This window comes from Perognathus longimembris, chromosome 20 (assembly GCF_023159225.1).
Source record: "Perognathus longimembris pacificus isolate PPM17 chromosome 20, ASM2315922v1, whole genome shotgun sequence".
NCBI classification, from domain to species: domain Eukaryota; kingdom Metazoa; phylum Chordata; class Mammalia; order Rodentia; family Heteromyidae; genus Perognathus; species Perognathus longimembris.
In genome coordinates, this window is record NC_063180.1 from 33,982,567 (window position 1) to 34,269,492 (window position 286,926).

At 47.2% G+C, this 286,926-nt stretch overlaps 3 protein-coding genes across 11 annotated transcripts; 1 reads left to right on the forward strand and 2 right to left on the reverse strand.

Moving 5' to 3' along the window:
- Nucleotides 1-51,957: 51,957 nt before the first annotated feature.
- Fam174b (family with sequence similarity 174 member B) lies at nt 51,958-67,556 on the reverse strand. The gene is made up of 3 exons (XM_048369301.1): nt 67,234-67,556; nt 54,959-55,090; nt 51,958-52,716 (listed from the first exon to the last, which is right to left on the reverse strand). The coding sequence occupies exons 1-3, from the start codon at nt 67,554-67,556 to the stop codon at nt 52,713-52,715; spliced, it is 459 nt and encodes a 152-aa protein (XP_048225258.1). The 3' UTR covers nt 51,958-52,712.
- Nucleotides 67,557-108,403: 40,847 nt separating this feature from the next.
- On the forward strand, nt 108,404-211,872 carry Chd2 (chromodomain helicase DNA binding protein 2). Of its 9 annotated transcripts, XM_048369420.1 has the most exons (44): nt 108,404-108,621; nt 110,740-110,791; nt 110,951-111,010; nt 111,548-111,625; nt 117,262-117,324; nt 122,738-125,817; nt 126,161-126,288; nt 140,214-140,445; nt 143,769-143,855; nt 145,095-145,156; nt 149,236-149,343; nt 151,698-151,838; nt 153,452-153,585; nt 154,824-155,049; nt 156,372-156,472; nt 156,952-156,996; nt 157,163-157,341; nt 159,616-159,740; nt 161,407-161,623; nt 163,929-164,018; nt 165,189-165,379; nt 167,530-167,718; nt 170,680-170,842; nt 171,568-171,720; nt 173,752-173,823; nt 178,278-178,427; nt 179,702-179,850; nt 180,924-181,020; nt 181,750-181,842; nt 182,465-182,635; nt 183,475-183,650; nt 186,868-186,909; nt 188,085-188,224; nt 190,312-190,450; nt 191,170-191,320; nt 192,392-192,514; nt 193,825-193,950; nt 194,898-195,038; nt 196,383-196,514; nt 200,392-200,570; nt 202,926-203,025; nt 205,044-205,257; nt 208,169-208,406; nt 209,112-211,872. In XM_048369420.1, the coding sequence occupies exons 7-44, from the start codon at nt 126,227-126,229 to the stop codon at nt 209,443-209,445; spliced, it is 5,472 nt and encodes a 1,823-aa protein (XP_048225377.1). In that variant the 5' UTR covers nt 108,404-108,621; nt 110,740-110,791; nt 110,951-111,010; nt 111,548-111,625; nt 117,262-117,324; nt 122,738-125,817; nt 126,161-126,226; the 3' UTR covers nt 209,446-211,872. The 9 variants fall into 9 exon arrangements, with proteins under 9 accessions (XP_048225377.1, XP_048225376.1, XP_048225378.1 ...); XM_048369419.1 differs by lacking the exon at nt 110,740-110,791; XM_048369421.1 differs by lacking the exons at nt 108,404-108,621; nt 110,740-110,791 and adding an exon at nt 108,808-108,974.
- A 7,274-nt stretch (nt 211,873-219,146) lies between these two features.
- On the reverse strand, nt 219,147-243,841 carry Rgma (repulsive guidance molecule BMP co-receptor a). The gene is made up of 4 exons (XM_048369426.1): nt 243,584-243,841; nt 233,041-233,156; nt 225,646-226,163; nt 219,147-220,665 (listed from the first exon to the last, which is right to left on the reverse strand). Exons 1-4 carry the CDS (start codon nt 243,595-243,597, stop codon nt 219,946-219,948), a joined length of 1,368 nt encoding a protein of 455 aa, XP_048225383.1. The 5' UTR covers nt 243,598-243,841; the 3' UTR covers nt 219,147-219,945.
- Between the last annotated feature and the right edge of the window lie 43,085 nt (nt 243,842-286,926).

Sequence of the window (286,926 nt, forward strand, 5' to 3'; positions counted from 1 at the left end):
AGCCTTTGAGACCCTCCTCTGAGGGTTCATTTCACCTCCAGAATGAGGCAGAAGAGCGTTGAACATATAGTCATGGCGGCTGGATGTTCTTCAAAGCCAGGAAGAGATTCTGGGACTTCGCTGTCAGGGTGGTTCTCCCCCACCCTCATCTCAAGGGGCTCCCCGGTCCCCTCTGCCAGCAGGAAGACCCAGCAAAAGCTTGAAAGGGCACTGGCAAGGGAAATGTCACCCATTTGAAGACACACCCTGGTGTCTTTCTAGGTGCCTTGCAGATTCCCGGCGAGGGAGCGCTGACAGAGTGGGAAGCATCTGTCTCTCTCTAGCTCTGCAGCTGTTCTCTCTGATTGCTTTCTGCAAACCTGCGCTCTGGGGTCCCTGCAGCCACACTGCTGTGCCCATGTCACTTGCTTGTCACTTTCCCATCCGGATGGTCACACTCGCCCTGCACTGAGCTCCAAAGCTGAGATTTTTTTTTTTTTTTCCCTTCCCCAATTCTTTCAGGAGAGTCTCCAGAGTCGGCCCCACTCCCTCCCACCGTCACCTCCCATCTCCTGGAAGATTCATATCTAAGTCTTCTTTTCCTCTACAAACCCAAAGCCAAATTCAGTTCCAAACACTACACACCATCTCCAAGGGACATCTGGGCTCGAGGCCAACACTTAGGGGCTGGGGTCATGGGTCAGACAGACAGAAAAGCATTAGCCAGCTTGATTTGTTAGATGGACTCCCTCGCCCGATAAATAATAGTGTTTTAAAACATATTTGAAAGATAAGTAAAAACCCATTATCTGGAAGGTGAAGAGAGTTAGAATAAGTAATCAAGATCTGCTCTTGAGCAGATGAGGCAGGGCACTATGAATCAATGGCAATTCCGAACGGGGCATTTTTGCTTTAAATTAATGGCTGATGGGAAGTGAGCCGAGGCAATAGAAATCTACCCCGTAACACACACACACACACATACACACACACACACACACACACACACACTCATGCTCCTGCCTCAAAGCAGAAAGGCAACAATACATCCCTACATTTTCTTAAATCCCTTTGTTCTTGTTGTTGCTAGACATCTGAGATTTGGGATTTGTGTGGTAAAATGAATATTTTATAAAAAAGCAAGAGCCCTAACAGCCTCAGTGGGGACTGAGTGGGCCTGTGTTCTCGTGAGCTGGGGGGAAATAATTAGTATCATATTTTATGTGTCCCCAGAGCCTTTCATCTTAACGATCTCAAAGGCTTCCAAAGACATTTAATTTCTCCAGCTTGCAGTGCCCTGGGAGAGTGGGTAGATTTATCAGCTGGGCCTTTGGTGGATGACCCCAAGATGCTAGATTCTAGAACATTCCATAGTGAGGCCCAGAGGCCAGGTCCTGGAGTTCATCCTGAGTTCTGGGCCCACCACGAGCACCACTTTCTTCCTGCAGGGAGTTTCGAATCCAGAACTCTTTGGAGAGGATGATCTTAGAGGCAGGTTGCAATCTGCCTTTAGGCCCTTCCTTGCAGGGGAAAGGCAGGAAGTCCAGGACCATGCACCCACATGGCATTCTCTAACAGAGTGGGTTCCGCGCTGCCACCCTCTCTCCGGGTCCCTCGCCATCTGAGCACACACAGTCAAGAGCTAGCGGTCGTCCTTCCCTGCCGATTTCAGATTCAGATGGCTCTGGGCTCCTGCGCCAACTCTGGCATCGGCTGGCTGACCTTGGGTGGCCCTGACTAGGGTGACCTTGTTCCAGTCAGCGCCATCCCAGCGGAGCTCTGCAGACCTTCATGTGTCTCAAGACCTTAACTCACCCCCACCCTCGGCCTCCTTCACTGAAGAATGGAGCTGTCTTCTGACATCTTTGTTCTCTTCTCTCGTTTTCCCCTTCCATCTTTGAGGAAATGAGAGCCCTCCTCTGGTGTGCAATACATTCACACACATACACACACACACACACACACACACACACACAGCAGCAGCAGCTCTCTGTCCCTTTGCTGCCCCCAGATGCCGTGTTCTTGTGGTTTCTCCCCTCCTCTTCTGACATCCTCATGCCATTTATTTATATATTTATTTATGTATTTATCAGTTATTTATTGGCAGTTCCTACCTTGATCTTAAAGTCTGGGTGGATCTGCCCATTGTTTTCCTCTCTTCCCGCCTCTTCTTCAACTGAGGTTCTTCCCCCCTCCCCCCCCTGCCCACCACACACACACACACACACACACACACACACACACACACACACATATCCTACCCAGTGCCCTCCAAATTTACCATCACCCACCTCATGCCCACCTTGAGATCCGGCCACCCCTCCCCCAGGGCGCGCTCCACGACTCCTGAGCTCCAGGCTCAGATGGCACATGGTACATTGAACACACCCTACCTGCGGTGGCAGCTGCATGCATCCAAGGCTGAGCGCCGCCCCCCCCCCGCCCCCACAATCTTCCTTTTTCTGTTGCAAGACTCGAAACCATCTCAACCACACAGACTGAGATCTTAAAGTCACCTGTTATTTCTTTTTCTTTTTTTTTTAACATACCAGTATTAGGGCTTGAATTCAGGGCCTGGGCATTGATCCTTAGGCTTTTCACTCAAGGCTGGTCCTCTACCACTGAAACCACCTCTTCACTTCTGGCTTTTTGGTGGTTAATTGGAGGTCAGTGTGTCATGGATTTTCCTGCCTGGGCTGGCTTCAAACTACAATTCTTAGATCTCAGCCTCCTGAATAGCTGGGATTACAGGTGTGCGCTACAGCGTCTGGCTCCCTAAAATCATCTTTGACTCTTCTTCCACTTGGCTCCCGTATCACTCCTTCCCAGTACATCACCCTCCCCTTTTCCCCTGTCCTCTGGACCACTTATTAGCATAGCAGTCTTCTTTCCCAGAATGCCTTGTGCATGCACCCACACTCCCCAGTCCCTCCTAAGAGTGCAATGACTTGCATTTCCAACTCTTCACAAGCCGTTGATGAGTCCCCCTGGCCTATGAACAAATGTTCAAGTCTTCATCCTGGCATTACAAACCACCCAATTTGATCCCTATCCTTCCTACACATCCTGCACTGGCCGATCAGGAAGAGTTGCCCTTCCTGGAAGGGGCGCCCTGTTTCCTGTCTCTGTGCCTTCGGCCTTACAGTTTTCATTTCCTGGATTGCTTCTGAGTTGCCTCCACGTTCCATGCAGAGACCACATCTTTCATCAAGTCCTTCCTGATCCACCAACCGCTGGGGTCTCTCCCTCTGCTGAACCACCGTAGCACTTTATTTGTACCTTTCTCATGGCACTGACCATATTCTGACTTGTATTATAGTTATTTGTGCACTTGTCCAATGACTGTTCTTAGACTGTAAGCTTGCCAAGGGCAGGGACTGTTTTATTCATCTGTATTCATCACAGCACTAGGCGTGGTGCATAGCACACAGCAGTTGATCAATAAATGTTTGTTGGATTCAATCCCAGATGCCTGGAGAGGCCTTCCTAATTAATGAAATTATTTTGCATCCAAAAAAGAAAGTCACAAGAATACCCCAAAAGCCATATGGGTGGATTGAGCCAAAACAGAAATAATTATCCATGGTAGAGTTGACAAAGTGGAGCCTATAGCTCACTAGTAGAATTTTGATCCAAATCTTATCTCTACTCCAAAGCATTTCTGTTCATCCCTGTGGTTGGGTCATGGTACACTGAACTCTGATCTCCCCATAGGCCTAGCTGTCCCAAGTCTGGTCATCTCCTTTACAGGGTCAAAGCAAACCTCATCCCTGTGTAGAGAGCCATGCTCACAGGAAGGGAAAAAAAGGCATTTGGACTTTCTCCCTGGAGCTCAGGCGTGGAGCTGGAAGAACGCATCAGTCATTGTGGATGATGTTGTCCCAGATTAGGAAAGCATCGTCCAGATGGCAGCAGGACCAACCAAGGGGCCGTTGTTTGATAGATCTCTTCATGCCTAATTAAGGCTCCCCTTCCAAAATGAATGGAACAGGGGTGTTTATGGATGCTGGTCAGATGGGACTCCAGACGTGTGCACTGCCTCATGAACACCCTTAATAGCATCCCCAGTGACACAGACAGCCTGTCCCCACCTGCTGTCTCTCACCAGCCCTTCTGAACACTATCTCTTTCTGCCTTCCCAACCATTTACCATTTACCTCCCTTCTCCCCCTTGGCAGGGTGATCCCAGCCGGTCAAATTACAGCTCTTTTCTTGGATGTCTGGGCCTTGACGTGTGAGCAAGCCATGAAAGGGAAACTGGGCGCTCAGTGCTATCCCTCAGGGAAGGACGGAAAAACAAACAGATGTCTGTTCTGGTGGTGGGCCATCCACAACCATGGAAAGTTTCCATGGTGACAGCCTAGAAGTTATGTTTTCATGGCCTGGGGGGCTTTCTGATGGAGGTCATTTCATTTCCATTCTTAGCAGTCCAGGTGGTGGAGCAATTTCCACATATGGTACAGATGGAGCATAAATGCCCCAATCATTAAGCTTATCTGGAATCACCCTTAATGGCCCTCTAGCCCACACCCTTTAGAGTCATCCCACTATCCTCTCCAAGGACACGCCCTCCCAATGACCTCACTTCCTCCCACTGAGTCTCACCTCCTAAAGGCCATTGACCAAGCCTTTAACACGTAAGCCTTTCCAAATGCTCGTCTTTCCCTAGCCCTGGATGCTTCTTGCTCCCATTTCCCAGATTATCTAGCAAATCTCAGAAGTGCAAAGCTTAGCTATGATGCCAAAGCCAACATGGCTAATCCCTGAGCCCTCTGAAGGCCACTTAATTCTATCAACCCCTCCTTACTCATGACAGTTCCATGAGCCAGACCCCCCACAAGCTGTGCTCTGTGCCAACTGTCTCAGAAGGAAAGCTGATAAAGATTCTGAGCCCACCTGTGCAGTGAGCATAGCTTTCTGGCAGGTTGGTCAAAGGCTCCATCTCTGAGCCTCCGTAGAGTCCTGGTTCTAGCCCTCGGTCACTATCAACCTTAGTGGCCAGGGCCCCTCTGGGCTGTTAAGTTCTTTGCAACCCTCCCAGATGCTTTAGGCAAGAAACAAGGGAACAAGAAGCTGTCCTTGTATTTGCACCACTGAGCAGAACGCAGAGCAGAGCCCCCTTCACTCATGTCTCTGTGATAGCTGGGTAAGTGATCAGCTTTTCTCCCTCTCTTCTATGGCACATCCTTGACGGGAAGCAGATGTTGTGTGAACACAAACTGCAAACTCAATTACGAGAGCATCGAGAAGCACGAGAAGGAGCCACATCTTCTGATGGTGTGTCAGGACTGATAATGGGTAGACGATCGCCTCCAAGAGTGTCTGTGGCTCACAGGGAAGGGGTGGAGGGTGAGCAGAGACCAGCAGAGCAATAGAAGCAAACAGGTTGCCATTACTGTACACCGTATACATGGATAGACGCCTTACGAAGACCAAGTCTCTTGCTCCGCAGAGCCATCCTATAGATGAATACCAAGATTCATGGGTCCCATTCCCTAGACAAGCAATCCAGCACACAGAGGTCAGCTAACTAGCCCAAGGCCAAAACCCCACAAAGAGGGTGATGTGGGATTTAAACCCAAGCCCTTGGTGGCCCAGAGGGTTGCCAGAAGCCCCTAAACTTCATCTTGACCCTCATTCCACCAGGCCCCATGGCTGTCTCAGCCTTGGCCAACAAACGGTGCAGTCAGTTCCCATGGTTTTCATCCCACAGTAGCCTCGACTTGCAGCCGCTCCAGCTCCGGTTCCTCCAACCCCATGCCCACCACGTTGGTGAGCTTGATGTTAGTGAGACAGCCCCAGGCCTGGTGGCCATCGCTGCTGCCTTTTGAGCTTGGCAGGTAGCCAAATACCCTCCTTCGATGTATGCTGGCCACTTGGCTCGGTGTGTAGAAATAAGCCCACACTTATAATGCTAGCTACTCAGGAGGCTGAGAATTTGGGTTCAAAGCCAGCCTGGGCAGAAAAGTGTATGAGACTCTTCTCTCCAATTAACCACCAAAGAAGCCAGAAGTAGAGCTGTGGTAGAGTGGAAGAGTGCCAACCTTGAGCATAAAAGCTTAAGGACAATGCCTCAGGACTACCAAAAAAAAAAAAAAAAAGAGGAAGAGGAGGAGATGAAGGGAATGTGGAGGAACAAGATAAACTGCAGGCTGCTTGGAAAACATGGATTGCTTGCTGACAGAGACCAGCCTGGAAGTAAAACACAAAAGCAAGCAAGGGCAGAGGCAGTAAGGGAAGCCCTGCCCTAGACAGGATGCTTACTCTACCAGATAAGTGAAAGATTCCCTTCCATGGTCAAGAGAAGCCACAGCAAGTGGAAAATGGAAACCTGGAGTGAAAGCGGTAGTGTCAGAGTAAGAAGACTACCAGCAACAATCGCGGTGAATTCGGAAATGATGTTTCTCTCAAGGCTCAAGGATTTCACATAAGCAGGGTGCCAATGGCTGAGGCCTGGTCATCCTAGCTACTCAGGAGGCTGAAACCTGAGGATCCCAGGTCAAAGCCAGCCAGGGCAGCAAAGTCCATGAGACTCTTATCTCCAATGAGCCAGCAGAAGACCAGAAGTGGTAGAGCACTAGCCTTGTGCAAAAGAACTCAGGGACAGTGCCTAGATCCTGAGTTCAAGCCCCACAACCAACACACACACACACACACACACACACACACACACACACACACACACACACACATTGTTATCCAGGCACTGGTGGTTCATCCCTATAATCCTAGCTAGTCAGGAGGCTCGGATCTGAGAATCACAGTTTGAAGTCAGCCAGGCCAGAAAAGCCCATGAGACTCTTCTCTCCACCAAATTAACCTCCCAAAAAGCCAGAAGTGGAGGTGTGGCTCAATTGGTAGAGTACCACGCTTGAGCAATAAAGCCAAGAGAAAGAAGGCCCAGAACCAATAGGGATTAAAAATTCTAGTGTTATATTTTCAAGGGAAAAGCATTGCACATTTCTGGAAGAGTAATCATATAATATTTGCACCTGTCCTACTTTCGTTTCTGTCCTTGAGTCTAGAAAGAGCAGATGTTCCTCGTCTTCCTGGATCTTGTTCTTATGAACTTGTCTACCTCCGTGCACACTGGAAAGAGCTTGTGGGTTAGAGGTGACCGGGAGGGAACAGGGACATGAAGAAATGGTGCTTTCTATTCCTGGACTGTGTCTCATGGCTCCATGGTGGGGGTGAGCCAAAACATATGGCGTCCCATCTGCGGGACGGGCCTGGCCGGGTCTTATGAATGGCTTTTGATGCAAGAAGAGGCAGCCTGATTTGGTCTGCCTCCAAAGGAAAAGAAAAGCCAGTGATTCAAATATTGTGTAAAACCATTGAAATGAATGGCACAAAACAAGACTCATTTGTATTCGGACTAATTGAAAAAGACGGCTGCTTGGTGTAAAGTAATGAATTACGTACGGGGGTGTTTGGACTGAGGATTTAATCGTCTCTTTGAAGGAACAAAACAGTCCTTCTTTCAGCTCACTGCCTGTTAACTTGTTTGGAGTCGCTCGTGCAGGAAACCTACTGAGAACTCTGGCTTTTACAGTGGGCCAGCCTGGAAAGGGCTGACCCTAGAAGACACAGCTTGCCCTATGTCAGCCCCTCAACTCCAGGATGAGAAAGAGAGCCCCAGGAGATGATCTTTATAAAATATCGTGAGCAGCTGGGTGCTGGGGGCTCACGCCTGTAATCCTAGCTACTTAGGAAACTGAGATCTGAGGATGGTGGTTCAAATCCAGCCCAGGCAGAAAAGTCCATGAGACTCTTATCTCTAATTAACCGGCAAACATCAAGAAGTAGGGGCATGGCTTAAGTGGAAGCACACCAGCCTTGAGTGAAAAAGCTGAGGTACAGTATCCACGCCCCCAGTGTGGTATGCACACATACACACACACACACACACACACACACACACACACACACACAGGATTGGGGCCTTGGAGTTCATTCTTGAAGCATGGCACTTGGCCTCCATACAACCCAGCTCAAGGAGGAGCTACAAGGGGCTCACACGCAGCCCTGGCTACTGCTTAGCTCCAGGACTCCACTGTGATAACTCCATGCAGCAAACCCCTGCTCTGCGCCAGGCATTGCACACCATGGCTCCAAGTTCATTCGTCCAGTCTCCTAAGGTGGGAGGTACCATCCTTTCTTCTGCTAGGGTCTCATGTGTTTGCCTGGAGCCAACTCAGACTTCCATCTTCCTACCGATTCCTTCCACACAGCCATAATCACAGATGTGTACCAACACATCCAGCTTCATGATTGAGATGGAGGTCTCACTAGTTTTATTTCCCCTGGCTGGACTTGAACCTTTCCAGGAGTAACACTATCCTGCCATGCTGTCTTCCTTTTTGCTTTAATGACTGTCGTCAGGGCACTGAGGTCCTGAAAGAGCCATCGATGTCTCGTCCTCCAGGGGTAAATACAGAACAGCCTCCCTCTTCCAAGTAGCCAGTGGTGATTTTGCATTCCTGCCTCTCACTCTCTCTCTCTTTCAGAGCCAGGAGCACAGAACCGGCCTGGCTGTTTTTAAAGGAGATGATCCCCATGGATTTCACAAGAGCCCCTATGCATACAGACTCCTCAGGACAAAAAAAAAAAAAAAGAGGGGAAAAAATCACAATAAAGAAAAAGAGAAGAAAAGAATATTGTCAATTCGTGCCTCTAGTCCAGGTTTGTTATATACCCTACTCGTGATATTTGCCAGAGGTGTTAGATCTGAGCTGATCTCTTCTTTTTTACATGATTGTTGTTTCTTTATTATTATCCTTAAGTAGTGGCACAAAAGGGTTTCAAGTCAGTTTGTCCTAAGTACACTGTGTCTTTGATCCATGTCTGTGAAAAGGCCGATGGACATTTCGCCATGCTTTCCCCTCACCCCAGCGCCCCCCTAAAACTGAAGTACTTACCTGAGCCTGGAAAGACGAACAGCCAGCGAGCAGACCAGAGTGGCAACTCCGCTCCAGGCTGGCAATTTGGGAGGGAGATAGGGCCACACAGCACTTTTGCTCCATGTGAAGATCTCTCACCTGTCAAGCCACCATGGTGTAATCTTCCTCTCCCTATTTTTTTAGGGAACATTTAATAAGATACAGGAGCCAGATTCGGTGAAGCTGCAGAGAGAATCACCATAGCAACCTTCCTCTGGAGGTTATCGGAGTCAGGTAGCGACAGCAAAGGCAGTGAAAGGTCACCGAGCTGAGGAAGGCAGCCATTGATAAAGTCTTTTAACAAGGCCCAGAGGAGCTGGTATTTGAAAGATCACCTGGCACTAGGAAAAGGGAGGCAAATGGTAGTGGGGACAGAGGTGGTTCTGTGAGAACTCACACCCAAACCCCTGGGGCAGCCTGCCGCTGGAAACACCTATCTTCCACCAAAAGCTCAGTCTGGAAGCAAGGTTTGCCATCACTCACTGGGAGGGTCCTCAACCATTTTAACCAGGCTTCTAGGTGAGAAAGAAATAAGCGTGTGTGCTCTGGGCCCTGAGAAATTCTCAACAAGTTATGCCGTTGCAAACTCAATGACCTTGGCTTCCTTCATTACTTCGGAGAGGCTGTAAGTAATCTCTGCCCTGTGCACAAGTCATGGGGAAGCTGTATTTAATCCCTGCTCTATGACCAAGTCGCTTTAACACCTGAAAGCTAAGAAGGCCTTTCTGGACTTGCTGATAGCAAAGCTTTCAAGGGGGCAGGGGAAAGCATAAAAACAAATATCCTTACGGTTGTTCCTCCAAAAACTGTCAGGAACTTGACACACAAATTTAACAGGTGACCAGACCTTTCCTGTGAACAAAGACATGCCCATTTATTTAAATGACAAACGAACAAATGTATGTGAAAGTGATATTTTTGCCCATCTGATAAGGAAAGATCTAGAAACATGATGGAATCTAAAGTGGATGAGGTGTAGGGAATGAGGAGATGGGAACCCTCATAGGCACTTGGGAGGAGACTCACGTGGAGTCACTCCACTGGGGGTCAGAATTTCCGACGGCCCTCCCTTACGCTGGAATACCACTTATACTCTCTGCCCCCACTCACCGCTAAGCACAAGTTGATGGTCATTACATTGTCTGTAGGAACAAAGCTCCACCAGGCGGTAATTGTGAATAACAAGTCATAAGAAAGGCATCAAAGATCCAGGCACAGGTAGATCACACCTGTCATCCTAGCTACTCAGGAAGCTGAGATCTAAGGATCACAGTTCCAAGCCAGCCCGGGTAGGAAAGTCCTTTGAGACTTTTATCTCCAATGATCCACCAGAAAACCAGAAGAGGCACTGTGGCTCAAAGTGGTACAGTGCTAGTCTTGAGCAAAAATAGTCCAGGGACAGCGCCCAAGCCCTGCGTTCAAGCCCCCTCAACCAACAAAATAAATAAATACTATAATTAGAACCAGGGTTGGCTGGGTAAGTAAGAAAAGGAACTTTTATATTCTAGTGGTAAGAGAAGAACCGAAAGAAGGCTCCACAGTGAAGCCATGGTGGGTGTGAAGGACACATAGCCTGGCACGGTCTCATGGCCTAGCGTGGTCATTTCATTCTTCTGCGCCATCACTTCCGCTCACAGTCAAGCTCACGGAGTCCAGGCCCTCAGAGCCCATTAACCTCGGCTTCTCACAGGGTCTGTTCTAGCAAGACTGGATCAATGAGATGAAGGACACAGCTTCTCAGAAACCTCTCACAAAAAAGCAGGCTACTGGCGACCAGTGTGAGACACCCTGAGATTCATCTCCGGAAGTGGCAGGCAGAGGTGACAGGCCCTGGGATGGTGATGGATTTTTTTTTTTAATCTGCTAACGAAGCCACCGGTAGGTAAACTCTTCTCTTCCAGGAAAGCATACACACAGCTAGGAAAGTAATTTTTCATCTACTGCTAAATATTGTCGATTTGATTGTAAAGACTTTGAATGTAGGATCTTTTTGATGCTCCTGGACTCGCCTTTTCTCCCTCCCTCTCTTTTCCTCTCCACCTTTGATGGAGCTCGGCGCCTTCACACATGACGACCAACAGCGTTTCATCTCCCATTTCTATAGCTGGAAATGTAGGTCACTGGTCGTAGACGTGGCCTACTTTCATAGCTCTAAATAGAAATCTTTTCCCCGTTTGAGGCTTTTATTTCCTCCCTTAGTTTATGTCTAATAAAAGCGCACCCTGCCTCACCAAGCCACACAAGGCAAGCTCTGCCTTCCTCCTCGCTGGAAAACAGGAAGATCCCCGCCAGGTTTGCCGCCCTGGGGGTGGCCAAGAACTCAGTTTTCCCTGAGGAGCAACTTGAGGCTGAGCATGGACCCCTGAGGGCACAGGCCATGGGCCTCACAGGACACTTGGAATTGTCAGTTACTTTCTTCTGACCTCAGAAACAAGAAGAACCCATACTCCAATCAAAGCAAAAGCACCAGGGCAGTGCCTCAGGAAGGGAGGAGGGGAGGGATGGAGGAAGAGAAGGGAAAGGAAGAGAGAGAGAAGGGAAGGGGAGGGGAGGAGAAGGGAGGGGAGGGGAAGGAGAAGGAGAAGAGAGGAAAAGGGGAGGAGGAAAGGGAAAGAGGAAAGAAGAAATGGGGGTAGGAAAAGAAGGAGGGGAAGGGAAGGGAGAACAAAGGAAAAGAAGGAAGAAGGGAGGGAGGGAGAGAGGGAAGGAAGGAAGGAAGGAAGGAAGGAAGGAAGGAAGGAAGGAAGGAAGAAAGGAAGGAAGGGGAAAGGGAAGAAAGGAAAAGAGAGAGGGAGAAAGGGGGAGGGAGGAAAGGAAGGAAGGGAAGGAGGGGGAAAGGAAAAGGAAGGGGAAGGAGGGAGAGGAGGAAGGAAGGAAGACAGGCAATTCTGCCACCTGCAGGAAGATGGATAGAATTGGAGATTATCATGTGGAAGGAGATAAGCCAGACTCAGAAAGACAACTGCAGCATGTTGTCACTCATTTGCAGAATCTGGATCTGCCAACAACAGTGGCAGGACGTGATTCTAAAAAGGGAACTCCTCAGTGGGAGAATCAACAGGAGGGAGGAGGACGGTAGTCAGGGGATAAATAGCATCAAAGGACATGACCTGTACATATGAAGAGAATAGGCTAAGCCCCATCAAAAACCACAGGAACAGGAAGAGGTGGGAGGAGACCCATGAGAGGGGTGGGGGGGGAGTTGGTCAGTCTGCTATACATATGCATGTGTGCAGCTCTCATTGGGAAACCCCTTGGTACAAGGTCTTTACACTAAGGGTTTTGTTTTGTGGGGGGGGCGGTTATTTTGTTTTGTTTTGTTTTTGGTATTTTGTTCTTTGTCAATCATAGGGCTTGAACTCAGGGCCTGGGTGCTGCCCCTGAGCTTTTTTGCTCAAAGCTAGCGCTCTATCACTTTGAGTCACAGCGCCACCTCTGGTTTTCTGATGGTGAACTGGAGATAGAGTCTGCTGGACTTTTATGACCCTCAGATCTCAGCTTCCTGTAGCTAGGATTACAGGTGTGAGCCACCAGCACCTCGCCACTAAGGTATTTCTAATGATTGAAGGAAAGAGTTTTCCCTGCCATGCCAACACTGAGAGTCCCTGGCCCCCTGTGGCTGCTGAGCCAAGTGGCAAATGACTGATAGGACTGAGGAGCTGAGGTTTTACATTTTTTTCTAAGTTTAAGTAATTTATGATGGATACAACCATATTGGTCAGTGTGTCACTAAGGAAGCAGGCTGATAAATCGCACTGCCCAGCTCCCGGCCCAGACTGGGGTCGACTGAACGTATTCTTTGGGTGCATTCAAAAGCCAGGGCGCCTCTGAGAAATAGCTGTGAAGCGAATAAAGTACTAATTTTATCTCTGAGATGGCCCGTTAATAAATACAGCAGTGTTTATCAATATGCAAAACACACAATTAGTCGATGCTTGCAGAATCTCTGAGATGAGCGTCTTGAAGAATGTCTTAGAGAGGAGAGTGGAGGAATCCAAATAAATTCTGTCTCTCTTTAAGCCCCACAAGCAATGAATGCTGAATGATTTACTTCTGAGGGTTGCCACACAAAGGCAAGCCGTTTACGGGCTCCTCTGAACACGAGCAACGCATTCGAACTTAATTCCAAGATGCGGAGCCCATTATAAAAAGTAAATGAGTTACCGATGAGAGCAATGGCGGATGGCAGCTGTTTGCACGCAACTTTATGGATCCTGAATTACTCTAATCATCGTTTTATTTAAGCTCAGAAGGCCATAAGAAGTAAGTGGCTGGCTGCTGAAATACAGCTCCCTTCAGCAGATACACAAGAACTGGCTACAAGCCCATCATTCACACCTGTCTCAAGCCACAGGACAAAGACAGTGGAGATCACTCAGCTCTCCTAGGCTTTGATGAGAAACCCTAGGAATTCTAAGACATTCTAGAAAGATCCCTCGCTAGCAAATGAGATGGTCTCCAGCCCAGTGAGTGACTGCCTTTTGCTAGAATCCTGCCAACGCGTTGGCTTGAGTTCTCTTCACCAGCCCCACCACCACCACCTCCAGCAAGTGCAAGCACGGCTCTGCCACCCTGGTGATGCCAATCTGGTTCTCACTGGATTACAAGAGCCTCGTTCCTGGTCTCTGTGGCCCACCCCTCCCACACTGTCCCACACTGTCTAGCACACAGTAGGTTCTCAGTGGCCTTTGTTGTAGTAAGTAGGTGGTTTCCGGACAGTAGACAGAGCTGAGTGAGGTAAGCGAATACAAAGAGGGAAGGACCACGTCAGATTTCAAGCAAGAAGGTGTCTTAACATGAGTTGCGTCATGGTGACCTTCAGGCCAAGGTCACACTGTGGGATACCTCAGCAGGAAAATGTTAAAAACTAGGAGTGGGGTTTAAGTTAGGTGACTGCAAAGGAAGTTCAAAGAAGTGGAGTTGGGTTCAATGATCCCCAAAAATGGGAGTATCTGATTCTTTTGGGTTTTTTTGACATTACAGGGATTTGGACTCAGGGCTGAACTCCTATGCTAGGTAGGTCCTCCACCACTTAAGCCACTCTGCCAGCCCCATTTTGCACCGGGTATTTTTGAGATAAGATTTTTCACTGTATGCCTAGACCAGCCTGCACTGTGATCCTCCTGTTTGTGTCATTGGTTGAGAGCGAGTCTTGCAAGCTTTAATTCCTGGACTGACCTCAAATCACAACCCTGATCTCCACCTCCCAACCAGCTTGAGCCACCACAACCAAGTTGTCAACTGAGTTTTCATTTCATTCTGTCTTGTTTGAGCACTGCAAGGGTTTGAACTCAGGGCCTCACACCACCTTCACACTCAGATGGCACTCTACCACCTGAGTCATGACTCCAGTCCAATGTTTGGATTTTTTGCCAGTCCTGGGTCTTGAACTCAGGGCCCAGGCACTGTCTCTGAGTTTCTTTTGCTCAAGGTTAGCCCTCTACCACGCCACAGTGCCACTTCTGACTTTTTCTGCTTATGTGGTACTGAGCCCAGGACTTCATGCATGCTAGGCAAGCACTCTACCACTAAGCCACATTCCCAGCTCCCAATCCAATGTTTAACTGGTTATTTTGGAGACAGAGTCATACGGAATTTTCTGTACAGTCCGGTTGAAAACCATGATCCTCAGGCCTCAACCTTCTGAGAAGCTAGGACTCCAGGTGGACAGCCTGTGAGTTCAAATGAAAGCTAAATTTTTAGAATAGCATTACATGCTAAATTTCAACCTGATGCTTTCTAGAATTAAAAGTATGTAGGGGCTGGGGATATGACCTAATAGCAAGAGTGCTTGCCCCGTATACATGAGGCCCTGGGTTCAATCCCCAGCACCACATATATAGAAAATGGCCAGAAGTGGCACTGTGACTCAAGTGGCAGAGTGCTAGCCTTGAGCAAAAAGAAGCCAGGGACAGTGCTCAGGCCCTGAGTCCAAGTCCCAGGACTGGCCAAAAAAAAAAGAAAAAAGAATTAAAAGTATGTCTATAAATATAGGTATGGACATTTCTCCATTTGGTCATATTTCCCACAATACAGATTTTTTTTTTAATTTTTGTTAGTAGAGATAATAACTAACAGGGTAATTTGATCCAGATGCATTGTACATATAACCTGACTTATGGATGTGAAAGCCCTTTGTATAACCACTTAATAAAAAATAATAAAAGTGGGGCTGGGAATATAGCCTAGTGGCAAGAGTGCTTGCCTCATATACATGAAGCCCTGGGTTCGATTCCTCAGCACCACATATATAGAAAACGGCCAGAAGTGGCGCTGTGGCTCAAGTGGCAGAGTGCTAACCTTGAGCAAAAAGAAGCCAGGGACAGTGCTCAGGCCCTGAGTCCAAGCCCAGGACTGGCAAGAAAAAAAGAAAATAATAAAAGTGAAGGAAGTGGTGGCATTGTACAAATCAGAAATGTACTCATTATGTAACTTATGAAGTAGTAACCCCTCTGAACAACAGCTTAATAGTAACAATAAAATTATATTTTAAAAATAAATAATAAAAGATGCATTGTACTCATAAGCAGACACACTGACTTGAAACTCCTTTCTACAACTAAAGATCATTCACCAAAAAATAAATAAGTAAATAAAATGACTAGTGTAAAAGATCAAGAAAGTAAAATGTGATAAATAGAAAAAGTGTAAACCAAATCCTCTCCTCTCATCCAATAAGAGCCTTAATGTTATGTTTGAGCATATTTATTTTAATTTTTTTAAAGAATATGTGTACACTCAAACCAATATATGTGTAGATTCAAATGCCTGTAGCTTTGAGGCTTTATGTCCTGTTTTAATCACGAACGTATTTGCAAAGACATGAAAAACTCTTTTAACCACATTTCAAGGGCTTTGAAGCACTTTGCCACATGAGTGAATCCTAATTTCCTAATCATTCACCTCTCCTACCTACGGAACAGGTAAGATTCTCAAGGATTGTTCCCAACTACTTTGTTTCTTCCTCAGAGGACCCAGGTGACAGTGGGTGTCGCAGAGATAGCAGGTGGAATGGGAACAGCTCACAGGGGCCGTGGCGGCTCCCGGAGGACATCTGTCAGCTGGACAGTCATAGGGTGAGGATATTCTGTGGTCTGATGCACCCAGACATGGTTACTGTTGATTTGGAGTATAAATCCCAGCTGGACACTAACCACTAAAAAGCCATCTATGAGCTGGGTACCAGTGGCTACTCAGAAGGCTGAAATCTGAGGATCAAGGTTCAAAGCCAGCCCAGGAAAGTCTGTGAGGCTCTTATCTCCAATTAACCACTCAAAAACCAGGAGTAGAATTGTGTCTGAAAATGGTAGAGTGCTGGCCTTCAGCAAAAGCTGCCCAGGGACAGCGACCAGGCCCTGAGTTCAAGTTCCAGAACACACACAGAGAGAGAGAGAGAGAGAGAGAGAGAGAGAGAGAGAGAGAGAGAGAGAGAGAGAGAGAGAGAGAGAAAACAAAAACAAAAATGGACGGAACTTTACCAAACTTATCCCATGAAACTAGCATTACCCTAATACCCAAACCCCAGGTAAGGACACACAAAAAGGAAGAAAACTGAAAATCACTTGGTAAGCAAAGACACAAAACAAAGTACTTGCAACAGATTTCAACAACACATTAAAGAGATCATACACATTATAATATGATTGTACTGTTTTCTAAAGGCCTCTATTGAAAAAAATATTTTTTTTTTGCCAGTCCTTGGGCTTGAACTCAGGGCCTGGGCACCGTCTCCGATCCTCTCTGTCTCAAGGCTAGAGTTGTACTTGAGCCACAGCACCACCTCTGGCTTTTGCTGCGTATGTGGTCCTGAGGAATCAATCCCAGGGCTTCCTGCATGCTAGGCAAGCACTCTACCACTAAGCCACATTCCCAGCCCCTCAAACTTTTAGTTTTGACTTTATGTTTTTCTAATCTGTTGCAGCTATTTTCCTTTCTATCCAAGCTGCCTTGACGTGCAGACTCAGCTCTGCCTCTACTAATCCTTCAGCTGCTCCTCTTACAGGAGCTACCTTCTCAACCAGGGATTTTTCCTGGGAGAAAGAGTCACAGTTTACAATAGTGCCCTCAAACATGACTAACCTAACAGGCCCATCCAGGTATCCGATTTAAATTAAGGCCTAGAGTTAAGGTTTCCACAACGTGAAGAAGACAGACAAAAATATTCTGCCTTCTGATTTAAGGATTTTTTTTTTTTAAGTTCCTGACATCAGAAGCCCTTCCCAGTGAGGAAATGGTTAAGAGCCACAGGCTAAGAAAGGCCAAGGGAAGGACTAAAGTAATCCAGCTGTGCACAATTCAGAGAATGGGCAAGAAAGTAAGAAATGAACAACACATGGCCATCACTGAAATCTTTCCCTTCGGAGAGGAGGGAGCAAAACTTCAAACCCATACATACAAGAAAGATGACTTCACAGAGACCTGCAGACAGGCGAAAACCTGTGAACACTACCTGCACGAGACGCAGATGCTGGGCGAGGTAAAAGGAGGGCACTCGTTCTGTCAACAGATAAACATCTGGAATGAGGATCTTAGGAAAACACATTGGGATAAGCAGGGCCAGGTTGAATGGTTTCCAACATGTGGCTTCACATTTTCTACAAGCCCTGGAAAGTAAACAAGCTAGAAATGAAAACCACTGCGGGCTGTCTGATTCAACGGAGCCCCTAAACAAAAAAAACCAGAGGCAAGCAGTTCTCTCTAAAGAGAAACACCTGGACATCCTTCAGGCAGAAGGGCTAGGGAAAAAAACAGAGTTGCACGTTGGATAAGAACTAGAAAACACTAATGCAACTGTAACCCCTCTGTACCTCACCTTCATAATAGCAATTTTTTCACCAAAAAAAAAAAATTAAAGAAATAGAAAGCAGCCAGGCAGCAGTGGCTTCTCAGGAGGCTGAGATCTGAGAATCTCGAGGTTCAAAGCCAGCTCAAGCAGAAAAGTCCATGAGACTTTCCAATTACTAACCAAAAAGCCAGCAGCGTAGCTGTCGCTAAAGTGGTAGAGCACTAGCCTACAGTGGAAAAGCTCAGGCACAATGCTCAGACCCTGAGTTCAAGCCCCAGGACTGGCACAGATATAAAAATAAATGTATACTATGCTGACGAATTATCCATGGCCTCAAATCACTAAAGGCCAAAGACTGTGAATGAATACAAACAAACTAATTGGAGCAAAGCACTAAGAGTTTGGCTTGATTCCTTAACCTTTGTCTGAACTTCATTACACTGCTGAAACCCAGGAAAGGCTTATGCCAAAGACAACCAGCTTAATAGAAAAGGAATATGGATTCTCCTTTGTAGTCATTCCTGCAGACCTGTTTCACCTGTTTGAAAGCCTAGCCGTTAAGGACATTGGCTCCCCACCCTCCCAAGATCTATAAACAGTTTAAAGAAGTTTGTTTCCCATTCCTGCTCCACCATAATACCACATTACTCTGATTGGCCACCTGAAGCCAAATTCTTTATTGTAATAGATTTACGTTCAGCCTCTTCTAGCATTCCGGTTGGTAGAGATAGCCAATATTTATTTGCCTTCACCTTGAGAGTAAAAAAAAAAAAAAATCGACAATTCCCTAGGATAGTTTCTTCTACAGAGAAAATGAGACCAATGTATTGAGACATTTGAAAGGACCTGAATTAACGGGAAATATGTTGCTCATGAATAGAAAGGCTTATTATTATAAAGGTGATCAACAGCCTCAGAATAGATCAATATAGGATCATTTAATCCCAATCAAAGTCACAACAGGCTTTTGTTTTCATGGTAACTTTTTTGTTTATTGATCATTCAATTTTTGAAAGGCAAATTAAAAAAAAACAAAAACCTACCAAACCAGTTCTAAGGAAAGACAGAGTAGCAACTTTTTTTTTTTTTTAATCTATTGACATGACTCCTGTGGAACTTGCTCCAGGATAAATACAACTGCTGATTAAATAAACAGACGCTAGAACAACAATGTTCATCGCAGCACAATTTGTCATAGCGAGAATCTGGAATCAACCCAGATGCCCCTCAGTAGACGAATGGATCAGGAAAATGTGGTACATATACACAATGGAATTTTATGCCTCTATCAGAAAGAATGACATTGTCCCATTTGTAAGGAAATGGAAGGACTTGGAAAAAATTATACTAAGTGAAGTGAGCCAGACCCAAAGAAACATGGACTCTATGGTCTCCCTTATTGGGAATAATTAGTACAGGTTTAGGCAAGTCATAGCAGAGCATCACAAGGCCCAATAGCTATACCCTTATGAACACATAAGATGATGCTAAGTGAAATGAACTCCATGTTATGGAAACAATTGTTATATCACAGTTGTAACTACTGTCAATGTCCCATGTGTATCTGTAGCTTCTATTATTGATGATGTTCTTGTATCACCTTCCTGTGGTTGTACCTACACTATCTCTGTAATCTTATCTGAGTATATTGGAAATTGTGTATACTGGTATTGGAAGTAGGAAATTGAAAAGGAATACCAAATTTGAGAGACACAGGGTAAAAAAAGACAAACAACTACAGAAGCAATACTTGCAAAACTGTTTGGTGAAAGTGAACTGAACACCTCCGGGGGGGAAGGGAAAGGGGGAGGAGGGAGGGGGGTATGAGGGACAAGATAACAAACAGTACAAGAAATGTATCCAATGCCTAACGTATGAAAATGTAACCTCTGTACATCAGTTTGATAATGAAAATTTGAAACAAACAAACAAAAAAAAAAAAAACAGACGCTAGAATCCTACCATTCTTGCGAGTGACTTTGGTCTTTGGCAGTGGCTGCATCATGGTTCCTGGTCCCTCAGGGATCAACTTGTCACCAGGCTCCTGCTTCTCCAGACCTGCACACTTCTCTTATAACTAATGAGATTATAACTAATCTCAATGTTCTCACATTCCGGCTTCCTTTCTCCAAAATAGGGAAAGAACAAAAAAAAAAGCTGTTTTCCCAAGTAGGAAATTCCCAAATAGAGCTAGGAATGTAGCTTACTGGTAGAGTGCTTGCCTAGCATGCAGGAAGCCCTAGGTTCAACTCCTCAGGACCACATAAACAGAAAAGGCCGCAAGTGGTGCTGTGGCTCAAGTGGTAGAGTGCTAGTCTTGAACAAAAAGCAGTTCAGGGACAGTGACCAGGCCCTGAGTTCAAGGCCTGGGACTGGCAAAAAAAGAAAAAATAAATGTACTCATTACTGGAAAACACCTTAATAAATTAAAAAGAAAATTCCCAAACAGAAAGAAAACTGCAGCCCCATGGATACCAAACATCTTAACTAAGGCCTTCCTCCCCATTCTTTGTGAGCATGGCCTATCATTTTTACATCCCAAAAAATCCAGCTGCCTGATACCAAAGGTTGTAACAAGTTCTGCCAGGGTAGTCCATTATCTGAGGCACATATACTTTTCTTCCAATCATTTATACACAGATCTAACAAGATTCCAATAAAGATGTCTGACTACCTTCTCTCTTCCTGTGGAGGTTGGTTAAAAGACGTCTAGGCCTGGTTCTGTCACTCACTAGCTAAACAGTTAAGTAAACATACTTGTGCAAGTTATTTCCTGCTCTGTGGTTCTCCCTTTTCCAATTTAAAACAGAAGAAGGAAAAGAATGGTCCTGTGGAGCTCCTGCCTTCTTCTCAGTGGTATTGCATGGATTAAATATGATAATGTACATCAAAGTGCTTTGCAAACTGAAAATCTAAGGTGTTATGTTTCCCCCGGTGAAAGTAAATAGAGGCCTTCCATCTTCTCTGCGGGAACACAGAAGTTTGGAGTTTCCATTAAAGGCAAATTTACCCAGTATTTATTGAATCTCTTTTGTTTGCATACATTTGCAGAGTATTTGTACATAAATTACCTCATTTTATCCTCACAGTAAGCCTAGGCAAAGACTGGGATTCAAATCCACTACACACAGGGAACTGGTGACTCATGCCTATAATCCGAGCTACTCAGGAAGCTGAAATCTGAGGATCGTGGTTCAAAGCCACCCTGGGCTTTGAGAATCTTATCTCCAATTAACTAACACTCCCTCCAAAAAAAAAAAGTCAGAGGTGGAGCTGGGGCTTAAGTGGTAGCCTTGATTTTTTTTTAATGGAAAAAAAAATACTCAGGGACACCACCCAGGCCCTGAGTTCAAGGCCCAGGACTGGCACAATTTTAAAAAACAGAAAATAAAAACCTCTAAACATATGAATGGTTCCTGCAATATTGGTCCAGTAACAGATGCTAGCCAGGGTCTGTCCCAAGGAAGTGCAAGAGGACGCCCTGTTCACTGTAACCTTCAGAACCTATGACATCCCCTTCCTCACCAAGGCCACCTGATACTGTGTCCACTTTCAGAACATTCTTTTTTTTTTTTGGCCAGTCCCGGGCCTTGGACTCAGGGCCTGAGCACTGTCCCTGGCTTCTTCCCGCTCAAGGCTAGCACTCTGCCACTTGAGCCACAGCGCCGCTTCTGGCCGTTTTCTGTATATGTGGTGCTGGGGAATCGAACCTAGGGCCTCGTGTATCCAAGGCAGGCACTCTTGCCACTAGGCTATATCCCCAGCCCCCAGAACATTCTTATACCTTCTATGCCACTGATTGGCAGGAATGCCAGTGGGTCACACACTGCTTTTACCAAACAGGAAGGACCTTGGCTGAAAGCAGCATGGGGTTGGCTAAGAAGACCAGGCATGGAGGTTGAGAAGGCCCCCTTCCCTTCCTCTTCACCCCCTAGCCAGGGGTAAAAGAGGGGAAGGGAATCTTGACCAGGGAGGAAAGGGGGGGGTTGTGTGTGTGTGTGCGTGTGTGTGTGTGTGTGTGTGTGTGTGTGTGTGTCCTGGGGCTTGAACTCAGGGTCTAGGCACCATCCCTGAGCTTTTTGCACTCTACCACTTGACCCACAGCTCCACTTCTGGCTTTTCTGGTATTTAATTGGAGGTAAGAGCCTCATGAACTTTCCTGCCCAGGCTGGCTTCGAACCTCCATCCTCAGATCTCAGCCTCCTGAGTAGCCACGGTTATAGGAATGAGCCATCAATGCCCAGCTATGAAGAAAATTTTAAAGAAATATAAAAATCATTCATTCCAGCTTTATTGGTTTTTTTTTTTTTAATATAAGCTTCGCAGCTCACATGCCAACTACAATACTCCAGGGAAGAACACTGCTGCGACTCCATGCTGGTTCTTTGCCAATGACCTTTTCCTGGACTCTGAACCTAGAAGCAACCAAAACATAACATGGTGAAGGCACTATTTATCAAGCGTTTGCTGAGCCCATGCTGTCGTAAAGAGGAGAGAGCTAGACGTAGGGTATAGCCAAAGGATGTAGGAAGACTCCATTTCCTGCATCTTTCCATTCTCAGCTGTCATAAACATTAAAAAAAAGTGATACAAGTGGTTCATATCTGTAATCCTAACTACCCATGAGCTCTGAGGCTCCTGGTTCAAAGCCAGCTTGGGCAGGAAAGTCCCATGATACTATCTCCAATTAACCACCAGAAAATTGGAATTGGCGCTGTGGCTCAAAATGGCAGAGTGCTACCCTTGAGCAAAAGAGCTCAGGGACAGCACCCAGGCCCCAAGTTCAAGCCCCATGACGGATCAAAACAATGAGGAGAGGGACAGAAGGACCTAGGACCTTCCCCAAGGACCCACACCTAAAGCAAATGCAGACTCATTGCCAGCTGTGGTCCTCCATCTTCTATGAGCTTAACTCTCTCCCTTTGGACAGGTGCACTCAATCAAAAATCCAGGCACAGGGGCTGGGGATATAGCCTAGTGGCAAGAGTGCCTGCCTCGGATACACGAGGCCCTAGGTTCGATTCCCCAGCACCACATATACAGAAAACGGCCAGAAGTGGCGCTGTGGCTCAAGTGGCAGAGTGCTAGCCTTGAGCGGGAAGAAGCCAGGGACGGTGCTCAGGCCCTGAGTCCAAGGCCCAGGACTGGCCAAAAAAAAAAAAAAAAAAAAATCCAGGCACAGCACTAAACCTTACTTCTTACGCAAATGCAGTTAAATGAAAGAATCGAAGAAAAATGAAGCATAATTAAGTAGATACATTTGATGACGTTAAAAATAATATAATTCCAACACGTCACATTTTCAAAATACAGTTACGAGACAATCCTTATCCAACTCTTGGGCTAACTGGCCTGAAAACCAGAAAACTGATGTACAACCAAAATTCTAGAAATAGTGCTAAGGACAGAAGGTGTGCATGGCTCCCAAATTCATGTTGCAACTTCCTGTCCAGGCTGATGCTACGAGGTGGGGCTTTTTAAGAAGGAAATCCGTCATGGAGGTAGAATCCTCGTGAGTAGAATGAGTGAGCTCCTGAACGGAGGAGGGAAACAAATGTCTCCTCGTCAATAAGCTATCCAGCAGGACTTGTTTTACAGTTACTAATCATAGAGGACTTAAGCATTGTAGACTAGAGTGACAATGGACATTAAGGATAAGATATCTTTTTATTTTATTCTTTGGTTTTTGAAAAAATAATTAAGAAATCAAGGGGGTGAGGGGCAGGGAGGGTGGGAGGGAAGGAGGGAGGAAAATGAGGAAGGGGATAACAGGTATGACAAGAAATGTATATGTATTCACCTCCTTCAGCATGTAACTGTAACACACCCTCTGTACATCATCTTGACAATTTAAAAAAAAAAAAGCTATCCATCCTATAACCTCTATCACAGCCATCTGAGGTAGTTAAGATAAATGGATTCAATTGCTCCTAAGATCTTCGTTTCCAGAAAACCAGAAATAACTTGATAAGACGATGCTGAGTGCTGGGATTTTCCAGCCTGGCCGCTTCCGGCCCCAGAAAGGCCTGACTACGGCCATGCGCCTATATATGTCTCTATAGGTGCCTCTAACATGTATCTCTGCATGCACCTCCTCTAGATAAAGCACTCGGAGCCTGGAGGGCTTTCCATGCATACATTGTGCCTTATCCTCTAGCATTCACACAAAGAAGCTACCAGGGTTTGTCAGGAAAACATGAACTTGGCCAATATAAACAAATCCGTCGATCCTAAAGGGACCTTGACCCTCCTCACATCCCCCTGGGAGATCCCCCCTCCCCCAGGGCACCTCCATCCTGGACACAGGGCTTAGGTAGGGGCCACTCCCACCCTCAAGACCTTACCTCTTTGGCCTCTCCCTCCATTCCTGCTAGATTTCCTTCACCATCCGGTCCTGTGCACCTCCGAAGCTGTTGGAGGACAAGAAAAGAGCCATCAGGCGTCATTTTTACCTTTTCTCAGGTGAATGTTCAATTCTCTAAAGGGAAAAAAAAAATCTCCACTTTTGGCCTTCCAAATCTGGGCACAGGAAAGGCCCTGGCGGTGGCTGTATAGTCACCGACACAGAACGGGGTACTGGGGCCCAAGAGGCTGAAAGGTCACATCAAGGTTCCCCCCCACCCACCCCGTCCCTTCCCTTCCTTTCTGATGCCCCCTCTTTTAACTACATACTAGAAGATTCACCTCGCGTGGCCTCCGTGGCGCCCCCTGTGGGAGGGAGGACCAGGAGGCAGCCAGGGTGGGCTTGGCGGCTGCGGCGCTTTGGAACCAATTCTTCCTTGAGAGAGGCAGGGCTGCCTCCCGGGCCAGCATCTGCGGGTTCAGACAGGGCACATGAGAGCCAGCAAGCTGCAGGGGCAAGGCCACCATCTCTACCGTGCGGCCGTCACCTCACCACCGGTCTGGGAGTTATGCCTACGAGAGCCTCTCAGCCAGGCCACCACCGGTGGCTCACACCTGTCATCCTAGCTACTCAGGAGGCTGAGATCGGAGGATCGTGGTTCAAAGCCAGCCTGGGCAGGAAAGTCTGTGAGACTCTTACCTTCAATGAACCACCAGAAAACCGGAAGTGGCGCAGTGGCTCAAAGTGGTAGAGCGCTAGCCTTGAGCAAAAACCTTTTTAAAAGCTAAGGGACAGCACCCAAGCCCCAAGGTTCAAGCCCTAGGAGTGGCACCAAAAAGAATTTACCAAGCAAAATGTTTTCAGTGTTTCCTAGAAACACTGCCCCCCCCCCCCCGCAACAACACCCCCCCCCACCAGGGCAGCAAGCAGTGACTCTCACCTGAGGGATGGGCTCCTTGGTCAGCTTGTCATCCGTCTCCCCTGGGGCCGGTCAGATTTCTTTTTCACCATTGGTTGTGAGGGATGAAGGACAGTGGATGATGCTATGCTGAAATGCCAGCATGCATCGCGGTCCCTTCCTGAGGGCTGCCTTCCCTCGTGACCCACTCGGTGTCTCCTCAGCACTGGGCATCTGAGGAATATGCTTCCCTTGTGCCCTCGGCCAGCTTCCAGCTTCCCGTGAGGGCTGAATGGGACCTGGCCCTGTGCTCAGGCCCCCTCCCCCCAGTTCATGGTTTGCTCTTTCCAAGTGAAAAATCTCATGTGTGCAAGTCCTGCGGCGTGCGTGCGTGCGTGCATCTGCCCTGTGGCTGCGGCCGACCCTGACAGGACACCTCTGGTGGGTGCTCTTGGGGACCACCTGGTGTCTGTCGCTCAGGCTCCACCCGACAATCACCAGCTTCGTGTTTACAGAAACCGGGCAGCAGCCGGGAACCTTCTGGCAAGCTGACCCTGTTCCAACAGAGTGCGCGCACCAGGAAACGCTCTGCAGCCGGCAGGGGCAGCCCACGCGCCTGTGAACCAGCACATGAGGACCTCTCTTTAGCTTCTTTTCAGGACTTCCCTCAGGGAGAAATTCCATGATTTCAGACTCGCGGGGCCCTTGGTCACTGAGCTCAGTCTCCTCCGAAGGGGACATTTGCAGCTGCACTTCTCAGAGTTCATGCTGCTTCTGCTAAAACAAGTAGCTCCTTCGACCTGGGCGCTGTGGCTAGGCGGCCTTTCCGGCTAGCTATGAACACGGGAGGGAGGGGGAGGAGGCCCCTCACCTCCCGCTGAGTCTTGCTTAGGGCTCTGGGAACAGATGACCTGGTCTCGCAGGGGATTTTATTTTATTTTCCCCTCCTGTGGAACAAACAATTGGAATTCACTTAACCTGTCCAAGCTCAAGTGTCGTGAGGTGTAGATTGAGGGGGTGCTGGGAGCCAGGGGCTTCTCCCAGAGACTCGTGCCCCAGCACCTGTGCAGAGAGGGGTTCTGCTATTCCACGAGAAGCATGAAGAGGGCCGGGTGCAATCAAGGTTGCTCATCAGTTGACTTTGGGATGTGGAAATGATTTGTGGCTTTTCCAGGGAGAACCCCTCATCATCACTAGGGTCCGGAGAAATGCTAAAGTGGGGAGGGAGGGAATCACAGCAATCAAGAAATAGATTTGAAGGTGCTGGCTTTGAAGTGGAAGAAAAGGGCTAAAAGCCAAAGGATGTAGGTTGCATCTAGAAATGGAGACACACAAAGGTGGGGGCGGGGCGAGGTGGGTAGGACCAAATTCTCCTTAAGAGCTTCCTGAAAGAGCACAGCCTTGACCAGGCTTTGATGGCAGCACTGTGGAGAAGAGCTGCTTTGAATCTCTGACTTCTGGGAGATAACTTGGTGGCCCTCTTCACACCTTGTGGCATCCTCCATAGGAGGATTTCATTGGCGGAATTCTTCTCAACAGTGCCCCATCCCCTCTGTCTTTCATGTCGTGGAGACTCCAGGTACCATGAAATCAGAATTTTCAAAACTTGTTTGCTCTGTTAAAACAAAATAGAGGAGTCTTGACCTCCGTGTTTACAGGCAGCCCAGTTTAAAAAAAAAAAAAAAAACTGTCTCATTCCAAAATAAAACACTTTTCTAGAGCCTTCCTCCAGGCCAACGGCTCCCTCGGAGCCTGAAGAGCCAAATGGATATCACCTGTTCCCTCAAGGAATTCACTGTCTAGTTGGAAAAAGAAACACAGAAGCAAAGACCTAGGGTCCCTGACCTCTCAGAAGTTAGACTGAAGCCAAAGGCCCCGCCTCTTTAAGGAAAACAGCAAGTAGTAAGAAGACAGGTGCTGACAAGCCCATCTCTTCCCACCTTAAGATCATCAGTTCCACCATGGAGTGATGTGGGCCTATGATTTTTTTTTTAACCCTAATGAATAATTCCGAGTCACAACTATGACACTGAATCACGAATGACCTTTTTCACATCCTGCATTGGTTGCTGTGCCCTTTGCATGTTGGGAGGGGTGAATGGTTAGTTCTAAGAATAAGGCCAGTAGGAACAAATCTCTGTGTAAGAGCAAATCACAAGCAGACTTTGCCTCATTGTCTCCCCTGCTCTGGCCCTGAGTCTGAACACAACATTTCAAGTCCTCATCGAATTCTTTAGGTAGATGGATAGGACAAACTCAAACTCATCCCTTTTGTATTTTTTTTTTCCTATTGGAACAGAAGTGCCACGGGACATGAAGATGAATAGAGTACACAGAAGATTTATTAATGCGGGAAACACAGCTAATCTCTTCCTCTTGCATTGAATATTGACTTTGGAAATGGCCAAGCTGGCCATCTAGTGGGGAGGTGCTCTGGCAAAGCTTTCAAGTGAAATGTCTATGAAAATATGTTCTACAGTAGGATAGGTAGGGTTTGGAGTTTGTTGTTTTTTCTGAACCTATCCAGGTAAACCCAGGCACGTGGCGCTAGGAGGCAAAGTGACAAGATCAGAGCTATGGCTAGGATCAGAGCTACCATTGTGAACGGAGCGCGCCATGGATTTCCCCCCTGGGTGTTTGCTTTAGCTTGAGTTCCTAAACCTACTTCAGTACCGGCAAGACCCAGCCATCAGGGCGCCGGGGGCATCCAAGGTTGTTCAAGTCACCGCTACTAGCAAAGGACTTTTCACAGATATGGGAAGAAAAACGTCCTTGCGCTTTCCAAGTTTTCAGACCATCTATCAAAGCTAATTTGGGGGCTGACATCTTTCTCTTTTTTTTTTTTTTTTCTTGTATGTCTTCCCTTTTTATCTCCTCCCAGCCCTCTTTCCTGACCATCCTGCGACTGGTCCATTTAGAGGAGGATGAGGGTTGTGGCTGCCCCCCCCCCCCCGTGCTCTTCCTGGCACTTCTTGGACTTGGGACTTTTTTTCGTCCCCCCTCAGCTCTCTCTTCTCAACTTTGAAAGACCATCCACCGCCCCAGAATCTCAAAAAGAAAAAGAGCAGCAATTCTTTTATCCCATGTCATCTCAGGACAGCATTCTGCGATCTCTTTAGCTGTCAAGGAGTTAGAAGCACGGGGTGATTCCATCCACACGCTCCAACATGAATAGCCCTGAGCACAGCAAGTCTAAAGTGAGCCCCTGTCCTGCTCATGCCTGTGGTGGCCTCCTTGGCCATTTACCAAGAAACCATAGGATTCAAGATGTCATTGTCATCCAAAGCCCCACCCCCACCCCACCCCAGAAGTCTAGAGAGCGGACCACAGGGTCATCCTTTGACAAATAGCAATCCTAGATTGACGAATGGCCCAGAGCATGGCGTACAGTTGGTCTGCAACATGGGACCGGCTGCAGAGACTCTCCTAGGAAAGGAAAGCTGTCAAAGGTGACAGGGTTGGGGCTCAAGGGAAGTTTCTAAACAGCAGGCAGAGAATGAAGGCAGGAGACAAGATGAGCACTGACAACATGTTCAACAATGTAGGAGACCTTCCCTGGGTACCTGGGAGGGTAGAGATGCACTAGGCAGAACACATGAGGCCATGGTAACCCTCCAAAGCTGAGCTAGGGAGATAGGACTTTATTCTGTCAGCAGTCAGGTGTCATGGAAAGTTCTGGAACACCTCCCCTAAGGGAGGTTTGAGAAAAGCTACTCCAACAGGAACGGTGGGATGGAAAGAGGGTCAATTGGCAGAGGAAAGAGAGGGAGGGCATATCACCATCTTCCTAAAATGCATGTCCACCCAGAACCCCAGAATATGGCCTTATTTGGAAATTAAGACTTTGCAAATGGTCATTCTGGATTGGGGTTAAGCCCTATGTCCAAAGGCCCAGGTCGAGGACGCACAGAGACACATATGAAGAGAGGTAGGGCAAGCATTCTGTGGTGGCAGAGGCTGAGATTAAAGTGAGGCACCCACACGCCAAGGAAACACCCAAAGTTGCCTGTGGCCTCCTGAGCCAAGGAGAAGGGCACGGTGGGAAAATCTCCCCCAGAAGGACCCAGAAAGACCCAGCCTTGCTGGGACCTTGATTTGTGGACACCTGGTCTCTAGAACTGGAAGAGCACCATGTTTGGTTTGGATCACTTCTCTTGTAGTCACCTGTTTATAGCAACCCTAGGATGCTGATACAGAGACCAGTCAAGAGGCCAGCTGCGAATGGAGATGGTGGGTATGAAACCGGAGATTCACGCACAGTCTCTGCAAAGAATAGTACTGGCAAAAGGTGATCTGTGGGAATAAATGGAGAACAAGCCAGTGGTAGCAGCATGGGAGATTTGCAGCGGGCAGTGGCTGCCTTGAGTGTGAAATTCAAGGAAATCCATAGAGCTCAGGGGGCTTTCTCGGGGGTGGGAGGGTAACTCAGCCTCTAGAACAGAGTCCATTTGCAAACAACGCAAGGGCCTCAACGCCATTCTCACCCCACCACGGGAAACTGAGAATTAAAAAACAAGGTATGGGGTCTCCTTTTCTTGTTGCATTTGTGACGCTTTCGTTAGAGAAGAATGAATGTCTACACGAGTACAGAAAAGCCCATGAGAAAGACGCTCTCGCCAAGGCCAGCGTGGTAGAGGCCGGCACCTTTTGGGTCACCCAAAGGGGAGCAAAAGCTGAGGAAAAGTTTCTCTCCTGGCCCGTGTCCAGGCTCCACCCTCCGGGGCCAGCTTTTCTAGTCTGGGAATGCCAGAGGCGCATCGCGCCGCCGCAACCCCTCCCCCCCCACCTCACCCGCTCCCCCCAGCCTTTCCCCCTCCCCACCAGGGTTCATGAAATCAAGAATCAGAGGATGACACCATGGGAGAGGAAACTGGTGCTCCTGCTCCTAAACCTGAGCAGAAGCAAAAACTACACCCCCACCCCCACCCCCACCCCCACCCCCACATACACACAGTGCTGCTCCCCTCCCTCCTTCCATTGCACTCCTGGAAGCTGCCTCAAAGAGGCAGAAACCAACAAGCCAGTTGCCCTTAGCCTCCTGGTACCACCCCCCTTCCACCCCCTACCACCAGCCATGGGCCTTCATATTTCTTGCTCTCTTCCAATTCAGCCCCTTCCTGGGATGGGGTGGGGGTGGAGGGGAGGAGATGAATGATGGGAGGTTGTTCAGAGCCCCTCCTTTAGCCATTGCCTATCAATATACCAAATGCATCAAGTTTTCTTTTTCTTTTGTGTGGTTTTTTTTTTAATTTAGCCTACCCCTCTTACACCCCCCCTCCCCGGGAAAATCCATTTCTAGAAAATCACTCTGAGGAAAGTAAGATAGGTGTGCAAAAGATTTCGCTAGGACATCTATCACAGCCAGTATAGCAGAGGAGCACGAAACTCGGTGACATGGAAAAGCCATGTCAGTAATTAACAGTCACACAGTGGCTTATTTCTCTAACAACTACACATGGAGGCCAGGACCATCTTTCTCTTGACTTCAGGGGTGATCACTGTTTCCTTGCTCTGTTTTGTTTTCACCTCTGTTGCCTTTTGAGCCATTTACATCTTAGATGCGAGGCGGCTAACATTCCAAGGGATGTTTGGAAAGAAAAGATGGAGAAATGTTTGTTCTTTTACTATCAAGTGAAAATAATGATAATGTATTTCGTGATGTCATTCCTACAAGGTTTCACTGCGTGCAGTCTGCCGGGAGGACTTACTGGTGATTTCTACCTTCTTACGCGTATGTATTGTGGTAACTTCTCTCCAAAGAACTCATCCTGTCCTTCCTGTCTTGGATAAACTTCTACAAGGAATAGACTGTCTTCCCTCCCCTTCCTCACTCCCCACCCTACCCAACTCCACTCAGAATAAAACTCTTATCTTCTGTCACTCAAAGGCTCACTTCTGCTCCCGCCCCCCTCCCCTTCCTGACAGAGGCGCAGCCCCCCGCCCCCCCCCCACACCCCCAAAGTCACCCTGGGATTCCAGTCACCCTCCTTCCAGGCCACTGTGTCACATTTGTGGGTCAGGAAGTTTGGTAGACATTCATTTAGCACCTATTGTATGCATGACATATTGGGTAGATACCTTCTGGGGCAGGCCAGTGTGTCCAGAGAGTGGGTATCCCCTCCTCCCCCTCCTACCCCCTAGACCAGAACACACAGAGGACAGCTCTCTTGTCCTCTTGGGCAGGATCTTATCCCCTAGATTCTTCGTTAGAATCCCTCCTCCTCTGTGTCCCTTCTTTGCCTGCCCCCCACCCCTTTATCCGTCTGTCCACCCTGAGGAAATCTGTCCCAGCCCCCTTCCCAGGTCTGTCTTGGCAGTTGTTCTTAGGGAAGTTCACGGACATCATTGTCCAACACCCTCTCTCCTCTGAGGCCACAAGGGATGTGGGTCATTCTGAGCCCCCACCTCCCAATTCTTGTTTCTTTCTTAGGTGGTGGCAACTGCCTAGGCCCACCAGATGCCTGTGCTCCATTTCCTCCCTTGTCTCCTCCACACAGCTTCTCACGGAAGCATCTAATCTCTCTCCTAAGGGCTCTTGGTCTGGTCCCTAAATCCACACAACAAGGCCCTGCGACCCAGCAGCCCCTGACACCTGGTTCCTGCTGCAAACTCTGCCTGCTTTCCTCTCACTTGTCACTCGCCTAAGTCACACTTCTATGCCTGAACCCAAACCAGGCCTCTCCTTGGCCCCAGCCCCTGGTTCCTGAGCTTTCTCCAAGCCTCTCTGATGGACCCTCCATGGTTCAGTCATTGGAAGCACAGAGTGATCACTTGTTGAGACTGGTGCAATCAACTTCCTTGGTCTTTTCTTCCAAGTCAATGTGTGGCCATGTGGGACAGCCACACGAAGCTGTAAGTCATTGTACTCCGCTCCTAGCACCTCTGATGGGGGTGAACCAGTCACACACAGTTCACCCTCATGGAAGAATCAAAAAAAAAAAAAAAAAGTTGATTCGGTTCGTGTTGCTCTTCCTTAGATCCGAAGGCAAGGAAGGCCTGGGTGCTGGCCATTTCTAGCAGCTCCCTTCAGGACCTGACCCCCCACGCACTCCCCCCAGGGAATGAGCTCCCTGGCGGCTAGGAGGAAGCTGCTCTCTGCCCCTTCTCACAGCTACAGATCTCCATAGTGTAGGCAAATAGACCATACACACCAAAGCCTCCACCCCCTTGTTCTCAGGGCTCCCAGACTTTGATCCACCGGAAAGAGAAGAAAGATGAAGCCCTCAAGCAGGAGACCCCCCCCGCCCCCACACACACACAGACACCATACCCTCTCCAAAAGTGACTGGATAGACCTCATCCAGGATGGGGGGAAGTGGTTAAAAAAAGAGAGAACATAGGAGACCCCCCCCTTGTCCTGAGCATAATTCCCAAAGGGCCTTGATATCCCCCCCAAAATATGCAAGTCTTCCCCTTCGCTGTATTTTATTGTGTGGTTGCCCCCCCCCCCCCACATCCATCTCCAGAATGCTTCCTCTCAAATCTTGTCCCAAGGCTGATGGCCACATAAGGAGGATATGTAGTGTTTAAGGCCAGGAGACGTTTCCTCTCCAGCTCTTTCCCCCACCCCCATTCCTGGTCCCTTACACAGAGGGGGATCCCCCAGAAAAGCAGAGATCAGCAACCATAAAGACCCCTCCTATCCCAGGAGCCGGGGGATATGGGCTCCTCGGCCTCAGAGCCATTCACCATGTCTCCTCTGTTCCCAGGAAGAGGAAATGAGGTTTCTTACATCCAACACTGGAATGCCCACATAAAAGCCTGGCTCTTCCCGTGGGTGCCATGCGCTTCAATGCCTGCCAGGAAGGACATGAGCCATGGCAAAGAATGGAAAACAGCAGGAGCAAGAGAAGGGATATGTCAAGGCCAAGGTGGCTCAAGCCACAGACCTGCCCTGCTGGGTTCACTAACACTCTTTCATCCAGTTTTTCTTCAGCTAAGGCAGAGACCTTAGATAAGACAGTGACCAGAGGGAGGGGTCCCCACGGAACCATGGCTAACCTGGAAACTGCCCATGGGAATTCATTTATTCAATCACTTCATCACAATTTTTCTCTGGGCATTTCGTAAGAGTCCTAACCAACTGGGATGCCTAAAGAGATGTGGACTCTGGTCTTGAGGGCTGGGAGGTATTCTGACTGGCGGGACCAACCGCTGAGAATGTGAAGAAGAGAACATTCCAGTGGCAGTTGAAAGCAACTGTCAGAAGCCACGCCCCTTCCTAGCCAGGGAGAACAGAAGCCACAGTCCTGGGAGAGGCACTAGGTGGGCAGCTGAGGGCTGTGGGCAGAAGTCCAGCCTTAGAGGCCTTCAAAGGGGGAGCCAGGAAGCCAGGAAGGAAGAGGCCTAACTGCTCGTTGTCTAATGATCTCTGAGGCCAATTGTGCCAGCTTCAGCGTCTGTGTTAGGCTTTGTCCAATGAAGAAAGCTCACAGCCTTTAAACTCAACGGACTGGCTCTTTCTTACCCCAACAAGTCAAAGAAGTTCTGGATACCCAGGATGCTAAAACAGACGAACACTGAATGAAGAACAAGTTCACCAGAAGTTTATGAGAGAAACAGACAGGGAGAGAGAGATGTTAGCAACAACAGATTCAGAGAAGACAGAAGTCACAATGCTGAGAAAAGGACGTGTAGGCCATCGTTCTGGTCCATGTGTCCATCTGGTATTGTCACCTTTCCAGATGACAGACTAAACCCAAAAGATTTTGGTGGAGAGTCCCAGGAACTCTTACTGGCTATGAACAAAGTAACTGGTGCCCTTACTAGATCCTTAGAGCCACGTGAGACCCAAGAATGCTGGGGCGTCTGACCGAGGTCCCTGTCAGCTCTTTGAAATGTTAGAATATTTGGGGGGCACTCCTACAAATTTGTAACAGTGTCCTGGACTACAGACCACAAACCAGTGACTAGGTAGGAATACAGGACAACAGTACCTTCTAGCAGACTAAGAGATGTTAGGCCTGGGTATCTCAAGTCTTTGTATTCTTTCTTTTTTAAAAAGTGTCTATGTTACTGACAGGGTTTCTGAGCCAGTCTATTCCTCCACCCAATTCTCTCAGAAAGGTTTGCTCACAAAGATCAATGTCATTGCCACAAGTTCACACTGAAGGTGGACATTATCTAGCAGAATGCTGACTTGCATGTGGTCTCAGCCCAAGTCATTGTGGTCCTCCAATCTGTATCTCCATTTCTGTATTTTCCTAAACAACAGAGCATCCTCCAGACCGTAAGCTCCCATCTTCATCCCCATACCATCCCTTCTATGTACAGTGCTGACCACAAGCTGACCAGGCCACTGCTTAAACGGGCCAGGATGGGGAAGGCACCTCCTGCTGCTAGAGGTGGTGACAGTGATGAACACGAGCTCGTCCTATGAGCTTCTGAGTTGAGATCACTTCTTACCATTCCTCAATGCGAGTGGTGTGAAGTAGTTCAAGCCTGGAAAGTAAGCTTGACAGTCAACTTAGCCCCTGGGATGGCGCTTGAACCTCACACCCACGACTTCTCCTTGTCTGAATTACCAAGGTGTACTGAATGCCAGGGAGATGACTAGCACAGGAAGGGAGCAGGGAAAGGCATGAAGGGAACAAAGACAGAGAGGGACATGAAGAAGGCTCCAGGATGGGAAAGAGTATTGTTTTAAAAAAAAAAAAAAAACAATTGATCTCAGCTTCAAAGCCAGCAGCATGTTTAGCAAAGATTGCCCAGTTCTGCATGGTGTCTTCTACCCTCACAAAGTCTCACAGAGGGGCATGGACCCACCCCTCTCCCCCTGGTACCAGGTCTTCCTCTCATTCCTGATCCTCCCTACTCAATTGTTCTCTTTGGGGTCCTTTATATGACTGGGGGGGGGTGGTGAGTTAGGGGGGTGCTGAACCCAGAGTGGCCATAAAGAGCTCTGGTGAGAAAGAAGTGGGCAGGCAGGGAGGAGGAAAGAAAGGAAGGAAGGAAGGAAGGAAGGAAGGAAGGAAGGAAGGAAGGAAGGAAGGAAGGAAGGAAAGAAAAGAGGGAGGGGGGAAGAAGGAAAGGAAAGGAAGGAAAGAAGGAAGGGAATTTCTAGTGGTCCTTCTGGATTTTGGGAAGGGGAACTGCTCTCTCCGACATCAGGCCCAAGAGCTGGTTGGTACAGCCCAGGCGGAAGAGATCCCACTAGGGCTGCTCTCATGGATGCCAAAACGACTCCTCTGACAAAATAAAGCATGGAGTCTACAGCAAGAAGCATACTAGACCCTCTGTTATTCTTTTCCTTGGTAAAATATGACTCCCCACCTCTCCTCCCTTCCCCAAACAGGATGCCATTCCCACCAAAGGCCACGAGCCCTGGCTAGATGCTCCACCCCCAGGGACGAGCCTCTCCCCCCACCCATCCCAGCACTGGGAAGGGTTGAACATAGAGCTTTCCTGTAATGACAGAAGGCTCACCCTGTTTTCTCTTTCTCAAATGCAGCTTGTGACTGGCAGAGATAACTCTGGATGGAATAATCCAGCAGGTCCGGCCTCCCCTTTCCTCCCCCTTACAGGCCCCTCACTCCCCCCACCTCGGTCCCAGTGTTCTCTGTGCTGGGTTCTACTTTGCACTTGATCTGCCAGGAAGAGTCTCCTTCACATGGGTGCCTCCCCACTCTCGGTGGGGGGGGGGGGGGATTTGCAAAGGTTTTTCTTTTCTTACAGGGGGGGGGTCACTGCCTTGCCCTGTCCAGCCTCTTTGCTCAGTGGTAGTGGGTTCCAGAAGACCCGCTAACATCTCTTTTCTCATTCTATGTCCCCATCTGGCGCTCCCAACTTCCTCCTGGCCTTCACCTCCGCTCTGCGCATTTTCAGAAGCTAATGTGGTACACAGCACCCGTAGCACTGAGGAGCTGTAGGGTTTGTGTCTTTTTTTTTTTTTTTTTTTTTTGACAACTCCAAGTCCTCCAAGCTTTTTCCCCAGTCTTGTCTTCCTAGGGACCCAGCAAGAGGTGACCACGTGACCCCAGGAGTGGGGGACCCACCAGTGTGTTTGGGGTATTACAGGGGCTTGCACTTCAGTTTTGACTTAACACCCCCCCACCCCCACCCCCACCAGGGAAAGGCTCGCTCCCGAACCCTCCAGAGCCAACTGAGCCTAGCAATCATCAACCCCTTCTGACCAAAGTTTTGCCCATTTTATTTTAACCACAAAACTGCAGGAAGAAATAAATGGAATAAACTTTTCCTTAGTGTCCAGGTGTCGACGTTTCAGTACATATGTGTATACAGAAATACACATATAACCAGCAGCACTCAACTCTCTAAGGGATCAGCTAAGATTTTTTTGCCTTCAGTCTCTTATTTCACCACGTGGCTGGCTGTGAGTCACTAACTTGATTTCACATCCCACTAATGGTTTGTGCTAGAAAGAAAAAAAAAAAAAAACTAGGCTATAAATTAAATGGACCGTTTTGTTTGACCCTGTACTCAGATAGTTGGGTTGGGGGAGGGGGAGGGGATGGTTTAACGGGAAAACTGAGAGGAAACTGACGTGAGTTATATCACCAATCCCCATTTCTTCCTCTGGGGGAGGTTTCAGGGGGTCCACTGCTCTGGCTGGGAAGGTGATTAGTAGGGAGCCCCTGCCCAGCAACGTCTCAGAGAGGGCAGGCTTGGGCATGAAGCACACACCTCTCTCTGTGTTGGTCTTCATCTCATTCCCAGTCCTTCCCATTCAGCTATGTTCTCTTTGGGGTCCTTCACACAAAAGTGTAAGGGGGGGGGCCCAGCACAGGGGCTCTGGTGAGAAGGGCAGGCATGGGGGAAGTGAAGGGGGCGGGGCCCTGCTCCTGGGGGGGAGTGGCCATGGCCTGGTGGGCACCACAGCCCAGGCTGAGCCGGGTCACAATCTTTTTCCTTCCCCTACCAGACAGAGGATCCATCTTTCAGATCCCACAAGGCCTAGAAAAGTAATTGGATGTTCTTCCCCCCACCCCCATAATAGGCACCATCTCTGGCCCTGAAAATTCAGTGAGAGGGTGGGGCTGTCACCCACACCCCTAAAGAACTGGAGTTTGGGGATGCCTGGAATGACATTAAAGTTCTGGCTTTAAAAGGTTAAGAACCCGGGGAACCCTTGGAAAATGAAATCTCTTTGGTGTTGACAGAAGAAATCTGCAGTCCTGGGGCCCGCCCGCCCTCCTCCCCTCCCCATGCTGCCCCCTGGGAAAGCAGGATGGAGGGTGGGGGGGAAGCCAGGGGTGGGGGGACCAGGGAGCCCTACCACCCCACCAAAGGCTGCCCAGATGTTCACACACTGGCTCCCGCCTGTTCTTCCTCCATTTCTTTGGGCATTCACCTGTGATGCCCGCCCTTATTTGGCACAGGTGGTACCAACCGCGTGTGTTCCCACCCACTTCTTGGCTGAGCTTCCAGACCCAACCCAACCCCTGACCCTAGAAAGTGTTCTCAAAGCTAGGGTTGGCGCCATAAACCCTCTGGGCAGTGACAGTGACTTCTCCCCCGCCATCCCCCCCCCCCAGGGGCTTGGGGGTACTGCTGGAATCCCCTGTAGCTCTCCCAAATGCTCCCCTCCACCAGAATACAAGGGGCCATCCTTCTTTTCTTCCCTCTGGCGGCTTCTCTCTGCCCACTTCCTCTCTACCCAGGCTCCTTCCAGTCCAAATGTGATATTGGTACACAGCTGCGTGGCTTTTCTCTTGCCCATTATGGCTCCCCTAGGCCTGTTTTTTTTTTGGGGGGGTGGCGGTTCATAAGAAACTCAGACCCCCACAAGTTAGCAGAAAGCACAGACTTCAGGCCCTTTGTTCAAAGCTGAGGCATCAAAGGACCATAAAATAACAATCCATGCCCGCAAGGAATTTACAGTGTCTTCGGAGAGAAAGATGCACAGTTGTGGGCAAGGCGGCCCCCAAGGTGCAGAGGTTATTTGTAAGATGATAATGCCGGATAAAAGAGGGTCCCGGGGTGGGGGGGAGGTTGAAATCTAAGTGATATTCAGCTCTCTGGAAATGGCCAGGGCTTTCCAAAGTATCTGAGAGATGGCCAGAGGGAACTGGAAGTGCTCAGATACAACCGTGGAAAGCTGGCTGCAAAAGAGGAGAGTGAGAAAGCAAGTGAAGGGGGGGCGGGGTTGGGGGGCGGGGAGAAGCAGGTCTGGGAAAGTTTCTGGTCCTTCACACCACGTTAAAGAGTTTGGACTTTAATCTGTGGGCCACTAGGAGCGGATGGAAGCTCTGGGCCAGGAATGAAGAAGTGCTGGGAGCAGAGGAGAGAACGGTTTGTCAGTGTGCGTGGAAAGGCCAGGAAAAGGGTCAGGAGCCCACTCCAGAGATGATGGGCAAGCATACTGGCTTGTGACTTGTTGACTGGCTGTGTGGGGGTGAGGCACGGGGATCAAAGGTGAAGTCAAAGGTGACCCCAGGCTTCCAGGTTGGGAGAAGTGGGTACCAGTGCATGCTCAGAAGAGGCCATTTTGTGGGCCCCCAAGCTCTGGTGTCTTCTGGTTAGAGGAATATCGGCTAGAGAAAATATTGGCTTATTTACTTACCGCCCCCCTTCCTGCAACACACACACACACACACACACCCCACCATCACCAACAACAACCATTCCTTTTCTTCCCCCGCTTCCACTATACCCTCTGAGATATTGGTGACAGATTCGCAAGCAGCAATATGACTGGACAGACAGCCCGAGCGAGAGTGGGGCCCGTGCCTCGGCCTGGGAAGGCCTGCTGTTCCACAGAGGGCAGCTGGAAGCCCCCCCCCCCCAACTCTACTTGGTCCTGAACTGACGTCCTTGGTGAAGAACAGGACCCTAATCTCGTTCTTTCTCTCTTTGCTAAGAGGCAAATTCCCCAGTCAGCCCCCCCCCCCCCCCCCCCCCCGTGGATCAGACCTTCCTTTCCGACCAGTATCTTGTGCCAGGGATCTCTGAAGGCGTGTGCTTTATGTCAAAGAACCAGATCAATTCTTCCCTCCACGGGCCCATCATCTGTCTGCTCTTGTCTCTGCCAACACACACAGCTGATCTGCCCTTTTCCAGAACTAGGGGTGCTTCTCCTGTTGTCCATCCCACAACGATTGCTCCCGCGGTGCGCCATTGCTGTTCACGCTCAGGAGAAAGGGAAGTCTGTTTTGCCCCCACCCCCACCCCCACCCCTGGGGACCCCTGCGTCTTTCTTGCTCAGCCCCTGTTGAGCATGGAAGCAGACATGGACATTGGTCCTCAGGAGGCCTCTGCTCAAAGCTCATTCTTCAACTCAACACACACCTCCTTTGGTAGTCCTACCATTAGAAGGGAAACAGATGATGAACTTAGTCCTTATCCTAATGAATTGGCCATAGGCTAGAGAAGAGAGAAAGGTCTGCAGTGTATCCCAGGACGCTGCTCTTTCTTCCTGTTTCCCTCATCTGTGTCTCGGCTCCAGGCTCTCCCCCCGGGGAGTTGTTTCCCAGGAGCAGACTGAGCTCAGCCCTCACGGTCCAGGTGGCCCTGACAGTGTGAGGGGCAGAGAGCCAGGTGTGTGTTTCAAGTAACCCCCCTGGAAACAAAGGTCCTCTTCATTGGGTTCCACAAAAACAAGCTGAATGCAGCATCCAAACAAGTTCTCAGCCACCACGCCCTTGGGGAACACTGACATAATGCTATTTATTGTGGTGCATGAGGAAGGAGAAGATGGAGGGGATGGGAGGAACAAGGACACACTCCCTTTATTCTTAAAGAGTTTGCCCTACTAGAGGGGGGCCTGGGAAGAAATCTGCTGCTGCCAGCCCAGCGTTACCCCCCCCCCAAAAAAAATGGCAGAAATGCTGGGGGCAGGGATTGCTAACATGGCGGCGGGGGGGGGGTGCGGGGGGCGGGGGGCGGGGGGAGGGTTGTTGCTGCCATGCAGCCCACGTGGGGCCAAGGTGTCCTGGTGAATTGGTCAGGATGCCCCCGAGGCTCCATTTTAAAACACAGGTAAAGTGTGCGTTGGCCTGTGGCACACCACAGGACCTGACGCATCGCCCCGCCCCGACTCCCATCATCTCCAAAGACACCACCCACCCACCCCTGGGAAGTGTGACCTTGGCCATTGTAGCCACCATCACAAGTGGAGAGACAAGTCCCTCAAGGTGTGTGAGATATTCCACCTCGATGGAGGGCTGGGACCACCACCACCACCACTACTGTCGTCCCCCGCCCCGGCCCCTAACCCCTGGACACAGGTGCTTCACTGGCCGTGAGGCGAGGCGGCCACTCCCTGCCCCCCCCCCCAGAAAGTGTCTTCTGAGGGGCGAAGATCGGGTCAGGCTCCAGGCTGGAATGAGGACAGAAAGCACACCCCCCCCCCGACGCCCCCATCCCCGCCTTTGGGCCCACAGCCAGGCTTTCTCAGCTGACCAGGCACAGGGCTATCGAGGGCGACCTTGAAAAGGTTTTCTAGATGTAGGGGGTGAACAGGAAAGCACCTCAGTAGACTTATCACATCCACTCCCCCACATTTAATCAGAAGCTCTGATATGGGGGGGAGGGGCCGTAGGGGACAAACTCAGCGAATGAAAGTTGCTTCTTTACTGACATGACTATGGTAAGGGTTTTCGGTCTTAGAGAACACTCACTGGTGCAGGTCCACACTATACCTCACATAGGGGGTCCCCTCCTCGAAGAAGTGGGGGGCCCGGCAGGGAGAGGAAGTGGAGATGAGGGAAAGGAGCACTCATGACATTTGTAAGGACTGTCAGTAGTTCAGTGTGATAATGCGGTTGAGGTAGAAGGCGGCCAGCAAAAGAGCCTACATACCTTCAGGGCGCCAGAGGGGCAGGCGGGTGGGGGGGGCGGGGCGGGGCGGAGGGAAGGGCTGGGGGGGGTGTTGCTGTGCGTTTTGCTTCTCAAGGAGGAAAGCAAGAAATAGTTGAAAGGTCAGGAAGAAGCCCCTTTACAGAAGTGGGTAGAAATACAGGAGGCTGCGCTCTGGCCCTGTAAAGACATGTGGCCCGGAGCCCCAGTGACCAGCTTGGGGGTGGGGGGGGTGGCGAGGAGACCCCCTAGACCCGCCGGCGGCGGACCTCGGCCAGCCTCCCGGGGGACAGGTGCGTCCTCCTGGAGCTCCACGGCATTCACGCGGACCACGCTGTGTCTGCGTCCTACTTCTCAACACACACACACACACACACACACACACACACACACACACACACACACACACACACACACACCATGGGAAGAATAGGCAGAGGAAGGCATCTGGAAGTGATTGCGACTGGACCAAGTCCTTTTCACTCCCTGGGACACTTGTGAAGTCAAACTTCTAAGCCCCAACCCTTGTCACCAGCGAGGCTCAGAACTTAGAAGTCGAGATGGATGAACTTCTTAGCTGACACTTGGGCACCGCCCCCCTCCCGCCCCTGCCCAGCACCCGTCCCTGGGTTAAAGCCCCCTCATATACCACCTGATACTTGAGCCTAGGACTGCTTCTGAAGCTGGCCCCCTACCCTGCAGGTAAAAACTGGGTGAAGAAGCTGCCCACCCCACCCCACCCCCCAAGAGGCCTAAAGAAACATGCCCTGCCCCCTCCTGGTGTGTTTTCCCATAGAAATTTCAGAGGCAATTGTTCCTGTGTGAGAACAAGAATGATGGGGGGGGGGGGTGGCAAGCAGGAGGCTGGGGGGTGGGGGGTACAGGGCTGTACCTCAAGAATGCAATCCCTACCCCATGACTCAGGAGAGTGAAAGATTCCTAACTATATTCTCAGGCAGAGGACATGCTGCCGGGGGAATATGAAAATCTGCTTTGATGGCTTTATGCACTGTGTCTATTATGTAGGCTGCCGAGTCTCCAGTACCTACCCATAGGACTTGGCACCGTAGTAGATGCTCAGAAAAATAATCTGTGAACTGGTGGAATGAATGAATGTGTGAATGAATGAATGAAAGAGTGGACAGATGTTTTGTACAAATAGGGAGTTGACCCGTGAGATTTTGAAAATGAAGAGACTCCATCCTAACTGTGAAACCCAGAGCCATCCCCTCCCATCCCCTCCCACCCCCCACCCCCAAGAAAAGACCAAATGTCTTCTTTCCCAAAAGGAACATTTGCTTTTCTTCAGGGGACCACTGTAAGACTAGAGGAGGCCCAAGGCCCCTATCCAACCTTTGCAAGCTCAGAAGCCTGATTTTCCTTGGCAGCTAAAACTGATAAAAGCCCAAGGGGGGGTGGGAGAGAGAGAGAGAGAGAGAGAGAGAGAGAGAGAGAGAGAGAGAGAGAGAGAGAGAGACCTCCTCTGGCAGATCTACTAGGATCTGCACCCCCACACCCACCCCTGAACACGCAGAACCTCGGAGGCTGTCCCCCATCTGCAAGGGCCCTTCGGGGACGGGTGGACCGGGCAGCAGGTGGAGGAAGAAGCCAGCCCTGGGGGAAATGCCCTCTCGAGTGACCCTGGGGCATCAGCTTCTGCCCTTCTCCCCACCCCAGGGTCCAGCGAGTGTCCCCCCCTCTCCCCAGGACACGCAGGCTTTCCTGTCCCGCCCACCCTCCAGAACGGGGGGTGGGGCACGAGAATGGGCTCCCCGGGACAGACTGAAAACCACTTCCCACCTCATAACCTTTTTTCCCCTGTACCCCATGGCTGCTCGCATCCCTGCCGCGGGCTTCGGGGCACCAGGGCGCATGAGCCACACTGGACTGGGCGCATCGTCCACAAATGCCCTTCAGACAAAACCGGATCTGTCTTTGGCTTAGCAAAAACAAAAACAAACGAGCAAAAGCTTTCCATGTAAGAAATCAGGCGTTGGTTGTCTGACCTCTAGAACAGTGCCTGGCACAGGGCAGGGCCCAAAAGAGTGAATAAAATCGCAGCTCTTCCTCTGTAGCTCAATCAGCCTGGGTGAGGGGTGTAAGGTGCTTTCCTTTCTGCTTCTCCTGTACTGCTGAACCTCCTCCTTCCCTAATACTGGGGACCCCTCTCCTTATCTTGCTTCGTTTTCTTCTTTTGTCTCCTTTCATACTAGACCACCCGTGCCGCTAAAATGCTGGCGGATCCCTCCCCTACGCTCACTCCCCAAAGTCACTTGGTGTGGCAGTCAGACTATGGCTACTGTCACAGAGCCAGCGCTTGAGTGTGAGACCCAGGGTGTACACACACACGCGCACGCACACACACACACACACACACACACAGAGCCAGGCCACAGGGGAGGAAGGATGGGGTGATGCTTCTGATACGCACGAACATTCAGGAAACAAAATCCTATAGGGCTCGAAACAGATGCGATTACAGCGATGACAGAAGGGAAGGTCCCAGGACAGCGCCACGGCCCAGAGAAGAGAAGAAGGAACGGCTGGGAGTGCATTGAGCAGAGTGACTTGGGCTTTATTTTTTTCTCTCCTTGCTTGGGAGAGGAGGGGAGGGGGGGGGTGGGAGTAACTGCATGATGTAAGGGCAACAAAGGAGCCATGGAGAAGGCCAAAGAGCCAGGAAAAATATATAAAAGGGTATCTAAAGCACATGTGTGTAAGCGTGCACGTGTGTGCACGTGTGTGAGTGGTCTGCCATACTCCAGGCTGCTCTCCATCCCCGCTCCACCAAACCCTTCCCATGATTGGGCTGTGATTGTGTCTTACAGATGGGGTGACCAGAGGGCCCCCACGGACTCAGGCCCTTGGCTTTGCAAAGTAGAATTATCTCCAAGTCCTCTTAAATTCCAAGGGAACCCCTCTCCCTGCCCGCCCCCTCCAACCCCATGGACGAAGATGCTACTTAGAATTGGAACTCCTAGGACCAGAGAGGTCCGTGGAGGGCAGAAGGCACTGGGGAAAGCTCGGGAACAGCAGAAGACATTGCCAGAGAGCCAAGAGAGAAGGCAGGAAAGCAGTGGAGGGCGAGGTGGGCAGTGCCTCATTACAGAGCTTTGGCTTCTCAACTGTTGGTAATGGAGAGCCACTAAAGGTTTATTAGCCAACAGGAAGCCTGGGAGCGGAGGGTGCTGGAAATCCACCCACTCCACCACCAAAAAATGGTTTCTGAAAAGCCCCAGAGTAGGGTAGGCATTCCCTGTTAGAGGCCAAAAAGCCCATCAGGAAACTCTGCCCAGGAGTTAGGAGTTCAGACCTGAGGGTGGGCAGAGAACCTGGCCCAGGAACAAGGTTGTGTGTGTGACGGGAGGACAGACTCTCAACGGCCAGAGAAGTGGCTTGTGTGGGTAGTGGATTGGGTGGGTGGTTGGGGCAGAAAGGAAGAGAAAAGAATAGGATGAGCCCCAGACACTGGAGCCAGGATGAACGTGGGTGAGACGACGTTGGGGCCTGGGAAGCTGGGGGATGGATTCGGAGGGAGGGGCTCAAGCAGGCCCAGAAATCCCTCCATCGCAGTTCATGTGGGAAATTCCACACTGCTCTTCTGAAATGCAAACTTCTCTCTTCCTTGTCCTCTTGCTGCCCGGAGGACGGCTAGCTTTGGGCTGAAAGAGATGTTTGTACACCCCAGCACCAAGAATGAAGGAGCCCCCAAAGGCCCCCCTGCCAGCAGACATGCGCGCACCCCCACCCACCCCCACCAAGCCACCTGTCCTCAGTCTTCTCTTTCTGGAACCACCCTGAGGTCCTGCCCAACGGAGCTCCAAATCACCTGGCCATGTGGCCCCCTTGATGCTGATAGCATGTAGACCACCCCCGCTGGTCTACCAAAGCAACCCTCAGGCCTTTGAAGGCACAGTGTGCCCTAGACAGGAGTCTGAAATCCACCCCCCCCCCCATTTAAAATGTTCCCCTCCACACGTCTTCCCCTCTGGCCAGCCTCCCAATTCTTCACCTCTACTTGCAAACTTTGAAGTAATTTGTTGATTGTTTTTCAATCTACCGGAAGTCAAGGTCTCCGATTACTTTTCTCTTCTTTTTCCTCGGCACCTATTGCTTTTCCCCCGAGCCAGTGTGTGTCTTGGATTATCTGGTTTACAGAATGCTTTGCCACATTCATTTACCTCCACGACCATCATTCCTCTAAGGAGATCCATGATGATTATTATACTTGGCCCAATGCCCTACAATTACACCAGGTTCTGATTCTCTCTAAGCCACGTTGAAGTCCCACTAGAGTCTTGGACCACCATTTTTTTTTTTTCGATTTTAACTCATGTTCCTGAGGTTATTGTCTGGTTGGGAAAAGCAATAGCAACCCATTCCTTACCCACCAAAGAATAGACCTGCTTCTTCCTCAGAAGATTTAGGATCTGCCTACAATAGGTAGGAAATCCCTATAAGGCACAGAAAGCAAGCAGTAGCGGGAGAATTCAGCTCTGTCTTTCTGAATTAGGGTATACCTTTGGGGTTGCTGAGAAGGAAAAGGATACTCTGTCACATGGACCCTCCCCTCCCAGGCTACTTAAGCCTTCCCTCAGATACACAGTTCTAATTCCAGAAACCCTGCTCATCCAGACAGGGCACTGGGGGAGAGGCCTGTCATTCACCCATGTTCCCGCCTCCTCCCACTGCCTAGCTGGGGTCACATGTGTAACTCTCTGGCCAGGACTTCAGATTCAGAAAGGTTAGTGTCTTCCGAGTGATTCAGACAGGGGTGATGGCGGGGTGGCAGCTGGCCCACAGGGATATAGAGTTCAGAAGGCCAAGGAGCTCTGGCGTGCCACAGGACGTTGGGGCCGCGTGGGGGAAACACAGCCTGAAAATGTCCACTCCCTCCCCCAGCCACGGCAGCACCTGGGAGCTTGTTAGAAATACAGAATCTCAGGCCGCACACAGGCTCGGTTAATATGATCTGCTGGGCATGAGGACCCCCGGGGTCAGCACTCAAGTGACTTCCTGAAGCGCATGGCCTGGGCCTCCGGGCCTCTATGAGGACAGAGATGTCAGTGGCCCTGGACCTGGCTCCTCCCAGTAGGATGCTTGGGAACTCTCTCCCCTCCCCCTCTCCAGAGCCCTGCAAAGGACCCCCGCCCCCGCGGCCTCCTCCCCCTGCTCCTGTGGTTCCTGGCAGGGTCCTCCAAGAGCAAAAGAGGCCCTTGTGGTATCCCAGTCTCCCGCCCCTCCAAGCAGAAGCTACAGTTGGCCTGACTAGCTGATTGGGGGGGGGGGGGGGGGAGTCCACCACCAACCACAACTGCTTCCTGAACCCCCTTCTAGTGTGAAGTTAAAGGTGAAGTTCAGGGTGAAGTTCAAGGCTTTCAGACTCCTGAGGCTCTTGGTCACTGGGCTGACCATGTGTCCCTCCAAAAACACTGTGTTGTGAAACCAAAGGCCATTTTTTTTTTAACCTTGGCCAAGTTCATTCTCCGCTCTTCACACAGTGACCACACGCCTCTGGGCCTGGGTCTTATCCAGTGCCCACCCCCCACAGCTTTCCTGGAATCCACAAGGTCACATGTGTAGCCCGGGAGAAACAGAGTCACAAAGAGGAAAACTCCAAGGCTCCAGCAGGGTCTTGCTTAAGGCCCTAAGGACAAGCAGCTCAGTCAGGATGGGCCCAGCCCTTTTCTGCTCCTGGGGTGCAAACAGTTGGAATTCACATAAACCCCCCAAGTTCAAGTTTCCCCTTCATATAGCATGAGGACGCAGAAGCCCACAGTCTCTGGGGACACCGCTCCCTCCAGCACAAAATACCCATGCTACAATTAATTTCTCGGGTGTCTTCCCACCCAGCAGGGCCCAGGAGTCAGGGACAGACTGCAGGTGGTGGGGGTCCCTCCAAGCCCTAGAATCAGTTCCCCCAAGAGGAAGTCCACAGAAAGTTCTGGCAGAATGTGAGCAAAGCTCACCAGACAGCCAGAGAACCAACACAGCCGGCCCCCCCACCCCGCACCCCTGCACCCCATACAACAGGGTGCTGGGGCCCCTGGTGGGATGGGGGTGGCATAGTAGCCATCTTCTGTGGAGCCAATAGTTACTGTCCTCTGCTAGGGAAAAACACAGTCATGGCCCTGTCCTGCTGAGCCTGGAAGGTAACTGGTCTGCGTCTCTCTCTTCTGCCTCACCCATGGTTTCTTCTTCTAACCTTAAGTTAGGGACAGGCCTCTCATGAGTGGCCAACCTACAAAGGCACAGTTTTTTTTTTTTAAAGCCTTGTCTTTCAATACTGAAACGTGGGCATGAAGAAACGTGCACGGCACTAAGTGGAAAAGGCGAGGTCATATGCTGTAAAGGTGCAGAGGGAAAGGGTGGGGGGAATGGGACACACGCATGGAAGTCCACAGGCCACTGGTTGTCCTGGCAAAAAGCACACCTTCTCTGGCCCTGCCCTGTCATGGCTCTTTACTCTCTAATGTCCCAAGGGGCAAGGATGTGTTCATCCCCCACCCCCACCCCCACCCCCGCCCCAGGGGGCCCCCAGATTCAACTTCTCCAGCCCAGCCCATGATTAGCTCAGCACCTGGACCGGCAGGTGTTCTGCATTCCAGCATCTGCAAATGATATGTGAAACCAGTGGGGAGGGGGGGACAAAAGGAGGGGGGGTGGGGACTACCCCCAGTACCATTAAGGGTTAGTATTACCTGGATGGTTTATCTTATCTTCTTTATATAAATATGTCTTCCAAAATTTCCAGTCACAAACATTTTCTCATAACTTGGGATGCTGGGAAATAAGGAATGAAGAACTCACGGGCACCAGCTCTGGTCTCCTTGAAGGCCTCAGGTCCACTGGAACATATAATCTGATGAGTGCTTAATTGCTCACAAGAAAAAAAAATTGGGGGGGTTGGTTTGCAGGGGTACCCCACAAATCCTTTCCAGATTCCTGCATCTTAAGGACCAAGCATCCTGCTCACCCCAAATTTGCTCTTCAAATATTGAATTGTGCACCTAAGCAGTAGGTGGGAAGAGAGATATGAGGTCATGTGACCTCCGTCTGTGGCAGGGAGAGATAGTCGGGTAGGATGGACAGAGGAAGCTCTCTGAGGAAAGACACACTCCCTGGGTACCATACTCAATTCCAGTCTGACTCTACTGCCCTAAGACCTCATCCGTTCTGCTTGTTAAGACACAGGTAGTGTCTTCCAACAGGAGACACTGAGTTACTAAGGTAAGCAGAGAGCCCTCTGCTGCTGCCTCCCCACCTCTTCCTCCTTCTCCTTCTTCCATTTTCCTCTTTGTCCACATCCGGGGACCCTACAGAGGGGAGAGAGCCTCGGGGACCATGGTTAGCCACCATCCCCCCCCCCACAGCACACACACATTCTCTCTCTCTCTCTCTCTCTCTCTCTCTCTCTCTCTCTCTGGAAGAGAGCCCAGTGGGCCTGGTTGAGCCCCTCATCTACCCCTCTACACACCTGGACTTTGAATAGAGACCCAGCCCTGGGTGTAGCAAGGCAGCACCCAGGCACTGAGCACTGGGACAGCCCACTGCTATCCAGGGAACTGGGCAAGTGCATGACTAGGCCTTGGTTTTCCTCCCTGGAAGGCAGAAATAACCCAACAGCTACTGTGCAGCATCTGCTGTGCACCCAAGAGTGGTCAGTACCTCGGCTAGCTAGGCACTGGTAGACTCGGAGTGACAGATGAGGAAGGGGGATCATGAGTGACCCCCCCCCCCGTGGGTCCATGTCCCACAAGCAGCAAACATTAGACCTGGATTCTGGCAGCGAGAGCCCAAGCTCTGCTGGCTTATTACACAAACGAGTCCCTTCAGAATGCAGTGCTGGCAATGCTTCTTATTACCAAGCCTGAAACACAGTGAAAGCTCAATAAATAGCTGGCTGGTGGTCTGACGACGAGATTGCATAAGCATCAGTAAAGCACAAACTGGGGCTCTGGGACAGACCCCAACTTTCTCCACCCTCCACCCTCCACCCTGCCGTAAAAGCCCAGGTGCCTGGGGCCCAGTTGAACCCAGCAGGCCCATCATTGCACCTGCTGCTCTCCCTAACTGCAGAGGGTGACACACAAAAGAGAAAACAGGGCCAAGGGGAGGGGGGCACAAGGCAGCCCTTCTTCCCACCTAGGAGAAAGATGAGAATTCAGTATCGCACCTTTGTGGGGTGGACAGAGGACACACACACACCCCCATACCCAGCCCTGGCACAGCCCCGCCCCCCCCCCATGCAAAGGAGATTATTCATTTCATTAGCTACTTTGTGTGCTGCTAATACAAGGCTCCTGGTCTTTTACTTTGTATTCTAGAACATTCCCGGCAACTATTTCCCAAGGGTTAGTGGCCACTAGCTAAATAAAGTAAAGAGAGGAAAAGACACAGACGCAGATGCCTTGGGGAGCTGGGAGGGGGAAAAGGAGTGAGACAGTGGGGTGAATGTGGAGACAATGGAATCAGTAATAGTCTCAAAAGAAAAAAAGAAGACTCATAATAATATGGAGAAAAGAATCGTTAGAGCGGTGGAGTCTCCAAAAGCTCATTTCTACAGGGTTGGTAAGAAGAAAGAAGGGAGGGCTCGGACAGTCTATCCAGAGCAAACAGCCTGTGGTCACATGTCAGGATCACATTGGTGGGGGGGGGGGGGCGGTCACACAAATGACTCCTTGGTGTCCAGAGAACCGTTTCCCCCAAGGGCAGAGCCCAAATCAAATCTGAACTCACTCTTAGTTACTTGCTAGGCTCAGGAGCACTGTTTCAGGTGCCAGCCCCGGCCCTCCTGCCAACCCCAACCCGCCCCCTCCCCCCGATACACACACACAATGTTTTCGTCCTATCTGGCTCCGGAAATAAGGGGAAAGCCGTATCCTCTACACATCACCCACATGTAAATAAAACCACAAGGAGTTAATTCTGGTCACGCAGGGCCTTGGGCCAGGCTCACACCTATCATCCACAATTGTTCACATGAGAGCGGGATTCGCATGTGTCAATTCATGGCACTGTGCTGTTCCAGGGAGGGGCGGGAGCCAGCTGCAGGGGGGGGGGGGGGGTGGCGGCACCGGGAGAGGCCTGGGGGAGTCGCCATCCTCCTTGCTGATGCTGATGGCGCAGCCCCCCTCACCCCTCCCCTGCTGGAGGAGCTGGTGCCACCAAGGTGCCCTTCTCCCGGGCGGGATCCAGTAGGCAAAGTCTGGACAGCAAGTTTGAGTGCTGTGAAACAACCCCCCCCCCCCCACCACCACCACTTCTGTCCCTCCCTCCCTCCTCGCAGGCCCTGCTTTTAGGGGCTCTCCAAACCCAAGCATCTCCCTGAAGAGCACGGGCATTGGACTCGAAGCTTCTTTACAAAAGAGGACACCACGTCCACGTCCCTGCTCCCCGCCCCCCCCCCCCACACACACATACACCCAGGGTGAATTAACCACACAATGAGTGCAGGCAGATAGGGTGACACACTCTATTGGCATTGGCAGGTCTCCTGGGGCACACGGAGGACAAGGTTGTATGTAGAGAAGCATGGAAGGGATGGGGGCCCCAAGTGAATCCCTAAAACTAAAGGGCAGGCTGGAATACTGGCCAGCCCTCCTCCCGCCCCCGCCCCCAGCCTGCTGAGCCCTCAGGAAAGGCTGGGCGCAGTCAAGAAGACTCCAATGAATCTGAGCACCCTGGGAAGGAAAGTCTGTGAGATTCTTATCTCCAATTCACCAGCAAAAAATGGGAAGCGAAGCTGTGGCTCAAGTGGTAAACAGGCCAGTCTTGAGCAAAACAAGGGTAGGGACAGTACCCGGGCCCCTGAGTTTGGGTCTCAGATTGGCACAAAAAAAAAGAAAAAAAAAAAGAAAAAGAAAAAGAAAAAAAATAAAGAAAAAAAGTTCAACGGGAAGAGTCAAGTAGCTCACGCCCTTGTCTGAAGCCAGCTTTCCTTTCTGGCTTTTACCCACTTAGGGGTGGACCGAGCTTGGACAAACCCAACTCAGACTGATGGGTGGCAGAAGCCAGGCCAGGCACAGGGGGCGAAGAGGAGGCGGTAGTTTCTGACATGACTGGGTCTATATTCTCTGCACCCACCCAAAAACACAAGGGTCTCGAAACACAGGCTCAGTACTGCCCAACTGAAACGCTTGCCCTAAGCCTTGTTGTCAAATCACAGGGCCCCAGCGCCGCCCCCCCCTTTTCCCCCCCACGGGCTCTCCACCCACCCACCTCCATGCCTGGTCACACGCGTCCCCAACCGAGAAAGCACGGGGCACGTCGGCCTCCACCAGCAAACACAGCCAACCCAAGCAAGCACGCGAGGCTGGCTCTGAGCGCCTTTCTTTATTTGAGTCTGTGAATCTGGAAGGGAGCACTGCTGCCGGCCCCGGCGGGCGGATCCATGGTGTTTGTACGTAAGGCAGAGGAGTCCAGTTTCCCCCTCTGGTCAGCTGCAGCCTGCGACACCTGAGGGAGAGCCACGGCTCCGGGTCCCGAGGGCACACGGCTGCAACCTGGCCCAGCTTCTGCTTGCGGAGCCCACCACTTGGGTGGTGAGTACCCCAGCCCCACCCGGGGGGGGGGGGCAGGGGCACAGGGGGAGAGGCAGGGCTGCGGCAGGGAGGAGAAGAGGATGGAGGCGAGGCGCTCAGGCCTCAGTAGCCTAGTCAGACCCTCTCACGTCTACGTCTTTTGGCAGTCCTGGGATTTGAACCCAAAGCTTCACGTGCACACTTGCTAGGCAGCCGCTCTAAACATGAGCCACACCCCTAGCCTGTGGCTGTGCTTATATTTTTTAGATGAAATCCTGCCCTCCCACCACACCATGCTGGACCAAGATGCCCCTACCTCTGCTTCCCATGCCGCTGAGGTCACAGACATGCACCACAGCACCTGGCTTATTTGCTGAGCTAGAGGAGTCTCATCATCTTTTTGCCTGGGCTGGCCTCAAATCCCCATCCTCGCCTCAGCCTCGCCTCGCCAGGCAGCTAGGATTACAAACACTCCTCTCAGGAAAACAGAAGAGCCAGGGAAAGGCAGGAGCTTTCATCCTAAGGCAATAAACAGGCAAACACACAACCCTGCCAAGCAATGTCAGAATGAAAAGGATGGGAGGGAAAATAAACACCACCTCTCTAGGTCATGATACCCCCTCCCTCCTCCCCCCCAGGGCCCCAAAGGCACTAGTTGCTATGAGAAGTCATGGCCATCTGAGAGGCTCAACAGGAGGGCTCCATGAACTTCTCAGGCTGGGGGGGGGGGCGGGGGGGAATGGGGTGGCACACACACACACATTTTGGGGCACCTCCTGGATCTGGAGGTTTTCAGTCTGACCTACACTAACCTCAGACGGGACCCCTGACAATGGCCCCTTTATCAGCCAGCCAAGCCACTGCTCATTTAAATAACCATATATATAATTGTATTTCTAAGACAACACAGAACAGTGACAGGACTGAGAAATACCAAAACACCACCAGGAAAATATTAAGTCCAAAACTAACTGCCCAGTGCTTGCATTCCCTTGAGGAGGTGTTATTTCTATAACACACACACACACACACACACACACACACACACACACACACACACACACTCATTCCCTGATAATCTACACTTCTTTGTGACTAGCCACTGCTCTTTTCTGCTGAGCCCCTTGGAAAGAGGGAGTGGGTGGGGGGAAACGCCACGGCTCGCCACATCACAGAGAGCCAGGACCCAACCAAGCCGTCCACAGGGTGGGGTGGGACCCCCCCCAAAGGCAAGAGTCTGGGGAAGTGTGTGGGTGCAGCCGTCGGTCCCCCGTGCCGGGGCTGGTCCTCCACGTTGCAGCTTCACGGTCTGTACCTTTCACCCGGTAGGAAGGAGGAGGAGGCTTGGAGGAGGAGATTTCACCGTGGGGGGCATCGGAAGGGCAGCGGAGGTGACTGGCAGGGGGAGCCCTGTGAGATGCTCCCAGGGTCCTTCGCCACAACCCGCCAAGCCCCCACGGGAGGACGCCAGCATTCCAGAAGACAGGTTTTACCTGGAAAAAAAAATGTTTTTTAAATAGAAGGGAGTGGGGGGAGACAAGAGTCAGCACACCCTGAGCACTCCCCAGCAGGCCCCGTCCCCCCACCCCCCGCCCCAGGGGGCCACACTGCCGCCCTTGCCTCCCCGCATTCTAAATGCGCTGTCTGGAAGACACACTTCCTCCCTCAGCCCCCAGCTCAGGCCCCTTCCCTCACTCTGCACACAGACCCCCCCTGGCACGCGACCTCTGTTCTCCCCAGATCCCTCCTCCTCAGCTCCTCGACGGGTGTTTGGGACAGACAGCAAACCACTGTCAGTAAAAAAAAAAAAAAAAAAAAAAAAAGCCCAGCAGTAAGTGTTTTTAGACTTTGCAGGCCTTCGGGTCTCTGGACCCCACCACTGGGACAGAGGAGCAGCCACGGGTGACGTACAGAACGCTTGGGCAGGCTGTGTTCCAATAAAACTTTATTTATGGACACAAACTGGAATCGCAGCTAACGTGTGCGCTTCGCGTGCAGCCCTCCCTCCCCCTTCCTTTGATTCTCTTTTGACCCTCAAATGAAGAAACCACTCTTGGCTCCTGAGTTGTTGCTATAGTTGGATCTGGCGCTCCTGGGCAGTGATTGGGTCCTTTAAGGGGGGGGGGGGGAGGCCTTGATGGGAGATCTCTAGGTCCTGGGGGATGTTCCCCAAGGCGATTATGGGATGCCAGTAACTGCCTCTCTCTTGTGCCCCTGATGAAGGGGAGCATATGCTACCCATGCCACGTGTGCTCCCACCATGACATGGTGCCTTACCACAGGCCCAAAGCAGCAAGGCTACCAGGTTGTGGGCTGGAACTCCCGATGCTGTGAGCCAAAATAAACCTTTTCCCCTTTCAAGTGGATTAACTCAGGTATTTTGTTACTGTAACGAAACGCTGACTGACACCATGGTACAAAACCAGGCAGGGGGCCCGCTATGAACTCGTGCTTGCGGACCTCACACCCAGCAGCTGCCCATGACTGAGACAGAAAACACGAACCAAATGTAGCAATGCGTACAAAAACATCACACAAGCCAGGTGCTGGTGGCTTATGCCTGTCATCCTAGCTACTCAGGAAGCTGTGATCAGAGGATCATGATTCAAAGCCAGCTAGGGTAGGAATGGCCATGCGACTCTTATTTCCAATTAACCACCAGAAGACCAGAAGTGGCTCGATGGCTCAGAGCGCTAGCCTTGAGCAAAAGAGCTCAGGGACAGTGCCTAGGCCCAGAATTCAACCCCACAAGTGAAAAAGAAAATAACAGAACTAAGCCTTCTTTATTCCCAGAAGGCTAAAAATCAACTGCCTGTTTTAAAAACGACCATGAATTTGCCACCTTAAGTGGATAAAGGGAAAAGTGTAATCTTGATAGAGCTAGCAAAGGCATTTGATAAAATTCAACATTAGCACATACAGAATAGAAGAAAGCGTGTTGAAGGAAAAATCCACAAGAACTCTCCAGCAAAAACACAACTCTCAGTGGTCAATAGTGAAAGCTTTAGGCTGGGAATGTGGCCTAGTGGTAGAGTGCGTGCCTCATATACATAAAGCCATGGGTTCGATTACTCAGCACCACATGTATGGAAAAGGCCGGAAGTGGCACTGTGGCTCAAGTAGTAGAGTGCTAGCCTTGAGCAAAAAAGAATACAGGGACAGTGCTCAGGCCCTGAGTTCAAGCCCCAGAACTGGCAAAAACAAAACAATACTGAAAGCTTTAAGATCAAGCATAAGATAGACTGCCCGTCATTGCAGCGGAAGACCGGGCTTACATATCTACACAGAAGACCCAACACAGACAGTTTAGAGGTGCTGATGCACTCTAAACTAATCGAAGGTTTTGTCGAGTCTGACAACTTATATGAAGGACCAAGAATGGAAGGGCAGACATCTCAGGTACACGGACACTGTGGAACTAGGGACAACGTAAAGGAGAACCCAGCTGGAGTTCTGTTCTTCTCCTATACAGATGTCTTTGGAGCACTTCCAAAGCTTGACCATCTTCCTCTGTCCTTAAAGCAAACTTAGCATTACCACCAGGGAAGAGAAAGGAACGGACACCTCTCCAACAGCAGCCCTCTGGAGGATAAGAGCAGGTTCCTTCATCAGCAAAACACACCAAAGCCCAAGGCCTAGCCAGAGGCAAAGCACATAGATGCCAGGCCCAAAAGCCCACCACCCCCATCCCCAACCTCTGGAGCCCTGGAAGAAGCCTGGGTCCCTGCCCCGCACCTGTATTTGATGTCGAATACTGTGGAATCTTCATCCTCATCGTCCTCCTCGTTCAGCGGGGCCATTTCCACGCGCTCAGCCGGGGTGGTGATGATGTCGTACTTGCGGGTTTTCTTTAACCTCTTTCCAAATCTGGAAGAGAAAGGCGCTCTTGAGAACTCGCCCTGACGCTGGTTTGGAGCCATCCCTCCGGCATTGGCTGTCTCCTTCAAGGCATCTGGAGCCTCCATGCCAGCCCTCCATCTCCTGTGCCGGCCGAATGAAGTTTAAAGAATCCACTGTAATAACAAACTGGAGGCATTTCTGTAACAGGTTGTCGGTAAGCCTTCCACACACCAATGTGATTTTCCACTTTCTCTAACATTGTTACGTCCTTGCCTGGGATCTACAACTCCCTTGACAGTAGCCTGACACTATTGCCTAGGGTTACCTGTGGACAGGCTTTCCAGAAGATAAAACACCTGAGAAAAAGGCAAAGAGCACACACAGCCAGAGAGCATTTGAGTTCTTCCAGGGGTCTCTTCAGAAGTAACAGGGCAGCCCAGTGGGCAGAACCCTCCCCTTAGCTAGGGCTACCTGAAGCCTAAAGATGAGGCCCAGGTACGGCGTCAGACTTGGGTTCCCGGCCCAGTATGCTACTGACCCGGCCTGCTACTGCCCGCAGAGCGGGGCAGCCTGTGTACAGCACTTCCTGTTGAAACAATAGGAGAATCAACACACTCCTTTTTTTTTTTTTTTTTTTGGCCAGTCCTGGGGCTTGGACTCAGGGTCTGAGCACTGTCCCTGGCTTCTTGCTCAAGGCTAGCACTCTGCCACTTGAGCCACAGCGCCACTTCTGGCCATTTTCTGTATATGTGGTGCTGGGGAATCGAACCCAGGGCCTCATGTATACGAGGCAAGCACTCTTGCCACTAGGCCATATCCCCAGCCCCTCAACACACTCCTAACAAGAGAAAGATGTTCAAACTTCCTCCACTCCGCCAGGCACGGTGACAAAACCCTCTACTCCCTGTTACACAGAAGACGAAGATAGGAGGATCATGGATTTGAGGCTAGCACAGGTAAAAAGGCAGCCATAGCCCATGTCACACACATGGTGGTTCACACCTGTAACCCCAGCTTCTCGGGAGGTGGAGGTAGGAGGTGCATAGTCCACAAAAGGCGCAGACAGGGCTGGGAATGTGGCTTAGTGGTAGAGTGCTCGCCTTGTATGCATGAAGCCCTGGGTTCCATTCCAACCCAAAGTTTGTTTACCTAAAGAATCTTCTACCACTGGTCAGAAACAGGTCTCCAACCAGCAGGAGCACCAGGTGAATAAACACCAGGGCTGAGGGAGCCCCAGGGCTGGCTGACAGCTTGGAGAGAGACCCTCCTCTCTCTCACACCTCCCCACACAAAAACAGACAAAGCAAGACGTGTCCCATGCTAGGCGCCACCCTCAGACACAGGTGCTGGGAGACGGGGAGTCCAGAGATTGGGGTTCGGGTCTCAGCCCTGCCCTCTCCCTGGGGGCCCACACCTCTCAGCTCACCATTGGCTCACACCCGACTATCTATCTTCTCCAGTTCTTCCAGATGGGGCTGGGGCTCCAGGTGGGTCATCCAGCCCTCCTTCAGCCTCTCCAGAGGCCTTCCCAGGACACCCCGCCCTGGCTATCCTGACTGCTGAGGCCTCCACTCACAGGCCTCCCACACCCAGCCTCCAGCACCACCCACTCCTCTGGGGCGATGGCTAGCAGCAGCCACCACGATGGGGCAACCTGCACTGCCCAGGGGTGCCAGAGAGGCGGCAAGAGCCGCCATAGTCTAGTGAAGGGCACCTGGGCCGGTGGAGACGAAGGAACCTGCCCTGGGAAGCAGACCTCACATCCAGACCTGGCCCCCTCCAAAACCCAAGCTCCTGATGCCGGCAGAGGGCAGGGAGCTCACACCAGAACTGTTAACTCTCCCAGGCAGGGGGAAGGGCAGCCTCAAGTTACCCTGGCTGCCAGCCAGCTCCTGCTGAGGCCAAAGGCAAGCAAAGGAGGTTGTGTCCACAAAAGGAGGGCCAGAATGCCATCTGCGGCTCACAGAGGCAGAGCCAGCTAGATGAACCTACAAGTTGAAGACAGGTTTCTGTGAGGAATGGAGATGAGTTGGTTCCAAATGGCACAGGGGGCGGGGGGGGGCGGGGGGGGGGAGCCAGCAATAATAACCTAAGAGCCATTCTGAACAGAAATGGGGGAGAAAACCGGTCCCATCAGAGGGCAAAAGCACAAAGGCAGAGACCCACCACGCCCTGCAAGCATTAACAATCAGATGTCCCACGGGACAGAAAAATCTAGAAACACAGACCCAATTTACCCCATCAGGTACCATGGTAATTTAGCTGGGGCAGATAATGCACGGCATAAAATGAAATCGTAAAAGCAGAAGAAAATGTGGGAGAAATCCAAAAATCCATTTTTAAAGAAACACAAAGGAATGATAAGAAACGAAACACATAAAAAAACAATTTTAAAGTCAAGACAAATGATAAACTTGGGGGAAATATTTCCAAATTTTAGCTAACTTCCCTAATACATAGGGAAAGTTTCTGTATGTCAATAAGAGATCCATAATCAAAAAGCAAGGAATATAAAACAAGTAGGTCAGACACTGGGCGGGGGGTGGGGGGGGGGAGTGAATGGCCCTGCGTTATTCACTATTAAAAAAAGAAGCCACATGCCAGTTGCTCACACTTATAATCCTAGCTACTCAGGAGGCTGCGATCTGAGGACCGTGGTTCAAAGCTAGCCTTGGCAGGAAAGTCTGTGAGACTCTTATCTCCAATGAACTACCAGGAAACCAGAAGTGGTGCTATGGCTCAAAGTGATAGAACATTGACCTTGAGCAAAATTACTCAGGGACAGTGCCCAGGCCCTGGGTTCAATCCCCATGACTGACAAAAAAACAACAAAAAACAGTCTCACAAGGAATAAGAGAAATGAAATCTAGCCCTAGTGGAGATGCCATTCTGGATCTACCAATTTATCAAAAAAAAATTAAAACAGGTAGGCTGGGAATGTGGCTTAGTGGTAGAGTGCTTGCCTAGCATGCAGGAAGCCCTGGGTTCGATTCCTCAGTACCACATAAACAGAAAAGGCCAGAAGTGGCACTGTGGCTCAAGTGGTAGAATGCTAGCCTTGAGCAAAAGCTCAGGGGCAGTGCCTAGGCCCTGAGTTTGAGCCCCAGGACTGGCAAAAAAAAGAAAAAAAAATCAAACCATATGGAAATACTGTTGGTCATGTCATGGACATGAAAATTGTTACAACATAGCAATTCAGCAAATCTATCAGCTGCCTCAACCAGCAAATCCCCCCACCCCCCACCCCACAGCCGTAATCCTGGCTACTTGAGAAGACTGTGGTTCCAGACCAGCCCAGGCAGCAAAGCTTATGAGACTCCATCTCAGCCTATCTCCAGGCTCAGTGGCAAAGTGGTAGCTTTGTGGGAGTCACAGGTCAGGAGGATGGAGCTTAAGGGGTAACCAAAAAAAAAGTCTGACACTGTCTCAACAGAAAAAGCTGGGCATGGTAGCTTACACCTGTCATCCCAGCTACCTGGGTAAAACCTGAAACAGGCTCAGAGCCCAAGGGCACAGAGAGCTGCAGTGACATGCACAGGAAGCCTGTGCCTGCCTTCCTCATCTCTCTTCCTGGGCAGTACATCTCGGATCCACAGGCTGTGGCCGATAATTAAGAAAGTAGCCACTGCACCTCCCACCCTCTCTGGATCAACAACAACAACAACAAAAAGGTGCGGTGGTACCCAGGTGGGCAGACCCTGACGGCTTCCCACACAGAGTGGTCCTGGGTGCTCGGGCCTCACATCTGACAGCCACAGGCCAGAGATCTCCTACACATGGCCAAGGGTTTTTCTTGGTAACTCCGGGGCTCTGTGTCCCATCTGCTCCCATCCCACCCTCCACCCCCTGAGGGAAGGTAAACACTCCTTCCCCAAGTAGGCACAGCCTGGCTCCCAGCTGTCAGAGCGGCCTGGGCCCCCAAGTCCCTGCCTGCAGCTGCCAGGTGTGTTTGCCAAGGGCTGGACCCACTTTGTTTGTGCAGGAGGCGCCAGGGCCGAAAGGGCTGCCCCTCAGCCACGGGCAGGGAACCTTTCCCAGCAACTCACTGCCTGCCCGCTGCCGGCCTGCCTGTGTGCACGGTTCTGAACGGCCCGTCACACTGTGACTATCCAAACGATTCGATGACAAAGGCCCAATGACCAACAGGGGCCCCGGAGACACACATCAATCCGACCCTTGCGCTGGACATTGGTGGCTCTCATCTGTAATCCTAGCCACTCAGAGGCTGAGGATTGAGGTTCAAAGCCAGGATGCCCAGGCAAGAAAGTCTGTGAGATTCTTATCCAGCACTAATGACCAGACGTGGAGCTGTGGCTCACGTGGAGCTGAGGGCTAGCCTTGAGCAACAGAAACTCAGAGACAGGGTCTAGGCCCTGAGTGCAAGTCCTAGGACCACTGTGGGTGTGGGTGTGTTTCTCCTCAGAGCTAGGCTGAGTGTTGGAAACACAGCTCACAAAGCCAAGGCTCATCCCGCTAAATCCGAACACCCGAGCATACATCCTACCCTATCTGCAGGCCCACCCTCCTTCCCCACTCGAGGGCCTCAGTTTCCTCCTCCGTGCCATGGGGGAGAGAGGGACAGCCTCAGGAGCTTTAGTGTGAGAAAGGTCACAGGGCCCCGGGGCGCCCCAGGGCTGGAATAACCTGGGCTGAGCTGTGGGTCACTGCCTCTCCTCTAAGCCACCCCGTCAGCAAGAGTGGCTTCCTCCTTCCTGCACCCCAGAAAATAAACACCAGGTCCACATTCCTGGCAGATCGCCCTGAGATTGAGAACACATTTTGTTTAAAGTGTAATCATGCCGATGTGATTCTAAATGCACATTTCTAGAGCCTTCTTTTGCAGAGAGATTCAAAATACCAGCCATGTAAACTACCCAGCAGCTGGCACCAGTGGCTCACACCTGTAATGCTAGCTACTCAAGAGGCTGAAATCTGAGGATCATGGTTCAAAGCCAGCCCAGGCAGAAAAGTCTGTCAGACTCTTATCTCCAGTTAACCACCAGAATACCAGACGTGGAGCTGTGTCTCAAAGTGGTAGAGCGCTAGCTTTGAGCACAAAGCTCACAGACAGCTCCCAGGCCCTGAGTTCAAGCCCCACGACGAACAACAACCATGAGAAATTAAAAAAAAAAAAAAAAAGTACCCAGCACCACATCTCACATCTGCTCACATCCAGGGATTCTCCTGCCGAGCCCATCTCGCGGCAGGATGTCTGTGGACCTTAACAACTAGAGTCCTTCGGAGCCCCACCCCCAGTTTGCCGGAGAGGTGTCTGGGTTCTCCACAAGGCCCAGGGTTGGCAAAGATGCCCGAATGCAAATCATACACAAGAACTAGAGCCGTGTAAGGCAGAGGGCTGGAGGTTAAATGAAAGAGGGACTTTCTTTCCAGTTTGACAAAAAGCAAGCCATAGCAGGTACCTGGTTCTCAACTGGACCATTAATAAAAAGCAATCACAGGGGGCTGGGAATATGGCCTAGTGGCAAGAGTGCTTGCCTGGTATACATGAAGCCCTGGGTTCGATTCCCCAGCACCACATATAAAGAAAATGGCCAGAAGTGGCGCTGCGGCTCAAGTGGCAGAGTGCAAAAAGAAGCCAGGGACAGTGCTCAGGCCCTGAGTCCAAGCCCCAGGACTGGCAAAAAAAAAAAAAAAGAAAAAAAAAAAGCAATCACAGGCGCCTCCTTCATCCGGGAGCTGAGTTGCCAAGGAGACGCACTAGGGCCAAAGATTACGGATTTTGTCTGAAAGAGCCTTGGAGGTAAGTGGACGCACCGGTCTGGTCACGGTGGCTATGCAGCCGCGATGTCCCTCGCGGGAAAAGCAACACCAAGAGGCTGGGGATGAATTACATCTGCTGGCAAAATCCCATCCTTTATGTGCAGCAGGACACTCCTGGGGCTTGAACTTGGGGCCTGCAGCGTGCTGTCCCTGAGTTTGTTTGCTCAAGGCTAGCACACTCTACCACTTGAGCCACAGCTCTAATTCCAGAAGTTTCGGTGCTTTATTGAAGAGTCTCCCAGATATTTCTGCCCAGGGACGGCTTTGAACTGAGATCCTCCTGAGATCTCAGCCTCCTGAGCGAGCCACTGGCACCTGGTGAGACTAAGTTATTCTGTACAGAAAGGGTGGAGGGGTGCCTTCCCGCACCCTGCAGGATTGTGAGCCACATTCTGACCTCTTCACGGTACCTAACTCCACTCACATTCCCCCACTTAAACACTCAAGTCTTGACAATGGCCAAATATTGCCCAGGGACAAATCCTCCTCAAGTGGTTTTGAAACCACTTGACGGATCTTATTTTTTCTATGTGCTGTAATTTTTTTTTTGGTGGGTGGAGGGTGGGGGCGGGGAGGGGACTGAATCAAAGACTTGTTCTCCATTCTAGATTGCTTTTGTATCATATTCACTCACTTCTTCCATGTGTTCAAAAGTAAACAATAAACCAGGTGCAGGTGCCAGTGGCCCACACCTGCAGTCCTAGCTACCTAGAAGGCTGAGATCCACAGAATCCATAGTTTGAAGCCAGCTTGGGCAGAAAAGTCTTCCAGGTCCGGTTTCCAATTAACCGACAAGAATCCAGGATAGGGGGCTGGGAATATGGCCTAGTGGCAAGAGCGCTTGCCTCGCATAAATGAAGCCCTGGGTTCGATTCCCAAGCACCACATGTATAGAAAACAGCCAGAAGTGGCGCTGTGGCTCAAGCGGCAGAGTGCTAGCCTTGAGCAAGAAGAAGCCAGGGACAGTGCTCAGGGCCTGAGTCCAAGGCCCAGGACTGGCAACAACAACAACAACAAAAAAAAATCCAGGATAGAAGCATGGCTCAGGGGGTAGAGTACCAGCCGAGCAAGTGCAAGGCTTTGAGTTAAACCCCAGTACCAGCAAAAGGGGAGGGCCAGTACCATGAAAAGGGGAGGGAGGGAGGGAGGGAAGAAAGGAGGGGGGGAGGGAGGGAAGGAGGGAAGAAAGGAGGGGGGGGAGGGAGGGAAGGAGGGAGGCCACCGGTACCCCTAGGACAAGTTGGCTGTTCTTTTGCCACTGGATGCCTGACAATGTCCTCCAATCCTCCTTTCAGACTGTAGAGCTTTACAGAGATTCTGGAGTAAGGAGTTGGTATACACAGCCGGGTGTTCAGCCAAAGTCACTGTGAAGTGGACGGAGCCTGCACAGTAGAGCTGGGAGAATGGCCAAGGAAAGTCTTTTTTTTTTTTTTCCTCCTTTTTCCTCTTATTTTTTTTTATTAATTGAACATAAATTTTTTTACAAGGTGTTGTGCAAAGAGGGTGCAGTTACATAGTAGGGCAGTGTATACATTTCTTGTGATATCTTACAACCTGTTTTTCCATCCCTTGTCTAGGTCAGGTAGACACATATGCAATATACAATGTATCAAGCACATATACAGTGTTCACAGACTTGGTCTCTACTGTCTCTCCGTCTCCCTTTGTTAACAGTCATATATCAGGGAGATCATGCCCCTTTGTTTTTTGTGTTCTAGGCTTGTCTCACTCAACATTATTTGTTCGAGTTCTGACCATTTCCCTGCGAATAACAATATTTCACCATTCGCAAGGAAAGTCTTGGTGTTATGGTTTCCTGTTCATAGGACCCCAAAAGATAGAGCCAGACTTCCAGAACTCAAAGTGTAAGGTGTCCTAGGTACAGCACTGGGTCACAAGGTGCCGATAACAGCCATCCATGGCCTCCGCCAGTCACCTGAAGTCCTCGCACCCCAACATCACCAGCGTGGAGGAATCCATTTCCTACTTCACACATTCCTGGTGGGACTGGTTTAATTACAGAAACTAATATTCTCTGAATTTTTTTTTTAAAGGCAATGCAAAGAAGGGTGGAGCTGTGGCTCAGAGGCACAGCACCTGCCTAGCCAGTGCAGGGCCCTGAGTTCAAACCCCAGCATTACAGGAGGAAAGAGATTCTCAACCTTAGTAGAAAATAAATCCAGGAAAACAAAATCCCCAAGCGCGCTCATTGGCTGGCTGGACAGCACGAGAGAGGCGCATAATACTAAGTGTGGGAGATGTTGCCAAGTGTGGGGGTTCAAGACTGCAATCCTAGCTACCTGTGGAGATCACAAGGATTCGGGTTAGAAGCCAGCTCAGGCATGGACATTTTAAAGACCCCCCCCCCCCCCCATCTCAACCAAATGACTGGGTTCAGTGGTGAGAGCCTGTCATCCCGCACAGACATGGGGGATGCATGGGACAGAGAATGAAAGCCCATGCCAGCCCAGGCATAAAGATCAAAACCCCACCCTGAAAGTAACCAAGACAAACAGGGGCTGGAGGCGCGGCTCAAGTGGTAGAGGGCCTGCATTGACGTGTGAGGGACCTGAGCTCAGTCCCCAGTACTAAGAATAAAAGCAAATAAAATAAGTAAATGTGGGGCTGGGAATATGGCCTAGTGGCAAGAGTGCTTGCCTCGTATACATGAGGCCCTGGGTTCGATTCCTCAGCACCACATATACAGAAAATGGCCAGAAGTGGTGCTGTGGCTCAAGTGGCAGAGTGCTAGCCTTGAGCAAAAAAGAAGCCAGGGACAGTGCTCAGGCCCCGAGTTCACGGCCTAGGACTGGCCAAAAAAGTAAATAAGTGTATGTTTTTCACCACGATACATACTGTTTCTTACATTAATAGTTTCCCTGCATCTTTATTTTTCCTACTGTCTGGCAAGGTGACTCGTTGGGAGAAAAGAGGAAAGTAGGCTGGGACTTCCCTTTCATAGGCAGCCATGCCACACATCCCCCGCCCTGCGTTCTTCATAATGAAGGGCACGCAGGGCTCAAATCCCCACCTCTGATGTCCCCGGTGGGTCATGCATCACTCTGAGAGACGCCAGCTACGTGAAATGCTTGGGAGCTCAACATTCTTTAGCTAAAAATACCTTCCATAAATGCCATCCCAGAGCGGGAGCCATACTAGGTGTTAAGGAGAGAAACAGGAAGCAGAACGCCAGCCTGTCCTCCGGTACCTGACGATGTTAAGGGAGGGACATGGGATTCCACCCCCCACCCCCCCCCACCCCACCCCCCAGTGTGCTGTGGGGACTCCTGGAGGCCCTGGCCCGGAGGCTGCTCAGGCCAGGAAACCCAGGCAGATGAACCACAATGAGCAGGCCGTGTGTGGAGTCATCATGGGGGAGAACACAGTGGCGGGAGGGGAAGGGGGGCCATGGTGGCAGGAGGAGGGGCATGGTGGGACCAGAGGCCCAGGCCACAGCACCCCTCTGCAGGATCCCTACGAGGCCAGCATGGTGGAGGGGCATGCGCAGAGCCCCGAGAGGGGCAGGAGAAGGAGGCAGGAGCCCAGTCACACGTAGAGCCTTGCCTGACCGCAGAGGAGCTTGGACTGGAGAAGGGAGAGAAGGGACCAGCCTTCCAAAGCATGGATGAAAAGGGATAAGGAGGGCACGGGAGACTTCACTTGAAGACTGTCATGCAGCTCAGAAGAAGAAGGAAGGGACGCATGGCAGGCAGAGGTGGCGTCACTTCACTGGGCCATCTCAGGGAATGCTCAGGCCAGGGCACCTGTGCACAACGGAACTGGAGAGCAAGCAGGTATGGACACCTGGCCAGCAGAGCCCCAGGGAGACAGACAGTCAGCACATAGTACAGAGGACCAAGTGCTGGCTCTGCCTGGACGGACCACCCTGACTTGCAGAATGTTCCAGAATCCAGCAATGCCTCATTCCACTCTGGAGAATGCAACTCTCTGATGTGCAAAGCAGCACTTGGGAGCTGGGTACCAGCAAGGCCCTTCCCAGCTCAGGAATGTTATGAATTCTTGTCTGAATAAGAATCTCTCCAGTGGCCATTCACCCAGAGACTTCCCCCTCACTCCCCCAACCCCCCCTCCACCCTGAGAAGCACACCTTCCAGTAAGGCAGAGGGGGCCCAACCTGCCTGGCTTCTTCCCCAATGTGGTCACCTACATTCAGCTAAGAAGGGCCCTTCCAGGCCCCAAGGGGGCTCTCCCAAACACAACGCCCCCATCCCCTCACATGTGGCTACATGCTGCCTTCCCCCCCGGCTAATGAGGAGCAGACCTACAAAATAACTTCCAACCAAGTACACCCAGTCTTCCGGGCTCAGACTATTTTGAGCTCAATGGCTTCCAACCTCCAGGCTCCCAGCTGCTCTAGGCATCCATCGCCTCCAACTGAACCATGAGGCGAGTGGATAAATAACAGGGTGAGGCTGCAGAGAGCCAGGCTCCTGTAGGGCACAGGGGTGACCTGGTCCCACCCCGGCAAGGGCTCTCTGCTAAGTGCAAGAGCTGGGCCGTCCACGTTGTAATACAGCATGGTGGACAACAGGTGTGGGGGGGGGGAGTGTACAAGGTTGAGGCTGGGGAGGCCAGAAAAGAACCCAAGGAAGCCAGGCACTGGTTGCCCATGGCTAATCCTAGCCACTCAGGAGGCTGAGATCTGAGGATCAAGGCTCAAAGCCAGCCCAGGCAGGAAAGTCCATGAAGACTTATCTCCAGTGAGCCACCAGAAAATCAGAAGTGGCGCTGTGGCTCTAAGTGGCAGAGCACAAGCCATGAGCAAAAGAGCTCAGGGACAGCGCCCAGGCCCTGAGTTCAAGCCCCACGACCAACACAAAGAAAAGAACCCAAGGGCTCTCATTCACTGGGCCTCAGTGACCTCACGCTCATTTGGAAGATTCGAAGTAGGAACGGGGCCAGGGGCAGGCTGCAACGAGCTCAGAATGCAACACATAAGTAGTTAGGGCATGAAGCTCTTAAGCAGGGGAGTGAACGAAGGCATGGGGGGGGGCGCGGACATGCAGGGGCCCCAGCCAAGGCAGGGGTGCCAGGGGACTCGGGCCCCACTTCCCGCTCCTCTACCACTGGCATCCGATCACACAAATCCTGGATTCAGTGTCCCACACAACCAAGAAGAAAGCTCTTGAGGTCTGGCTTCTGCTCCTCTGCAGAAGACAATGGGGCAGAGCAAGCCCCAGGCCCAGCCCAGACCTTCCATAGCTATCAAACTCCAAAGCAAGGAGTGTGGCCATAGCAGAGGACAAGTGGCCCCACCCAGATGGCCGGGCCGGCCTGAGCAACAGGATGTATTTCGTTTCCTACAAAAACAGGCTTTCTGGGTGGTAGGAAAGTGTCCAGCTCTCCTCCCCTGTGACCTGCCCACCTCCCCACTACAGGAACTGTCGGAATTCCCCCACTTTCTCCTTGACCTTGAGTGACCTTCCAGCTTCTGCAAGACCTCTGGTGCCCCTGTAAGTTACCAAGGCCACAAAGGGTCACTAAGCATCACCCAGCCCAGTGCCAACCCCAGGAGTAAAAGAGGTCTGAGGGCCACTCCCATGCTAGAAACTAGAGAAAAAGGGAGAGACAGACAGACAGACAAACATAGAAAAGGAGAGAGATATGCAGATGGGATGTGGGTTGCTAGAGATGAAGCAAGAAGGGCCAGCAAGATTAAATTTAGACAAACCTGAGTTCAAATATGACCTCTACCACTGGGTTTTCCCCAGCTATGAAATGAATATTTTTTTTTAAATCTCAAGCCAGGCACCAGTGGCTCACACCTGCAGTCTTAGCTACTCAGGAGTCTGATATCTGAGGACTGAGGTTGGAAGTCAGCTGGAACAGGAAAGTCTGTGAGATGTGAGGGCCTTACCTCCCATCAACTACCAAAAGGATGGATGCAGCCTGGAGCAAAAGAGCTCAGGGGCAGTGCCCAGGACCTGAGTTCAAGCCCCAAGAGCAGCAATAATAATAATAATAACAACAGACACAGATACACAGACTGATGGCCACCTGGCTGATTGATGGAGCTGGTGGAAAGGCTGTCAGAATTCAGAACCCTGGTCCTGTTAAAGAGTTGGCCAGGGGTAAGACGCGGAATCCGGTTCGTACCTTGCACCCGTTGGACATCCTTAAAAGATGGAGGGAAAAGAATTCCCAAGAAAGTGTGCCAAGCGGAGACAGGTGAACACACCGGGCGGTCCCACCGCGCCTACCAGCCGGCGGCGGGACACGGGCGCGTGCGCAAAGGGCTGCGAGGGGGGGGGGGGGGAAGGGGCGCGTGGGAGCCCCGGGCGGTCCGGGGTGGGGGTGGCAGAGGTGGCCGGTGGGGGTGGGGGGCAGGGATCGACCCCCCCCCACCCCGGGCCGGCGGCGGCACCCACCTGCAGACTCGCAGCAGCAGGCAGGCGACGAGGAGGGCGCTGAGGACGCAGGCCACCACGGCCGCCGCCTTGAGGGCGGGCAGGCCGCGGAGCAGGGTGGAGATGCGGGTGACGAGGGCGTCCCCGCTGCTGTTGGAGCCGCCGGGGCCGGGCTCAGCGCGCGTGGCGTTGCGGGGCACGGGGCCGGGCGGCGGGCGCTCGGGCGCGGGCGGCGACTCGGCTCTGCGGGCGCGGGCCACGGGCGCCGCCAGGAGCGCGAGCAGCAGCAGCAGCAGCGGCGGCAGCAGCGGCAGCGGCGGCGAGGACGGCGGGGGCGCGCGCATGGCGCGATCGGCGGGGATCGGCCGAGGTGCTGCGGGGATCGGCCGCCCGGCGAGCGGTCGGTGGTGGACCGATGGGGCCGGTCGGCGGGCAGATGGGGGCGCGCGGCGCGGGGAAGCCCCGATTCCGCACCCTCGCGCGCGACGCCAGGCACAGGAAGCCGCGGAGCCCGGAAGAGTCCGCGCCGCCGCCGCTGCCGCCGCCACCGCCACCACCACCACCACCACCACCACCACCACCACGTCGCACGGAGTCATTCGACGGGCTGCGCCCCGCCCCGCCCCGCGCCCACCCCACCTCCCGAGGTTCGGACCCGGGAGGGGACTGTGCGCCCGGCCCCGCGCTCCGCGCTTGGGGGCTTGCTGCACTCCATCCCACCTCCGAGAGAGACAGGCAGCAGGCCGTCACCCTCACCCCCTCCCGCACCCCACCCCACCCCACCCCCAGCCGGCTGGGGGACTCTGCACAGGAAGCCTCCAGCACCACCTGCGCTGCCTGAGGCCCCGTGCCATGTATCACATCACTACCTCCCATTCCCCTCTCTGTCCAAAAGAGTTTGGGCTTAATTTGTCTTGTTTTGCTTTGGTGCCGGTCCTGAGGCTTGAACTCAGGACCGAGGCGCTGTCCCCTTAGCATTTCCACTCGAGGCTGATGCTCCTGTCACTTGAGCTGTAACTCCAGTTCCGGCTTTGGGTGATTGATTGGAGATCTGCCTCATGGCGTTTCCTGCCCTGACTGGCTTCCAACCTGCATCCTCAGGTTTCAGCCTCTTGAGTAGATAGGATTACAGACATGAGCCATTGGCACCCAGCTAGATTGGCTCCCCCCCCTCCGTCCCCCCCTCCCCCAGTCCTGAGGCTTGAACTCTGCACTGTCCCTGAGCCACTTTGTGCTCAAGGCTAGCTAGCACTCTACCACTTGAGCCACAGCGCCACTTCCAGCTTTTTTTTTTCTAAGTAGTTCATTGGAGATAGGAGTCTCACAGACTTTCCTGCCTGGGCTGGCTCTGAGCCGGGATTTTCAGATCTCAGCCTCCCGTGAGTAGCTAAGGATGTCAGGGGTCAGCCACCTGCCACCTGCTGTCAGCTTCATTTTTTAACATTGCCCTGTTTGAGTCAGTACTGGGGAGGGAGGGAAAAGATGAATAGGAAATTAGCATGTGTGAAGTGGGGGACTGAATGGCCCTCCCACAGAGAGGTCTCAGAGCCAGTCCATTGGAAGGGGTCAGAAGGAGGGAGCCCCAGCCTGCCCAGATGGCCTGTGCAGGTGACATGGGCAGGCTACAGACCCCTTCCTCCCCGATAGAAATAGCAGTGTCAGCATATGACATGCATGCCTATTTTCCTAAATAATTCATCTTCTTCTGCATGCCAGTAAAATCGCCTGAAGCTAGAATGTTTAAAAGAAATGCCAGTGCCTTACTCATAAAATAATAACAGACAGTTTGTGAAATGTCCTGGGGCTGAAAGACACCTCGGCCTGGGCCTATTTTGGGCCTGGAAAAGGCTCCATCGGATCTGACTTGTCAGTTGACACATGATAAGGACCCGGCCTTTCCCCAATCTTTCTGCGCAAGCAAGGAACTCACAAAGGTAACTCGGACAATAGGCACAGTTATGAGATCCAAACCCCAAGTGCATAAGTGCTTTTTGTTCCGCCATGAAAATAGATTAGAGCTAGGAAATAATGGCCTGTACAGCTCAACACAGCCACAGGAAATGAAGCCTCGGACATTCGGTCATAACATTCATGTCTCTGTAGTAGAAGTCCCACTTCCCTCCCAACACTATGGCTAGCTTTTATCCAAGAAACAGTTTTACTTCCTTCCCTGCGATGATTAAAAAAAAAAAAAAAACTTCAAAATTGCTTTGATCAAAATACCTTCTGAAGTCAGGAGCCAGTGGCTCACACCTGTAATCCTAGCTACTCAGGAGGCTGAGATCTGAGGACTGTGGTTTGATTGAAGTCAGCCCAAGCGGAGCAATGAAGTCCATGAGTCTCATCTCCAATTAAGCAGCAAAAAGCCAGAAGTAGAACTGGAGCTTGAGCCGCAGAGCACCAGCCTTGAGTGAAAAAGCTAAGGGACAGCACCCAGGCCCTTGCTGAACGCTGGCCGCGCCTCCCCTCCGAGGCTTTATGTAAATCATTCTGGGTTCTCCAACCATGCCTTCACCACCTTCATTTTTTTGGATATATATATATTTTTTTTTTTGCTAGTCCTGGGCCTTGAACTCAGGACCTTAGCACTGTCCCTGGCTTCCTTTTGCTCAAGGCTGGCACTCTGCCACTTGAGCCACAGTGCCACTTCTGGCCGTTTTCTATATATGTGGTGCTGCACTCTTGCCACTAGGCCATATTCCCAGCCCCCCACCTTCACTTTTTTTTTTTTTTTTTGGCCAGTCCTGGGCCTTGGACTCAGGGCCTGAGCACTGTCCCTGGCTGCTTTTTGCTCAAGGCTAGCACTTCGCCACTTGAGCCACAGCGCCGCTTCTGGCCGTTTTCTGTATATGTGGTGCTGGGGAATCGAACCTAGGGCCTCGTGTATCCGAGGCAGGCACTCTTGCCACTAGGCTATATCCCCAGCCCCCACCTTCACTTTTTTGCCCAACAAACTGCCAGTCTTTCTACAGACAGGCCAGCAGCTCCTTTCCCATTTCGTCTCCACTCCCTAAACTGCCAAGTGGGGCAGGTCTCCCAGGAGCCTGAGCCATTCCCTGCCAAACACGCAGGAGCCCAGGGGACATGGGCGGTGCTAACAGACCTGACCCTGGAATTCTGGAATTATCTATCTTTCTAGTAAGACTGAAGAAATTCTGCCTTGATGAGCCCCTAGCCACAGTCCCCTCCACCAGGGACATCTGTGGTCTGTGTCCAGGAAGCACTGGCCAGATGCATGGACTGAGGTAGACGCGTAGAGACAGCACTAGGTAGCCAAGGGCTAAAGGCATCCTTCAAATCTTGCCCCCTCACAGATGATCTCCAGGAAACTTGAATTTGTACCTCAGTTGATTTTCCACTGAAATGACTTAAGGCAGACTTCTGAATTTTCCTCATAGGTAAACAGGAAGTAAGACCCATCATGTCAAGATAAGGATGGAACCAGATATTGGAGGCTCACACCTGTGATGCTAGCTACTCAGGAGGCTAAGATCTGAGGATCACTGGTCCAAAACCAGCCATAGGCAGGAAAGCCCACAAGACTCTCATCTGCAATGAAACAACAGAAAACCAGGAGTGAGGCTGTGGCTCAAAGTGGTAGAGTGCCAGCCTTGAGCATAAAAGCTCAGGGGCAGGGCTGGGAATATGGCCTAGTGGCAAGAAAGCTTACCTCGTATACATGAAGCCCTGGGTTCAATTCCCCAGCACCGCATATGTAGAAAACGGCCAGAAGTGGCGCTGTGGCTCAAGTGGCAGAGTGCTAGCCTTGAGCAAAAAGAAGCCAGGGATAGTGCTCAGGCCCTGAGTTCAAGGCACAGAACTGGCAAAAAAAAAAAAAAAAAAAAGCTCAGGGGCAGCTCCCAGGGCCTAAGTTCAAGCCTCATGACCGACCAAAAAAAAAAGGTAAGAATAGAGTACAGATGGGTAGCACAAAGCCCAGCCTCCAGAAAGCTTTCAGTAAATGTTAGCTGATGGTTCTACTCCCTGGAGAGTTAGCACAGTACACTCAGTAAAGGTTGGTCCCCTTCTCTTTCCCCCTCCCTTGTAAGTAGATTAATTCAAATGGCCTTACATGTAATTATGCCATGCCAAAGGCTTCTCCTAGGGCCAGTGGTGGCCCCCTTGGTTACACATTAGAATCCCCTCGGGTGCTCTTATGAATCCTGATGCCCAACCACAGACCAATTAATTCAATTCTTCCTGGCTGGCTGAAAGCAGCAGTCCATGAATCACTCCCCCGGGGGGTTCTAGCCAGAAACCGGATGAGAACCTCTGCCTTCCTGCCCTGGGTGGGTTGCTCTGTATCTCTTAACTGTGGTCTTTCCTAGCAGTTACCCACCCCACCCCCATCTAGCTGGTATTAATGTCAGTGCCTGGATAGCCAGGGTTTCTTGTTTGAAGTCCTCAGAGACCCTCGGTCCTTTACAGGGGCTCCTTTGAATGTTTAATTTACTGGAAACATAAAATGTTACTATTATACATTATCTGGCTGCCCTTTTGTTTTGTTTTTGGCCAGTCCTGGGGCTTGAACTCAGGGCCTGAGCACTGTCCCTGGCTTCTTTTTGCTCAAGGCTAGCACTCTACCACATGAGCCACAGCGCCACTTCCAGCTTTTTTCTATATATGTGGTGCTGAGGAATCGAACCCAGGGCTTCATGTGTACAAGGCGAGCACTATACCACTAGGCCATATTCCCAGCCCCTGGCTGCCCTTTTGTAAGAGATCTTTTGCAAGGTTGATATCATAGCACAATGACAATAGTTAATATTGTATATACTTGGAACTTGCTTAAAGAATAAACACCAAGGGCTGGGGATATGGCCTAGTGGCAAGAGTGCTTGTCTTGTATACATGAAGCCCTGGGTTCAATTCCCCAGCACCACATATATGGAAAACGGCCAGAAGGGGCGCTGTGGCTCAGGTGGCAGAGTGCTAGCCTTGAGCGGGAAGAAGCCAGGGATGGTGCTCAGGCCCTGAATCCAGGCCCCAGGACTGGCAAAAAAAACAAACAAACAAAAAAAGAATAAACACCAAGCCAGGCACCAGTGGCTCACTCCTGTGATCACTAGCTACTCAGGAGACTGAGATCTGAGCACCCCAAGTTCAAAGCCAACCCAGGCAGGAAAAAATGTGTGACTCTTTTCTCCAACTGCCCACCAAAAAGCCAGAAGTGAAGCTGGCTCACATGGTAGAGTGCCAGCCTTGAGCAGAAAAGTGAAGGAACAGTGTCCAGGCCCCAGTACTGGTAGGAAGAAAGAAAGCTACAAGCCAGGAGGCAATTTTCTTTGTCAAATGAGACAAACGCAGGAGGTGGCTGCTCTCAGTGCTTCATGATGCTACACTGGCCTCAGCCGGGCCCCGCACACTGACATGCTAACGACACCTCCTCAACAATAATTTTGAGTTTTTTCGGGAATATTGATTGCTTCACAGCCACCACCCCCACCTCGTCAGGAAATAGCAGGTCTTAGCTCTATTTGGGTGAAAGCCTGCTTCTAGCAACAACTTGGTAACACAAGCTGTCTGTGGAAAATACTCTCATTACGCTGTGACGAAGGGGACACATTTTCTCACACAGACAGCTGGGCTTTTTTTTTTTTTTTTTTTTTTTTTTTTGCCAGTCCTGGGCCTTGGACTCAGGGTCTGAGCACTGCCCCACTGTCCCTGGTTCCTTTTTGCTCAAGGCTAGCACTCTGCCACTTGAGCCACAGCGCCACTTCTGGCCGTTTTCTATATATGTGGTGCTGGGGACTCGAACCCAGGGCTTCATGTATAGGAGGCGTGCACTCTTGCCACTAGGCCATATTGCCAGCCCCAGCTGGGCTTTTTAAGGACGATTTAGAAAGCTTGGGTAGACTGGTGATTTTGCAATGCCCGCTTAGTGACATCACTTCTCAGGCTGACGAGGAGGAGGAGCCACTCCAGCACTCCCACCTCCCTCTCCCTGTGTGGCCCCAGGCAGGAAGGGGCAGAGGCAAGAGGATCACAAGTTCAAGGCCAGCCTGGGCTACATAGTGAGTTCAAGATGAGCCTGGGCTGCAGAGTAAGACCTTCTCCTGAGAAAGAGAGACAGAGACAGAGACAGAGAAGGAGGGAGGAAAGAAGGGAAGAAAAGAGAAAGAGAGATTGAGAGAAACGGGTTGGGAATATGGCCTAGCGGCAAGAGTGCTTGCCTCCTACACATGAAGCTCTCGGTTCGATTCCCCAGCACCACATATATGGAAAACGGCCAGAAGGGGCACTGTGGCTCAGGTGGCAGAGTGCTAGCCTTGAGCGGGAAGAAGCCAGGGACAGTGCTCAGGCCCTGAGTCCAAGGCCCAGGACTGGCCAAAAAAAAAAAAAAAGAGAGATTGAGAGAAAGGCTTTAAAAATCATGATGAATAAGACCCGGGCACAGTTGGCTTACGCCTAATCCAGTTGACTCTGGAGACTGAGATCTGAGAATCAGAGTTCAAAGCAGGCCTGAATAGACAAATCTGAAAGCCTCTTGTCTCTAACCATCAAAAAGCTAGAATTGGAGATGTGGCTCAAGTGGTAGGATGCCAGCCTTGAGCAAAAAAGCTAAAGGACCGCCTTCTAGCCCTGAGTTCAAGCCCCAGTATGGGCACCAAAGGGGGAGGGGGGAAATAAACAGTAAAAAGAAATGGATGGGGCTGGGAATATGGCCTAGTGGCAAGAGTGCTTGCCTCGTATACATGAAGCCCTGGGTTCAATTCCCCAGTACCACATACATATACAGAAAATAGCCAGAAGTGGCGCTGTGTCTCAAGGGGCAGAGTGCTAGCCTTGAGCAAAAAGAAGCCAGGGACAGTGCTCAGACCCTGAGTCCAAGCCCCAGTACTGGCAAGAAGAAGAAAAAGAAAGAAAAAGAAATGGATGTCTAGTAAGTAAAAATTCCCTCCTTGTTTGCAAGGTCTAGAATGACCATTGCCAGAGGTCTCAGATCACACACACACACACACACACACACACACACACACACACACACGGATGACAGGCCTATTTCCTTCTCCTTCCAAATGAAACAGATCCGGCCTGAAGAATCTGAGCCTCTGTTAGGCCGTCCCAGAAACTCAAGCAGACCAGGTGCCACTGGAGCTGGGGTGGGCATGGGAGGGAAGCGGTGACACCCTGTGTCTCACTCCCCACCCCCACCCCCATCGAAACATCCCCCTTTTCTATGCCCTGCCCGTCAACATTCCCCTCCCGGGGCATCCCCTGCTCCATCTCTTCAGACATGCCCATGGCTCCTTCCAAGCCATCTCAGAGCTCTTGATTCTGAGATCACGTTCAGGGTGACAGGCTCTCAGGAAACCAGTCACTAGCTGTCAAAGACCCACCCAATTCATTCATTCATTTGAGACTCAGCCCCGTGTAGGAGGCGGTGGCGCCTGGCAGCTGCGCATGACTGAAGAGGAGCTGGATTACTGAGCCTCTTCAGCGGCTATAATCTCCCCCGAGAAACTCAGAAAGGGAACTGGAAGATCCCTGCCCAAGCCCAAAGCGGTCATTTCCCTGCCAGCCCAGCTCGTTAATGAGGCTGCGTAATTGAGGACAGGAGAAAGCTTCTGGGTTTATTATTAGGCCACAAATGAAGGCCTAATGTGTTTCACTGAACTGCCCTACTTTATTTTTTTTTAATCAACTTGGCTCCTGTAAATTAAAGAATTATTTTTAAGTGTGAGAAGCCTCTAAATAACCTTCAGTTAAGCCTCGAATGTGACTGTAGTCGTGGTTGGATAATCTGTAAATTTAGGTTGGAAGATGTTAATAAATGATTCCAAAAGGTGGGCGCTGGTGGCTCATGCTTATCATCCCGGCTACTCAGGAGGCTGAGATCTGAGGATCACGGTTTGAAACCAGACCAGGCAGGAAAGCCTGTGGGACTCTGATCTCCAATAAACTACAAATAAATAAAGCCGTGGCTCCAGTGATTGAGCACTAACCTTGAGCAAAATAAAAGCTCTGGGCACTGTTCCCTTGGCTTCTTAACTCAAGGCTAGCATTCTACCACTTGAGCCACAGCTCCAACTTTCAGCTTTAGAGTGGTGGACCAGAGGTAAGAGTCTCACAGACCTTTCCTGCCCATGCAGTTCTCAGCTTCCCGAATAGCTGGGATTCTAGGCCTGAGCAGTGGCGCCCAGCTTGACATGGCTCTTGTAGGGCTGGTACTTTAAATGTACGGGAGCCGTAAACCCTGGGGACAGTGGGGTCTTCAGACCCCTCTCTCCAACTTCCCCCCCTCCCCAACAGGAAGCGGTCCAGGCAGCAACTGCTGGGGTGTCCTCAAGGCCCTGGCTGTACACCACGTGTACACCACGTGCTGTTGACCGCATCACCTTTTAATTGGGTTTGCACGAGCCAGATGTCTGGCACCTCCCAGAGCCATGTGCAACCTGGCCGGCTCAGTCCCGGCCTCTGCCCTTGCTCCCCACCGGCCCTTCCTTCCCCCTCTGGTCCCCTGGTCTTCTCCACCTCCCACACCACCTAATTGTCAGATGAAGATAGCATCTCTTCCTGCACACTGCAGAGACCCATGGGCAAAGACCCAAAGCCGGTCATCCTGAACAGCAAGCGGCGGCCCTGGCCTCCTGCTCCTCCCCAGCTTCCTGCCTCCTCCCTGAACTTGACTCCACCTAGAAAACAGTGCCTGCATCCAGGGCCCCCGTGGCTCATGCCTGGCATCCTAGCTACTCAAGAGGCTGAGGGCTGAGGATGGAGGTTCAAAGCCAGCCCAGGTAGGGAAGGCCATGAGATTCTTACCTCTAATAAGTGACTCAGAAATAGCCAGAAGTGATGCGGTAGCTCAAGTGGCAGAGCGCTAGCCTTGAACACAAAAGAGGCTCAGGGACAGGGCCCAGGCCCTGAGTTCAAGCCCTAGGACCTGCAAAAAGAAAAGAACCCTTGGGGCCCAGAGAGGAGGAAAGGGAGCTGCTGATAGACACAGACTCTTGCTAAAGTCTAAGCAAACACCCCACACAGGGGCTTGAGCCCCTCCCTCAGAGCAACCTGCCTGCCTTTCCCTCCTCCCCTTCTCCGTTCTGCTCCAGGTCCAGGCCAGGTGAGCACACCTGGGAGTCCCAGGAGGCGGTTCCAGGCCCTCTGAAGGCGGGAGGCCAGGCACAGGAGCTGCTGGCTTGTCTTGCCCGGCTGACCCTCCCCTCCCCTCCCCTCCCCCCCATGCTCCCATGAGACCCACCCATGCCCCCCATGTGGCCCCTTCCCTGAATCTCCACTCCAACCTCAACCATCTCCACATCAGCTCTTGGGCGCCACCTTGTGTCATTTTCCTGAACAGCCACCAACACTAGGGACACTTCTGTCTGATCACATTTTTAAAGTTGAACCACACTTTGTTAGCCAGTTGCTCCTGACTCACACCTGTCATCCTAGCAAGCCCCGAGGCTGAGACCCAGCAGAGGCCAGCCTGGACCGAGAAGGATGCAAGACTCCATCTCCAAATTTTAAGCAACAGAAAAGCTGGGCTAGAAGTGTGGTTCAACTGGTAGAACACCTGCCTAGGAAGCTTAAGAATGAGTTCAAACCAGAAGGGTGACATTGTCCAAAAACAGAAATGTACTTACTACCTGACTTATGAAATGGTAGCCCCTCTGGAAAACACCTTAACAATAACAAGCCACATGCTGGTGGCTCACACCTGTAATCATAGCTACTCAAGAGGCTGAGATCTGAGGACTGGGGTACAAAGTCAGCTCAGGCAGGAAAGTCCTTGAGACTCTTACCTCCACTTAACCACCAGAAAACTAGAAATGGAACTGTGGCTCAATGTGGTACAGTGCTAGCCTTGACCAAAAGAGGAACAGTGCGCAGGTCCTGAATCCAAACCCCACGACTAACAAAAATAATTGTTTTGTTATAGATCACAGTTCAAAGCCAGCCCAGATAGGAAAGTCCATAAGACTCTTATCCCTAATGAATGACTCAGAAAAGCAAGAAGTGGAACTGTGGCTCAAGTGATAAGAGGAGTCTTGAGCAAAAAACTTAGGGACAGCAGCACCCACAGCCTGAGTTCAAGCCCCAGGGCTGCTGCTGATATTCATCTCACTTTTTACTTCACCACAGACAAAAGAAACCACCTGGGAGACTGGAAGATAGAAGAACAAATGGGTGTGTTTACACTTTCATCAGTGCCCCGCAGGGAGCAGAGGAGATTGACCCGATGGTGCTGGGACAGGGCCAGCCCTCACAGTGCCAAGTCACAGTCACTAACCATAGAGCCTCACGCTCCAGACACTCTGCTGCTAAGCCGCGCCTCCGCCAGCCCCTTTTGCCTTGGTTATTTTCATTATGTTTTGCTTTTTGCCAGTCCAGGGGCTTGAACTCAGGGCCTGGGCACTGTCCCTGGCCTCTTTTTGCTCAAGGCTAGCACTCTACCTCTTGAGCCACAGCACCACTTCCGGCTTTTTATATTTATGTGGTGCTGAGGAATGGAACCCAGGGCTTCATGTATGGGAGGCGAGCACTTCACCAGTAGGCCATATTCCCGGCTCCACCCTGTTTATTTTCCAGGTCAGGTCTCGTTCTATGCCTGGGCTGGTCCAGGCTGTGATCCTCCAAAGGTGTGGCGATGTGGGGCACACCCGCCTGGACGCCTTGCATCACAAAGAGGCAGTTCTAGCTGGCCCCGCCTCTTTTCCCAGCCTCAGACCACGTGTGAGCCAAGATGGCCGCTGGTGGTGAACCCAGAGGCGGTCCTGTGGGCCATGACATAGATGTAGGCCGCCCCTTAGGGAGGTCCCTCGGAGCTCCACCCTGACGGACAGCTCAGGCGTCCATTCACAGCCCCTAAGTTGGTGCACATACCCCTCCCCTTCCGCCGCCCTCGACCCATTTAAAAGAACAGCTCATTGCCGCCATTAAAGGAGTCTTAGCGATGACTGGCTCCTGGGCTGTGTGTCCTCCGACGAGAGGGGGGGCTGGAGTGGCAGTTGGTCGGCCCTTTCCTCTTCTTGGCCCATCTGGGTGGGGCGTGTTTTCCCGTCTCTCCTGCAGGACAGGAGAGCCTGGGAGGCTAAAAACCCCCAACATCCCTGGAGATGACAGGCATGGGCCACTGTGTCCAGCAAATGGTTAGAAGGGACTCTCAACAGCCCGGATGCTCTACAACAGATGAGGAGATCCGATGCGTGTACCTATACACAATGAACACAGCACTGTGGTTAAATGAGGTAAGCCAAGCTCAGAGAGACAAACGGCACATGTTTTCTCTCCCATGTGGAAGTCAGATCTAAAGTAGACTAGTGCATGATGAATGAATGATAGAGCGCTCTAGGCATTCACCCACAGTGAGACCAAAGGAGGGCACTCTTGGGAGAGAAACAGAAAGGTGCAACTCCTATGTGCCTCAATCATATATAATAATATTTATCAGGGGCTGGGGATATGGCCTAGTGGCAAGAGTGCTTGTCTTGTATACATGAAGCCCTCGGTTTGATTCCCCAGCACCACATATATAGAAAATGGCCAGCAGTGGCACTGTGAGCAAAAAGAAGCTAGGGACAGTGCTCAGGCCGTGAGTCCAAGCCCAGGACTGGCAATAATAATAATTATTATTATCAAAATGAACTCCAGGAAATGGAAATGAGGTTTTCTTTTCTGTCTTGCTTGTTGATTTATCGCTCTTTGGGGGAGGAGGTGGTAAGGGGAGGCACAGAAATGGAGGGATAAAGGGCAAATAAATGCAACAGTGGTACTCACTAGACACTATGTTGAAAATGAACTATACAACCTGTGGGTGGTAATGGAAAAAGATGGGGAAACTGTGAGAAAGAGAGGGAAGGGGTGACATTGTCCAAAAAGAAATGCACTCATGACCTGATATACACAATAGTCACCCTTCTGCTCACCTACCTTTCTTCCTTCCTTCTTTTCGTTCTTTCTTTCTTTTTGCCAGTCCTGGGACTTGGACTCAGGGCCTGAGCGCTGTCCCTGATCCTCTTTGTGCTCAAGGCCAGCGCTCTACCACTTGAGCCCCAGCGCCACTTCCGGCTTTTTTGAATAGTTTATTGAAGATAAGATTCTCATGGAGACTTTTCTGCCCGGGATGACTTCGAATCATGATCCACAGAACTCAGCCTCCTGAGTAGCTGGGATTACAGGTGTGAGCCACTGGCATCTGAACCAGGTATTTTGTATTCTAATGTTAATGCAAAGCTTCTGAGATCACAGGGCTGGAGTGGCCAGGGTCAGCTTCAGCCCGGCAGAGAACCCTCAGAAGCAGAAGCCTAGGGGCTGGGGATATGGCCTAGTGGCAAGAGTGCTTGCCCGTATACATGAGGCCCTGGGTTCAATTCCCCAGTACCACATATATAGAAAATGGCCAGAAGTGGCGCTGTGGCTCAAGTGGCAGAGTGCTAGCCTTGAGCAAAAAGAAGCCAGGGACAGTGCTCAGGCCCTGAGTCCAAGTCCCAGGACTGGCCAAAAAAAAAAAAAAAAAAGAAGAAGCAGAAGCCTAGAGCACATCCTCTACCTGTAACCTGACTGCAATGTCACAGCCCAGCCCTAGAGGGCGCTCGGCTGAGTCTCCCTGAGGCTCCACACTCATTATTCTCCACACTATTATTCTATTCTGTGTTAGTGTGATAAAAGATTCCCGTCACAAGCCATAATTGAAAAGAGCCCCATTCTAGATACAAAGTGAAGTTTAACTCTTTTGGAAATATAGGTCTCCATTAAAGCAAAACTCACTGTAGTGTATCCAGGGAAATGAACAGATTTAGTAAGACGGTACTTCAGTAGGATTAACCTCTTCCAACCTCAAACCAGAAAACACCAAAAAGGAAATTCGATAGTGGCAGGCGCTGGTGGCTCACGCCTGTAATCCTAGCTATCAGGAGACTGAGATCTGAGGTTCATAGTTCAAAGCCAGCCAAGGCAGAAAAGTTCATGAGACTCTTACCTCCAGTTAACCACTGGAAGTGGTGTGGCTCAAAGTGGTAGAGCGCTATCCTTGAGCAGAAGAGCTCAGGGACAGTGCCTAGGCCCTCAGTTCAAGCCCCATAACCAACAACAACAAAAAATTTCAACAGTAAGGTAATACATGAGCCTGGATGTGGACAAAGCATTAATAAGCTTAGAAAGAATCAAGAACACAAGAAAATAATTACATTAAATCTTTAAACAGGGCTGGGGATATGGCCTACTGGCAAGAGTGCTTGCCTCGTATACATGAGGCCCTGGGTTCAATTCCCCAGCACCACATATACAGAAAACGGCCAGAAGTGGCGCTGTGGCTCAAGTGGCAGAGTGCTAGCCTTGAGCAAAAAGAAGCCAGGGACAGTGCTCAGGCCCTGAGTCCAAGCCCCAGGACTGGCCAAAAAAAAAAAAAAATCTTTAAACATACTGCAATTCTTACTAAGCCTGGATTAATTTAAAGGTCAACAATGTAAATTTTACACAGGCTCATAAAGAACATTATGTAACTGATGATTAAATCAATATAATCTTCTAAAAATTATCTCTTCTCTATCCTGTTCATTCCAGACACATTAAAACTCTGTATAGCCGGGCGCCAGAGGCCCATGCCTGTAATCCTAGCTATGCAGGACACTGAGATCTAAGGATCGTGGTTCAAAGCCAGCCAGGGCAGGAAAGTCTGTGAGACTTTTATTTCTAATTAACTAGAAAACTGGAAGTGGCACTGTGGCTCAAAATGATAGAACATTAGCCTAGGGTGAAAAGGCTCCAGATCAGTTTCCAGGCCCTGAGCTCAAGACCCACGACCAACCAAAAAAAAAAAAAAAAAAAAAGAGGCCCTGAGTTCAAGCCTCAGTGTCAGAACTAAAAATAAAAACAACTCGGCACCTATAGCTCAAGCCTACAATTCCAGCTATTTAAGAGGCTGACATCCAGATGGTCACAGTTTGAGGCCCAGCTCAGGCAAAACAAAAGTCTGCTATACTCCATCTCCAAAATAATCCTCAGGCTGGATGTGAAACTCAAGTGGTAGAATGCCAACTTAACCAGTAAGGCAAGAAAGTGGGAGCCTGTGGTCAAACTCCAGTACCAGAAGGAAGGAAAAGAGAAGGGAAGGAAGGAGGGAAGGTGGGAACAGAGGAAGGAAATGAAGGAGGAAGAGAGGAAGGGAGGGAGAGAGGGAGGGTCATCTGAGGACTCTGGTTCCAAGGATCTAGTGATGAAATGGACTCTGTGTGAATCTATGAGACAAACAAGGATGTGGGGAGGGAGGAATTGGGGAGGCAGAAAGGTGGGAGAAAAATGAGGAAGGGGGTAACAAGTGTGACAATGAAATGTACCCACTGCCTTATGCATGAAACTGCAACCCCTCTGCACATCACCTTGACAAAAATTAAAATAAAAAGGAATGTGGCAGAGGGGTGCAGTAGAGATGACCCGCTCTCCCATTCACACCCACCTAGCCAGTTCCCACCGCATGTCTCCATTGTGCACCCCCTCCCCCCCACCCCGCCCCTGGTTCATTCACAACCAGCTCTGAAGCGCCAGTGACATCTGCAGACATCATCAGTAACCCTGGGCAACCGGCTGCTCTCCCGGTTGTCCTAGCAACGACAATGCTGCCACAGCTGGGTCTCCGTTGTGCAGAGGCTTCTCCACACGGCCCTCCTTCCCCCGACGAGGTCCCCAAAGAGTCTCCACTCCATGCAGTTTCAGCTGCCGGCGTGGAGCGAGGCCAGCCGAGGCCCGAGTCACGTCTCCTTGCCAAACCCGGTGCCGCGCCAGGGATGGGATCACCCGCACTGCCACACTGCACGCCAGCCCCCACAGGCAGTCAGTGCCTTCTCCTCCCTCCTCGAGAGGAGCTGGGGGCCAGCCCAGCAGGGCTTGCTCGCAACCCAGTACTGTGAGTGAAACAAACCTTTCTAGCCAGGCACAGGGCCCCGTAATCCTAACTACTTGGGAGGCTGAGGTTTGAGAGGATTGTGATGCAAGGCCAAGCCTGGACCAGACCCCACCTCAAAACATCAGCTGGTCATGCTAGCTCACCCCATCACACCGGTTAGAGAGGACACTGAGATCACCAGCAGAAAAACTGCAGACACTCTATCTCAGTGGAAAGAATCTGAGCACAGAAATGCAAAGCTACTATCCCAGCTACAACGGGAAGCCAAAAGTAGGCAGATTGTGGTCCAGGCATGTGCAAGGAGGCAAAACCCTATCTCAAAAAACAAGCAGTGTGGGGCTGGGGATATGTTAGTGGAAATTGGGCCTGAATGCCATCTTGGGCATCTCCCAAGCCATCATTGTTGAGCTATTTCTGTAGAACAGTTGATATGAATGGTCTCCTTTTTAACAGCTACTAAGTATCACATGTAATAAGGGTAAATCAAGTTCATTCTGGTAGCTCTTGGTATTTTTTTTTTTTTTTTTTTGGCCAGTCCTGGGCCTTGGACTCAGGGCCTGAGCACTGTCCCTGGCTTCTTCCCGCTCAAGGCTAGCACTCCGCCACTTGAGCCACAGCGCCACTTCTGGCCGTTTTCTGTATATGTGGTGCTGGGGAATCGAACCTAGGGCCTCGTGTATCCGAGGCAGGCACTCTTGCCACTAGGCTATATCCCCAGCCCCTTGGTATTTCTTTCTGTACTTAAGAGTTGGGATGGGAAATAGACAAGTAAAGAATCTTAGAGGCTGGGGATATGGCCTAGTGGCAAGAGCGCTTGCCTCGTATACATGAGGCCCTGGGTTCGATTCCCCAGTACCACATATACAGAAAACGGCCAGAAGTGGCGCTGTGGCTCAAGGAAAAAAAAAAAAACAAGCAGTGAAGCCTGGCGCCAGTGGCTCACTCCTGTAATCCTAGATACTTAGGAGGCTGAGATCTGAGAATTGTGGTTCAAAGCCAAGCAGGAAAGTCCCTGAGACTTTTTTTTTTTTTGCCAGTCCTGGGGCTTGAACTCAGGGCCTGAGCACTGTCCCTGGCTTCTTTTTGCTCAAGGCTAGCACTCTGCAAACTTGAGCCACAGTGCCACTTCTGGCCATTTCCTATTTACATGGTGCTGGGGAATCGAACCCAGGGCTTCATGTATACCAGGCAAGCACTCTTGCCACTAAGCCATATTCCCAGCCCCCTGAGACTCTTATCTCCAATTAATCACAGAAAAAGCTGGAAGTGGTGCTGTGGCTCAAGTGGTAGAGTGCTGCTAGCCTTGAGCAAAAGGAGCTTAAGGACAGTGCCCATGCTTAGAGTTCAAGGCCCAGGTGGGGGAAAGAAAAAAGGAAGGGAGGGAGGGAGGGAGGGAGGGAGGAAAGGATGAAGAAAAATTTGTGTCACTGTTCTACTGGTTGTCCAAGCCCTGGGTGGTGTCCCATTAGCTGAGAGCTTGCTAGAGACTCAAATCCTCAGGCCTTGCCTCAGATCTACAAAATCAGACATTTCAGGGATGGTTGCAACAATCTGCTCAAATAACCACTATTGAGTCTGACGCACAGAATTTAAAAACCACCTCACTAGAGAATCCAGTGTCGTCCCCCCCCCCCCCCCCAACACACACACTCCACCCAAGGAGTACAAGGCAGACCTTGGCTTGGTGCAACAATGGGAGTCACCACTAGAGGGAAGTGGTGGCACTGAGTACAGTAGGTAATGAAGAAGGCTCCTTAGGGCTCGTTCTGCATAAACCCCTACACCTATGTATTCATTCATCCATCAGTAAATATCTATTCCGTGCCCACCGACACACAGTACTTTGGGACTGCAAAGCATAGCGAAGCTGGCCTGGTCGAAAAGGAAGAAGGCGTCCCCTGAATAAGAGAGGAGAAAAGGCTGGAGGAGCCAAGATGGGAAGGAGAGCAGGGGGTGGTAGGAGAAGGAAAGAAGGGGGTGCCCAGGAAGAGCCTGCACAAGGCACAAGAGGGGAGCAGGGAGGCTTGCCCCCGCCCCCCCACAGAGGAACCCCTAGGACCTGGCTTTGCAGGGCCGGGTAGCCTAGCTAGTGTGGGAACATGGGTTCTTAACCCAAAGCCAGAAGGAGGCCCCTGGAGGATTTTAAGCCTGCTGAGAAGTGAGGGTTAGGGCTCAGACTACGTGTGCATTAGACAAGGTCTGATTTGCATTTGACTGCAAGATTTAGAGTTGGGGGGAGGGGCGGGGTGTGACACTCACCAGTTAAAGAACTGTAATCTCTAGAGATCAGTGAGGAAAAGAGGCGTGGCAGAGTAGGCTGGGTTCCAGGAAAAGTGTGAGAATATTCAAGAGAAACAGGAGGAACGGAGGGCAACAAAAGGTCATTTCAAAAAGAGGAAAACAGGTTTAAGCTGTGCCGCACACCTGTGAATCTAGCTACTAAGAAAGATGGAGGCCAGGCCAGAAAAGAAGTTAGTAGGTCCACCCCACTAACTGAACAGGCTGAGGCTGAATAGTCCAGACTGCCCTGGGAAAAAACTAGAAACCTGTTAGGGCTGACCTGAAAACTGGAGTAACTAAATATAAGTTTTAGTGTTAAAATTATAACAGCTTCTAAACTCTGGTGATGACTCCATGATATAGGGCTGCACCCCCACCCGTGATACTAGTTTCTTATAGTTTGACATTTAAAAATGTAGGGAGCACTTGTTCACCGCTATACCTGGGTAGCAACCATGGTAACGGACAGTAAAAAATGATCATAGTCATAGACTATAGAAATAACCATAATAGTAGTAGAAATGCCATGGTAACTGTCAGGTTGGTTTACTTATGATTGAGTACTGGATTGTTTTAGCCCGCTCAAGCTTGCTTAGTGGTAATGGGAAAACATGGTCGCAATTGTTAAAATAAAGTTGGTACTAGGTCAGCCTGACCGCAATATTCTGCTTCGGTAAACGGCTTGCTTAACCCATTTGTGACTTGCTCTACCCCCTGCACTAACCCCCTGCATCAGTGCTACGTGACCACCTGCTGTCAATTCCTGATATCGAGGCCAGTTCCCGATAGCAAAGCCAAAATAGATAACTGAAAGGGTAGATAGCCAATAGAAATAGACACAAGACTTCGTTGCTAAATGCCATCCAATCAAGTATCTGCCAAGTTGGAAATACCCTGCCCCTGTTGTAATCACAATAAAAACCCTGCCTATCTGATGGTGGGGACTCGCAATCCAGATCCGCTGTGTCATGACGGTTGGGAATCCAGGCTCGAGCTTGCAATAAAGACTCTGGTGCGTTTGCATCAGTATCGGCTCCTTGGTGGTCTTTGGGGACCGGAAATGTAGGCATAACAATACTTGCCCTTAAAAGCCCAGCCCTAGTCACCATCCCCGTGGTGCTCTGCACAGCTAAAGGCTCCTAGCCCAACTGACTGAGTGCCATTGACTACTGTTATGGTTCCGGGCCCACCAGGGTATGCAGTACATAACACACTGACATGCGTACTGGGGATTCGAACTCAGGGCCTCAGAATTCTTGCTTGACTTTTCCTATTGAAGGCTGGCACTCTATCACCTAGGCCACACCTCCACTTCCAGCTCTCTGCTGGTGAACTGAACCTAAGACTCTGGGAATTGAACTTCCAGCCTTCAGTGCTTGCCTTTTTTGGGGGGGAGGGGGGATGGGGGTTGGTGCCTGTCCTGGGGCTTGAATTCAGGGCCACAGCTCCACTGCTGGCCTGTGTGTGTGTGTAATGGGAGATAAGCGTTTCACAGACTTCCTGCCCGGGGCTGGCTTGGAGCCATGATCCTCAGATCACCCAAGGTCAAGTGCACACCGCCCTGCCCATCCAGTGCATCCCAGTATGGGTGACTCAGTTTACTTACAATAAGGCCTAGAGGATGGGGGGTGGGGAAGGATCCCGCCCCGGCCAGCACATGCGCACAAGCCAGCTACCCCCCACCCCCCCACGCAAGTGTGGACGTGCAGCCCGCCCGGGAGGAAATGGCGGAGCCGGGCGGGTGAGGCCGGGCGTGGCCAGGGACTCCACGTCGGGCCACCAGGGGGCAGCCGCGCGTCTGCCTATCGAGACCGGCTGAAGCCGGTCTAGCCGGAAGTCAGGGCGAGGCTTTCTCTTCCGGAACTGCGGGCCACGTGGCCAGCCGGCAGGGCAGGAGGGGGGGGGGGAAACAGCACGGGGGGCGGAGCCACCACGCGGGGCGTGGTCTCGGCGGGAGGTGTGGCGCGGGTCTGGGGCAATGCCCGCGGCCCCCTTTCTCGTTAGGGGGCCAATTGGACGGAGGCCACGGGGTTTCCATGGGCTTCGGAGTCTTGGTTGGCGCTCACTGGAACGCACTCGTCGGGCTGAGGACATGATCTCTGGCATCCAGGCTCCTCCGGGCCCCTGCTGGTGGGGCCCTGCGTCCGGGAGGACCCGGGCTTGTCCCCCGGCAGTGCCGGGGAGTCTGCGCCCCAATGTGGGCGCCTCGGGGCATCCAAGGTCCCCCAGGTCTCTGGCGCCCCCAACCCCCCAACGCGGTCCCACCCTGCGGCCCCGCCTCCGGGCATCCCGGGTTCACGTGACAAAGGGGGGGGTGGAAGCCGGAGAGTGGGGGAGGGGAGTGTATTTGGAATGAGGGAGACCCGTGGATTCGGACACGCAAACGCAGAGCTGGGGCGCCGTCCCCGAGCTCTTCCACGCCAGCCTTAGTGGCAGCCACAGCCCCACTCGTGAGTTTGCTGGTGGCTCATCGGAGGTCAAGCGCTTGTTGATAAACTAGGGATGAGATCATGCAGCCAGGAGGAAGAAAATAAGAAAAAGAAAACAATAACAAAAACTCAAAAGCTTTGGGTTTTTTAAGGCTTCAATGAGAAATCCCCCTATCTGCTTGAACCAGTTCTTTTTGGGTTGTATTGTTTTGAGGTAACAAAATCAGAGAGGCCCTTGTGAGTGGGGAAGCCCTGGGAATTATGGAACACCCCCCCCTCCACACACACACACACACACACACACACACACACGCTTCAGGCCAGGCATCCTTTAGAAAGGATATCCCTGGATATAGTTGCTAAGCGATGCTTCGAAAAGAGATGGGTCTCCTTTTGTAGATGGCCCAGGTAGGATCCAGCCACTAGTAGGAAGCCACAGTAGGGCCAGGTGCCAGTGGCTCACACTGGTAATCCTAGCTACTCAGGAAACGGACCTAAGAGGATTGCATTTGAAAGCCAGCCTCAGCAAGGAAGTCCATGAGACTGGACTCTTGAGTGAACCGGCAAAAAGCAAGAGGTGAAGCTGTGGCTCAAGGGGTAGACTACTAGCCTTGACCGGAAAAGGTGTTGAGTTCAGGCCCTAGTATCTCAGACCCAATCTAGCTGGGCAGAAAGGTAAAACTGATGGCCAGAGTAGCATCCTTTGAGTCACTTCCTGTTTCTGCTCCCAATTTTTTCGGGGAAGCTCAGTTTGATGTTCCCACTGGCCTCCGGAAGAATGGTGCGATCACCTGCCATTTGGGGTATCTTATTATTTCACACAGGATCACCTGCCATTTATGGCAACGATTATTTTACATGCTAGAACTGACAGAAGTCAGTGCTGTTCAAAGGCAAGGGTTTTTTTGTTCAAAGGCAAGGGTTTTTTCTCTTCCTGGAATAGGAAGGGGCTGGGTCCTAGTAGAGGCTGGGGAAAGCCTGACAGGGGGCATGTACATACCCCTGGGTTGCCAATCATGTTAAAACCTCAGCTGCCACTGAATTAAATGCTTTTTGGCTACTTCAGGAGAGACCTAATTACGAGCCTTCCCTAAACGATCAAAGAAGGATTGCTAGGGTTTGTTAGTTTTTGCCACTCTTGGGGCTTGAAGTCAGGGCTAGGATGGTGACCCTTAGTTTTTTGGTTGTTTTTCATTCAAGGCTAGTGGTCTACTACTTGAGCCACAGCTCCACTTCCAGCTTTTGGGGTGGTTAATTGGAGATAAGAGTCTTTCAGAGTTTTCTGCCCGTGCTTCAAATTGTGATTTTCACATCTCTGCCTCCTGAGAAGTTGCAGGCCTGAGCCACCAATTCCTGGCAGATTGCTAGATTTAACAAATTAACATGCAATTTGCCCGGGTAAATGTAAGTTTCATATGAACCACATATTCTAAACACTACCTATAATAAAAAATGATTTTAAAAGATACACAATTTCCTAGAAATTCAAATTTGATATTAACTTATTTTTAATCTGTGGTACTAACATCCGTGGATATTAACATATTTTTAATCCGTTTTTAATCGCAAATTTTGTCTAGCCAGTAATTCATAAGCAATGCAATTTATTACCTGTACATAATAACCAGGCAACTAAAATCCTCCAGCTCTGCTTATTAAGGTTTTTTTGTTTTGTTTCCCAGTCCTGGAATTTGCTTCCTAAAAATGTTAAACACCATGTTTAAGTCTTTGCTTTCTTCAAAGACCGTTTTTATATTTTTAAAATCAGAATGAAATTCGAATTTATATTAATTTGGTTTCTTTGCCATCTAGCTGTGTTGGATTAAGAAGGAAGATTCTGATGACCCAATCTGAATTCTCTGCCTTTTTTTTATTTCTCATCTACAAGGGAGGAAAGACTTTTCTAGATTTGTGGAAACCCCCGCAGAGCTGTTCAGTCTATAAGACACTCTTTCTTTATCTGATTTTCTCCTACCTGATTACTGATTTCAGGCTTTATAGCACCAATAAATAAAGAGGTAGACCCAGGTTGGGGGAAGTTCACGAAGTGAACTTCACCACACATATTATTCCTTTAAAGGCACAGTTCCCCTTTCAACAAACCACATTGTCCCAAAGAAGGGTGAAAAACTGATAGCTTGTCTTTTCTTCTATGTAACCATTCATTCTTCTTCTGTGGTTCTAGAAAGCAAGATAACCTGACCCTCTGCTTTTCACATTTCCATCCTGAAAACTCATAAGCTGAACACAGCAAAAATATTTTCTGAAGATTCAAATATGACCAAGCATCCTTCAGAGATTACAACATGGCACTGAAATCCCAGAGATTTTACAATAGGGGAGAAAGGGAGAGGTAGGTGAAAGAAAATCAGTTTAGGGGAGAGATGTAATGTGACTTAATATAGCACAGATCAGAGACATAAGGAGGCAGGGCTCAGACCCAGAATGGTAAGTAGATTTGCTAAGGCCGCAGTAGGATGGGAACATAACCTCCCTACTTCTGGAAAATTCACGGTGATTGTTCTAGGATGCTGGGGGGGGGGGGGGGTAAAGCATAGATAATGGTAGTTGACAAGAGACATCTACCATAGAGCAAGCCATCAACTGAGAGAACCAAGGAAGGGTGAGGTTTTCTCTTTAGAAATGCAAGGAAGAGATATTTGATCTGTCAACACCTGGCCTTCCCAGAGACCAATATTTCTTTTTCATTCTGAGAGGTTTCCAGTAAATATCACCGGGGAAGTTTAATTTCAGAGCCAGGAAGAACAGAATATATCCTGCCCAGATCATCGTTACTTGCTATTTCAGAAAAATAAGACAGCAGTAAGTTATTCTTTCGTTTGTGTATGTCCCCAAAGCTTCCAACTCGACAATTTTTTTTTTACCCCCAACCCCAAAAATATCAGGAAGCAAAAATGATAAATCTCTGGGATTTATGCTGCTACAAATGTGATTTATAAAGGAAAGGATGTCTCCTGATCCTGTCCTAACTCTTGATCCTGGTTCTAGTTCTTAACCTGTTTTTATGTTTGTTTGTTTTTATTTTTGCTTCTCTCTTTCTTTGTGTGGTATTTTTTTAGCTTTCTGTAACTTGTCACTGTCAGAATAAATTTTCCTTATTTCAGAACCCATTTTAAAATTGGTTGCATATTCAGTGTGACTTGTACTCATGAAGTTGCTCCCCACGTCTGTGATCAGTAGCTCGATTTCAGTATTTTAGGATTCAGAGTTCCCCCCCAGCCCCCACCCATGGTTTTAGCATTTTTGTTTTCACTTGATTTTTCACAAAACCTGTCCATTCCCAACTGTACCCAGTTCTAGGCAGGTTGACTCGGAACTGAATCTTATTTCCTCAGAGAAGATACATAAAGCTACCATTCCCCGAGGAAAATAAAATGCACACTGCAACTCCCATGCCATCATTTCAGCCAGCACCACCAGCACCGAGGCTTTGGGCAGGAAAGGTGTCGGCCCCTTTAAGAGGAAACTGCGGTAATTTTCCACAGCTCTTGCCAGCCCCGCCCACGCGGCAGGCGCTGCAGTGCGCCTGCGCAGAGAGGAGCGCGCCTCCGTTGCCCAGATACAAACTCCCCCCTCCCTCGGGCTCCCAGTCTGTCTGTTTCTATAATGGTTTGCGTCGCTGTTTTTCTGCACCAAGAACAAAGCCCGTTGCACGCCATGGTGCTGAGCCTCAAGCAAGAGTTGTATGCCCACTTCAAGTGTGTTCAGGGTCAATATTTGCTTATTATTCTAACTTTGAGTATTTGCCTAAGAAGGCGTAAAGCTCCAAGTTCAAATGCCAGTACAACCCACCCCCCCCAAAAAAAAATTGCCCAAACAACCAATACACACACACACACACACTCAAGTGGAGAAAAGAAAAATCAGGGGAGATCCACCAAGTGTGACAGCCATGGTGATTTGCCTTTTGGTGGCAAGGGGCTTTTGCCTGGAGAATTGGCTGTGTCTTCAAATGAGGTTATCTGGTTATTCTTGTTAAACTAGCTCAGCAAGAATGCTTGAAACTGCGCTATGGTGATGAACTACAGAAACTCTATAATTAGGAGAATGATGCCCCTGGCTGTGTCCCCCCTTTTAAAATACCTGTTGTTGTTTTCTTCTCTTCAAAAGTCAGTTTGTACCCAGATTCAGCATGACACACTTACTATGATTATTAGACTGTGAAGTCCTTGGAGGTAAGAACTTGGTGTGCCAGCCTGGCACTGGTGGTTCACGCCTGTAATCCTAACTACTCAGGAAGCTGAGGTTTGAGGATTACAGTTCGAAAGAAGCCAGCCCAGGTAGGAAAATCCCTGAGACTCTTATCTCCAATTAACTACCAGAAAAGCCAGAAGTGGAGCTGTGACTTCAGTGGTAGCACTAGCCTTGAGCACACAAGCTCAGGGACAGCATTCAGGCACCAGGACTGTCACAAAGATTAAAAAAAAAGACCAAAAAAAAAGCAAAACAAAAAACCACCTCATAGACTTGCCTGGGCTTACTTCAAACAGTGATCTTCTTCAGATCTCTTGGATAGTAGCTTGGATAATCATTGTGAGCCATCAGCACTGGCTCTTTCAGAATATTTTCCCCCTTGGATTTGTTTTAGTAGGGGTGTGTGTGTGTGTGCTTGTAGAGGGGTATGAATTTAAGGCCTGGGTGCTGTTAAGCTTTTTCTGCTCAAGGCTGGTGCTCTGCCAATTGAATCCCACCTGTACTTCTGGCTTTTTGCTAACTAGAGATAAGGGTCTCTCAGCTTTGTCTACCCCAGCGTGCTTTGAGCTATAATTCTCAGTCTCCTGAGTGGTCAGGATTATAGGAGTGAGCCTCAGATGCCTGGATGGAATTGTTTATTTTTCTGGGTCATGGACTTGAACTCAAGGCCTGAGTGCTGTCCCTGAGCTTTTTCAGCCCAAGGCTGCTACTTGGAGCTTCTGGTTTTCTGGTGGCTAATTGGAGATAAGAATCTCACTAGGAGTTTTCTGCATGGGCTGGCATCAAACTGGGATCCTCAGATAGCAGCCCCCTGAGTAGCTAGGATCAGAGGCATGAGCCACAGGTGCCCAGCTTGGAATATTTGGTTTTTGCCAGTCCTGGAGTTTGAACTCAGGGCCTGAGCACTGTTCCTGGCTTCTTTTTGCTCAAGGCTAGCACTCCACCTCTTGAGCCACAGTGAGCGCCACTTCCAGCTTTTTCTGTATTTGTGGTGCTGAGAATCTCGAACCCAGGGCTTCAAGCATGCTAGGCAAGCACTCTACCACCAGGCCCCATTCCCAGCCCCTGGATTTTTTTTTTTTTTTTGCCAGTCCTGGGGCTTGGACTCAGGGCCTGAGCACTGTCCCTGGCTTCTTTTTGCTCAAGGCTAGCACTCTGCCACTTGAGCCACAGCGCCACTTCTGGCCTTTTTCTGTATATGTGGTGCTGGGGAATCGAACCCATGGCCTCATGTATATGAGGCAGGCACTCTTGCCACTAGGCCATATCCCCAGCCCCCTGGAATATTTTTAGACGCACAAAAAGAGAGGTATATAGAAGAAAGGGGGCAAAGAAAGAGAATTGTTTATAATCCACTGCAGAAAGAGAAAGTTCTGGCTTTCTTCACCTTTTGTTGAGCTGACATGGCTCTCGCATGAAACAAATGGTCCACAATCCACATGAAGATCAAGAGATCCAGGACCTCAAGGAGCATAGAGCTAGGTGAGAGTAAGGCAGGATGCAGTTCAGGCAGCTGTGCGGTGGGACCTAATCCCTTTAGAGATGGGGAGGGGCGGAGCAGAGTTTGTTATATGCACACCTTATATTTAGCCAAGGGAAAATTAACCAGCAGACTTTTCATTTATATAGATCTTAGGTAACGTCACTAAACTCCAATACTGCAGTCAGATCCCAGCTTTCACAAGCCAGAGCTTTCAACTAAGTCTGCTCCCTTTTCTAGAACCATGACAACCACAACCAAAGAGCCCTGGCTTTGGGGCCCTTTTTCTGTTAGCAGTGCGTTGAAATCCTTTGTCTCCCCACAGACCAACTCCAAGGCAGTAGTAAAAACTTGGCTCCTGTTTTGGCAGAAGAAATCATCTTGTCTCCCCGTTCCTATTTTCCATTTTAGATAATTGCTTATGTTGAGGGAGGGGAAAAAATGTCTTTGCATTGGTTATTTACACCAAGAAACTCTTCTTGGCTCAGCCAGAGCCAAGAGGGAAACAATGAGTCATTCAAGCCCAGGTAGTACAGGAATTCCAGGTGCAGGAGACTGCATTAACTCCCCAAAGGCCTCCTCCCCTCCCCATCTGCAGTGCAGAGCTGAGCTGCAGAGAGTGCTCAATGTCATCTCCTAGCACGCCCCCCCCAAGAGCAGGAGGCCCAGGCTAGCAGTGCTCAAAGCTGTACCTCAGCAGTGCCAGTTTATGTCGCTGGGGCCTCTGAGCTGTTTGTCCCCCATGGGATTGGCTATGGAGAGGGGTGGAGAAATGCTAACACTGCCCAGGATATATTTAGTTCAAGTGCAGCTGTCCACGGCTTACACAGGGAGCTTTTGTCTTTGAGCTCAAGTGCTCTTTTTTTCCCCCTTGCACTGAAAGGGTAAAAAAAAACCAAACCTTAAGCCCTATTTTCTTTCCACATTCTCTCTTTCTCTCTCTCTTTCTCTCTCCCCCCCCCCACCCCCCGTAGGTTTTTCCCTTATTCCAATTTTGACTTTTCGGGTCTGTTGTGTACCAGGCAACTGAGCAAATCGAATGCAGAACTAAGATAGGCATTCAGAGAACAAACCTATGAATCAAGACATTTGACCTCGACACTGGAGAGGATGAGTCTGAATATGGCAAAGCCAGCCCAGGCAGGACAAGGGTGATTCTTATCTCCAATTAACCATCATAAAAGCCAGAAGTGGAGGGAGACAGAGGTCAAGGGGTAGAGTGCTAGCCTTGAATGAGACACGCTAAGAGCAGAAGGTTGTGAGTTCAAGTCCTAGTGCATAGATGTAACACACACACACACATGCACAGAAATTAGCTTCATTTCCTAACACACTGGAACTTGGCCTTCTGGCAATTCACGTTTTTGAATTTTATTTTTTTTTTTCAGTTCATGCTGGAAACTGGGTATTTTCCAGTGTCTTTACTTGAAACTCGTTTATGGCGTTAAAAACATAATTAAGTTTTACAAGCTGACAGTCTGTTTGCCTTGAGCTGACTCATATTTTCCAGTAATTTACTTGTGAGGTAACAACATAGTTCCTTTGTGACAAATTTCTGAATGAGGTGTGTTATGAGTCCTGTTCAAGCCTCCAGGATCTGAGGCCTTGTCAGAGGGTTTGGAGACGGCCTCTGTCAGCACACACGGCCGGCTATTAGAAGGCCAGGGGCTGGGAATGTGGCCAAGTGGTAGAGTCCTTGCCTAGTAAGAAGGAATGCTGGGGTTTGGCACCTTGGCTCACACCTGCCATCCTAGCTATTCAGGGAGCTGAGGTCTGGTGATCAAGGTTTGAAGCTAACCCAGGCAAGGAAGTCTGTGAGACTGTTATCTTCAATTAACCAACAAAACACCAAAAGTAGAACTGTGGCTTGGGTTGGTAGAGTGCCATCCTTAAGAGAAAAAACTCAGGCTGTGAGTTGAAGTCCCAGTGTAGCACACATACACATACCTTCACACGCGCACACACACACACATACACATACACACACAAACAATGTGAAAGAATGTCAAAGCTACGTTGCATGAAATTCACACTGGCAATTTTGGGCCATAAGCAGTATCTTCTAGAAGCCTTTTGTTTGGTGGTGTTGGTAGTACTGGGAAATCAGGCTAAGTTAGGGGTTTTTTTTTGTTGTTGTTTGAAGTAGAGTGGGGGTTGGCTACAATGAAATGGGGTCCCCCCCAAGGGAGGAGATTCCTGGTTCCCCCAGTAGTCCACCACACAGTCTCCAGCTACAAGATGACAAAAAGACAGGTTTATTGGGGAAGTAAAAAGTGAACAAAAAGTGAACTGACCGGCCTTGGTCGCAGCCCAGACTTGGGAGCCGAAACTGCCGACCATGTGTGCAGGATCAGGGCCCAGACTCGGGAGCTGGAACCGCGCATCCGTGTGGCCTTCCAGCCTGGTTATAAGGCAAACATCACAGTCAAACTTACCATACGCAGGCAGCCAATGAGGATACAACACTTACAGAGCATGCTAGGCCGCATGCAGGTGGCCAATAGAGTTACAGTCTGCCTCATAGTATCTGTTGAACCAACCTATCATTCTAGTTAGAATTGGTGCATGGATTTGGCGGGGCTCACATGATGCAGGTGGATACGCCTACTTATAGGAGGGCACGGGTTTAACCTTGAACGTTCCTTGAACTTTCCATGCTTCAAGTGGTCAAGCAGTTTACACAATCTTATCACAGTAAAGGGGAACTTCCCTGGATAGGGTGGGGGAGATCTTAGTGAAGATGGAGTTGGCTTCTGCTCTAATCTGAGCTGGAGTCAACCTGAAGTTCCTCCACAGCTAATGATGGCACTGGCCAGATCTGACCTCCCTATTACAGTTGTTATTGTTTTTTAATAGAACAGAACCAATAGGATATATGCCTAGTAGATTTATTTTCAGGAATCAACTTGTGATTAACAAGTCCAAAATCGGCAGATTTGGCTAGCAGGCTGGAGACTTAAGATAGAACTTATTGTGGTTCAATTCCAAGTTCAATTCCGCTGGCAGAATTCCCAGGTTTCCCTGGGAAGGGGATGGAGTCAGGAGTTGTGACAGAGAAGTTTTTATTCTATTCAGGCCTTCAACTGCTTGGACGAGGCCCACCCACAGAGCGCTAGCCTTGAGCAAAAATAACTCAAGTATGGTGCCCAGGCCCCAAGTTCAAGCCCTAGGACAGGCATACACACACATACACATGCACACACAGCATAAATCGGTCTTTTCCCTCCCTTGGTGACCTCTCCACATGCTGGAACGTGAAACATCTGTGAATTGAAAAACACTTGAACACAGATCTCTTTGAAAAATAGATCAAATAAGTGTGGGCTTTTAAAATTTGGACACAGCCAGATGTGTTAGGCCAGGCCTGCACAATCCCAGCTCTCCGCCAGGCTGAGGTGGAAGCCATTACCATTTGAGAGCAGGCCAGGCCAAAAGTCAGCATGCCCCTATCTCAGTCAGTTAACTGGCTGTGGTGGAGCACACCCGTCATCCCAGCTATGTTGGAGGCATGGGCAGGATTGTGGCCTGAGGTCAACCCTGAGCAAAAACTTAAGACCCGACCGGAAGGATGACTAAAAGAATAAAAGGTCCAAGGTCTGACTCAAGTGGGAGAGCACTTGAGACACGCCCTGAGTTCAAACTCCAGTACTAGGAAGGTGTTGTGACTCATGTCTGTAATCCCAGCTATTTGGTAGGCTGAGATCAGGAGGCCGGCCAAAGCATTCGCAAGACCCCTCTTCTCAACCAATAGCACCATAGGGCATTTCTGTCATTCCAGCTGGGTGGCAAGTTGAGATTGGAGACAAAGTTGTATTTTTGTGTGTGCCCATACTGGGGCTTGAACTCAGGCCTGGGCACTCACTGTTCCTTTGTTTTTTCACTCAATGCTGGAACTCTACCACCTGAGTCACACCTCCATTTCTGACTTTTTGGTGGTTATTTGAAGAGTCTTACCCACTATCCAGGCTGGCTTCAAATGGCAATCTTCAGATCTCAGCCTCCTGAGTAGGTAGGACTACAGGCTTGAACACTAGCACCCAGCAATTTCCCTCTATCTTAAATACATTTAAATTATCTATACATAGTTATTTCATATAGCAAGGTGAACTATCAACTGGTCTTTAGATAGGTACTTCCTCAGAGCAGGAAGTACTAGGCCAAAGGGCTCTCAGTGATTGCTACATTGTTTTCAAATAAGACCTAACATCCACAAGTTGTTTCATTTTTCTGCCTTTGCTAATTTGACAGGTGGCTAGTGGAATTTCATGGTTATTACAGTATATTTCTTTGAATTGGTGAGTTTGGCTTTTCCTGAAGTGTTTGCAGCCATTTATGCAATCTGTTCTTGAGAATAGTCTATTAGAAACCTTTGAGTACTTACTTTTCTATGTTGTTTTATTTTATTTATTTATTTTTTTTTTTGCCAGTCCTGGGCCTTGGACTCAGGGCTTGAGCACTGTAAATCTTTTCAAGAGCTACAATGGGATGGAAGAGAAGTTCAGGTTACACTAATAGTCTGTCAGTAAATGGAATTGTTTTCATGCTTCTTTGTAAAGGTAGGTTGAGAATTAATTCCATCTTCAAATCTGAGCTAGACAATATTGATTGATGGATTGATTGGCAGTTCTGAGACTTTATCGTGGTTACTTAAAAATCCAATTTAAGGGGGCTGGGAATGTGGTTTAGTGGTAGTGTGTTTGCCTAGCATGCATGAAGCCCTCACTATTACATAAACAGAAAAAGCTGGAAGTGGTGCTGTGGCTCACATAGTTGAGTGCTAGCCTTGAGCAAAAGCAGCTCAGGGACAGGGCCCAACCCCTGAGCTCAAGCCCCAGGACCAGCAAAAATTAAAAAATAAAAAAATCCAATTCAACCTGGGCACAGTAGCTCTAGCTAAGTGGAAAGCAGATTAGGGACCAGTGTTTCGGGCCAGCCATGGCAAAAAATTCACAGGATTCCATGTCAACCAATTGCTGAATAAGTTGGCACATGCCTATTATCCTAGCAACAGAGGAACCACAATGGCTGGGGGTAAGGAGGTGCTGGGGTTCAAGCCCCAATACGAGCAATGGTGATGATGATGATAATAAAAATAATAACAATAATAGAGAGAATTAGGTCCTGCAAGTAATATTCTTTCTCATGCCGTGTTGAAATAAAGTTCACGGTGACAAAGCCATTGCATTCTTACCTGATGTAAATCAGTAGACTGCACTGGAGAATTGGACGAGGAAAGAGTTAAGACTGCAGTCCTGCGGTAAAGCAATAAAACCGCACCTAAGGGGAGTTATAATTCTTACCTAGCCTTCTCTTCCAGCTGCAAGATCTCCTCAGTGTCTCCCCTACTCAGTAACTTCCTGGCATCCTGCCCACCGAACTGCAGTGTATTACTTCCAGAATTTTCCATAGGTTTCTTTTTGGTACGGGGGCTTTGTCTCAGAAGCTCTCCCTCTCCCTTGGCTTTCTCATTCTAGGCTGGCACTCTACCTCTGAACCCCACTTCCTCTGCTTTTTGTTGGTTAATCAGAGAGAAGAGTCTCATGGGCTTTTCTGCCCCTGTTAGCTTCAAACCTCAAGCCTCAGATTTCAGCCTCCTGAGTAGCTAGGGTAACAGATGCGAGTCACCAGTGCCCAGCTTGCTTGTTGGATGTTTGACGGTTGACAATGGTGGGGCAATGTGAGGGTTTGTGTCAAGTTGCCCTTTATGACTCCAGAGGAGGCTGGGAGCCTTACTGGGTTCTACCAGACCCCACCCCCCACCCCCCACCCACCCCATGGCTGAATGGGGGTTGTGTCCCACAGCTGAAGATAACAAGCCCTAAGCTCTTCAGCCATTTATTTATTTATTTTTGCAGTCTAAAATTTTTTTTTACCGTTATTATTATTAGTTACAGAAACTTCCATCTCCACTCACATTCCCCCCCACACACACACACACAAAAAATCTTTACTGTTAAATTCTGCCATGAGGGGAACTATTTACTTGTAACTTTTTAAAAAACTGTATCTGTTTTTTGCAGCATTGGGGTTTGAACTTGGGGCACTTTTACCACTTGAGCCACATTATCCTTAATTGCAACATTTTTGAAATTGAGTTTCTTACTACACATTTTAACCTCCACAATGATGAAAATCATCATTCTACTCTACAAAGCTTACGAAGTCTATGAACTTTAACAATAAAACCATTTCTTCTGGGCTGGGGATATGGCCTAGTGGCAAGAGTGCTTGCCTCGTATACATGAGGCCCTGGGTTTGATTCCTCAGCACCATATATACAGAAAATGGCCAGAAGTGGCACTGTGGCTCAAGTGGCAGAGTGCTAGCCTTGAGCAAAAAGAAGCCAGGGACAGTGCTCAGGCCCTGAGTTCACGGCCTACGACTGGCCAAAAAAAACAAAAACAAAAAACACACATTTCTTCCAATTTGAGTGATATATACATTTCTTTCCTCTTGTTTAGTAACATCTGTTTCCTCTTTCCCTCTCATTCCCGCCTTCCTATCACCTCCCATGAGTTGCTTATTTCTCTCTCTCTCTCTCTCTCTTGCTAGTCTGGGGCTTGAACTCAGGGCCTGAGCACTGTGCCTGGCTTCTTTTTGCTCAAGGCTAGCAATCTGCCACTTGAGCCACAGCGCCACTTCTGGCCTTTTCTATATATGTGGTGCTGAGGAATGGAACCCAGGGCTTCATGTATACGAGGCAAGCACTCTTGCCGCTAGGCCATATTCCCAGCCACAGTTTACTTTTATCAATGTCTGATGTAGCTGATGGGCCTCTCTACTATATTATTTTTTTTTTCACCCACGAAATTTCCACTCATTCAGTGCCCTCCTCCCAGCTTCCCTTGGGTGTGTTCGTGTGTACCCCATATATGAGGCAGGGAATATAGAGTCATCTAAATATAATAGGAAAATTTCAGAAGAGGTCCTTTGTCTGCCTTTTATTATTTTTATTTTCAATACTGGGCTTGAACTCTGAGCCTCATGTTCCTCAGTCAGGCACTCTTCCACTTGAGTCATACACTCAGCCCACATTGTTTTCGTTATATTTTAGATAAGGTCTCACATTTACTTTGCTTGGGCCAGCCTGATCACCCTCCTATGCAGGTATCCTGTGTATCTGGGATGACAGGCACACCCCACTGGATCCAGCTTTTTAGTGATTGACATGGGATCTCATGAGCTTTTTGCCTGGACTGGCCTTGAAGCATGATCCTCTACCTCCTCTGTGAATGTGAGAAGAAAAAGGAAAGAGCCCAAGCAGAACTTTCAGACATTCTCAGGAGTGAGCTCCTTCATGTTGGCTGGTCTGGGCCTATTGCATAAAAGGCCCAAGTTCCAGAGACTCTTTGGAGTGCCAGGAGCATGATCTATTTTTAACCAAGAGCATACAGGGTGCGTCCTACTTTACAAAACTCTAATAAAGGGAAACCTGTATTTACGAGAGACCTAAACTAAGCTGCAAGGATCTACTAAATCATTGAAACTCACTCAACACCAAATTTTCCTAACTTATTCAATGGAGCTTTATTTACAATGACTGGTTGGATTTTGTATTTGTTCTTTTTTTTTTTTTGTGTACTCATCCCAGAGCTTGAACTCAGGATCGGTGCACAGTCCCTGAACTCAAAACTAACACACTTGAGCCACCGCTCCACTTCCAGCTTTTTTGGTAGTTAACTGGAGATAAGAAAGTCTATGAGGATCATTTCCGTAAGTGATTCTCAACTTTCAGCCTCCTGAGTAGCTAGGATTACTGGAGTGAGCCACCAGCACCCAGCTTGTATTGGGTGTTTGTATTTGAAATAGAGTCTCACTTTATATCCAGGCTAGCCTGGACTGTAATCCTCCTATCTGTGCTTCCGGACTTGCTTGGAAAGATAAATGTGTGCTACCATACTCAGCCACTGGTTGAGTCTTGCAAACTGTGCCCAGGTTGGCCTCAAATACTCATTCACAGATTTTTCCCTCCCAAGTATCTAGGAATACCTACTGCACTGGGATACTTTTTGTGTTCTGTTTCTGAGACAGTGTCTTGATCTGGTGCAATGACTCATGTTTGTAATCCCAGCTACTTGGAATGCAGAGATCAAGATTATTGACGTTCCAGACCATGCCAGGTGGAAAGTTGGTGGAGAACCCATTGCAGCAAATAAGCTGGGTAATAGAGCATGTACCTGCCACCCTATCTATGATGGAAGTATGAATGGGAGCTCTTTACTCCAGACTAACTAACCTTGGTTTAGGCTTGAGACACTGAGTCAAACATACCTAAAGCAAAAAGGGCTGGAGGCATGACTCATGCAGTAGAGCTTTTGCTTAGAAAGTACAAGGTACTGAGTCTCTCTCTCTCTCTCTCTCTCTCTCTCTCTCTCTGTGTGTGTGTGTGTGTGTGTGTGTGTGTGTGTGTGTGTGTATGAGTTTGCTGGTCCTGGGGTGTGAACTCAGGACCCGGGTACTGTTCCTAAACATCTTTTTGCTCAAAGCTAGCACTCTATGACTTGAGCCATAGCTCCACTTTTGTCTTTTTTCTTTTTCTTTTTGGTAGTTTGTTGAAGATAAGAGTCTCACAGGCACTGGGAGCTGGTGGCACATGCCTGTCATTCTGCAATCTGAGGATTGTGGTTCAAGGCTAGCCTGGGCAGGAAAGTCTATGAGACCCTTTGCTCCAATTAACCACCAGAAAACTGGAAGTAGTGCTGTGGCTCAAAGTGGCAGAGCGCTAGCCTTGAGCAAAGAGCACAAGGACAGTTCAAACTGAGTTCAAACCCCATAGCAACAACATAGAGTCTCACAGGTTTTCCTGCCTAATCTGGCTTAGAACTGAGATCCTCAGATCTCATGAGCCACGGGCACATGGCAAGACCCTGATCTGCAACCCGAGTTATCACTTCAAAACCAAAAAGTTAACTGCAGATTTGAGATGAAGCAAAATGAGTTGCTTGTATACTACTTGTTGCTTGAATCCCATCCGTCAGTAAACATAGCTGCCTCTTTTAATCTCAGCTGCTTCAGTTCAATCCCTGCCTACCTAGAGAGCTCTTCTCACACAACTCAGCTGAAATAAGGTCCCTCTTGACACAGTACTAGAGTGCCCTTTCGTATGTATAGATGTCTCCTCTTTCCAAGAGGAACAGCTTCTTGGGCCCATGCTATATCCCAGACTCCTAAAACACCACCTGTTTTATCTTAGCAAAGGCATTTTGAGCCTGTGTGCAGCGTACCCTGAGAAATAAATAAATAAATAAACATTTCCACAGGGGGGAGGAACAGAGGCCGGCTGTAGAATAGACCTTCTGCAGGCAAGGCTTGGGAGCCAGAGGAATTGCTGCAGACAGCAAGCATCTGGAAAAGCCTGCACTTGAGTCAAGGGCAGCAATAGAGAGAGATCTCCTTTCTGCAGAGCAAAGCAGGGGATGGGGGGGATGGGAGCGGAAGCCAGGAGGACCTATCAGAGCCCATGGGCATCTCGGTCTCCCCTCTAATTGATACCAGAGGAAAGGAGGCCAGAGTGAGGAGTAAACCTGGGAGGCCTCAAGAATGCTGGGACAGCCATGAGAAATCAGTAGCAAGGTCGGTAAGGGCAGCCATGTTTCCTGCGGAGAAAGCTGTGCCTCCCATTTCATGTAGCAGGAATCCTTATCCACATGGGCCAACAGCCATTTCTGGGTGATGTTCACTTCCCTGCAGTGTCTGACATTTTTTTCTGAGTGTGTGTGTGTGTGTGAAAGAGAGAGAGAGAGAGAGAACTGGGGCTTGAAGACAAGGCCTGAGCACTGTTCTTTAGTTTTTTTTTTTTTTTTTTTTTTTTTTTTTTTTTTTTTTGCTTAAAGCTGGTGCTCTACCACTTGAGCCACACCTCCAGGCCTGGCTTTTTGGTGATTCACTGGAGGTGAGAGTCTTACAAGCTTTCTTGCTGGGAATAGCTTTGATCCTCAGATCTCAGCCACCTAGGAGCAGCTAGGGTGACAAGCATGAGCCATTTGTGTCAGGCTGGAACACCTCTGTGAGAGAAAGTAGGTAGCAACTGGCAAAACAAAGACCCACACAGCAGGAGATGCAAGAGAACATCTTCAGCAAAGCAACAACCTCATATAGGCTGGAGGACCCCCATTTTTCTGGTTCAGAACTATTTGAAGATGAATGTGGAGAGAAGACTGGGTGGATTTCAGGTCATGGTAGGATTAAAAAACAACAACAAACCCAGAAGAAAAAGCAAGTGAGTAACTACATGGCAAGAACACACCACAAAGAGTGAAGTGGGAAAGAAAGGGTTCAGTCTTGTGCTGATGGCTCATACCTATAATCCTACAGACTAGGGAGGCTGAGATCTTGAGGAGCATAGTTCAAAGCCAGCCTGGGCAGATAAAATTGAGGAACTCTTATCTCCAATTCATTACCAAAAAGTTGGAATTGGAGTTGTGGCTCAAATGGTAGAAGGCTGGGCTTGAGCAAAAAATAGTTCAAAGACAAGCCAAGGCCCTCATTCAAGTCCCAGGATTTCCCTGCTGCCCTACCACCAAGAAAAAAGGCTCAGGGTTAGGTTGTTTAGACATAAAAGCCTTGCTACAGGTTTGTGTGTTCAAAGTTAGACTGCAGTGGAATGTGTCTTGGAAATTAAATGGGAATAATTTAACTTCTGTTGAAAAAGTATGCACACATGCCTCTGTGTGTGTGTGTATGCTATGGGATTCTGATTCATTTACAGCTGAAAGAATATTATTAAGGAAAGAACATAGCTAGGTTGCATAGAAGGAACTCAATATCTATAAAAAACCAGAATACTTACATTAGTCCTATGTGGCTGATGCCATTTAATTGAGTCAAATCGCCTGCTGTCCTTCCTTCCTTCCTTCCTTCCTTCCTTCCTTCCTTCCTTCCTTCCTATTTTCTTTCTCTCCCTCCTCCCCTCCTTCCCTTCTTCTTTCCTTCCTTTCTCCCCCACCCCCTTTCCTTCCTTTCTTTAAGGGATGGCTGGTAGAATTTGAACCCAGGACTTCATGCTTGACTGCTCTACCCTGGAGCAGGTCTGCAGCACTGTTTTCTGCTGGTTATTTTTAGGATAGGGCCTCACTTCCTCTCTACTCTAGGTTTCCTGTTTTTGTGGCTCTGATGACAGATACAAACCAGCCACAGTGCCAAGCTTCTCTATATTGAGACAGAGGCTTACAAACTTTCCTTCCGAGGATGTCCTGAGACTATGATGCACCCAATCTCGGCCTCCCACAAAGATGAAGGGCGCTTTTTTGTTTGTTTTTGTTGTGCCTGTGAGCATGCACAGATATGTACATGCCAGCCCTTTCTTAGGCTTTAACTCAAGGCCTGGGCTCTGACCCTGAGCCTTTTTACTCAAGGCTGGCATTCTACCATGGAACTGCAGCTCTACTTCTTGGTTGTTGGTGTTTAATTGGAGAAGCTTCTCAGATTTGTCTGCACAAGTTGGTTTTGAGCCTTGATTGTCAAGATCTCAGCCATTAGAGTTGTGAGGACTACAGGCATGATTTTTTTTTTTTTTTTTTGCCAGTCCTAGGCCGTGAACTCAGGGCCTGAGCACTGTCCCTGGCTTCTTTTTTGCTCAAGGCTAGCACTCTGCCACTTGAGCCACAGCGCCACTTCTGGCCATTTTCTGTATATGTGGTGCTGAGGAATCGAACCCAGGGCCTCATGTATAGGAGGCAAGCACTCTTGCCACTAGGCCATATTCCCAGCCCTACAGGCATGATTTTTAAACAACTAAAACAATAACAAAAACCCAAGGTCTTGCAGCTGGAGCTGGTCAAGAAATCCTAAGCTGAAGCAGAAAGAGGTGGCCCACACTATCACTTCTTAATTTATCATCTTTAAAAATACGGGACTAGGGCTGGGGATATAGCCTAGTGGCAAGAGTGCCTGCCTCGGATACAAGAGGCCCTAGGTTCGATTCCCCAGCACCACATATACAGAAAACGGCCAGAAGCGGCGCTGTGGCTCAAGTGGCAGAGTGCTAGCCTTGAGCGGGAAGAAGCCAGGGACAGTGCTCAGGCCCTGAGTCCAAGGCCCAGGACTGGCCAAAAAAAAAAATAAAAAAAAATAAAAAAAAAAAATAAAAATACGGGACTATAGCCAGGTGCTGGTGGCTCATGCCTGTAGTCCTAGCTACCCAGGAGGCTGAGATCTGGGGATCATGGTTCAAAGCCAGCCCACGCAGGAAAGTGTGTGAGACCGTTATCTCCAATTAACCACTAGAAAATTGGAAGTGGAGCTGTTACTCAAAGTGGTAGCACGCTAGCCTTGGACAGAAGAGTTCAGGGACAGCACCTGGGTCCTGAGTTCAAGTCCCACCACTGACAAAACAACAACAATAAAAAGACAATAAATGTGACTAGACCTGTAAGAGGCACTTAATATCTGCTTTTGCTGGAAATAACTCATTCTTTAATTGGGCTCAGGAATTAATAGAGAGCAGGTTAAAAACAGCCATCTCAGGCTACATTGTTATCGGTGTCTTGCTCTGGACAGTCTCTTCTGTGGGTCACTTTGAGCCTCCTAAGAATCCAGGAAGGAGGGGATAGATGGGGAAGACTATCAGCAAAGAAGCAATGCTTCTCATTTTCACCAGGCTGCACCTGACCAGTCCCTGACACTCAGAATTGCCAGACCACCAGTGGGGGCCAACAGGGACCATAGGAACACCACGGTGACATGTTCAATTCAATAATCAATGCATACTTCTACTCCCAATTCTTCTTCCCACCTAAACCTAAAGGAAAGGTCTGGATGGGCACTTAGGGTTGAATTGAATACCTTTCCTCTTCTTTGTCATTTGTCTCTTTTTTGGGTGTACTCCGGCACGTGGCTGACCTATCCAGGAGTCTGAATCTAGGCTCTAAAATCTCCTGTAACAGAACTAGTTCTCTTTGATTCTAACCCCTGTGGCAGGGCTCTGGAGTACTTGCTTTGGTCTCCTCACACCCCCTTCCTCAAAAACAACAGCAGCAGCAACTATGAACATTGGAACTAAGAACATTTATCTGGTCTTATTTTCTTTCTCTCCACATCTCTTGCCCAAAGATGCAAATTTTCTAAAAACTGGCATTGGGTGAGAGCAACCTCTTTTTTTCTTTTCTCCTCTATTTAACTTTTCAATTCTTTTTTTTTTTTGGCCAGTCCTGGGCCTTGGACTCAGGGCCTAAGCACTGTCCCTGGCTTCTTCCCGCTCAAGGCTAGCACTCTGCCACTTGAGCCACAGCGCCGCTTCTGGCCGTTTTCTGTATATGTGGTGCTGGGGAATCGAACCTAGGGCCTCGTGTATCTGAGGCAGGCACTCTTGCCATTAGGCTATATCCCCAGCCCCTCAATTCTTTTATTTGCATTTTCACTTGTATGTGACAGTCCTGGGCTTGAACTTGGCATGGGCGCTGTCTCTGAGCTTATTTTTTGCTCAAAGCTAGGGCTCTACCACTTAGGGACAGCTCTACTTCTGGATGATGATAATAATGATGATGATGATTTGGTGGACAATTGAAGATAAGAGTCTCACAGACTTTTTTTTGCCCCAGCTGGCTTGGTGTAAGAAAACTGAGTCACAAGGGTATCAGAATAAAGAAAGGGGAGATATCTCAGTGAACTCAACAGACTAATAGGTTTTATTCCAGAACAAAGCCTTGGGAAGAGCAACAAAGTCTCCTTCAGCATGGCTGAAGGGGAAATGGCACACTCCCCCTGGCCCCTTACAACTATGGCTCTTTAGATATTAGGCAGAATGAGTGAAGTCAGTGTGTGTGTGTGTGGAGGGTGCAGATGGAAATAGGGTGAGATGGAGATGGGGTGGATGAGCAATGTTATTTTGGCTGAGGAGTTTCAAGGCCTCAGTAGCATCTGTGTTGGTCAGGGGCTTCAGCATCAGTGGTAGCCTTGGTCTCAGGCTCTCTCTCTAAAACTGCAGGTTATGTTTGTTCAAGGATTTGGGGTGGGGAGATGATGCAGAAGGGTGGGCAGCAAGAACAATTCTAAGACATGGCTGTGGGGGGGGGGAGAGGTGGGTGCTTTAGGTTGTCATTCTCCATCATCTGGAACTGCTGCCCACAGATCTCCACCCCCTGAAGAGCTAGGATTACAAGTTTGAGCCACTGGCACCAGACGGGCTTTTCACATTTTTTTTTAAATTTTAATTTTTTTTGTGGTTTGGGAAGCTTGACCTCAGGGCCTGGGCACTGTCCCTGAGCTTTTTTGTTCAAGGCTACAGCTCTACCCCGTTTGAGCCACAGTGTCACTTCCGGTTGTCTCACCAGAGTTGAGATTCTCCTCAGCAGAGAGCCTCAAGGCCTTTCCTGCCCTGGCTGGCTTCGAAATGAAATCCTCAGACCTCAGCCTCTTAAGTAGCTAGGATTACAGGTGTGAGCCACTGGCACCCAGCAACTTTTCACTTCTTATAGTATGCCTAAAGATTGCTTCAATTTGGATAGTAGGTTAGAGGCGCTGGTCATGAAATCAATGTTTTTGACTCTGTGACCCTGAGAAAGGTCTTGAAAGCATATGTCTTGGCCATCCCAGAGAACCATGCAGAGATAAGCACAGACAGGAGAAGAAGGTTCATAAGGAGGTTTATTAGTGGGGCCAAAGTTCCCATGGGAGAGGGCGCTACATGGCGTCTGCACCTACCTTATCCAGATAGCAGCTTCTCTCTTTGGGGATAAAGGGGAAGTAGTTAGGTAGTGAGTAGGAGTGGCTCATTAGGTATGGGTGGATCTGGGGGCTAGTGGGAGGAGCTGAGGACCTGAGGCTAGGGAAATGCTAACAGGTCTGGTTACTTGGGGGGGGGGGGGGTGGGGGTGGGATCGTAATTGGGCACCGGTGGCTCACGCCACTAATTCTAGCTACTCAGGAGGCTGAGATCTGAGGATCGCGGTTCCAAGCCAGCCTGGGCAGGAAACTCTGTGAAACTCTTATCTCCAATAAGCTTCTCAAAAAAGCCCGAAGTGGCACTGTGGCTCGAGTGGTAGAGCCTTGCCTTGAGCAAACGAACAAAAGAAGCTCAGGCCCAGAGTTAAAGCCCCAAGACAGGCAAAAGTAAAAAAAAAAAAAATTCATAAAGCTATGTCTTTGCCCAAGGGCAAACCATCATCCTGTCAATCATCTTTTTTTTTTTTCTCTTCTTTTCAAGACGACAAAAGTCTGAGCTCAGAAGCAAGAGAGTCTGAGTTCTTTTTCAAAGGCAGAGCCATTAGCTGGTAGGTCTTCTACTAGGGGTTCTGTCCTAGTCTCAGTTTTCCCAAGAAGCCTCGATCTACCCAAGGAGGGGCCCGCACTGCGGGACGCAAACCATCTCCCCTGCAAACCCAAAGCCTTCAACATCTGCCAATCCCGGGCCCGGGACTTCTCGGGACAACCAGAAACAACTCCAGGGGTTGAATGGCACCAACATAAGCCTATCCACGCGGAGGTAGTGTGTCGGAGGGTGGGGTCAGAAGGAACCAATAGGAGGGATGTAACCACTAGTGGGAGGCGGGAATGGGGACGTCGGCGAGCGTGCGTCGCGGCCGCGGGCGGGGAACGAAGACAGGAAGCTCTCTCAGCCAATGGCCGTGGCGGGCGGCGCGCGGCGCGCGTGCGCAGCAGGGCCCGGGGCTGCGGGCAGGAGGCGGGAGGGGGAGGGGCGCGCGCCGGAGCCCCGCGGAGCGCCCAGGGCCGCCGCAGCCGCCGCCGCAGCGGAGAGGCCATGTTGTGTGGTGTGTGGGGCGGGCGGAGGGGGGCGGGGAGGAGGGAAGCCGAGAGCCGAGACGGAGAGACACCACACACGCTCGCGCTCACCCGCACATACACACACGGCTCAAGATGGCCGGAGAGGCGGCAGCGCCTGGAGCTGTCAGCCGTTCCGCCGCGGGGCCGGGGGCCGCGGGGTCGCCGGGGAACCGCGCCGGGGGCTGCCGGGAGCGGGGCGGCCGCGGCCGCGGCCCGGCGGGGCGGCGCGGTGGCGGCTGGAGCCCGCGGCCGAAGCTCCGCGGGGCGGCCGGGCCCGCGACGTCTCCTCAGGAGGAAGCTCCGCGGCGGCGACGACGATGGCGGCCATAGCGGCTCCGCGAGACCCGCGTCGGGCTCCGGGGCTCGGGGCGGGCGGCCGGACCCGACCCCGGGGATTCGAGGACGAGCCTAGCGGAGGGCGGCGCAGGCCGCGGCCGGGCCCGGTAAGCGGCTCGGCGGCTTCTTTTATTGTCCTTTGTCCTTGGGAGGAAAAGCCGAATGTCCTTGAGCGCGGCCGCCGGAGGGGGCGGCGGGCCGGGGCCGCTGAGGCCGGGGCGCCCAGCACGGCCCTCGGGGGGCGCGGGGCGGGACGCGCCGCGGGGGCGAGGGCCGGGGTTCCGAGCCCCGGGATGGGCGCACGGGGGTCCTCCTCCCCCCTCCCCTCCCCGTCGCAGGCCAACGACCGGGACCCCCGGGCCCGCCGAGAGCAGGGCGGCTGCGGCGGGGACCGCAGGCGAGGGCCCCGGGAGGCCCCGGAGGGGGACGGCGCGCGGCCCCGGAGCCCCTGCCCGTCTCGGTGAGTTATTTTGTTATTTAGGTTGGGTGTGTGTGTGTGTGGTGTGTGTGTGTGTGGGGAAAACGCCCTCCAGGTTCGTCCCGATCTCGGAGCTTTCTAATCTCTTCGGAGGGTCTGGGGAACTCATCTACGATGGTGGAATTTAAAAGAACAATGGAACCCCTGACTACGATTGCACAAAAATAAAACTTGCTTTTTATTTTTCTTCTCTCTTTAGCCTCCCCCCCCTTCCCCAAATTGGGTGTTGGCTTTTAACTCTTTGAAAGCTGATTGCAAAAACTGGCTGTAAATGCGAAGGTTCTTGAAGCTCTCATTTAAAAAAAAATTTTATTTTGATGGTGATCAGGTTGTTGGGGGGGAAAAAAGGCAAGTTGGAACCCTTTTTTTTTCCCCTTCTGGTTATTTCCAAAACGACGGAGACAAGTTCACTGTGTTACCAAAGCTGTTTAATGGAAATAGATTTGATAATTACGATATTAGGCGATGACGTTTGATTCAGATTTTCCTACTCAGTAATTATGCCAGGATCTTTTGATACCTTGATAACTTGAGCATAAATTGTTTACTACTTGTTAAAGGTCGTGGTGAGGAGCTGGTGTCTTAACTTCTCACACCTGAATGCTAAAAGACGTACTTGAGTCAGTTTCGAGTCTAAAAGTTGAATTTAATCATCTTAGTTTTTTATTGTTTAAAAAAGCTATGTTATCACAAGCCATCATCAGAAAAACTTTTAGCACGGAATATTCTGGTAACCAAATCGCCTCCTGGTGAAGTTACTTTTTGGTAGTGTAAATATTAAAGTCGGGCTGCTCAGTAATGGACGACGAAGAGAAGCCATATTTGTTGCATGTATAAAATTTTAGATATGCTTCAAAACGAAACAGTATCTTAAAGATAACAGGTTTCAAAAAATGGCAGAGTTCAGTGAGTAGTCTGTAATTTAAAAATGGTTTGACGAGAGAATTAATGTTTAATGGTTTGGAGAACAAACCTAAAATGCACAAACCTTTTGTGTATTTTAGAATGTCTTCGTTCTGCAGTGCTCTTGTGTTATAAAGGTGCAGAACTGCGTAAAAATAAGTGTTCGGAATATTTACGTAGCACATCTGATGTCAAAGAAAGCTGGTTTCCTTGACCATATATACAACGGTCTTGATATTCCAGTAAAATTGTTTTTTTTTTAAAAATAGCTTTGATAGAGGTGTGTGTTACATCAGTTGCGCATATCTTAATTTTACTGAATATTTTAAATCCTGGTTTTGTTTATTCATGTCAATGTTTTAGAAATCTTTGAATTGTAAAAGTGGTTTTCCAGAGGTCATTTTAGAATCTTTTCTGAATAGTAAAATGCAAAGATAATTGCTAGTCATTTTACATCACAAGATCTTTTTACATGGTAATGGAGGAGGTAGGCTGAAAACATTCCAGACCTGGGTTTGAAATAAAATAAAGGTCACAGATGTTATGAGTTTTAGATCTGCTTGGAAGACAAAGGTAGTACCCCACTTTGTGAGATCAAGTAACTTGGAGTTTAAAATTTAAAGTAAGCAGTGGCCATTTTAACTTTACTAATTTCTCCAGGAGGATTTAATTTTTAATGCTGGAGAAGGCTTTTTGCAATTGTAATGGAAATTCTTAAGAGATTGCAGTTATTAAAAATGGTAAACTTTTTCTGTTTAGTGAGTGGCTTCTAAAGAGGAAAAAATAAGATTGTAGCAATCAGTCTTGAATTTTCTCTATTTTTAATTGCCATCTTAATCCCTAGTATTTGAGTGCAACCAAAAGATGGGGAAAACAAAGACTGACAGACATTAAGGGTGAGAAATGACTGCTACCATGAATGTACAGGTTACGGCCAACACCTCTTTAGGACGCCCTTACATCTTGTCTTTTTCATATTTTCATGTTGTTATGTCAGTTTCTTTGGCTAAGACATGTTTAAAATTAAAACAATTGGTATCTTTTTTTTTTTAAAGGTAACTTACAAGATTAAATTGATTGCTGATAGTTCTGAACAAATACAGCTTTTATCCCAGGTAAGAGCTGGTTAATTTTTATTGGCTTGACATAAAATTTCATTGATTTGGCATAAAATTTTGGTTTTGCTTTTTGGTAACATTTCAAGCAACCAAAGAATACTGGCAGGATGGTTATTAAAAGTAGTATGAGTAAATATCTGAATTTTAGGGAGCCTTTAAATCTTCACGGAAAGAAAAGTATATGTGCTTAATTATTGCAATGTGTTTTTGGGTAGAATAATATATTGACACTCTTATAAGTCTTTTAAAATTTTGGTGACAATACTTTGGGGAAATCCAAGGATAAAGGGTACCTTTTTCCCTTTTTTTATGAAATGATTTCAGTCTTATAGGCACAGAAGTGAATTTATTGGAAAATTTGAAGTCGATTTCTTTTGAACTAATAAATTTTGGTAGAGAACCTTTTTCATTGCTAGTGTTAGGATAGAATTTAGTTTGTTTCTTGTATAAGTGGAAAATCTCAAGGTATTTATTTCTTTTTCCTATGGATTGCTTCATCATTAAGCTTAGAATGTTGTTTGTTTCCCCTAAAAGGTGTGTGCCATTTGAAGACCCTTTCTTTATCCTTGATGATAAAAGGAAACACTTTGGAAAATCTGTTTCACATATCAAGTAAGTAAAAAAAAATTTAAACCTATTATCTGAAATGCAATAATTAACGACGTTCGGTAAGGAAAATAAGCTTTTCAATGAGACATAAACTGAATTGTTTATCCATGAAAAAGGGAAAAGGACCTTTCTGATGCATTTACCTTACATAAAACACTTTTAGACTACTATTAAATAGTCTCTGAGTGTAATTTATATCCATGCATGTAGTTATATTCAACTAAGAAGTAAGACATTTAGTATCTCAAATAAAATGGTGATTCAAGTAAGACATTTAGTACTTAAAATGGTGATTTAGGGTTATTGTTAGATATGCCATAATTTTCTGGATCTTATGTCTTTATAATCCAAAAGGACATTTTTCAGTCAGTACCTCCTTTTGATAAGACATCATATTTTAAGAATTTTTTTATTGTTGCTAGGATTCTTGAAAGAACTATGTATCAAAACCTTTTGTGTCTTAGTAAATATGACCAGTTTATTTTTAAGCAGGTACAAATGGATTGTTTTTCAGCAAAATATTGTATCTAAAGAGACATTTATAGCTGAACAGTTGTTCTTGAGATATAAAAGGTAGAAATTATCTTCAAACCTCAATAGCTCCTTGGTTAGCTTAGCTATATATTGGCATCTTGACTGGGGAAAATATGTCCACTGATGTTGTTAGGCAGAGTACTCATACTAAGTCAAAAGTAAATCTGGAAATTAATGTTACTCTAAAAGGTAAGTGATAACTTGGGAAATATACAAGTGGCCAATTTAGAATAAGGATCTATTTACCTTTGTGCAATTTATGTGCAAAATAAAGTGCAATCTTCATGCTTGGTGTTTGCTTAATCTATTGCTCAAATAGGTGGTAAAGAGACTACTTTTATTGCCTTTGCTTTAACTTATCTGTCTCTATTCTGCTCTGTGCTTTGGTAAGATTATTGTGTGCAAATGGAAGCAAAATGTGAGATTAAACTATATTAGAGCATGTCAGAACATTAAAAGACAACAAATCTTCATCTCAACTTCTTAACTCAGTGTGAAGATGAGTGTTTCTTCCAGGCAGCTGATAAGGTTTAGTAAATTGACATTTGAGAATGAAGTATTCTGAGTGAAGTGATCAGAAGTATAAGTAAACAGTATGTTTATAATGGCCTAACAAAGGTATTATTTGAGCCATTAGAGAGAAAAAATTCCTGAAGAAGTTTAGAAATTGTAAATGGAGAGTTTTAATCCTCCTTGACTGTTTTGTCACTAATTGAAAAGACTTTCAAGTGATTTGGTAACCTAAAATAATAATGGAATACAGCTTTTATCACCAATAAGATAAAGAATTTGAAGAAATCTATCTTGCAGAAGTATACCTATTATTATAACACTGTATTCCCTGTTTATTATGTGAGCCAATCTTAATTTAGCGGCCAAAACTGACAGCAGATGTAAATAGAGAAACTGTATATGCAAATGAAGTTATCATAAGGTACACAACCTATGCACTTGGCTTCTGTCTGTCTCTCTCTGGTTGTGGGACTTGAACTGTGCCTGGGTGCTGTCTCTGAACCCTTTTTATCAAGGCACTACTCTACCACTTTGAGCCACTTCCTGTTTTCTGGTTAATTGGCGATAAGTCACTGGGACTTTCCTGCTCTGGCTGGCCTTGAACCGCAATCCTCAGATCTTAGCCTCCAGAGGAGGATTACAGGCATGAGCCATTGGCATCTGGCAATGTGTTTTTTTTTTTTAAATAAAGTTAGCATTTTGGACTACTTAAAAATCATAAGTATTTTAGCAGGTCATGATTAGACTGGAGTGTGTTTAGTTTTCTGATAATTAAAAAAAAAATTAGGTGACCAAAGAAATGAAGTTGGCTGGGTGCCGGTAACTCAGGCCTCTAATACTTCCTTAGGAGGCTGAGATTTGAGGATCATGGTTTGAAGTTAGCCCAAGGACACACACAAAAATGCAAGGAGTTATATCATATTTTTATTTGTTTTGTTTTTGTTGCCAGTCCTGGGGCATGGACTCAGGGCCTGAGCACTGTCCCTGGCTTCTTTTTGCTCAAGGCTAGCACTCTGCCTCTTGAGCCACAGCACCACTTCTGGCTTTTTTCTACATATGTGGTGCTGAGGAATCAAACCCAGGGCTTCATGTATACGAGGCGAGCACTTTACCACTAACTAACCAGGCCATATTCCCAGCCCCTATATCATAATTTTGTGAACAATGATATTTAGGCTAAATTATATGGGAATTTTAAGTGAATTTTCTTTATAATGTTTTGTTTTAAATTTAGGGTTTTCTTTTTGGCTCTAAAGTTTTTAGACTACTTATGGCCAATTAATTTACTTTTTTCTGCTGAGATTTTACTGTTTCATTAGGGATGGGATGGGATGGAAAATATAACTAATCAACAATCAGGAGACTCTACTTCTAAATAACATTCTGGCCAAGCACTGATGGCTCCCGCCTGTAATCCTAGCTACTCAGGAGGCTGACATCAGAGGATCATGCTTCAAAATCAACCCTGGCTGGAAAGTCTATGAGACTCTTACCTCCAGTTAAGCACCAAAAACCCAGAAGTAGAGCTATGGGTCAGGCAGTAGTAGAATGCCAGTTTTGGGCAGGAGAACTAAAGGAAAGAGACAGGACCCTGAATTCAAGCTCTAGGATTGGCACAAACAGACACACAATACCAACAAATGCTGTGTAGTCTTGACATTGTTCTGTAGACCCACGTCTTCTAATTTGTGCCTTAGAATATCCAATTTTCTTAAGGATTTCATAGGTTTTGTACCACAAATCTTGGAAACTGTTGGAGTAATAACAGTCTGTTGATTTTTAGTTACTTCAAATTGTATGAACCACAGGCATTGGAAAAGTATAACATCTTTGTTTTGTATCTAGAATTCTGCAACAAAATCATTTTTCTGATTCTTTAAATGCTAGTAAACATTAGTATTTAGTAGTTTGATTAAATACAATTATAGTATTTGTGTGTTAAATAGAAATGTGTGATTACCTTTATGAAATTTCTATTTTTTTTGTGGGGGGGGGGGGCGCAGTTGTGGGGTTTGAACTCGGCTTGGGTGCTGTACCTGAGCTCTTTTGCTCTAAGCTAGTGATCTACCACTTTGAGCCACAACTCCGCTTCTAGTTTTTGAGTGGCTTATTGAAGATAGGAATCTCACAGGGACTTTTCTGCCAGGGCTGGCTTGGGCTGGCTTTGAACTGGGATTCTCAGATCTTATGAGTAGCTGTTTTTTCAGGCATGAGCCATTGTCGCTTGGAATTTCTATTCTGAAACAAATATCTTCATGAGCTACCTTCCGTACCTTGTAGATTGGTAGGCAGACACATGTGCCACACCTCTAGTCCCCTCCTCCCAGATAGGGTGCAAGCTTTCATTTCCCAATGGGCTATTATTTCTGAATGTAATTGTCCTTTGTAATTTAAGTTGAACACTAATGTGAATCTCATGTTACAAGTAAGATGAGATCTGGTTATCATTGAAGTATATATTAGAATTACAATCCAGGTTTTGATTAATGCATTATCTAATATGCTTGCATTTCAGAAATTATTCTCTTGAAACTTAAGCAGTTTCTTTGAAGTTGAGTAGTATACAACTAGTTGAGTCTTCTCTAGTAGTAATTATAAGCATTTACATTTCAATGATGGGGCTAGATTTGAACTCCTCACTCATACCTCCATAAGGCCAATTGAGCCATACCCCAGCCCTTCAGGCTAGATTTTTTTTTTAAAGCTTAATGATTTTTGAGTTATCTTCAAGCAGAGTTTTTTGGTAGGCATATTAGAAACCACTGTTACCCTACTTTTTGTGGTTTTCTTTCACAATGCATTTAGATTTTAGTCTTAAAATATTTTTAAAGGCACTTATTAAAGGACTAAAGCTGTGTTTATTGTAAAACAGCCAGCACTGTCCTTACTGATTATTTACATTTTACTTGCAATTTTTTTTTTTTTTTTTTTTTTTTTTTGCTGGTCCTGGGGCTTGAACTCAGGGAGGTCCTGGGCTCTGTCTCTGAGCCTCTCTGTGCTCAAGCCTAGCATTCTACCACCTGAGCCATAGGGCCAGTTTGGCCTTTTTCTGTTTATGTGGTACTGCGGACAGAATCAAATCTACAGTTTCATGCATGCTAGGCAAGCACTCTTCCACTAAGCCACATTCCCAGCCCTTGCAGTTTATTTTCAAGTGATAAAGCGTAATACAAAATGTACAGATTAGGTTAGAATCTGAGGAGAAGCACTCATTTTCAGTCTGTTTAAATTGAAGTCCTTTACCACATTTTTTTTTCTTGTGGCCAGTCTTGGGGATTGAACTCAGGGCCTTGGTGGTGTCCTTGAGCTTTTGTGCTGAAGGCTAGTGTACTACCATTGGGCCACAGCTCTACTTCCAGTTTTTTGGAGATAAGATTCTTGGTCTTTAGATCCCAGCCTCCTGAATGGCAGTCATTACAGGCTCTGCCTGGTGTTAACTGAACTCTCAGACTTGGTCAATCTAGGACAGATGCTGCTGGGATCAGTTGCATTATGGTCAGTAATTCTTCTCATCATGGTGCAGCATAGGCTGGGCTAAGAGAGCCCAGAAGCACAAACTGCTTTTAACTACATACCCCTTACTAAGATTCCTTGGTTCTAGCTTTCTGTTAGGATTAAGTCTAGTTTTTATTTGGTTTAAGATTTTTGTAATAAGTATAAACAGTGGTTTTATTACCAGGTAACTTATTATATAGAAAATAGTATTTATTGCTTTAGTTTTGAAATAGCAATTTGAAATGCCTTAGGTTTCCTTTCTGATACTTAATAGTTTAGAATTGTCGGTCATGTACATGATTATACCGCATTATGTTGATTATAGTACATGGTAATATTAGGAAACATGCTATTATAGAGAGAAAACGATCTTAAAGGTTTGAAATAAAAGCTTTACAAGGCTTGGAAGATCAAAGACTGGATAAAGTGGTGATATTGGCTTTTTTTTTTTTTTAAGTCTGAATACCCACTCTTCCACTTTGGTAACTCCAGTATATCTTTACCTCTTGGGAGTTTGTGGTGGACTGAGATATAGACATGTAATTTTAATTTACAAAAATCAGCTTTGTACAAAGCTAAATTTATTATCCTTTTAGAGTCTTTCTGCTCTTTTTTTTTTTTTTTTGTGGCCAGTCCTGGGCCTTGGACTCAGGGCCTTGAGCAACTGTCCCTGGCTTCTTTTTGCTCAAGGGTAACACTCTGCCACTTGAGCCACAGCGCCACTTCTGGCCGTTTTCTGTATATGTGGTGCTGGGGAATCGAACCCAGGGCCTCATGTATACAAGGCAAGCTCTCTTGCCACTAGGCCATATCCCCAGCCCTCTTTCTGCTATTTGCTTGGACTAAATTACTTCAGTGAGTTTCTTTTGGTCTGTTGGTGAGTTATTCTTAGAAAATATGTTGGAAATTCTAGGCTAGAGTCATGGCTCAGTGATAGAGTACCAACAGAAAAAGCAAGCCAGGTGATCACGAGGTCCTGAGTTCAAACCCCAGCGATTCTAGCGAAGAGAAATTGTTGACATAGTGGTCTAAATCATGGTATTTGATAGTAATTTTACCATTTCCTGTGTAAAACAACTGTATTCTTTCTCCTGCAGAAACTTGTTTCCCTGTATGGAGTAATAAAGGCTTAAGCAACATGACATTGGTGGGAACATTTAGTAAGTATTATTTAATTTACATGATTAATCTGTTTTTCTGTTTCAAATATGACTGGTAATTTTGAGTAATTTTGAATCAGAATTGTAACAATATTTAGCAAAGCTCAAAATTGTGAGAACATAAACCTCGTTAAGTATTTGTGAAGTTTATTAGTCCAGTTTTGCTAATTAATTTACTTTGCTTTCCTTTGAGGCAACTTAAAACATAAACCTACATGTTCAGACATTCTTACTTAGATCTAGGTATTTGAATCTCCTTTTGTAAAGGAACTTGTTTTTGCAACACACTTGGTTCTCTTTTATCAGTAACTTTGTAGTTGCTTTTCTGTGACAGTTTCAGAATTGACAGTAGTTGTAGTAAATAACCACATAAAGTGTTCACTGTGGTTCTCTTCAGAATAGTATGCTGACTTTGGTCCAAGATATATCCTGGTAGGTTAACTGCCATGGACTCAAAAGTTTTTGGTTTCTCTTGATAATTGAGCATACTGTTCATTAATTTTAATACTTCGAATAAATGAAGTAATTCTAAAGTTCTTTAAACTTGAAAGTCAGTAAACCTGGCTGACTGTGAGGTTTTGATACAGGATGTTTTATTAATAACAAGTACTATGTTATGGCTTTTCTAACTCCAGACAGACTTGAGATTCAGTAGGATAGATGTATATAAGTGAATTTGGGTAAGTTGTTCAAAGGACTTATCATTGAACATTTGAGAAAATTGCTAAGTAACTTTCATAAAAATAGCTCTTTTTGAAACATTTGGGAATCTAGATGGTAGATTATTCTCTTAGTAATTCTGCTTCAGTTGTAAAAATGGCTTTTGGGGCTGGAGAGTTAGAGCAGATCTACAAAGTTAGTGTGGCATGCATGTCTGGATATAATTTAAAGAAATGAGTTGCTTGGCACATTCGGTTAACACTTGTTGACTTGTTGATACACAGAATTGGCCTCTATTACAAATAAATATTATTTATCAACCAGTGTTTTGACCTAATAAGCAAAATGAAATTCATTAAGTCAGAAGGTTTTACTGAATCAAATATTTTTAGGTATGCTTCAAAGAATTTTTTTTCCTTCAGTACTGGGGATTGAGTCTCCAGCTTGTGAGAGCCAAAATTTTGACTCAGAAAAAGTTAAAAGTGATAAAATCCCTTTTTCTCACACTTCTCCAGCTAGAGTCATTGTAGTCTAGGTTATATTGTCTGGTTTTAAACCAGAGGGGACAATTGCGAAGATTGACTTGATTGGAAAATCTTAGTAAAGATGGCTAATTTTCTTATTTATCAAAATTGATCTTGTCTTCTAGTGACATACCTGATTGGTGCTTTTCAAATCATTTTTCAGTTTTGAATGCCTATCATATTTAATACTCAGATATATTGGCATGGGCACTGCCTGAGTGTTCTTGTGCTCAAGGCTAGCTCTCTACTACTTAAGCCATAGAGGCACTTCTAGTTTTTCAGTGGTTAATTGAAGATAAGAGTCTCATGGGGACTTTTCCACTGGGGCTGGCTTTGAACCTTTTGAGTAGCTAAGATTGTATGCAGGAGCCACTGGTGCCCAGTCCCCCCCCCCCCCCTTTTCTTAAATGAAAGAAAAATGATAGGTGAGTTTATATGACATTCTTTTTTTTTTTAAAATAGGACATCTTAAATTTTTTCCAAATTTAATTTAAATTTAATTAAAATTGTTTCCAAATTTAAAGACAAACAAAGAGAATACAGAAGTCAGACCACAAGCAGGAAATGTCTGAATTATGTGATGGAAAGGTTGAGTTTTTGTATTAGGGCATAATTTTGTATCTGTTGCTTTGTTCTTGATAGGTGTTTTAAGTTTTGAAATAAGCTATTAACAGCTTTTATTAGAGCCATCCAATAAAGAAATTTCAAAGCATTACTGATTTTTCTCATAGTCTTCTCTTTTACATTTTTCTTTGCTATTAGAAATGGTAAAGTTTGCCCAGAAGTTGACTTTTAGCCCTAATCTAGATTTTCATTGTTGTGTAATGCATCATTCTATGCGCAAATGTATTAAGGTAGAATTTGAAGGGAACACTTTGTTTTTGTTTTTTTGGCCAGTCCTGGGCCTTGGACTCAGGGCCTGAGCACTGTCCCTGGCTTCCTTTTGCTCAAGGCTAGCACTCTGCCACTTGAGCCACAGCGCCACTTCTGGCCATTTTCTGTATATGTGGTGCTGGGGAATCGAACCCAGGGCTTCATGTATACGAGGCAAGCACTCTTGCCACTAGGCCATATCCCCAGCCCCTGAAGGGAACACTTTTGTGCTCAAATGTCCTTAACTTAGAGATATAGGTATGACATTTGGTGACTTGAAGAGGTAGTAGTGAATCATTACTGTGTTGGCTTTAAAAATTACCTTTGTTCTTGGAATTGTTCTTAGAATAATTGTTCTTAGATTCCTTACAGAAGAAGTATAAAGTAGAAGATACCTAAATGGAGAAATTCAAACAATGATATTATGTGTTTGAACCTTGTATGGGAAACCCAGAAGAGCCAAGTGTGATGATCATGATTTTCTAGGTGAAAATGTATTCTATCTGTTCAACAGATAGAAGATATCTGCAGGAATTCACTAGCCAATGGAAGAGGAAAGTCAGTAGGATATGTCATTTAAGCTCAGTCCATTTTTTTCTTTCATAGGATACTAAATTACTGCAATACTGAGTTCCTCCTTATATTGGAAGTTTAAAAAAATAAATAATTGACCTAATGCTCCTATATGTTTTGTTCTTCAGAGGTAGATTTACTATGGTTATGTAAATCATTTTGACTAGTATTAGTTTGAGTTCCCAAGTATTGGAGTTACTGTGGTGCATTGGAATGATAGCCAGTATTTATTGAGCATATATATATATATATGTATACACACACACATATATAAATGTAATGTTTTAAGAATGTACTAACTCATTTAATCCTCAGTAGTGCTGCTAGAGGTAGGTATTTGGCAATTTGTTGTTAACACATAAAGAACTAGAAAAACCTCCAGGCTTACAGTACATTTATGCCTGGTTCCCTGTTCTTTTGGCAAAAGTATGAATTTGCAAAATTGGTTTTTTGGAGTTTGAAACAATGTGAATGGTTATTCCTATCTTGTCTGCAACCTTTTAATAGTTTTGATCCTTGAGTGAGCACTTTGCTCTTAGCAAAGTTCTGCCTTTTGGTTGTGCTGCTCTGCAGGAGTCCACATAGACATGGGGGCTTTTCATTATCCATCATAGAGTTGGCCACTTTGTCTTGTAGCATTTGTTTGCTTTTTGAAAATCACTTTTTTTTTTCTTGCAAGTCCTGCACCTGAACTCTGGCTCTGGATGTTGTCCCTGTGCTTCTTTTGCTCAAGACTAGCAGTGCTCTACTATAGCCACAGCCCCACTTCTGGCTTGCTTTTTCTTGATTAATTGGAGATGGAGGGTCTCATGGACTTTACTGCCTGGGCTGGCTGTGAACTGTGATCCTCAGATCTCAGTTTCCTGAATAGGATTACACAGGCATGTCTGGTAGCATAATAAATACACTACTGTTTTCTAATTTTTACTGTTTTAATATAAATCAAAGCATTTTTTGAATACTTGGATACTTGAATACCTGGACTCAAACTCAGTACCTGATGCTTTTTGTTCCTTGGCTAGGGCTCTACCAACTGAGCCACACCTCCAAATTCTTCAATGCTTTTAATAATGGCATTAGGTTTCCTTTTGAGTAAAAAATATGATATTAGGAAATTACACATAGTATTCTAAATTTTGCTCCCTGTACCATGGTGCAGGATACCATGTTGAGTATCATTTAATGTTCCAAATGGGATAAGTTGCACTTGTGGTTCCTGAAGTGACTGCCTTTGATGTCAGTGCATTTCTGGTGTCATTGCTCATAGAAATTATTTACATCAAATATCTTTTTGAGTTTGACCCTGTACTGTAATAGTAGATACTGTGGAAAATATGGCTTCAGAAGTATAAAACTCCTTAAATGATCACATTTTCTATCCATCCATCCATCCTGGGGCTTGAACTTAGGACCCAGGGTGCTGCCCCTTAGCTTTTCTTCTCAAGGCTAGTGCTCTTGAGCTATATAGCTTCACTTCTGGCCATTTGGATTTGGTAGTTAGCTGGAGTTGAGTATTACGGACTTTTCCTCCCTGGGCTGGCTTCAAACCTCGATCTTCGGATCTCAGCCTCCTGAGTAGCTAGGATTACAGGCTTTTGTTATTTTTTGAGGAGAGTCTTGGCTTTTTGTTCTAGGATCCCAGACTGCAGCCTTGTGATGCTTCTATTTGCACTTTACCCATCTAGGATGACAGATGTGTAACTATTCCACTCAGCTTTATTGATTGAGATGGGAGTGTAATATAAACTCTTTAACCTAACTTGGCTTGAAGAACCATCTTCTTAGTTTAAGCCTTCCTGATAGGGTGAGCCACCTTACCACAGTGCCAGAAAAATCAGTTTTCTACTATTGTGTCAGTATTCTTGTTATCTAAATTGCTTATTAAGAAGTTTTGTATGTAGTAGACAACATGTCCTAATTATAATTGAGAGAAGGAAATTAATCCAATGAACAAAAATGTTCTTTATCTCCAACTGAGTCACTATCTCCACAAATTGAGTTGGAGACTTGGAGAATTTGGGAAAGTCTGTGGTTTAAACTTTTAAAAAATTATGTTTCAATATGAATCCAATTATTAATGATAAAGTCCACAGCTTCTCATTCTTTTAGTGCATATTCTTTGAATACTAGATATACTTTTTCTGGAAGAGCATTTGAGTTTTTGGTAATGAATATTTTACTTGTATATAGTTTGAGAAATGATATCATTTCATGTCAAACATAATAAAATCAGCCAAGTAGCTGTTTTTCATCTTCTTTCTCCTTTCTAGAAGTTTCAACTTCTATATTCTCAGATACATAAAGATGGTTCTATCTATATGGGCCATTTGTATTTAAACTAAATTAACATGTTACACTGGAAAAGTATTCCATGATCCTCCTCCTTTTCAAATCCCTTACGATACTTTTCTATAATTAGTTTTCTTTGAAAGGGCTTGGAAAATTTTCTGCATTGAGATTTAGAATCCAGTGTTTATTATTCAGCTTTCTAGAAAATTTGAATTTTAGTTTTTGTTTTTACCTGTCATATATGTAGAGTATAAATGTTGGAGTTCAATACTGAAAGTTTGTCTCTTCATTTCCACTGTTGGAATGGATACAAATGTATCTATCATAGGAAAACTTGTAATTTGTGTATATATGATCTTTTGCAGTTGAAAATGGTTACAAAATTAAGAGTTTGTATCTGGTATGATACCTTCAAGGTGTGTGGATGTTGTTTGAAGCACTAAGATGATTGGTATTCCAACAGCGTTTTTTTCTTTTAATTTTTTTAAATTAAGCACCCAGTCAGCTTGAAGAATCAAATGAACCCTACCACTGAGAAATCAAGATGGCAGTCCACTATGGGAAACTGAGGAAAATGGATTTAATGCAAGAGTGCTGTGATATGTACAACCAAGCAGGGCTCTTTAACATGGATTCCATGAAACCGAAGATACAGGTTTCTAACCTAACTCATACGGCCAGTGGATGCGACTTTCTAGAGACTAGTACATTTTTACATTTGGAGAAGAGAGATGACATCTTAACCCAGATGCTAGTTTGTATTCCTGAAACTTTTTTGCAATTTGATTTAAATATGCCCTCATGGAATGTTAATATCAATAAAATTTCTAACACTTGAAATCGATCAGTTTGGGCCTTTTTTTTTTAGTAGAAATTTCATTAAATTATTCAGTTATAACCTTAATGCGTTGACTTTTATGTTGCCCAGGAGTAAAGAATACTGAATAAAGATGGTGAATTGGAAGTGTGCTGGGAAATTTTTATTTGGTTGAGTTGGATGTTTATTCACAGACTGTAAATTGATGTGCTTTGGGGTGGTCACTTGGTTAAAACATGATTTTGCTTGTGCTTTTATATCTTCCAAGTTCTGAACAAATATCCTTAAATTTTTGTTTGGGCTTTCTTGAAGCATCTTCCAAAATGACTTAGTTATTGGTAATAATAGAATCCTTAATCTGTATGAGATTTTAATAATCCTTTAATAACAGTATGGTTATTGGCTACAAACTGAGAATGAGAGATACACTATTTCTCTTTGAATTACTTTGTGTTGATGAAAATGGCCCCTTTATGCCTTTAAATAGTACAAATCATCTTTCAATAGCATTTTCACCTAAATATTCAAACTGATGTTTGCTGTGTCTTAATATTAAGGGAAATGTATTAATTGTCCTTAGGGTATACAGAAAAGGCCTTGAATTGTTGATAATTGTGTGTTCAATCTTATATGTAGGTATCTTGTATTTTCCTTATTGTATGCAATTGTGGATTTGCAACAAATGAATCCTACCAGGCCATACATTACCTATGGCTAAATTTTAGATGCCAACTTTTCATTGGGAATTGTCTAGTAGCCAGTTTGAGTATCTATGATCTTATAAAAGGCAATAGGTTTTATTTTGGTAAGGCCACATGAATCATCAATTGTATTTTCTCATACAAAGAATAAGAATAATTTTTGTGTTGCAAATAATCTTACTGTGTGACCAGTGTCAGTACCATAGCCACCATGATCCATGATCAATACTTGGTACAGTGTTCTTGACTGACATGAGATGGTTGGCTGATCTTTCTTTAAACTTTTAATATTTGGGTTTTGATTTTGATGTAGAAATGGAAGTCTGGGTTAAGTGTTTTAATTTTACCTAGAGTGAACATTGTTGTTTTTGTTGGTTGTTTAAATGGATATAGTTGATGAGGGACGGACACGGTTGTGATTGATCTGATTCTGTGTTGAATGTGGAATGTTGATTGGACATTTTAGGCCTTTTCAACATGGTTACTTGTTTACAGGAGTATTTAATGAGAACAATGAGTAATTGTTTTTGGCATAGTAATAATTTTGTTTCTGTGGTGGATCTTATGGTTGTTACCCTAAGATTTTGCCTTGTGACATTACTTTGATAGTTTATATTAGATTTGTATTAGCAAGAGTATCATTGGCTAAATGAGTGTATGCTTAGAATTTGATTTGAAATATGAGGTTACTGTTTGGATATGTGTTTTTCGTTTTAGAGATAATTTCTTGGGTTTGTCATTTAGTGACCATGGTTGGTCCGCAGTCCTGAATTCTAGGTGCTTTGTTTTGCCAAAACCATTATGTGAAGAAGATATTTTGTGATTATTAAAATTCTTTGGGGGGTGAAATTACTAAGGTTATTTTAATGGGTTAAACAATTTTGTCAAAGTACAAAGCAGTATTGAGGTTCTTGAACAAAACAAAAAAATCCTGGTTAAGTTTTGCTCTACTGAAACTGAACACTAGGGAGGCGCTCTTGAGTTATTAAAAATTACCCTTTTCTCCCAGTTGGGATGGAAAATTCCATTTTAAACTTTGACTTTGCATAATTTTTAGACACCATAAAGATGGCAAGACTTGAATTTAATTTGCAAAACTTAAGTTTTGCTTTTATTTGGAAACCATTCCATTCATGGGGGGGGGCTTAATTTTTTTTAAAAAACAAATTAGTACTTAAGCTGGCCTTTTAAGATTCATTTAAGAATTATCCCCATTTCAAAATGGCTTGATAAAACACTACTTCCTGTCCAGGGAGGAAGTTATTTTAGCTGAAGGACTGAAATATTTAGCAGATCTTTAGACAAAAGGAACAAATTACATTTCTTTCTGGCTAAAAAAGGGTGCTTGAGCCAGAGGGGGTTAAGGAGCCCTTCCCCCTCCCCCTGATGGGGTGGTCTGGAGGGGCAGCGAGGTAGGGGGGTTGGGGTCTTCAGGCTCCCTGGGATGGAAGATCTCTCTCTTTTTTTTTTTTTTGGTGGAGAGAAGGGGTGGGTCTATGGTACATCACCTGAGTTGTGGGGTAAATGTAGAGAGTGTCAATCAAAGGCAGAGCTCTCAGAGCTGGGAAGGAGGCTCTAGATGGCGGCTGTGCCTTAGAGAGAGCGCGCTCTCTCCCTGCCTTTGCCTCACTTTCCGCAACTTTCCCTAACTTTCGGGCAGCCTCAGGGGGCCCCCGCAGCCCCCTGCCTCCTAGTGACTTTCTGGGGTCGAGTGGAGCCTTTTTTTAGAGAGAAAAGCAGCTTTGGGGAGCTTTCTTTTCGTGCCTTGTTGGAAAGAAGCCGCCGTACTGAGATCCCAGGTCGTTGTTTTTGCAGCTCAGAAGCCATGGCGCACCTCCATTTTTGTGCGCTCTCCTAATGAGGTTTTTTTCCCCTTCCGGACCCGTTTTAGTGTTGATTATTGCTTTGTTTTTTTGATCAGTGAACATTTGAGGATTGTTTTATTTATTTTTTGATTTTTTACCGGAGGCTTTTTGCTTTATTTTGAATTATTTTGGATCCGATATTTTTCTACCACTAGATAGGACTCTTGCTTTGGACAGACTACATGGATCAGGTAAGTTCATGATAATTAGTGATAATTTAAGGATTTATATGTTAAATTTTGTTTTATTTTGTGTAAATAGAAGAAATTCCTGAGTGACGCAATAAGATTCAGAGATTGTTATTTGTATCCAGTGTGTTACTTTGAGAAACTTTCCTCTTGATAGTGATGCTTTCACTGTTGGGCATGTCTGCTTTTGTGTTTTTTTTAAAAAGTAAAAATAGAAATATTTATTTTTTTGGTGCTTACAGTTACTGCATTATATCAATGTCACTAACATCGTCAGGACTCTGATCCTGATAATAAATACCATCCATAGAAGCTGGGACCTTACCTTTCTTTCAACTTTTGACAGTAAATACCTGGGCACGGGACTTCAAACACAGATTCCCCCTCCCCCTTAATATTTAAGAATTAAAAGATGATGAGAAATAAGGACAAAAGCCAAGAGGAGGACAGTTCGCTACCCAGCAATGCTTCGAGGTATGAGCTATCAACTTTCTTCCTTTTTGCCTTTTTTGGGGGGGACCCTTGACTTACAGTTGTTTACCTTGACAGACACAGATTACTGTCGGTATGATTATAAGTATTTTTCCAATTTCAGTTTGTTTTTTAAAGTGTGACCTTGAGATTGGTAGTATGCCACACCCTAATTTTTTGGTAGCAATTTATGAAAGTTGAGTTGTGACTTAAGGCCTCTTACGGTAGACAAGAGGTAAGGTATCTCCATTCAAAGGGGCCTTTCCTGTAAACTACAGTTTTTTCATCAGTAAATTTCAGTTTTCAGGTTTTTGTGGTGCAGAAAAATGACCTTGTGGGTTTAGCCATTGCTGCATTGCACCATTTTACATACAAGGCACATTTTTTTCTTTGAAGAATCTCGGATATCCCAACTTGTAACTGAGGGCCATAGAGGAGCCCTGTAGTAGTAAATTATAGTAAATAGACATTTGAGAAAGTTCTATGAATGAAAAAATGTACATTTAAACGTGAAATTGTAAAAGGTACCTTTTGACTGATGCCTTTCAGTTTATATTTTTACCTGACTCTATATTTCTTTTGGTACACCTGACATTTTTAGACAATTTTGGTGATTTATCAAAACATTTACCTGGTTACAATTCCTGGATTTAGGAAATCAAACCTGTAATCACAGAAACCTCTGAATGCTGTCATATGGTGTTTGTTACTTTGACTGTATTTATAATTGTATCGTTTATATTGAAAATATTTCAAGATTTGGATCTGTATACTTATTAAGATCGTGCTTTCTGGTTGGTAGTTGTATCTTTACATTTTGGTTGTCACTTTACATTTACTGATTTATTTCAACAGTCTGGAATGCTTTTATCTGCTGAAGCTTAACAAATGTACTGTTTGTTCAAATTATGATATGTTTCACATTCCTTGGAGTAGCTTATTAGTGACTTAAGTAATAAAGCTTCTAAGATGTTTTTGTTGCATGATCTCTGTATCTTATTTTTTTCTTAAAGTAACTGCAAATTTTGGTATGTTCTTATGAATTGTCCTATTGAGGTTTTCATCATGAAGTTGACTAAAGTTGTGATTTTTTTTCTTTACAATTTGATCGTTTGTAAAAGCAGCTAAAAATATTAGGCTAGTAAATTACTTAGTTTTGATTATGGGTCCTTATAAATGATGAATTCTTAGGCTAAAAATATTTTGAACCCTACTTTTGAAAATAGAACCCCAAATTCCTGTGCAGGTTGAGTTATACAAGTTTGGATTTTTATGAATTGCCCATTTCATTACTAAGCTATATACAGGACACAAAACTTCTATTAATTCTAAAATTGAGTTTTCTGGAAAGTAGCAGTTTGAAGAAATAGCAAATCATAGGTATAGTTGACGAATCATTAAAGACTGAATACTAAAATTGTTACTCCCTTGAGTATGTGATTTGCATAGGGGCTTTTGCAAGGTTTGTGGTCTTATTCACCAGGCTGTGCTGTCTAACTGAAAAAATTGGGCAGCGCTGCACTCACTACATTATCTGTATATCCATATCTATATATTACTGATTGGAAAAAACCTTGCAAGTTTTCACATATTTGACTACTTAGTGGAGCTACTGCTGAACAAGAAGCATATCCTTAATGACTTTTTGCCAAGTATACTTTGAATCATATACCTGATGAATATCCAGAAATACTGGAGGTTTCTTGACAGATAGGGAGTTACTTTTAAATTACTGCATACATTATTGATACATGTACATAATTATGACATCACTTCCTTTTTATACTGCTTAAAAATTGTTAGTGATATTTTAAAGTAGCAACATACTTTCAGTGATCTGAAATAAAGGGAGTTTCCCCTGCTTGGTTGCTGTGTCATCAGAATTTCTCTGTAAAAGAACCTAAGTTTTTATGGCTCATAGTGTTAAGGGAATAATACATATAGATCCACAGCCACAGGAGGAGAAGGAATTGGTAGGGCAAGTAAACTGGTGTGACTTAATTGAGAAACTTGGGAGTAATGCACATTTAAATCTATTTTCCTCTGCTTGGAACTAGTGCAGTACCTTACAGTGATTATGTAAGTTTGTATGTAAGGTTTATGCTTTAAGTTTATACTTTATCACAGTCTTTTTTAAGATTAGAAGTTTATTTTAAAATTGATTTTAAGGACACATGATAATGGTAAAGTTTGTAAGGACGGTTTTAGGCACGCACATAGGAAGCCTGCCACTTTGTTTAAACGTGCATCCTGTGGATAAACAGCAATGTCAAAGAATGGAAAGCAAGGCGGCAGTGTGGGTGGACGGTGCCGCTGTGTGTATGCCAGCATGCTGCATGTGCAGTTTATTTTAGCTGAAGCTCTTAGTAAGTTTATATCCCATTTCTGTCTGCCTTTGAGGTAGCTTTGTTTCCATAGCCCGTAGTCCGAGATATCGGGTGTATCTTAGGATTTCCTAGCCGTTCTTCAAGCCTGGGCATGCCTACAAATGGCATAATGCGGTGCTTGTGGACTGGAGCAGGCAGTGAAGGTGGCAGCCATTTTATGATGCCGATAATACTTTCAAAATCGCGAATTTTGTTCAGGCTCAAACACCAAACCACCCTCAGGCCGCAGCGGCCGAGCCTCCCCCTGCGCCTCTGTGCCTGCGCCCCGGTGCCGGAATGAAGGGCAGGCCGGCATCTCGTGCGAGAGCAGCGTTGGGAAGCCCCTGGCACCGGGGTGCGGGCCCAGCTTAGTCACAAAATGGCTGTTCCTTTGTGCCGCAGCGCCGACAGACATACTGCATTGCACTGTGTACTCGCCAGACAGCAGGAAGTTGCCGTGCCGAGTTCAAAGGCCGGCCGGCGACGGCGCCCGCTGCTGATTGGCTGCTGGCGCGCCTGGTAACAGCCGGGTCAACGGCGGTGCCGCCTGGCAGGTCCCGCCTCCGTGACGTCACCCCGCCCAGCGTAGGGGCGGGAGAGCGCGGTGACGGTGGCGTGATTGCGTGTGCGTGTGCGTGCGTGCGTGCCTGCGCGCGTGCCTGCCCGGCCAGCTGCCCGCGGGGCAGGTGCGCGCTGGTGGGAACTTTCCGGTGGGCGGTGGCGCCGGCTCCTGGGCAGGTTTTGGTCGTGGGACCGCAGCGGTGCGGCCGCGTGTGCCGAGCTCCCTCCCTCCTTCCTCCGGGGCCGTCTGTGGGGAGGCCCCTAGAAAACCAGCCCTGGTGCTGACGTTTCCGCCGCCCTCCCAGCTCCCTTAGCCGCGCCCGCCCCTTGTCCTCCGCCCAGCGCGGAGCCGCTTCCGAGCCCTTGTGACTTCCGTTCTGTCACCATTGACCGAAACCGTTTCCCGCTGGAGGGGGGTCAGCGGGCCGCCCTCCGGGTGTGAGGCCGGCGGCCCATGGCTCGCCAGGCCGGGGAGGAGTTCGTGAACCTACCCCGGTGCGCGTTCACCTGGTGCCACTCCTTCCTCCCGGGAGGAAGACTCAGGTCAGTACCTGCGGTGACAACCATCCACCAAGCACAGCAGGCTGGGGACCAAGTGTGTGTGGTGACAACTGACCACCCAGTGCCGCTGGCTGGGACCCAAGAACCCTCCAAAGTCCCCCAGTCCACCCGAGCCACGCCAGCAGCCCTGCTGCCCGCACCATCCGATGCTGGTATCCGCTGTTGGCATCCGATGGCAGTGGTTCTCTATCCAGACAGGATGCAGACGTGAGCCACGCGCGCCCCGGGCGGGGTGTTCCCTAGTCAATCACCGGTACTGCATTTCCACGTCCGAAGGGGAGGCTGCGTGCGCTACGGGACTCGGCTGCTCTCCACTCACAAGTTAGTGCATGCTTGAGCAGGCACAAGCCGGGGCTGGCGCAAGTTCACTTTCTTTAAAAGAGTGTTACTTCAAAACAGGCTCACTCCTGTTATCTCAGCTAGAGAACTAGTTCAAAACCCAGCCCAGGCCAGAAAGTCCACGAGACTTCTCCAGTTAATCAGCAGAAAGCCAAAAGTGGAGCCACGAGGCTCAAGTGGTGTAGCAACAGCCTTGAGAGGAAAAGCAAGGGCGCAACATCCAATTCCTGAGTTCAACTGCAGTATATTCACCAAAAGCCCCACAAAACCCCCACAAAAACTCCCCCAAACCCCTTACCCCCAAACAACCCCTCCAAAGGCAGAAAAGCAAACCTAAACCAAACAAAAAAGAGAAAACAGTCATGGGCCACTTGAGTGTACATAGAGTTGCTTTCTTGGGCATATTTCACTCATAAATTCATCATAATAGTGTTTGTAAGCTCTTGCATCGTAGGTTTATTGGGAGGAATTCTTGGGAACACTTGTGGAAATTGGCTGAACAACTGGCTCTTAAATTTTTATGTACAAGTGCACATGAAAGCTGTGCATGTGATTTTTAAAAATCGTGTACCGAAATGTGTATTCTGTAGAAAATAACGTCCTTAGAGATTTAAATATTTGCGAGGATTTCAATGACTTGGAGGTAAGGGGATTTGAACTCTGCCCTAATGCATGCTAGGCGGGTCACTTGAGCCACGCCCCCAGCCCTGGTTTCCAACAATTAACCTTTTTACTTTATGTTTTGATTTCCAACATTTTAAAAACTGTATCGATCACTAGCAGAAGAAAGTAACCTGAGCTCCCTTTCAATGTGGGAAAGTTGAATTATTAAAATTACTGATTTGCTAGCATGTCCTAAGTTTCTAAGTGTGTGAATAGAATTAATTAGACACATTGTGTTTATGCTTGGGAGGATAAACACATTTATTTCATGCAACATGCAATCCGATTCCTTCTTCATGAGTTAAAATGTGTTTTTACAGATATAGTAGTTTACTTTAGGCCCCTCCACTAAGTTCTTTCCTTTCTCCCTGTCTTTTCCCCTCCCCCTTGCCTTTCCCCTGTGAGGAAGAATCCATGAACTGTCAGGGAAAGAATGTTGATTCACATGTGTGTATGTGTGTGTGTGTGTGTGTATGTGTGTGTATGTGTATTCGTGTATTCTCTTTTGTATGTGCAGTTTCTAATTTGATTCCTTAGTAACTAGCACCTTTTGTAAAGAATAAATCAGTGGATATGGAGTTTAAGAAGTTCTAGCATGCCTTGTTGCTTGAGTGAATAGGGAGTGCTAATTTTTAATTGGAAACTCAGAATTTACACACTTTACGGCAACTTCTGAAACTGAAAGACACCTCCACCTCTGGATTTCACTTGTAATTTCCACTCATTTCTCCTCACACTCATTTCACACTTATTTCCACAATAATTTCTCCCCAAAAGTTAGTACAGCAAACTTGTGCCTAAGTTAAAAATAGTGTGCTAGTAATTTTGTTCTTTTTTTTATGGCTGTGAGCTGTTCTTAAAATTTTAAACCTTTCCCTAACAGCCTTTGATTTCAATTGGCTTCCTGAAAGTGGTGTAACTTTAACAAAGGGTAGTTAAAAAAGAATCACCTGAGGTATTTTGTTAGCTTGCCTATCTTGAGTGAAGTCATAGCTTAGTAACTTTCCTCCTGCATTCCAGCCTGATGACTTAGCTCTCATTTGTGGTCTTTTAGTACTTGTGTTTGAAGTTTGGAGTTGTTAGTGTAAAGCCAGAAGAAGTACAATTTGACCCAATCATTTGATGTGCTGGTCCCATTTTAAATTGTAATCAAGAATGTAGCATAGTGCTAGTTACACAGTTTACATGTCTGTTATGACTTTTGCTTCTAATAAAAAATTTGAACAACTGGGACAAAGACATATTTAAGATGCATACAGAGTATGAGGTGGGCACAAGGCCCCCTTGAAACAAATGGTGATCATAGGAGTGGGTGAGCCAATGATGGATGTTTTTGGAAATAGTTTCAGTTTAGCATTCGCTTGTCAAAATTGCTGGTTATGGGTCATGTATTTGGTAATTCAAACATATTTCATACTGAAAGGTATTTCAGTTCCCTTTAATGGAATACGTGTAGTTTGGGGACAGTCTGTTGACTCTGATTTAAGGGCTCTTCCTTAGATGAAGAAGCTGCCTGGCTCAGGATATTCTAGTTTTACACTTCCAAGTTTAATCCTCAGTCCTCTTTGTAATTGGGCACAGCCTGTGTGTGTAATAGCTGCCAGCTCAGACTTTACTGTGTAGCACAATTTCCAATTGAGGAGATGGTTGCATTTGACTTTTTTGGGTGATGGGAGTGGGGGCAATTTTGGAGTTTGAAGTCAATCTTGCGAGGCAGGTCCTCTACCACTGGGGCTAGGCCCTGACCTTATTTTGTTTTAGTTTTCAGATAAGATGGCTGTCAGGAGTTTTCTTTTCGCCTTGGGCTGAGGACCTTTGCCTCCAGCATAGCTGGGATTACAGACATACCTTCCATACCAATCCCCTGAGAAATTTCTCATTTCAGAATATAAATGTTAATTATCATTGGGTCTCCACACTAAAATACAATACCTGAAAGCTACTTATAGTGTAGAGCTTATCAAAGTGTAAGTCACTATTAACATTTTATTGTTGCTGCTTCATTTTAACTATTTTCTCCTCTTGCCTTTCTGTATTTACAGTGCCTTTATCCTTGATTACCAAAGCAGTCTTTTTTTTTTTTTTTCTTTTAAGGCTAATAGTTGAGATTGGTGAGTTTGATTTTAGGAGATTGGTCTCCCTTTAGTTAAATCCTTAGGTCTGTTTTATACTTAAGCTCCAAGATTCTTTTTATTTTTTAAAGAAGAACCAGCCTTTGAGTGAACATATGATTGATTCCTCTGGAGTGTGACAGCTTCTTATGTGAATCACCTAGGGTCACCCATAGATAACCACAAAGCCAGTTTTACCCTCTCTCTGCCTTAGTTCTCCTTTCAGGCTGTTGAAATAGAAAGGTGAAAAGTCCATCCTGAATCCTGTCATGCAGTGCTGCTTGTATATAAACTGAACAGAACAATGTTTATAACTGATGTAATCAGCCTCAATCTGTGTATTAGCTTTAGTGTGCATTTATTTTCCCCCTCTGCTTCCTCCTTTTCTTTTCCTGCTTGGTTTATGAGTTAGTTGGGAGGGCTCCATGCAGATGCCCCATGGTCTTCTCCTTCCTGGATCAGCTGCCTATTTTAATAAACCTTCCAGTTGCAATCTATCTTTTTTTTTAAACTCTTCAATTTCAGACCTTAGTTTTACAAAATGTCAATGTGGACAGACAGGGTAGTTCATGCCTGTAATCCTAGCTCCTCAGGAGGCTGAGATCTGAGGATGGAAGTTTCATCCCAGCCTGGGTGGCAAAAAGTCCAGAGATTTATTTCCAGGTAACAACCAAAAAGCCAGGAATGGATCTGTGGCTCATATTGGTAGAGCACAAAAATGCTTAGGGACAGTGGCCCAAGTACAAACAACAAAATGTCAGCATCCAGCCCCTTTTTCCAGATTTAAGTTTTAAGAGCTTTCCTGTGGGCTGGGAATATGGCCTAGTGGTAGAGTGCTTGCCTCTATTACATGAATCCCTGGGTTCGATTCCTCAGCACCACATATATAGAAGACAGAAGCGGCGCTATGGCTCATGTGGTAGAGGAAAAAGAAGCCAGGAACAGTGCTCAGGCCCTGAGTTGAAGCTCCAGGACAGGCAAAAAAAAAGCTTTCCCAGTTTATGCTTTCCTCCACTTACTAAGGCTCAGTGTTCCAACTCTTCCTTTGGTACACTTTCTGGTCTTACATTCTTTTTCTGGTCTTATATTCTTTTATAGTTTTATTGCTTTCTCTGTCCAATTTTGCTTTATTTTCATTTATTTGTTTGGTCTTTGGTGGAACTAGGCTTGAACTCTGCCTTGGGCTTGCTAGACAAGAACTCAACCACTCAAGCCACCCTTTTTCAGATAGGGTGTTGGGACTTTCGCTTGTTGCTGGCCTGAGATTACCATCTTCCTGTGCTTCCCATGGATCTTGGAGTTCTGGAAATGAAGATAGGGTACAGTTTTGGGACCCATGTAAGGAAGTAAAAGAGCTTTTCTGTTAAGTGTCATCCTACAGTAGATTTAGACATTTTTAGAATGTGTATGTGAAAATTGTGTATTTTTGCTCAAGGTTTCTATTTTTCTTTCAATGATTTTCTTTCTCTCTCCCTCTCTCTTTCTCTCTTCCCCCCCCCCTTCCCCGTTGTGGGCTTGAACTCTGGGCCTGGGCTCTATTGCTCAGGGCTGGTGCTCTACCCCTTTGAACCACAACCCCACTTCCGATTTTCTGGTGGTTAATTGGAGATAAGAGTCTCATGGACTTTGAACCGCAATTCTCAGACCTCAGCCCTTCTGACTAGCTAAGGTTATATAGGCTTAAGCCTCTTGTGCCTGGCTCTTTTTTTTTTTTTTTAACTGTATATTAACCAAGTGACTTAAAAGTGATGTTTGTTATTCCACAGTGGATTGTAAAATTTCCCTAGTGTTAAAATGAAGAATGATTTTTTAGAAAACCCCTCAGGCTATCTCATTCCTATGGAGTATTGCTAAATCTCATAGTGCTTGACAGCAGTCTGTGTTTTCAATTTTAATGAAGGAAAATTTTATGTTGTGCATATTTTATATGAAAGACACGCTAAGGTAGATTTACATTTATTGCTTATTTTGTGACACATTGTAATTTGAAGGATATATGTATATATATATTTTTTCCTGAGTATCATTTTATATCAGAGTAAGTATTGTAGAAATATTACTTAGTCTCTGTTTTGTTTTTTTGCCAGTCCTGGGGCTTGGGACTCAGGGCCTGAGCACTGTCCCTGGCTTCTTTTTGCTCAAGGCTAGCACTCTGCCACTTGAGCCACAGCGCCATTTTTGGCTTTTTCTATATATGTGGCACCAAGGAATTGAACCCAGGGCTTCGTGTATATGAGGCGAGCGCTTTATCACTAGGCCATATTCCCAGCCCTGTTACTTATTCTCTTAAGGTTGGTTAATAACATTCCACAGTTTACCAAGAGTTGACTTCCTTTCAAATCCTGTGGGTGTTCCTGGGTCCTAATGAGCTTTTCCTTTAATAGGCAAGGCATTCCGTGGAGTATTTACCAAAGGTTAGATGTTCATCAAGTTTGCTGATGCTGATTCTACTTGTTTTTGAACTTTGGTTGAGTGTCAGGTCAGTGGATGGGACTACTGGGAGATGGTCTCAATGAAAACTCAGACATGATGTTTTGGGGAAAAGCCAGGTCCCTGGACCTATTGCTATGAAAGCCTGTGCTGGCTATAAAGCTTCTTTTCAGTCCTTTCTGCTCTTCATTTATGAAGCCTTACCAAGTTTATGAAGAGGTCTAATTATTACCCTCATGTTGTAGATAGAAACTTGAAGCACCAGGGGTGGAAAGAGTAGTCGACTGTGGTTGTTCCGTCTGTCCGTTTGGTTCTAGGCTGGCCGGAGTATTTTGTGAGCAATTTGCTATTACTTTGTTGGGGAAGGGCAATTAGATAGGTGGGGGAAAATAGTGGAAATGGGAGACATTCTATACTTCTGCTTCTCCTAAACTTACATATTTTAAAGAAGCAAACAAATGTACAATGCATTGTGTCCATACTATCAGAGGCCAGGATTTTTATTTTGCATTAAAGTTTCCTCTAAAAATATAGCCCCTGAAGTGGTTCCCATGTGAGGGGTAGTGTTTTTATTTATTTTTTCATTTACTTTTTTAATTGGCTTTTATTAGTTACACAGGGGAGTTTATGCTACTGGCACCCAGTGGGCAGAGGTGTGGGATACTGCTAACGCCTCTGCAAACAGGCTAGTCCTCTCTTTGACTTGAATCACTCCAAAATGTCAGAACTGTCACAGTGTAGACAGAGTGTTCATCACAGTGAATGTTTGTGGTTGTAAAGGGGTCTCAGCCCCTTATCCTTGATGATTCTTTCCTTTGTCCTGGTTATGGAACCCCTTTTTGTAGGACTGTGTGCACAGGTTTTACATTTTTTTGTTGGAGCTTCTGGTTAGGCCATTACATCGCCCTTAAACTTTGAAGTAGCTATAAACACCACCTGCCTTACAAAAATCTAAAAATTACAGCCTCCAAGGTAGCTAATAAGGACACCAGACTCACAGGGCTTAAAAGGCTTGTTTGGTCTTACTTAGTGCTCAATGTAAATACGTGGCTTGAGATGGTTAGTTACACCTAGTTGTTAATGAATTCTAGGGGGAACTTTTTCCACTTCAACTGCTTTTCACAGCGTGGCTCTCTGAGTCTTTAGTATATAATGTACTGTCTGGTCCTGATTAGGTATACAATTGCAAAATGGTTTGAGATTTATATCTGATGTATTTGTTGTAAAATCTCCCTAGTTTGCTGTGAGTCTTACTTAAGTGTATTTGGTCATTTTAATTTGTCTCATTTCAAAAATACCTATTTATTTGAATGTATATCTAAACATATACATTCAAATAAATAGTAACCTACCTTCAGATAAATAGTATAGAGTGAATATATTCTCAGTATATCCAAATATATTAAATATGTATACACAAGCATACAATATAGACTACATGTTTATTTGAATATATTAGAATGGTTATATATTCAGTATATATTCTAATAAATATATTAAATATATTCAAAGAAATAATACATACTCAAGTAAATATATATTCAAGTTACGCACAACACACATACACACACATATATATACACACTTATACACACATGTATAATGTGTTTTGATTTTGTTTTGAGACAGGGTCTCTGTATAGCCCAGGCTATCCTCCAATTCAAATCCTGCAGCCTTATATTCTATAGTGTTGTGATTATAGGTCTGCACTACCACTGTGCATGGCTCTATCTAATATTCTGTGTTAGTAACCCTTACCTTTCCTTTTTCTCTTTTTTAAAAGTAGTTTTGGAGTTTGAACTTTGTAGGTCCTATGCTCTACCACATGAACGTCACACCTTCAGCCCTCTTTGTTTAGGATGTCCTTACCTCCCCCCCCCCCCCCGCCCCCCAATCAAGCATGGATAGAGATTCTCCTATTTATGCTTTCCCTGGAAGGAAAGGTGACAAGCTAGCCTCCATTCCCTGTCTACCAGACCCCCTTTTGCTCTTTGTTGAGATGGGGGTATTGATAAATTTTTTTACCCACATTGGCTTCAATTCTCAGTTCTCTCAATCTCCAGTTCTGGAATAGTTGGGATTATGAGTATGAACTACCACACCTGGTTTCATTTCCATTAACTTAAACCTAGGAGTGGCTGAGAAGGAATAAGTTGCACATTAGCTTTTGGATCAGATTCTGAAATTGAGCCTGGAATGACATCTTTTTGTTTTGTTTTGTTTGCCAGTCCTGGGGCTTGGACTCAGGGCCTGAGAACTGTCTCTGGCTTCTTTTGCTCAAGGCTAGCAACTCTACCTCTTGAGCCACAGCACCACTTCTGGCTTTTTCTGTTTATGTTGTACTTAGGAATTGAGCCCAGGATTTCATGTATGCCAGGCAACCGCTCTACCGCTAAGCCACATTCCCAGCCCTGGAATGACACCTTTTAACATCCCTGGGCTTTGTCTTTACAGGATTTATTGTAAGGATTAGACATTTTACATATTGTTGACATAAATTCATGATAAACATTAGCTATTCTATTGTTGATACAAGCTTAGTCTGGAAGTATGTTCTATGGATCTAGTGTAGATGTGCTTTTAATTTCCCAGATTTTGCTTTCACCAGCAAAATACTCAGATTCTGCCAAGTAGTTCAGCCATTTTGTAAGTTGTTAGGAAAATAAACACCATGGTGCTGAAATGGCTGGCTGTTCTTTGTACAGAGAGAACCCACAGGCTTGCTGTTTTAAGTGGAATACTGCCATGCTGCCCCCTTGTGGCCTTTTGGAAAAGTCAAAAAAATGAAAGCGGAAGCTGTTTGCTTTCAATATCAGGTTACTAGAAATGTTAAATTGCTCTATTGTTACCAATTTCAAAAAGCGTTTTAAAGGCATACCAGTTCTTTTTTTTTTTACTTCCACGTGAAGTGCTAAAACTTTTCTTTACTCAGGTCACACATTATACTTAACAAAATATGGAGGTTAAAGAGGCTTCAGAACTTGGCTGTGACAGGTGTGATTGAGAGAGTCCTGTGTCTAGCCTCTATATAGACTTGGTACATTTGATGATGTGTTTATTGGCACAAATAAATGAACAGTCCGTGCCTGCCTAATTGCGTGCTGGCAAGCAGTTAATTGTTTGCATTTATAAACAAGGAAACAAGGTGTGGAGTCATTTTGTTTTGGCACTTACACTGAAGAGTATCTTAGGTCAAATGTATTGTATTATGAAATGGAATGGGTCAGAGTCCTGCACAGCACAGCCTTCAAGCTGTCATTGTGCACCTCCTAAGGGAACCTGAGTAGCCCTGTTTGTTGTGTTCATGGGTGCCCGCCTGACACCTGCGGGATGATAAGTTCTTTTCTTAAGACAGAGACCCTTTCTGTGTCCTCCCCCAATAGAGTTGTAAGTGAAATGGCCCTGAATGGCAGTTTGTTATTTGGGTCAGTCCTGGTTTCCAGTGTTTCTTGCCTGTTTTTCTGGTTTGTGGACAGATTTCAACTTTGTCAATTGATGTGACTTCTAGCTCCGAAGAAGTTACAGTGAGGCAAATATGCAATTCCTTGTTTTCCTGCTCCTTTTAGGTGAATACCACATATCCCTTTTCCTTTTGAAACCCCCACCTCTTCTGGAGCTGGAACTCAGGGGACTGAGTGCTGTCCCTGAGCTTTTTATTTTTAGCTTAAGGCTAGCACGCTACCAGTTGAGCCACAGCTCTACTTCCACCTTCTTTGGTGGTTAATTGGAGGTAAGAGTCTTACAGATTTCCTTGCCTGGGCTAGCTTTGAACCATGATCCTCAGACCTCAGCCTCCTGAGTAACTGGAACAACAGGGGTGAGCTACCTGTGCCTGGCAAGGAGGAAGGAAAGGGGGACCTGTGGAAATAGTGGTCGTCTATGACATTTTTTAACTTGGAGTCTGGACTCTTGTTTGAGGCAGGACCTCTGTATTGGGGCTAATGTGCATATATGTTTATAATGCTCCCAGAACAAGTCCCAATTGCAGCTATTACAGAAGACCATTGGTTGGATAATTACAGCCAGACTGCATTCTTCCTTTCCGGGTTACATGCTTTGGTTTCGTTTCTTGTGATTCTGTTTGTGCCCTAGGGGAAATGATACTTCACTGGTGGCATAGGATTTATATCAGTCTGGTTGCAGATTAAGATTAAGCAAGGCCTAGTGAAGTGGTCCTTAACTTTTTAAAAAAAAATTATTTTACCATTTTGATAGAGAGACTATTTAGATTAAGTAAGTAGCAGTTAAAATCATTTTAGTTTAACAGTATAGATTGATAACAAGAATAAGCACCTTAAGACTTAACTTTTTTTTTGCCTGTCCTGGGCCTTGGACTCAGGGCCTGAGCACTTTTTTGCTCAAAGCTAGCACTCTGCCACTTGAGCCACAGCACCACTTCTGGCCGTTTTCTATATATTTGGTGCTGGGGAATCGAACCCGCTTCATGTATACGAGGTAAGCACTCTTGCCACTAGGTCATATTCCCAGCCCTCCTCAACTATTTTTTAAAAAAGAATTATTATTCGTTTATTTTTTGAACCCAGGACTTTGTGCATGTTAGGCAAGTACTCTACCACTGAGCCACACTCCCAGCCCCTTCAACTACTCTTGTGTTTTATTTTTTCTTTTTTGAAGAGAACTGTATTAGATCCATGTTCTGTAGAAGAGTTATTTGTAAAAGAACTAATGTACATTAGTCATCTGGTATATGAAATCTTAAGCATTATTTGCAATATGAGAATATAAATGTGAATGTGAAATTCTTGGCCCCATGTTACTAAAATTACCACTGGCTGACATTTTACCATGAAGATTTAAATAGACTCGTGGCAATTCTTAAATGTTTTTATCTGTGTGTCTGTGTGTGTCTGCCTGTGCCTCTCTGTTCTAAATTAAGTCATTCAGCCTCTGAAGAAGCTTCGGGTTCAGACTCCGGCAGCCAGTCAGAGAGTGAACAGGGCAGCGATCCAGGAAGTGGGCATGGCAGCGAATCGAACAGCAGCTCTGAGTCCTCTGAGAGCCAGTCAGAGTCTGAGAGTGAATCAGCAGGTTCCAAATCCCAGCCAGTCCTTCCAGAAGCCAAAGAGAAGCCAGCATCCAAGAAGGAACGGATAGCTGATGTGAAGAAGGTATCTCTATTTCGTCCAGTATAAATGTGCTCTCTAATTAGGGCCAGCTAGCAGACCTTTATTTCCTGCGAACACTCTAGTATGTCTTGATATAAACACTCTGCTCACCTTCCTTCACTGTGCACCTTCCAGTGCACTGATTTCTGCCCTACTGGACTGATAAAGTTAATAATACAGATTTTTTTTTTTTTTTTTTTTTTGCCAGTCCTGGGCCCTAAACTCAGGGCCTGAGCACTGTACCTGGCTTCCTTTTGCTCAAGGCCAGCACTCTGCCACTTGAGCCACAGTGCCACTTCTGGTTGTTTTCTATATATGTGGTGCTGGGGAATTGAACCCAGGGCTTCATGTATATAACGTAGGCCATATTCACAGCCCAATAATATAGATCTTTAAGGAAAATACTCAAGCCATCCAACCATAGGGGAAAAGGTACACTTACAATTTTAGGCCTTAACTTTTAAAAGATAGTTAAAAAACTCGTACTAATTTCAGAGAGAAATAATTGGTTTTGTTATCTGAGTAGCAAATATTTCTCAGATAAAAGCTTTATCTGTATGTAGGTATTATAAGTATTCTTTGCTTAATAGAAAAGAATCTAGAAGAGACAAAAATTGAGTTATGTAATATTTTCTTAATGATATACAGACTTTGGAATATGTTCCTCTTGGTGAAAAATAGGTACTGGTATAATCATCAGAGTGTAGATGATCTTTTAAAGTTTCACTTTGAGAGAACATGAAAACTATAAATACACAAGAATATTGCTTTAAGAATGTTTTAAAATAAAACTCCTTAGTGAAATAAAAAGTATGCTGTCATTCTGTGTTTAAAATACATGCTAAGATATAAATGTACATTCTTTATAATACCTTCAGCAAACCTAACATTCAAAAAGAGTTCCTTTCATTTGAGCTCTTTGGCCAGCATATTCACTGCTTCGTGGTGTGTGTTGTAGGAGCTGGAGTGAGGTTGCTGAATGCTGGTGGCAGTGTGATTGTTAGGAAATGAAAGTTGTCATTACTAATAAACACAGAATTGGAGAAATAACTTCACTTATTCAAGTGTTCTTCCTTGGTGCATGCTCAGCATACGGTCAACTTTAAGAAAGATTATTCAAGGGGCGACTCCTCTGGCTTGAGAAAAGTCATACAGAAGTACCACTTAGGGATTTTGTCCTTAGTCTTATTAAGCTCAGAAATTTGTCCTCCAGGCATGTGGCAGGAGGCCTTGCTCAGCAATCCTCAGTACCTAATGTTTGAGCCTGGTTTCCCTTGTACACACAGGCCAGTGTTCCTTCAGAAGACTAACACGTTTTTGAGTGAAAAATTATAAACACAAGCAACGCCCCTAAGTTAGATTATCTTCTAGTAGGGAATTATCGACACATACAGTTAAAAGGAAACACAGAAACCACGATTTATACTTATAAAATGATCTAAAATCTTAGCTGACACTTTAGGATTCCTAACTCATGTCTAGAAACTGTTTAACTTTATTTAAGAAAAGAATGGACAGTTAAGAAATGATGTAAAGCGTCATTGGATTTGCATGCTCAGCATGTGAGGTGCTAGATCATTCAGTGATCAGCCCCAAAACTAAATAGGATTTCAAGGTAAAATCACATCTGCAGACAGAAATATTCAAATAAAATTTGAGGTTAAAGCCATTAGTTCTAGGACATTGATGTGTAGGTACACGTGGATGTACAGAGTGGCTCAGAGTGGTTGGACTGTACCTTTGGCAGTTACTTTAAAATGAAATATTGAGCCAGGCACTGGTGTCTTATGCCTGTAATTCTAGTTACTCAGAAGGCTGAGATCTGAGGATTGACTTTTGAAGATAACCCAAAGAGGAAAGACTGAAACTCTTTATCACCAACAAATTACCTGAAAAAGGCTGGAAGTGGAGCTTTGGCTCAAGTGGTAGAGCACTGGCCTGAGCAAAAAGCTGAGTTCAAGCACTAGGACCCCCCCCCCAAAAAAAAAAAACAACAACAACAACAAAAACAATCCAAGAAACCCCCAAACCCCAAGAACTTGGAAAGAAGATGCTTTTCGCATCTGCACCCTGGACCCTTTTACACGATGCCTTTGCCCACCTTCCCCTAACTGGAGAAGAGTTTTTTTTTTTTTTTGCCAGTCCTGGGGCTAGGACTCAGGGCCTGAGCACTGTCCCTGGCTTCTTTTTGCTCAAGGCTAGCACTCTGCCACTTGGGCCACAGCGCCCCTTCTGGCCATTTTCTGTATATGTGGTGCTGGGGAATTGAACCCATGGCCTCATGTATAGGAGGCAAGCACTCTTGCCACTAGGCCATATCCCCAGCCCTGGAGAAGAGTTTTTTGCTCACATGGGAATAGCCAACGGTGAGTAACTCCTCATGGTGGCCTTTTCATGCAGAGTTAGGTATCCTTGCTCCCTAGTAGGACAGCTATGAACACAGATGATTTTAGTGTATACTGTTGATAACTTGGTAGCAGCTGAGCCAGGGTGCATTGCTATTGTTCTAAAGTGGTAAAATGGACCAGTGTAGTTACAATTAAGTGATTTAGCAATTCTGTGTAGTAAAAGCTCCAGAAGAGCCTGTATTTAGTTAGATAATCTCCTGGCTCTAGCAAAGGTCCAAAAAGGGGTGTGAATGGGCACCCTGGGCAGCTCCTTTCTCCTTTTTTCTGCTAAATTTTTCTAGTATGTTCTGTGTTTATCTGCCTCTCACTTGTATTTCTGCTTGTTTGACCTTTGAGTCTTTAGCTGTTAAGAAATTCTAAGGCCTTTAGGGAATCTGAGAATCTGAGGTGCATGATTGATATGTTCTAAAATGCCTGATCCCTGGTACATCTGTTCTCTCTCTTTCTATCCCTCCCATTGGGCTTGAACTCAAGGCTTGGACACTGTTGCTGAGCTTCTTTTGCCCAAGGCTAGTGCTTTACTGCTTTGTGCCACAGTGCCACTTCTGGTTTTCGGGTAGTTAATTGGAGATAAGAATTTGTTTTCTTGTGCTGGCTTTGAACCATGATCCTCAGATCTTAGCCTCCTGAGTAGCTAGGGTTACAGGTGTGAGCCACCGGAACTCAGCTATAAAACTGTATTTTAATGACAAGTCAGCAGTGCGCCTTTATAGTTTAATAGCCATTAAGTAATGAAAGACGTCGTTGAACTTTGTGTTCTAGGATAATAATGACTATTCTTAAAATATGGTACTTTGATTAAAAAACAGCAAAAGAATAGCCCTTGAATTTTCTGGAACTGAGGTAGATGTTCCATTAGTGAAAATAGTAAATGTGGGTCAAGAGTAGGCATTCATGTGTGGTTTATTAATTTTGTAGATGTGGGAAGAATATCCCGATGTCTATGGGGTCAGGAGGTCAAATCGAAGCAGACAAGAGCCCTCACGATTTAATATCAAGGAAGAGGTAAGATGCAAAGTTTTGAGGGTGTGAATTTTAATTTCCTGTCTAGCCTTATCCTCTGGGATTCTGGGATGTTTTTACCTTTAACACGAGTGGACATCAACCATGGGAGGTTTTTGACTCTTAATGGGACCTTCCTGGGAACAAAGTCAGGCAAGATGTTACTTGGTTATAAAAAGAACTTATCAAAATAATCATATAGTAGTAACATTTCCATATTGCACTAGCTTAATATGCAGAACTGGCCTTAGCCTTTTTTGTTCTTTTACTTAAGATTCTCAGTAAAATTGTAGCAAGGACTTAACTTCTAAGTCTAGATTTTTGTTAAATGCGTAGCTTTTTTGTTGAACAAGTGGAATAACCAAAATAAATTTAGACTTATTCCTGAGAAAGGAAAGGGAGGGGAATGCTAAGTTTTATCTTGTTTAGTTTCTGCAAATTTGGTTTCCTAGATCATTTCCAGGGAATGAGTTTCTCACATTTTCACTCTCATCTAATAGGTAGAGAGCGAATAGATAGATGGTATTGTGTTGCCTGTAGAATCAGACTTCTCTTACTTTCCTCAGATGGTGCGATATTTTTATAAATTCTTACCTTCATAGTAGGATCAAAGGCTTGATTCTGAGGAGATGCTCTAAGTGTCAGTGAAATGTCCCCTTTCTGCCTTCTTAGGAGGACTTTGCTATTCTCAACTCTGCAGCATGATGAAAGTTAAATATTGATAACTCAAAGGATGGATGTGGAATCTTAGTAAATGTGCTTTAAAAATTGAATTCATCCTATCACCTGCATTGCATTTGTGATGCTTTGAGTTTGGTGACTTCTGAGCTTTTGCTTTCCTGTCCCATGGCATTTGGCACTTGGTGACTAAGTCCTCGTTGTTATCACATAGTTGTTTAAACCTTTTCCTCTTCCATATGTTAACACATTCGTGGTAGGACATGACCCGAACAGCAATAGAAGTGGCTTGCCATTTTGCTAATTTTGGGGCAAAAAGCTATTTTGTGACTCAAACTATTATTTGGCATAGTGCTATCTACAAAGGACTTTTCAATAATCATTTAGCATACATTGTGAGTCTAAAGTGAAGGGATCAGCAGAGTGCCTTAAAGATACATTGGTTAAATGCACTAGCATTTTCACTTGATACTTGCATCATCCAAAAGGATGAGACTTTTAAAGTTTATAAGACTTACTAAAATTAAAGTATGTAATTGTTTCCCCCCCCCCCCTACACTAAAGGCAAGTAGCGGGTCTGAGAGTGGGAGCCCAAAAAGAAGAGGCCAGAGGCAACTGAAAAAACAGTAAGTCTTTTCATGGAGGAAAATAACTTAGCCTGAACATATTGCCCTTCTGGGACAACCTATATTATATCTCCAGTCTGTTGTGGGTCTCACTCAGTGTCTGCTTCTGTCTCCTAGATGCGGTTTCTGTTTGTCCTTTCTTGTTATAGTTACAGCATTACTGAACCTTAGGGCTCGTGGCTTCACACATAGAAGGGGTCCACATGCATTTGGCAGGTGGTTATTCCTTTATTTTTTTTTTAACCAGTTCCTTGTACTCAGGGCCTGAGCACTGTCCCTGGCTTCTTTTTGCTCAAGGCTAGTACTCTGCCACCTGAGCCACAGCACCACTTCTGGCCGTTTTCTATATATGTGGTGTTGAGGAATTGAACCCAGGGCTTCATGTATACAAGGCAAGCACTTTGCCACTAGGCCACATTCCCAGCCCTGGTTATTCCTTTTGGCAGACTCTACCTTGTCTATTTCTTTAGTCAGATTAGCTCAGTTAATTTTTTCCTTAAAAATACATAAAATACCTAATAAATATTTGGTATTCCTGGTAAGTAAAGAATAATTTTATTTATTTATGTATGTATATATATTTATTTTTGCCAGCACTGGGGCTTGAACTCAGGGCCTGAGCACTGTCCTTGACTTCTTTTTGCTCAAGGCTAGCACTCTGCCACTTGAGCCATAGCGCCACCTGACCTTTTCTATATATGTGGTGCTGAGTAATCGAACCCAGGGCTTCATGTATACAAGGCAAGCACTCTAACACTAGGCCATATTCCCAGTCCCAAAGAATAATTTTAAATTTGCCATTTTTGGTTGTCATGTTTAATTTGAGCCTCCATTTTGGTATGAAATATATTCTGTATTTATACTTTCCCTCCCTCCCTCCCTCCCTCCCTCCCTCCCTCCCTCCCTCCCTCCTTTCCTCTGTCCCTTCCTTCCTCCCTTCTCCTTTCCTTTTCATTTTAGACAGAAATTTGCTATGGCCTTGAACCTCATAACCAAATGTTGGGATTACAGATGTTACTACCACGGCTGGCCACGGCTGGCTCTGTTTCCATACAATTTTAATTGTACACAGGCCAGAAAAATTTAGTTCTTAAGCTTAATGTAAAAATACTATACGAAATAGATCACATGTTCATTAGTTTAATTTTTCAAACTCTATAGTGAAAATATTTGTTTTGTAAATAATTTGTACAGTTCTTTGAGGGTGCAGTCCCTTTCACTATATGAATTTTATCTATTCTATAGATTTTCGTAGAAAAATGTTGATTTTCTAAACTTTGAATAGACACAGATCCTAAGGTTAAACAGTTGTCTATGGCTTCTATTAAGAGCTGAAAATCAGGGGCTGGGAATATGGCCTAGTGGCACGAGTGTTTACCTGGTATACATGAAGCTCTAGGTTCAATTCCTCAGCACCACATATATAGAAAAGGCCAGAAGTGGCGCTGTGGCTCGAGTTGGCAGAGTGCTAGCCTTGAGCAAAAAGAAGCCAGGGGACAGTGCTCAGGCCCTGAGTCTAAGCCCTAGGACAGGCCAAACAACAACAACAACACAACAACAACAACAACAAAACTGAAAAAGCTGAAGATCTCTGATTCTAGAATACTGGTAATCTTAAATATGCAGCCTAAGGGAAATAGTTTGAGTTTTAAAAATTTACAATGTACCCTAGGCGTGACTCACACCTGTGGTCCTCCTGACTTAGCCTTCTGAACACTGGAATTATAGGTGTGTACCACCACACCCAGATTTGAGTTTTTTTTTTTTTAAACTAATTTCCTCATCTCCAAAATAGAGTAATATTTACTCTGACTACCCAGTTGTTAATTGAAGTTGTCCTCTGATTTTGATGCATTAAGGGTAGATTATTCAAGAACTTTACAGAAAAGTTAAATGCTTAAACTGCCCAGTATATCACTTAAATTCCATTTGTGTTTGTGATGTTTACTTACAGTTGGACAAACACTAAGCTGACTTGGGCTCTTCAGCATCTTAGAAGGCTGTGTTCTGCCTGTGTCCCATCATTGGCTTTGGAGACCTTTGTCTGCTTTTTAGAGATGTTTTGTGACATGTCTGACTCAACCATATTTATAGAAGGCAGACGGCCTTAGTCTTGTCAGGGGCTTCTGATCTAAGCAAGTGTAATGGAACCTATTTATTGTGTTTGTAAAACTGTCCTTCTAAAACTGATGTGAAGGAGCTGTCTTCATGTATACTTTATATGCTGTGCATGTTTTCTGAGCCATCTGAGTCTAAGGCTCATACTTTATGATCTTTTAGCCCCAACTACTGAATTGTTTTTCTTTAACACGTGCACACACACACACACACACAGTTTGGTTTCGGCTTAAAAGAACTCGAATTTAAATAGACTTGGGAAGAAAAGTAAGACAGGTGTCCAGAGCATGTATTAAGAGGACTTTAATGTAAAGACAGATTGATAGATATTAGTAAACAACAAAACTTACCCCTTTCCAAAGTACTTTCTGTATCAGACTGATATGGCAGTTCATTTCTTAACTGACTTAAAGGGCCATGTCTATTTACATTTTAAAGGTGAACGAAAAAGTTGAAACTGTACCAGTGGCTCATGCCTATAATCATAGCTACTTTGGGACTGAGGCCTAGAGGATTATAGTTCAAAACTAGACTAGGCAGACAATTCTGAGAGACCCCGCAGTTAATCAGATGTTAAACTGGAGATGTGGTGTGAGTGGCAGACTACCAGTCATGAGTGAAATAGCAGAGGCCCTGAGTTCAAGCCTAAGTGCTGGCCCAAAAGAGGCATAACATGCAAGAAATCAGCTACTGTCAACAGAAAATGGGCATGAGAACAGACAGTGCCAGCAGGATTTGAGCAGTGTACTTATTTCCACTGTCCTTTCATGGAAACCTTGAGTATTTTCCCCTATCTTGTTTCAGGCATCAGACAATTTGTAGTTTTTAGGACCTCACACATCTGCAAATCATGTCATCTCGGAGTATGATTTGATGACATTTTAACTTGTTCTCCTATGAGGAATTACAGATTTTACCCTTTCAGTTTCAGAAGTACCTTCTGCACAACTCTGTTCCCTGCAGAGAGGCACAGTGGTGAGGGTTTTGTTTATAGAGAAAACCTGTTTTTTTTCTGGGTAGTTCATGTCCAGTAGCTTTTGTTTTTTTCCTCCAACAGGTGAGAAAATAGGTTAAGTCTTGTGATTACTTGTTTGATCTTTAAATAACCTAGAGCTGGGATAGAAGGATACCTTCTATATAGCTCTCAAACCATCTCTCTAGATTGTTGCTCTGTGATATCCTTATGAACCATCAAAGATTAAAAGAACTACCTACCTTATGCAGTAACTTTTTCAAAATATATCGAGCAGAACTGGCATTTAGTATGGTAGTAGATTTATTACTGAAAAATAAATACAAATGCTGTGTCCTTAAATATATTCTAAAGATAAAATTATTAAGGCCTGGGTATGTAGTACAGTACTTAACCTAGCATGATGTGAGGTATGGGATCAATACCTAGCACTACGTAACACACACATAATTCAATAAAATGATTATACCCAATATCAACATTGTGTGTGTGTGTGTGTGTGTGTGTGTGTGTGTGTGTGGCATTTTTTAAACATTAAAAGTATTAGGTTTCACTTTGGACCTTTTGAATCAGAAATTCTGACTATGATCCAGCCTTTCTTTGTAAATAGCCCGTTAGATGGTTCTGATGCATGCAATACTTTGGGAGCCATTTATCAAGTAGGTGTTATGGCTGCAGTCTTTTCACTTACACTGGTAGATAAAAGAGAATTTGAGAACTGTCACAGTATTTTCCCTTAGAACAGATGGTTTGAAAAGTCCACCCCAATTTCCTTATTTATTTATTTAGTCATTGAGTCATTTACTCACTTGAGCTAATAGGAATAGTTGTAGCCAAAAAGGATCACTAACAAAACCATCTCTTTGAAAAGAAGTAAAATGTAAATATGCATGTTCTGCTTTTTCAATAAATTTGTTGATATTTGTCTTACAAGACTGATTAGCTTGAAGAAGTCTTTTAGGAAATATTGTTTTACTTTTGATCACAGAGAAAAATGGAAACGGGAGCCTTCAGAAGATGAACAGGAGCAAGGCACCAGTGCAGAGAGTGAACCAGAGCAAAAAAGAGTGAAAGCCAGAAGACCTGTCCCCAGAAGGTGCATGGTTTGCATGTGAAGTCTCTGCTTGGGATGAGCTTACTTTGCTTTCTATGGGGAAAGAAGAACGATGTCCTGCTGGAGAGTGTGATTCAGAGTTCACTTCCTGAGAAATCATTAATGGCTATTCACATCGATTATGGCTTACTTGCATGGATATATTTCTTTAAAATTTTTATTGATTCTTTTTTGTTTTTTTTTTCTTTGATCAGTTATGAGGCTTAAACTTGGGGCCTGAGCACCATCTCTGAGCTCTTTTCCTCAAGGTTAGCGCTCTACCACTTTGAGCCACAGATCCACTTCTGGTTTTCTGGTTGTTAGTTGGAGATAAGAGTCTCACAGACTTTGCTGCCCAAGCCGGCTTTGTACTGTGATCTTTAGATCTCAGTCCTACTGAGTAGCAAGGATTATGAGTGTGAGCTGTCAGTGTCCAGCCTTCATGGAATTTTTATTAGTTTCTTACCTGTGTTTATTAATTGTATGAAACAACGGGCTTTATTATGGCATTTTTCTTAGGTACATTTGATGTACTTTTTTTTTTGCCAGTCCTGGGCCTTGGACTCAGGGCCTGAGCACTGTCCCTGGCTTCTTTTTGCTCAAGGCTAGCACTCTGCCACTTGAGTCACAGCGCCACTTCTGGCCATTTTCTGTATATGTGGTGCTGGGGAATCGAACCCAGGGCTTCATGTATACGCGGCAAGCGCTCTTGCCACTAGGCTATATCCCCAGCCCATTTGATGTACTTTGATCATACTTCTTCATAGCAGTCTAGTTGGGAGGGAGGTATAAACACATCTGCAGTGTTGGGCCAGGAGACAGGTTCATTGGGGGAGAATTAATTTTTAACTGTCAAGCACTATTTGGCTGATTAAAGGCAACAATTATCCATATAAAGTGTATAGCATGAAGCAGAGAATGTAGTTTTTTAGATAAAGAGGTAGATTGAAATGGCAGTAAATATTAGTTATATTTGATCAGATGACAACCTAAGGTACTGAGGACAGATGAAGGAAAGCAGATGGTAGGCCCCATGAAAATTTAGCTCCTTGCCCATATTGCTTAGGATATAGTCATCAAAATATAATCTCTGGGTCAATTCCCACCAGCTACTACCTGTTTTTATGTGGCATGAGAGCTAATAGTAGATTTGATAATACTAGATAATAACTAGATAATAGAGAGTACTAAATATGAATATTAAGTGAAATGTCACCTGAAGAATTCTATTTTTTGTAGATAAACACCTATCATTTTCTTGTTCTGTTCTTAACAGGTATACATACATATATAACCAATGGTTATTTTAGCTTGAGTTTTATCAGTAAAATTTTATAAAAATTTACTTATGTAAGTACCCACACAATGGTCTTAGTTTGCCTCTTGGCTGGAAAAGCCTAAAATCCCTTGCCACCCCCTGTCCAAGGTAGGGCATTTTATTTGTCCCCATACCCATCAGGGAAAGGCATCCACTGACTTTTTGCATCTGAGTTAAAGCTTTGAAGACTGAAGTGTCACTTCTAGATTTTCACCCATTTATTGAATCCTTGATCATTTGTCTAGGATTGGTTACACTAGAGAAACAGTAACATGACTGAATTTCTGTATCTTTTCTACTTCTTTCATTATTTTGTCATTAATATTTGAAGATTTTCTCTTGACAGCTTCTCAGCTATGATGTTCAGTCTTGATGGCATGGGGATAACAAAAGGGGCCATTTCCTCAGTGTATTCTAGGAGTTTAGGGTGGCTTGTTTCTTAGTCTTTCAGGTGCACATCATCCAAAGTCTATGTGTAGTTCTTTCTTGTCTTTTATTCCCATTTGTACAGATAGCAGTCAGTTGTGCAACCTGTGCATGTTTCCTCATTTTAGAACTCTTTTCATATCAGGATGCCGAAAATTCCCTGTTCTCTTTTAGTGACTATGTACTCTGTTTAATTACCAGATGAGGGACATTTGGAGTAAGTAGTTCACCTCTTTTGTCATTACACGTGATGCTTCAATGGGTCCCTAATTCTGTGTGTAAGATTAGTTTCTGCAGTTGACACTAGGACTGTTAAGTTTGGTGGGCATTTCCAAATTGTCCACAAAAAGATACATCAACAACCCACCCCACATTTTTTAATGTCAGGTGATTCTGATGAGCAGTGAGAAGTATTCACTCTTCTTTCCCAGAAAGTTGAAAATACAAATTCTTTAGTGAGGTAGAAGAATGTCTGGAATTGAGACCCCGAGTTTTTACATTTCTCCAGTGAATTCTGTATATGTCTCACTGCTCAGGGAAAGAGCATTCTGTAGATTGGAAGTAGATACTCAATGATTGAGTAATGTTTCTGTTTTTCTTTGTTTCATTTCAGAACAGTGCCTAAACCTTCTCTTAAAAAGCAAACGAAGACTCAGCGTGGGAAAAGGAAAAAGCAAGAGTCTTCTGATGATGATGACGATGACGATGAAGCTCCCAAGAGGCAGACTCGTCGAAGAGCAGCTAAAAACGTTAGGTAAGTGGTGCCCCAGAGATATCTGGGTAATAGTGTACTTGCTTAGAACGTGGTTAAGTAAGTCCTAAGATAATGCATTTGTGTAGGCAAAATTAACAACCATGTGCTAAAGTTGCCATCAGAAATCGGTTTCTCCTTCTTGGGAAATGAATGGTGTTGAGCCAAGTAGAGTAGGACATATCATTGGTTCATTTTAAATTCTTTCAAGTTTATGTCTTACCTAAGTGTTACTGTTTGTATCTTCATTTTATAACATTCTCTCAAGAAATGTGTTTCTATTATATTTATATTTCTCAATTGCTTCTTTTTGTGGTACTAAGGCTTGAACTCAGGACTTTACAGTTGTTAGGTGCTCTACCATTTGAACCACATTTCTATTATTTTGAATCATAAATTTTTCTGAGGTCCAGTGTACTTGTTAGGATTTGTCCATAATTTTTATCAAAATTTAGTAATCATCTGTGAAGCAATAGTGAAGCAGATAGATATTTGTAAACATTGGTGTTTAACCCTAGGGAAATTGAAGGGCATTTGAATTTTTTAAAGAACATATTCAGGTTTCTTTGTCCCACATAGAAGTGGTAAAACTATATCCTAGTGATACTACTGGTCTGATTTAGCAATTAATAATTATAAACCAGGGTTGGGCTTTGAATATGCTAATGTATAGTTTGGCACTCTGTCTTACTATTAACTGCACTGCATGTAGAATTACGTTTTAATTTTCGGTGACTGTCAAACTATAAAAGCTTACATTTTCTATGTCTATTTTGCTATAGTTTTTTCATTTTTGGGTTTTTGAAACAGGGTCTTGCTATGTATCCAAGGCTGGCCTTGAACTTATAATCTTCCCATTGGCCTTCAGAGTGCTGGGTACATTTCACCTTTTTTTTTTTTTTTTTGCCAGTCCTGGGGCTTGAACTCAGGGCCTAGGCACTGTCCCTGAGCTTCTTTTGCTCAAAGCTAGCATTCTGCCACTTGAGCCCCAGCACCATTTCTGGCCTTTTCTGTTTATGTGGTACTGAGGAAATGAACCCAGGATTTCATGCATACCAGGCAAGCACTCTACCATATTCTCAGGCTATTTTATATTTTTTTGATGGTTATTTAGAGGTACCAGTCTCATGTACTTTCCTACTGGGGCTGGCTTTGAACTGCATACCTCAGATCTCAACATACTGACTTGTTAGGACTATAGGCATGAACCACTGGTGCCTGTCTTCATTTCATATACTTTCTATTGGGACATAAAATGGGGAATTACATAGTAGCAATTTTTTTCCATTATGTATGTTTGCACTTATTTTTTTGTGTGTGATAGCTTCCTTGTTTGCATGGTAATGATCTAATCCTAACAAGTAAAAAAACAACTAGAGTGTCCTTGTTGTTGTCTGTGTCTTGCTTCACAAATTAGCATGAGCACACTGTATTTGTTCTGCAGTGTGAGTTAGCTTTCTTGTGCTATCTGTGAGCAGGTCAGTACTTGAAGTAGGAAAAAAGTGAGTGATGGGACCAGTGAGTGACAACTGTCACATGGTATGGTGAGACCTTATTCTAGTGCTGTTGTATGTGGGTGTTTAGTTTTCACTTACTCATTGTTGTTTACTATGCAGTTATAAAGAAGATGATGACTTTGAGACTGACTCCGATGATCTCATTGAAATGACAGGAGAAGGGGTTGATGAACAGCAAGATAACAGCGAAACTATTGAAAAGGTCTTAGATTCACGACAGGGAAAGAAAGGAGGTTTGTATCTTTGAGAAGTCAATTAGCTTGTAGTGTCCACTCAGTGAGTCTCAGATTTGATGGAGTCAAATTTGACGGAGTCCTAGCTTTCACTCAGATGTGATGAATTTTAGCTCACACTTGGATTTATTGTAAAGTCTTTGTGACTTAATCATTGCATTTAGAGCTGAGGGCAGAGAGACACAGTTTGTCCTCGAGGTTTTAAATAAATTAAACTGGTAAAGATGAGTACTAATGTTTTATAAAGCTGTGATATGGCAGACACAGTTGCTCATTAGTTTCTGAATCTTCTTGTAAAAATCAATCAGCTCTTTAAATACATGTATGGGTAATAATGAAAGGTTTGAAAAATGACCCTTTGAGATGTCTCATAACTTTTTCATCTCAGAAATATATATATATATGTATATGAAATATACATATATATATATATATATATATTTTTTTTTTTTTGGCCAGTCCTGGGGCTTAGACTCAGGGCCTGAGCACTGTCCCTGGCTTCTTTTTGCTCAAGGCTAGCACTCTGCCACTTGAGCCACAGCGCCACTTCTGGCCATTTTCTGTATATGTGGTGCTGGGGAATTGAACCCAGGGGCTCATGTATACGAAGCAAGCACTCTTGCCACTAGGCCATATCCCCAGCCCCTCATCTCAGAAATATTAAGATAATGTATATTATTGTCTCTCCCCTGTCCCTTTACCCTCCAACTTCTTTTAGCCTTTTTTGAGACAGAATGTGGCTGTGTAGCCCAGACTGGTCTGAAACTTGTGACTTAACAGCTTCTGCATCTCAAGTGCTAGAATTATAGGTCTCTATATCTGTCTCCTACCCCCTCTTTATTCCTCATTCTGGCTTCACTTGAGCACCAGAGAGTTAACAGAAAGCTTTGGGAGGGTGGGTTAGTGAGGGGAGAGTGTTTTCAATTCCTGTTCACACTTCTAGTGACAGGGATTTGTTGAATGGGAAAGATGATAAAAGGTCAATTCTACTCTAATTTTATTGTTTGGACAAAGGATTTGCTTTGATTCCCCTGCAAACTTTGGAAAGCAAATATTAAAATAGAGTTAGCATCTTGAAAGTATTGGACATTACTGACCAAGTCCATCCTGTATTGTGAGCTTCTACTTATTTTAAGTCAGACTCATTTGATGGCTCACTGAATGAAGGACTCTTGTTGACAGTTGTTTACTTGGGCAGGTTTTTATTGTCTTATTTTTGTATCTGAATTCTTTCTCAGCCACTGGAGCTTCTACTACTGTGTATGCTGTTGAAGCTAATGGAGACCCTAGTGGTGACTTTGACATTGAGAAGGATGAAGGAGAAATCCAGTATCTCATCAAGTGGAAGGGTTGGTCTTACATTCACAGCACCTGGGAAAGTGAAGAATCCTTACAACAACAGAAAGTGAAGGGTCTAAAAAAGCTAGAGAACTTCAAGAAGAAGGAAGATGAAATCAAACAATGGTATATTTCCATCTTGGGTTGAGAAGATAGTTACAGCATGAGGGAAGGGAAGCCTTTAAAATAATGTATGCAAAACAACAGAGCTAAAGATCTCAGATTTTGCTTTGGCCATGTGAACATGTAGCCATATTTTGTGAAATTGTGACCTGAAGACACTACTTAATTTTACATTAAGTTTTTAGAATTAATGATTGCTCAGGACATATTATTTAGGCATTATCTCTTCAGTTTTATCAGTAAAGATGTGAGGTTTGTAATTGGTTGGGAAGATCGAGGTAGAGAACAGCTGTGCACATGACCTGAGGATTTGAATTTTGGCCCATCTCCAAGAACGTTGTTTTTCTGTGCATAGGCTGGAGTGGCTTTGATGCAAAGCATCAACATTTTGGGTTATGATACAATTGGATATTATGAAACTTGCAGATATAGTTGTGGTTTTTTTTTGGCCAGTCCTGGGCCTTGGACTCAGGGCCTGAGCACTGTCCCTGGCTTCTGTTTTGCTCAAGGCTAGCACTCCGCCACTTGAGCCACAGCGCCACTTCTGGCCGTTTTCTGTATATGTGGTGCTGGGGAATTGAACCCAGGGCCTCATGTACATGAGGCAAGCACTCTTGCCACTAGGCCATATCCCCCCAGCCCCATCGTTTTGTTTTTTTTTTTAAATCACAAATTTGAACATAGTAAAGCTTATTAAAGGAACAGATGGAAGCTAATAATACTTTTTCCTTTTTGTCCGAGTGTGTATGTGTTTGTGCTGGGGTTTGACCTCAGGGCCTTATGCTACACAGAGCCTGTCTCCAGCCTGGATTTTTGCTAACTAGCAAAAAATTTTTGAGATAATATCTTGCTTTCCTTTTGCTTCCAAGCTCTTGCTACTATTATATCTAGTTTTCTGTTGATAAGATGTTTCCTGAACTTTACTGATCATGCTGAATTCAAACCTTGATCCTCCAGGTCTCAGCCTCCCAATTAGCTAGGATTTTTTTTTTTTTTTGCCAGTCCTGGGGCTTGGACTCAGGGCCTGAGCACTGTCCCTGGCTTCTTTTTGCTCAAGGCTAGCACTCTGCCACTTGAGCCACAGCGTCACTTCTGGCCGTTTTCTGTATACGTGGTGCTGGGGAATCGAACCCAGGGCCTCATGTATATGAGGCAGGCACTCTTGCCACTAGGCCATATCCCCAGCCCTCAAGTAGCTAGGATTACTGGCAGGAATCACTGACATCAGGCCTAAGTGTCCTTTTCTGCCTTAGATTCTTGCTCTGAGGTATGTGTATAGAGCCCTCAAATCTGATTGACATATTCCCTTTCAATCTTCTGTCCAGGTTAGGAAAAGTGTCTCCTGAAGATGTGGAATATTTCAATTGCCAACAAGAGTTAGCCTCAGAGTTGAATAAACAGTATCAGATAGTAGAAAGAGTAATTGGTAAGTACATTGAAACTTAGGTTAGCCATGTTTAAACTAAAAAAAAAAAGTCTATGTATTTAAGGTAGTATAAATAAAATTTGCATTTTGTAGATTTACTTTTTTTAGACTAGATCAACACATTTATTTATTTAGTACTGGTACTGGGACTTGAACTCAAGGTTTTTCACTCTTGCTTAACTTTTTCAGTCAGGGCTAGTGCTCTTATCATTCTAGTTGTGGATTTCTTTTTGTTAACTGGAGATAAGAGTCTCAGATCTGTCTTCTGGGCTGGCTTTAGATCTTGCTCCTCAGATCTCAGCCTCCTGATTAGCTGTGAGCCTTCTGATCTAATCCAGGATTACAGATGGGAGCCACCAGTTCCTGGCCCTAAATTTATTCTGAAGTAAAAGCTAGCAAGGTTTGCTCATAAATTTGAATGTGGGCATGAGAGAAGTGTCAGGTGATGGTTGTAACTTTTTTTTTTCCATTTTTCAAAGCTGTGAAGACAAGTAAATCTACATTGGGCCAAACAGATTTTCCAGGTAAGAGGTCTTTTTTTTTTAAAATTATAAATGTTGTTTAGCATTTAAGATTTTTATAATTTTTCAGATTTCTTAAAGATTGGTCACGTAGTTCTCATTGGTTATACATGGAAAACAATGTCACTCTCATGTTGAGTTGATATACACATTTTTATATATGAAATAGCTCATAGTCGGAAGCCAGCGCCTTCCAATGAACCTGAGTATCTATGCAAATGGATGGGGCTGCCCTATTCAGAGTGCAGCTGGGAGGATGAAGCCCTCATTGGGAAGAAGTTCCAGAACTGCATCGACAGTTTCCACAGTCGGAACAACTCAAAAACTATCCCGACGAGAGAATGCAAGGTTAGCCATGGTCGGATTTTGTTTTTTTGAGGGGCACTAGAAAGATTTAGTTACATAGATTTTGAGAGGCAAAAATATTACAAGAGAAAGTGATAGTTCCCATTTTGAAATGAACAGAGATGATGTACAAGTGAGAGGACCAATTGTACAATGGCTTTTCTAACTTCTTTAGTCTTATCACTTAGAGAGGCACATCGTGGGGAATACTTGAAGAAAATATTTAGGCACTTCAAAAAGAGACAGGAATTCTAAGTTATAAGCTCGAATCTATGAGCTTTTCTTTCTGTGCTTATTTTGCATATGTTGAGGTTTGAACTTAGGGCCTTGGGCTTGTTAGGCAGATTTTCTACCACTTGAGCCATGCCTCCAGTTCATTTTGTTCTGGTTACTTGTGAGATAGGATCTTTTGTCCAGGCCAGTCTGGACTGCAGTCCTCCTATTATGCTTTCCTCACAGTTGGGATGACAGGTACATACCATAACACTCAGCTTTTTCTGTTGAAATGTGCCTTGTAATCTTTTTGCCCAGGCTAGTCTTGCACCATAATCCTCTCATTCTCAGACTCTCAACTCATCAGCATTATAAGCCATCACATCTGGCTAATGTATATTAGCTTTATAATTTGCTGTATTGGCTGCAGAAATCCTTTTCCTTCATTGGAATTTATTCATTTGGAAAGTTGTCTGCCTGGGTCCTTAAAAGTAATAAACATATGTATCAAGCATGGTGAAAGTTAGTGTGTGATTGTGGGTCACATGAATGTAATGGAGAATCTATGATCCAGAAGAGTACAGAGGTGTAGAAATCTCTGGTCATTGAAGGCGTCTTAGAGGAAATCGGTGCTTCAACTGTCACTGGCCCTTGAGGAGTAGATTTCTGTTTGATAGACAAGAAGGGTCCCAGGGATTTTCCTCACATGAAGTTTTTATAGTAGAGAACTAGAGAAAGAAGAGTGAGGAGTAGTGAGGGGAGAGAAGGAGATCTCACACAGATATGGTGTTGGTGAGTCGAATGCATTTTTGTTAAAGCTTGTGTGTCTTGACTACTTTAAGGAAGGGCATCTTGACTTTATCCTACAGCCAGCAGTGCACTACTGAGTAGAGGAGCAGGGTGGAAGCATATTGTATTTAGAAAGCTTCATCTAATGGCAGAGTGTAGGAGACTGGTGCCAGAAGACCCAGCCAGTAAGATGTCATAGAACAACATGAATGAAGAATTAGCATGAAGGATGTAGCTGTGGCATGGAAGGATTGGATGCAAGAACCATTATGGAGCAGTTTGGCCGGAGTGGATGGATGGCTGGTGTGTGGAGGGTGAGAATGAAGAGTCAGATTTCATTCATTATTAGGCCTTTTACATTAGTAGAGCTGAAGTTATTGATACCCTCATCAAAGGTAGGATGATGTCTCTTGTAATAGGCTCCATAGATCACTGATGCTCCTGGAAAAAAGGATTTTTGTACTGAATAAATTTTTTTGTGTAGCTATACAAGGTTTGATTTTGGACAAACTGAATTGGCCACAGAACCCATATTTGTGTACACACTAGAGACTGCCTTTCTTGAACTCTGTTCTTCAAACCATTGTTGGTGAAAACAGTACTTTTTCCTTTAGCAAACTAAAGTAGGTGGACTGCATTTCAGAATTTTAAAATCATACTATTTTAATTATAGGATTACATGCTTAATAAGCATTTAGTGTATATATATATTTGTATGGTATAGACTAAGATAACATAAAGATAACTGTGGGAAGATAGCAGACTCTCATGCCGGACAGCAAAGATGATATAAAAAGAAAGGGCTATTTGGGGCTGGGAGTATGGCCTAGTGGTAGAGTGCTTGCCTTGCATACATGAAGCCCAACACCACATATATAGAAAAAGCCAGAAGTGGCGCTGTGGCTCAAGCGGCAGAGTGCTAGCCATGAGCAAAAAGAAGCCAGGTACAGTGCTCAGTCCCTGAGTTCAAGCCCCAGGACTGGGAAAAACAAACGAAAAACAGCAACAAAAATCTGAGTTTAAAAGAAAGGGCTATTTAATATTCTTCACAAACTTATTTATGAAAAGGAGCAAGAGAAATACAGTTTTTTTTTTTTGTTGTTGTTGTTTCAGGGTGAAATCTTGAATGTGGAGGCTGGAAAAGGGGAGGTGGGAGTCAGGTGTGATTCAGATGGGAGAGTTTGATGTTACAGTACATCACTTGTGGCTAATACTGGAAGTGCAGCAGGGAGAACATTTTCTCACACCTGGCCTTTCTTAATCTCTGTTTTTCAGGCTCTGAAGCAAAGACCACGATTTGTGGCTTTAAAGAAACAGCCATCATACTTAGGAGGAGAAAATCTGGAGCTCCGAGACTATCAGCTAGAAGGCCTCAACTGGCTGGCTCATTCCTGGTGCAAGTAGGTAGAAAATAGGTTTGAAGTTTTCCTCACTGTTTTTAGGCATTTTTATTGCTATCTTAACCCTTGTAGGCCTTGAAAAATTAATCATGAACCAAGACAGACATGATGTCTCTGTATTTGGGGAATAAATAATTTAAAAAGTACCTGAAATACCTATGAACAAATTTCTCCTCTTACATGTAAGCTCTAAAAAAACAGTAAAGCAAAAATCTTTACTTTGCAATTCAACTACAGCCTGAAATAAGATTTTTATTTTCATTTATTTTTTTGAAGTCCTGCAGTTTGAATTCAAGGCTTGTTGCTTGCTAGGCCTGTATAAACCACCTAAATAAAACAAGCAGTTTTCTTCAACACTGGAAAGATGGTTTGTAGTTACAGAGATTCATTTATAATGACTATTTCCAAAGTAAACCACTTGTTAATTTGTCCTGTAAAGTCTGATCCAGTATTTCATATTTAGTTATGAAAATTGTGGAGCTTCAGTTTGTGTGACTGAGAAATTGGGTCTCAATATAACCAATTCTGAATGCTTGGAAATAAATAATTTTGCTTTCAGAGTGCCGCCTGATCTTTCTAAAGGATAGGTAAAAATATGGATGTCACAGGGACTGATAGTGTCAGTACCCTTCTTTCTCTTCTCTCGGAAGCCCTGAAAGCAGGCAGGAGAGCTGGTTACAGTGTACAGCCAGGCCGAGTGTGAGGAGCCCTGGCTGAAGGCACCAAGTGGGAACCCAGAAGTGCACAACCCCTGAGCTGACAGCCTTGGGGGGCAGCCACATAAGCAACTAGGGGAACTAAGAAGCACAAAGCTGTAAATAATGGAAACAGAACCTATTTAATTTCTCGTCATTCTTTTTTTTTTTTATATACTTGTTGTATTAAGGGTCTAGACTACAGTTTAAAGAATTAAAAAAAAATGTTTGTAACCTTGTCATTCATAGATTCCTAATTTCCTGCCAAAGAGCTACTTGTATTTCCCACAAATATGCCAATTCTGGCTATTTTTATTTTTAGTTGTTAGCACATTTGAGGAATTAAAAAAAATACTTTATTGGAATCCACTAGAGCAATGTTTCTCAAACTGTGGTCCACAGAACCCCTGCACCAGACTCTTCAAAGGTGCTTTTTGTTAATCCCAAGAATCTGGAGCCTTTCTCTAGTTATCTTCACCCTAGCCCCTGGATGAGGTCTAGGGATCTGATTCTAGACATCTTTTATAGTGGGTGCATTTGGATAGAATGTTAGACAACTTGGGCCTGCAGTGGAATGGAGAGGACTAGCAGCCTGCTCATGAGTTTTGTGTGGTTGGCACTGAGGTTTACAGGCTTGTATATATCTATAACAAAACCTGCCTTCTCTGTTGGAAGGGTTAGCCCCTGGATGGTTATATAATCCAGACCTCACATGAAGATCAAGAACATAGTCTGACTAGACTTTGATAGTCCGATTTCGAATGTGCTCACAGATCACTTGTTGTTCTGCCATTGATGGCTCCTTCTTTTATGTAGGATCCTTAAGTAATTGCAGATGAGGGGAAATGTGTCTAAGGCCCCATGTGATGCCTTTCTCTGCTGTCAGTGTAAAACACTGGCCTCATTGGTATTTATGAACACACTGTCGGTGAACTAATGATTGTTTTGTTTTTACTTTTTTCTTACTGCAGAAGTAACAGTGTAATCCTTGCTGATGAAATGGGCCTAGGGAAGACCATCCAGACCATATCATTCCTCTCCTACCTGTTCCACCAACACCAGCTGTATGGACCCTTTCTTATAGTCGTCCCTTTATCCACCCTCACCTCATGGCAGAGGGAATTTGAAATCTGGGCACCAGAGATTAACGTAGTGGTTTACATAGGTGACCTGATGAGCAGAAATACGGTGTGTAAACAAAAAGACTTGGGGTAGAACTCTGTGTTATAAATGTATTTGGGAAACTGACCTAAGCCTTCTGTAGAGTTATTTATAGAAGTCTTTAGTAAAATTATTCTTAGAACACTATGCTATATCCCCAATATTAGGACTTATGTGTATAACAAAGATGCAGTGCATACTAGATCATAAAAAAAAACAACAGCAGTATATGCATAGGAATCTCTCTTAGTTGGATTGCTGTTATTTTTCTTGTTTGTTCTTTTTCCCACCCTCCTTCCTTTTTTTTTTTTTTGTGGCACTTGAGTTTGAAGATTGTATTTCTAAGACTGAATTGTATAAGATTGTAAACTGAGATTAATACATTGTGTAAAGTTACTGTAATTGCTGTTTTAGCAGAGAAATGTAATAGTAGTTCTTAAGAATTGTTTCCCAATCTCTTAAAAATGGTAAGGTAATATAATTTACAAGAAAAATGAAAGAAAACACCTTTCATATTTGCAAATAATAATTCTTTGCCTGGTAACCAACTTCCATTTTGGCCTCCTGAATTTAGAACATGGTGACCTAAATTTATCTTCATTTAGCAAACCTTTTCTTGGTAGTTGCTAACTTTTTATAAAGTACTTTGCCTTGGGTAGTTTGATCTATATTACTTGTAATCTTCTTGATAGCCTTCAGAGCTGATGGTAGTCTTTCCAGATGACTAATGAAGACATTGACTCAGAGAATCTAATTCTTGTCCCTAGGCAGCTAGAGTATGCTAGCCATGGAGTTGGGACATAGTTGTCTTTGGTCCCAGAGTTCAGCTCTTTGGTCTTTTTTTTTTTTTTTGGCCAGTCCTGGGCCTTGGACTCAGGGCCTGAGCACTGTCCCTGGCTTCCTTTTGCTCAAGGCCAGCACTCTGCCACTTGAGCCACAGTGCCACTTCTGGCCGTTTTCTGTATATGTGGTGCTGGGGAATCGAACCCAGGGCCTCATGTATACGAGGCAAGCTCTCTTGCCACTAGGCCATATCCCCAGCCCCTCTTTGGTCTTTTTATGTAAATCTTTTTCTGGGAGATTGCTTGTAGTAAAAGTAAACCATCAGCATTTTTTTCTTTTTCTTTTTTTTTTTTTTTGCTAGTCCTGGGGCTTGAACTCTGGGCCTGAGCACTGTCCCTGGCTTCTTTTTGCTCAAGGCTAGCACTTTGCCACTTGAGCCACAGTGCCACTTCTGGCCATTTTCTGTATATGTGGTGCTGGGGAATTGAACCCAGGGCTTCCTGTATATGAGGCAAGCACTCTTGCCATTAGGCCATATCCCCCGCCCCCATCAGCAATTTGTATGTATGTGGTAAACATTTTCTTACTTTCCAGTTTTTTTTTTAATTAAACTATCATTAAAATGAACAATCTTGAGGTGGGGAAGTAATTCATTGTATACTCCTGTACCTGGGGAGGGGTGGGGAATCATTGTTCTTCAAAAATCATAGCAGATCTCATTCCTTTAATAATCTAGTTTCTAAGAATATTTACATTGTTTCATTAACTCATTAAAAGAGCATTTAACAAAAAGAACTTAAAGATGATGAAAAACAGCTATAAGCATTCCTTCCAAAGATGAAAGCAAATCAAGAAAGTAAATTAAGAAATTGTCCCATCAGAGATTTTTTCTTTGAGATCTCCACTATTCTTTTAGTCTGATCATTGTTCTGATTTCTAACTTGACAAACTGAGAACTTTATTAGCCATTGTGTTTGCTGCTGAGTACTGGCCATATGTCAGTGTGGATGCATTAGTTTTGTGTTTCTTACACTGATATTTTCGTTTATATCAAATTGCATATTTATCCTCTAAGCCTCCCTTTACTTTTTCTTGGGAGACCTGTCTATTCTGATTAACAAATTTCTGATGGAACCAGAGGTTAGAATTTGTTTTACTTCTTAGTAAAAATATTGCCCTACCCTGAGTAACTAATAGGTACTCTAGGTAGCAAGGAAATTTTAGGGATCTGAGAAATTACTATTTTAGTTCTGTTCACCAAGGTTTAATTGCTGATGAATGCATATTCTTGGTCAAATATTTGAAGGGGGTCTGTTTATTTGAATTGGACAATGAAATATTTACTGTTTAGTGATCTATATTTTAATTCTCTTACTGCTGTACAATTGTGTACTTCAGTCTATCAGCTCAAATTGTACAGGCTATTAATTAAATTTTGATTTTTTTTTTTTTTTGGTTTGGCATGTTTCTGTTAACATCTACCACAAGACTTGTGTGACAAAGAAGATTGAAATAGAAATTGCGTCTTAAATACTGTTTTCTCTTACAGATACGGGAATATGAATGGATTCATTCCCAAACCAAAAGACTGAAATTCAATGCACTTATAACAACATATGAGATCCTCTTAAAAGATAAGGTATGTAGTTAGCAACTGAAAAGCTAAATCTGAAGCATTGGGGCTTGTGCCTTCCACTTTTTGTATTTTTTTTTTTTTTTACTTTGTTTAAAAAAAAAAAAAAGCACCTCGAATACATGAAGCCCCGGGTTCAATTCCCCAGCACCACATATGTAGAAAATGGCTAGAAGTGGTGCTATGGCTCAAGTGGCAGAGTGCTAGCCTTGAGCAAAAAGAAGCTAGAGACAGTGCTCAGGCCCTGAGTTCAAGGCCCAGGACTGGCCAAAAAAAAAAAAAAAAGCAAGCAAATGAGCAAATAAGTTCCTCCAAGCAATAAGATTACAAATAAAAATCAGGACCTTAGAGTTGAAGAGGAACTCATGTTGCCTAGTCCACTTGAGTTATTCCAGAGAACAGTGTATTTTGGCCAGTACACTACCTGAAAATTATGTTAGTGGAAATTGGGCCTGAATGCCATCTTGGGCATCTCCCAAGCCATCATTGTTGAGCTTTTTCTGTAGAACAGTTGATATGAATGGTCTCCTTTTTAACAGCTACTAAGTATCACATGTAATAAGGGTAAATCAAGTTCATTCTGGTAGCTCTTGGTATTTCTTTCTGTACTTAAGAGTTGGGATGGGAAATAGACAAGTAAAGAATCTTAGAGGCTGGGGATATGGCCTAGTGGCAAGAGTGCTTGCCTCGTATACATGAGGCCCTGGGTTCAATTCCCCAGCACCAACATCTACAGAAAACGGCCAGAAGTGGTGCTGTGGCTCAAGTGGCAGAGTGCTAGCCTTGAGCAAAGAGAAGCCAGGGACAGTGCTCAGGCCCTGAGTCGAAGCCCCAGGACTGGCCAAAAAAAAAAATAAAAAGAATCTTAGAATTCAAAAATTATGTGTGTATTTAATTTTTTTTTTTTTTTTGCTCACCATATCAGTTTCTGTGTTCTTTCTTGGGGCATGCAGTGATTTCTGATTTAAGAGACTGCCCATACCTTTTAGATGATGAGGTGCTCTTTAGACATTAATCTGACAATAAACATAAGAGTCCTAACATATTAAGTCAGCAAAGAATAAATGGGTCTTTGTACCTTTGTGATAGTATTTGTACAGAGCTAATTGAATGCTTGAAAGCACTTTTGGGTTCCTTTCTGACCTGGTGGCTCACTCTGTTTTGTTTTCACTTCAGACTGTGCTGGGCAGTATTAACTGGGCCTTCCTGGGAGTGGATGAAGCCCATCGGTTGAAGAATGATGACTCTTTATTATATAAAACTCTGATTGATTTCAAGTCCAACCATAGGCTCCTGATTACAGGCACCCCTCTTCAGAATTCCCTCAAGGAACTCTGGTCCTTGCTGCACTTTATTATGCCGGAGAAGTAAGCTCCTTCCTGTGTATTTCAAAAGATGCTAAATTTGTCTGAAATGCCATTGCTTTTTAATGTTTTTTAGTAGACCATCGGGAGAACAGATGGCATAGTTTGGGGAACCAAGGTAGAAACTTTAGTAAGAGCTTCTATGGGAGCAGAGGGAACAGATATTAGCCATTTAAGGAGGAAAGCAAAAGCATTTGGGAAGTAATTGTTAAGTAGGAAGCAGGAGGCCTCTTCATTGTTGTATAAGGTAATCAATGTATTGAAAAGTCAACAAGGTAAAGTTGGACTAGTGTTAGAATGTTAATACAAATCTTTGAGAACAGAACATCAGCTATAGATCTTATTGGTTGACTTATTAAAAGAACTGTAATGTCTGTTCAATTTTTTATTACTTATTTTTACTATTTTGTTTATGATTTTTTAAACTATCTCTTTTTTTGTTTGTTTGTTTTTGGTAATGGGGATCAAACCTAGGACATTGCTCTTGCTAGGCAAGTGCTTTGCCATTGAGGTACATCCCAGCCCTTTATTTTTACTTTTTGTTTTATGTTTACTACATTTTTATAGGTGAGATGATAAATACATTTTATAGAACTTTAAAATTAACCTGTGGAGTTCAGTGATAACAGAACAAAACCTAAATCCTTTCTCTAGTTTAGAAGTTGTACCCAATCTGACCTGTAGGTAGCACTGTGCCTCCTATCACGTGTTGTATTAATTACTGTGCTTTACCATTCTGGTCACTTTCTGCCTGTTAAACATGCCAGATCAGGGCTGGGGATATGGCCTAGTGGCAAGAGTGCCTGCCTCATATACATGAGGCCCTGGGTTCGATTCCCCAGCACCACATATACAGAAAATGGCCAGAAGTGGCGCTGTGGCTCAAGTGGCAGAGTGCTAGCCTTGAGTAAAAAGAAGCCAGGGACAGTGCTCAGGCCCTGAGTCCAAGCCCGAGGACTGGCAAAAAAAAAAAAAAGAAAGAAAGAAAGATGCCAGATCATTCCTTCTTTTTCTGTCTCCTGGACTGCTCTTTCTCATGATAGCCACTTACATTCTGGCCTAGGCATATGTGACCCACCTTTTTTCAGAGGTCTTCCCTGACCACCTAACCTGATTCACTTGTTGGTACCCCATCTAGCACATCTCAATGTGTGTGTGAAAATACTAGGGATGTTGTTGCTATAGTTGCTATATTCGGCACTGGTTCACATAGCCTAGAATTGCACCTAGCTTGCAGTAAACAATTCAGTTAGAAGTTGTGTACTTTTAAATGTACATAATTTATATTTGACTTTTTAGAAACTACATGCTGTTTTCCAAAGTGGCTGTACATTGCACATTCCCAGCAGACATGCTTGAAAGTTCTAGTTCCCTAAGTCATCACCAGAACTTGGGTTGAGTCGTTCTTGTGGTTAATGTCTCATTGGCTTCAGTTGTTTCCGTGATGATTAATGATGTGCAACAATTTATTCACTGACTCTTCGGTTATCTTTAGTGAAATATCTATTCAGATCTTTGGTTATTAAAATCTTGTTGGTTTTTTTTCTGTTTGTTTGTTTTTGCTGATGCTGGAGGCTCATGTTTATAATCCTAGCTATTCAGGAGGCTGAGGTTTGAGGGTCTAGACTTAAAGCCAGTCCAGGTAGAAGAGTTCCTGAAACTCTCATCTCCATTAACCAGCAAAAGGCCAGAGGTGGAGGTGTGGCTCAAATGGTAGAGTGGTAGCTTTGAGTAAGAAAGCCAAGCCATAGCTTGAGGCTCTGAGTGCAAGCCCTAAATCCAGTACTGGTGTATGTGCATGCATGCACATTATACCCACAAAATGTTTCTTCTATTGTGCACTGAAGACTTTTCCTTTTAGAAAGCATTATAGATATCAATGTATTGTTGGCAAATATTTTGTTCCAGTGTTTGGCTTGTTTATTCATTTTTTTGGATTTTTTTTTAATTTAGAAAATTGTTAGTTTCTGAAATTAAACCTACAGTTTTCTTATTCAAGAGCTAGTTCTAGACAAATTTTGTCTTTCCCTCCTAGTACCATTAGTTGTTGTTTTATAGGCCCTCCATACATTCATGTCCTTGTAGAAGCAAATTGTAAAAATGACTTCCTTCTTGGTAACTAAGTAATAACACTTTTACTCTTTCATCCCTAGGTTTGAGTTCTGGGAAGACTTTGAAGAAGACCATGGGAAGGGGAGGGAGAATGGCTACCAGAGTCTTCATAAGGTGCTAGAGCCGTTCCTTCTCCGGAGAGTCAAGAAAGATGTGGAGAAATCTCTGCCTGCCAAAGTGGAGCAGATTCTCAGAGTAGAGATGTCGGCTCTTCAGAAGCAGTATTACAAGTAAGTGAGTTCATGTGGGTTGAGCCTAAAGGGAGTGATCAGTGCCATGGATCATTTGGTAGGTAAGGCACAGATAATTTGTTCTTTGTTTTTTTTTTTTTTTTTGGCCAGTCCTAGGCTGTGAACTCAGGGCCTGAGCACTGTCCCTGGCTTCTTTTTGCTCAAGGCTAGCACTCTGCCACTTGAGCCACAGCGCCACTTCTGGCCATTTTCTGCATATGTGGTGCTGAGGAATCGAACCCAGGGCCTCATGTATACGAGGCAAGCACTCTTGCCACTAGGCCATATTCCCAGCCCGATAATTTGTTCCTTGTATAGTGACATCTCAATATAAATTTAGTCAAACACATACAGAAACATGTGCAGAAAGGTTTTTTTCCCTTTGGGTAACCAAGATGTTTCACAGTGCTTTTCATTATTGAGTGAAGTTCATGTTAATGCTTAGTACTAATGTACTATCCATAGTCACCCAATCACTAAGCTTCTGCCATGTTCCAGGCATTCTGCTAGATATTGGGAATGGAAAGATGAATGGGACACACCCCTACTGGAAGCCTTGCGTGGCACAGGGAACAGACCAGGGCTAAGTCATTGTGGCACGTTGTTGTGTAGCAGTACAGCATGCGCAGAGCCTGCGTGGCTTCAGGATGTTTGCTTACCTCTGTATGTGTTCCTTTTTGGTATTACGAGTGGCCTGGATAACATGTTTGGTTTAGATTACACTACACTATCTAAAAACCAAATTACTGGTTTATAATGTACTTTAATGGACTCAGATTTTAATTTTTAAAAATTATCTGGCTATGTTTTATTTACTTACTGTGTGTGTGGTGCTTGAGATCAAGTTCAGGGCCACACGTGTGTTAGGAAAACATTCTACCACTGAGCTTCACCTGGAGCCTCTCAAGTTTTGTTTTGTTTGTTTGTTTTGGACAGTACTGGGGTTGCTAGGTATATCCCCTTTTTTATTATTTATTTGTGTTTTTTGTCAGTCTTGGGGCTTGAACTCTGGGCCTGGGCACTGTTTGTGAGCTCTTCAACTCAAGGCTAGTGCTCTATCACTTTGAGCCACAGTGCCACTTATGGTTTTTTGGTGGCTAATGGGAGATAAAAACCTCATGGCCTTTCTGCCTGGGCAGGCTTTGAACCTCGATTCTCAGATCTCAGCCTACTGAATAGCTAGGATTACAGGCATGAGCCACTGGCATCCAGCTTAGGCATGTACTCTTATTACTTGGGCTACACTTCCATTCCAAGAAATACTCTTAGAATTAAAAAAAAAATTATTGTCAAAGTGATATACAGAAGGGTTTCAGTTTCATATGTAAGGCAGTGAGTACATTTCTCATCAAACTTGTTATCTCCTCCCTCATTTTTCTCCCATCTTTCCCCTTCCTCAGTTCCCTCCCCTCCTCCAGTTGTATAGTTGATTTATAGCATATTGTCTTTTAAGTATTGGTGTTGCATTGGTTCCCCTTTAACCCTTTGTCTCTCCATTTTGATGTTCCCCTTCCCTAGTTCCAATAAGGTATATACAATACCCAGGGTACAAAAATCAGTTACAGTGACATCGGGTAAAACCATGGGGAAGAAAGGCAAAAGAAAAAGGCATAATTTCACATGCTGTGTTGAAAATAACAATGATAAACCACTTATTTCCATAACTTGGAGTTCATTTTGCTTAGCCTCATCTTATGTATTCATGTACTAGCTACTGTGATCTTCTGCTTGGACTATGCTGAACATGTACCAATTATTACCAATGAGGGAAACCATAGAGTGTATGTTTCTTTGGGTCAGGCTCACTTCACTTAGTATAATTTTTTTCCAAGTCTTTCTCCATTTCCTTACGAATGGGGTTATGCCATTCTTTCTGATGGAAGAATAGAATTCCATTGTGTATATGTACCACATTTTCTTGATCCATTATCTACTGAGGGGGATCTGGGTTGATTCCATATTTTAGCAATGGTAAATTGTGCTCAGATGAACATAGTTGTGCTGGTAGCTTTAGTGTGGTCTTGCTTGTAATCCTTTGGGTAAATGCCCAAAAGTGTGGTTGCTGGGCCCTAGGGGAGCTCTATGTTTAGCCTTTTGAAGAACCTCCACACTGCTTTTCAGAGTGATTGAACAAGTTTACATTCCCACCAACAGTGTAGTAGGGTTCCTTTTTGGCCACTTCTCCACCAGCATTTGTTATTAGTTTTCTTGATAATGGCCATTCTTACTGGAGTGAGGTGAAATGCTCTTGAATCATGTAGACTTTAGCCATAATCTTTATTTTCCATTCATGTTTGTATACATACATTTTTATGTTAATATGCATATCTCTATGTATGGAGACACAAGTAAATATGTAAATAATATGCATTGTTTATATGTATCCTTCCATCTCTTGAGAGTTATTTAGTATTCTGTGTTCAATGTGGTTGAACTATCCACTAGAGCCATTGACATTTCAGTTTTTACTGGAGATGTGAAGTATCACTGGTAACATGGGATAGAAGATAAAAGTGTCTACTTTTTGTTGTTGTTGTTGTTGTTGTTGTTTTGTGTTTTTGCCAGTCCTGGGCCTTGGACTCAGGGCCTGAGCACTGTCACTGGCTTCTTTTTGCTCAAGGCTAGCACTCTACCTTTTGAGCCACAGCCCCACTTCTGGCTTTTTCTGTTTATGTGGTGCTGGGGAATTGAACCCAGGGCCTCATGTATACGAGGCAAGCACTCTTGCCACTAGGCCATATACCCAGCCCTTCTCTTTTTTTTAATTGGAGATGAGTTTCTTGCATTTGTGTTCCCTTGATCATCACTTTTCAGCCTAATGAGTAGATAGGATTATAGGCATGAGTCGCTGGCTCCCAGCTTTCTCTGCCTTCTAAGCTCTTTTTTCCTCCAGTAATATTGTATTTTTAATACAATTTACTAATATTAATTTAATAGTGTCATCGTAACTTTTATTTGCAGATGGATTCTAACTAGGAATTACAAAGCTCTTGCCAAAGGAACGAGAGGTAGCACCTCTGGTTTCCTCAACATTGTGATGGAATTGAAGAAGTGCTGCAACCACTGCTACCTGATTAAGGCCCCAGAAGAGAATGAAAGGGAGAATGGGCAGGAAGTTCTTCTGGTGTGTACTGCCTCTTGCTCATGACCATTTCTTCAAAAACAAGTGTATTTCCATGGATGCTTTTATCAAAGGGCTGTTCTTTCAGTGATGACCCTTGAAAAAGCATCAAGAGAAGCCCAAAAAAGAGAAAAACTGTATGTGGTTGGTGTACACCTGTAATTTTAGCCTTTGAGAGGCAGGGAAGGAGGATCATTAGTTCAAAGCCAGCCTGGGCTACACTGCATAACACTTTCTCTCTTGGTCTCTTTCTCCCCTCCCCTTCCATGCCCATGAGAGATATGAGGATCACAAGTTAAGGCCAGGTAGGCATAAAATTTCAAGGTACTCCAGATGTGGCCAGATGTGGTAGCACCTGTCTGTCACCCCAAGCAATAGGACAAGGACAGGTGGCTTGGTACAGTGAGACAAGCACAAATAGGAGGACTGCAGTCCAGCCCAGCCCAAATGTAATGCAAGACCTTTCTTAAGAACAAAAGATTAAAGAAAGGGGAGGGCTGATGGAGTACTTGGAGTGTTTCATTGTCTGCTTAACAAATGTGCGTGGCTTACAAAATACAGCTCTGAGTTCAAAATGCCTCATAAAAAAGAAAACAAAACAGATGAGAAAAGTTAAATAACTTAGGAAAGTGATTTGCAAAGTGTAGCACCAGTAGGTTTTAGGCTTAGGAAAGAACATTGAGCTGCTGCTATGTATTTGAATGATTGGAGTCTCTTTTAAACCCCAGTCTCTGGTCCGGAGCAGCGGGAAGCTGATTCTGTTAGACAAACTGCTAACAAGACTTCGAGAAAGGGGGAACCGTGTCCTTATCTTCTCCCAGATGGTGAGGATGCTGGACATCCTGGCAGAGTACCTGACTATCAAGCATTACCCATTCCAGGTGAGGTGCATAGAGCTTCCACTCCCATGCACTCCCTGTCGGTCTGTTTGTCGAGTGCTTTGTGTGCTAGAGTGGAGTACAAAAGTTTCGTTGTTTGAAGAAAAAAAATTGAGACTTAGGTTTCCAAGAAGGTCCCAATTTTTATTTCCCTTCCTTGAGGTTCCTCTATATTGAAAATATTTAAGTTATGTGAGTGTGAAAGTAACTTTTTTTTTTTAGAACATGGTGAAGAAGATGAAGGGAAAGAAAATTGGGTGTAAGGAAAGCTATTAGATGGTGTTGTTTTTGTTGTTGTTGATTTGGGCTCTTTAACTTGGGCTACAGGATGTATAGTGTGTATCCCTATGGTATCCCTAGGGACACCATGTCCTTAGCCATGTCCCTAGACCAAAGTACAATTTGCTTTTAATTTTTTGATGGAGCTAGGGTTGAAGTGAGGGCCTTGATTGTGCTGGTCAGGTACTCTAGCACTGGGCCACACCCCCATCCCTGGGTGGTATCTTATCTACCAAAAATTATAGTCAAAGCAGAGACAAGAAAGTGTGGACCTGATTCTAGAGCCTGGGCTCCATAAGGAAAGGGAAGGAGAGGCGCCAGTGTTACAGATGTTATAGACTGACAGCACTCTGAAAAGACACCACTGTATCATAAGGTCAGTCTTTGGATGTAAGCTTAAAGGTTTGGTGTCTTGCAAACAGTTGTCTTTCAGTGCTTCTGATTGCTCTGAGCTTTCACTTCCATGTAGTACAATGTCTTGTAAATCAAGAATGCACCTCTCCTCACTCCAGGGTGAGCTGCATGCTCCAGGTCTGTCATGCCTCATCACTGGCTTTCAGGGAATTGTGTTAAATGAAGGCATGTAGATTTTCAGTTTTGAAGTATAGGCTATGACCTGCCTTTGATTTCTTTTCTTTTCTTTTTTTTTTTGTGCCAGTCCTGGGGCTTGGACGTGGGGTCTGAGCACTGTCCCTGGCTTCTTTTTGCTCTAGGCTAGCACTCTACCTCTTGAGCCACAGTGCCACTTCTGGCTTTTTTCTACATATGTGGTGCTGAGGAATCGAACCCAGGGCTTCAGGTATACGAGGCGAGCACTTTACCACTGGGCCATATTCCCAGCCCCTATGACCTGCCTTTGAAAAGTGTTTTTGGTTCAAATCCTGAGAGAGCAATTAAGAAGGAACTTCCTGTGTGAGAGTCAGTGTGGATGCAGGTGGCTGGGTTTGATGGCAGACCTGGGGGAGATGCTAAGTGCATTGCTACGCTGCTTGCAGCCAGCCAGTCACCTCTGGGTCAGTTTTGCCTTATGTAAGTTTTGTTCATTTCAAGTGGAGACTAGAAGGGGACAAAATGTGACAATGGTTTTACATGTTATCGTTCAGCATCATCACTCTTCATTATTTGTTTTATGTGTGTTAAAATGATTTTTACTGTGGTAATGTTTTGTACTGGAACTGACCTATGCTCTAAGAAAAGAATTCTGTACACCAGTGAATGTTAAGGCTCTTTTAAGTGGATGATGTAGCTTGAATAGTTGTCTCTGATTTCTGATTTTCAGGAGAGTTGTTATATCTGATCAATTAACTTACCATTTTCAGTGTTTCAGCCAAATACTTTCCAAAAAATGTTAATAGTTTTTTGGTTTTGTATAGCACTTACTGGTGATACTTATAATCATATTACTTTATGAAGTACCATTTTTTTCTGCTGGAGCTACTTAGTAGGCAGTCAGTGATACTATTTCCCAGTCATACAGGCTGAGTTTTCTTCTTTCTCCATGTAGATTCTGGTAGCCTTTCTGATTCTTGGATTAACCTTTGAATTAGAAACTTTTGACCTTGAGTTTGTAACTGGAGAGCTCAGGTCACAAAGCATATGCTGTTTCTGCTTAGCCCCTTCATAGCCCTCTGCCAGTGCATTCCAGTTATTTTTACCCCGTGGGTGTTGGGATGATTAAGGTTGTGAGCATGGTATTGTATGCTGAGTGTAGTTGATCTTCCTACCTTATGATTTTCTTATGGTTTACTTTTACAGCGTCTGGATGGTTCCATCAAGGGAGAAATCCGAAAGCAGGCATTGGATCACTTTAATGCAGATGGCTCTGAGGTATGCTATACATGGCCTTATTGTTTTTGCAGTTTAGGTTCTGTATCAAGGAACAAGTCTTTCCAGCTTAGTGGGTTTTTTTTTTTGGGCGGTGGGGCGGTCGTGGGGCTTGAATCTGGGCCTGGGTAATCTGGGCCTGAACTCTTCAGCTAAAGGCTAGCGCTGTACCACTTGAGCCACAGTACCACTTCCGGTTTTCGTACGGTTAATTGGAGATAAGAGTCTCATGAACTTTCTGCCTGGGCAGGCTTTGAACCTACCAGCTTAGTGTATTTTTTTTCAGAAACCTCACTGTGGTAGTTTGGGATACTGTGATTTTTTTTTTTTTTTGCCAGTCCTGGGCCTTGGACTCAGGGCCTGAGCACTGTCCCTGGCTTCCTTTTTGCTCAAGGCTAGCACTCTGCCACTTGAGCCACAGCGCCACTTCTGGCCGTTTTCTGTATATGTGGTGCTGGCTTCATGTAAACAAGGCAAGGTCTCTCGCCACTAGGCCATATCCCCAGCCCCGGATACTGTGATTTTAACTTAAGGGCCTTAGGCTTGCTAGGAGCTCTCACTTGAATTATAGCCCACACATTCTCTCTATCCCCCCTTTGTTTTTTTTTGGTTACTTTTTCAGACATGACTCTCTTTACCTCCCACATAGCTGGGATCACAGGCATGGCTTATTGATTGAAAAGCTGGCCTGGAACATTAATACTCCCAATCTCTGCCTCTTAAGTCCCTGGATTGTAGACATGAACCAAAGGGCCCAGCCCCTTTTCTTGAGAAGGGAATGAGTAATCCCTGATAGAAAACTTGATTGTATCTTTATAAGAGCATATTCATGCTTACTTAGTTTCTTGGATCTAGATTAATTAAGAATAGTTTTCTAGGGGCTTCTAGATACCATGTATATTCACTTGGGAGAATAGCAAGTCAAGATTGGGAAGGCTGGCCAGTAGAATTAGTTTTGATGTTCATGTTTGATTAGAAGGTTCTGATTGGTTATTTTTGGTAATTAAAGTTTGAACAATGTGTTTGTCAAGTCCCATGCTGGAGATCATGGTCTGGTGGAGCTTCATGTTCTTTAAATTTTCACTTGCCAAGTGTCCCACCTGGATTTATTTTAGCATTGTAAAGTATCTTTTATTTTTATTTTTTGCCAGTCCTGGGGCTTGGACTCAGGGCCTGAGCACTGTCCCTGGCTTCTTTTTGCTCAAGGCTAGCACTCTGCCACTTGATCCACAGCGCCACCTCTGGCCATTTTCTGTTTATGTGGTGCTGGGGAATTGAACCCACGGCCTCATATATATGAGGCAAGCACTCTTGCTACTAGGCCATATATCCCCAGCCCCAAGTATCTTGTTTTGGGCACCCCTATATTAGAGCTGCTTAAAACAGATGGGAGATGGATTCCATCGTAGTGTGTGCATAGCAGATTTTCATAGGTCAGGGAACTTGGAAAGTTGTAGGGGAGAAGAACCTTAATAATGTGCAGTAATGGAAGCTGTGGTAATGGAAGCATCCGAGGGAGACCAGAAGCAGAACAGGAAGTATTTTTTGGAAAGAATGTCAATTTCTGGGGCCTTGGCTACTGTATTTTTTAAATCTATAGAGCAGATTAGTGTTGTGCTTCCAGAGAGCTTTAAGAATTGTAATGCCTTGTCCAGTATTATCATCATGATCTGCCTTCTGCCGCTGAATTTATACATAGTGATGCTAGGATGCTAGGCTAGTACTTGGTACTTCTGTAGCCCAGCACATCACTTTCCTTTTAGGGGTTTTGGGCATCAATCTCTTCAGGATGAGGAATTCTAAAAACACTGGGTATCACACAGTCCTCATTTCCTTTTTGTCCTCTGTTTCTTCAGCTGTAAAACCACAGTGATTTCAAAACTAGTTCATGTTGTTCCTCTAGGGATTAAATTTGGGAACAAACATGAAGTGTTGGTAGCATTGCTTGACACTCATTTTGTGTTATGTATTTGTGGTTTGGAAGATAGCATGGATTGAATGTTGCCTGTTGTTCTTAGAAAAAACCCTAAAGTTGCATCTTGAGAAGTTCTCAGGGTTTCCGCACTGTCCCTGAGCTTTTTTGCTCAAGGCTAGTGCTCTATCATTTGAGTCACAGCTCCACTTCTTGATTTTTGGTGGTTAACTGGAGGTTAAGAGTCTCACAGACTGGGGCTGGGGATATGGCCTAGTGGCAAGAGCCCTTGCCTCGTATACATGAAGCCCTTGGTTCGATTCCCCAGCACCACATATACAGAAAATGTCCAGAAGTGGCGCTGTGGCTCAAGTGGCAGAGCAAAAAGAAGCCAGGGACAGTGCTCAGGCCCTGAGTCCAAGGCCCAGGACTGGCAAAAAAAAAAACCCAAAACAACAAAACAAAAAAAAGAGTCTCACAGACTTTTTTGCCTGGGCTGGCTTTGAATCACGATTCTCAGATTGCATTCTCCTGAATAGTTAGGATTACAGGTTTGAGCCATCAGCAAGCACCCTGTTGGAGACTTTTTCATTGTGTCTCTATGTGTACCTTAAGCATACCAACTTATTGAGCTGGAACCCACAGCTACTCATTTTTGAGCGATACCTCTGCCTACATTGTACCAGCTTTTGAGAGAAAAGATTAGCCTTTCAGAGTATACAAATCTTTTATCCTTTTTGACTCTGGTTACATGGAGTTCATTCTTTTTCCTATGCACACACTGTTCTGAGCACTCACATGCCAGCAGGTGTTCCTGGCAGCCTTGTTTCTATGGTTACTACTGTAGAGCTGGGTGTATCAGTGTCTGGACTTTGTACACACTGCTCTTCAGCCCAACCTGTTCTGTATTCTTTGTTATATTTTGTGATGATTGAGTGTATTGTGCTTCTTGCAGTCCCAGTTTGTGATTGGTTTAGTCTAGTGTTTTTATATCCATAGCAATCTAAATTCATACATTGGTTTATGAACATTTACATAATTACTATTCACACTAACTGCCTTACCTAGGATACGCTACATTTCTCCAGAACATAACATATCTGGGTAATTTTCAGGAACAATTTTTTTTTAAAGTTGCATAGTTTCCCTCATTTATTGTAATTAGAATGTGCCTATAAATCTACAAGTAAACAGAATGGATGGTAAAAGACAAAATTACACTTAAACATGATAAATTATACAGGATTCTATACACTCACACAGTGAGACCAAAGGAGGATATTCTTAGGAGAGGATCACAAGGGTTTAACAGCTATGAGCATATGATCATATAAAATGGTGTTTATTGAAATGAACTCCAAGAAATGGAGACAAGAGGCTTTTTTGTTATTTTGCTTTTTTGTTTTGGGTGTTTTTCTCCTTTGTCGTTTTTTATTTCTGTACTTTTTGTCTTGTATGTAAGTATATCTGTTTTGGGGAGGATAAGAGAGGAACAGACAAAGAGTGAACAAATGCAGCAGTGCTACTCACTAGACAGTATGTTGAAAATGAACTGTACAGCTTATGGATGAAAACAGGCGGGAAAAACTGGGAGAGAGCAAGGAAAGGGGTAACATTGTTTAAAAAGAAATGTGCTCATTACCTGACTTATGTAGCTGTAACCTCTCTCTATATCACCTTTACAATAACAATAAACAAATTTGAAAAAAGTTTAAGTAGTTACTCAAAGGAATTTCAATTCACCATGTCAGTTTGTGAGTATAATGCATCACAGTTGATGTCACCCCTTCCATCATTCTCCTCCATCTCTCCCAACCCCACCCATCCTCTCAAGTTACCTGGTTGCATTTTTGCATGTGTACATTGAGTATTATGATTGTATTCTCTCACCCCTTCCCTCCTCCTTCATCTGACCTTCCTTCTCTTGACCTGAACCTTCCACACATTCCAGCTTTCTGGTCTTTATTTATTTATTTTTACTTTTTAAACTTTTTATTTATTAATTAAATTTTTTGACAAGGTGTTGTGCAAAAGGGGTACAGTTACATAATAGGGCAGTGTGTACATTTCTTGTGATATCTTACACCCTCATTTTTCTTTCCCTTCCCTAGATCAGGTAGGCATATATACAATACCCAGTGTACCAAAAACATACACAGTAACCACATGGCATACACCAAAGGAAATTCACCTAGACCTTTAAATATTACGTCAGGAACAATTCTTATGCTCATGAATTTTGTCTGGTCTTTGGGCTTAACCTCTGGTATAGGCTAAGTTTAGTGGGTGGTAACACTAACCTGTGTTTCTGTGGCCTCATTGGATTCCACCATTACTCCTAGTTCATTGCACTGACTCCTTTTAAATGGATGCAAGTTCCCTTTGCCACCAAGTCCTTGACATTTCTTTTAGCTCCATAACATGTATGTATCATATCTCACTTTTCTTCACACCTGCAGGGGTTTCCAGGTATAAGGGCTTATTGGACTGTGAAACTTTTTATAAGAAGGTCACTGCATAAAGTAGTGTATTGCATTGTATACAGGACTTCTGTTTCCTGCTCTCCACAAGGGCTGGTGGCCTGGGAATCAATTTGGCTTCTGCAGACACAGTCGTCATCTTTGACTCTGATTGGAACCCCCAGAACGACTTGCAGGCACAAGCCCGAGCCCATCGAATTGGCCAGAAGAAGCAGGTCAGTGGCAGAGGTGTCTGGTTGGGCTGTGGATTGTAGGAGTAGTGTAAGGCGGCACACTGGTCTAGGGGTATGATTCTCGCTTTGTATGCATGAGCAGTTTATTTAGCCTTTGCAGGATGCTTGCCACATGCTGATTTTCTCTATTGTTTGCTTTCATTGCCCCCAAATGTCAGTTTCTCTTTTACTAACAATTACAAAGAAGAGACAATCCCAATAAGGAGTCCTAACTGCCCTGTATTTGAAAGGCACCTTTTTGGCTTTCTGTTTACCAAGGAAATTAGTATATGAAGAACAGATCTTGAGGTTGATTTTTATCCCTGTTTTAATATAATAGAGTAGCTGCTAATGGTCTACTATTGTTCAAGATGTTCTGTTGTTATTATACCTGACAGTATTACCTCTGAAATACATAGAAATCCTCATGCTGGTTCCCTTAGTGTATGACTCTCAAATTCTGCCCTAGTACTGTTAACTTACAGGTTTCATACATTCAGTTTTGTGAAGCTTACCATCAGTGAAACGTGTGTGTGTGTGTGTGTGTGTGTGTGTGTGTGTGTGTGTGTATTGTCCTTGGGTTTGAACTCTGGGCTTGGGCACTGTCCCTGAGCTCTTCAGCTCAAGGCTAGCACTGTACCACTTTGAGTCACAGCGCCATTTCCAGTTCTACTTCTGGTAGTTAATTAGAGATAAGAGTCTCAGGGTAATTCCTGTCTGGACTGGCTTTGAGCCATGTTCCTCAAATCGTAGCCTCCTAAGTAGCTAGGATTATACGCCTGAGGCACTGGCACCCAGCTACTTAATTTTTTAAAATGGTACAAGGGTTTGAACTCAGGGCCTTGTACTTGCTCTTGGGCCATGTTTCTGCTGGGCCTTTTTTGTTGATTATTTTGGAGATGGGCTTTTCTGCCTGGGCTGGCTTTAAGCTGTGATCTTCCAGATCTCACTCAGCCTCCTGAATAGCTAGCATTAGCATTACAGGCACGAACTACTCACTGCACATGACTGAAAACTTACTATCCTTTAACAAAATTTTTACCATAAGAACATGGCTATAATAAAAGATCTTTAGAAGCAGATGTATTGAAGAGTGTCATCTGCTGTAGATAATAAAAATTTTCCATGTACTCATGCTGCCTTTTTGGATAGATGGCTTGTGATCATTTATGGTAGTAGAGAACAAATTCTAGTTCCTTCTTTCCTCTCTTGGTTTTTTGACAGAGATGGCCTTTGGTTTTGATCAGTCATAAACATCATGTTTCCTTTTCCTGTAGGTAAATATTTATCGCTTAGTCACAAAAGGGACTGTGGAAGAGGAGATCATAGAACGGGCCAAGAAGAAGATGGTTTTGGACCATCTGGTGATTCAGCGCATGGATACCACTGGCCGCACAGTCCTGGAAAACAATTCAGGAAGATCTAAGTAAGTGCTAGGAAGATTGGGGAGATGGACAGAATGAAACTGATTCTCCATCAGCATCTGATATAGGTCATATGGGATTCTTTGCCACACACGTGTTCAGTTACTCTATTTTTTATTTTATTTTATTTTTTGTCAGTCTTGCGGCTTGAACTCCAGGCCTGGGCACTGTCCCTGGCTTCTTTTGCTCAAAGCTAGCACTCTACCTCTTGAGCCATAGCGCCACTTCTAGCTTTTTCTGTTTATGTGGTACTGAGGAATCGAACCTAGGGCTTCATGCTTGCTAGGCAAGCACTCTACCACTAAGCCACCTTCCCAGCCCTACTCTATTTCTTAGCCAGCAAAACTAGTCATGTTGCAAGAAAGTGACATTTTCATTTTCTTCCATTTTCCCACTTTCTTTTTTGCCCCTCGACCCCAAGCTTAAGTGCTCCCCCTCTTTTTTTCTACCTCTCCCTTGGCTCTGCTTTGGCTCCTTGGGTGACATGACACAGCAGCAGGAGTGCTGTGCTGTGATCTGCCTCTCAGCTTTTCAGAGTGACTCCATCAGACTACTTGGGCCGCTGCTTCTGCTGTTAGTGAATGTGTTCCTGTGGAGACTGTTAAGGCTGTTCCTATTCTGTAGCAGAATGGTGTGGAAGGGAAGAGGTTTGTTCACATTTAGACCAGATTGAGTGCTGTGCTGTGTTTAAGGTGTAGTCAGATTTGTTCCTCCTCAATAGATTTTCTGATAATTTTCCGTTCAAGAGCTACCTGTGTGATAAACGCCTGGCAGAGATGACACAGTTGAGAAATTTATCTTAGTATTCAGTAGTGAATTGTCTTCTTTGATGTTAACCATTTTTCTTGCTTAAGATAAGCCAGTAGGATGAAATCATTTTCTAGGCTTTTGCTAAGGTCCACCAGCCTATCCTGAAGATAAGAAATAAGATATTTCAGGGATTATTTTTCTTGGGGCAACAGTTACCTTTTCTTAGTAACTTGACTCCTTTCTGAAGGACAGGTATTCTGAAATACAGCTCCTCAGAGCTTGACATTTCTAAGATATTACTACATTTTACATTTTATTTCTACAGCTCAAATCCTTTTAATAAAGAAGAACTGACTGCTATTTTGAAATTTGGAGCAGAGGATCTCTTCAAAGAACTTGAAGGGGAGGAGTCAGAACCTCAGGTAATCCACAGGGAGGTGAATTTTTTTTTTTTTCTTCTGGTACTGAGGAATGAGTTGAGAGCCATGTGCTTGCTAGAACTTTACCACTTGAGCTATTCTCTAGCCTTATAGGGAATTTTGGTTTTTCCTTTTTTGGGGGGAGGGGGGGAGATTTCATCTGGAAGTGTCTGAATTTTTCAGGAAGCAGATCCTGAGTTTGTTATAAGTATTATAAAGAATAATTATTTGAAGGGACACATTTTTTCTAAACAGATCTCAAAGCCCTTAGTATATTGAATATGAAAAAAATGTATTTAAAGATTTTATCTGATTATTTCCCCCCTAGTTTTCCTTTTTTGTCATTGCTTTAGTTTCATCTTTTTGTTCATATAATTCTCCCCCCAGCATTGGGCCTTTCACACGGAAGTCTTCCACTACTTGAACTCTTAGCCCTCTTTTTATTTATTTATGCTCTTAGCCCTCTTTTTATTATTTTCTTTCTGAATTAGAGTCTGTGTGACTTTGTCCAGGCTGGCCTCTGACTTGCGATCCTGTGGCCTCTGCCTCCCAAGGAGCTGGGAGCCTACTTCTAGCTCATAATCTGCAATGTTAGATGTAAGGGATATAGGCCCGAGAACGTAAGAGGGGATAGAATGCCAGAAAGGACAGCCAGCTTCTCCAATGCCTTTAGTCGACACAGAAGACGGTTGTTGCCCTGTGACCATATCTGCGTTACTTTTCTTTTTCTAGGAGATGGATATAGATGAAATTTTACGTTTGGCTGAAACCAGAGAGAATGAAGTATCCACAAGTGCGACAGATGAGCTTCTGTCACAGTTTAAGGTATGGAGATATTTGTGGGAGACTTCTCACCGATGATTTACTATCCAGTCATTTCTTGTCTATGACTTTTATGCTTTTCATTTTGATGGTATTAGGCTTTGAACTCAGGGCCTCATGCTCTTGTTTGTTTGTTTGTTTTTTTGGCACCAGTATTGGGGCTTGAACTCAGGGCCTGCGAGAAGTCCCTCAGCTTTTTCACTCAAGGCTGGAGAAGGCCCTGGGTTCAATTTCAGGCATTATAAGAAAAAAAAAAAAGGTGATTTTTTTTTTTTTTTTACTACTTAGCAAATGAAATCAAATATCTTCTAGATTTGCTTGAATTTTTTTCTCCTTTTCATTCCTGAGATCAAAGTGTACTTTTAAGCATATGCAGTCATCATATACTTTGAATGTTTACATTACAGCTTGGACAGAAATGATGATAATAAGTGACAGACATTGTTTCAGTGAGCTCTGTAGTTTCATGTTGCAATTCACAGACATATAAATTTGTTGTGGATTTTTAGTTATTCAGCATTTTATAATCTAAAAAAATGTTCTTGTTCCTGTTATATATTCATTAAAAGAGTATTTTACTCTGGGAAGTGGAGAAATGTTAAGACAGTTGCTTGTCTGTTTTCAGGTTGCGAATTTTGCAACGATGGAAGAGGAGGAGGAGCTGGAAGAGCGTCCTCATAAGGACTGGGATGAGATCATTCCAGAAGAGCAAAGGAAGAAAGTAGAGGAGGAGGAGCGGCAGAAAGAACTGGAAGAAATTTATATGCTGCCTCGGATTCGTAGCTCCACCAAAAAGGTAACTGAGTAAGATGAAAGCATTTGTGTGGAACGAGTTTTCCAGGAGGAGGCTTTGCATTGTTGGCATGGTACAGAAGCCCGCAGAGCAGAGGAAAAGGGATAAATGCAGAGCCGTTGGACTTGGTTTGCAAATTCACTTTTTATGAAATGGTTGAAGGGGATCTGAGTGCAACAGAAGTTTTCATTTTGCCTTTGATAGGATGGGTAATCCTAACAATTTAGCTCTTGTTGCCATGCCACTACCCACGACTTTCAGGAGGCCTAAGCCTGTATATGTGTCTGTATATGTGTTCATAACATGTGGAAAAAGACTTACTTTGTAAAAGATTACATAAATCACCCAAAACCAAGTAGCACTTACAGGCTTGACAGTTGTAGCACCTTCTCAGGTACCATTTCATTCAGTTTTTGCAAGGGCATTGATGTGACTAAGTATGTGTTTTATCCATTTTGTTGGAGAGGGTAGACAACCTGGTAAATCAGTGTTAGGTAAAAGTATCTAGTATTTACTGAGCTGTGGCCTCCATCCAAATGTGTTTTCACTTGCTGATTGATCCAATGCTTATGACAGTCGCCTTATGCCCTAGGGACTAGTTCACTTTTATCCCCAAGGACATTGGATATTATGAAAACACTCAAGTGTCTTTTAGCCTGTTTCACTGGCCACATTATAAAGTCTCTTAGGGTGTGACTGTGTGAAGCGAGTTTTCCTCATCTGCCTCTTGATTTGTGAGAGGGAGTCTGAGTGTGAAAGAATTAAGAAGGGCTGATCTTAGGCCTTTCATTGCTTAGACAGGACATTTGCTGAAGTGTGACTTTTCCTTTCTTATTTTTCAGGCTCAGACAAATGATAGTGATTCTGACACTGAGTCTAAGAGGCAGGCCCAGAGATCTTCTGCTTCTGAGAGTGAGACAGATGACTCTGATGATGATAAGAAGCCAAAGCGCCGAGGGCGCCCACGGAGCGTGAGGAAAGACCTCGTGGAGGGATTTACTGACACGGAGATCCGCAGGTTGGTGCAGCCCAGGCTCTAAACTTGAGCTTGTTTGCAAGGGCTTGCCGCAGGCACATTGGATTCCTGGCATTTAAGACAGTATAGGCACAAGTTAATCCTTATTCCAAAGATGAAGATGCTGTACCCAAATCTTTAGGACCATGCTGCTTTGTGCTAAGATTTCCTTAGTCAAGGCCTGGGGGGATGAGGGGTGAGTTGGGGTGGGGGAGGGCTTTAGTGGTAAGGATGCTTTTGTTTGTTTATCTCTGTTTCTTGTTTGCTTACTATTCTGAACATTTTTCTTTTTGTGGTGCTGTAGTGGGACTCAGCCTCATGCTTGCTAGAAAGGCAACTCAACCACTTGAGTCATGCCTCCACCCCATTTTTGCTTTAGCTATTTTTCAGGTAGTCTCCCATTTTTGCCCAGGGCTACAGTTCTATCCAAGCCTTCCTAGTACCTGAGATGATAAGCATGTGCCACTCTACCCAGCTTATTGGTTGAGAGGGGATCTTGCCACCTTTTGCCCCAAATCTTGAACTGGCTTTGAACACAGCTTCTCCTGATCTGCACCTCTGACATACTGTTCTAAACATTTTCACAAAGCATGTCCACCAGGGAGAAAGAGAGAATTTACGTGTTTACATAGACATGTGTGTCTGCTATTTAATAGCAAAATTAATGTAAATGTGAAAAATCAAAGTAGTAAGAATAAAACTACCTTTATTATCTTTCCCTCCCTGGCTTCCCCACATTCCTATGCTTACATTGTTGGTGAAAGTATTGTTACCACTTGGTTGCTTTGGTTCATTTATTTGTATACATGATCTATTTGCCAGCTTGTCCCCCTCCCCCCCCACTTAAAATCAATTCTAGACACCTTTCTATGTCAGCTCAACATTGATGAGGTCTGATTTATACATAATGCTTCACTTTCCAAAAATGTTATCTAAAGGGCTGGGGATATGGCCTAGTGGCAAGAGTGCTTGCCTCATATACATGAAGCCCTGGGTTAATTCCTCAGCACCACATATTTGGAAAAGGCCAGAAGTGGTGCTGTGGTTCAAGTGGCAGAGTGCTAGTCTTGAGCAAAAATGAAGCCAGGGACAGTGCTCAGGCCCTGAGTCCAAGCCCCAGGACTGGCCAAAAAAAAGCTTAAAAAAATGTGATCTAGAATGGTCATTTCTAAATAAATTTTCCTAAGTTCCAAGTTGTTTCTTTAAAAGTATAAAGAAAATAGAAAATATGAAGACAAGTTAGCTTTATGTATGTCCCAATACATATATATCACCTCTAAGGTGAATGTATTCAAAACTGTAAGGTTTTATACCTATTTCTAAACTTATTGAAGGAAAGTGTAAATATATGCCAACATTGACAAACTAGAATACCACTTCCCATACTTATCTTCTAGAAAGTTTGAATCTGACGTCAGGGTACGCTAAGCCCTTGTATTCCCACTGATGGGAAATACTACAGTGTGTATTGTGGAGATATGGAGCCCCCTGAAGAGTGGCCTCCGGTCCACTCTCATTGCTCGCACTCACAGTTCTCCTTCAGTGTTGTTTCTTTGCTCTGATTGCATCCAGTCCTCTCTTCCCTTTCGACTGTCACACAACCACATTGTCATAGTCAACTGGCATGTCACAGTGATGGCCAGGATACATTGGGACTTCTTGCTTTCTAGTGGCTAACCTGTGAGGATGGGGAGAAGGTGTCTTGCATGGCCAAAAGTGGAGACTGGAAGGGTACATTGGATTTTTAGCAGGAGGCATAAGACTGGGCAAGAATCACTAGTTTCTAACCGTTTTGCCTAAGCAGCTTTAAACCATGTATTTATTTTACTTGGCCTAATTTCAAAAGGCATTTGAGATAGTCCAAGGAATCTTGATAGCTGTATCATTGGCTAGAAAATAATGAAAAAATAATGGAGTTTATAATTGGAAGTAAAATGGACTGAATAGGCCAACAAATGATGTTGGAAGTTTATCATGATGGAGCTTTGATGATTAAATAATTATGTGTTGAACTTTACAAACCTACAAAAATATATTAAAACTTAAAATTCTCTCATATATATGTTTGTTTGTTTGTAATATTTATTTGCCAGTCCTGGGGCTTGAACTCAGGGCCTGGGCACTGTCCCTGAGCTTCTTTTGCTCAAGGGTAGTACTTTACCACTTGGGCCACAGTGTCACTTCCAGCTTTTTCTGTTTATGTGGTACTGAGGAATCAAACCCAGGGCTTCATGCATTCCAGGCAAGCATTCTACCACTAAACCACATTCCCAGCCTTATACACACACAAAACACACACACACACACACACACACACACACACACACACACTATACATATGTATGTATACATACACATTCATACATTTTTTTCCCCCTGATTTTTTTTTTTTCATGCTGGTACTGGGGCTTGAACCTTAGAGCCTCGAGCTCTCAGTTGGCTTTTTTGCTTAAGGCTGGTACTCTACCACTTGAGCCATAGGTCCATTTCTGGCTCTTTGGTGGAATTAATTGTAAGTAAGTGTCTCATGGACTTTTCTGCTCTGGCTGGCTTGGAACCACAGTCCTGAGATTTCAGCCTTCTTTATAGCTAATTATTACAGGTATGAGCCGCCAGCGGCGCCCCCCCCCCCCCCCATTTTTTTTTTTTTTTTTTTTTTTTTTTTTTGTGGCCAGTCCTGGGCCTTGGACTCAGGGCCTGAGCACTGTCCCTGGCTTCTTCCCGCTCAAGGCTAGCACTCTGCCACTTGAGCCACAGCGCCACTTCTGGCTGTTTTCTGTATATGTGGTGCTGGGGAATCGAACCTAGGGCCTCGTGTATCCGAGGCAGGCACTCTTGCCACTAGGCTATATCCCCAGCCCCCCATTTTTTTTTTTAAACAAAGTTTTCCTAAGTAGCCCAGGCTGGCTTTTGAACTGGCAATCCTTTGCGCTCTGTCAATGCTGAAGTTCCAAGTGTGAGCCACTAGGCCTTGCTCTCTCTTATAGTTGCAAACAATAGAACAATGTTGGTCATTAATTTCAAAAGTCTGCAGTACTCATTTTAAGTTGGCCAGTTTTAAGCACAGTCAGCATATGTTCATTTAGTTGTACCTGAAAGGATTTGGCCCCAGTCTAAAGTTTTGAGAATTCTTGTGATTTATATTCTCTCTCCAGGGTGTGTTGATATTTGGATCCCTAATGTTTCAGGTTTTTAATGTATTTTATTTATCATTTCCTAGGTTTATCAAAGCTTATAAGAAGTTTGGGCTCCCTCTAGAACGGTAAGCTTGGTAATAGCCCCTTCCTGTTTTCAGTTTTACATTGCAGACTCTTTTTGGTAACATTTTATATTTAATACTAATGTTGGAGATGTAAAAAAACACGAAACACCACATTATTGTACAAACATTGATATATTGGGTGTATATCCCATATTGGAAAGGTGACAGATGGTAGAGATAGATAATTAATTTAGGGATTTTGGCTTCTTGAGGAAGATAAGCAAGCACATTAACTGTGTAGTATGAAGTAGCTTTTAGAAGAGATGTTGACATAACTCCAGTTGAATATACATGTAGTTTATATTCTTAGATTTAGTGGTTAAAAGAAAGGGCTGTTTATGATTTCATAATCATCTACTAAGTGGCAGGATGTCATGAGAATAAATATATAAAGAGTCTGTATCATCTTGCCCAGAGTAACTTCCAGAAAAAATGAGTTCAGAAGTAACAAAACTCTATTTCAAATAGTTCAGCATTTTGCTTTATGCAAAATAAATGAAGTGATTTGAAGGACATTCAGATTTCTTTCTCTTAATGCCTGATAAGCTTCTGGGCTGATGAAAGTGCTAAGCTTGTTTTTTGTCTGTGTGTTTTGTTGTTTGCTTTGTCCTTTCTATTTGGAGAGGGTGTAGCGAAGCATAGCAGTCACAGTAGAATTGCCAAAGTTGGGTGCACCTTTCTGGGGTGTGTTTGGCTCCCTTAGAGGTGGAATACTTATCTTTGAGCTAGTTACTGTAAAAACACAACAGGATGTATAAAATTGGTTTGGCATCTTTCGACAGCCTGGCTAAAAGCCAGTGTGTTTATATGTTTTTTATGATGTGGCAATGAACTTTGAGTCGTAAACTGTGCTCTGGGAACAGGAAAACAGAGTGACAGCAGAACAGAGAGAAGGAAAATGAACACGGAGAGGCAATCACTCTTCTACTCACTTTACCTGTGAGTGGACATCCCATTTGATGAATGAAGCCGGACCTTCTCCTTTCCTATGTTTGAGATTACTTAATTTTCTGGACTGTTCCAGGGCATCATTTTTTGTGATGGAAGGCAGGTGTATTAGCCCTTACTGTACAGTGTGTCTTGGCTGGCACAAGCTCATGTGAGACCTGTGGGCTCAGATTTGTGTGACGTTTAGAAAAGAGAACAACAGCTTGTCCCCATTTGTGTTTCCTCAGGCTGGAGTGCATAGCACGTGATGCTGAGTTGGTGGATAAGTCTGTAGCAGACCTGAAGCGCCTGGGCGAGTTGATCCACAATAGCTGTGTGTCAGCAATGCAGGAATATGAGGAACAGTTGAAGGAGAACGCCAGCGAGGGTAAGTCACAGTCAGTGGCAGGAACTTCCCCCGGTCTGGGCCTGGGAACTGGGCTTTCCGTTACCAGCTTCTTTCCAGCATACTTGTAATACACACGTGCTTAAGGTATGCCACATGCATTCTGTACTCAGACAAATCTGTTCACAAAGTTGGTTTACGGGATGTGTATAGTGATGAACAAGATGAATGAGTTCTTTTACAATAGTATGGACAGTCCAAATTCGTTTGAATGACACGAAGACCTGAGGGGCAAGCCTACGTGGATGCCTGTATATTTTCACTCCAGAGAATAGTGTTATAAATCTACATTGTATACATGTGATCAATAATAATAAGACCTTCAGATCTTTGCATATTTTTTTGTCATTAGAATATATTCTACCAATGATATGAATTATTTGAGGTTGTTCTTTTCTCGAACTGTGTTCGAGAAAACTGAACACTGAATGTTTTCATTCAGTTTTAGTTTAGTACTCCCTCTTCTATTGACTTATCTTTGCTTTTTTAATCTAACAAAGTATCTACATAGAAATGGTCCAAAGGGAAAGCCATGAAGTAAGGTGCACTTAGGGAATCTTGCTTTTATTCTGTGTTCCAGCCATGTGCTCTTCCTCCTTTTATTAGATGTTCTTATGAGTTATGAGTTTACTATTTCACTGCTTGCTTTAAAGAATATAAGGTTGTGCTTGCACTTGTGCATTTCCAGTTGTTTACATACCATGTTTGTTGTCTGCCATTCCTGAAGGCACTGGATCATTCTGTAGAGCTGGCCTTCCTTCCTTCTGCAGTTGCCCATGTCCTATGAGATGGCCAGCAATCACATTTTCCTGTCATGTGAATAATTTGCTTGTTTTAAGTCTGTTCTCATTATGAATAAAGCCCCATAGAATAAATGTGGTCTCATGAATATACTGCCCTCTATCTCTGTTAGCATGTCTTTGGGATGTTCTTGAAGTGGGATTAGAAAGTCCAGAGGAGGGGCTGGGGATATAGCCTAGTGGCAAGAGTGCCTGCCTCGGATACACAAGGCCCTAGGTTTGATTCCCCAGCACCACATATACAGAAAACGGCCAGAAGCGGCGCTGTGGCTCAAGTGGCAGAGTGCTAGCCTCGAGCGGGAAGAAGCCAGGGACAGTGCTCAGGCCCTGAGTCCAAGGCCCAGGACTGGCCAAAAAAAAAAAAAAAGAAAGTCCAGAGGAAAGTGACTGTGCTTTACTCTGTCGTTGCCATTTACGTATCACCATTGGTGTTTGTTAGTACCCATTACAAACCTCATGAGCGCATAGATTTTTGTTAACCTGTCAGGTGGAAGCAGTGTTGTGGTCCCTTTTAAGAGGTATTTGTATTTGTTTTCTTTCAACTGTCTTCATACTTTTTGCCCACTTTCCATTGAGAAATCCTTGCTCTCACCAAGTGGTATTCTTGTAGATTTCCACTTGGATTCTGGTTGGAGTGATTGCATTTTACTTTCACTTCTAGATCATCATGATTTCAGGTGTTCATGCAGCTTTATTATATTAAATGTGCTAGATACTTACACGATCCCATGTCTTCTTTAAAACATTTGGTTATTTATGAATTTTTTGTTAGAATTAGGACTCTATCTATTTATCTATTTATTTATTTATTTATTGCCAGTCCTGGGGCTTGGACGTGGGGCCTGAGCACTGTCTCTGGCTTCTTTTTGCTCAAGGCTAGCACTCTGCCACTTGAGCCACAGCGCCACTTCTGGCCGTTTTCTATATATGTGGTGCTGGGGAATCGAACCCAGGGCTTCATGTATACAAGGCAAGCATTCTTGCCACTAGGCCATTTTCCCAGCCCTTCAGAATCTTCTTGTGTTCATTTATGAATTTTAGAACTTGGGAAATTAAACACCACATGTATTTTAAAAGCCTTCAATATTAAAAACATGGTTAAAACTTACTTTATAAATATTGAGATCATTTTTGCTTTACAGATTTTGTCTTTAAACTAAGAGTAAAAGCTAGAGATTATAAAGAGACTTAAGAATTCAGAGTTTGACGATAAATGTTTTCTATACAACCTCAACATACTTTAAGTAATAAAAATTTTGTATTCCTTAGGGAAAGGACCAGGGAAAAGGAGAGGCCCCACCATCAAGATATCTGGAGTTCAGGTTAATGTGAAATCCATTATCCAACATGAAGAAGAGTTTGAGATGCTGCATAAATCTATCCCTGTGGACCCTGAAGAAAAAAAAAAGTAAGTATATTTTGTGAGCCTTCATGGGCAGTTGAAAACAGATAAGGGGTCACAGTGATGTGTAGTCAAGTAATATTTTTATTCTCTCTTCTTTGATGCTACTGGAACTTAAATTTAGGGCTTTGTGTTTAGGCAGGCACTCCACCACTTGAGCCATACCCTTATACATTTTGCCTTAGTTATTTTTGTTCAGGCTGACTAGACCACAGGTATTTATTTTTTTTAATTGGTCATGAGGCTTGAACTCAGGGCCTGGGTGCTGTCCCTGAGCTCTTCAGTTCAAGGCTAGTGCCCTACCACTTCTAGCCACAGTGCTACTTTCTCTTTTGTGGTGGGTAACTGGAGATAAGAGTCTCATGGACTTTCTTGCCCAGGCTGGCTTTGAACCTCGATCCTCATATGTCTGCCTCCTGAGTAGCTAGGGTTACAGGCGAGAGCCACCAGTGCCCAGCTCACAGTTGTATTTTATGCTTCTTGCCATAGTGAGCATGATAGGCACAAGCCCACCATGCCCAGGGCTATAGGGCAAAATGAGGGCTTCTGAACGTTTTGTCCTAGCTGGCCTGTAACTGTTATCTTCTTGGTCATAGCCCCCTAAGGAGCTAGTGAAAGCCACCAGAATCTGGCTTTCTTGTTTGTTTGTTTTATTTTATTTTTGCCAACTCAGAAGGGCTCCCACGCTGACATCCGCCTGCACTCAACCCCCCTTTTCCCTGTAGATACTGCTTAACCTGCCGTGTCAAAGCTGCACACTTCGATGTGGAATGGGGCGTGGAGGATGACTCACGCCTGCTGCTGGGAATTTATGAACATGGCTATGGGAACTGGGAGTTAATTAAAACGGATCCAGAGCTGAATCTGACTGACAAAGTAAGTGCCTCTGTCATGCTGGAGATTGCTAAATTTGTTGTGTCATGTTTTTGTGTTGCTTACTTATTCTTCACTGTTTTTGAAAGGGGAGATCAAGTTAGATAGAGATCAACACCAGAGAAAATTCCCAGGATTCCTTCGTTCTTGGGAATGTTAACATTGTGGCACTGTCTCATAGAGGGCAATAAAAGAATAGATGGTAGCCAGGTGAAATTTTGGGGAAATGATAGGAGAAACCTTTAAATTCCAGTAACTATTACAGGTCAAATCTCATTACACCAAATACCAAGTAAAGTAGTAGTGTTGGTGGGCCCAAGTTATTGGCCCTTTGTTTAAAAGCAGTTCGAAATAACCATACTTCAGTTCTACACAGGAAAAATGGCTGACCCCTTGGTATTTTTTTGTCGGGAAATCGAGCCTCCCACCCTATCTGTTGCAAGTAACAAGGCCATGGTTAGAGCTGTAAGCAAGGACAGCTGACTGGCTCCAATTTTAACAGGACTCATCTTAACTTTGTACTCCTTCAAGGGCTTTTTCTGCTCATCCCATCTCCAGTTTTAAGAGGGTGGCAGCACCCCGTCATAAGCACTGAGACCAAACCCAGTCTGGCCTGAGAGGTCCAACTATGGTAGCAGGACAGAGACCATGTCCTGGCATAGCCCAATGCTCTCTGGCAATGCTCTAGGAAGCATTTTCAATCTAAAACGAAGCTTTAACCTAGCTCCAGGGATTCCCTGCTTCTGGAAGGAGGAAATCCACGACGGCTGGGATGCTCTAGCAGATGAAGCCACAAGCCCCTCCTACCTGAGTTGTTCTGCCCTGTTAACAGCACAGGTAGGAGCCAGTGGGAGAGCTGGATTTCTCCATCCCATTTTGTAGAATGAGAATGGCTCACGAGGGATTTTCAGTGACTGGGTGCCATGGACATGAGATAGGAACTGAGGCTTTATCTGTGTTTTTGGGTGGTCAGGGTGGGTAAAAACTGTGCTGAGCTCTCTGTTGTCTGTTTATCCTCATCCACTAACCAGGCTGTGGGTGGTGGTGGGTGCTTCTCTTCCTTTTTTGTTGAAGATTCTACCTGTGGAGACAGACAAGAAGCCTCAGGGGAAGCAGTTACAGAACAGAGCTGACTACCTGCTTAAGCTGCTCAGGAAGGGCCTGGAGAAGAAGGAGGGCGTGACCAGTGGGGAAGAGGTGCGTGGCTGCCTGCTCAGTGCTCTTCCAGGGATGAGGCTCCGACCCTGCAGAGCTAGCTGGGAAGAGAGGTGTCCTTTCTGACTTTCTGACACCCTGGCTTCTCCTGGCCTGAGATTCCACAATGATGGTTTGCTTAGTAGTTAGTGAATCGCTTCAACCCCTGGCCACTTTCTCACAAACCTGCCTCCTCAAATATCACTTCAAAAATGATCCTGAAAGAAAACATTTCTCTAGTGAGAGTGCCTCCAGTCCAGGCGTACTGTGCTGTACTCTTCCCTTTTCCCCTCGCTTAGTTTGGGTGCAGAGTTCCAGCCACTGCACTGAATGCCCTTGGATTTGCCTACTGCTGAATCTTAAGGGACCTCTGGTGATACCCCATCCCAGGAACAAACAGCTGGAACCGCATTAATTTCAGACCCCAAATTTCAGTCATGATAACGTTACTCACAAACACCAAGGTTCTAACACCTGAATGTTCTCTTCTGTGATTTCCCTAACTTGACATTTCAGTTCAGGGCTAGAAAGATGAGAAGTCACATTGGAGCCACCGTAAGTTAGGTGTCCCTTAGATGCTCTGTTAGCTGTGACACTGGATTAGGGGAAATCACCCTGCTTTACATGTAACAATGGGAGCTCGCAGCATCATTCTACAGGTGCTCTGGAGTGTAGCAAGACAGATCATCTGTATACTTGCTTTACATTATTGGGTCCTATGCGATTGAGCAGATAAACAGTATTTTTACCTTTTCCTTATTTGCAGATACAGCTTGTTTCCAGATTTTTCCCATATTATTTTAAATTGTCTTGGTACAGAAGATGTTTCACCTCTTTTTCAGAATTTTATCTTTGGGATGAAATTCAAGTATAGAATCATTAGATTTAAGGAATACAGATTTCCTTCAGTGCTACATACATTGCATGTGTATTTTAGTTTATGGGTTTTGTTTCCAGACAATTGACTACAGTCTTCATTTCCCTGAATTTTCTTGTTTGCTTATGGCTGCTATTGCTTCAAAGGATCAGAATATCCAGTCATGCTTTTGAAGAGCTTGATTTATACCTTTATTGCTTTTTTGTTTTGTTTTGATATATTTTGCCAGTCCTGGGGCTGGAGCTCAGGGCTTGAGCACTGTCCCTGGCTTCTTTTTGCTCAAGGCTAGCACTCTACCACTTGAGCCGCAACACCACTTCTGGCTTTTTCTATATATGTGGTGCTGAGGAATCTAACCCAGGGCTTCATGTATAGGAGGTAAGCACTTTACCACTAGGTCATATTCCCAGCCTCCCTTTATTGCTTTTTTTTCCAGGCCAAATTAAAGCGAAAGCCTAGAGTAAAGAAGGAAAACAAAGCGCCTAGGCTGAAAGATGAGCATGGACTTGAATTTTCATCTCCTCGTCACTCAGACAACCCATCTGAAGAGGGAGAGGTAAAGGTACGAGGTTGAATTTCATTTGAGGGTGGAGATTGGCTTTAAGTTCGTATTGACTGGTACAAAATCATTCACTATGTTTGGTTTACAGGTAGCAGAGACAAAATACAAATAAAATATGTATATCTTTGCTTAATCTGTCAGAAGAATAAAGCTTCATTTAAGCTAGTGGTTGCAAGTTCATACATAATGGAAGTGGCTGGCAGAACTGTGAAAGCTTTCATGACAAATGCCAGTTGATGCTTAGCTCATGTTGGAATGAGCGGATGCGGTGTGGATTGGTGTCCCAGGGAAAGAGCTCATGGCTGATGTAAAGCAGGGAGCTACATACGTCCCAGTCAATCATAGATTCAAACAAAGCAGGACCCACACTTCTGTGAGTCAGTAGGCCTGAGTCCTGCCAGTAACTTCTAGTCTGAGTAAAGTAAAAAGTAAATTGGTTTTGCTCACTTGCTGTTTCAGTGAGTGGTAACACTATGAGATTTTATATGGGGTCTTATTTTTGGGGAGCTGAAACTACAACAAATTTGTTTACGAACATAAATTCACGTACTAGCAACCTCATCAGTGACTGGCAGACTGTGGCTAGGTATAGACTTAATCTCTCTCTCAGTTTTTCTGTCTTAGAAATAGAAATAATAATGCTTATTTATTTTTTGTGTGTGGGGAGTAGAGCTGGGGTTAAACTCAAGGCCTCCCGCATGCTGGAACTTCACTCCAGCCCTGTGATCCTATCTTACGGGTCACTGTAGTGAGAGTTGATGAGAGGATTTTAGTAAGGTGCGTTTGTCCATGTTGGCTTAATCATCTATGACCAGGGAGTGGAGAATTATATGGATTCAAGCTCAGTCCAGGCAGTGATAAGCCACTGGGGCTGCGGCAGATACAGAGTTTGCAAACCAGCAAATACAAAGTGTGTGGCAAAAGTTGATAGCCCACTGGTTTCTTAGGATGATGGCTTAGAGAAAAGTCCAATGAAAAAAAAGCAGAAGAAGAAAGAGAACAAGGAGAACAAGGAGAAACAGCTGAGCTCGAGGAAAGACAAAGAAGGGGACAAAGAGAAGAAGAAGTCGAAAGAGAAGAAAGAGAAGGTACTGGTGCCCATCTGCTTACGGAGATGCCCATGCCCTTTGCAATTCCTGTTTAGATTTTGAAACAATGGGGTGCAGGGGTGCAGAATAATCATCTTTTTTTTTTTTTTTGGTCTTTTTGGTACTGGGCATTGAACCCAGGGTGTTGCACAGTTACTAGGCAAGCACTTTGCCACTGAGCTACATCCCAGCCCCAGTCGTCTTTTTTTGAGGGTGGCAGTATTGGGGTTTTGAACCCAAGGTTTCATTCTTGCTACTTGAACCATGTCCCCAGCCTTTGATTTTGCTTTCTTAAGGTTTTTTTTTTTCCTTACCCCCAGGTTTTATATATTTGTCCAGAGCCAGCCTTAGACATTGATTTCCCCATCTATGGCCTCTCATGTAGCTGGGATGACAGATGCACGCCACTGTACCCAGCTTATTTAAGATGGTGTCTCACTAACTTTTTGGTCAGGCTTGCCAAGAACTGTAAGACACCATATGGTGCCTGGCTTTTTCTTAGTATATTGAAGAAGGAAGGTCAGGACTTTTAGGATTTTGCCTGTACTGCTTGCAGTGAGTGGGAGTTGTGAACATTTGGGAACTTGTTTTACTTGGGAGGTGTTTGCTTGATCTTTCATTACACAAATGGCCTGGGTTTGGAGTGAGAGGCTATGATTTACAGGGGACTCTTAGATTATTTTCTTAGATTGATGTTAGAACAGCGCAGTGCGCACATGGGATTGTGGGTATGTGAGGGGTTCCTATTGTCAAATATTGTAAGAGTTTATCGGAGAGGATGTTGATAAAAGTATTGTGTAATACACTCCATATTGGGAATTTTATCAAATCCCTTTCTTCCTGAACTGGCTCATTATAGCATGTGTTCTTGCCTGCTTTTGGGGAAAAAAAAATCTTGATATTACTGCTGAAGCACACAATAACTGCTCTGCAGTCGTAATTCTAAATTTCTTGATGAGTACCTGTGGAATTTTTTTCCTGCATATAAATAAAAATGTAAACTAAAAATCAGATAATTTGAATTGCTTTTTCTCATCACTAAGCAGCAGGTCATAAATAACTACAACAGAATGAATAAGTGTTAAAATCATTTTTTTTTCCTAAGGAGCGCACGTGCGCGCACACACATACATACACACACACACACACACACACACACACACACAATTGGGTTGATGAAACTGAAGCTATAGTTATACCTTCCAAGATAGTTTCCAAGCTGTTATTAATCTTGTAGTTTCATGTAAACTGAGGCCCTCCTATGTACTCTCTGTAGAAGTGCACTAAGTAAGAAGTCAGGTTGCACAAATGACAATGACTCCTTGGAACTTTCTCTCTTTAAAGCCTAAAGGTGATGCCAAATCTGCAAATAAATCAAAGCGATCTCAGGGTCCTGTCCACATCACAGCAGGAAGTGAGCCTATCCCCATTGGAGAGGACGAGGATGATGATCTGGACCAAGAGACCTTTAGCATCGTAAGTCCTGAAGCTGCATGTGAGCCACAGTGCTTGCACAGAGCCATGGCGGTGCAGCCAGAGCTTCCAGGGACAAGACCACTACTTTATTACTCTGTAGACACATTGCTTATAAGGGACTCATTTGGCCATAAGACTCTTTTCCTTTCTCCCTCTTTCTCTCCCTTCATTTCTTTCTTCCTTTGTTTTTGGTGGTACTGTGGTTTGAATTCGGGGCCTCAGTACTTCCATGGCAGGTGCTTTCCCACTCAAGCCACACCCCCCTAAGCCTTTTGTGCTTTCATTTCTTTCCAGATAGGTCTGCCTTTTATTTTTGTCTCAGGCTAGCTTTGAACTCAGATTCTTCTACCTGTGCCTCTTGTGTAGCTAGGATTACAGGTGTGCACTACTGTACATGGTCTTGTTTTCTAGTGAGGAGGATGTTTAGGGAATGGATTTCCATGTCTCCCATGTTTCCCAGTTGGAAAGTCTGTAGGGACCCTTAGAGGCATTTGTGGAAAGAGCTAGCACTGACTGGATGTTTTCTGTGCTAGCCTCTGGGGTTATGAGGCTGAGTCGTAGAGGACTGTTTCAATCCTTCTAGACTTTACATTTGAGTGGGTAGGTGGCTAACCACACAGACTAGGGGGGCTGCTGCTGCATTTGAAGAGTAGGACTGTGGAGATTCTGTGAGAAGAGGTTTAACCTAGTTGAGAATCAGATAGCTCAGGAAGGCTTAAGGAGGTAATGTTTGAGATGGGTTCTGAAGGAAGAGTGAAAAGCAACAGGAGAAGGCGGGAGGAAAGGTATGCCAGAACCAGGGCCAGGCGGCAGTGTGCATATGTGACAGGCCACCATGGCTGCAGGGACGACAGCCAGACCAGCTGGCAGGTGCATCTGCTACGCTAGATCCTGTTGAATCACTCTTCCAAACAGCTCTAGAGAGTTCTCTTCCTGGCAGTGAATTAGGGTGCAACACACACACACACACACACACACACACACACACACACACTCTCTCTCTCTCTCTCTCTCTCTCTCTCTCTCTCTCTCTCTCTCTCTCTCTCTCTCTCTCTCTCTCTCTCAAAAATGGTTAATCATTTCTGAGTCATACATTTTGCCACTCTAGGGGTGTGTGAAATACTTGTGTAGTTGAACATTTATTTTCATATTTACCAGTCATTCGTGTTTCCAGTGAATTGCCCATTCATATCCTTTGCTTATTTGGGGGGTAATTTATCACATTCCTAGGAATCTTTTCTATATACTTGATTATTACATTCTACTGACAGATATCTTCCAGTTTGTTGTTTGTCTTTTTATTTTGATTTCTTTGTTCAAATTGAAATTTAAGTTGGCTGTTGATGGCTCATGCCTGTAACTACTCAGGATACTGAGCTCTGAAGGATTGTGATTTGAGGCCAGCCCAGGCAGAAATGTCTGTGGGACTCCATCTCCAAAATGACAAGCAAAAGAGCTGGACTGTAGACACGCTGGTAGAGTGCCAGCCAAGTAAGCAAGCTGAGCATGTGCAAGGCCTTGAGTAAAACAAACAAAGTTCAGTACTGAAATGCTTAGATAAAAGAAATATAAAGAAATATATAGTTGTGAGTATTATCACAAAGTGATTGAAGTTGGTAGGGCTTTTATTGCTGCAGAATATAATGATGCTCTGTCTCACTTAGTTCACTGTGGGTGCCACAGTGAACTGGAACTATTGTCTGGGGAGATTATCTCCCCTGCTTTTTCTTTTGGGTTGTTAATTTCTGTTGCCCTATTTCATAGCAATGATCTTTTTGCTACTGTAGCCTTCTAAATGTTTTCATACTTCTCTGTCACGCATGTTGGGCACTTCCCTTCCATGGTGTCTGCTCCTGTTTAGGAGCAGGAGACTACACGTGATGGGAAATCAGAGCACAGCTGGACCTGGCTTGGAGGGCTTCTACTGCAGGGCTGGGTTCTGGGGAGCCTGAGGCAGCAGCTTTCAGCTCTTCTCTAGGGTGGCTAGGTTTGGTGAAGAACCCTATGGAGTATGCTTGTGTTGCATTTGTACAATCTTATTTTTTACTATGGCATCCTTGCCTTTCATCTTTGCCTGGGTAGTCGTCTTGGAGGGCTTTCTTTCTCCTTGCCACAGAATAAACTTTTATACCTGTTGTATGCAGAATCAGAGGTTGAGTCACGCTAGTAATGAGCCTGGGTATCTGTTACTTCTCAAGCCATCTGTAAATCAGTCCTTGCCCAGCTTCCAGGAACACCTGGCCGTGAGAGGCGAGAGCTTGCAGTGCACACTGGCTTGATTCTCGGCTGACCACACTGCCAGCCTCATGTCTCATTCCCACTGTCCTGTTAAATTACTTCCCATGCTGCTGCCTTTGAGGCAGTGATTTTCGCTCTTGTTTTTCTCTCTTTACAAGTGCTTATCTATCTATTTATTTAAACACTGCACCTACTTATTTTTATTTTAAAACTCCTACAGTATTTAGAGAATAGAGGGCAACTTCAGTTGGGTGGCGGATGTTGATAACACCTTGGATGACTAGAAGAAATTCTGCATGGGAAACTCAGTACTAGATAGAGGTAGGAGTTATAAATATTATAGGTAAGAGAGTATTAGTCTGAAACTCTGGATTCTTGGTTCCCAGCCTGTTATTCTACTAGTTTCTCTCAGGAAAAAAAAAAAAAAGCTATAATTTGTGCATTGCTTTGACATTTTTTTTGTTTTTGGTGGGGCTTGAACTAGGGACCTGGGCACTGTCCCTGAACTCTTTTACTGAAAGCTAGTGCTCTGCCACTTTGTGCCACTTGCAGTTTTCTGATGGTTAATTGGTGATAAGTCTCATGGACTTTTCTTCCTGGGTTGGCTTTGAACTTCACTCTTCAGATCTCAGCCTCCTGAGTAGCTAGGATTATAGATGTGAGCCACCAATGCTCTGACTCTACTTGGATTTTTTTTTTTTAAGGCAGAGGTAACATGTTATTTCATTATTATTTTTTTTAACATTCTGTACATTATAATCTCGGTTTCTTCCAGCTTTTCATGCTGTAACCTAAGTTGTGAGATGTGATAACTGTAGGTCTGTAGGAAGTTCTTGGAGCAGGTGCATGTCACGCAGGCATGTTTGCTCTTCAGAGCATGCTACTTGTCCTTTATCTTGGGGTTTACATGGACACGGGTCAGAGTTCACAGAAGGGACTTTATAGGGTGACACTTGACAATCCAATAGTATGATGCAGTGCCACATTAGCCATCCTGTATAACTTACATGAGCATTTCCACAAAGTGGATGTTTTTATTCAAAGCTTCAGTGTTCTTCATGTCTTCTTCAGTGAGAGAAAAGTCCAAGATCGTCAGCCAAAACTGGCAAGCAAGCACTGAGTATATGTATTTTAAAGACAGTCTTTTTACTCAGGTTGTTCTAGTGGTATTGAAAAGGAAGAGGAAAACATTCTTGGGTTCAGTTTACCATCTTTGTATCAAAGTCCATCTCTTACTGTAGTTTTGGGCCCAAAGGATTTGTAAGTGTTTTAATCTGCATTTCTGGATAGTTGGTAAACATTTTCAGATGAGGACTATGATATTGCTTCTTGTTTGATTTTCAGAATGACCTAGTGAGGCCTTCCCATGGCCCTTGTGCAGAGAGGAGGTTTAGAGAAGTTAAGTAAAAGTCATCATGTAACTCAAGTGATGGTGCTGTGTTTCACTTGCAGCCCAGGATTTTCTGACGAATGTTCCTACTACTCAGTTCCTCTGCAGTCACCTGCTCGTTCTGTAGTGATTATTGGCATGCGGGCAGCCACCTTTTCTCAGATCTTGGGAGTTAGGGTGTTTTAGGTAGCAAAGAAGATTTCTTTCCTGCACATGCCTTATGTCTCTACTCTGTTGGCCTTGTTGCAGTGTAAGGAGAGAATGAGGCCCGTGAAAAAGGCACTGAAAGAGCTGGATAAACCTGACAAGGGACTCAATGTGCAGGAGCAGCTGGAACACACCCGGAACTGCCTGCTCAAAATTGGAGACCGGATAGCCGAGTGCCTTAAAGCTTACTCAGACCAGGAGCACATCAAACTATGGAGGAGGTAACCAACCACCCGTGGCCTGGAGTTTGCCTCGTTCGATTAGTCATGATGAATGGGTAGCTCTGGTTTTGTCTAATAAGAGGTGGCCTAGCCCAGCACAATTCATCCATTGCCCATGTACCTGTAGGCATTGCCTTCCTCTTCATGGAATTGCCCACCCCATCAAGACCAGCCTTTTGAAAGCCAAGATGGTATTCTCAATGTAATATGTAAGAGAAAGACAGTGGTAGTGGATTTGCTGGCCTCTCAGAAAATTGACTTGTTGTCCAGGGTAGAAATCATCTCGTGTGTGTGCTAGATGCATAGCTCAGTAGTAGAACGCCTGCCTGGTAAGCACGAAGCTCTGAGTTCAAACCCCAATAATGTCCCCCTGCCCCTAAGAAAAAAAAGGAAGAAAAAGAAAAGCTATCCAGTGTAACTATTTTGCCCGTTCATTTCAGGTAGATACTCAATATGATAATGTCTACAAGTAATTGGTTCTTTATGGTTCACATGCAGTGAAGCAGAGGTTTTCAAACAACAAAAACTATCTGTTCTGTATTTTGACCTCCTTCAGTCATTAAAAAAGTTCAGTAGTAATTTGGACTAATACACTTACTTTAGATATTTAGCTTGTGAGGCATTATGGCTTATATGTATTCATTTGTAAGTAGGCTGAATTTCTCTTGCCAGAAGTGTTTTGTATACAAATACTGTATGCAAGATATTGACATCTTAGCATTTATATTTCATATACACCAAGGCAATTTCACACTAGTTTTAGTGCATCTGAGGTTAAGTCTTGATATTCACCCCAGACCGTTCTGGGGCTTTGTGAGCCTCCTGCTCAGTCTCCTGCATGCTGGGGTTACAGGCATGTATCGCCACTCCTGGCTCTCACAGCTAATGCCATTGCCTTTGCAGTCCAGTTTCACTGAGTTTATTGCCGAGTCAAAAGTCGAGTTATGGTGAATTTGTTAGTTTGTTATGATGCTGTCCCCAGATGCTTCACTAACTTTAAAAATGTTATATCTCTTCCCTTTAGCACGGTTAGCAACTTCTTCCTTTAGCCATTGCATCTGGCTTTCTTTTTGCGTGACTAGAGGGTCACAGTGGGTCATCCTAGGATGTGGACCCCGTGATTAAATACCCCAGCACTGTGGTCTTAGCCAGCGAGAGTTCATCACAGAGCCCTTGTGCATTATGAGTTTAGTGCCGTGCATGGGTGAGGGTGATGGAATTACAGGAAGGAGGCACAGAGTGTGTTAGGTCAGTATGTCGGGCCTTCAAGGTGACAACTGGGAGGAAAGCAGGGCAACAAAGGGAGACCAAGTGAACCAAGCCTGACCTGGGAGATAGCAGTGCAAGTGGGCGTGGTGTGTGTGTGGGGCAAGACTGCAGCCTAGATACCACATAGGAGTTCTACCTGCCGACAGCCCCACCTAAAGCCCTTCTCCTGGTAGCACACATAAGATGCCTTCCTGATGCAGAGACTTAGAGGATTTCCATCCCTTAACTTTTCTGCACTTAGACTAGAGTAGACCATGGGTGTTGGCTGGTACATCTGCGCATGCTCAGAGTGCCTGGAGACTCCAGCGCCATTCTATATAAGTACCGCGCGCTAACCGATTGCGCCACTGGAGCATGCTTTTTCCAGTGCCATTCTGAGGATGTGCTTGACTCATTTTTCCCACAGCATCACCCAATCCCACTAAACATGCCCTGCCTTCCAGCAGATCTAACTCTCTCACTATATCACTTCGGTCAAGCACGTCCACTTTCATCTTCCTTTTTGGGCACCATTTGCTTTTTGGAGGGAGATTTTTTTCACAAAATTGAGGAATAGGAAAACTCAGCAGGTCACAGAGTGGTTTAAATACAACTAACAATGATATGGGACTGCCTGAGTTGGTCTGTATCAACTAACCTGAGTACTGTTTATATGGGAATTAGAAATCTTTGTTTATGAGTTTACTTACTTTATGACTATTATTTACCGTGTCGCTCCAGGACCATTTGTAAGGTCAGCGCACTATATTCCACAGCAAAAATAGCTTTCCATCAGTAAAAAGCATAAACGGGCCAGTGCTGGTAGCTCATACCTGTAATCCTAGCTACTCAGGAGGCTGAGATCCGAGGATTATGGTTCAACGCCAGCCTGGGCACAAAAGTCTATGAGACACTTATCTCCGATTAACTGTCAGAAAACCAGAAGTGGAGCTGTGGCTCAAAACCTTACAGCACTAGCCTTGAGCAAAAAAGCTCAGGGACAGTGCCCAGGCCCTGAGTTCAAGACCCACAACCAACCGAAAAAAATGCATGAAAAGGTTTTTAAAAAATTCATTTACTAGTACTGTTAATTTTTTTGTTTTTTAGGAACCTATGGATTTTTGTTTCCAAGTTTACAGAATTTGATGCTCAAAAACTCCATAAGCTATACAAGATGGCTCATAAGAAAAGATCTCAAGAGGAGGAGGTAAAAATACAAATTTCATCCTAATTCATGTAAACTAGAAGAGAAATTCCACAGAAGATTCTCTAGTCTGGTTTGCTTCTGGGGAGATGGTCAGGAGTCACCCCATTGGTGGTACTTTGGAAGGTTCCCTAGCATTTTGTTCTTGATTTACACTTGGAAGCAGAGGTCCAAGTGGGTGACACAGGTCACAGAGTCTGCGGCCTGCAGCCCTGTCTCATACATCCAGGGTGGCCATTCGCCATGTTAGCTGTGGTTTCTTAGCACACTCCACCAACAGGCAGCAGTACAGAGGAGCCGGCCACTGCAATGAGACCTGAGAAGTGTCCTCAAGCCACTAACTTACCATGTGCAAGGGTAGCTTGTAACTGTGGCTCCTCGTAGGCTGCAAGATCACGGCCAGAAAATCCTTTTCCTCTTCTTTTCTGGGCCAGGTACTTGGTGTCCTTCCAGCCTTTTATTTACTTCTTTATTAGACTCTTACAAGAAACATTTCACAGAAAGCTGACCAGGAAAATGTACATGATCCAACTTTATATTCACAGTGGATTTCTCTGCTGAGCAGCCACCGTGTAAACTCACTCACATTTGGCCTCCAATGTGATATCCCCTTGTGTTACTACTACCTGGTACTCTCACACGAGTCCATTGCCCGCTAGCTGCCTCCTCCCCACATTTTACCTATCACAAGATTCATAAAGGAAGGAGACTGTCATCCTAGCTGCTCAAGAAGCTGACATGTGGAGAGTTCACGGTTCAATGCCAGCCCACCCAGAAAAGTCAGAGAGTTTCTGTCTCTACCTAAGCAGGCTGGAGGTGTGGCTCAAGCAGCCCAAGGGCCAGGCCCCTGATGTCAAGTCCCACTACTGGCCAAAATGGAAAAAAACCCGAATTTCTCTAATAGTCCTATATTCCTTGGATGTGTCTGCACCATCTAATTTCAATTTTAGTTTCCCTGTCCACAATTAGCTTAAGAGGGTGAGCTTTGCTCGTCATCTCTACTTGGCGGGCTCAAAGCTGCTTCCCCTCCATAGAGGGGTCCCAGTTGCTCACTTACAAAATCAAAGATGCATCAGGGCCTAGAGTTGCTGCCCTTCTGTGGAGCAGAGGAGGCAGTGCCAAGGTGACTCGGCTCGTGCTCTGGAGCCAGTGTTCTCGTGCTGGCAAGCCTGCCTGTGGTTCCTGCCCAGATCAGCAGTGTGGGAGAAATCTGAACATTTTGGCCACTTTCACTGGTGTGTGAGTCCCATGTTGGCAGAGGTTTTCCATCACAGGGCCTGGCGGGCCCTCAGAAGGGCTCATTGTAGGAAGCTGACGCATGTGTAGTGCTTTGCTGGCCTGGGAAATAATGCTTGCAAGTAGTTTATGAGTAAATTTCACACTGAAGAATATGTCACTTGAACATGGAAATAATCTAATATTGCCGAGTCATTGTACAGTCTTTAAGCATGAAGTGACAGGGTAAGGGTCACCCGATAATTAGAAGCTAGTATGATATGAATAATAGGGACTAGTAATAGCCTCTTAGTGGAGTATACTTTGTTACCACCATCCTAGCCTCTTAGTGGGGGTGTACTTTGTCACAACCAAAACTGGAGCAAAATTTGACAAAAACTAGCATCCACGGTTTTACTCTTAAGAATTCCATTTCAGGGGATAATTAAGGCTTTGAACATGTTTAAAATGGCAGTGATCTGGAAGCCTAAGATGAGATAGGTTAGCTAGATTGTGACATTTATTTGGAGAGTGCTACTCAGCCATTAAATATGATATGTAGAAATAAGTATTTCACATGGGAAGGTTTCCAGAACCTTAAGTGCACATGTTATGAAATACCAAGACAATACAGAGTACCCAGTAATCACTTGTTTAAGTCTCTATATTTAAAAAGGCATTACATCTTTTTGGTAAGAAGTTTTTAAATGAAAAATTGAGGACCAGCGGGAAATACTTAGAAGTTGATGAATCTTATTCCATTCCTGGGAATGAAACCTGGAAGCTATTTCGGTTTCCCTTTGCAGGAGCAAAAAAAGAAAGATGACTTGATTGGTGGGAAGAAACCGTTTCGCCCAGAGGCCTCGGGCTCAAGCCGGGATTCTCTGCTGTCTCAGTCTCACACCTCACACAGCCTTCACCCTCAGAAGCCTCATATGCCTGGCTCTCATGGCCCACAGATGCACGGACACCCAAGAGACAACTATAGTCACCCCAACAAGAGGCACTTTAGTAATGCAGGTAGGCTGCTGCGAGCATTCCTACAGCGGCACCACCCAGTCGCTCACTGTCCAAAGACTGCAGTGAGACCTTTGTGTGTATTCTTCTGAGTCTGTTGTCCTTCAGTTTCTTGGTGAGATAAAGCATAAAATACACTATTGGTAGAAATGTAAGTTTGTCCCTCCATTATAGAGGAGAATGTATATATATTATAAATTTTATTTCCTTTATGACAAAATTAAAAATAGAACTATCATGTGATCCAGCAATCCCAAATTGAGTGCATGTTCCATAGGAATTAAAAATTCCACAGGGATTAAAATCCATTTGTGCAAGAGATACTTGTACACACATTTATTCATCAACCTTAGTGTTCATCAGCAAATGAATGGGAAAAGCAAGTGTGGCAATTGGGCACAAAGATATACTGTTCAGCTATTAGAAAGAAAGAAATCCTGCCATTTGGAACAACATGGATGAGCCCAGAGTATGTTGTGCTAAGATGCCAAAAGGCAAGTTCTGTGTGATCTCATTGACCTAGACTCTTAAGAGTCGAACTCACAGAGCTAGAGTAGGATGTGGGCAGCAGGAACCTTGGGCCAGGAGTGTAGCTGAAAGATATGTTGGTCAAATGTATCGACTTCTAGTTAGAGTTGGAGAAGAAGCAAGCTCAACAGATTGGTAGGCTCATGACTTTAGTTACTAATATTGTCTGACATCCTTGAAGAGTTGCTGATTTAGAATGTTCCTACTACAAAAATAGGCTTATAAGGCAATGCACTTATTAGCTCAGTTTAGCTCTTCTATAGTTTAAAACATACATGACATGTCTATATATATATAGATAGGATATATATTTATATATTTCTATGGATGTAGATCTATATAGAGAAATACAGATATATATCTTTTTTTTTTTTTTTGGGCCAGTCCTGGGGCTTGAACTCAGGGCCTGAGCACTGTCCCTGGCTTCTTTTTGCTCAAGGCTAGCACTCTATCTCTTGAGCCACAGCGCTACTTCCGGCTTTTTTCTATATATATGGTGCTGAGGAATCGAACCCAGGGCTTCATGTATACAAGGTGAGCACTTTACCACTAGGCCATATTCCCACCCATTTCTGGCTTTTTCTAAACTTTTGTGGTGCTAAGGAATTGAACCCAGGGCTTCATGCATGCTAGGTAAGCACTCTACCCCTAAGCCACAATCCCAGTCCTGCATTCTATTTTTAAATTAAAACTTTTAACTGCACTCTTGAAACAGAACTAAAACAAGAGAATTAATTAGAAAAAAAGTTAAAATTAAAACTCTAGAGCCTATGCACTATGTATGTATGTATGTATGTTTGTATGGGTTCTGAGGCTTGAACTCAGAGTCTGGACACTGTCCTTGAGCTTTTTTATGCTAAAGGTTCGTGTTCTACCACTTAAGCCATAGCTCTGCTTTCATATGTATATGAACATATACAAACATATGCGAACATATATGCATGCGTGTGCGTAAGTGTACATTATGTGTGTGTGTGTGTTGGTACTGGAGCTTGAACTCAGGGTCTGCGTGCTATCCTTTAGCTGCTTTTTTTTTTTTTTTTTTTTGCCAGTCCTGGGGCTTGAACGCAGGGCCTGGGCACTGTCCCGAGTTGGTGGTGGGGCACAAATATTAGGACTCATTTAGCCAACAATAAGAATATCAGGAGGAAGAAACTGAAGGTCTCTCTGTGGTCTTTTGCTCAAGGCAAACACTCTACCACTTGAGCCATACCACTTGAGCCACAGAACCACTTCTGGCTTTTTCTGTTTATGTGGAACTGTGGAATTGAACCCAGGGGCTTCATGCATGCTAGGCAAGCACTTGTACCAACTAAGCCACATTCCCAGCCCGTCCTTTAGCTTTTTCATTTAAGGGTTGTACTCATTTGAGCCATAGCTCTACTTCCAGCTATTTGATAGTTAATTGGAGAGATTAATTGGAGATGAAGAGTCTTAAGGATTTGTCTGCCTGGGCTGGCTTGGAACCTCGATCCTCCGATCTCAGTCTTCTGAGGAGCTGAGATTACAGGCAGCCTTGCTGGTGCCTTTATCTGGTGATAACTCACAGCAGTCTTTGATGGTGCCGATTGGTCACTGCACCCTACCTATCAATCCTAACTCTCTGCCTGCAGCTTCCCCAGGCCCGCTTCAGTGTCTTGTATCTCCTTGTGCCTTTCTTTGAAGAGGACATGTCATTGGACATAGGGCTCAGCCTAAATCCAAGTCATTTTCACCTCCATATTCTTCATTTCGTCAACAAGGCCCCGTTTCTAACACCCCACTCACGGCTTTCTGGTGACCATCTATTCAGCTCATGGCATGCATGCGGTCCCCATCCTTTCTGAGTCAAGCGTGAGCCTTTCTCTAGAGAAAAGGGAGGCCACAGAACTTAAGCAGTTTTAACGTCCCCAGTCAGAGGAAGTAGAAGGCAGACCAGGTCCTTTTCTAGTCCTCTAACATTATTGTTGTGATCTAAGGACGAGCATTCTGGAGAGTGTCAGGAACCAGGCATGGCGTTCAGCTCAGCAGGTGCCATCCATACCAGGCGTGGGGACCTTGCAGCGCTGAATCTCAGAAGTGGTGTATTCCGGATTGCTGTTTGATGTTGGTTTTTGAGTGAAACCTCATTTCACCAGTCTTTATGGATTGGAGCAGGGAAGCAGGGGTGGTAGATGAAGACGATAGGTTTAGGAGAGGGAGTGATGGTGGAGTTTCTTTTTGTCTGAAGAATTGGTGGTGGAGTACAAATATTAGGACTCATTTAGTGGTGTGTTAGCCAACAATAAGAATATCAGAAGGAAGAAACTGAGGGTCTCTCTGTGGTCGGTGTCTGCCTCTCAGCTGACACTTTGCAAGTGGAATTTGGCCATTGCTCGTCCTGAGGTGATTCTTGCCCTCTCTGCAGACCGAGGAGACTGGCAGAGGGAAAGGAAGTTCAACTACGGCGGCAACCCACCCTGGGGCAGTGACCGGCACCATCCGTACGATCAGCACTGGCACAAGGACCACCATTACGGGGACCGGCGGCACATGGACGCCCACCGTTCAGGAAGCTACCGCCCCAACAGCTTGTCCAGAAAGCGGCCGTATGACCAGTACAGCAGCGACCGAGACCACCGGGGCCACAGAGATTACTATGACAGGTGTGTGCCATTAGACAAGTGAATTTGCCCCCAAGTTGCTTCCTGAAGAGTGTCATGTGTCAGTCACATTTCTAATGCTTAGCAGACATACCTGCCATCTAAGCAGTCTTTATGTATTTACGTGTGTGCATGTGTGTGTATGCGCGTGCGTGCGTCTGTTGGTATCAAGGCTTGAACTCAGGATGTAGCGCTCTCAATACTCTTCAAATTGATTCAGTTTTAAAAAATGATTTTATGAACCTTTTGTTTACTGTTGAATATCTACTTTGATAAATAATTTGTGTGTGTGTGTGCGTGTGTTGGTGTCAAGGCTTGAACTCAGGATGTCGCGCTCTCAGTACTCTTCAAATTGATTCAGTGAACCTTTTGTTTACTGTTGAATATCTACTTTGATACATAATTTATCGGTGGAGGGGGATGGAGATGTTTGTAGGCGCGGTGCTTCCTGAAGGGCGAGGCGTTGACTTAGAGTTTTCAGTGTGGACTGCGTCGCTGCAGATCCGTGCGCCCTCTGTCGTTCCTAGGACGTGTGTCCCACCACGTTGCACACACAGTGTGCAGCTGTTACGGTTTGAATGTTGTTTGGCTTCCCATGCTGTGAGCATCTGTGCTGAGCAGTGAATGCGTGCAGGAGGAAACGCGGGGGACAGTGGGGAATGGGGTCATCTGCTTCTCTCTCAGCTAATGCCTGGGTCTCTGTTCCAGGCACCACCATGACTCCAAGCGGAGGAGATCTGATGACTTCAGGCCTCAGAACTATCACCAGCAGGATTTCCGGCGCATGTCTGATCACCGCCCCCCCATGGGTTACCATGGCCAGGGACCCTCAGACCACTACCGCTCCTTCCACACAGACAAGCAGGGGGATTACAAGCCGCCGCTGCCCCCTCTGCCCCTGGCAGCCTCGGATCCCCGCTCGCCCCCTTCTCAGAAATCTCCTCACGACTCCAAGTCACCCCTGGATCACAGGTCTCCTCTGGAGCGGTCCCTAGAACAGAAAAACAACCCAGATTATAACTGGAACATTCGGAAAACATAGAGGGCAGCGCAGGAGGGGAGAGCAGGAGGCATCGGCACGAGGACAGTTTTGGTGTGGGCCCGCATGGCCGACGGGAGGCTGGTGAGTGGAGTTCTGACCCGACCCGCTCCTCCGTCTCCTCCCGGCTGAAGGAGCACTTGAAGGGGCGGAAGCCTGCACTTTGCCCCTGCCCCACTCCAGCCCTCTAGGGGAGGGAGGAAGGGGCGACTTGGAGAGCCCCGCTTCCTTGTGCCCTGACCTTGGGCAGTGGGTGGAAGGACTTGGTGACCGGACGATGCTGCTGATTGGGAATGGGGGAGGGAAGGGGTGCGGGGTCTCAGTCGTCGCAGGACGCAAAGGGGAGCAGGTACACCCCTGAAGCGTGTTCTCGGGAGAGATGATACCCTTGGTCTCGTGTGAGCCCCATGGGGCAGGGGTGGGTGGGGCGGGGAGAACAGCTTCCGCGTGCTCTCTCCCCACCGTAGCAACACTAATTTTCCCGTGCTGTCGGTACATTTCAAAGGTCTGGTGTCCTGGGCCGGGCCCTTCCCCCTGCAGGGAAGGCAGGGCGCCCGGCTGGGGTTACACCGGTTACTGTGGCCCAACGCTGCTGGCCCCAGGCCTGGGCCGAGGGCGTCAGTGTGCAGGGGACAGGAGTCCCTGGTGGACTTGTGGTCCCTGTGGCAGGAAGGACAGCCACGGGCCCTGCTGGCGGGCTCAGAGGCCAGGGTGGGCAGGCAATGGGGAGCGGCCCTCTTAGGGGAACTTGGAAATGCCAGCATTTCGTACTGGAGGAGGCGACGTTTTGGTTGCATTTCCTTGGCTTTGCACAACTCAGAAAAGGCAGACTGTCCAGAGGCCCGCGCCTTCCCGCCCACCTCCTGGCACTATGGGGTCGCAGTGCTGTGGGGGAGCCTCAGGGTTGCACTCAGTTTCTTTTAGAATAAAGTCAGTAAAGCATAAACCTAACACCCCTCCTCCCGAGGCAAGAAGCATGCAAGGCTGGGCGGCCATGCGAGGCGCCGGCTGGGGGCCGGGCGCTTCCGCTCTGCGCTCTGCGCTCTGCGCTCTTCTGCGCTGCTCGCTTGTCCTCCGGCCTCGGCTGGTATTTGTGTTTCATAGAGCTTGTCAGTATTGTGAGGGGACCCAAAGCTTTTCTAGATGGAGACAGAAAAATGGACAGGAACGGGTGGTAGGGTGTGGTGTGCTGCTTAGTGCCCAGGCTCAGCGCGGCTGGAAACCCTTTCACAGAGCATGTGCAGGGGCCAGCCCCCGCAGGGACCCCCGCAGGGACGAGGGGCCCCCACCTGGACGGCGCTGCGGATGCCTTGATCCAGACATACCTGGAACATGGCCAGGCTAGGCTTTGGTGTCTACAGAGAGCGGCAGGCAGGTCTGGGGAGGCCAGTGGCCCATCGCTGCCTTGTGACTGCCCTTGGAGTGGTCCCCCTGTCCCTGTTCCTGTCCCACGAGCCCCGCAGGAGTTTAGTGACCCCCTTTCCTCCCCCCGGCCTCCCCTGACGTCGTGCCAAGGAACCACGCCCGGAGCTGCTTGCTGGTCATTGCCACACTGTCCCAAGCCAAAGAGGAAGGCTAGCTTGGCTTGTGGGGTCTTGAGTGCACGGGTTGCGGGCTCTGAGCCTCTGTACTGACAGAGACGGTTCCCAGCTGTTGGTGGGAGGTGGGAGTCCAAAGACGTCCCATCACGAGAGGGGCTTCCTCCCCGGGTGGGCCTGCGGTGCCATGCCTGGAGAAGGCAGCATCGGCCAGATCAGTGTTGTAGATCCTGAGCGTCCCCGGAAGCGGAAGTGATTGTTGAAGGTGTTTGCTGAGCGGGACGAGCTCCAGGTTTAAATCAGTATGAGTGTCATATGCTCAATCCAAACAGATTTGCACAGGTCGCAGAAACTGCCCGGGGCCCGAGGCCCGGCCCCTCCACGATGGAGGCACCCCCACGCCTGAGGCCGGCAAGGCTTGACATGGCGCCACAGCCCTAGGAAATGAGGTGGAACCCGAGCCCTTGGCCGGGCACTGGAGGATGCAGGCCAGGCGGGCGGGGAGCTGTGCGGGCGTGGCTTTCCCCGCGTGGCATTCCTCAGCCCCACACCAGGCCGCGGCACCCAGGCCTTCACTTAGCTCCCACCACACGCAAGTCCTACAGACCAAATCCACGTGTCAGCAGGCAGTGGACCAGGCCCGGCCGGGGCTGCCGTTGCCGTGCCGCGCTGGGCGGGAGAGCCGGGCCAGGGCTCCAGGCTGCTTTCGTCCATCTGTGCCCCACCCGCTTGGGGACAGGTGGTTACTCTTCATTGTAAAATTGTGGACTTTTAAAACCTGTTGACGAAACAGTAATTATTTATATTTGTGAAAAAAAATGCCACTGTCCTAGTGATTTCTGATGTAAATAATGTTGTTTATATAGTATGTATTAAATTTTCCTACATTGTACAACTGCTGTACTTTCGACTCTTGTATATTAAAAAGCGTTACTAAGGATTTTTAGAATTGGGCTAAGGTTGCATTGCATCTTCGGGGGGAGAGCGCTGTGCGCTGTGGCTGGAGACAGTCCTCCTCCTTCCCTTGCTGGGCGCCGGGTGCCGTCCAGGTGTTTGGCAGCTTGAACCGGGAGGCCTCAGCAAGTTGTGTTTGCCCCGCGTGGGTCCTGGATCTCGTTGGTTCCCAGCGCTCACACCCCAGGCTTCCAAGGTTTCCCTGCTTCTGAGCAGCTCCCAGCAAGCCGAAGGCTCTGTGCTTCTCCGCGTGGCCTGCAGCCGCAGCTGGGGCCGGGTGGTCGGGCAGGACCTCCCTCCTTTGAGGGGAGACCTGGCCTGCACCCCCCAGCCCCACCCACCCCAGCCAATCCAGAGGGAAATAAATTCCCCTGGAGGAGAACACATGTTATCATGGAAACATCGACGCGGGCCTGTCACAGTTTGGCACGGGGACAAAGCTGGGCTCCTGCATGGACGGGGCAGAGAGAGGAAAGGTGGCCCTGGAGATTGCCCGGAGGAGGGGGGCTGCCCAGACCCAAGGGTTTTCCTAACACACGACTTCGAAACCAAATCCCAGCCATTATGCTGCGGTTGATTGTTGGTTCCAAATCATCCTGCCTATCTGCCTGAGCTGAGGGTGCTCAGCCCCAGGGCCTTTGCTCAGCCTGGTGGGTGCGGCCGGCGGGGAGGCCCGGCTTGCCTGCATATGACCCTTGGATGGAAGAAGAGCTGAGGGCACAAAGCCACTCCGCACCTAACCCCACCTGCAGAGCGCTGCTCAGCTGGAACAACGTGGGGAAGCTTTAGGAACAAGTGCTGTAATCATCTGCGTGTTATGATTTACAACAGCTACAAGACTTCAGAACGGAAGGCTGCCAAAACCCCTGCCTTTTACTGGAAGCAGCAGGCTGAGGGCCGACCGCCTCCCTCCCTGGTGGGGCCTCTCACGCCTGGCCATGCTACAAGCCCTCCTCATTTAGCCCAGCAGAAAGGTCACTTGCTGAAATCTGAGTTGCCACTCCAGATCCCAACCTGTGGTTCTTAAAGGGACAGGACCCGCTTTGCGGTGGAGCACCGCCCCCCGCCCCCCCCAGCCCTTCCACCGTGGGATCTGGGACCTAGAGGTTTCCTGGCCAGTTCTATGGCCATGTTATTGGGGGGGGGGGGGGACACACTGCTGTGGCATTCTGTAGGAATGAGAAGGACTATCAGGCACCTGTGTCTGGGTCCAGCTCACGCCTTCACAAGTCCACGTGGCCTAGAAGAGCCACAAGACTCAGGGCCTAGCGCTGCACCCCCCCCCCCCCCCAGGGCACAATGGGGCTGACCTTTGCATCTTCATTTGCATACAAAGGACACAATTCTGGGGTTAATGTGGGTTTGTTGGAAGAGTGTACCTCGGTGAAGGAGGGAGTTTGTAAGTCAAAAGCGCATTTCCAGGGAGGAGAGAGATTTCAGTCCTTGGCGGGCAGGGGTGGGGCAGCTGGGGACTTTGTTCTGACTTAGGACAGAACTTGCCTAGCCTGGAGGACAGCATTGGGCCCCAGCAGCCAGAGGAGGAAGTGAAACTGTAGCTTGCTCTGGGGACCCTGAACCCCAGCAGGGACTGATGGAGGAATCGCACAGTTAATGTGGGAGACAGTTTTCCTTGATCAAGATCCCCTTGAACCACAAGGATGGGGGCTTCTTGGAGCTGATAGTCTAGCCTGGGAGACAGACACTAGACAAGCAAACGACAAGAGTGCAGAATGTCACAATTGAGCACCAAGAAGGAAACCACCCGGGTGCTGTTAGCCAGGCCTGGCAGAGGGGACCCAAGGTGGGGCATGGCCGGTGGGTGTGAGTAGTGCCAGAGCTGGCCAGATCTGGGCTTGAACCTTAGTTGTGTCTAATGTGGGACACTCGTGGGCATGATCTCCCCAAATGTCAACTACAAAATCGGGATGTTAGGGTCGCAGCAGGCTGAGACCAGCCGTGTGTGTGTGTGTGTGTGTGTGTGTGTGTGTGTGTGTGTGTAAACGCAAGGATAGGCACGGCTGAAGATGGATATTGGAGGCGCTGCTGATCTGTGTTTTAGGATCTCCAGCTGAGACTGAGCCCTGAGTACATGTGGTTCTACTACTGACCTGCAGAGGGCAGCAGCGCTCCACAAGCGGCGGACGGACACCTAAACCCAGCCAGGGCTCTGGGGTCTCCCTGCACGGCAGGGCCCCGTAGATGGGAACCACCTCACCCTGAAGGAGGCGAGAAGGGATGGGAGAGATATGGCCAGAGGGAGGGGTGCTGCCCTTCCTAGGGGCTGAGCCAGCCTGGAGCGCCTTCAGTAGCCTTTATTTATTTTTGTGCTGGTACTGGGGCTTGAACTCAGGATCTCATGCTCTTGTTTTATTTTTTTTTTTTTTCTCAAGACTGGCACTCTTACCACTTGAGCCACATCTCTATAATTATAAATGAAGAGTCTCAAGGACTTTTCTGCCAGGTTGGCTTCCTAACAGCAACCCTCAGGTCTCAGCCTCCTGAGTAGCTGGGATTACAGGTGTGAGCCATGGGCCTCCCCCCCCCCCCCGGTCATCTTCCTAACCCAACCTCAGTGGGTCCAGTGGGGAGCATCGATTGGAGAAGGAAGGACCCCAGCACTGTCTGGGGTTACAGAGAGGTGACAGAAGACTGAGCTGTAGGATCTGGGCCTTCTGGGCCCTCCTTTCTCCTAGGGGAGGCCTATTTGGTGTCCTGCGAAAGTCCTTGGCTATCTCGCAATTAATCTGTTAGTAACTAGCTTCATGAATGAACACAAGTCATCCCTAGAGGCACCTGGAGAAATAGTGGATCCTCTCTACATTGTATGTATTTGGGAGCCTTGAGCTGGTCAGGACCTAGACTTGTGGGTCTATAAAAGTGGCAGAAGTTGCCACCTGTGGCAAGTGAGGTTCTGGAGCCCATTGTTCTATTGTGGTTTTTAAAATTTGGTCCTCATAGTAACATATGAGGTAGATTCATTGTTGTTGTTGTTGTCAGTCATGGGGCTTGAACTCAGGGTCTGGGTGTTCTCCCTGAGCTCTTTTGCTCAAGGTTAGAGCTCTACCACTCTGAGACGCAGAGCCACTTTTGTCTTTTTTTGGTGTTTCTTGAAGAGTCTCACAAGATGTCCCTGCTTGGGCTGGCTTTGAACTGTGGTTCTCAGATCTCAGCCTCTCGATTAGTTAGGATGACAGCCGTGAGCCACTAGTGCTTGGCTTATAGGGCAGAATTGATTCTCGGTTTTCAGTTGAGGCTCGTGAGACTCAAGAGATGCTAGGTAACTTACCCGACACCCCACAGCAAGGAAGTGGCCAAAGAGTTAAAAACAGAAACAAAGCACAAAATTCAGGGCCTATATTAAGGATGGTCAGGAACTTTGCTGAAGGTGGGGGGGGAGGCGGGTGGGTGGAGGTGGGACTGCTGTCATGGGGTCTTCAGATCCAGAAACATCACAGGTGAGAAGTAATTTATGGCCAATTAGGAGCAGGTGAGGCTCATGGATGGAAAACTACCAAAAGGAAACACCTGGGCCTGTGGGGTGTCCACTGAACTGACCCAACAGGATTCTCGCTGAAGGCAGGCCAGGTGATCAGAAACTCACCTGATCAGAAGTCACCTGGCGAGAGATGACAGAATCCAGGTCAGGTGTGGAGCACCAAGAGTCTCCAGGACCAAGCTAGCAGGATTCTTGGTAACAACAACAAATAATGCAAACACGCAAGTCCCAATATCAGGGCCTAATTGGAAATGTCAGGATTTGGCTCCCGTTACCGAGAGAACCTACGTCAAAACCGACACGCCAGGCCTGGTGTGGTGACTCACGCTGGTAATCGTAACACCTTCAGGGGTTGGCGGGAGGAGGATCTGTCTGGGGCTAGCCCTGGCATAAGTAACTTAAGTTCCTATCTGACCCAGACAGTGAGGCCTCAACCTATAACCAACACTGATGGCTGCGTGACTGTAACTTGTCATGTCGGCCTCCTACCACTAGAGGGTGCCTGTGAGGACAGATGCCTCCACTGACATCCCAGGGCCTCTTAAATACTTGTGGAACTCGTGACTGTCTCCCTCCCCCTCCATCCCCACCCTCCCCCAAAAAAATCCAGCTTAGGGCCAGCCACACAGGGATGGCCTCCAAATACTTGCACAAGGAAGGAAAGAAGGAAAAAAAGGATCTTTTATTTATTTTTTGCATTAGTCAAAAATCAATCAACATCCCAGGCCCCCCTTTTCGAGGCTCAGCTTCTCACCACTAGCAGAGGAATGTGTGTGGTCCCCCAGGAAAGTTACTGGAGATGTCCTGCTCAGCCCCAGGGGAGGAAGGGACGGGTGGCGTCCTCTACAGTCCAGGCTCTAGTTTTGACCTGAAAGCCACCCAGGGGCTCTGCCCACCAACCCCCTCTCTGATGGAGCCTGTCTGGGCTTTGAGCCACCTGAATTCCAGGAATGGGGGTGCCGGGAGGGGTCCAGCCATGATAAATTAGCACCTACATCTAGAAGTTGGCAGGGCACCCAGCCTGTGGCAAGGGTCCCAGAAATGTGTCATAACACTGGATGGGCTGGGCACTGCCTGTGTACGAGCCTGGGGACTCCCTCCGCCCCCGCCCCCGGCCCCTAACATGCCCCAGAACTGGGGAGAAGACCTAACCTCAATCCAGAAAGCTCACGGCGACCCGGCAACCCGGATGACATCCACTGGCCCCCTGGTCCCCTTCCCCTGCAGACTTCAGACCTGAAGATCGTGATCCCAACTCTGCCTTCTCTTCCATCCCATCCCTCTGGGGCCAGGTGGGGTTCCGGGCGCTGAGCTGGCCCCAGCCCTGGTAGGGGGAGAGGCGGGGGCTTCTGGGCGGCACTGTCCAGCCTCGAGTTAGGAGCGGGCGGCGGGGTGGAGTGATGGGTAGGTGAACTTGGTTTTCCTCCAGGCCTTGGGCGAGTCGGTTGACTTTTCTCCTGCGATGGTGGCCTCTGCTGCCTAGAACTGTTGTCCACGTCATCGAAGCGAGTGCGGGACTCAAGGGCGGGTTTACGGGGAGGCCGGGGGCCTGCCGGAGCACAGCCCTGGGGACTGGAGTTTATCCCATGGCCCGGCTGAGCTGGGCTGTGATAGGCACAAAACAGCTGACTGCAAGGACCGGCGCCTGGAGATGGTTGGGGCCACTGAGGTCGTAACAATCGTGGCTTCCTGCGGGGGTCACAGTCCCCCCTCAGGATGACTGGGCAAGGAGCCTGCTGCCCCGGTCCCCACAGGCTGGGACAGCCGAGCAGAGAGGACTTAGAACTCATCATTCCCAGGTGTGTGTTGGGGGAGCCAGGACTGAGCTGTCCCTTGTACCCCCCCCCTCCTGTCCCTGCTCCGGCCACCATGCACGCTTAGCCACTTAGGTCACCGAGCCCGAGGCCACTTCCCCAAGGCCAACTACTTGTGAGACTGGGGGGCTGCTCAGTGTTTCCTTGTGGGGGAGGAGTTTGGGGGACTGTCAGGGCCCCCATTTCCAACCCTCTCACGATCTTTCCAGAGGCTTGTCCCTGGTGTGTAACCCCCCCCACCTGAACCAGCTCATCACTGGTGACCGTTACGAACCCCCTTGCCCTCTACGAACCCCCCCTGCCCTCTAACAGCCGGCCCCCAAATCTTTGCTAGATGAAAGTTCTGGAAAGAATCCCAAATCCCTCACATTCCTGCAGGTGAGCTAGTCAGATGTGCCCTGTCACCCGCCAAAGAAGGGGCCCCTTTGTTCCTAGTTATTGGTGTAGGCTGCTCGGCACGAGGGACCCCACGCTGTCCCCCGCATTAGGGCAGGCGCACGCAAGCAGTCATCAAGTGAATAAACGCATGCGCACCGGAGAGGGGCCCCCTCGGGGTTTGGTTGCCTTCGTGCCTTGTGCCAGGCGACTTATTAGCATTAGCTCACTAGATTTCCATCACAGCCCCAGAGAAGGTAATCGCAATACCTTTGTGTGACTCCCAGCTCTCGGGCTCAGAAAAATAAAAAGCCAAGGGGGACCACACAGCTAGCGAGGGGCACAGTCAGTTCTACACCCACTGCCTGGGTGACCCCCCGCCCTCCCACCCCGCTCTGAGATACGGCGTGGAGATAAACTCACGCTCCCCTCCCCTGGCCTCTGCCCAAGTGGTCTGTTACTAATTCTATCTCAATCCCCCTTGATGGGAAGTGCATTGCATTTCTTTTCCTTTTTAGTGATGGGCTGGATAAGGTTTTTGCCTGGGACTAGACATCATGGACTGGTCAGCCTCACCCCAGAAGACGGGTCCTGCCGGTCCACCATGGGGCTGGCCACCGGCCACCAGGACTGCTCCGAGCACCCCCGGAGCGAGGGAACTTGGGCCTGCAGGCCCCCCCAAACTGCTCACGGCAATGGGAAAGTAATTTCAGAGGGACGGGAAGATCCGTGGGGGTGAAGCTGTTGCCTTTTCCACCTGGATTCACAACTCTGGGGCACACACATACATGCACACACAGGGATGCAAACAACAACCCCCCCCGTAACTCCCAATAAGGGGGTACCCACCCTCAAAGCCCCCGCCCCCTGGCAAGAAACCAAACTGCTCAGAAACCCCCCCATCTCGTCTAAAAGGAAACAACCACAACAAAGAACCCCAAACTTTACTTGCGTTTAGCCATTAATAAATAATTTACAGTATGTACACACGGCGACTCTCGGCACGGGCCGCGGGCACGCGGGTGCAGTGTGGGGGGGCGGGGGGGGGTGTCTCCCACTTGCAAGCAAGAACGCGATCAAACACAACCAAAATAAAGTGCTTTAACGTTTGACTTCCAACCAAGGGACCATAAAAAAACAACAACACACATAACCCCAGCAGGGCAGGGGAGGGGCTGGGCATTATGGGGGGGGGGGAGGGGACCTCTGGGGGGAGGGGGAGAGGCAGGCTCCAGCAGCCTCGGCCAGTGTATGAGAGGTCCCTGGGGAGCAGCACGGGGTCGGCAGGGGGCACTGGGTGGGGGCGGGGTGGGCTGGATGCCCTGCGGTGCTGGTTTTGGGGCTCCCCATCCTGCCAAAGATGCTTGGGGCTGGGGGGGGGGAGAGTTTTACTAAGTGAAGGGGGTGCTGCTGACCAGCAGTTGGGGGTCTGGCAGGCAGGTGGGAACACAGGATAGGGCAGGCCGGCTGGCTCTATCCCTGGGTGGACTGCAGGCCTCCTGCAGCGTGTGTGTGTGTGTGTGTGTGTGTGTGTGTGTGTGTAACGTGTGCTGGGGGGGTGGGGAATGGGGGATCACCTCTGTTTGGATATTGAGAACCCAGTGCTTTCTGGGGATAGAAGGAGAGCGCAGGGCTGGACCCGGGCAACCGGGGTGGGAAGGCGTGTCCACGCCACCGACTGCGCACGCGTGGTCTCTTCTCTGTTCCAGGGAGGCCCTGGGCAGAAGGCAGCACGGCTGGTGGTGCCTTCCTTGAAGGATGTGCTGGGGGCGGGGTGCCTGGGGGTGCCTGAGCCACCCTCCCCCAAGTCCCTGGGGAGCCCTCCCAGGCTGTGTGTGAGCATGTGCGTGTGTGTGCGCGCGTGCAGCGGGCGCAGGGGACCCCACAGACGAGCGTGCAGCAGTCAGCCTGTCTCAGTGCATTGTGAGGGGGCGGGGGCTGACGTTCCCAGTGTTTCTCTGGTGGGGGGCCGTGGGAAGAAGGAGGGGGGGGCACGTCAGCCTCGGGACACGGCAGGGTTTGAGGAGGGGGGCGGGCGGAGAGGAGCTACTGTGTCTCCCCACAGCTTCACCGTCACAAACATCACAGCACCAATCATCACAACCTTTGTCTCGTGCACTAGAGGGGGCGGGGCCCCCAGGGGGGGGGGGGGGGAGGCCGGGGGCCGGACTCCCGGTTAGCTCTGCGGGAGAACTGTCCCCCTGGGCAGGGGAGAACTGTTCCCCGCCCCCCCCCACCCCCCCGCCCCCTGGGCAGGGCCTGCCTCTGCTCTCCAGAGCCAGCCGGGCCTCCCCTGGGATCCCGGGTGCCCCACGGCCGTCCGTGGCTACCAGCTCACAGGCAGGAGCGTGAGGAGCACCAGGGTGCCGAGCAGGGGCTGGGGCCCCGGGGGGGACAGGGCAGCGGCCACCCCGCCGGGGCGCTCGCGAGTCCTCTCGTACAGGTGCAGCTTGTCCTTGTCCGAGTGCAGCATCTTCACGTCCTCCAGGGCGTAGAAGGCGGCCAGCGTGAAGTTCACGTCGCCCGTGGTGAGGAGGTCGAAGACGCAGGCCTGGTAGTACAGGTCCTCCACCGGCAACTTCTCCTTGCACTTGGCCACGGCGATCTCGTAGGGAAACGTGTCCGGGGCAGCAGCGGCGGGAGCCGGGCTGTCGGCCGTGGTCGTCGGCCTTCGGGCCCCGGGCCGCTCCGTGTGGGCGTGGAAGGCCTGGAAGTCGATCTGCTGGCTGAGCGGGCAGCCGCGAAGGCAGAGGTAGAGGCCCTGGCTGTCCTGGTCCTCGACGGCATTGACCACCTCCTCCGGCATGCGGATGGCGAAGGTCAGGTAGCGGCCCACCTGCCGGACCACGATGGTGGTGCCGATGTACTTGGCCTGAATTTCCACGTGCTGGCCTGACACCTTCTCGGTGATCTTCAGGCTGTTGGCCCCATGCTTGTCGCCACCGTTCTTGGAGCCGTCGGCGAATGCCGCCGGAAGCTCGTCCATCTCGGCCTGGTACACCTTCTGGTCCACGCACTCCTGGAAGTTCTTGAAGATGATCGTGAGCTGCAGGGAACGGGGTGGAGGGGGTGGGGGTGAGATGTGGGTTCAAATCTTAGGACCATCGAGAAAGGAAGAAGAGAGAACCAGGCACTAGTGGCTCACGCCTACCATCCTAGCTACTCAGGAGGCTGAGATCCGAGGCTCACAATTCAAAGGCCCGGGTAGGAAAGTCCATGAGACTGTGATGTCCAAGGAGCCACCGGAAAACCAGAAGTGGAGCTGTGGCTCCAAGTGGTAGAGCAAACCGCCAGCAAAAGAGCTCAGGGACAGCACCGAGGCCCTGATTTCAAGCCCCAGTACAGACATCAAGACAACCAAACAAGCAACAAACAAACAAGAAAACAAAAAGAAGGAAAAGAAAAAAAGTAGGACTGGAGGACTACAGGGAGAAGGAGGCTACCAAAAACGCTTGCAATTTCTCACTGCTCTGGTATAAAGGTACATATTTGTTGTTGTTCCTGGGGCCTGAACTCAGGGCCTGGATGCTGTCCCTGAGCTCTTTTGCTCAAGGCTAGCGCTCTTCCGACTTCCAGCCACAGCTCCACTTCCATTTTTTTGGTGCTTTTCATTGGAGAGATGAGTCTTATGGACTTTCCTACCCGGGCTGGCTTTGAACTGCGATCCTCAGATCCTCCTGAGTAGCTAGGCTGACAGGCTTGAGCCCCCAACCCCCCCAGCTTGAGAATGATATTAATCACATTAACTTCTTCTCACCTGAAACCCGAGAGGCGACTGACCCAAGCCAGGGGTTTGGTTTGCTTGCCTCTGAACCCCAGAATCAAGAGTCTCCAGGCCGAGTGGATACACAAGAGGCCCTGGGCTCAGGTCCGGGCCTGGTACCCAGAGTGGGGGAGGGGATCTTCCTCTCCCACCTGCCCGGATGGAGCCTTGCGTCTTGGCTGCCTGACTTGCTGTTACTCTCCCATCCCTGCCCTAGGGACATGGTGACTCCTTACGGTTCACCTCTCCTTTCTCTGCAGCCAACAGCTCTCCCACCGTGCCAGCCAGCGGGGAGAGGGGGGCCGCCGGGGGCCCGCCAGGGTGGTCTGGGCAGTGGGTGGTCCTGCTGCTTGGGAAGTGGGGTGGGGGGAGCTGGTGGTTGTGAGGGGCTCGGGCATCCCTGCCTGGTGCACAGGGCCGCACAGACTCTGGGGGTTCGGAGGGGGACGTCCCGCTCGCCAAGTGCCACCCATCCCCTGGAACAGGAAAGGCGGGTTTCACCCGCCACCATCTCTCGCAGACACCTCCTGGAAAGCTGACAGGCTGCCTGGTTCCTGGGCACCCGTGCCAGGGACGCAACCACAAGTAACAGCATGAAGGGGGCCTGTCGGAGGGCGGGCAGTGTGCTGCCAACCGCCCAGGCTGCTCTGCCTTGCCCCCCCTCTCCAAAGCACCCCCACTTCTCCACACACAGGGCAGAGCCAGGCTTTACTGCACACCGCGGATAAAGTCAGGGGCTGGGCACGTAGGGGGAGCCCCGGGAGGGGGTGAAGGGGACTAGGATGAATCACACCCTGGGACACATGGTGGGGGGGGGGAGGCAGACAGCCCTTCTTCTTTGTCCTCAGTTTCTTTTCCTGTAAAATGAGTGCTTTCTGCACACCTTGAAGGAGGGGGACAAAGTTGGGAGCTGGGTATGGGTAGGAAGTTGGTTGACTTGTTTGCCATGGACTGGAGAATGCCGTGTGTGTGTGTGTGTGTGTGTGTGTGTGTGTGTCTGTACTAGAGCTTGAACTCAGAACCTGGGCTCTGCCCTTGTAACTTATTTTTGCTCAAGGAGAGTGCTCTACCACTTGAGCCCCACCTCTCCTTCTAGCTTTTCGATGGTGAACTAGAGATGAGCGTCTCATGGACTTCCCTGCGATCCTCAGATCTCAGCCTCCTTGGGTAGCCGGGTTGACGGGCGTCTAGTCTCGCTCGATCATCCTTGAGAACAGGAGGAGGAGCCCGGCTGGACACTGGCAGGGCTGTGGGAACGAGCAACCGTCTCCTGTCCACATTTTTTCCCTGCCGCCGCAAGGCATGATGGGATTGGGGTGCGCAGCGCGTGGGGCCCAGGTGGCCTGGCTGGCAACAGGCTCTGGGAAGGCGGAGGCTGGGCAGCTGGGATGGGCAGGCAGGTGGAGGCTGGCTGAGGGCAGCGGTGCCCAGGGCAGTGGGTTCCAGTGAGCCTGCACTCCGGTTGGAGGTCTGGGCAGGGGTCACCTAGGCCCAGAGACCCCCATTTTGGGGATAAAATCCCGTGGGCATCTCTTAGCTCCCTCCAGGTATGGGGGGAATTTGGCTTGCCCGGGACTCCCATAGTCCTGCCACTGAACTCGCTGTGATTTCCCAGTGTGCGGTGTAGAACCGGGGGCCAAGGTGCTCGGGGGTCCTGGGGTGCTGGTCTCTGTCTCCCCTGGCTGGGAACTGACAGGCGGGAGAGAGGAAGGGGGTGAGTGAACCCGACACCTGGGGAGCCCAGGCCTCCCTCAGGCAGGCAGGGGCAGGCCAGGGCACTGGAAGTCAGCCAGCCATGTTTCTCACCCGGGGACCGCAAGGCTCCCAGTCTGGCCTGAGTTCTGAGCTGGGCTTGGCCGCAAACACTGACGCTGTCACTGTCTGGCCTCTGGCACAGCCGGGCGGACGGGGCCCGGGGGGTCTGGGAGTTTTCGGCCTGCTGAGATCAAAGGTGTCTGGGTCACAGCGGAAGGGCTGGGCTGGTCAAGCCTGGCTAAATACACAGCCCCGGACCCCCCTTCTGGAAACCTCCATGCTGGCACAGGGCAGGAGGTCCTCCCATCCCTGGCCTGGGCGGCTCTGAGAAGCATGGGGGCTGGCCTGAAGCCTGGAATCCGACAGGCATGTGAATGACTGAAGTGCAGGAGTGAATGAATGAATGATTAATCCACTTGCAGAGGGAGATGGCACTGGGGCTTTGAACTCTGCTCCTCAGATCTCAGCGTTCCGAGTAGCTAGGATGCTGTACAGGGACCTGGAGTCCATCTGTGGTTGGGTTGAGAAGCTGCAGCCTCTGGTACCCAGCGTACACTGACCTTGGCTCTTGGGAGGGAGGGTGGTAGGGAAGGAGGGCGACCCTTGAGTCTGCAGAGGGCTGGGGGCGGGGGGGGCGGGAACAGGATGGGGACAAGAGCACTCCAGTTAGATTTGTCCACTAGGTGTCCCGGCTCTATGGCCAGGCACTGGGCCCACTGGGGCCTCCTTGGGGAAAGGCCTGCTTGCTTCCTGCCCAGAGGGAAGGTCCGGGGAGGGCCACCGGAGCAGAAGGAAGCAGCCAGGATGGAACACTTCCCTCCCTGGCTGTCAGATCACCCCTCTGCCCTCTTCTTGGGTGTGGCAGGGAGGAAAGGGACAGAACGCCCTTGTGGCCCAGGCCTGATGCTGCCCAACACAGGGCTCTCAAATAAACTCCTCCTGGGAGAACATAACCACCCTGCCTGGCCGGCCAAGGCCCCAGAGCACTGGTGGCCAGGACTGGCAGGGGCCAGGGGCCAGACACGGAGGAGGGGCATGCATCTCCATCACCTGGTCTCTGAGGGTCCATACCCCGCGACCCCCCCCCCCAATTCTGAGGTCTTATCCCTGGCAAGTCTGGGAAGGAGGTTACTGAACCCCAGGAGTGGAAAGGGTGGGGAAAGCTGAGGATGGGTGGGAGGGATGTTCCGGCCTGCGCCCGGGGTCATGTCGCTGGCCATGAGAACAAGGACACTCTGATCTCCTTAGGAGCAGCCTCCAGTGACCCGTGGGCACCAGAGAACGTGCCAGGCTCGGGGTGAATCTTAGCTCAGGGTCCTGAAGGTTGTCCATCGGGGGCGGCGCTGGGTCCAGGGGGGCTCAGGGAGGCTGCGTGTGTTCTCAGCCTCGTCTCGAACACAGATGCCCTCTCTGCCTCTCGGTGTTCAGGCGGGATAGGGAGACAAGGATGGCACCCCACATCCTACAGCGCTGACCTCTGACCCTGCCCCCAAGTATCCTACAGCCCTGACCGCTGGCCCTGTCCCATTCACTGGGGTCCACAAACAGAACAACCCAATCCACATGGAGGGCCAATGGAAACATGTCGCGGGCACAGCTCCCGGGAGGGGCGGGGACAGGGCAGACCCAGAACCCATGTCCTCTACCACCCGCGGGTTACACTGAATGCTTGGCCACAGGCAAGCATCAGGGCTGCCAGAGGCTGTAGGGACCCCTGGTGCCCTGTGCCACGCGCTCCCTGAAGGCAGACAGGGGGAAATCAAAGCAGATACAAGCATGTTTTAAAAACAAAGATGTTTTCCAGGGGGAAGGCAGTGCTGGGGACTGAAGTCGAGGCTTTGCACTTGCTAGGCAGGTGTTCTACCGCTTGAGCCACGCCTCCTGTTATTTTTGCTTTAGCTTACTTTTCAGAAAGGGTCTGACATTTCACTTTGTCTGGCTAGCCTCAGACCGAGATCCTAGGCACGTACCACCATATCCAGCTTGGTTTTGGGATAGGGTCTTATTATGATTATTTTTTAAAAAATTTTTTCTTGAACCAAGTAGCTGGGATTATAAGGCCTGTACTGACCCACTGTACAGATTTCAGAAGCCCTCTAACAGATGACGTCTACAAGTGTCAGGATAACGTAGACCTGATTCCAGGAGCGCAGTACAAACTGGGCAGAAAAGTCTGTGGGACTCTAACCAGCAAGGCCAAACGTGATGGCTCACGCCCATCACCCTAGCTACTCGGGAGGCTGAGATCTGAAGATCGCTGTTCAAAGCCAGCCCAGGCAGGAAAGTCCATGAGACTCTTACCTCCAATGAACCACCCAAAAGCCAGAAGTGGAGCTGTGGCTCAAGTGGTAGAGCACAAACCGTCGGCACAAAGAGGCTCAGGGACAGGCCCCGGATTCAAATTCCCACCCACTCCACTGTCCCCTTCCCCCCCAAAGAGAAGCAGTTGGTGGGGGTCGCTGGGGGTCTGCAGGTGGCACTCGTAGGCTGGGCCTCCGTGTCCCTTACCTTGCTGGTGGCGGTGGCGGCGGAGCCGGGCAGCACAGGTGTGTTGGTCACCTGCACGTTTAGGTAATTATTGTCAATGAGCGGCCAGGCGCCCTGCACCTTGCAGGTCTGGAAACGGTCTGTGAAAGTCCTGAGGTGGGGGTCCCCGAAGAGGCCGCAGTGGGTGTAGTTGGGTGTGGCCGAGTGCTTGTGGAACGTCTTCTCGTAGTGGCAGATCTCGGGGCTGTCGGCCCGCTCCTGGCTGTCCCCGGCGGGCGGCGGCGGCGTGCGCAGGCGCGGCTGGGACGTGGGACCATCCTTGGAGCAGTTGTGCTGGCTCATGAGGTCCTCTATGCCATGGACGGCCGAGTGGTAGGCCAGGTCCCCCCGGCAGGTGCGGGCGGTGCGGCGCGTGCACAGGGCGTAGGTGCGCAGGGCCGCGCAGAACTCCGGGGTGTCGTCTGAGGCCGGCGCGTGGCTCCCTGACGTGGCGCTCCAGAACTCGGAGTTACACTTGAGGATCTTGCACGGGGAGCAGGCTAGGGAGGAGGAGGAGGACGCATGGTCAGCATGGGATCCAGGGACCGCAGGCCCCCATCTGCCAGACCTGGGGACACAGGTGCTACCTCCTTTAACACCCAGCCCCAACACCACCTGCAGACGGTGGCTGCTATCCAGCAAATACTTAGAAAGGAAGAACCTGTCCTCTCTGGCCTTCTAGATTTTTCTGGTTGTGAGGCAGTGGCTACGTGGGTAGACAGGTTTGTGCAAAGAGCACTCTGGAAGCGAGGCCTCCGGTAGCCCCTAACCCTGGACAGGCTCTAGCACCCTAAGGGTAAGGGGATCTCTACTCCATTTGTTTCCTTCAAGTCCTGTTGACTTTACTAGCCCTTGGTGGCTCCCCACCTTTAATCCCAGCTACTCAGGAGGCTGAGACCTGAAGACTATGGTTTGAAGCCATCCAGGGCAGGGAAGTCCATGAGACTCTTATTTCTAATTAACCAACAACAAGAAGCTGCAAGTAGAGCTGTGGTTCAAATGGTAAATGCACTAGCCTGGAGCACAAAAGCTCAGGGATAGTGTTCAGGCCCTGAGTTCAAATCCCAGAACTGTTGCTGACTCCATTTCTCAGCCATCTAGAGAATGTTCTCCATGTTTCTGCCCAGAAGTGGACAAAGGAGCTGAGAGGCAGTTTGAACTTAGAACCTTGTGTCTGCTTGCTCGGTGGTTGCTCTTACCCCATGGGTCCCACCCCCAGCCTGGAGTTTTACTGGCTAATGGGAGATGGAGTCTCTCAAGACTGTTCTGTCAGGTCTAGATGCTAAAGTCCCTCAGCCTCCTGAGTCTCTAGGATGACACATGTAAGTCACCAGTGCCCTAGGGATTTGCTGCCTTGTTAGCCCCTCCATCCACTCTATGTCCTGCTTTGTCTCTGGGGAGAATGGGGTTGTCTGTCAACATATCCAGGGCCCGGCCTGGGGCAAACACTGGCCCTCAACCCACACTTGGGGGTGGTGCGGTCCACACTGTCTCTCCCGTGGCCTAGGTGGCAGAGAAGAGAGAGAAATCAGAACCACACAGTCTGTCAGACTTAATTTGCTTCTCTCAGGAGCAACCCAGTAACTGCAAAAGGCAGAGCAGGGAGCTTAGAACACCTTCCCATTAGCCAACTCCCCGCCAGGAGAGGATTTATGCGCTAGAGTTGTCTTAGCTATTTTTCTGAGGTCCCCTTTGAACTGTTAATCAAGCCCAATCTTTCAGAATAACAGTCTGATTATTACCACCCTGTCTGCATAACAAAGAAACCTAATAAAACTTACTTTGCCCTGCACGGAGGGGGTATGAAAGGCTCCCCAAGAAGTCTTAGGAATTCAAGAGCTGCTCCAGAGTCCCAGAATAAAGACACTGCAATTTGCCATTCAGAAAAGCCCAATAGATCAACACATTCCGGGGCACAAGGGGGTCAGGTCAGGTTTCAGAGGCCTGGAGGGAGGGAGGGAAATCTGCCTTCTCTTAAAGCAATAAGGCTCATTTCTAACCCAAGCCCCACGGTCAGATGGTTGTGGTTCAGCACTGTGGCTTGCGTGGTAACCATCTGAATGGATTTACTCGCTGGCAGTTCTGGAGGCTACCCCTGCCAGGAACAGTGACTAATTCTAGTCCTGGACCAGACCCCAGTGCGTTCGAGTACTTAGGTACCAGGCAAGGCAAACTGGACTTCCTTAAGGACAGAGGCAGGAGGGCATCAGGGAAGAAACCACTGCACCTTTCCCAGGTGGAAGCCTAAAGTGGGGCTCAGGACCCCAGAGCTGGTTGGGAGGTGGAGGCTGATTGGCCAGAGCTAAGTGGGTGGAGCCGGGAGTAAAGCATTAAATGCCAGGCAGTTCCAAGCTACAGTCCTCTCTCTATTCTGTGGGGCAGGAAGGGCTTTCTCTTTGGTCACCCAGTTCCTTGCTGGATTCTGCCACCAGTGGGTAGTAGATGGAGATGGGAAGGCCAGGGATGGGGAGGGGGCAAGGCAGCTCCATCTATTACCACATGGAAGACCACCCCCCTTCTGCTCCCCCTCTCCTTCCCCCTATCTTAATACCAAGACAGGAGGGCCATGGACCCATCCAACAACGAATTCCCCAAGCTTAGTTCCTTCTCTCACTGTACCCTAACCGCGAGACCTTCTGGGAGATTTTGGTCTTGGTCCCACACATTCCAGGCAGCCTCAGAGAATCCGTGATAAATGCACTGCATGATCAGATCAGAGCCCTGCCTGTTTTGCAAACAGAGGCAACATCTTCATTTAAGACAGAGGCAGGTGGAGGAAGGGGGAGGGAGGAGGCAACCTTGGAAAAGTCTCTCAATGCTGGGCACACTTGTAGTCCCCGCTGCTCATGAGGCTGAGTTCCAGGGGATTGTTCTCACACCAGCCTGGGCAGGAAAAAACACACAACACAACAAACCCACCAAAAAACACAGAGAGACTCTGTCTCCAACACAACCAGCAAAAGGCAGGGTTGGAGGTATGGTTCAAGTGGTATGCCAAGCACAAAGTCCTGAGTTCAAATCACTGCATTAGCAGAAAAGAGGATTCCGGGGCAGACCCTGTGGAGATGCCAGCCTTGAGCCCCAAGATTCTTCCTCACTGCCTGCCCTACCCAGGCGAAAACGTGGGAGCAACTTACTCATCCCAGCTTGCTCTCCCCCCTCAGTCCCTGGTTCATTCACCCACCCCAGGCCTGGTTCCCCAGGCCTGAGGGCACTTCTCGCTAGCATTCTGGAGTCAACAGCCAGGTGTTTAGCTGCAGGTGGTGAGAGGGGTGGGCCCCAAGAGCTGACTCCATCTTTCCCTAGGTAGGCCAAATGCCATTCGTCCCCAAGGGCAGCCAGGAACAACTCCCCAGGGCACTTTCCTCCCCATCTCAGCCTCCTAGTGCCCCAGGACATTGGACTCCACCCCCCCTACATACACACACACACACACACACACACACACACACACACACACACACCCCAAGAACCTTCTAGAGGCCCTCTTCCAGGGTCTGTCCTCTCAAAGAACCTCAGGTGACTTGCAAGGGGAGAGCAGAGGTTAGGGAGTGGAGGTTACGGAAGGCCAAGTTCACAGCTGGGCAGGTGTGGGCAGAGTGGCTCAGTGCCGTGCCGGAGTGGTGGGAGGAGATACTGCCTTCGCCACACACCAGGTCATGGCGGGAACCCACACGAGTGCCAGGGCAAAGGGCGCAGTCTCCCAGCTCCCAGGAGACAAGATCTGCAGGATGGAGGCTTGTGTTCTGAGGCCACAGGCTACCTGTGGCAGAGTCAAGGCCCAGAACTTTCTGTTGAATAACTGGGGCCATGGGTTTCCAAACTGGTCATGCCTTGGACAACCTGAAGGCTTAGCTGAAGGCCAGAATGATTTTTTTTTTTTTTTTTTTTTTGCCAATACTGGGGCCTTGAACTCAGAGCCTGGGCACTGCCCTTTAGCTTTTGTGCTCAAGGCAGGCACTCTACCACTTGAGACACAGTTCCACTTGTGGCTTTCTGCTGGTTAACTGGAGATCAGTCTTAGAGGCTTTCCTGTCCAAGCTGGCTTTGAGCCCTGATTCTCAGATCTCAGCCTCCTGAGTCACTAGGATTACACGTGTGAGCCACAGCACCTAGCTTACTCTGTCTTGTCCCGTGTCCCCATAGCAGCGCCCCCATGTCACTGGGGAGCCCTTTTCTCTTTTACCAGGCTGTATCTGCTCAAGGACTGCAGCTAGGGGGGCCCCCAAAGCTGCCACCAAGGCAGAGACATAGCATGTTGTCTGATCATGTCAAGTAGGTAAACGGAACACACAAACACTCTCAGTGTAGAAGAGCAAAGACGTCTTTCTCCACATAACTGCATCCAATTTAAGTTGTACCCTATGGGTTTACGCCTGGCAGCCACTCAAGCTGTTGGGCTCTGAATAAACCTACATTTTCAGGGGGCTGCTCAGCCAGCGTCCACCTGTCTTGGAGGGGAGGGGGGTTGTGATTCCCTCCACCCCCACCCCCAGTGTTTCTGGGCCTCACCTTGCACCTGCCAGGAATTTTGCTTTTCTCTTAGCCTTTATTTAGGAAACTGTTCTTTTCTTTGTATGTGTGCTTGCATTTAGGGTCTGGGCATTGTTCTTAAGATTTTTTTTCCCCCCTCAAGGCTGGTGCTCTATTACCTGAGCCATAGTTCCACTTCTGGCTTTTTGGTGGTTAGAGATCAGAGTTTCTCAGATGTTTCTGTCTGGGCTGTCTTTAGTGCTCAGCCTCCTCAGTAGCTTGGGTTACAGGTGCGAGCCACCAGCGCCCAGCTAGGAAACTGTCTTCTGACCCAGGCTTTTGAGCCCTCTGAGGGTCCTCAGCCTCTTGTTTATTTCACTGTGGGCAGCAGGCAGCTCGGGGTTCATTAAGGCGGGCAGTTCTGAGTGCAAATGGCCAAAGGCCTCCTCTGGTGAGGAGAGACCACTACAGGCCACTATCAGCTCTATCCGTCAGAATTTAGTTACCGGGTCCTGAAGCCAAGAAGAAATGGGTTTCTTGGAGACAAAAGTGATGGAATTTGGGTTGTGAATTATACAACCCTCTGGGGTTCCTCAGACTATGCCACGATAATTGAGCCTAGTTTTTTTTTTTAAACACAAGACATAAACTAAGAAATAAACACACACACATTCTCATCCAGCTCTCCAACTTCTGAGACCCTTCTACCTGCTCTTCCCCATTCTCTCCTTCTATCCCCCCCCCCCCCGCCCACGTCAACAAGCGCTGTAGCTTTAAGAGTAGGAGGGTGTTGTTTCACGGGGCCCTGAACCCCCTTCTCAATTTCAGCTCTGAGTTGAAATCACATCCCCCCCACAGGAGCCAGGGGACAAAAGCCATTTATCACCCCATCAGATTCACCTTCCCAGGCTGGATCTACACCCCGGTGCAAGAGCACAAACTGCAAACTTCTCCGGCCCCAGGAGGGGATGGGGTGGTGGGGGTAAGGGGGCATTTCTTTTTCTTTCCCTTAAAAAAAATTTTTTTTTAAAAAAGAGGTTGATTTGTTATTATTTTTGTCATTTGGGGAAGGGAAGAAAATCAGCCTCTCAATCCAAATATGAGGTAGTAGATAGCAAAACTGCCTTTTAAGGAACGGGGTTAGGAGAGAGACACTTGGCTGCTAGACCCTCCCTAGAGGTTTTGATATGGGGGTGTGGTGCTTGGGGAATCAGAGCTCCCCAGAAATGTGCAGATGTCTGGGAGGGGGAGGGTGGCTCCTGAGGGGCTTGGAAGCTGCACCCACCTACCAGACAGAGAGACAGACAGACAGAAGCACGCTGGGGGTTCTGCAGCTAGGCTGAGACAAAAGGGTAAACTGATCCCGACTGCGTACTCTGCCCTGCTTACATGAATTTCGAGGTGGGTCCCAACTCGCAGCCAGACCCAGGGACTGCCCCACTCCTGCCAGTTACTTGAAGCCTACTTGGCTTCAACCCAAAGGCAAGTCTAACTCCAGCCCTCCCTCAGCAGATCTCAGCGGGGCACAAGGTGGAGGGGGGAGGGGTCGCAGAACTAAATTTGGCTGCGCAGAGAGACTGTAATTTCATTTTGCGAAAAGGCAACCCCTGGTGACCCCCCCCACCCCCCCACCACACAATGGACAGGGGGTGGGTGGGGAGCTCTGGGGAGATCCAGACTTGGTGGAGGGAGGGGGCTAGGGGTGGACCATTTGGCTGGTGATACTTGGTGTTTCTTTTGTATTTCCTTTTCTTTTCAGCAAGAGAAAAATGGGTACAAAGCATCCAACAGGAAGCTTTCAGGCCCTGAGCCTCGAAGAGTTGAAAAAAAAACACGAAAGTTTTCCTGAACATGATCAAGAAAACAGCTTGGGGATTTAAGTTTTTTGTGCCTTGCCCCTTGAAAGAAGAAGAGGTAGAGGAGAGGGGAGGAGAGGAGGAGGAGGAGGAGGGGGGGGGAGGAGGAGGAAGCAGGAGAAGTCAAAGAAGAGGAAGAGGAGGAAGAGGAAGAAGAGGAGGAGGAAGAGGAGGAAAAAGGAGGAGGAAAAGTAGGAGAAAAGGAGGAGGAGGAGAGGAAGAAGAAGAGGGGGAGGGAGAGGAGGGGGAGGGGAGGAGGAGGAGGAGGAGGAGGAGGAGGAGGAGGAGGAGGAGGAGGAGGAGGAGGAGGAAGAAAAGAAGAAGGAGAGGAGGAGGAGAGGAGGAGGAAGGAGAAAGCACAGAAACCCGAGCGGCGGGGAGGAACAAACGCTCCTCTGTGGCGCTGCCTCCCTTCCCCCAACAAAAACAAGAGGCCCGGGCTCGGAGGAATTTGCAAGCAGCCATCTGCCAAAAAAACATTGTGGAAAAACTATGGGGACTCATTGGAAACAGATGGTTTTTTTTTTCTTCCCTTTTTCTTTCCCCTTTTTCCTCTTTCAGCTTTAATTCCCAAATTCTCTCGCTTTCTGACACAATAACAAACAAGGCACGCATGTTACCCCACGGGAGCCGGGTGCGAGGGGCGGGATCGAGTCCCACCCTCTCCCTGAGGGGACCCTCCCCCGCCCCCCCGCCCCGAGGCCCGGCTGGGACTCTCCAGGGCGCCCCGATCCGCCCCCGGGCGGGGTACTGGAACTAGGTGCTCTCCAGTGCTCGGTCCCCCAGTGCGGACCCCAGAGCGCCCCGCACTCCCCTGTCCCCGTCTCTCCGCCGGCGCCGGGCCGGGTGGCCACCCGCACCCTTCCTTCTGCCGGCCGCCACGGGCATCCACGGGGGAACAAAGGCCCGCGGGGACGCGAGGGAGCCCCGACGCGCTCCGGGTCCGGAGGGAGACGCCGCGGTGCAATAGGGGGAGGCTCCGACCGCCCCTTCCCGCCGCCCGCGCGCTCAGCCCGCCGCGCCCCGGCGCCCGGGGACGGTGCCTCACCTGCGGGGAAGCTGCAGAGGAGCACGGCGAGGGTCGGCCAGAATCCCAGGGCGGAGCGTCCTGCCCCTCTCCCCATGCCCGTCCATCCAGCACGGCCCGTGTCCACTAGCCTCTCCCTGGGAGAAGAGTTTGGAAAGGAAGAAAAAAAAAATCAAGTCACACTGCAGAGAAGCCGCTCAGCCAGGCTCCGCCGGCGGAGCTGCGAGCCGGGAGGCTCCGTCCACCCGGGCCGCGGGCCGCCGCTCCCCGGCCGACCGCAGGGTTCCGCCCCTCCGCGCGCCCCGCCCCCACCCCGCCCACCGGGCCCTCCCCCTCCGCGCGCCCCGCCCCCAGGGCTCTGCCGAGCCCCGCCCCGCCGACGAGGCCCCGCCCCATAGGGGGTCCGCCCCCCTCCGTACGCCCCGCCCCATCCCCCGCTCCATAGGGCCCCGCCCCAGCCCGGCCCCGCCCCCTCGCCATCCATCACCCGGTTCCCCTCCAATCACAACGCACTCGCGCCCCAGGAGCTCGGGTTTCAGCCCGGCCCGCGGGACGGGGTGGGGACCGGTGGGTAGAGTCGGAGGAGGATCTCGGGGATCCCCAGGGCTAGATACAGGGAGCGTCCTGGCCCTGCGACCTTCCCACAGCAGCTCACAAAGGGGACCCCAGTATCCCCAAGCCCTCCCAGGGCGCAAGGGTCTCAGAACACCCCCTTCGTCCTCCCCAGAACTCCCAATCTGAAGTGGGGGGGGGTGGAGGGCAGGGGGGTTGGTGGGAGTTAGAGGGGGTGATGGGAGAGATCCAGCTAGAGAGACAGAGACAGAGATACGAGAGAGAGACAGACGGCAGAGTCAGAGAGACAGAAAATCAGGGAGACACAGAGAGACGGAGAAAGGGGAGAGACAAAGTGAGAGAGAACCAGAGCCAGAGGGGGGGGGAGGGGAGAGAGTGAGCAAGAGCAGTAGCACCCTTGGGGACAGGTTGCACACCCCACCCCTTCCACCAGCCTCTGTCCTGACAGATAGATGCCCCTCAACGGCCTGGCTTAGCTATTTCACTCCACATGGCCCTGGGTGCAAAAGGCCATCCAGGTCTAGGCACCACTGCCTTCTGGGTCTCAGCCACCATCACCTCCAGCCTCCTACTTACTGTGTCCCAGAGTGCACACCCCCCTGCCCCCCCATCCTCTAAGTGGGTCCTGAAGCTGCGACCTCGAGTTGGGCCTGATACTGCCACCGTGGGGACAGCGGCCCCCTCGAAGGACGAGGGAGAAGCGGGTATGCTGGTCCCCAGGGCATGGCAGGGCTCAGCCACCAGGCATTGCCAGGGAGGCTTTGCAAGACTGGAGAAGAGCTTCAGGCTGGCGACCTCTCCTAACATAGTCCCTTATTTTTCTGAGAAAGAAAAATAGTCTCCTTGCCTAGGCTGTGTGAGCCACGCAGCTCTTCTGCCTCTGTGGCAGATCAAGTGCTGAGGAGCATCTTATGGATGGCGTACCCGCGAGCTAGGACCAAGGGGTTTAACTCAAACCAATTCCTCCCGTGTCTCCCTTGCACTTCAACTCTCAAGCCTCTGGGAGGAAAAAAAAAAATCTGGTTTTGATCCAGTTTAGATGTTTCTCTGAAGAACTATCACAGCCCTCGCTGGCCTTGGCCACAAAGACTGACCCCTCCTCCAGGTAGCACATTGCTGAATCAGGCTTTCCTGCAGATCAAGTGAGAAGGCGACTAATTTCCCAGTCAGCCCAGCAATGCGGCCCTAGCCTCCTTAGGTCAAAAATGTCAGGCAGACTAGGGGACATGGAAATTGGAAGACTGATTGAAGTTCAAGGCTAAATAAACCCTGAGCAAAAAGTTATGGAGTCTCCGTCTCAACCAATTCACCCGGTGTGTGGTTGCAGATGCCTGTCATCTCAGCTACGAAAGAGGATCACAATCCAGGCCCCAAACAGTGAACTTCTATTGAAAATAATAAAAGCAAAAAGGACTGTCAAGGAATAGGGGTGGGGTGGGGGCTTGCCTCCAATATTCCAGTACTGCCTCTCCCCCAGTCATACAACCAAGGGCTCTTCACTGTTGGGGTGCTGCTGTTTGTCTAGCGACTGTTCTTTTCTTTTCTCCAAAAACTGGGGTCCTTGAGGCACCATTTGCAAAACACAGTTGCAGAATACTATGGGTTTGTTTGGGGAGGTGTGTGTGGGGGTGGTGGTGGGGGGAACTCACCACCTTCAAATCTTAATTTCCACCAGTATTTCTTTTAAGCCCCACCAGCCTGGGCCTGACCCAATGCTTTCCTGTGCAGAATCACAGCACAGCAGTTCATCCCAGCTGTGTACAGCCCAGCCCGCTGGAGACAAGCAAGCACAGCTGCCAGGGAGCCCAGAGGCGCTGGGTGGCCTTCCCACCCCTGAGGTCCAGCAATTAACACCGTTTGCTAGAATCTGCCTTTCAGGAGCTCCTTCTAAAAACCCCCCTGATAACGAGGGAGAAGATGTATTAGCATTCCCAGCAGTCCAGACTGTAATTAACCACGGCCCTATCCCTCCCACAGCATCTCTAGGTCAGAGACCAAACAAGGCTGAGGATCGGCAGAGGCCAGACAGCCTTCAGAGCACGGAGGCCAGAAGCCAGCTCCTGCCCTGCCACCCTGACCTAATCAAATTTGTTAACAGGACGTTTCAGCTCAACCCCTCCTGGTCCTGATTGGAAAGGGCCAGGCTCACACTGCCAACCCCAAAGATTGCAACTGCGTCTAACTGGGGAGGAATACAAGACCCAAGGAGGGGAGAGAAGGATTGGCCGCCATCTTGGAAGGAGACCCAAGTCTTATAGCAATGGCAGCAAACATTTGGGGAAAGAATACAATGGGCTTTTCCCCACCTCCTCTCGTAAGAAACATTAGTTTAGAAACACCAGAAGAAAATCCCTCCCCTCCACCAATACAACATGGGGTTGTACTGATGTGGAAGATTCTGTACTGGCCAAACCAATTCACTAATTGACAACTTTGGATTCTGTGCAGATACAAGAAATTCCACAGTGGGAATTGAGAACAGAGCACGGTGAAGCAGGCCGCCAATAATCCCAACACTCTGCAGAGAGGCAGAGGCAGGAGAATCGCAAGCTTGAAGTCAGATGACTTACCAACGATTTCCAATCATCACCCAGACCCAGGAAAACACCCCCAAAACGGATGCCCAAGCCTCCCAACCAGCCTAGGGTACAGAAGACGGGATGGAGGTGTTCCAGGGAGAGCAGCAGTGGGTGATAGGAGGACGAGAAGGACTCCAGGTACGAGGAGGGAATGGAGTACAATCTGTACAGCGGTGTGGCTGGCCTCAGGATGGGTGGTAGGAGTACAGTAGGAAGAGGTGAGGCTGGGGGAAGAGGGTGAGACTTTGGCAAACTCTCAAAGCACCTGGGCACCCCACCCAAGGCCTCAAGGTGGGAAGGTTTCTTCTTTGGGGCACCATTGTAGGAGGGGAGTTTACACATGCCTCGGCACCACCCCAAAACAGCTAACTTTGAATCTCTGAAGGAACAGCCTGGAGGGTTTTTTTGTTTTGTTTTGTTTTTTAATTTTGGTACCAGTACTGGGGCTTGAACTCAGGACTTTGCACTCTCTTTTAGCTTTCTCTGCTCTGAGTTGGTGCTCTGCTCCTTGAACCACATTTCCACTTCTGGCTTTTGATGGTTATTTGGAGATCAGAATCTCATGGGTTTGTCTGCTTGGGTTGGCTTTGGCTTTTGATTCTCAGGGCTCAGCCTCCCCAGTAGGAAGGGTGACAGGTGTGAGCCACCAGAACTGGCCTCAACTTATTTTTGATTTCCATGTCGCTCCTGTGTAACAGACCTCTGGCTAGGGTAGAGGAAGCTACGGGTTCAATGCTGGTGTTTGCCAGCAATTCAGTGCCATTGCCAGCTTCAGAAGGGCAGGGATTTGGGGCCTATGGCAGCAGCTCACTCCAGCAATCTGGTGAAAGCTCTTCAGCATCCTTGTATTCTCTGCCTCCCTTTGCGACATTTCTTGCTTTTACCACGTCCCAAAGAACCGATTTGCTTCACGTGTGTAACTCAGAGTGGGAACCAATGCTTTTTGATTGAATCCTTTAGATTCTTCTTCTGAACTTCAAGGGTGAGCCAGGGGTCCAGCCATTTCAGATGAGAGGAACCGATTCCTGTTCTCGCTCTCCATAGCCTTCCAGATTTTACACCCTGTGATCAGATCACCTTCTGGTTTCGTCTTTCAACACCATGGCCCCGGAGGATGAAAGCAGCGCCGCCTCTGGTGAATGGCTCTCCCTTCTAACAGCTCTGCCATATTTATTGAGTTATTTATTTTTCTGCAGGAAAAGGATATACAGTCGCTGGTCTGGGGAAAGCTTGAGTGGAACACTTGTTTTGCCTCTCGATTTTAATATCATTTCTGATACTGTTTTAGCATTTTCTAAACCTTTGGACTTGTGAGGCCCTTTGGTAAATGAACACTTTGCATCTCAGCAGTGCCTTTAATTCATCTACACACAGGTCTGGAAGCCTCTAAGCTTTCTCTCTTTTGGATAATCTATGCAAATTTAAACCAAGTCTGGGTGCAGATGAAATCTTTGGGGATCCCAGCTGTGTATAATTCTTCATCCCCAAAGCTACCTGTTTATCTTGTTTTGTTTCCTTTCTCTGAGAATAATTCTGATACGTGGCAATTACCCCTTACATTCTGGACGGACTTATTGGTTTATTGTGCTGGTGCTAGGGCTTGAACTCAGAGCTTGGGCACTGTCCTTTGGCTTTATCACTCAAGGCTGGTATCCTACTACTTGAGACATACTCCATTTCTGTCTTTTCTTTCTTTTTTTTTTTTTTTTTGTGGATGGAGATCAGAGTCTCATGGACTTACCTGCCCAGACTGGCTTCGAACTCAGGTCTTAGCCTCCTGAGTAGCTAGGATTACAGGTGTAAGCCACTGGCGCCCGGCTTGGAGGGCCTTGGGGTGGAACTTTGCCAGAATGAATTTTGAAAATCTAAACAGAATCTATCCCTGGATTTCGTCTGTGTCTCCTGGCTTGTTTCTGCTTCTGTAAAACAGTCTTGTTTTATGTTTTCTTTCTTTAACGTGTTGGACTTCCTCCAGCAACTGGGACATTGAGGTGTGCTCAGCAAAAGGACGTTTGGGGAAAATAGTTTACTGGAGTGGCTATGGAAAGGGGCGCTCGTGTGGGGAGGGGGGCACAGGTGTGTTCACAATAGGTCTGTATTCTGGTCACCAAGTCATCTTTCCAGTCATCCTTCATTACCGTCATCTTCCCTGAAGGTGATCCCAGGAAAGATGGCCATAGAACTTTGTTTCCCTGACAACCGACAGGGCCTCTCCTTTGTATCCAAAGTGTTTGTGTCTTGCTATCATTTTCTCTGTGTTAAGGGAAGTCATGCAGCTCAGTGGTAGAGTGTTTGCTGAGGCTGTATGGGGGCCCTGGTTTCCATTCTCAGGATTCAGGAGTTGCATGATCCTTGAGTTCTACCTTTTTTTTTTCTTTCACTTTTGCATTAGAGGCAATGGGCCATGCCAGTGAAGATCCTGCAGTCTGAACCTCAGTGACTTCGTCTGTAAGATGGGGGATGTACTTGCAACACTGCAGAAGGCTGACTGAGGATGAAATCAGTTTACATAGTCAGAACCCACTTAGAACAGATGTCTGGCCCAGAGTGAGGATCGGAAAATAGTCGCCAAACATTCATTTTGTGTTGGTGTGTATAACTGGGGTTTGAACTCAGGGCCTTGAGCTTGCTAAGAAGGTACTCTACCACTTGAGCCATGTCTCAGCTTTTGTTGCCTTCATCATTTTCCAAATAGGATCTCAAATTTATGTCCTTGCTGGCCTGGGCCATGATGCTCCCATTTTAAACTTCTCATGGAGCTGGGATGACACGCATGTGGCACCCACCCAGGTTTTATTGGTTGAGGTGGGGTGTGTCTCATGAACCTCTTCCCTTCTGTCTGGGATGGTGATTCTCCTAATCTCTGCCTCCCAAGTAGTTGGGAATACAGGCATGCACTGATGTACCTGACCCAATGCCGGTACTGGGGTTGAATTTGGGGCTTAGAGCTCTTGAACACTTTTCCTTCTTTTTTCTTTTATTGTCCTAACATAGCTCTGATGAGCTTTCTTGCTTATAACTGATGCTCTACCACTTGAGTTATGCATGCAACTGTGGCTTTTTGTTGTTGTTGTTGTTGTTGCTGTTGCCGCTTGAATTCAGGGTCTGGGCACTGTCCCTGAGCTTCTTTTTGCTCAAGGCTAGCACTCCACCACTTGAGCCACAGCGCCACTTCCAGCCTTTTCTGCTTATGTGATATTGAGGAATCAAACCCAGGGCTTCATGCATGTGAGGCAAGCACTTTACCACTAAGCCACATTCCCAGCCTGTCTTTTTTTTTTGTCAGTTGTGGGGCTTGAACTCTGGACCTGGGTGCTGTCTTTGAGCTCTTTAGCTTAAGGCTAAGTGCTCTACCACTTGAGCCACAGCACTACTTTCAGTGTGGCTTTTCTTTTCTTTTCTTTCTTTTTTTTTTTTTTGCCAGTCCTGGGCCTTGAACTCAGGGCCTGAGCACTGTCCCTCAAGGATAGCACTCTGCCACTTGAGCCACAGCGCCACTTCTGGCAGTTTTCTATATATGTGGTGCTGGGGAGTTGAACCCAGGGCTTCATGTATATGAGGCAAGCACTCTTGCCACTAGGCCATATTCCCAGCCCCCCCCAGTGTGGCTTTTTATTGGTCAACTAGAGATGGAATCCCACAGACTTTTCTGCCCGGGCTAGCTTTGAACCTCAATCCTTCAGGTCTTACAATTTCTTGGGTAGTTAGGACTATAGGCATGAACCACCTGTGCCAGCTCCAACATTAGTTTTTTTTTTTTTTTTTTTGGCCAGTCCTGGGCCTTGGACTCAGGGCCTGAGCACTGTTCCTGGCTTCTTCCCGCTCAAGGCTAGCACTCTGCCACTTGAGCCACAGCACCGCTTCTGGCCATTTTCTGTATATGTGGTGCTGGGGAATCGAACCTAGGGCCTCGTGTATCCAAGGCAGGCACTCTTGCCACTAGGCTATATCCCCAGCCCCCCAAGATTAGTTTTTTAATCACAGCTTCTTTCAGAGCCTTTGCATGTGTGGGAAGTAGATGAACTCTGCAGAGCTCTAGAACTCTGCAAGGAGGGGGCCTGGATAATCTGATTTGTGGATTCTGGGTTCTAAGGGTACATGCTCAAGGCCTAGGGAGTACTCACTTTAAGACAGCCTGCATGTACCCATAAAGTCATGTCAACTTTGCTATGGACACAAGCAACTCCATGTGGTAAGTGAGACTCAGTATGGTTAAGTGGCTTGTCCAAAGTCACCATGGAGAGACAGTCAGGGCAGAGGCTCAAGCTCAGGCCTTGGGATGTCTTGTGGAGTATTTTCCTCTAGACCACAGCTGCTTCTCATCTTCACTCAGAGTTTATCTTTTTCTGTCTGTCCAGTAATGCGTCCCATATGTACAGGGATGGATCATGCATGAGAAATGGGAATATATTGACAGAAATCCTATTTTCCAGACATGAACCACAAAAAAAACCCAAAACAGAAAAAGGTTTTAGGAAAAGCAATATTTCCCTGAACAATGTTTCTCTCTCTGACCTTGCTAAGAACCTTAGCAAGTTGAAATAGTTTTAGATGGTAAGTAGGGATGGATGTGTGTGTGTGTGTGTGTGTGTGTGTGTGTGTGTGTGTGTGAAGTACTCACTGAGTACTTTCCTGGGCTTAACAGGGCTTGGAATGACAATTAGAAACTGTACAACAAGAAGGGTGTGGGTGGCTCACACCTGTAATTCTAGCTACTCAGGAGGCTGAGATCTGAATGTCGAGATTTGAAGCCAGCCCCAACCAGGAAGGCTGCAAGACTCTTTTTCTTTCCCCAATTATCCAGCAAAACAACAACCACCAAACAAAACCACAGAAGTGGAGTTGTGGCTGAATCAGTAGAGTAGTAGCCATAATTGAAAAATCTAAGGGACAGTGCCCAGGCCCAGAGTTCAAGCCCCAGTACCAACACACACACACACACACACACACACACACACACACACTCACACACTTGAGGAGCCTGTTCATTAGAGAGGACTAGATACCAGCGGACAGGTGGCAAATTTGCGCCTTGACCCTTGCCTGTCAAGTGAAGTTTGTTGAATAACTAAACAATAAACACTGTTTGAATAACAAAGCCATTCTCCTAAACAGCCTCAGTAGGGACAGCAGTCATGAAAAGTTATTTGAATAAGCACCTTTAAGAGACAGTGGCTACTTCATTTCATGAGTCAACAGACTGCAATTAGCCCGTGCTGCTTTCCGATAATCCTCATTTGTTTTTGCTTAGTTCCCATTGAGTACACCCTGTCCTTTCTCTGGGTGGCTGACTTCTCAAGGGACCTAGGGGACCACACCTCCTTCCCCATCTATAGTGCATGCTTTAAGGTGTGATCATAATTGGCAGCCACACCTGGAAACAAAAAAAGGGGTGCTTGGATCTCATTCACTTAGCAAGGTTCTGGGGACAAAGCATTGTAGACTTATGGGAGCCTGGCCACACCCCTCCTCCTCTCTGGCCCTCAGCTTCTTTTTGAGATACCTTCCTGAAATTAAGATGCCAAGCTATTCTAAGATCCTTCTCATTGCATCTGAGTATTGAATAAAGACCTGCAAGTAGGACAGTCTGAGACACAGTGCATTGGGGGTGGGGTGGGCAGACAATCCACCCACCATCTTACATGTGTATTGGGAGAACCAGTGCCGGTCTGTCATCTAGGCCAGAAGGAATGGGGCATTGGACTCCTGAGAAAAGGAGGCTAGACCCTCCTTCATTAACCCCCAGAAGGTTCCAGAGCCCAGAGACAGAAAAGTCACGAGTCGCTCAGTCCAGTCAAAGTGTCCTTCTGATCAGGGGAGAACCTAGTATTACTTCCCTGCTAATATCATTCAGCCTGGTAGGTGATGGCAAAATCCCACCACAGAGACCTGGAGCCAGCCTGATGTGTGGGTGCCCCACCCAGAGCCTTTGTCTGCTGGCTTCGGGTGCCATCCACGAAAATCACCCCGGTTGTTAACTGGAGTCCTGATGCAGTAAGGGGACCTGCTTGTCAACTGCTGTAAGCAATGGGGTTGCAGGTGCAAAGAAATAATAATAATGCCATCTTGGTGGGGGCTGGAGGGGGACCCAGTAGACTTCCTCTACAGAATAACACAAAGGCCTTCTCCCAGCTCCTCTGCAGCTACTCTTTAGGGCTTGGCCCATTAATCTCTTTTCTAGGAATTGTGGCTTAAGATCCACCCTCAGTGAGAAATCACCTGCCTGGGAATGATCAGGAGAAAAGCCAGGTCCCTTGCCTAGGCTTTCAGACCTCTGAGACAGAGACACCTGCAAAAGGAAACGCGTTTAGCCCCGGGGAGCTCTATTAGCAGAGCCCAAAATCAGAAGGAAAAAGTGATCAGAGGGGGCAGCTTGCCACTCAGTGTAACTCCAACCCCTCTATCCCTTGGGCTGAGTTCAAGGGCCCCTCTAGGATGGTCCTCGTGGGTTCCTCAGGATGTCAGGGCCACCATGATCTCCCCCGGACGGGATGGCTAGTTCGCGCCTCTCCACCCAGGGCAGCGCTCTCTAGAGCAGCCCCAACTTTGAGGCCTAAGAAAGGCAGTGAAGGAGGCGCAGCCCGGAGCCTCCGGCAGAGGGCGCCGCGCCCCCAACCCACCCTCCAATTGAGAAAATAAGTCACCACGCGACGCCGGCCAGGGCCGCGCACCGAACCCCGGCGCGCAGGCTCCCGCGCGAACCCCGCGCAACAGCCCCGCAGGCAACCGCGTGGGGACGACGCGGCTGGGGGTTGCGGGCAGGCGTCCTCGGTCCTGCCCTGAGTACACCTGTCCTCCATCCCCTGTGTGTCCCAGTGCGCCCCCGGAGCTGGGTGCCGCGGCCTCGGGGCGCCCCCCGGGGTCCCGGATCTCATCGCACGGGTTGGTGACCCACAGAAGCCTGGATCCTGCCTGGGCAGGACCTGAGCATGGACGGCGTCCCCCGTTCCCCAGGAAGTCTCTCGTAGTCGTTGCTTCGCAACCCTGGGTACCGCGGGCCACTGGGGGGGTTCACGGCGGGACCGCCAGGTGCCCAACGGCGCCTGTCCCCAAAGCGGAGTCCGCGGCGGAGAGAAGCAGCTCCCCGCCGGGACAGAGTGGGTGAGCCCCGCGCCGGGTCCGCCCAACCCACCGCGCGCAATGCCACCAAGCGCCCGGAGAGCATCTGGGGTGCCGGAGGGGTGGGAGGGGGCGGAGAGAAGAATCAACACCCAAACCACAAAAACTTTCCTCCTGCCAAGAGCTAAGGCGACCCAGGCGACCCAGGCGAGCTCCAGATCGGGGCAAGATGAGACTCAGGCTTGGGGGAGAAACCGAGACCCGCACTGCGCCCGGGGAGATGGAGGTCCCAGCCCGGCGGCTCTGCGGTCGGAGGGAGGCAGGACCGGGCCCCGCGGTCGGATCGCGCTTACCTTGGCGGCTGCATGAGCCCCTGCAGCCCGCGGGGGGTGGCGCTGGCCGGGCTGCGCTCAAATGCGGGGTCCCGGGGCCCCTGGGCGAGGTTGGAGGGGATCGGCGGCCGCTCGTCCCCGCGGGGGGCCCCCTGGCCGGCTCAGGGGCAGCCCCGGGCGCACCGCCCGCTCCCGGGCTGCATGTCTGCGAGCGCCTGGAGAAGCCGGCCCGGGAGCCACCGGCCAGTGCTTCCCCGGCCCAGAGGCTCGGGCGGTGCAGCCTCGAGCTGCCCAGGCAACTGCAGATGGGGGCGGCCCGGGCCAGCCCCCGCCTCGCCCGGCCCCCGCGCGCCGCCTCCCAGGTTCCTTAACTGGGCCGAGGGGAGGGGGCGGACTGGGAGCCCCGGGAGCGGGCGGGGGGGAGGGGGAGGGGGACGAGCGGGGGCGGGGCTGGCGGCAGGGGGCGGGTTAGAGGTGGGGTCCGGGCTCCGATCGCCCCGCCCCTGGACGGCCCCACCCTGGCCGAGCCACCCCAGCGTGTGGGGGCGGGGATGGGGACCCGGCGCGCCCGCCACCAAGTCCCGGCCGTGCCCGTGCGCCCCGGAGAGCGGGGTGCCCGCCGCACGCGCACAGACCCCGCCCCTGCCGCCCTCGGGCGCCCCCACGTTCCCTCTCCAGCCCCTGCAGGGGTGCGGGGAGGACATCTTCCACCCTGGGCGCACGGTGGTGGTGGTGGTGGGGGGACACTTAGGTGAGGGTTCTGGAGAAGGTAGTTTTTGTACATCCACGAGAAATGTTCTGCGCTCTGCACGCACCCTGGTTTGACTAAGGGTCGACTTTTGTGTAAGAATCTCCTGGCGGGGTGGGGAGGGGGCGATGAAGCAAAGGATCCACGAGTCTTACAAGGCACAGTTACGGGAATACACCCTGGCACGCAGTTTGACACCACTCAGGAGCAGTGAGAGTGAAAACAACCGCCCGGCACGCCCTCCCCGAAGACAGCCCAGCTCCCCGGGGTAACCTGCGGTCAGGGCGGGCTGGGCTGCTGTGCAGCTCGCGCTCCCCGCGTCCCTGCGCCCGCGCACAGATCGTGAGGGACCTGGCTCCCGATTTCCCAAAGCATCTTTCCCTCCTGCGGCGGGTGCCCCCATAGGAGAGAAGGCAGCCATGTCCCCAGTGGAAAATCCGCGGGGACCCTGGGACCCCCCCCTCCTCCGGAGGTGGGGGAGGACCCTGGTTAGGACACTGCCAAGAGCCATCTCGCTGCCACGTGTAGATCTGAACCCCGACTGGGGACGTGGAGGCAGCCTGGAACAAGAGCACCTGCCCAAATTAGCACTGAGCAGTTGGAATTGCCGGTGCATTTCAGATGGGGTGATGACCTGTTTTCCCCTTCCCCTCCCCCTCTCCCTCCTCCATCCACCTCTTCTCCTTCCTTCCCCTCCTCTTTCCTCTCCTTTCTTCTCTTCCCCCTTTCCCCTTTTGCTTTGCTTTCCTTTCCTCCCCTCCCCCCTCGCCACCTCCCCTCCCCCCGCTCGCACATATGTGTGTTTGGGTGAGAACTTTTTGGGATTAATAAATGGCAAGGCATCATCTCTATTAAAGACACAATTATTATTTATGCCTGAGGACTTTAGGGATGTGGTTTTTAACTCAATATTCTGTGCATTGTTGGCTGAGTGTATTTGGATAATCTTTAAGTGAGACATAAATGAAGTGCATGCGATTTAGTAGGATTGGATATTATGGATGGCTGGTTTCTATGATTAGTTTTGATCTCGGATAGGGTTGCTGAGCTCTTGGGCCTCAGTTTCCCTGTCTAGAAATAGAAGAGTTGGACTGGGAACTGGGTCAATTGGGTGGCTTCCAACCAATTGCTTTCCTTCTTCATCTTTTATATTCCAGACATCTCCTTTTTCTGGAATCTTCTCCCTGCATGGAACCTTCTAACCTTGCTTTCCCACTGAGGAACTCATTGGCCATTTTGCGCTGATTACAGTGAATCTTGCTCAAGTGGCCCCCCTCCCACCCCACTGTAATGGTCAAGAGGACAGGACCCACTTCCTGGGTCATCTTTGAATGACCACCAATTGCCTTCCTTCTTCCCTTCCTTCCTTCCTTCCTTCCTTCCTTCCTTCCTTCCTTCCTTCCTTCCTTCCTTCCTCCCTCCCTTCCTTCCTTCCTCCCTTTCTTTCTTTTTTGCCAGTCCTGGGCCTTGGACTCAGGGCCTGAGCACTGTCCCTGGCTTCTTTTGGCTCAAGGCTAGCACTCTGCCACTTGAGCCACAGCACCACTTCTGGCCTTTTCTATATATGTGGTGCTGAGGAATCAAACCCAGGGCTTCATGTATATGAGGCAAGCACTCTGCCACTAGGCCATATTCCCAGTCCCCACCTTTCTTTTCTTCTCTTTTGGCCAGTACTGCAGCTTGAACTCAGGGACTTCTGCTTTTGCTTAGTTCTTTTGCTCATCACTAGTGCTTGAGCCACTCCTCCACTTCTGGCTTTTTGCTGGTTCACTGATGATAAGAATCTCCAATTTGTCTGCCTGGTCTGGCTTTCAACCCATTTTCCTCAGATTCTCAGACTTCTAAGTAGCTAGGATTACAGGTGTGAGCTACCAGGGACTGGCAAAGAGATTGTTCTGAGAATATCCTTTCCTGGCAAAGCAAAAGGCTAGCATAATGCATATTGATACCTCTATTCCTCCAGATCTGTAAAATTCTCTATCACTGAATACAGTGCTTTAGATGACAGGCTGTCCATGTCGCCCTGGTGGTGATCCCCAGTTTTTATGGGAAATGGGGTTCGCAGAGCTCCAAGCTCATTTCGGCCACCCTAGCTTGATGCTGAGACAGCCCTGCTCTCAGCTGTAGGAGGAGCCAGACCTCTCTTGCATGGCCTTCATGAGGGTGTCAAGGTCAAGTGGGCCAGAGCTGACCGGACTGGGGACAGCAGGTAGTGGGAGCCAGGGCTTTGGTACTGCCAAGAGGCTTGTGATCCAGAAGCCTGAGAAAATTCTGGAAGGAGAGCAAGGTCTACATCTCTTCAAATACTAGTTCTCCTTTTCCTCTCTCACTCTGGGGTTCTTTAGATCAACACACGTTGGGAACTGCCAGGCCTCGTGGGGAAATGTCCCGAGGAGGCTGGTTTACCCAGCGGAAGTTAGTTTGCTGGTTTCGAAATAATCAGGGTCTGGATGTGGGATTTTTTTTTAAATTTTAGTAGACACAAAAATGAAAAACAAAAGGAAAAAGAAAGGATAAATAGAAGCAAAAAAGCAGCTTTTCTATTTCTCGTGTGTGTGTTCGTGTGCGTGTGTGTGTGTGTGTGTGTGTGTGTGTGTGTGTAGGGGGGCAGGGAATGAGGAGCTTTTAGAGAACTGAAAAGTAAATGCAATCATTAAATGGATGGAGAGAGCCCGCAGGCTTGTCTTGGGGTGGTCCGTTCTCAGAGTCATGCTGCAGGAGACTGCCAGGGTATTATAGCGGGATAAGAGCCAGTCTCCAATTCCTGGGAGAACAATCTCCCTGCTTTGTGGCATGATCTTGGATTTGACTCCCCGGCCTCACTCACACGGTGACGGCCGTGCAGGTAATACAACAGGCCAAGCTGGCTTTTGCGGTCTGAACCTCCCCTTCCTCTCAGCATAGCCTCAATTTCTTCGGAATTAAATTTAAGCAACAACCTTAGGAAATGCCAGAGGCAAGGTTAGATAAACCCACTTTTGCCTGGTTTTTCTAGCTGAACTCCTCCAGCACGGCCTTACCGTATGCAAATGCCCAGTTGGCCTGAGGGTTTCCCAGCCCTGGATCTGCTGGATCAGGGTCTGCCACCCAGTGGGTGGATGGATCTCTGTGTGCTTGGGCAGTAGATAGGGTGCCGAGACCAAGGAGGGGAGGGCTGGCTTGAGGAGGCCAGTGCTGTATGCATGAGGACTAAAAGGTCTTGGGAAATGGAATTCAAATCATCTCATAGTTTAGCTGGGCATTGATGGATCATACCTGCAATCCTAGTTACCTGGGAGGCTAGAAATGGGAGGAGGATCGAGGTTCCAGGCCAGCCTAGGCAGAAACAAACAGGAGATCCCCTTTCACACTGTAGCTGGGTTCAATGAGGCGCACCTGTCATTCTTAGTTACATGGGAGGCTGAGATGGAGAGGATTACAGTTCTAGGCCAGCAAGGCAGAAGAGTACAAGCGACTCCATTTCAACAGAAGGAAGCTGGATGCAGTAGCATCCACCTGAGATCCTGGCTAAATTGGGAGGCTGATATCAGTCTTTAGATGCCTCAACTAACTACAAAAATAAGTAGGGGAGGGGGCTGATGGGGGTGGCTCTGTAGTAGAGGCCTATTTAACATGCAGGAGGCCCTGAATTTAAACCCCAGTATCAATCAATCTATCAGCCTGGGTTACCAGGAAAGGCCAAGACTGAAACAGATTGAACTCCAGGACTCAGAGTGGCGGCACAGCTCTGGAAGTATCCTTGAATCTGGCTTTCTGCGAGAGCGTGGGCTGAGGAGAGGCCTTCTCCAGTTCAAAGAGAAGGCTCCCAGCCACCTGTCACAGGAGGAGGAATTAATCAGCTAGGGAGGCCTGGAGAGCAGGACAGGAAGGGTAGGAAGTCCTCCAAAGGAGAAGAGGCGGGTGGCCTTCTGCCAGGTAACACCCAGGGGACAGGAAAACCGGAAAGCCAGCTCTGCTCAGCCGCCAAGATTCCTGGTCTCCGAGAAGATAGACTGGCAGCCGGAAGTCACGGCCGCTTTAAAGGCTTAAACATTTAGCATGCTTTCATGTTAGTTTTAGTACTTTATGAGTATCTTATTGAGAAAAATCAGATGCGACTGAAAAAAAAAAAGCCTAAACATTTACCAACCCCCCCCCCCCCAAAAAAAAACCCCAAACCAACAAACTTAAAATGCATTTGTAAAAGGATACATTCAATCCATCAATAACTGGAAAGGAATCCCAGGGTTGGGATATGTGTCCTAGGCTGAGGAAGTGTGCAGTGATGCCTGGCCCAGGGCTTTGTGGCCTGCAGGTGAGGACCAATTGGCGGCAGGTTGGCAGGTGGGGACCAATCAACTGTAGGTAGGTTTGCAGGTAGGGACCAATCAACTGTAGGTTTGCAGGTGGGGACCAATCAACTACAGGTTTGAAGGTAGGGACCAATCACCTGCAGGTTCACCAGGTCAGGCCCTGCCCTGAAATTCCTGACCTTCAAAATTCACATCTTCAGCCCTGATCCAAAGCCCCCAAGTCGACATTTTTAATGACCATTCTTTTCTGAGTTAGAAATGCAGAATTGTATTCTGATTTCTCCTTGCTCTTTAGTGGTGTGTGTGTGTTGGGGAGGGTGTGTGTCTCTTCCTAAAGCACACACTTGCTATATGCAATGGTAACAATGTGTTCAGTCTAGATGCATTTTTTAAAAAAAATATCTGAGCGTGACTAATCTTTGGCGGGGTGAACCTGTAGACTCACTGTGCAATGTGTTTTGTTTCTCCCAGGACCCTGAGCAAGACAGCCTTCAAGCAGATCAACACAAGACCCCCCCTGAGGAGCAGGCACTCACCCGTTCCTTGTGGAGTCAGCAAGGACCTTGTTGAGGTTGACAGGCCTATTACACTGGAAGGAGGCAGGACGAGATTTGTAAACATCATGAGAACAGCATGGAAATCTGGTTGCCTTTCTGTTCTTTGGTCCGAGCTGGTCTTCACGCCTGCCTTCCAGCACGGGCCATGTCAGGGTGTCTGATTAAATAGCGATGCAGAGAGATGGGCTTCCGAGACCATCAATAAGGTAGCTCGGGCTTCTCTCCAGAGATGACCTGCTTTTCCTGGCACAACACAGTCTGCCCAGTCAGCACAGTGGGCCTCATTCTTGTTCCTGGGGGGATTAGGCAGAAACTTGAGCCTTCCGTGTTTCCCCGACCCCCCCCCCCCCCCCCGCCAACCCCCTCTCTGGGAGACAAAGCATGATCCTAGTGGAGTTGAAAGGTCAAGAAGAGCTGGGAGTGGTAGCTCACACCTACAATCCCAGCTACTCTGGAGGGAAAGATCGGGGGGCATTGTGGTTTCGGGTGAGCCTAAGTAAAAAGTAAGCAAGATCCTCATCTCAACCAACAAGCCAGGCGTGGAGACCCATGTCTAGAAACCCAGTTATGATGGAGGTGGAGGTGGGGAGAGGATTGCATTCTGTCACAAGTTTTGGTAAAAAATTTCAAGCCCTCCTCCTTCCCCCCACACACAAAAAAAAAATCACTAAAGCACAAAGGGATGTCTCAAACGGCAGAACACGTGAACTCAAATCCCAAAGCCCATTATCCTCACAACAAAATGGCAAGAAAGAAGACACTGCCCCCGCCCCCCTGCCCCTGGGGCTTAGTGGCTTAGTGGTAGAGTGCTTGCCTTGCATGCATGAAGCCCTGGGTTCGATTCCTCAGTACCACATAAGTAGAAAAAGCCGGAAGTGGCACTGAGGCTCAAGTAGTAGAGTGCTAGCCTTGAGCAAAAAGAAGCCAGGGACAGTGCTCAGGCCCCGAGTTCAAGCCCCAGGACTGGCAAAAAAAAAACAAACACAAAAAACCCGAAGACCCCACCTACAAAGATATCAGCAGCCTGCAGCTCTCCCAAGCCCCCATCTGCTGTAAACTGGGGTCCGATCTGTATTTTCCAACAAGTCCCTGTTTCTCTCGAGTCCAACATTGTCCTCGAATCAAGACAAGGCTTAAATACCGGTAAATAATTCATCATCCTCTTGGGGTGTTTTCTGCCCGGCTCTCGTTAATTTACAGTTGCATCAATAATGGATGAACATCATCGTGGCCACCCACACCTCCTCTCGTGTTCAGAAGGGGTGGCCCTGTCTTTGCTCTTCAAAAATCAATGCTGAGAAGTTAGAACTGCCAGCAGAAATGAGGGACCAGTCCACATGGAGAGGTGTGGCCCCAACTGCCTACCAGAGTTTTTGTGCTCAATGACTGACAGGAGCCCAGTCCCCACAGAGCACTTAACTCCGCGTGGAGACAAAAGAGCACCGAGGGAGAGGAATAAGGAAAGAGAACGTAGAATAAAGCCTTCATTCAGCCAGGATCCCAAAGAAGGGAAGAATTAGAATGATCTCTTCTGTCCCAGGAGGCAATGGGGCAGAAACTGAGGGTCTTGGGATAGTTGGAATGGTTGGAGACCTCATTAGGGGGAAGTAGGCAGCCCTGGAGAAAAGAGAACTGAAGCAAAGAAATGGGGCCCTATTTACCAAATGCTTGCAGAAGGGCCACGAGGGCGTAAGGCAGAAAGCTTCTTGAGAAGGTGAGCTGAGCTGAGCAACCGGTGAGTTTCGCTTGTGCTGAATGTTTCTACATCTTACACTTTTATTCCACTTGCACAGGTGATTCATCTAGACAGAGCAATAAGCAAATCCATTCCCAAGTGTCAAATTGGGAGTGGATGGAGAGAGAGGTTTATTATGGCGAGCAGAACGCAATCGGAAATACCTAGATCAGGAAAGGATTGTTTTCTTGGGTGGCAAATGCTTTTATACTGACTCCTCTGAAGAAGATCTTAGTTCCAGGACAGCGTGGACAGAAAAATCTGTGATATTCCATCACAGAAGTCTGTGAGATTCTGTGTCAGTGCTATCATACCAGCCTGGTAAGCACAAGCCCCTCCCTCATTTTCTCGCACTTTTTCCACTCCTGCTTCCCTCCCACCCACGGGGGGAGACTTTCAAGACACAACAACAGACTCTCAAATCAAGTATAGGTCTGGGTTACATCTAAGCTCAGCACCCATTTGATTGTACAATTTATATATCTGGAGACATGACCCTAAGGACATCACCAAACTCCCCTCATTCAGAATTACTGGTTTAATCTGATCCCCCTTGAATCTGCAGATACATATGCTTAGAAATCAGAGGGTAACTTTAAAGAAAGAACAAAATTGCACAGTCTTAAAAAAAATACAGAATATCAACTGACAGAAGATTTGAATGGCAGCCAAACTTGGCCCACCACCCTGTTTTTGTCAATAAAACTTTATTGGAACACAGCCACGGCTCATCTGTTGACATATTGCCTAGGGCTGTTTTTGTGTCATGCAGCTGAGAAATTAAGAAATTGCAACAGAAAGCGTATGGCCCCAAAAGCCTAAAATATTTACCGTCTGGCCCTTTAGAGAGAAGTTTGCTAAACTTGGTTGACTGAGGTTTCAACATGAGGTGGATGGAAGAGTACATAGAATGGTAGGAACTTCTGAGGTGTGGAATTCTCTTAGCCCTACTTTGCTCGCAAGCTAGAGCAGTTAGGGAAACTCTTCAGCTTATTTAAGCCAAGGGAACTTTGTCAGAAGGAGGGGGGCACTCTGCAAAGTGTGGGGTTTGCAAGGAAGAAACTCATAGCTTGTCCTTTGCACTCTCCTTCCTAGCTGGGCTGCCTGCAGCAGAAAAACAATCAGTACCAAAAATAGTCAAAGAGTTGTACACTGGGCAAAATGGAGAGTTGCAGGTTGAATTGTATTTGGTCTGGACAGGTTCGTTTCGTTCCTAATAGATTTTTATCTTTCACTTATTTTCTGATTCTCATTTCAAAATATACTACATTTCGTGTGTGTGTGTGTGTGTGTGTGTACGTGTGTGTGCGTGTGTGTTTGGTGAACGCAGTTGAAAGGAAGAAGGGTTGATGGAAACTCAAGTAGTTTTGCATGAGTAATAATAATAATTATTACGATCGTTTCCTGCCTAAGCCTTCTCAGTGGGTAATATTTGCAAATTAAACACACTATAAAATATTCAGCCCCCTGCCACCGTCTTCGATGATTTGCATAATCTCCCTGCCTGGGCTCTGGGGTAAGCTATTCTCTAATTAATTATTAAATTCCCATCTGCGCAGCGTGAAGAAGTTAATGAAATTCCAGCAGGCCAGAGAAGAGCTGACAGCCTCCTTCCGCAGAGAAGGCTCCTGGCTTTTTCAGGCACGGGTCCCTCCTCCAGTTGGTCTCTCTCCCCAGGACCAGTTGTCCACCCAGGTGGAGATCTAAAGTGCTCTGACCTTCCTGTCCTCCAGGCTTCTCCATTCCGCCCCCCAAAAAGCACCACAGACACAGCTCCACACACGGGAATCACCGGAGGCCTGTGTACTATGGCTTCATGAAGACATCTGCAAACCCCGCTGAGGGCAGACTCAGGTGGACAGCTCACCTGGGGCTCAAGGCGAACCCCCATGACCTCATTTCTGGGTGTCTTTTCCCACATGTCCAAGCACCAGTTCTATTCTCCAGTCATTTAAAGAAGAGTTCCAAAGTCACCCTTTTGCTTGCTTTTGAAAGCGTTTTTGGGTAACTCACAACTGGCTAACTGCGGCTGCTCCGGAGAGAGCAGGCCCAGAACCCTCCAAGGAAGGAAGTGGGTGGAGAGAGAACAGGTGGAGGGCTCAGGCTCGAGGGGGATCCTGAAGGGCCAGTGCTTCCTCTAGAGAGCAGCTCTGAGGGGGCCCTGCGGGCCGGCCGCATGGCGGCTGTTTAGAGTCCGGTGGAGGGAGGGCTGTTGCTGTCATGATAAAACAGCATTTCCTGAGCCACACCAAGACTGTTCCTGCAAGCGATGCTGGGTGAGATTGCCTGGTGACCCGACTCGTCCAGCGTTACTCTGCACACAGATTGCCTGCAGATTCCCTCCCTCCCTCCCTTCTTCCCTCCCTTCTTCCCTCCTTCCTTTACTTCCTCCTTCCCTCCCTCTCTTCCTCCCTGCTTTGCCCTTTCCTTCCTTCCCCCTCTCTTATTTCCCCTTCCTTCCACCTCCCTCCCTCCCCTCCCTCCCTCTTTCCCCATCTGTCCATCCATCATCTACTCTTCTGCTGGGTAGCAGAGCAGCTGTGTTTTAGTTCCTCCTCCCCCCCCCCCCCCCACCTTCTAACATCTTCATTCCTTTGAAGCCTGGTTACCAGTAGGCACTGCACAATGAGACCCTAGACTGGGAATCAGAGCCCGGTGTTGTGTGGTGCGGACACCTCCTAGCTTAGGGTTAGAGTTAGCCCAGTGCCCTGGGCTCTTCCGTACAGGCTGCCTGGGCAGTCAGGGAAAAGGCTGTGTGGATCGGAAGGGTGGGAGAGGGAGAGGGAGCACCGGAGAGGAAGGACGAGCAGCCAGGAAGGTGAAACTGAAGTTGGCCACGATTTGGCTCTGTCAGGAGGCTGGGGTGGTGGGTCTGTCACCAGGATTCCAGAGCTTGTGGCCCGTCCCCCTGGCTGGAGTGAGCACTTCACACCAGAAGCCTGGTGATTGTCCAGCCAGCCTCCTTTGTGACCGGTAAGGAAGGAAAAATGAGCAACGAGGCCAACAAGGCTCTGAGGAGAAACTTCTGGTTATGATTGCAGGAGTCAAGACAAGAGTTAAAACTGGCATTTTGGCCTTTTCCTTCCAGAACGATCTCTATGTCCTGATGACTGGAGAAAAAAAATGCAATCCGATTGTTCCGTCGTGTCATTTCTGGGAATCTGAAGATACTTTTTCCAAAACTGGAAGTCTATTTGCATTGAGAGAAGAATTTCAGGGCTCTGTTCTGCACCACCCTCCCTTGTCTCCCCCCCACCCTTTCTCCATGTGTTCCCTCCCTCCCCAGCCTCCCTCTCCCTGCCTTCCCCCTGGCCACCCAAGGGGGCCCCTTCCCTAGGCAGTGCCATGCCATTGGAATGCAACCAGGTTTCCTCACACTGGTCTCAGGATCGAGGCACCTGTGGACTGTTCAGGAAAAGCCCTGGCTCTGCTCTCTGCTGCAAGGCCTTTGGCAAATGTCTTCTATACAAGGAAGGCTGGGAATTTCTCCCTCCCAGGCTTGGGCCTGGCTGGTCCTCAGAAACCCGGTGCACACCGCTGGAGCAGGGGGAAGCCTGGGCAAATCCTGAGCCGGGAGGTGGGGCCTTTCCTATGCTTGAAGGCTGCCAGGGAGCAGGGCCGGCAGAGGCCGTGACCAGGGACTCCCCAGTGGGTCTGGAGTGAGGGGAAGGAGACCCCACACGGAGAGATGTTGCGCGCACCTCTGCTCTAAGCTTTGATCTCAGGAGGAACCCTCCTAACTCTGCGAGTGACCATTACTGAAAAAAGGTCATCTCCACAGGGAGATGCGGTAGCTTAATGTGCACAGGACTTTATTTTGGGGTTTTCTTCGAGGAAACAAAATAGTGAATGCAGAGCCTTAGAAGGAGTCTTTTTTTTTTTTTTTCTTTTGTAAGTTATTTTTGATAGGTCCCACTGGCTTACACCTGTCATCCTAGCTATTCAGGAATCTAAAGATCATGGTTGAAAGTCAGCCCAGGCAGGAAAGTCTATGAGATTCTTACCTTCAATTACCCCCCCCCCCCCACACGCTTGCACGCACGTGCGCGCGCACACACACACACACAGGTGAAAGTGTGTTTGCCCCATGTCTTGAACTCAGGGCCTGAGTGCTGTCCCTGAACTTTCCTGCTCAAGGCTGGCTCTCTACCACTTGAGCCACAGCTCCGCTTCCAGATTTTTTTTTTTGGGGGAGTTCATTGGCCATAAGAGACTCACAGACTTTCCTGCCTGGGCTGTTTTGGAACCATGATCCTCAAATCTCAACCTCCTGAGTAGCTTGGATTACAGGTGTGAGCCACCAGTGCTGGCATAGTTTCTCTACTCCTCCTTTTTCAGGCTATATTTCTCAATATCTACCCTGATCTCTCCTTAGGCAGCAGGCTTTCCTACCTTTTCAAGATCATTAGCAAACCTATTATGCAATTGTGACAGGGCTTGGTTGTCATGGTGACTTGCATGTCTGTCTTATGATGCTTTCCAAGACCCCTGATTACAGGGAGAGTTTCCTTAGAGAGACAGGGTATTTCCTGATGCTTGTTCAACCAAGATGAACATGGCCATCTCAGAAAAATCTCATTTATGTTTGCTAAATTGCACTTTGAAAATGAAGACTTCTCGAGTTCGAGTTCATTAAATTGCCTCCAATGCAGATGGTCACGGAGTGAAACTTATTTGTAGTCAGGCGTTTCCTGGTTATCTGGAGGTAGGAAATGCTTCTTGCCGTTAAGCAACTTAATGACACCAGGGATTCCATGTTCGTATGGCCATTCCGGGCAGTGGGCACAGGGGCCTGGAAGAATAGATTTGGAGACCTGCACAAAATGCACGAGAGCTGGAAGGCTAAGCAAGCACCAAGCACAGCAGATAGGCAGGAACAAACCATTGAGGCAAACGCAGAGGGAGCCGTGTGGGTGGATAACACTTAATAAAAACACTCAGTCTGGGCTGGGGATATGGCCTAGTGGCAAGAGAGCTTGCCTCGTATACATGAAGCCCTGGGTTCGATTCCCCAGCACCACATATACAGAAAACGGCCAGAAGTGGCGCTGTGGCTCAAGTGGCAGAGTGCTAGCCTTGAGCAAAAGGAAGCCAGGGACAGTGTTCAGGCCCAGAGTCCAAGGCCCAGGACTGGGCCCCCCCCCAAAAAAAAACAGTCTGGGATGTTGTTTACCCAGTGGCAACTATTACTCCCTTCCCTTCCCTTCCCTCTCTCTCTCTTTCTTCTTTCCTTCCTTTCTTTTTTTGCCTGTCATGGGGCTTGAACTCAGGGCCTCAGCGCTGTCTCTGAGCTCTTCTGCTCAAGGCTAGTGCTCTACCACTTGGAGCCACAGCGCCACTTGTGGTTTTCTGGTGGTTCATTGGAGACAAGAGTCTCACAGACTTTCCTGCCTGGGCTGGCTTTCGACTGTGATCCTCAGATCTGAGTTTCCTGAGTAGCTAGGATTACAGGCATGAGCCACCAGCACCCCGCCCGATTTCAATAATTTAAAGTCATTTGTTCCAGGGATAACTCTGATCGTCATCAACCTGTAAGAAGTGAGAATCACATCTCTGCTACGTTGAGGGCCCCAGCCCCATCTTCCTGGGGGCTGGGATTTGCTGGCCTGGCTTGACCCTTTCTGCCCCTGGGACATCTCAGGGAGAGCTCTCCTCTTGACCTTTCATCTGGTGGCTTAGTTGTCATCTGAGCTGGGACCCTGGGGTTTCAGGGTCACCTCCTGGTGTTGTTTCCAGTGGTCAAGTTGTAGATTATTTCCAGGTGAAGTGCCCCCCTCCCCCCATGGGGGGGCCTCTATCCCAGACAGGAAGCTTTTGCCATAACTGAATGCCCGGGGACAGGAGGGGAAAGGGCGCTCTTTTCAAAAGCAGGATATGGCCTTTCGAGAGTAAATGGCTCCCAATTCTGTGACCTTCACTCATAAATACCGGGCCTGTGGCCTTCTCTTGGAGTTGTTTTTGCTTATCCTCGTCTTCTATGATCGTATAAGGAGTATTCTATTGTTGACGTTACATTTAAAGTTCTAGGTGAACTTCCTTTGCCATATGCTACGTGGTTACTGTATATGATTTTGGTACACTGGGTACTGTATATATGCCTACTTGATCTAGGGAAGGGAAAGAAAAATGAGGGTGTAAGATATCACCAGAAATGTACTCACTGCCTTATTATGTAACTGTACCCCTTTTGCACAACACCTTGTCAACAAAATTTAATTAATAATAATAATAAAAAAAAAACTAGGCCTAGCTCCAAAGTGACCACAGTGAATGCACGGCACAGAGGGAGGTTTCTGCATGCTCCCTGAACTTGCTGGGCAGGGACTGGTTGCATGAGCTTCTTCTCCTCAAAGACAGACAGTTTTCTTCACATGACTTCATTTTAAAAAAAATTGTTTCTTGTATGTGTCAGCAGTGGGGCTTGAACTCAAGGGCCTCACACATTCTCACTTGGCTTTTTTTCCCTTCAAGGATGGCGCTCTACCACTTGAGCCACACCGTCACTTCCAACTTTTCAATGATTAACTGGAGAATCTCACAGACTTTCCTGCCCAGGCTGGATTTGGACTGTGATCCTCAGATCTCAGATCTCAGAGTAGCAGGGATTACAGGCATGAGCCACTAGTGCCCAAGACCTCTACTCTTTAGAAAGGGTTTGGCTGGATACAAAGGCTTAAAGACCTCACTGAACAAAGGTGGTGGGAACATTGCAGCTTAGAAGGCAGAGCTGGGCCTGTGCGCCTGTCAACACCTAAACATCCCACGTTCATGTCCCAGCAGGCCTAGGCCCTAGGGGAGTCCCTGCCAGGGGGCACTGGGGAAAGAAGGGTCAGTAGACAAGGCAGGGGCTGCTGTGTCTAGAGGCAGCCAGGAAGGCTGGTGAGTGCCTTGGTGTTTGCTGTGCCCTCAGGGCTGAATGCTGGAGGACACGGGATTTGATGAGGACCAGCAAGTTGCATCCTCAGCTGAAATAGCCGAGGTGGGAAACACAGTTAATAGGTGTGACCTTCCCAACACCATAGCACACAGTGGAACCTCCGGATCATGGGGGCCCATTGTGCCCAGCACCCCTAGGACCATGCACCTCTCCATGCTGCTGGCCTCGTACTCCTATGATTTTCTTGGTGTTCCATCTCCCTCTTCTGAAGTCCACCCCTTTTCTTCATTTCAGGGTGTTCCTAGGGGTTCTCCTTTGCTCCTTGCTCCTGTCTGGACATTCCATGGTGATCGCTGGACACCTGGGCCCTCCTGCCTCCAGGATCCACTCTTGTGTTCTCCTGGGCCTCTGTCTCCGAAGCTACCTGCCACCTAGAGATTCCACAGCAAGTGCAGCCCTCCTCTGGGCCTAGTAGCACAGGAGCACCCAGTTCTGCCCTGTGGCTATCTCCCATGTTGAGCGAAAGGATCCAGGTGATTTCATCCCGCTGAGCCTTCCTCTTCTTCCTCCCCGCCCCCCCCGATTGTTGAGCCACCCCTGGCCCCCTGTACCCTGGATCATTTGTTGCCAGATAGCTTCACCAGGTTGTCCTCAGTTTCTACACTATCCCTGCGAGGCAAAGGTGGGATAAACCCCGGATGAAGCTAGGGGGCTTGGAAGGGTTAACACACAGAGCTGACATTCTGCCTGGGAGGCTCCTTGGGGCTTTTCTATGGGGAGGGGCACGTACTGGTACGTCCTCAGTTCCTTCGGGTGATGGATTGCAAGTGGGCCCCGAAGCTGAGCTGCTTCGAGACAGAGCTTGTGTGCTGAGTTTAATGAGTAAGCTCTCCAGAGCCAGCTAGAGACAAAGCCCTTCAGGAGATCTGGAAGGCGTATGAAGGAAGGTTTGATTTCTTTGGGCAACTGTAGGTATATTTTTTACCTAGCGGGCCCCAGTGGGGAGACTGGGCCCAAATATTTTTATTTTATTTTATTTTTGTTCTGACTGCTTGTGAAATTGAGCATGCATTTTTTTTTTTTAAAGAGCAAACTTGAAAGCTTTGGAAAAGACAAATCTCATTACTCAGCGCCCGCTCAGGGCAGGCACTCAGTAAACCTTTGTTGGATGTTTCTTATTGGTACAAGGATCTGTTGAATGTGCTTATGAAAGAGATTGGATAAAGATGTCAGCCCCACTGGCCATAAAACGTTGTCTTTATGACTCCATAAAAAAACAGGAACGTGGACAACATCTAGAATATCGTCTGCAGGTACAATGAACATTATTCTGACGTTCCTTTGCACTTTCAAAACCATAGCCATAAAGCCAGATGCTGGTGGCTCATGCCTGTAATCCTAGCTCCTCAGGAGGCTGAGATTGGAGGATCACAGTTCAAAGTCAGCCAGGAGAATAAAAGCCCATGAGACTCTCACCTCTAATTTACTACCACAAAGCCGGTAATGGAAGTGTGGACTAAGTGGTAGAGCACTAGCCTTGAGCAAAATGTGTTTGGGGACAGTGCCCATGCCCTGAATTCAAACTCAAGTACTGGCACAAAAAACAAAACAAAACAAAACTGTGACCAGTTTGGTCTAGATGTCAAATAGATGTAAGGGAATGGACCGGGTTTTTGATTAGCCTCACCCCCCCCTCCAAAAAAAGACATGAAAATCCTGTCCACTCTGCTTGATGGGCCAAGTCATGCAACTTTCCTTAGAGAGCTGTAGGTAGGTTGCAGAGAGATGAGGGTTTTGTTTTGTCAGCCATGGGGCTTGAACTCAGGGACTGGGTTCTGTCCTTGAGTTCTTTTGCTCAAGGCTAGCACTCTACCGTTTTGAGCCACAGCGCCTCTTCTGGTTTTCTGGTGGTTCATTGGAGATAAGAGTTGCATGGACTTTCCTGCCTGGGCTCGGTTTGAACTGCAATCCTCAGATCTCAGCCTCCTGAGTAGCTGGAGTTCCAGGCATGAGCCCCAGGGTGCCTGGCTTAGACAAAAATTTTAAACACTATCCCACGACCTTCGATTTGGCTCTGGGGTACTATCCACTGACTGCATTAAAAAAAAGGAACATGATTTGGATGGTGTGGGTTTCTAAATTTCATCATTCAGTTACCACCTGCTTGGGTGCTAGGGCTCCAGAGCTGAGTCCTACTTCAAGGTGCTCAGAGCCAAGTGATGAGCAGGAGGTGCCCAGAGTGTGACAACAGATGTGGTCAGATGCATGCTAGGCCATCACCGGGAGGGCGCAGCAAGGAAGTGGTGTAATGCACCCAGGGGGGCAAGGAACAGTCCAGAAAAATAGAGAAGGTTCTGGAAGGATGATGTAGGAGCAGAGCAAGGGGCCACTGAGCCCCAGCAAAGGGATGGCGCTGCAATGGCTTCTCCAGTGCTTCTAGCCAGGGGAGCTGGGGGCGGCAGGAGCCTGCCCACTCGCCTAACCATTGCTTTATAAGGTAATTAGCTGCCGGCTGGAGGATTTGCTGATTGATTCTTCCTAACACGGTGCACGAGTCTTCTGTGACTTTAGGGAAGGGTGGGTGTGGCCATGCCCGGGGCCCTGCCTGCTAACCAAACCCATCCCTTTTATGGCAGATGCTGCTCTGCCCCTTGAGCTTCCCGCAATGCTGTCTGGTTGTAAAGGACAGAAGGGAAGGAAGTTTCACCACCCTCTCCCGGGCGCTTTGCAATGCAGTGTTCCCTGGGCAGAAGGGTCCTCTGGGGAAGGGCTTGCTTGGGCAAGGTTGGTCTGCATGTTGGGCCACCTGTCCCTGGCCTTGGGACGTGGCCAGGCTTTGGCCCAGGGTTGGGGACTTTGAGACTTGGCACGAGTGCCTACGATGAAAGGATCTTTGGGCATCCTGGAGTCAAGGTGACCACTAGAAAGAGGGGGGACTCTGGACATTGGCTTCACACAGTAGCCTCCCTGTACCCCAGGGGTTGGGCATCTTGCTTGGTTTTGCTGTTTGTTTGTTTTTCCCTGGGGGGCAGGTGGGAGGGGAAGGGAACGTTTTCTTTTTGAAGTTTTCCTGAGTTCTGCTGCCATCTACCCATCTTCCATCTGTCACCCCGTTTAGGACAAGGTGCCTGCTAGTGGCCATTCTGAGCCCACGAACTCTGTGACAGACAATTGCACGTCCTCATTGCTTATTGTGGTTGTGGTCCTGGGCGAGTCCTCAGCGAGGCCTGGCGTGGGGCAGCGAGTTCTAGGCCAGCCCAGGCGGGTGGGAGTCCTAGGACCCAGGAGTTGGGTGAGCTGTCACGCCCACACCTCGGAGTGGGTCACGCTGTGGGTGAGGACTGGGGTAGCCAGCTGCTCCCGTCGCATCCTGTGGGGATGGCCATGTGTCCTCTCGAGGAACGGGAGTCTGCCTCACCAAGACCGGGAGCAGTTCTTGTTCGGGCACCTGCGAGATCACAGGACCATTCATCTCTTCTTCCAAGTGTAGTTAACACGACTGATGGCTCACGTGTTTATGGCGTTGGCGGTTACAGAGGACTCGCCTCTGGCCCTGTGATGATCAGTGTGTTCGCTAGGTGAGATACTGCCTCTCTCTCCATAAATGGCAATACTTCCACGGGGGTGAGGGGTGGGGTGGGGTGAGGTCCATTCTTCCTTCTGACACGGTCTTGGAGGAAATTGGGAAAACACAAGAGATTACAAGAAGGTGGAGGTGAAACCAGGCAGATCAAGGCCCACAGCTAGCCTGGGAAAGACGTTAGCAAGACCTTCTCTCCAAAACAAGTGGGCATGGTGGTGTGTGCACACCCGTCTTCCCAGCCCCTGAGAGGCAGAAGTAAGAAGATTGCAATTGGAGGCAGGCCTGGGCAAAAGTGCGAGACCCTCTCGAACAAACATACTAAAAGCCAAAGGGGATTTGGAGAAGGGGTGCGGTGTGTGTGTGTGTGTGTGTGTGTGTGTGTGTGTGTGTGTGTGTGTGGTGGTAGAGTTGGGCACCCTTAACCCAGCAGGTGAAGTCTTGTCTCTGTAGAAAGCCCTGTCACCAACAACAGCGTTGTTCCCATCGCCAAGACCCTGTCCTCCAGCTGGGTGCCTGTCAAGGGTTTTCTTGGCCTGGTGTCTACCACTGAAAAAGAATGGCCTCTCCTTTCTGCTCCAGGGAGCCCAGCACCACATCTACCTTCTCTGTGCCACTGTGGGGACCCCAAGATACTGTCCTGAACCTCTCCTCCTCCCGTCCCTGCCATCCTCCAGGGCTGGGCTGGGGGCCTGGCTTGATCACTTGGAACAGTCTGTATCTGAATTCTCCAGAATCTCCCCCTCCCCCTCCAAGAAATAGATGGTTGGGAGATTTTTCTTAAGATTCACACACATGCACACACATGCACACACATGCACGCATACACATGTTTGTTTATTGCAAGGACTGGACGTACGTGATGCTCTGCTTGTGGGGCTGGAATAGGACGGACAGGGAGATGGAACTACAGCTGTGTGTAGTGATTCCCAGGGAAGGGACCACGTCATGATGCGGCACGGGAAAACCTGCCACGCGCCGGGCCTCAGCGACGAGGCCCTGAGAACTGAGCAGGAGGTGTGACAGAGATGGAGCCTGGTGTGTGTGTGTGTGTGTGTGTGTGTGTGTGTGTGTGTGTATGTGTGTGTATGGGGGGGGTCTGGCATCACTAGTCCACAGACGCGGGAGCTGTGGGGGCTGTGTGGTAGAGCCCCCCACCCCCAATGAGGCCACATGGCATCTATCATGTGTGCCCAGGGCGTGGTTTGCGTTTCCCTGGGTTACTCCTACATGCCCCGCCCCCCCACCCCCAACAACTGGCCACCTGACATGGATGGCTGAGACTGCTCCTTCAGAGACTCAACAGTGAGATTCAGAACTTAACTGAGGGGCTGGGGATATGGCCTAGTGACAAGAGTGCTTGCCTTGTATACATGAAGCCCTGGGTTCGATTCCTCAGCACCACATATATAGAAAATGGCCAGAAGTGGCGCTGTGGCTCAAGTGGTAGAGTGCTAGCCTTGAGCAAAAAGAAGCCAGGGACAGTGCTCAGGCCTGGAGTTCAAGGCCCAGGACTGGCCAAAAAAAGAAAAAAAAAGTCTAACCAATACTTATTAGAACATTTTGGTTGGTCATGGGGCTGGAACTCAGGGTCTGTGCGTGGTCCCTGACTTCTTTTGCTCAAGGCTAGCCTTCTGCCACTTTGAGCTACAGAGCCATTTCCGGCTTTCTGGTAGTTCATTGGAGATGCGAGTTTCCTGCCCAGGCTGGCTTTGAACAGCTGGTCCTCAGATCTCAGCCTCCTGAGTAGCTAGGATGACAGGCAGGAGCTGCCAGTGCCCTGGTAATGGAGTCTTATTGATTCTAGTGAATCCCATTGGGTTAGAGTTTCCTCAGTTTCCCTTGGCTGTGACCACAGGCTTAGTGGCTGGGGCTACCATAGGTGGTTCTTTGGGTTTAGAAGCATAATGCTCTTCATCTTTGTCTCTCCCAAGAGCTTCCTTGGCCATCGCATCTGGATATTTAGCAGATTTCGCTCCGCACCCCGTGTCCCGAACGGTCCTATTTATAGCTCTCAGCTGTTGGCAGGTCTGAGGGGCTGGCCTTTGGGGAGTCATGCGTAAAGTGGGATGCTTGCGCGTTGTCTGGGAACATGGGCTGGGCCACTGGAGACAGCCAGGCGAGCTTTTCCTCTCAGAATTTATGATGAAGAGATGGATTTTTTTTTTTTTTTGAGCCAGGAGTTAAGGATGGGCAGCAGGCCCCCATGTCTGTAATTCGTCGAGAGATGGCGGAGGCACATTCCAGTTAGGCAGAACTGGCTCACGCCAGCTTTTTGACTCACAAATGAGTTAAGAACTCTCTAGCAAAAATTAGAAATTGTTGTTATTACCATTCTAACATCTTTTCATTGCTTAGATTTTTTTCTCCTTTTTTTTTTTTTTTTTGCTAGTCCTGGAGCTTGAACAGAGCTTCTTTTGCTCAAGGCTAGTGCTCTATCACTCGAGCTATACCTCCACTTCCAGCTGTTTTGGTGGCTAATTCGAGATAAGTGTCTCACAGATTTACTTGCTCGGGCTGGCCTTGAATTATGATCCTCAGATCCCAGCCTCCTGAGTAACTAGGATTGCAAGCAGGAGCTATTGGCCCCTAGCAATTTCTTGGAATTGCATTTTCCTTCTTTGTGGTTGTCTTGCTTTCCCATTTTCTACTTCATGGAGGCTCAGATGAAAACAAGTGTTTCTGATGTTTAGTACCTGGGCTGGCCCTCAGGGAGTCCTTCTTCCTCCAAATTTGTCTCAGGGTTTGGTATGTCAGAGCTCATTGGGGCCAAAGGCAACAGAGCTCCCCAACCCCTCACATTCCGGAGTGACCTCGGAAACAGGGTTCATCAGGTAAGGTGGCTTGACTGGAAATCATAATACTGTAGCCCCCAAAACCTCGTCGAAAGAAATCTGTGGTCCCTGGGAGGGGAGAAGTAACATTTCATCACCAGTTATTTAGAATTGTTTGAAAAAAACACAAAAGGCAAAGATTCATCTTTTTGCTGATTCTTGTTTTGTTGTCAATGTGAGCAAGAAAGACCTTGTTTATTTTCAGGCGGGGCTTTGTTCCTGGAGCCTATTAAACCTTCAGTCCAGAATCCCCGTTCACTGAGCACGTACTTCTCTCCCTCGCCAGCCAGCTCCTGTTGGCTCCTAGACAGTGAAGTCTGTGTGTCGGGCTTCTCCTGATATCCGGCAAGTTGACCTCAATCGACAGCTGTTGAATGACTGATTAAGTGAATGATCCATCGCTGGCTCACAGGGTCAGAGTTGTTATACTTAAAAAAAAATCTATCTATCTATCTATCTATCTATCTATCTATCTATCTATCTATCTATCTATCTATCTTCCCTTGGGACTGACCCCAAATCAGGAGGCTCTGGGACAAAGGTGGCTGTCAGAGACTGGGTCATTTGTGAAGGGCAGGGGGAAGGAACTGGCCATTTCCAGCCGGCTTCTGGGTGCCTCTCCCTCTCTCCTCATTCATCAAAAGATCTCACAGAAGGTGGTTTCCAGGAATGCTAGCACACAGAGTCTTGTAAAGAGTGCAGTGGACATCTTCCTTCCTTTCTTCCCTCTCTCCCTCCCTCCTTTCTTTCCTGTAAAATACACACAGAAAAGGGAAATCGCCCAGCTGTGGCCTCTGTGCTGGCGGTAGTGATGGCTGGAGACCTGGGCTGGGTGACAGGAAGCCATATCCCAGTCACCTTCTCTTTCCATGGAATCATATTGGAATGCCCCATCTACCTCCACAAAACTCATGGTTTCCATAATCTGTCAACTGCATAAGGAAGAATAAGAGCCTGGTAAGTGGTCCCAGCACTCAGGAGGCCCAGCTAGAAGTGCAGATGAGGATGTAAATGAGAGGAGAGACTAAAGCCAGAGCATCTGAGCCGAGAGCTTGGCCGAGAGGTGTGTGGTCAGACAGAGTGGGGACAGGGAGCGCCTCAGCCGGTGAGCTCCCCCTGCTCATCTCGTGCTTAGATAGCGGGACAGTTTCACCTCATCACACACATTCGGAAATTCTCAATCTTCATTTGTGAACCACTTAGAACAAGTCCATCCTGGATCTTCAGGGCTTGGTGTGTCTTGCTGTAAAGAACACTGACCTAGAGATACAACTCAGGTGGGTATACCCCTGTACTTTCCTCATTCTTGTTCTCACACTTTTTTTTATCCCTTGCTAAGAATCTGAAATACTTTAGTCGTCCCCTGGGCCCAGCTGGAGCTTTGGAGATCCCAGCCAAGCCACTCAGACATTAAGCCAGCCAACAGGTGCAGGGTGGCAGCCAGGAGCCTGTCCTTTGTCTGAAGGGTCATCTTTCTCCCCCCCCCCCCCCACAGACACCCACAGGCTCAGTTGGGTTCAACATCCCTGTGAATATTCAGACATGGGAAACACAAACCAAACCAAACCAAACAACCCCACCAAACCAGAGGCGGAATGGAGCGGAGGAGTTAAGAGGCAGCGTGAGGGAAGGACGGAGGGAAGGACCATTAAACGCAAGTCTTAATAACAGCCCAGTGTTGGGGAACCTTTATTGAGATGTAGCAGTCAAACCACAATGGTTGTTAAACAACCATAACTATGTCTTAAATAATCAGTTCAGCTGGTCTCTATTTAACATAATAGTGGCCTATTAAACCTAAATTAAGTACAGAGTTAAATGTCTCTAGGATACAAAAAAAAAAAAAAATCCCCCAATGACTGCCAAACCCAGAAGAAAACCTCTGGCAGGAATGGATTTTCAGCATGTCTACCACACTTTGCGGGGCGGGGGGGGGGGGGGTGCTGGGCCCTGCCTTCCATTCCTCTGCCCAGCTGTCTGCCCCTGGAGAATACTATTTCCAAAAGGGCAAAGTTCGCAGTGCATTTCAGGGATGATTGTATCTCATCCATTTTAATTTCCTAGAAATCCCCAAATATGCTTGGAATATGTCTCCAAAAGGCACTATGAGCTATCTCTGTTCTTGAATATGCCAGAATGACTGAGTTCTGTATCCCTTTCCAGGCCTCCTTGTCATAGAACACCTCCTCAACCCAGGTGTATGTCATCCACCCATCCACCCATCCACCCATCCACCAATCCATCCACCCATCCATCCATCCACCCACCCACCACCCACCCATCCGCCCACCCATCCATCCATCCATCCACCCATCCATCCACCCACCCACCCACCCACCAATCCATCCACCCACCCATCCATCCACCCACCCACCACCCACCCATCCATCCACTCATTCATCCATACATCCATCCATCCACCCACCCACCACCCACCCATCCATCCACTCATCCATCCATCCATCCATCCATCCACCCACACACCCATCCACCAATCCATTCATCCATCCATCCATGCATCCATCTATCCATTCACCCATCCACCCATCTATCCATCCACCCACACACCACCCACCTATCCATCCACTCATCCATCCATCCATCCACTCACCCATCCATCCATCCATCCATCCATTCATGCATCCATCCATCCATCCATCCATCTACCCACCCACCCATCCATCCACTCATCCATCCATCTACTCATCCACCCACACATCCATAATCCACCCACCCATCAATCATCTATCCATCCACTCATCTGTCCATCCATCCATCCATCCACTCATCCATCCACCCATCCACCAATCTATCCATCCATCCATCCATTCATCCATCTATCCATTCACCCATCCACCCACCCACTCATCCATCCACCCACCCACCCACACATCCATAATCCACCAATCCATCCATCCATCCATCCATCCATCCATCCATCCATCATGCATCCATCTATCCATTCACCCATCCACTCATCCATCCATCCACTCATCCACCCACACATCCATAATCCATCCATCCATCATCTATCCATCCACTTGTCTGTCCATCCATCCATCCATCCATCATCTATCCATTCACTTGTCCGTCCATCCATCCATCCATCCATCCATCCATCCATCCATCCATCTGTCCATCCACCCATCCATCTATCTTCCCATGCATGCATATATTCATCCATTAATTTTTTTGTGAGATTTTTTTTTGCAAGATTTTTTTTTTTGCTCCTGGTTAGCACTCTACCACTCTAGCCACAGCCCCACTTTCAGGTGTTCTGGTGGTTAATTGCAGATTAGAGTCTCATTGGCTTTCCTGCTAGGGCTAGCTTAGAACAGCAATCCTTGGGTCTGGGCCTCCTGAGTAGCCAGGATTACAGACCAGCGCCAGGCTGCTTCAGTGATTTTTTTCATATAGGATCTCTCACGTTTCATCTGGGGCTGTACTTAGGTTGTCTGCTTCCTGAGTGGCAGGGATTGCAGGAATGCACCTGTGCTAAGCTGCGGCTGCGCTCTCTGACAGCACTTAGTTTCTCCTGTTCCTTCTCAGTTCCTTCCTTGGCATTTTGCCTTTGACATTCAAGGGCTTTCCTGAGCATTCTACCCTTAATTATAAAAGTTCAGATTGCATGGCCAAAGCTAAATATCAGCCAGGGAGAACAAATGAGGATAATGCAAACACACGCAGATATTTGACTCATCTGCCATGTTTATTAGGCATACATACAAGTGTTCATGTATTGACAAATCATCTGATTTTATGATCAATTATTTTCTCTTTCACTATAGGCCACTACATTTTGAAAATTATTTAGGTCCTACATGTATAATATTATTATGTAAGAATACAAAGTATTTCCTATACAATGGGCTGTAGGATTTAATAGGAACTGAGAAACTTTGGACTAAATAAGTTTCAGCTCTTCTGTTTTGGGAAAATGAAATGAAATAGAACTCAAAGGGCAGGCAGAGCTTCTGACAAAGGGAGAGAATAGCTCACCCACCGAAGAAAGAGGTGCCACTTGCTTGTCTGGATAGTGAGTCCTCCCCCTCCCATCTGCCTCCCCATTCATACAAATGCCAATTATCTAGCCCTCCCCATCTTCATCTCCCCGGAGTCTGCCCTCATCATCTTCCTTGGCAACTGTTGCTAGGAAGATGCTGCCTCTTAAGCTGACCTTCCAAAGGCTGGAGGTCAGAGCCAGTTGTCTCCCAGCTGCTGCCGAGGGAATCAATTTTGCCCAGGAGAGTGATGGAGAAATAAGCAAACAGAGCAGAAATAGCCACGACACGCCTCGGATGCCAGGGACAATATTCAGGACATGGCAATCATAGAAATATTTGGTATTATTATTATTATTATTGATATTATTATATATTATTCTGGAGGGCAGAGGAAAGGAAACCAGATCAGGGCAGTGGACTATCCGTAGCCCTTTATTGTTGTAATTCTCATGAAGATGTGGAGGGAATCTTTCAATCTGTCCCTCCTCATTACGTCTGTCCGCAGAGGCTGTGGCTTGCAGACCCTTTGCTCCTACTACCACTGATTCTGACGTGATAATGATGGCTGCCAATCAGGGATACTTGCTTCATCCCAGGCCTTGTCCTCATTGCTTGCCACGAATTACTTCACTTAATTCCCATGGCAACCCACAGGTGAGAGCTTCCCTATCTCCTTTTATGCCCGTAAAGAGACTTGAGTGCCGGGACGGACTTATCTATCCAGCTTCACCCAGCCAGCGAGCAGGAAGTGGGATCTGCCCTCAGTTCTCACCTTTGGGTGACACACTTGTCCATTCATTCATTCACTCATTCTTCACCAGGTGTCACCATCCGTGCTTACAGTCACCTCCACTGGAAATGGGGGTGCTACAGGACAGAACTTCCTTAACAAAGACCCTGAAAGGCTACAAATCAAAGAAAGGTTGGACAAATGGGATTGCATCAAACTCCAGAGCTTCTGCACGGCAAAGGACATAGCTCTCAAGATAAACAGAAAGCCCACAGACTGGGAGAAAATCTTTACCGGACATTCAACAGACAAAGGCCTCATCTCTAAAATATATGCAGAACTAAAAAAATTACCTTCTTCCAAAACAAAACTGCAAAGAACCAACAGCCCCCTCATCAAGTGGGCTAAAGACTTACAAAGAAACTTCTCTGATGAGGAAATGAGAATGGCCAATAGACATATGAAAAAATGCTCTACATCACTGGCCATAAAGGAAATGCAAATCAAAACAACATTGAGATTCCATCTCACCCCAGCAAGAATGTCATATATCAAGAAAACTAATAATAACAATTGTTGGAGGGGATGTGGCCAAAAGGGAACCCTACTTCATTGTTGGTGGGAATGTAAACTGGTTCAGCCACTCTGGCAAGCAGTATGGAGATTCCTCAGAAGGCTCAATATAGAACTCCCCTATGACCCAGCAGCCCCACTGTTGGGTATCTATCCAAAAGACCACAAACAAAATCACAGTAATGCCACCAGCACAACAATGTTCATCGCAGCACAATTTGTCATAGCGAGAAGCTGGAACCAACCCAGATGCCCCTCCATAGATGAATGGATCAGGAAAATGTGGTACATTTACACAATGGAATTTTATGCCTCTATCAGAAAGAATGACATTGTTCAATTTGTAAGGAAATGGAAGGACTTGGAAAAAGTTATACTAAGTGAAGTGAGCCAGACCCAAAGAAACATGGACTCTATGGCCTCCCTTATTGGGAATAATTAGTACAGGTTTAGGCAAGCCATAGCAGAGCATCACAAGGCCCAATAGCTATACCCTTAGGAACACATAAGATGATGCTAAGTGAAATGAACTCCATGATATGGAAACAAGTGATATATCACAGTTATAACTACTTTCAATGTCCTATGTGAATGTGTAGTTTCTATTATTGATGATGTTTTGTATCACCTTCCTATGTTTGTACCTACACTACCTCTGTAATCTTATCTGAGTATATTGGAAACCGTGTTTACTGGTATTGGAAGTAGGAAATTCAAAGGGAATACCAAATTCGAGAGACACGGGGTAAAAAAAAGAGAAATAACTACAAAAGCAATACTTGCAAAACTGTTTGGTGTAAGTGAACTGAACAACTGGGCGGGGGGGAGGGAAGGGGGGGGGAGGGAGGGGGGCATGAGGGACAAGGCAACAAACAGTACAAGAAATGTATCCAACGCCCAACGTATGATACTGTAACCTCTCTGTACGTCAGTTTGAAAATAAAAATTTGAGAAAAAAAAAAATGTATAGAAAGAAAAAAAAAAAAAAAAAAAAAAAAAAAAAAAAAGAAATGGGGGTGCTAAGATTCAGATCATTCCCCAGACAACTGAGGATCAGCTGAGTGCAGTAGGAGCTCCCACTCAGGGTTGGGATATATATATATATATATATATATATATATATATATATATATTTGCCAGTCCTGGGCCTTGAACTCGGGGCCTGAGCACTGTCCCTGGCTTCTTTTTGCTCAAGGCTAGCACTCTACCTCTTGAGCCACAGCGCCACTTCTGGCCTTTTCTATATATGTGGTGCCGAGGAATCGAACCCAGGGCTTCATGTATGCAAGGCAAGTACTTTACCACTAGGCTCTATTCCCAGCCCCTGGGTTATAGTTTTTTAAAGTATTTTTAACTCTTTCTTGGAGTACAAAGGTGTCTCCATTCAACATGTCACTTCAGATGGATAATACATTTTTATCCATGTCACCCCTTCCCTCATTCTCTTCCACAATCAATGAGGTACCTGGGGTGGGGGTGGGGCGCGCCCCACATCTTCTCAGACCCAACAGCATCAAGAGGCTAGGTGTTCTCAAGAATGTAGTCATGATATTCAATGTCACATATGTAAAAACAAAAACAATGGAGGGCTGGGAATATGGCCTAGTGGCAAGAGTGCTTTCCTCCTACACATGAAGCTCTTGGTTCGATTCCCCAGCACCACATATATAGAAAACGGCCAGAAGGGGCGCTGTGGCTCAGGTGGCAGAGTGCTAGCCTTGAGCGGGAAGAAGCCAGGGACGGTGCTCAGGCCCTGAGTCCAAGCCTAGGACTGGCCAAAAAAACAACAACAAAAAAACAACAACAATGGAACCAGGTGACATGAGGTGGTAGGGTGGGGACTGGCGAGATGGGAGAGAAAAATATATCACTCACTTCTCCATTCATCTGTGCTAACTCTAATTGGCTTTGCTAGGGATGGAGTTCATCTTGGTTGTTCATTTGTTCTCTAGAAGGATGAAGAACTCATCAGGGCAGGGCAGGAGGAAGAGAACAAACAAACGAACAAACTTGCACTATTGTTGTCCTCTTGGGGCCTTCTCCAGGGTGAGAACAGAATCAAGAAATCAGCCTGCAGAGCAGAAAGGGCAAAGGAGCTGACAGGCAAGTGGGGCGCCTGGGGACCAGGAAGTGGGAGGCAGGAGAGAAAGGGGAAAGAATGGGCCATGTGGTTATGGGCTCCCAGCCTGGCTCAAGTCTCCAGACCTGAAGTGGTTCCTCTGCAACTACCATGTGGCTTGAGCTCAGGACCTGTAATGTGTCATGGTCACCTCAGAAGTCCCCTAGGGAGAAGTCCCTCTGAAGGACTTAGGATAAGTGGTCCGATTCTACCACAGCCCCTGTCTCCTTGGCCGGCACCATCTTAGCCACCCTGCCTCTGTCCCTGAATTCCCAGCCTCCGTGGCTCAGCGGTCCTGTCCACCTTGAGCTTGCTGGCCAGGAAGCCCAGCAAGGGGTGGACAGGATGTTCTCTAGGGAGATTTGTCTTTTGGAGGCTGTTGACTTGGGGTGGATGGGGAAACGGAGGGCTCTTTTCATTGTGGAGCAGCCATGCCGGCGATTCCTGACACAGATGCCACTGGCCACTGTGCTAGGGACAGCCAGACAGGGGTGTCCCGTAGCCACTTTGTGACATGTCTTCCCCTATCCGTGGCTCAGTGACATCCTATTGCTGCTTGGCCAAGGAAGGAATATTATACTGCAGGGAAATTGGCAAACTCAATATGTGAAGGATTCTCCTTTGGACCTTCCAGAGATCCAGTTTCCCAGCATTCCACATCACAAGTGTAACTTAAATTTCCTTCTTTGGGACTTGGGTGTCCTGTATTCATGGGGCAGAGGTGGGGCCGGGGGGGTGGTGGTGGTGGTGTTTTGCATGTATCTTTCTTCTTTTGGCAGTATGGAGATTTGAACCCAGGACCTCACACTTGGTAGGTAGATTATTTTGTTGCTTGACCCACATCCCTTGCCCAACTCTCTCTCTCTCTCTCTCTCTCTCTCTCTCTCTTCAAAGGATGGCATGGATCAGGTGATTGGATGGAGAGTAGAAGAGAACCACAAGAGGAGATGGCAGGCAAGGACTTAGTACAAACCAAAGAAGGCATTTCACACAAAAACGTGTGACCCCAGAGGATGGAAGTTCAAAGCCAGCCTGGGCAGAAAGGTTCATAAGGCTCTATCTCCAAAATAACCAGCATAAGTTAGACTGGAGGTTTGGCTCAAGTGCTGGCACACCAGTTCCGTCCCCCCCCCCCCACCAGCCAATAAAAAAAAGACACTTAGGAATTTAGGGCCACATTTTAATTTGAAGGCTGACTAGGTTGTGGTTGTAGCTCCTGATTTCCACCTTGAGCCAACGCAGCAACTTCCATCAGATTCTTGTATTTGACTTGTGGGGAGAAGCCCCCTTCCCCCCCTCCCCCCACTTCACAGAAACCCAAGTTGGCTCATCTGTTAGTGCTTGGGTCACAGCTTGCTGCTCTCAAGTTTTTCCACAATGCACTGTTGTTTGGCTTTCTTTCAGCTCCGTTCAGGCTGAGAATTCAAGGTGTTCTGCTGAAGGCTGAGCAAACAAAGGGTTGTACTTTGATCTCAGAATTCATGGGAGCAAGAAGGGAGATGAAGGGGACGCCCAGCAGGGATTCACTGTGAAAAGCTGGCCAGGCTCTGTGGGCCTGGAGACCCTGGGGTAGAGCACCGGGTGTCTGGGGAGCAGATGCGTGCGCTTGATTGCATCTCCAGCTGCAGGCAGAGGTGAGTGGCTCCAGGGGCGGAAGCTCCCAGTTCCCCCTCCCAGGGTCTCCACTCCATGGAGCTGGAGTTAAGGCGGGGAGCTTTGCAGTTCCGTTCTGGCAGCCAGGGAGCAGAATGGATGGAGGAAGGCTTCCTTTTGAGAAGCTGGGGATTTGGCGCCTTCTATCTCAGTGTTATTCCCTTCATTTCTAAAGCATTCCAGAGAGACGATGGAGAGGCCCAGCCAGCTCTCTCCAGGAATCGTTTATTCCTCTGTGATCTCTGTGACAGCAAGGAGGGGTGGAAGTCAAGCTAGCTGGCCAGAGTCCTTTGTCCTCCCCTGCTCCTGCATCCTGAGAGAGGCTGCCTAGGACCCGTGGTCACCTATGTTTGGGAAATCCTTTCTTCTCCTCCTTTCCCTCCCCATTGTCCTCTCCCCACCTCCTCCTCTCCTTCACTTCTTCCTCCTCTCCTTCATCTCCTCCTCTTCTCCTTCACCACCTCCTCCTGCTTCTCCTCTTCCTCTCCTTCCTTATGTCCTTCCCCTACTTCTCCTCTTCTTCATCTTCTTCCTTCTCCTCCTTCTCCTCCTCCTCCTTCTTTCCTTCCTTTCCCTCTTCTTATCCTTTCCCTCCTCCTCCTCCTCCTCCTCCTCTTCCTCCTCCTTTTCTTCTCCTTTTCCATCTCTCCCCCATCCTTTTCCCTCTTTTCCTCTTTCTCCCCCTTCTCCTCCTCTTCCCTTTCCTCCTTTTCTTCCTCTCCCTCTTCCTGTCCTTTCCCTTCTCCTCTTCTTTACCTTCTTTTCCTCTTCTTCCTCCTCTTTTTTCCCCTCTCTTCCTCCTCCTCTCTCTAAATCTCTGACTACAGGCAAGTTGGGAATAAGGACTTTAATATATACATTTGGAGGAGGATGGATATACATTCAGTCTATGGTGACTCACACCTGTAATTCTAGCTTTTCAGGAGGCTGAGATCTGAGAATCAAGGTTCAAACCAGCCTAGGCAGAAAAGCCCATGGAGACTCCTATCTCCAACGAAGCACCCAAAAAAGCCAGAAGTGGATCTTTGGCTCAAGTGGAAGAGGGCTAGCTTAGAGCAAAAAAACCTTCAGGGACAGCGCTGAGGCACTGTAAGTTCAAGGTCAGCATTAAAAAAAGAAGTCTGTAAACTACAAAATCTTGGTAAAGGTTTACTCAGAAAGTGACAATATAATACAGTAATACTACAATGAACTCTAGTGACCATGCTGTTCATTGGGTTTCGAGATGTTTCCATGCTATAACTGAAACCCTGCACCCTTTCGCCAACATCTCCCTGTGTCTCTAAGGATCCCAGCTAGTGAGTAGCTGGAGGTAGCAAGTCTTGTGCTCTACCACCTGAGCCACAGCTCCACTTTTGGCTTTTTGGTGAGTAATTGGAGGTAAGAGTCTTGTATACTTTTCTACCCTGGCAGGCTTTGAACCACGATCCTCAGATCTCAGCTTCCTGAGTGGCTAGGATGACAGGTATGAGCCTCTGGCACCTGCTTGAGGTTCTTTTGGATATTGAAATCTCTTAGATAACATAGAACAATGCAAATATAATGCTGGTAATACATCTAGAAATTTAAATTCTGTAATCATTATGTTAAAACAGTCATCAGGACCAGGTGAGATTCATTTTGACCAAATATATTGAAAATATTACCCTTTCACCATGGCATTGGTAAGCAATTATGAAAGAGGTCTCTGCTTTTCTTTTTCCTTTTCTTCATAGTCAGCCTTTGGAATTCATTGCACTAAACTGTTATAGCACATTCCAGTTCAGGGATGGAGTTTTAATTTGACCAGATATAGGAGATCTACATTCAGAATCCACAAATTACACTGTTGGGAAAGTAGATTCAGATTCTCAAGTGTTTTCAAACACATCTAAATTTTTTCTAATAATTGCACGATTCGTTCCTAAGATTAAATTTAAAAACATCAGCTTCTCATACACACTGGGTGCCTTCAATAGCTCACAAGCCGGGAATGGGGGAACGGCTGATGGTTATCAGACCGACAGACCTGGAGTGATTGACATTTGCTGGTGAGATTTTAGTTGAGACGTGCGTCCTGGGGTTTTGTCCTGGGATATTGAGGTACAATTGTGCAGATTAGATCTGTGGTTCTCAGATCCGAAGATCTATTAAAGATTGGATTAACAGAAATTGAGTTTCAGGGAGTCTGTTCTTAGCATGAGTTTTCTTTAAGCTCTCAGATGAGTGTAATGGGTAGAAGATGAATTTGGGGACAAATTTGTTGAGATAACACACACATATATGTATGTATATACACACATATATATTATTGGCTGGGAAACTAGACAGAAGTAAATTGGGACAGAAGACTTGTGCGACTTCGAAAAAAATTATCTCAAAGCTACAGACTTTTAAAATTAGATTTTACATCTTGAACATCCCTAATCTAAAAATCAGAAATCCAAACTTGCTTCAAAATCCAAAAATTTTTTTTGGAGTCCTGATATGATGCCACAAATGGAAAATTCCACACTAGGAAACCTACTTTCATGCACAGAAGTATTTAGAAGGTTGTGTAAAACTACTCTCAGACTAGCTGCGCAAGGTATACATGAAATACGAACTAATTTATGTTTGAATTTGTAAGTCAGGTTTAGACTCAGGTCCCATCTTGGTGATATCTTAATATGTATATGCAGATATCTATCCAAAACCAGAAAAAAAATCAGAAATTCAAGATGCTTCTGGTGGATCCTCAGTCTAGACTAGTATTCCTCACCAAATGTGAGAACCATATCAATATGTTTTCAGATGCTTTGCTATTTTATTATGTATTACTTTTTGCAGTACTGGGGTTTGAACTCAGGGCCTCCTGCTTGCTAGGCAGGCACTCTATCAATTGAGCCACGCCCCCAGCCCTGAGCTACCCTCCTAGTCTATTTTTTGCTTTAGCTATTTCTCAGGTAAGATCTCATGGTTTTGCCTCGGGCTAGCCTTAGATAGTAATTCTACTACCTGAGTCTCCCTCCTAGGAGATGTGCAACCACACTTGGCTTATTGCTTAAAATGGGGTCGCCCCAACTTTTTGCCTGGGCTAGCTTCAAACCTTAATCTTTCTGGTCTCCCAGCACATCATGGAGATCATCCATGAACCATCACACCTGGCCTGCTTTACTGCTCTGTCAACGAAAGAATATAAAAGCTTTTAGTTAGTATTAAGTTAATGTGTTCTTATGATTCAAGAGCATACTATTGCCAATTTATTGGGAAAAAGTGTTCCGAGAAGCCTCGAATACTGTTTTGAACTATGCGATCCTGGCAAGATCGCGCGTGTCAAAATGATTACTTCCTGCCAAGATACATTGCCATAACGGCCATGGCTTGACCGTGACTCACCACAGTTGATCAGCTTAATTGGTTTCAACAACATGTCTGATCTAAATGAAATTACATCATTGGGGGTGAGCTAATTTAGGCAAATTCCATGAAGATCGTTTGGTTCCCTGTCTGTATGTGCCAGTTGGCCTGTTTCTATACCTGTCCTCGTTTTCAGTGTGTGGGCATTGTGTGTTACTCTATTCATTTACAGTTCTGATTTTTGTTTTTCAGAGACCTAATCATATCCGTACATTTCATTTGTTCAGCCAACAAAACTTCTGTGGTGCACTTACCGGGCACCTGCAACGATGCTAAGACTGGTGGCAATTCCTCTTCCCTGCCAACTGTGATGGTTGATTTCACTGTGTTGAAAACCATGCTCAATTCACTGCTTGTCTCAGTGGGAAAGGAAGTCATGATTGATTAGTCATGTCTGTTGCAGACCTAGGAGGAGATGGTAGGGTCCCACTGGAAAAATATTGGCTCCCTTGTGCTAGAAGCTGTTGTTACAAAGACAATTTACACTCGCACAGAGATCACATAAAATATTAGGAAATATAAGTTCTATGATATTGGTTTATAGAATGTTCTATTGAAATGCATAGAAGAATGCATTCTATATGGCTTGGACAGGGACTGATGGCGGAGGTGAGAATGGAGGAGGAATGCCACAGAGGGAATATTTCACGTGGGTTAGGAAGGACATATAGAAACTCAGGAGCAAAGAAGAAGGCATATTTTACGGGTCTGTTTTCCAAATCGATCAATGCTATCAAAGTTTAGATAGGACAAGCTTTGTGCTGAATAGAGTTCATAAAATCCAGTTATCTATTAGTGAGAAATTTGGAATATTGTGAAAATTCTGTGAAAATTCTTAATTTTATACACACAGACACATATAAAATCTTTTTGCTAAAATGTCACACACACACACACACACACACACACCACCACCACCACCACCACCACCACCTGGTCTGTGGTAGTAATACAGATGTATTCAATTGATGAATGGGCATATTGAGATTATCATATTGGTTAGTCTAAGTGTAGTTGCGCTCATATGTTTCAGAGACATTGTATTAGGCATGGCAGATACAGAGGAGATGGAAATGTATGAGTCTTGCTTTCAGAGTCATCCTGGTTTGGCTGGAAGAGCCTGTCTGATGAGAGGAGGGTGGGAGGCAGAATCTTGGGCCATCTGCCACTGTCCCCAGGTGGGAAAACAAACAAAAAAAACAACAACCCACCACCAACAAACCAGCAGTTACAGACCGTTCTGTTCATGGACAAATTAGGATGAGTTAATTCTGGGGAGGCTTTAACCCCCAAAGCCGGGGGCCACAGAACCTCTCGCTTGAAGACTCTTCTTTGTGAGAAATTCTGGTGGTGACAAACCTCTCCTTCACTTGCCGAGGATTTGGGAGATGTTTGTGGGTACCCTTTTAGCCAGTGTTCCAAAACTCTAGCAACCTCAACTTTCAGGAATAACATTCTCCGAGGTGGTTTTTCAACCCTGCGCCCAAGAACTGGAGAATCAAAAGTTGAACTGGAACAAGTTCTTGCAAGGGAAAAATAATTTGATGCTATAATTAAGTGTTAAAATAACTTGTGACCCAGCACATTCTTTTCCTTGTACACCCGAGGGACTCTCTTGCTTATATGTAGCTGCACTAGGTGATCCTTGCAACACTGTCAGAGCAAAATATTTCCACAGCAGCGTCTGGGAACATCACACATAGTGTCTGTCAATGGTGGGAGAAATGAGGGTTGGATCACACAAGGGAATATTATACAGTAGGAAGCCTAAAAGGAAATAAATTAACATACTAACGAGTATACATCAGCAGGAGTGAATCTAAGAAACAGAACAAGTGATAAACACAACTCATAGAAATATATAAGAAGAGCCTGGTATCTATGGCTCACGCCTGTCATCCTAGCTACTCAGGAGGCTGAGATCTGAGGATGGAGGTTTGAAGCCAGCCCATGCAGCAAAGTCTGTGAGACTTTTATCTCCAATGAATCACAGAAAAAGCCAGAAGTGGAGCTGTAGTTCAAGTGGTAGAGCGCTAGTCTTGAGCAAAAGGAGCTTAGGCCCAGAGTTCAAGGCCCAGGACTGACAAAAAAAAAAAAAAAAAGAAGAATGTGCTAATGTGTTATAAGTCTAAGCATCTAACAGTAGACAATAGAGTGCATATGTATGTATACAGTACATCTGTGCTCTGGAGAGCAGGAGGGGACGTGGAGAGAAGCAGAGCGGACTTCATTCCTTTCTCTCTCTCTCTCTCTCTCTCTCTCTCTCTCTCTCTCTCTCTTGTTTTAGCTTTATAAAACTAAACTATCCTGGCCCTTCTGCCCTTGATGGCTCTTCTGCCTATTCCTGTATTGTATTATAGACCTAAACAAAGTTGATGGTATGAAAAGGATGAGAAGGAGAGGGACAAGAAGAGGCCGGATGTGTGTGTGTGTGTGTGTGTGTGTGTGTGTGTGTGTGTGTGTAGGATGTGATATTTGAGAATGATAGGGAGATCCAGGTTTCCTAGCCTTACCTACATGATCAAAAACAAAAATAGTTGCATGTATGGGCTAAGTAACATTTCCTGAGTGATCACAGTAATCCTTCTCCCTATGCAAAGCAATAGCCTTGTGTTTCATTTAATTCACTACTGTTGTTGTTGTTGTTGTTTTTACTATTTTATTTGAGCTCAGAGCTGAGCACTTTTCTTAGCTTTTTCACTCAAGGCTGGTGCAATACCACTTGAGCCAAGCTTCACTTCTGGCTTTTTGTTGGTTAATGAAAGCAAAGAGTTTCATGGATGTTTCTGCCCAAGGTTGGCTTTGAACAGTGATCCTCACATCTCAGCCTCCTGAGTAGCTGGGATTACAGATGTGAGCCACCAGTGCCCAGCTGATTTAAGTCTCACAGTAGTAGACACAGCAGGAAGTTCCTGTAGTCATGCCCATTTGACAGATAAGGCACAAAGAGCCCAGAGTGGCTACTATTTGCCCCAAATCACTGTATTGAGGATGGGAACTTTGTTTTCAGCCCATGCAGGAGTCTGAGAAACACCTCTGGAAAAATCTGGGGAGGAGGAAATGACTTCATTTCAACTATTATGTCTACTACTATGGCTACCACCATCCCCACTTTAATTGTTCAGCTCCGGGGTGCATCAGTGGAGAGCAAATCAAATATCCCCAATGTTTCCCCTTTGGCTTACTGCTCTGAGCAGGTGACTTTGTCCTTACAGATGTGGGTGAATTTGCACACGTGGCATGCATTCATTTGCGAGCAGGATGCACTATTTATTACACAGTCCTAAGGAAATGTAGGCCTTGGTGCCTTCCTATAAACCATCACAGGAAGCAAAGATGCCTGGCATTTTGTTGGCAGCCAGGGCCTGGAAATCACAGAAAAAGAAAAAAAAACAACAACACAACTTTCTATCATGATGATGGATGGGGTTATTTTCATCTTGTTGGAAGTTACATGCAGTTGAAAGGTTGGACAAGATGGCTCTTGATTAAATGAAAATGTGTCTTCTGAGTACATAAATTAGGTTACAGAGAAGCAGCAGAAATAGAAAGTGCTTTCCTTAGTTGTGTCCCAATTGGTTTATTTCAGAGTCAGAACTGTCTCCTACCTTGCAAGCATGCTAATAACTGCATTTCCTGAGGCTCCTCCTACTTCTCCTCTTCCTCCTCCTCCTCCTTCTTCTTTGCCTGGCTTTTTTGCTCAAGGCTAGCACTCTACCATTTGAGCCACAGCACCACTTCCAGCCTTTTCTGTTCATGTGATACTGACGAATCAAACCCAGGGCTTCATGCATGCTAGGCAAGCACTCTACCACTAAGCTGCATTCCCAGCCAACGTCTGGGATTCCTGAGGTAAGCAAGTGAGATGGTGAGAAGAAATGAATGCCCCCAGCTGTCGTCCCTCTGTGTCTTAATCATCCTGGTTCTTGCCTCAATTTTAAGAATGGGCTTGAAGATTAGGCCTTTGATTTGTAGTCTGGGTCTAATGCTGTTTCTGTGGAAGCCAGAAATGAGTCTCCTCCCTCCCCATCTGCCCCCCCCCCCCATCAACCACAACCCTGGGACTCATAATTCATGCTGATTTTGATTGTTCTGTCATCCTTTGACTTTGGATAATAGGCCATTATTCTAGGAATTACTATTATATTTTATTAATAAGAGCCAGAAGAATTTATAGCAATGAAGCTCAGAAGGATTCTTAAATGGAGCTCTCACATCTTGTAAATTGTGGCTTTGTTGATCAGTCCATGTGATGGATGAAGGAAGCACATCCTCTCTCCCTTCCGCCCTCCCTCCATCCCTTGCTCCTTCCCTTCCCCAGTAGGCACCATCAGTGCCCCAGCTCTGGGGATCAAGACATGGAGGGATTTCACAGAAGGAGGCTGCTCACGCCTGCAGACCATTGTGCTCAGAACTCCAGACCTGCGCAGAGGAGGAGAAAGCTATGCACCTTGGCAACGTCGTCATGACCCCCTTCCCCCATGAGCCGCAGCTCTCAGCCTCCTGAAGAGCTCTGCTAGGAATTGTTCTTAGTAGTAGTTTTTAAATCTGTGTGTCCACATTATTTTGTCAAGTACAAAGGAGAGGACAAGGAAGCAACTGTGTGTTGCCTGCAAAGCTCTCCTCGTTCTTGTTCATTCCCTCTGTCTCCTCCCAGTCTCTGTGCTTTTTCTGGTGACTTCTATTTTTTGATCCGATCAGGAGCCTGCATGAATCCAGGGTCTCCTTGGGCCGGACGCAGTGGTAGACACAGTGGGTTGCTCTGGAGCTTCCCAATCGGGGTCCCCTGACTCCCTTAATGGCTCATGTGGATGCCGGAGAGTGTTTCACTAAAGAGTTCAACAGTGTCTCCCCTTCAGGGATGAGAGGGACAGAAGAGAGGGGCCATTCATTCTTCTCCTTTTATCTTCCAGAACAATTGGCTTTGGAGGTGGTGTTGTTTCTGTGATTCTTTTGGTCATTGAACAAACATGTATGGAGCGTCCCTTCACCTCTGGAATGAGTGCTGTGCCAGGTGTGCAAAGATGATACCTTGGTTTTTCTGACACGGAACGTTCTAGAAATTTCAATCCCAAGTATCACAAGGTTGTAGTTTTGGGCTTACAGGTTTTGGAATCAATGGTAAATCTTGTCACTTTGTCCAAGCAAGGAAGGGGTGATGTGAAGCTCAACGGATTTCAAGGCAAATCAGTCTTAGGATCTAATATAACGTAGCCAAGAAACTCAAATAAATGCATTCAACGGAGTCGACTCTTTCCTTAATACCATATCCTGGTTGAAATGAGGTTCACAAGTGTTATCTAATGAAGCCATCCCTGGTGACATTCAGTTAAGGATGATTATAATTAGCGATTGTTGATCATTGTCAATTTAAATCCCCTGCGATTCCTAAAGCACTTAGAGATGCTTAAAACTATGCCTTCCCTTAAGAGGCTTTGAGAACGTGTTCCCTTCAATCTTGTTGACACGGTTAATTAACAGTTAGAACAAAAGACACAAAGCCTTCTTCCTAAGTTGTGCAGAGTTCCTGTGTGTGAAAGCAGAGAGGCGCACAGAGCTTCGCCAGTGACAACTGAGCAAACCTTCACCCCAGTCATCTCCCGGCCCCCAATCTTGATCCATCAGATTTTTTTTTTTGGTTTTGTTTTGTTCAAAATGTTTTTGATGTGTCTACTTTTGCTTTTGTGTTAGTGCCGGTACTGGTGCTTGAATACAGGGCCTAAGCGCTGACTGTCCCTTAGCTTTTCTTTCTTTCTTTTTTCTTTTGCCCAAGGCCGGCACCCAACCCCATGAGACCTAGCTCCACTTTTGGCTTTTTTTTCTCCCCCCCTAAACTAGAGATACGAGTCTCATGGACTTTCCTGCCCTGGCTGGCTTCCAATGGAGACCCTCAGATCTCAGCTTCCTGAGTAGCTGGGAAAACAGGCGTGAGCTAGTTGTTTGTAACTTGTCACATCTCCGTATTGAATGAGCCATTAGCTGGGCAGTTACATTTTATCCCCCGTTCTTGACAGGGAACAGGAATATGAGTGTCCTATCCACGGACTGGGACTTCAAAATACAAACAGACCTCACAGGCTAAAGGTACTAATTAGCTGGGTGGCCCCCAGCTGTAACGAGGCAACATCTATGCCACAATTTGCACACATCCAAGTGTATAGGAATGATACGTATAGCTTTGTTCATGGCAGTTCGTTAAATTTCTTAGGAGATAAAAAGGGAGACTTTAGGCAGACTGTAGGGTATCTGAAAGTGTAACTCTGGGAATCTTCTAGAAATCTCTCAGGCTGTGGTGAGGGCTGTTTTCTGTCCATTCCTCCCTGTAGGCAGAATTTCATGCTTGTCTCTTTCCTGGATGAGAGTCAGGTGGGTGAGCTGGGGGTGGAGCTGGGGGTGGGGTTCTGCCAGGCTCCTTAAGCCATTAGGCTGCCAAAACGTTTTGAGTCTTTGCCAGCCCCTCAGGGAGATGCCGAGTTTTGCCACAGCTGGGTTCTCTCTGTCAGCAGGGCAGTGGAGAGAATGGATGCCCTTTTACAGCTGGGCCCAACACCAAATTCAAAGGGTGTGAACATAACCTTTGTATAAAAACTGTAGTGAAGGGGGAAGGAGGGAGAGGGACAGAAGGAGGGAGAGGGAGGACAGTCTAAAAAGTATGTCTAAAAGTGGGTTTGAATTCACCCAAGCTCTTTACATTTCAGCATCAAATACTCCAATGCAGATCAGAGGGTGTGTGTGTGTGTGTGTGTGTGTGTGTGTGTGTGTGTGTGTATGTATACAAATCCTGAAATTTCTGCTCCCTCTTTGTAACACCCCCTACCCCCCCACCCCGACCCCAGGCATCAGAAGGCCTGGAGTGAGACCCACACATCCACAAGCCCTCTAGAAGGTTCTGCTGCTATAGAGGGTGTTTGATGTTTGAGAATCACTGTTTCTGATGGGCAGTGAAATCTGGATTAAACCTCCGGATACTGGTGGCTCACGCTTGTAATCTTAGATATTCAGGAAACTGAGATCCGAAGCTCATAGGTTCAAAGCCAGCTTGGGCAGGAAAGTCTGTGACACTCTTTATCTACAATGAACCACCAGAAAACTGGGAGCGGAGCTGTGGCTCAAAGTGGTAAAGTGCTAGACTTAAGCAAAAGAGCTCAGGTATAGGGCCCAGGCCCTGCGTTCAAGCCCCACAACTGCCCCCCCCCCCCCATCAAAATGAAATCTGGATTGGAGCATTTAAACATTCTACACTTATCAATGGGATCCTGGACTTGACTGTCAACATTCATGTCTATGAGGTGGAGCTGGTGCAAGTACACACATTTCATGCATGCACTCAACACATGTCCTCGCCTCAAGGAGACACAATATAAGGGAAAGCAGAAAGGATTCGATTGAAAGAGCACAATCCCATTAGGGGAGCTGGCCCACCGAGCAAATCAGAAGGAGATAAAGGTCTCCTAGAGACCAGGGTCTTCTGTTAGGACTCCATTTAATACCCCAAGCCAATGTGTGTACAGATTCAGTGTGCGCACGCCCCCCCTCCAATCCCAGCATGGTGTGGATTGTGGTATGAATTTGCCCCCTCCCATCCAGAAGAGAAGTCTGTATTTGCAGGAAAATGGATGAAATTGGAGATTATCCTGTTGAGTGAGATAAGCAAAGCTCAGAAAGATAAATATCTCATTCTCACCGAGCAATCTAGGCCTAAAATAAGGTACAACATGACATGATTGTAAAAGGTGGACGGTGGCTTCCTCAGCAGGAGCGGGAAGGAGGGGGAAGTGGGTAGAGTGAATATGATCAAAAAACATCATACAGAGATGTGAAAATACCATACTGAGACCCAGCAAAGACTATTAAGGGGGTAAAGAGGGGATTAAGAAAATGTAATAGGCAGGGTGAAATGGATCAGTGTTTCTTTATATGCATGTAGAAAAAGATCACAATGAAGCCACAGTTGAATGCATCAGCTAGGGTGCCCCACCTCGTGGGTTGTTGGTGGGTGGAAAAACCCTTGACGTTTATCTGTCCTGTGGCAGATGCGCAGTAACAGTCCTTGTTGTGGGTGTGGCAGTCACTTGTGATCTCGGCTTTCATTTCTTGGTAGACTCATGAGTATAAGAAATGCCTGTGGTTCAGGGTTGGTTCTAACACAAATTCCAGGTCATGTGTTCACGTTGTGCCTTGGGAGGAAGGGTCTTAGCCATGGAAATGGATAGAGAAGGAAACTTAAAGGGCGAGAAGTTAGGAAAGTCAGAGGGAAAAGCTCAATCCGTAAGAACCATAAAACACCAATCCCCATCCCTACCTACTCAAGAGTCACAGCCAGAGGATGAAGAGGCAAGTGGCTTGCTGAAGGCTCTCTAAACATCGAGCGCAGCACTCAGGTGCTTCTTCTGCAGCCTGGCCCACAATAACATGCTCCCCTCCTTCCTTGCTGGGCTGTCACCCATCTTGCCAGGCCTAGGGACTCCTCTTGAATGATGGACATCCATGAACTTCATTAGATGAGCAGGAATTCTGCCAGAACAGAATTTTGGACCTTAGCATGGGGCTCGTCAATCAAATGTTGAACTTGTCCCTTTCAAAGTACATCTTTGGAAGTCATTTCTGGTAAGCCATTTTTTTTTCTCCCTTTATTTTGTCCCACTTGGCTGGCATCGGGGGTGGGGGCGGAGTAGCTTGGCTGGTGCTCTGGCTTTGGCCCTGCCGCCATTTTGAACGTGGATGTGGAAGTGGTGTTAGGTGCTCAGACTCCTGGGGTCCTGTGTGCCCCTCTCCCCATCAACCCCCAATGAGCAATGCCTCTGCTGGGAACCTCTGCCTCTGGGGTTTCTTTGCTTAGGCCTGGCTCCTGTAGCCCACAGTTTTATTCCAAGTGCCTGTGTTCGTATCTAATGGCGAATGAATGCCTGATGTAGGGGCAATAGGGCTCAGATCTGTCATGTATCCCACCCACAGATGAGGGTGCTGGGGTACACACTCCTGATGCCCCTGTTGTGTGTGCACTGGGTCTCCTTGGTTTGCCACAGGACTGTCTACAGGTTTGTAATCACTAGCCCTTTGCTGTCATCAGGGAAGACATTAAGCCCAATTGGCTGATTGCCAAGGAGATAGTGGCCCTTCCAGGCTGGTGAGAAGGAGATATCATTCTCTCTTCGAGTTGTCAATCTTGTGTGGGCCTTGGAGTCCAGAACCATCTTGAAAACTCCAAAGCCAAACACAAACATGACAGCATCAGCCGACTCAGACATCAATTAGACAAAATGAGGACCAGGGGATAGGAGAATGGAGAAGCTAGGCTCATCAATAGCTCTTCTGTCTCTTTGGGGCTCTGGCACTTTCGATTTTTCTCCAGAGAAAACTCCAAATTCTAAGAACCAGATTTAACATGGACTTTGAAAATCAGATGGGGATCTCTCCAGCCATGTTTGTCTCTGCTGTCCTCAGATTCAGGACTATGGCTGATCGGTCAGACGTATCTTGGGGTCTGAGCCAAAGCAGGGAGCACTGGGAAATTCCGTTGCATCCCTGAACTGGTAAGCAGGTAGCTGCTGCACTTGAACTTGCTGCTCCAGTCATGCTCTGTGGAGCCCAAGGCCAGCACATGTGAGGTGGGTCTTCTAGGCCCCCTACTTCCCACCAGGTCTAGACTTTCTGCTTCCTCCATGGTTTGGGAAGAATCCGGACAAGCAGTCTGTATTGGTGTGGCTCTCAAGGGGACTTCTCAGAACTGAGGGCACTATTGCTTCTTGGCTGCTGGGCTCAAAGATGGACACAACTTGTACCTCTTTCCTTAGGCAGTTCTGGATCCTGGTTGAACAGAAGGTGAAAATGTAAAAAGGCACTGGGTGCCATTGCTTGTGCTTCCTTTCTGCTTACACCACACCAGATCTAGAGGCACCATTCTCCGTGCCAGCTAATTTGTTTCTGCCAATGGAGAATTTGCCTTCCTTTCTTTGCTTTCCCTGCAGTAGGCTCAGCCGTGTAATCCTGCCCTGCCCAGCAATTTAGAAGAATAGCTGCAAGGCTGACAACCACAGCCATTCAAGGTCCTCAGAGGGAGAGTTCTAGGAGGTAAACTATAATTATCTCAATTAGACTTTAAGGGGACCTTCAGTTTATAACCCCACGTGCCCCACCACAGCTAATGTCTCTTTCACTGAAGGGGTAGCTTACAACACAGTCTCCTGGCTAGCCCCCATGGGGAAGAAACCACATCCTTTGCCAAAACTTACTGGGGGTGGGTGGGTGGGTGGGGGGGTCTGGGATGTAGCTCAGCGGCAAAGA

Excerpts from the sequence above, each read along its gene's own strand:
- Fam174b (XM_048369301.1), bottom strand. The coding sequence starts at position 67,556 with ATGCGCGCGCCCCCGCCGTCCTCGCCGCCGCTGCCGCTGCTGCCGCCG. Across the intron at positions 55,091-67,233 it reads CTGCTGCTGCGAGTCTGCAG|ATTTGGAAAGAGGTTAAAGA; the intron begins GTGGGTGCCGCC and ends TTTCTCTTCCAG.
- Rgma (XM_048369426.1), bottom strand. Across the intron at positions 226,164-233,040 it reads CCTCTGCAGCTTCCCCGCAG|CCTGCTCCCCGTGCAAGATC; the intron begins GTGAGGCACCGT and ends CCTCCTCCCTAG. Across the intron at positions 220,666-225,645 it reads CCGCCACCGCCACCAGCAAG|CTCACGATCATCTTCAAGAA; the intron begins GTAAGGGACACG and ends CGTTCCCTGCAG.
- Chd2 (XM_048369416.1), top strand. The coding sequence starts at position 129,667 with ATGGCTCGCCAGGCCGGGGAGGAGTTCGTGAACCTACCCCGGTGCGCG. Across the intron at positions 155,050-156,371 it reads GAAGATGAAATCAAACAATG|GTTAGGAAAAGTGTCTCCTG; the intron begins GTATATTTCCAT and ends TCTTCTGTCCAG. Across the intron at positions 186,910-188,084 it reads TTTGGGCTCCCTCTAGAACG|GCTGGAGTGCATAGCACGTG; the intron begins GTAAGCTTGGTA and ends GTGTTTCCTCAG.